The sequence below is a fragment of the Asterias amurensis genome, chromosome 7 (genome assembly GCF_032118995.1).
Source record: "Asterias amurensis chromosome 7, ASM3211899v1".
Taxonomy (NCBI): domain Eukaryota; kingdom Metazoa; phylum Echinodermata; class Asteroidea; order Forcipulatida; family Asteriidae; genus Asterias; species Asterias amurensis.
In genome coordinates, this window is record NC_092654.1 from 20680 (window position 1) to 270429 (window position 249750).

The 249750-nt window shown below is 37.6% G+C and overlaps 11 protein-coding genes, 3 non-coding genes and 1 pseudogene across 34 annotated transcripts; 8 read left to right on the forward strand and 7 right to left on the reverse strand.

The window, feature by feature from the left end:
* LOC139939679 (uncharacterized) overlaps positions 1-2090 on the reverse strand; it is a 6745-nt pseudogene extending 4655 nt beyond the window's left edge.
* A 7341-nt stretch (positions 2091-9431) lies between these two features.
* LOC139940053 (A-type potassium channel modulatory protein DPP6-like) lies at positions 9432-124098 on the reverse strand. 13 transcript variants are annotated; one of them, XM_071936267.1, is made up of 19 exons: positions 123653-124098; positions 114892-115090; positions 26178-26292; positions 21200-21286; positions 20819-20913; positions 20330-20457; positions 20048-20132; positions 19473-19617; positions 18694-18946; positions 17859-18021; positions 17242-17355; positions 16601-16734; positions 15532-16059; positions 14953-15010; positions 14490-14595; positions 14048-14112; positions 13423-13495; positions 12784-12857; positions 9432-12151 (listed from the first exon to the last, which is right to left on the reverse strand). In XM_071936267.1, exons 2-19 carry the CDS (start codon positions 115036-115038, stop codon positions 12032-12034), a joined length of 2490 nt encoding a protein of 829 aa, XP_071792368.1. In that variant the 5' UTR covers positions 115039-115090; positions 123653-124098; the 3' UTR covers positions 9432-12031. The 13 variants fall into 13 exon arrangements, with proteins under 13 accessions (XP_071792368.1, XP_071792367.1, XP_071792370.1 ...); XM_071936266.1 differs by having other exon boundaries at positions 21200-21292; XM_071936269.1 differs by lacking the exons at positions 114892-115090; positions 123653-124098 and adding exons at positions 78713-78766; positions 82958-83172.
* On the forward strand, positions 12606-206610 carry LOC139940055 (1-phosphatidylinositol 4,5-bisphosphate phosphodiesterase delta-4-like). Of its 7 annotated transcripts, none has more exons than XM_071936282.1 (23): positions 12606-12615; positions 178268-178363; positions 183104-183256; positions 183542-183776; positions 184230-184359; positions 184709-184836; positions 188548-188614; positions 189317-189410; positions 190044-190161; positions 190711-190796; positions 192669-192789; positions 193218-193303; positions 193456-193538; positions 195512-195643; positions 196634-196651; positions 197798-197836; positions 199472-199562; positions 200147-200326; positions 200851-200958; positions 201611-201672; positions 201791-201911; positions 202501-202647; positions 203157-206610. In XM_071936282.1, the coding sequence occupies exons 2-23, from the start codon at positions 178300-178302 to the stop codon at positions 203243-203245; spliced, it is 2352 nt and encodes a 783-aa protein (XP_071792383.1). In that variant the 5' UTR covers positions 12606-12615; positions 178268-178299; the 3' UTR covers positions 203246-206610. The 7 variants fall into 7 exon arrangements, with proteins under 7 accessions (XP_071792383.1, XP_071792380.1, XP_071792385.1 ...); XM_071936279.1 differs by lacking the exon at positions 12606-12615 and adding an exon at positions 174362-174389; XM_071936283.1 differs by lacking the exon at positions 12606-12615 and adding an exon at positions 174631-174802.
* Positions 94168-94249, forward strand: Trnal-aag (transfer RNA leucine (anticodon AAG)). The gene has a single exon. It is a non-coding gene; the product is annotated as a tRNA-Leu (tRNA).
* Trnal-aag (transfer RNA leucine (anticodon AAG)) lies at positions 94318-94399 on the forward strand. The gene has a single exon. It is a non-coding gene; the product is annotated as a tRNA-Leu (tRNA).
* Trnal-uag (transfer RNA leucine (anticodon UAG)) lies at positions 124890-124971 on the forward strand. Its single transcript has one exon. It is a non-coding gene; the product is annotated as a tRNA-Leu (tRNA).
* Positions 125481-135046, forward strand: LOC139940122 (actin-related protein 3). The gene is made up of 12 exons (XM_071936368.1): positions 125481-125639; positions 126737-126792; positions 127181-127305; positions 127738-127848; positions 128085-128180; positions 128875-128982; positions 129527-129670; positions 130105-130278; positions 130832-130924; positions 131306-131431; positions 131872-131955; positions 132577-135046. The coding sequence occupies exons 1-12, from the start codon at positions 125596-125598 to the stop codon at positions 132670-132672; spliced, it is 1257 nt and encodes a 418-aa protein (XP_071792469.1). The 5' UTR covers positions 125481-125595; the 3' UTR covers positions 132673-135046.
* Positions 134751-138253, reverse strand: LOC139940123 (uncharacterized). The gene is made up of 7 exons (XM_071936370.1): positions 138151-138253; positions 137438-137687; positions 137123-137206; positions 136674-136754; positions 136002-136466; positions 135691-135882; positions 134751-135322 (listed from the first exon to the last, which is right to left on the reverse strand). Exons 2-7 carry the CDS (start codon positions 137677-137679, stop codon positions 135295-135297), a joined length of 1092 nt encoding a protein of 363 aa, XP_071792471.1. The 5' UTR covers positions 137680-137687; positions 138151-138253; the 3' UTR covers positions 134751-135294.
* Positions 138346-165969, forward strand: LOC139940121 (DNA replication ATP-dependent helicase/nuclease DNA2-like). Its single transcript, XM_071936367.1, has 30 exons — positions 138346-139051; positions 140147-140200; positions 140448-140940; positions 141061-142838; positions 143379-143521; positions 144047-144115; positions 144259-144420; positions 144611-144635; positions 144886-144948; positions 145456-145541; positions 145931-146059; positions 146496-146619; positions 146961-147059; positions 147510-147633; positions 147996-148155; positions 157255-157449; positions 158589-158702; positions 159198-159332; positions 159890-160006; positions 160328-160413; positions 160951-161052; positions 161569-161684; positions 162126-162254; positions 162508-162701; positions 163075-163288; positions 163574-163660; positions 163791-163880; positions 164185-164355; positions 164959-165105; positions 165712-165969. The coding sequence occupies exons 1-30, from the start codon at positions 139028-139030 to the stop codon at positions 165757-165759; spliced, it is 5478 nt and encodes a 1825-aa protein (XP_071792468.1). The 5' UTR covers positions 138346-139027; the 3' UTR covers positions 165760-165969.
* On the reverse strand, positions 166107-168476 carry LOC139940125 (galactose-specific lectin nattectin-like). The gene has a single exon (XM_071936372.1). The coding sequence runs from the start codon at positions 168142-168144 to the stop codon at positions 167419-167421; it is 726 nt and encodes a 241-aa protein (XP_071792473.1). The 5' UTR covers positions 168145-168476; the 3' UTR covers positions 166107-167418.
* On the reverse strand, positions 168561-174287 carry LOC139940124 (cyclin N-terminal domain-containing protein 1-like). The gene is made up of 8 exons (XM_071936371.1): positions 174103-174287; positions 173240-173444; positions 172967-173042; positions 172430-172601; positions 171745-171907; positions 171066-171210; positions 170637-170733; positions 168561-170215 (listed from the first exon to the last, which is right to left on the reverse strand). Exons 2-8 carry the CDS (start codon positions 173412-173414, stop codon positions 170129-170131), a joined length of 915 nt encoding a protein of 304 aa, XP_071792472.1. The 5' UTR covers positions 173415-173444; positions 174103-174287; the 3' UTR covers positions 168561-170128.
* Positions 206611-207710: 1100 nt separating the features above from the next.
* LOC139940064 (uncharacterized) lies at positions 207711-219483 on the forward strand. 2 transcript variants are annotated; one of them, XM_071936294.1, is made up of 17 exons: positions 207711-208176; positions 209270-209474; positions 209702-209808; positions 210354-210468; positions 210828-210907; positions 211345-211581; positions 211766-212026; positions 212454-212578; positions 212999-213149; positions 213899-214165; positions 214916-215170; positions 215638-215791; positions 215901-216034; positions 216662-216765; positions 217089-217148; positions 217653-217828; positions 218382-219483. In XM_071936294.1, exons 3-17 carry the CDS (start codon positions 209718-209720, stop codon positions 218434-218436), a joined length of 2265 nt encoding a protein of 754 aa, XP_071792395.1. In that variant the 5' UTR covers positions 207711-208176; positions 209270-209474; positions 209702-209717; the 3' UTR covers positions 218437-219483. The 2 variants fall into 2 exon arrangements, with proteins under 2 accessions (XP_071792395.1, XP_071792397.1); XM_071936296.1 differs by lacking the exon at positions 207711-208176 and having other exon boundaries at positions 209103-209474.
* Positions 219484-220898: 1415 nt separating this feature from the next.
* On the reverse strand, positions 220899-224573 carry LOC139939530 (beta-1,3-galactosyltransferase 2-like). The gene is made up of 2 exons (XM_071935526.1): positions 223101-224573; positions 220899-221984 (listed from the first exon to the last, which is right to left on the reverse strand). The coding sequence occupies exons 1-2, from the start codon at positions 224571-224573 to the stop codon at positions 221973-221975; spliced, it is 1485 nt and encodes a 494-aa protein (XP_071791627.1). The 3' UTR covers positions 220899-221972.
* Positions 224574-226073: 1500 nt separating this feature from the next.
* On the forward strand, positions 226074-227334 carry LOC139939946 (beta-1,3-galactosyltransferase 1-like). The gene has a single exon (XM_071936115.1). It carries the CDS (start codon positions 226074-226076, stop codon positions 227172-227174), a length of 1101 nt encoding a protein of 366 aa, XP_071792216.1. The 3' UTR covers positions 227175-227334.
* Positions 227335-227647: 313 nt separating this feature from the next.
* LOC139939908 (protein Wnt-9a-like) lies at positions 227648-243247 on the reverse strand. 2 transcript variants are annotated; one of them, XM_071936070.1, is made up of 4 exons: positions 242851-243247; positions 239643-239869; positions 229743-230026; positions 227648-229093 (listed from the first exon to the last, which is right to left on the reverse strand). In XM_071936070.1, the coding sequence occupies exons 1-4, from the start codon at positions 242946-242948 to the stop codon at positions 228581-228583; spliced, it is 1122 nt and encodes a 373-aa protein (XP_071792171.1). In that variant the 5' UTR covers positions 242949-243247; the 3' UTR covers positions 227648-228580. The 2 variants fall into 2 exon arrangements, with proteins under 2 accessions (XP_071792171.1, XP_071792172.1); XM_071936071.1 differs by lacking the exon at positions 242851-243247 and adding an exon at positions 240424-240532.
* Between the last annotated feature and the right edge of the window lie 6503 nt (positions 243248-249750).

Genomic DNA, 249750 nt, shown 5'->3' on the forward strand with positions numbered 1-249750 from the left:
GCAACACAGGTAGTAATAGAGTGAATTTAAGTCAAATCACATCCAAGATACAAGTTTTATTTTTAGCATTACTTCACACACAACACTGGTGGTGCTGATTTGATTGTGAAAAGTTATTCAGAGAACTTTTACTTTACAATTCAACTCAAGTCAAAATAAAAGATTCAACTAAAAACTCCTCATTGAACTGTAGTTTGATAATGTTACCCTCCTCCCGATGGCGAAGCCGGAGAGGGTTATGTTATCGCAACTTCCAGAACCTGTAGAGGTTTTTTTCCAAATTGTTTTTAATTTATCTGTTGATAAAGATTAGCCCTTTTCATAATCTCTTTATTTTTATTTCCTCATTCATACATTGTTTTTAGGTCAGCTTTTTTATACTCAAATGTGCACTTCCAAATATTCTTGCTTCATGTAAATAGGTTTTTCTTAACATAAACATATTTATTTTGTTCTTCATATTTATTATTTTCCAAAAATTATCTTTACTGTATTTAAATGTTTGTTAAAGATTCTATTCCCATTTTAAGATTGATTGATAGGCTTCCGAGTCACAGTGGTTACAAATGTAGGTTCACTTTTATTAATCCTGACCGTCTTAGAATGGGCTTGTCCTGTCTGTTTTTTATAATTGTCTTGCTTGATTGCCAGTGCTCTGTCTCATTCAATCATTGGCTTACAATTGTTCTAGGTGTCATAAGCTTACATTCCTTGTTTCTTATACTGTTATATTTCTTTAGTACGATAATATTGTATCTTGTACTGTTTGTTGAAATCTTGGCCAAATAAATAATAATAATAATAATAATAATAATAATAATAATAAAAATAATAATAATAATAATAATAATTATAAAGGAAAATGACATCTTTCTTTTTGCATGCTGTGATAAAATGAAATAATAATAATAATAATAATAACAATAACAATAACAATAACAATAACAATAACAATAACAATAACAATAACAATAACAATAACAATAACAATAACAATAACAATAACAATAACAATAACAATAACAATAACAATAACAATAACAATAACAATAACAATAACAATAACAATAACAATAACAATAACAATAACAATAACAATAACAATAACAATAACAATAACAATAACAATAACAATAATAATAATAATAATAATAATAATAATAATAACTAATTGAAATGGAGCTCTGATAGACCAATCTACTATAGAACATTTTGCATAGCCCAGCCCATAAGAAGTCAAAAGCCTTCTCTCACTGCTGAGATTAATGAACTACGTTTACATTTACATTGGTTGACTCAGCAGGATCCATAACTTTAGAAATAACATTAAAGGTGTTTGATTGGTGTTCAAGCAGTAGAAATACAGGGGCCTCCAGGCTAATGAAAAGGGCCTGAAGTAAAGGAGTGCTATTGGGGCCTACATAATGAACGGCTACTAAACGAACAGCTACACATTGACAAAGTGAGAGTCATTCGCAGCTCGTAAATGTTGCCGTTTATGCATTGTTTGGTATCAAAGATGGTGTCACATGCAAGAGGGTCTGTTCACCTCAATGCAGCATTGCACTTGCACGGCCTGACATTAGTTAGTCGTGAAGTACGACTCTACGAGTATTTATATTATAAAAAACAATCAATCATGTCGATGTGCACAAACAAAACCTGATTTATATTTTACAATGAGAACTCCTTGAGTTAAATAAGTGATAGATAAAGTTAACATGGTTACCATTGGTTGTATCGTGGAAGAAGATCATCCAAAGACATCAAAAGTTAGGACATGATTACGATGAACACGTCCTGTCAACAGCTTCTAAATCACAGCATGGATGGAGTCACAGCATGCAGTACGTACAGTCAGTGTTTGCACGACGAAGGAAAACAGAATGTCTAGTCTTTCAGTTTTCACTACCTACCACACTAGTCACCACGGAATGTATGCATGATTCTCAGCTTGCAGTAATACTCAATACTTTGATGGACAGCCACTATTAATAAGAATTCTTCGATCACCCTCAAAACAGACATTTTGTTGAATTACTCATCTGTCAAACTCGTCGGATGTAAACATTCCCTCCATGAGCACGACACATTACATCATAGTTACCTACAAATGAACTACAGAGGGCGCACTCCATAAAAAGCAAAATCAGATTTAAATTTTGATGCGTAAAAAATAATTAATAATGGAACATGTTCTTTTCACATTATTGTTGGTTGTTTCTCTAACAAAATAATTGTTCTGACACAATATTAACAGTTTAAAGCACATTCATTAGCAAAGAAAACAAAGCAAGAATAATGGTAGAAATGGACACAAGACAACCATGAATGACAAGGTCGCCCCCGATTAACATTTTTTTCTCGGCAAAAATTGAGTTGTGCTGAACTTACGTTGTAAACAAAATTAGTCCAAACTGAAGCTGGGTCCTGAAGTAGCTGAACGTGTTAGTTTTAAGTTTTAATAGACTTTACACTGGCATAAAAATACAAAATAATATACAAATCGATACATTGAAAGAAACAAAGAAGCAAAAATAATAGCTAAAAATACCAAGCCAGTGAGTGGCGAGGAGGAACAGGTGACCAGCACTTCTACAGAGCCGTCCTGTACAAAGAATCTTCCTTGAAACCTAACCCACAGTTAAAAACCACCCATCCCACTTTAAAAGAACACACACACTAAATAGACCAAAAATAATGCGCAAAGCTGATTATCATCATTTTGCAGGCTTTTAAAAATATTTTGAATAATAACGTTTGGAGGGTCATTCATTGTGTAGATACAACAACGTATCCTAACCTTGGGGTGTGTGTTGGGGGGGGGGGGGGGCTATGAAGCCAGAGGTCCCCGGTTCGATTCAAGGTGGTGGCAGCACGGTGAGTGGCCGGACGCGAAGTCTCGACTCACCGCGCATACTCACCGCCCATATACGTGCTTAGCAAAGTAACTTAAAACTTAAAACGAACCTAAGCACTTCTTTTATTTGATTTTTTGTTTATATTAAACGCCTCCGATTTTTCCGTTAGCGGGATTCGATTTCAGCCCCTTTTCGGACCAGAGTCCGGAGCCCTTCCCTGGGCCTACTGCGTAAACAAATTAATTTTCTTATGCGTAGAAAAGAGCACACAGAGCTCGAACCAAGCATGATCTGACCATGGAGCAATAAACCGATCTGACACAAACAATAATGCAGGCCCTGCCAACAATTTCAAAGGTCGTTGTCAAATAACATTGTTTTTATGACAATTATATCTTGTCTTCAGATAGTAACCATGCAATTGTACTCTGCACTAAATTGCACTTTGTATTCGCCACTATGAAGACCCAAACAAAAGGTGCGAAAACTGTCTTCTAGCCCTAGCTATTCTTTTGCCTGAAGCTCTGTCAATAAACTATTCATAGCACTTTATAAATAGCTCTTTGAACCAAGCATACACCGAGGTGTTATGTTTGTATATTTATGCACACCTTTTAGTAAAACATATTTGCAAGACGCGTTTTTGCACTTTACAAAAGAGCTCAGAAATAGCCATATTTCCGGAAGTATGCATTGAATTGTCACAATCTGGACAAACATTGAGCTATTATTGTCCCAAGTATTTCAAATTCATGGAAATGTATCACCTATTAAGAGTCATGGTTCAAGTTAATACTCTGATTCCGGCTTTTATGGCAAGATTGATTTCTTAATTAGTGTAAAACAAAGTTTGATGTCACAAAACAAATCACACGAACGATATTGGCAACTTGTCTTTAAAATATATTTTTTAGTGTGTTATAAGCCACGAGCCCGCAGTTGTGTCTTTTAGGTCATAAACGGTGTTTCCCTACAGATAATTGTTGTTTCCGTTGGCATTTCTCTTAAAAACAAGCCCCACCCATTTTCGGCACTCTTGTTTTATATGCCATTATAATTATTTTATAAGATAATCTTAGACCAAATAAAAGAAACCACCAGTTGTGCGTCCGAGTTTTTTTTTTAAAAGAGGAGGATGATGGCCTTTTAATTTTTTTTCAAAGGTGGCCGCCAAGTATTTTTTATTTAAACTGTCCCAAATTGTTCAGCTTAAAGTAACCACTTACTTTGTGCAGTTATACAAGTTCTTAAAACATTAGGTTGAATGAGAAATACACAGACAACTTGTCTTTTTGAAATAAAAAGTAAACTAAAAAGTAATTAAAAAAAAGATGCGGCCTCAAAAAAGGATGAGGCAGGGGGCGATCAGATCAACTGGTATTTGTTATTTTTTTGGCCTTAGTGTAAAAACAAACACATTACTCTGCGTGAAAATGGAAAATTCAATTTAAAAAACATCGAACTCATCATATTAAAACTTCTAAATATAACATTTTATTGAGTTTAATTCAGAAAATCATAGATTTCAAATGACAGAGAACACAAAACATGCTTTATTCAATTACTGAGTTGAAATTAGACGCTTCAGGTCTGAAGTCTTTTGATATTATGTTTAGGCATCTGAAAGTACACAAATTTGTGCAGCAAGGGTGTTTTTTAGGTGTTCGGGTCAACAGCCAGGAACACCTCTTATTTTTCTCTTGCAGCTTCGATAACCAATTGAATCAAATTTTTGACAGATTCGTTATTTCATGCCTATGTTGGGATAGGTGACACCAATCGAGAATACTGGTCTAACCAAACGGGTCAAGTGTATTTAATGAATTATAAAAGGTACACTGATGAGAACTGCTAAACTAAAATCAAAAGAGCTTTCACCTTTTGTCAAAGATTAAGAAACCGAATGAGAAGGTTTTGTATTAAAGGGTCTGTTTTAGATGATTTTCCCATCAAGGGTACTCAGCAAACTCCCACAAGGGGATAAACGCCAAGCTGGCAACGGCCATACAAAAATTGCTTTAAACTTCTTTGATTTATTATAATATGCATTGCACATTCATTTACTTTAAGAAAATGAAATTTGCAAACTAGACGATAAAACTTATTTTAGTCATTGTGAAATCAGCGGTTTAATAGGATTCGAATCCACAACCTTGTGATTGCAAGTCCTGCAGTCTAACCACTGGACCACGGGTGACCCTGTATACGTATGGTAACGACTCTGAAAATTAATGGCATTAAAAACTTACTTTGTAAGAAGCACATCAGCTTTTGAAAGCAAAACGCATTTGAGAAACTTTTCATTTTGAAGTACAGCAGTTATGGAAAAAGATATCACTTGTTATCAAAACAAGTTTGAATCTGAGAAGCGTTACAGCGGTAACGCTTCTCAGATTATGTATTCCAATTGCAGATTATTCTTGTTTGCGTGGACAAAGCGCTCCAGATTCTCGCCAACATTTCGTAAACGCCTTTTTCAAATGAAACGTCACATAGTGAATGAAACAAACAACGAGTTAAAATTTCCAAAACGTATACAGCAATCCCAGATATGAGCTCCATGTTTGAAGTCACTCGTCAATAATTTCATAGTTTGCTTTCTCCAATTTAGACTGTTTATCGTCTGACAATGACATACCAGGTTCGTATTCAATAATTTCATTACTGACACTAAACCGAACTGATCGCTTCTCACCGAGAAATGTGTCATTTTTAACTATGCTCAATGTTTCCCCTTCGAATCCGTTATTATTAATAAAAATTGAAGTGTACTCGCTCAATGTCAAATCTTTGGAGTCGACGCCATCTTTTGGGTAGCGACTTACACTTAAACTGAAGCTATTTATAGTACTGTCAGAAGGTTCATGGTTTTCTACGATTGTATGAGGAGTTGAAGTTGTAGCACCACCGGTAGTTTTCGTGTGAACATCGTTCAAGCTTTTCTTTGGCGGTTCAGTACGTTTCTCGACTTCATCCGGCGAAAAGGAAACGCTCTCCTTTTCACTGACCTTTGTAGTCCTTTGAGGAGTTGGTTCTAAAGTAATGTTTTTGGTAGTTTGTCCTGTGGTGTTTTGTAGAGCAGTGTTTTCTGGTTTGTTTAGGTTGTATAGTCCAGTGGTTTCGTGTTGTGGAGTCGTAGCACTAGGAGGGGTCTGTAGTGTAGTTTGTCTGGAGGATTGGGTGTCATTTAAACGTTCCTTTTGGGATAGTCTTCGCTTCCCTGATGACGAGCCCTTTGAGTTTCGTTCCACGTCTCCCGAGTGTTCATTCCTACGAGTGTGGTGACTGAGTTTAACACCGATGACATCAGCGGACTGCCGAGCCGCAGCACGGGAAGTAACGCCCGGTACACCCGTCTCGGCCTCCGTCAGAGTTGATGGTTTAATCCGGGATTGCCGAAAAGAGACAAGCGGTGGAGAGGAATCCATAGATATCCTAGGAAGATGAACTTGATGTCCAGACTTGGATTTGGGTTTGATACATTTCCCTGTTGACTCGTTTTCCTGGTCACCCGTCCCGAGGATGGTATGAGCCCCAGGCCCGTCAAGAGCAGACCTGTCTCTGTACAAACCGGTGAGTTTCTCAAATGTTGACGGTCTCATAAGATCGAAATGTGTTATGTCGGCAAGTTTCAGTGTCTGTCTTTGGGGGTGTCCACTTGAGTTGCTACCGGGGTCGCTTGATAACGAACCCCGGCGTTTTGATCCCCGGGTATTTTGCTCACCCCAGGTGCCGTTCATTCTCGATGTTCCGAGGGTTCGATTGATGCCGTGAGACCCGGAGTTGCGGGGTGCCATGGTCCGGGTAGCGGCCGAGGAGGCAGCAGACAGGGGAGGGAAAGTTGCTCGCATGTTGTCAAAGCGAAACGCAGCCTCGATTGAGGTTGCTGCCAGGGTACTACTGTGATGCATCGATTGACGAGAGGTGAAACTTGAAGTCCTTGTGTTTGCTGAGTAGAACTTGTTTGACCAACTCTCATTACCATTAGTAGCTATTAGTGTTCAGGGCTGCCGTCGCAGCTTAAACACATTTCACCTGTTTGTTTTGAAACACATCTTGCAGCCAGTAGTTGTCTGTCACTTATCCGTAATGTTTACAGTCTATAATGGCCGTAGTGTGTGTCTCTGCATTAAACACACAAAGTGACTCTCACGCAAACATTGGTATCCTACCATATAGCTGTTATGGTCTTATGGTCTTACATTGCCGATAGGGTAACATTTATTGGCTATCCATTCCAATGTTGCGTCTACTAATAATAGCGCACTTCAATCGCATTATACTTCAGATTCAGGTAGGGGCATATATTCATTACATTGAGAATCTTACCCTGAAGTAGCGTAACCATGGGTTCCTATAAAGTACTGACTCAAACTCGTCACCTTTGAGTCCGAAGTAGACCCGGCCTCGGGTGATTATTGCTGCGGGGCCCTAGATGCTCTCAGGTACCCCTTGGATACTTTGGTTGATGGGCAATCACCGGTGGGGGCTCGTGAAAGGAGAGCTCTCTGACACGGCTCGTGCAACCACTTCAGACACGCAGGTTTGACAACATCACGATGAATGACTAGTGTTCAAAATGCCAAAATTAATGAGATTTCAATCCCAAAATGAGTTCTCGGTTTTGGGGTCTTGGAGTGTCCATGGAGTGTCTCAAAAAGTTTTCACGCTGATCAGTCGCCGTCCAAAGCTCGCAGAAGTCACAATCGGTTCAAGTCAGACGATGCATGCTGTCTCTGAAGTGTCAAACAACCACAAGAATGAAGACGTCAACTCCAATCCAAAGTGGTTTTGAGAGTTAAAGACTTTTACTCCAATCCAAAGTGGTTTTGGGAGTTGATTTTCTTTTCCAGTCCATTGAGGGATGAAATCCATGGTCACTTTCCCATTAACTCCGGGTATCCGTTCAGCATTTGATGAATACTGTATGTGTGTTCTCATATTTGAATGTTCAATATAGCACGCTGGCTCCCTCACATGCTTCACTCAATTAACAAGTAGAAATGTCACAAGAGAATGTTTTTACATAATACTTTACTTTCTGTGCGTATCGTAGAATAAATCCAAAGTCCTTGCCCTAGGTTTTGGTATGGCTGTTTCCCCCTAACACAAGTCCAGTACCATGCCCGTCTAGTACACAACATCCTTTATGTAACTTCAGCTTTGCGGAGTCATGTTGAAAAACTCCACTGGAGTTTTCTCTTGTAGTTTAACGGATTAAGGGTTACGGCTGAGGGAGGGTTTTGTGTTCACTAGATTAAACACAATCGCATTACCAATGAAATGTCCTGATAGACCAAACTCCTTTATATAACAAATAATTAAGCTTTAAAAAAGGCCAGTCGTACCGTGGTTTATACATTCATAAGACCTCGTTGGATTCACTCGGCCATGTCCTTGACGAAGAGGGCCAATTACACTCCGTCGCCATGGTGATGAAGTGTTGATGCTAAATATATAAACACCAGTTTATTCAGCACGGGTTATGTCAACATTCACAGAGGGTATTCTCTGAAACTGAAACTTTGCAGTTCTGTTTTGGTGTTCTCAATCCGTACGAGTCAAAAGCCGCATCCCTTCAAAAACTCCAAAACACAACAAGAGAATTACAACTTTAACATTCAGGATATTCTTTACAAGAACTATAAAAGTATAAGGCATTCAAATCCAATTAATTGTATAGATAAAGACGTCATTAGTGTGGGATGAGGCAAACCCATGTTTCAAACCATTCATTTGTGCATTTCTGACCTTATTTTTAGGGGGGGTTCTAAGGGGGCGGTGCTTCCCCCTCGCTGGTTACTACCCCACGATTAAACTAGACAATGCATGCCCTTCCGGATTTAGAACAGCGTTTTGCCAGGATCGATCTCATTACACAGCAATGGGGGTCTCCTTTATTCATGATGTTGACTGAACAGCTCAGATGACAGAATAAGTGTTTCGTGTTTGGAGCAAACACACAATAAGGATCACAACAGGTGATTAAAAAATTTAAGAGGTGTTTCTTAAAATAGATTCCAACACCTATCAACAAACCTGGTGGCTAGTAAGGGACACTGAACCGATCCCGATCAGTTTAGCTTTCAAGTTGTGTTTTTATGCTGTAAAATGATACAGTAGGCCTAGGACACTCTATGTGAGCTATATTTTGGGAAATATTCGTATTTTGAAAAAATAGGCAACCATGATCAAACCATAAGTCCAGCATCATCAACTTTTTGTCAATTTTGAAGTTGTGTTTTTTTATGCTCTAAAATAATGAAGTATGCTCTTCTTATGCTTTTTAATATAACTTAACCAAATAAACAAGCTATTATTACTATTTAATTGGGAAATAGTGGCATTTGAAAAGTAGGCAAAACATTGAAAACAAACCATGGGCAACTCCAGCATTGTTCATCAAATTGTTGTCAATTTTTTAAGCTGTGTTTTTCTGCTTTAAAACAATACAGTAGGCTCTACTGAATGAGATGTGCTTAAAAGGCAAGATAACCTCAATGAGCCAATGGGAAAGCAGGAATTTGCCATAAAGCTCAAAACAGACAATCACAAATAATTACACTCACAGAATTCTCAAAGTACAATAACCTTTTAATTTTGTTCCTGTATTTACTAGAATTCATAACTCTCACTGAGCATCAACAATGGGGGTATATATTAGTGCTGTGTTCAAGAAGCCTGTGATGCTTTAAGTGCAATGTATTAAAACAATACAATCCTGTACAAGTTGAAGAAACAGCCCAATTCACTGCAAACCCATGGTGTAACATCCACTGCTTATGTAATATAACATGTTATACTATAAACAGTTAAGCAACTGCTCCAGAATTGCAAAGGTTGTGGGTTCGAATCCCAACCGAGTAATATTTCATGTGATTTGCAGAACTTGGTAAATTACTGAGTATACAGTGATAACACACAATGGTGGTATTTCTACCTCCATGATTAAAGGGTCAAACCAAAATGAATATTCTTTATCGCTGATGCAAATTGAATATCTATTAAACACTAACAGTAACATTTTGCATTTATGAACGAGCCAGTCATTGCACATCAGATTGATTAAATGTGTTGTTCTAATTGTTCCCTCAAAAGTCATGTTGAAATCAAACTAAGGATAAACACAGACTGGTACCTCACCAATAAGAGAATAAGCCATTTCAGAACTGGCGGCTACGGCTTACACCACCGTGCCTTGAAGTATAGGATGCACTTAGTAACACCCTTAGCAACAGCCATAGCCGTTAGTGTAGCTGCCAGATCAAATACAGCCTCAGTCCCCTAACTAGTGATTCAGTCAGTCTGGTAACACAGACTAGTTCCCAGTAGTCATTGTCTCTAAGAACACTGTTTCTCAATACCTATCAGCACCAGTCTACTCTTCTCACTTCCTGCCTTACTTTGCAAGAACGAAAAGGTAAATTTTACATTTTAAGTTCCATACTTTTTACTTCATACACCCAAATTTGAAGAGTTCAAAACAACAAATTGACAAGAATGGATAGCATTTATAAAAGTTATTTACATATTTAAAAAGGTTTTCACAAAACCCCTTTTTTGTTGAAGGGTCTGTTTAATATGTAATTAAACAAATACAGGAGGTTGGAGCACATGTATAGATCTTATGATGCCACCATTGTTGAAGTCAGATTCCCTCTGGACATAACAATATTGAATACTGTTTACCATGCAGCCAAAATGGAGCCAGACTAATTCCTCTTTCACTCTCACTTTGGTTCTTGGAAAACCTAGTTTTTTAGATCTTTGTTATTCTTTTGAACTTATTTAATAGTTTAGTAGCAAAAGTCTGGCAAGTTCACAGGGAACATCAGAAAACAAAGGGAGAAAAACCACAAGCTCTTTTAAAAATGAACTGTATGACCACGATCTCACTCTTTATAAAATGACCTTAAGCGTTTTAAGTATGAAGGATTTTCTAGTGCTAGATTGTAATGAACAAACGTTGCTGATCAAAGCAAACAGCAACATATAAAACATCTGAATTAGTGCCACGATAAAACCTTATTATTTTTATTTCAAAACATATCAATGCAGTGGTATATATCTGAATAATTAGTAGGCATAATAAGTTAATACAAACTTTCCAAACTCACCATCCAACATGAACTAAAATCCACATTTTCACCTTTTTTACATACAAAAATTCAGTTTGTTACACATGATGATAAGCCAATATATACGTACATATGTATAATATTTATATAATACAAAGATCATTTACACTTTTTACAATCGGACTTGAGGAATGTTCCGAATACAGGACCATATGACTAAGATTCAGGTTTATAGTTTGAAATAGTCTGGGTACAAAGTTGAAGATGTCTGAAGAGGAGTTGAGCTTTGACCTTGGTGGTTCTGGGTTCCCATCCCACCTGTAGGTTGTATCTCACTCATTGACAGCTTCATTGGTTCTCTTTAATCTTACACATTGCACACAGATACAATTGGCTATGTCTGGCTATGGTTATAGACCATTCCATGTATCTTTCCATAGCCACTGCTGAACAAAACCTTTCACACCCTGACACCACAGAGAACATCTATCAGTCCAATACTGCAGAGATTGGTATGGCAATTAAGGGAAATTACACCAGGTAAGTATTTTGAAGGTTGTTGGTTCAACTTAGAGTAGATCCTTCTTTGTGAAGATTCAGAGTGAAGTTCATGGCTTGATGTTATTGCTGGTAGTATAAACAACAGGTTTCAGGTTCAGATCCCCTTTCATTCATCAGTCATTATAGACCCAGTTGTGATTAAAAAAACCACTTTGTAGTGAACTAGATAGAGTGCTAGATAGAGCTTGACGTAATTACTAGTAGAGCCACCGGTACTGTAAACAACAGGTTTCAGGTTCAATTCCCCTTTCAGTCCATTAGTCTTTATAGACCCAGTTGTGATTCCCAAAACAGTTACAACCTAACAGCAAGCAGGATGCTTGAACACTGGTGTTGTAATCCTGGTGTCCTAGGTTCGTCCTCAACTCAAGTCGATCTTGTCTTAAGTCGCAAGAATTGTTCTAATGGCTTTATACCAACTCAAAACAATTCTAAGTTTAGTCAGTCCATGCTGTTCAGGTGGCAAAGTAAATCTTGATTTCAGATGCAATAACCTTAAAAACTTCATCATAAGTTCATTTCAGTATATCACTATAGTTCCGTGTTTTGATCTTTCTTTTGGATACTTTCATGCACAAATTCTGACATAGCATTGTAAAGATGTCTCTCAACATGGGGGTCATCCAAATCATGTTTCTGGTCTGGGTAGTACTGCAAAACAAGACATACAACAAAGCATGGTTAAAAATAAATAATAATAACTAGTTTTAACATCTCTATGCACTTTACCATAGTGCCTTGCTCATTTAGCCAATAACATTCCTTTAATCTTTCCCAGCTCCGTGTGGAGTATACAGCCCTGAGCTACAGTGGCTTTTTTAGACACATTGTCAACCTCGACCCTTGTAGGTACCCATTTATACCCCTGGTTGAAGAGAAGCAATTAAAGTAAAGCATCATGCTCAAAGACACTCACAAGTGTCATGACCAGGATTCAAACCTACACTCTGATTACTTAACCACCAGAACTTAATTTGATGTTCGTAATCACCATGACACCCTACAAGATGTGAGATGTAAATTAAGGAACCACTATAAACAGTCCAATGCACTCAAACAGACAAACCTCAACAACTATTTTGTGCGGCCAGTTACCCCCCCCCCCCAAGAACACCAAAAATCCTTCTCATGAAGTTGTCTGTAATCAAACATTAAAAAAAAAGAATTAGGTTACCAGAACAGTATCCATGGTCATTTCTGTTAAGCAGATAATTGTTAAGCAATGTTTTCTGCTTAAGCAGCTCTATGAAATTGGGTCCTTGAATTTGAATGGAGAGATTTACCTGTGTTCTGAGCATAACTTCCTCTTGCACCAAAGATCTCACCAAGTCAGCCGAGTTCTGAAAGTGGACATTGTCTACAAAGCAAAAACAGTTGGTTATAAATCAATTGTGAAATGTTTCTTCCGCCAGGTAGATTCACAGATTTGTTGATGAAGTGAATTGGTTTTAGCCATGAAATGACTTTAACAAGTTTAGTGACACTGTAGAAAGTAACTCAGTATAACAAAGACTGACACTGTTAAGGGGGATTATTTTTGTTCTTTTTTCTTAGGATCAAACTGCTACTACTTGACCAAATGTCAACTTGTTGATCTACTGGTTTGAGGTGACCACACCCAAACCTCCACCAAGTATTACAAAGAATGAAAAGGAAAAAGAAAGACGCAGCTTGGGTCCAAAGGCCAGACCATTAACTATTTTGTTTGTATTTATACTATTGGTCCTTTGGCTGGTAAGCAGTTTGCAACAGCTAATTCTATTTGTTCAATGAATGAAAAAGCTGAGAACAATTATCAAAAGGGTAAGTTTGACAGTTTGATAATTGGTTGAAAGGAGGAGAGTAATTGATGTAGAAGTCCTCTCAGCCATTTCAAAACAACTGTCAAAAAAATAAGTAAATAACATGAAATTCTAACTCACCGTCGGCTGTGCCATGGATTAGGAAATAATTGCGACCCTTGAAAGCTTTGGCTCTCGATGACACATTGGTAAGCTGCAACAACAAACACAGAAAAACACAAAGTTACAGACGAGGGAATCTTGCAACCTGTTTTAAGGAAATAACAAATCTATAAATCTTCAGTACCAAGTTTTTAAAATCAATCTCAGTAAATACCCTGCCCTTAAAATTATCAAATTGTTGTAATAATAAATAGAAACTATAAAGCGCCTTACATCCAAAACATGAACCCCAAAGTGCTTAACAGGGAATTAAATTCTGGAGTAAACATTTATTTAAAATAACTAACACACAAGCAATTATAAATATTAAAGTATGGAATAAACTTAGGTACACAACCAAAGAAAATAAAAGCAAAATGTTTGTAAATGAACAAGCCAACGAAGACGAGTGTGATATATATATCAGCAAATGCAGAACATCAGACAGTAGCTACATTAGTACTTTCTTAGTTAAAACTTTCATAGTTATGTTAGAATTATTGACACAGCTCCAAGCAAGGACCCTAAAAAACTAACTATGAGTTTTGGATTGAATTGAGTGAATCAACTTAACTGGTGGTTAGAGGTTAGTGATAAAAATTACCTTATAACCCTGCAAGTTATCCACTGCCGCAGGACAACCCATATAACGCTCAGTATAAATAGAATCTGTAACAAGCGAAACAAGTTAATTAATCAGAGTACATCAATCTGCTAAGCAGAAATAGGTATGCCAAGCACAAAAGCCATTTAACGCTTTGTATAAATAGAATCTGTAACAAGCAAAACAAATTCATTAATGAAAGTACATCGATCTGCTAAGCAGAAATAGGTATGCCAAGCCCCAAAACCCATATAACGCTCAGTATAAGTAGAATCTGTAACAAGCAAAACAATTTCATTAACCAAGCTACATCAATCTGCTAAGCAGAAACAGGCATAAAGCCCCCAAAACCTTTGCAATTGACATTCTTGCAAGTGGTATCCAGCTTTAATTTAATAGCAAATACTTTGAAATCAGGTGCACAATGTTCTTATCTACTCACCGTAATATCTGAAGTCTGTAACCGGTGCAACTGCTATTCCATACTTAAAGGTTTCTTCATCATCTCCATAACTGAGTGCCATAGATGCCACAAAACCTCCGTAGGACTATTAACAAAGACAAACCATTAGAGTTTAATGGCATGGAAAACACTGCAATAAAAACTAATCCCTGAAAACTCAAAAGAGAGGGCTGATGCGAGTATAGTTGCAATTAATCTAAGTCTAAGTAACAGCCTTTAAAGTTTGCATTAAGTCTTACGTACACATTCATTTTACAAATCAAACAAAAATTAAGCACATTTTTACTGGTCAAAAGTAATGAGGGATGAAATAAACATTGCATTAGTGGCTGGTTACACAAATTCTGCTACGCACTATTTCTGTGTGCTAAGCAACTATGTGTTCTTTAATGATAATAACCAAGATGATATTAAGCCCAATATGTTTGGAATTGTTACTTACCCATCCCCATATGCCTACTTTGGTGGTATTTACGTACTCAATATTCTTAAGGATGTGTCTGCAAAATAAATGGAAAAAAAGAAACAACTTTCAGCAACAGTCTTAAAAAATAAGACCAAAAACTTCACAGGATCCCATCTACTCTACTCTCCACCGAGGTGTGATAAGCACTACATACTCGGAGCTTGGGCCCACCCTCCCCTGTCCAAAGTCCTTGAAGACTCCAGGTGTGGATTTCACAAAGTGTTAAGACTGGTCTTATCTCGAGTTAGGACAAGTTTACGATCTACCATACTCTTTGTGAAATGGACCCCAGGTATACAGCTTGGATGGGATTCAAACAAATTGTCAAGTTGAAAATGTTTTGATGTGTGTTTTAGATACAAAGTCCTTCTAGTACATTCCAAAGACAGTTCTCAATTCTTGACATCTTCAGCACAAAAAAACATGGTTCCAAATAGACATAAGAAAGTTTGGAACGCACAATGAATAAAAAGCAGAGTTTCTTCTACTATTTCTTGAGACATTATAGAGCGAGTGTCTCCCCCTCTCTTCTAATAAAAACAATGTACGTCTTACCTGACTGCAATAAGTTGGTCCTCCACTTCATATGTCCCAAGCCGTTTAAAAATCTTATACAGGTGCTTCTGTCCTTGAAATCCTGAACCTCGTCCGTCGATGTTTACGATAATCACGTAGTATTTACTGGACAGGTAGGCGTTCCATCCCAACTCAAATTTATCATTGACCATCTGAGAGCCTGGTCCCCCATAGACGTTAACCAGTATGGGATGTTTCCGTTTCTCATCCTTCACCCTCGGTTCCCATAGCTGGATCGGAATGGTGTAGTCTCCAACTTCAAGCTCCATGAACGTCTTGTTTGGAAAGGACTTCTCTTTAAGGGCCTTAGCAAGGACTTCATTGGTCTCTACAACGACGGAGCGGTCAGTACCAGTCTTTTTCATGATAGTGTGAGGGACAGCAAAGCCTAGACAGTTGAGTTTGAACCAGGATCCATCTGGGCTGAAGGCTGCACTGTAGTAGGTGCAGTTGGCCTGACCGTCACATGATAAGCAGGTACGTTTGTTCGGCTCTTCCGTACTCACACTATAAATAAAATTTAAAAATCAAGAATAAACTTCGTCATAAATTTACCTACTTAGCAACAAGTAATTTCTCTTTGTCTTCTTTACAGAATAAAAGTCAAGACATAAGTCAAATTCTCCTCGTATCCCTCATTGTTTTGGTCTTTTTGTGCCAAAAAAGTGATTGAAAAATTGCAGTTGATAAGCCTTAGGAACACTGTAATGAAGAAAAGTCAATTTTAAATTTGGATGATACCCTAACCCCTTTTTATAAATAAATAAAACAAATCCAGAGCATGAAGAAAAAAACCACTGCTAGATTGGACTTTAAATCAGAGTCCACAGAGACAAGAAGGAGTATAAACCATCAAAGTATAAATCTTACACCTTTTTTTTGTACAATGACTAGTTTTCTTTTTTTGCCACACCCTATTTTGATTAAATTTACATTTAATTTCAAAGTGTAATGTTTTCAAATGTAAAATTTTGGCTTAATTTGAAATGGCCTACTCCACCATTTGATGAGTGAGACATTTAGAGAGCTGTGAAAGAATTAAAGTTACCTATAAAGATGTCTGCCTCGTATAGATCGCTCTGTGCTCAAGAAGTACACTAACTTCTCAGACTTATCATACGCTACTATCTCTGTGACCTCCCAACGACCTCGGGTCAAGAAGGTCACTTGTCCTGGTGCTTCCTGGGAAATCAACAAAAGAAATCAAGAAACTTTTTTAATAACTTTGAAGGCAGACTACCAAAGGTAGATTTGTGTGAAAGATGTTATGAAATGATTTGAACTGATTAAGAAGAGGATGTGAAATCACTCGACAGGTTTTTATACTTGAAAGTGTTTCTGCCCAGTAACATCTTCCCTGTTCATCACATCTGTTAGACATGGCAAACATTTCACGAAAAATACAGTGAGAAGTTATTAACCAAACTGACAAAGATTTCACAGGTCACCATATCATGATCCATTTCTTTTGAGGAAGTCAATGCTTAGACTTTTTTCACCCAATTCAAGTCAGTTACTCAGACACAATAATCTATTTTCATCGACAATCTAAGATCCCTTTACAAAAAAGTCCAATCTTTAGGATTTAAATCGGATTCTTACAGATTTGTCACCACTTCTTTGATTCCTTTATTGTTGTTTGTAAGGGATAGGGGAAGATAATGCGAAGATGTAAAAGCATGAACTTACATGGGTTGATACTAAAGCTAAATGCAGGTAGTCACCAGACGAACCCTCTCTCTGTGGTAGAATCCTCACATAGTCAAGCTCTGATGATCCCTTGGAAAAGATTGGTGGCCCTCGCTGTTCAAAACCAACACAACATTCATTATAGTAATATAGCAATCACTATTAAGCAATTACAAGAAGTTTTAAATGATCTAAAAGAGAAACATTAGTTAACAGTAATCAAAAATAACTGTTACGATCAATCAAAGTTACCACAAGAAAACATACGAAGTATAGGATTGGAAATCCCCAAAAAAAAAAACTTAATGCATTTTCAAAAAAGGTTTATTTGAAAGAAGTTTTTGTACTCAATCTATAAAAAAATTCAGCGTTCTTATAAAGGCAAAATAATATTGCTGTGTTCATGAAAATAACTATTTTGGTCAAAATTATAAAAATTATAAAATGCAAAACACCGGCCATTGCAATGGCCAATGCACTGGGAGCAATGTTCAACCACATCATGTCATAATAATCAAAACCAATATCTGTTTTAGTTTTTCCTTCCAGGGGTTGGTTAAATGAGATAGTCCTTTCACTACCTATGGTAAGGAGGATTCTTGAAAGCCAATACTCACATCTACAACCCATCCATCCGGAGTCCTTAAGTCATGATTGATAGTACATTCTCCCGTCTTGACCTGGCATAATGTTAGAATGGAGACATTCTGTGGCCGGTTTAACCACACTACAGCAACCTGGTTGGTGTCTACCCAAACTACATGCTGGTAGTAGTAGTCCCTGTAAAGTCAACAACAAAGACTAATACATGAGAGAGTAACCACAACATCAGGACCCAATTTCATGAAGCTGCTTAAGCAGATAACTTTGTGCTGAGCAAAACTTTGCAGGATACCAGTCAAAGATTGTGCATGTGACATGGAACTTTGGCTGCCATTTTTTTTCTGGTAAGCATTATTTTGTTGAGCTAAGCTACTATAAAATTGGGCCCAGGTCAACCCAGAATTAGGGAAATTCTTCAAACTTTGGGTTTGTGACAGCCATTTTGAGGTGTTTTGAGCATGTGCCATTGTACAGGCTTCTTTAGCTTTGGAGACTCTTTTGCACTCACATACTGAACATTCTCCAAATCTGATTGGACAAAAGTCGAGTTGGGGTTTGGAGTGTAGATCAATCAACACTCGTCTTTTCAAAATAGGTTAATACTGAGACAAATTCTGCATTTACTCTGCTGGTCATGTATGGCTTTTCTAGCAACCAATGGAAAATGAAAAAGTTGCAAGTGATTACCTCTAGAGATTCAATTCATGGACTTTGGGGACCCAAATATACTGGTTTAATTCAATGTACGAATAAAGAATAGACTTGCACAGTAAATTTCAGACTCACATACACTGCTTTAATCCAACATTTGAGTAAACACAAGACTTGTGAAGTCACTTTTAAACTCACTTTTTGCTAATTATCTCTGGTGGTACCAGCGTGATAGGATTGCCAAGATCAGACACGTTGACTACCTGAAGAGAGATGGTTGGATTGGCAAACCCTGCCTTGGGATAGGCCAATTCTTCAACTTTGCTATAGAGTAAATTATCATACTTGGGATACCATGATTTCTCAATACCGCTGTCATTGAAGGTAGCATACACGAGACTAGCGCCGTCTTGTGACCAATAGAGGGCGTTGTCCTTAGCGAGAACTTCCTCTGATTGAGGGAAGAATACAAACTGAAATGATTAGAGAAGTAGCTCCTGCAAGTTGTATTCACCTTAAGGAACAGTTGAAGTGTGAAAGCAAACAGTAGTCAGTCTTGATATAGAGTCACTGAGCAATGCTTTGCCTGTGTACTGAATTTTAAAACATAGGATCATCATCACATGAGAGTTGGGTGTTAAAGGAACACAACAGAGTATCATATTTTTGATCAGATCAAACAGACCTTTAAATCACCCACTGCTGTTACATTTATGTGTTCTCCTTGAAAGCAACTGAGACTAACATTTCAAAATTATCCACTGCTTTCTTTCAAGACTAATAAACCCCTTGCATAACGCTACAGGGACGCTAAAGTCACACGCACGTGTTTAGACGTACAAAGAACAGCTATCGTCCAATGATTTGCCTCCTTCGGCCTCAGTGAGCGCTTTTAAAGAGTGTGACATCCTATGCAAGAGGTCTTTTGTCCCGATATTGAATAACTAGACTACAGTAGATTATAAGATGACACATACCCTCATACACCCAGTCAGGAACACCATGAAAGATAACACCCTCTTGACCGGTAGTAGTCACCTGCTGAGCTGTGTTCCCAGCAGGTACTTTATACTCCTGGGGGACCGAGTCCATATAGTACAGGTTGTTCTTATACACAAACACCTAATTGGAGAGAGCAATAACCTTTGGTATATTATATTAAGTTTCTTGAGGAGCTGAAAGGGTCTTGCGGGAACGATGATTGGGGGGAAGGGTGAAGGAATAGAGAGAAAGGAATAATTTGGCAAAGTTAACTTGTTGCTCAGTAATCCTTTTATAGATCACAATCTTCCAGTTCTCTTTAAAGTGGCGCTTAGCGATTTGAAGAAAATTTCAGACAAATGTTTTTATAATACCGTGAGGAGATGCAAGGCTGGCAGATTATTGGAAAACATTTCTCTTAGGCTAGCCTTTGGAGATCAGTGAATAGAGTGTAAAAAAAAACACCTTAATCAGCAAGCACTCTATTAACTTTGAGACTCTTGACTCGACTCTTGTCTTCATATAGGATGAAGAGGTGGGAGGAGGGAAACAACTTGAATCCAAACCTTACCAAAGCTGACCCTGTTTGTGCCCAGCCAGCGTACCGTAAGTCAACGACCTCCTTTAACCCTGGAGCAGTCAGATCAACCAACAATCTGCAAATCAAATATAGAACCAATCAGAAACACATCCTTTACTTACAGAAATATTCAGATATTGTTTTGTTTATTGAAGGTTGGCACCCTTCAGAGACCACTCATTTGTCACCAAACACCCACACATGGTTAATGTAGCCGGAATTTAACCTCAAATGTTTTTCTTCAGAAAAACAAAATGTCATGATTATACTCACTCTGTTTCAATGTCATATATCTTGTACTTTGCATAGGAGCTATAACGATACAGACTCTTCACATAACAAGCTAATAGGATGTGTGTCATGTCAGCATTGACCCAGAAGTTAGAAGCTTGTTCATCATCCTGATAAAATAAAACACACAAGAGCTACTCAGTATCTCTTTCAAATTACAGGAGTTTAGGTTGTGGCTGTAGGTTGTGGCTGTGGATATGGCTTGATCATCATGTGAACAAGCATTGAAGCATAGGATGAGCTCATAGCAACAGCCATACCAACAGCCATAGCCGTAAACACAGCCCAAAATCCAGACCATCCATATCTATTTGGAACCAACTTCATATTATTAACCAAGCATTCAAAGTTCCGATGTCGTCTTCCAGTTCGGTTCAGGCAGTGGCGGCTAGGATGACTTCCAAATGCCATGAATGCTCTAATTCTTCTCCCCATCTTGGTCTTGTGTCCAGACTCTCTAGATCCACTTACCAGTGTTCTGTTTGTGATGAGGATATCAGACTCTTCTGTCTCCAGATCCCTCCATAAGATGTTCTTGAACTGATCTTTGAAGACATATTTACTCCCTGTCGAGAAAGAATCAAACAAGAAACAGGATTTCATCACTAGTGTGCAACCTTATTACTGGATCAATCTAGACAAAGTGATCTTGGAAAAAGGTGGTCATTTTGTTTTCGTGCTATTAAGAATTTTGACAGAGTGGGTACAATTGGGTAAAGGCTGGGTAACACTCTGAACAATAGTAGGTACAATTACTTTAAAAGTTGGTTGCAAGGGTGGGATAACTTAGGGTAACCTGGGCTGATTTAGCCTTAGCCCAGACCCAATAGTGGGTACCTGTTTATTACTCACCGGAGATCCACTGCATTTCATGATAACTCGGCTTGAATGTTTCATTGAAAATGTCATCAAACAGAAATTCCTTGGGCAGATAATTATCTTCATCTGTGGCAAACAGACAAACAATAAAAAGACATATGAACAAGACATAGTGAATTAAACTCTTGAACATTGAGTGCGATATGAAGGATAAAGCTACAACAGAATGCAAAATAAAACGGAGGCTTTGATGAAAGTTTTGAAGCCACAACCGTTCTTCTCTTTCATGAAATAAGTAACGGATAGAAAGAGATGACAACAAGGGATGAACCCATCAAGTTCAAACATTCTTCAGTCAATAATAAAGTTGTATTCTTAATATGAAATACCTTTGTATCCTATTGTATACCCTTGTTTGCTATCGTATTGATTTTTTTCTTATCCATAAGTAGTTTCTTAGAATTTGAATACGTCTTGAGTAACAATATTTACCTCTGCAACAAACTTACTCCTTTTTATTATTTGATTTTACATGTGCTTATCATCTTACGATCAGCAGACAATGAATCATTGTTATCAATGCTTTGTTCCCAATCTTGGGAATAAAAAATTTCCAAACTCATTCCAGATTAAAGAAAGGTCTCAATGTGATCATGTGTGCAGCTTAGCTTTGAACTTGTGACTAGTACATCTCCCATTTACCAAAAGCAAATCAATCAACAACAATCAATTATTTTCAATATTTATATATCCATGCTTTCTTAGTCTCATAATGAGGCTACACAATGATTTTCTTTTCAATTATTACAGTCATAACATCAGGATAGAAATACAAAATATTTATTTTATTTTTATTTTTTAATGCTGATATTGGTTTCATGCAAATGACATGCACTGTTACATTTAAGATGATATGTAAGGTTAACTGCTCTGCATTCTCTAAAGACATGACGATATTTGAACAGGGCACCCTCACCTAGAGGTCAAAGGAAGGTTGCTCATTGGCCTATGCTCTGCATTGCGCATACATGGATGCAAATTAAATATGATTTATACAACAATTCTCTAAGATTGGATTTGACTCAATTCTTACAAACAGAAAGTCTTCATTACTCTCTATGTTAAAAAAAAACATGCATACAACTAAGTGATGAAACATGCACTGTATGGATTATTTTCTAGTATGAATTATTTTCTAGTATGGATTATTTCATGGAGGTTACAATAGCAACCAAATTCCAATAACCATGGAAACGTAAGTATGGGTAATTCAGTATACACAAGGAAATGTGGGACCTGAAAAGAAAAACAACATGCAGGGAGTCAACATCAATTTGACACTTGACTAAAAAATATAATTATTTCCCAAATACAATTGACAAGTTCAATGAGAAGTATGAGTTGATGTGATACTAAGGGTTGGTGCTATCCCAACCAGTGATGCTGTATCTGTTGACCTGTTGTAACTTGAAAAATGTATTTGTGATAATTATTACAATTCTAAATGTGGTAGCTGTGCTGTGCTCTGCTATGTGCTAAGTGGTGGAAATAGTTTAACCAAAATAATGTATCTCTTGGTCGGTAGTGAACATGATTTACATTGGTGGATATTGTGTTATCAGATGTAATATTTGTATGTATACATTTTCTTTATCAAGTTAAACATAAAAACAAATTTACATTTAAAATTGTCTGGGTCAAGACAACTGTGTACACAAAATAAATATTAAATTATAGGTGTGTCGGACCCAAACATTCAAAAAGAAACATTAAGCAAAAATTACATATTTTTGTGACCTATTTGTCTTCGAACAAGTCTCATGATAAAACAAAACATAAAATATTTTAAATATGTATGATATTCCATCCTTAGCTGGTTGCAATATGATATTATTGAGCATATGTACAGCACCTGCCTGCTCGTTCATGTACATGCATTATGCATACATATAATACACACTAGCAGTATACGTGCACAGACTGTACAGTCTGGTTCAACATGTTAGTGTAATATTTTGTAATATAGATTATGCTTTAATAGAGAGGAGTCTGTGTGTCCATTTTGTAAAAAATAAAATGTACAGACATTTTTGGTAAAATAAAATGCACAGAAATTAAGCCCAACAATGTACAGAACAATTATTCAAAATAATAATGTCAAACATATTTTTAAAACCCTGTCAAAGAAAATAAGTTACTTAGTCTTGTTCTTTTACTGAAAGAATAGTTAGACCCAAGCAACAGCCGCAGCCATAGCTCCAACACAACCTAAACCGATTTCAATTCTAAAAACACAAAGTCAGTCCTAAGCAAGACAAACTTTGTTTTTTTACTAAACTTCATAATTTATTCAGATAAAACAGCACATTATTACAGCAACAAAAAACGTGTTCCAATTTACACTACACAGTACCTCTAGTACCCAAAAGTCAGTCACAACAAAATAATAACTTGGGAGTATTTTTAAACTGATTACATCACATAACAACAAAGGTTATAGACAGGAGATTTATTCAGATCATGAAATCTAGGGATACTTAGTAGAAACATTTACTCCAGTACGTAGTAACAATGAAATAACCATGCAACACATGTGCAATGATATGTTAGTCAATATATGTGAGTTCCCAGGAACAGAGACATTTAGGTGTTTTGGGTAGGTAAGGAATGACAACTCAAAAGTGAAACAGAAAAATATGAGAAAAACACAACGTCCACAAAGTGGAAAAGATACATTGAGTGATGTTGGACTAAAGAAGTGACACTCAAATGTGGTGATGACTGACTGAAAACAAAGATGTGAATGTTTAAAAGATGAAAGCTTTTAAGTTTAACTGCACATACAAACTTATCAAATTGAAAAACAACATTCAATCAACACTATTTTGAAGTATTTTAGAACCTGCCAACTCCAGGGTTTTTCTCTCTTTTTAGCACGTTTTTGTAGGAAAAAAATTCAGAATCTTTTTAAGTAAAAAAAACTCCACCAGAAAGTTTTATGAAAGTAATTGGTTTTTGCGATAAAAGCAAGGTTTTTGAATTTGATTTTTGATTTCCTATTCTACAACACAGAAACAACAACATCCATTGGTACAGGAATCTTTGATGAAAAAAATGGGGGAAGTTCGGAGTTCCAATCATAAAAGAAAAACTGTCATCATTCCAGGGAGATGTTTTGAGCTTTGTACTTACGCAGAAAAGTGAATCAGAACGCCCCCGTTGAGTTGCAGGTAGAGGAATACATAAAGTGGGAACATCAGATAAAGTACCATTTAGATAGCAGAAAAAATATATAGCCAATAGGGGAAGAGTACAAGATTCATTTCAAAAACTACACAAATAACAAGATTAGGATATCTAACATGACACCTGATTGGATGAAACATATCACAAGTGGTTGTAGAACTGGCTCTGTCATTGGAAAGTTTTCTCAAGAAGAGAAAATGGTTCTTTCTTTCTTTTATCTGTTTATCAACGGTTAAAATCTTGCTTTGTCAAATAAATTCACAAACTTTAACACAGTTTTGAATAAACACCTCTCTCTGCAAGTGCTGTTTAAATTAGATAAGCAGCACATTGCCTTGGTAACTCTCGTTTGGTTATGCTATAAAATAAAAGCAATATCATAACATGATTAACAAGTTATTAAATTGAGTCATTCTGGAAGAGGAATCTCAGGTAACATTAATCCAGTGGTCATACCAATTCGCTTTCACGGCACTCATATTCCAATCAAAACATTCCACACACAGTAACACAACAATTATATATATACAAAAATAAATGAACAAATTCAAGTCTCTGAGTGGAACCGCAGTTATGAAATATTATTAGTATTATTATCAATACAATCCAAGGTCAGAAATGTGTGAACATAACTGTTAGAAAAAATAATAATAAAAAAATGGGATAAAACTAAATGACTGATTATTTTGCGTTGGATATGGCAATGATAATCAAATGGTTGGTTAGTTGATGAATTCAAACTGCAGTCAAGAGCAGTTGACAAAATTATATTATTATTTCTGATTAAAAAGAAAGTCTTGCAAAAAGATGAGTTTTGAAACCTTAAATTCAGCCACTCATGGAGTACTTGGTTAAAAATTTTGGAAATGTGTCCACAGTTTAAGCTTTGTGTCTTTCTTTCTGGGTGTTGGGGGATTCAGGGGGGGGGGCAGTAGAAGTCAATTGTCACCATTTGCTTTCTCTCAAGGAATATACAATAAAGTGTACAGCAGATTCATATTAGCTTGTTATGCTTTCATTCATCAACCATTAATTTTGAACTGCTCAACACTATTCTATCCCTGTATTGAAGCAAACATTTGGCAGCAGAAAAATCCTTGTATTTCACATAGTTTTATTTGCTGATTTGCCACACATACTTTACTTCAGTAAACATTCTTAGCTTACAAAGCTAGCACAGAAAAATTGCGCTTAGCGACAAATAGTGACTAAAGCAAATATTTTCATAATCAGAGATAAAAAGATTTGACCTGAAAGATACAATTATTAAATGAATAATATTCTCCGATTAAAAAGGGTTTAGACTTTTATCCCAGAGTTGCCATTTTGTTTTTTCCAGACTGAGGCTGGATTGGAAATCGACTTTGTGAGGATGTTTCAATCAGTAGACCTTTATATTCAGGTAATAAACTTACTACCTATCAATGTATGTTTACCAAAGTCAGGGCAAAGGAAAAATAGCCTGGTTCCCAGTTGTAATGTTCATATCTTTACCGTTATTAAAAACAGGAAAAAAGAACAAGATGTCCACAGCCAGGTTAAATCCTGGCAACTAAGATATCCCATAATACTGTCATTAGTAAATTGCTCATAAAAAAATTCAATTCACTTACTGGGGTTTATTGTTCTGTTCATTTGAAACTGACCATACAAGTTCTAATGGTAATTCTACTTCACTTTGGCAGTAATCTTTTCTGATTAACATACATCAGTTTGTTAATTAGTCTTAATTAGTGACTGTTTCTTGACAAGTCTACCAACATACCTGGCATTACAATGAAAGCAGCGATGACAATTAATGAAACGATGAGCATAATGACGAGTAGTGAGATAATGATCCCTCGCCAGTTCTTATTGTCAGAGCCGCCTCCAACAAGCTCCTGCGGAAAATCAAACAAAACAAGAATATAGCTTCGAAATGTGAAGTCCAGTCAAATAGAAAATAACATGATGACATGCGTGTTGACATCCAATGATTTCTGTTTGAATTTCGCTCTAGAAAAGTATAACATTAAATACTTTACCCCCATTTCAATGTGAGGCAAAAAGTTTGTTAACAAAAATGAAAATGTTGGAAAATGAGTAAATCACAAAACTGAATTTGAGTCAGAGTCTAAAAACATTGGTGAGGATGGAACCATGAATTAGCAAGAAGGAAATTCACATTAAAGCACTTCAAATCAAGCATGTTTAATAATTTGCTCTCATTTTAAAAACTACGATTGCAACTGAGAGAACATGACTCAAGACAAAGATGGCTACAGGGAGATAAAGGTCTAAAGGCTGTTTCCAAATTAGCAGCTGTGACTTTGGCTTATGGTCAACATGTTTTCATGCATTTAAGTACAGGGTGCTTATAGCAACAGCCTTAGTAACATCCATAGCCACTATTTCAAACATGGCTGAATACGGACTCTTAATAACCCAGCTTACAATGACAAATTCAAAAGGAAAAACCAATGAGAACAATGTTATAGGGCTATCATGATTTGTGATCACTATAAAATAGATTAGAATGAAACATGCAAGCAAAGGATGGAATCAAACAGTTAACCAATGCATACAGATGTAACATGTTAGGATTAAATGGCAAACTCCCGCCAGAAACTTACTGACAAAGTACACTCACACATTAAGGAACACCAAATTACATATTGATTTCGGGCAGTGGTAGAAAAACAGGGCTATCATTCAGCACAATGTCCTCAATAGTAATTAAGTTTTTCATTATGTATTATTCAATTACTTTTAAAATTGTTTGTTTTATACCGTCTATTAATATCATCATTACAACAGCAGACAATGAATATAAACTACCAACCAACCACACAGAACATAACCTTAACAAGTCTAGTCAGTAAAGTTAATTTATTTTTCTCTATCCATCTTTTAAAAAACAAAAAAAACAAGCAGAACATTAAAAAACGAACCCATTACTCCTAAGTCACTATTTGTATGGAATCAATTAACTGTTGGTAGGCCTATGTACCTATGTAATTAAAGGTAAGTTAGGCCCTCCCTCTGAAGCCACTCCCCTTCCCAACCAGAGCATTCCCTTAGCTGTTCTATTCTCCATCAGCCTGTACAGAATTTTAATTACCATATTGTCAGTATAAACATGAGGGTAAAGCTATTAATGTTGCGTCAACAGACCTATTTACTTAAGATATGGGTTAAAAGAGAAAGTCAACAACAAGATTCACTAGGGAGATGAAACAAAGAAACTAAGAGCCAGCTATTTGTGGCTTGTACTTTGGGAAGAGGTTCTTAGATGCAAGTTATCTTGATGTTTGATAGAAAACTCATTTAAGGCTGGTTGGTTTCCTTACTTTATTGGACCCACATATTGTGCAGTCACACAAAGTAACCTACAATGGTCCACAGAGTGTTTGGAGAAAATCACGATTGAAATTGTACTATTTTTCAAATTGCTGTTTCGGAGTCTGCTTTGATTTAATTCATTTTACAAACCAAAATCTAAAAATAAAAAAATTAAAAAACTTTCATACAGAACTTTCAATATGTTGTTATCATTGGCAACTTTATTCTAGAAGGATAAATTAACCAAGGAAAATTAAGATGTTTTGTAAGAGGTAATTTCGTCAAAACATCAATAAGTCAAACAGCCAAGTCATTTTGCACAAACACATTTGTACATTTAACACTTTTAGCAGGCATACCTCTGATAGATTTTGCCCACCAAACTCCCTTTGCACTACACCATAGGATGCCTGAGTGATATTCATCTAATGTATAGCTATGCCAATAATTTGACATTTGAAGAAGCTCTCAGTCGGAGTCTATTACAGTAATAACAAGGTCTATAATCAGCTGACCCTAATCAATAATAACAAAGCCATTACTTAGTGAAGTGACCGCTGCACCATTAGTATCCATGCATGAATTATTACTCAACTGTGAACTCAGAGTTGCACACTTTTGCTAATCAATTTTCCACGCCTGTATGCTTCGTTTTCCATAAGGGCCAGTTCTGGTAAGGGCAAAGCATTTTCTCCTTGGTAAAGGGTACCATCTAAGGAAACTGTAAATTTCTACTGGAGCATTTCAAGGGCACCAAGGCAATGACCAGGGGGGCATGGATGCAATTGCGCTGGTGTGAAGTATCAGGCCTGTTTTCTAGGGTCAATGACCAATAAATTTATGACTCAACCTTCCTTAACTCTCATTCGAAAAGAAATGCATTGAACCTTCTTCAAATTTTTGAAAAAAACTCTTTAACTTTGTTTTCAAAGTATATATAAATATCCGGCTCTAGACCAACATGAATACTCAATGCTGTATTAATTCCTGATAGGAAAGCAACTCCAACGATATGGGAGACAAATGAAAATGAAATTGGAGAATCCAAAATTTCTGTCAAAATGTTTACCATTATTACAGGGTTGCCTTTAAACAATGCAGTGAGCAACAGTGGGGTGGGGCAGGGCTTTATGAGGCTGAAGCCTTTTTTCACAAAGCTGCTTACCTCAGGATTCTGGGCTTACAGGGCTCTAATAAAACGCAGCACTATTAGAATAGCCTTAGATGATGAAAGTATTTCACACTGATACATGTACGTACAGTGTAGTGTTAGCACCAGAGGGCTGTCTGGTGTGTTTTAAATTTGAACGAAATGTTTGAAATTTGGACACTCAGTTTATCTGCCTTTTTAAATGTAAATAAATTGTAAGTGAACAATTTGGACACCAGTTTAGGAATTTCCAGCAAATTTTGACAACCTTTTACCAAATCCTGGCTTAAATAAATATTGCACTGAAACATCTCTCATGATGTTATAACGTCAATAACCAGTAGCAGCTTACGTAGTTACTACAAGGTATTCCTTGTTGTTTAGACAACCGTTGACGTCATTACTGACCATACTAGCTAATTAAACTCCTTCTTGTAACCGGTCCCTCCTCTAAGAATAAATGTCTCATTTAAGAAATCAATATCAATGGTAATTAAATCAATAAGACGTCATTAAGGACTGTACTGAATACCTAGCAACATATCAACAAAATGCCAATCCTAGAAATGTGTAAAGAGGTCTGGCCATTGTCAAATTAAGAGCAAAGACAAATTATTATCACTCTGGAAATGGAAAGTTCTACATTACATGTACCAACAATTTCTTCTAAAGAAATATTATATTTCAATTCAATTTCTTGAGCACATAGGTTTAATTTCTTGCACAATTGAGTGTTTCTATACAATACAATACATTATATTATCCAAAGTCATATGTTTACCTATCCCTGCTATAAAATATTCATACAAGAAACAGTGAGTATACAAAACCCATTAAAGTCGTTATCTTTGACTAAATCCATCATAAAGAAATGATGTCCATTTGCATACTGACAGACACTTTGCCAGTGGACCCTTGTGTGGAGAACATCATCAAAAATGCATGATTCAATTATGCCAAATGGAGCTTTGAGGCTGGAACCAGACGCGATCATGCCTTCAACACATATTTACTGTAAATAATGCGGACAAATGTCAGACAGAGTAACCCCGAGTGTTTGTAAAAATATTCTTGATTTGTTTCAGGCACTAAAGAAGACTTGAGACAAGATAATGCCCTGCAAGAAGTGATTTGGGTATAGCTCTTCCATGCTCACAGGGTGTTTGCCATTCTTTTCCTTCTGCGTTTGGTCTTGCTCTGGGAACGTTGGATTTCGTTATGGACTTAAAGACCTCTACTATGCCTCTTTTACTGTGTTAATGCATGTTCTTGAGAGTACTTGACTATGGAATAAGAACTTTGACTGCTGGCCATAAGACAGACCCATCACTCCTTGCACGTTATATTACCATTCACAGACAAACAACGGATAGAAAATGTGTTCACTCAACAGGTTCATGTGCATCACAATTCAAACTCTTACAGACTCTTACAAACCTAAAAACCTTACAAACCTTACAAATCTAAACCCCAAACACTTCCTAAATACATTTTATCCAGATTTGAGATCCATGAGATCCATGTATCTATCTTCAAAATAGTTGCATAACAAGTTTGTACTTTTGCCATGGTCAACATTCTCCATGTCAAGGTTTAGTTTGTGCCATATTTCTGCACCATATTGCTATGACAAGCATGACTAAGCAACACAGTAAGTACATTGCACAATGTGTTACCTGTAGAAAGTAGAAGGCTTTTGTAGGGATTATTTCTGCTACACTAAAGACGCAATATGTTGCTTCTAGTAAGCAGAGATGTTGGTAAGCAAGGGCGTGGTAAGCAGAGATATTGGCAGAAAGGGTCTGGTTTTGGGACGAAGGGTCTAGTTTTGGCATAATAAGTTTTATGCCCTGTTTCTCGATCAAAATATGGTATGCATAAATGCGGTATTCAAAAAAATATATAAATATAATTATATTTCTACATTGCAATTCCTGAGTTATCATTGCACTAGTACTAAAGAAAAGTATCTTTGTAGTCGTGAGAAAAATTGCCAGGGAAAAGTACTTAGCAATCAATAAAAATACACAGATGTTTGGCAGCCTTTTGGTATGCTAACCCCCCCCCCCAACCGATAATCCATAACACTTTCACTATTGCATCTCACCAAGTATACAGTAGCCGACAGTAGTTACAGAGAGTGGCAAATCATTTAGCAACCTACCAGGAGTATTAATAACAATAGCACCACTGTTTATGCAATTCTTGAATCAATAATAATCCTTTTACACATCATGCTGTTACATACCAACCAGCCAATCTATAAAGCCTTCAGACAGCATCTGGGATGAAAGCATTTCTCATTTTCTGGAGGTCAAAAATGGGAAGCTTTTTTACATAAAAGTGCTGGTGGCATTGTTTGGTACCAATTAGCGTAGGTTAACTGCTATTCATTATCAAAAGTTATGTTAGGCATCACACTTTACTAAGACAACAGAGGAACCTTGGTGCGTACCTTACAAGGCGGAAAGTGAAAACAACAATAGAGGAAACTACCGCCATGCCTCTGGTCATTGCCTTGGTGCCCCTTGCAGTCCCGATACTCCATAGAAGCAACTGAAGCAATTGCCTCCATGCCCATGGTAATTGCCTTGCAGCCTTGTACACTGTTACAGTACAAATTTGTGCTTCCCTCATAGGGGTGCCCTTTACTAAAGAGAAACTGTCAGACTCAAAGTCCAAGCCCTGTCTTCAAAGGGCAAAACTGTATTCTGCTGCCATTTCCAAACATAAATGGAAACCATGTCATATCCGACAACATCAAAGTAATCTATCACTGACAAATAATATTCAGTCTTTTCCAAAAACAAGTAATTCCAAACCTGCACAAGGGCCAGGTGTTGCCATTATGTCCCCAGACACATTTCCTGATCAAGCTAGTAAACTAATTCATCATTATCTACCATCGTCAAGGAAAAGAACAAGCCACGTCATGAAATCTTTATTTCCTTCTATAATTTGGTTTTAATTCTGTACAGAAATGAACACATGACTCAGTATACAGTGGTACGCAATTGAAGTCTCTAATGACAAGGATTGACTGAGAGCAGACTACTCATGTCCTTCAGAAAAACATTATTTGTGCCAATTTGTTTGAGATGCATTCCGACTGACAAAGGAAAACAAAGAATTTGCAGATATTGTCAGCAATAATTCACTTTTTCTGTCTCACCTTTTTAAGTTTTGTAATTATTATCGTGTGCCATTTATACATCTACAAATCAAGTGATTTGTTCTGGACATTTTGAAGTATCTTTCTTGCAGTATAGCCGATTTACAATAAAGTGCATCCTCAACACGACCGACTGGGAGCTTTAGCAAACTTGACAAAAAATACCATCTGATGCTGTAAACACAGAAAGAGTTTTGTGCTTTGCAGGCCTTGAACAAACTTGCTCATGAGATAGGCACCGCAAGATGACTACCAACCTTGTTGAACTTATTCCATGGTACACTGCGCAAAAACCCTTCTGGGGCAAACTTTAGATGGCCCACTGTGTTACAAATTGCACGTATAAGGCTTTCTTACAAATAAAACTAAGGAAATGTTTTAAGTGATTAAATATGTACTTGCAAAGAAACTACAATCAACTGAAAAATTTGATTCCAAGAGAACAAATAAATTCTGTACTTATACTTAGTATTGAGATCAAAAATATTTGTAAACTCTACATCCGACAACAATTTTCACAGCACATTGAAAAAGACAGACACCTTTAAAACCCAGAAACAATCAGCTGAAACAATGGTGGGTCATTAATTAACTATAACTCTAGTCCTACCTCAACATGCTTCGACGATGTGACTTTGGGCGGTGATTCTTTCCCATCTTCCCCGGTATTTACCGAGGCTGCAAACATCCCAACAATAAACTCCGATCACGATGTCCGAACCAACCCATGAACAGCAAAAGCAACACAGTCTTAGTCCAAGTCCAAGCGTCGATCACCCACTTTGTATCCTCTCTCCCCAAAACCAAAAGACGTAACCGACATCATCAAGGGATTGAGTCCAAGTTGCTGAGACCACTTAGCGCTTAATCATAGAGGGTCGTTAACAACCAACGATCCATCCTGCCTGATCCAAACCAGCATCTCTATACACACCAGTGCACTCAGCTCATTATGCAAATGAAGTAATGCCCCTCATTTTTTATGATTTTTTGTGTACGCTTGCTTCCATGTGAGCAGCTAGATTGGTAAGGGTTTGAGCAGGTGTGTTTGATTGGCTGATTTAATTAATTGCTGGTTGCACACAGTACAGGGGCCCTATATCCTAGTCACTTACACTCTGGTACACGAACCCCTGCTACAACCTGATGAAAAGTCTCTAATCGAAGCTTAAAGAGTCTGTAATCAGACCTAGAGAACCGACAGGAAACTTGTTTTCCTTGTTTTCCATGTGAAGGAATGTCAACAACAGTTTGCATTGAAACTTTCAGGTATGAGAAAGAACTACAGGTATACAATCAATTCCGCCTGGCTAAAGATTCATCATTGCTCTAATAAAATTGTCTTCTGTTTGATCAGTATTCCAGTGTTTACTGTCATGATTAAATATGACATCATTATTTTCAACAAATTCCTTGCAGGTCAAGCGTATATTTAAAAAAAAAAAAATCAAAAAATCATACATCTTTATTGGAAAAGTTACTCTTAGCAATGCCCGTCTTTGAAAAAAAAAATGTACCTTCCACAACAATTTTTTTTTTACAGCTCAATACCCAATCATTTTTGAGGGAAAAACTAAAGACAGTTTTAGGGATGTGTCACTTGATGCACAGTAACTACCTCAAAGCTACACCATGTATTATGAAAGAAAGTGAATGTACTGCCACACAAAGCCTTGTAAAACAGATATTCTCAAATTAATACCTTTCAATCTTATTTTCCATCGTATCTCTACTCGTATCATAATCAATGTAACTAAAAGTTAGCACACGTTAACAAATTTAATTGACTGATGAATGGTCTTGTGATAACCGAGAGATCTGTACTTTGGGTTTTCATTTTACACATCCGTTGAGAAATAAACTTAACAATCCAACACGCTGCAATTTAACTGACAGTCTACTTTAATGCTGCAGTTTAATTTATTTTACGTCATTTTAATAATAACTAATGAGCCACTTCTGATAACAAAATCTGTGAGGGACATGGATTAGAGTGTCATATTGCAAGAATATATTCACGAATGATCATACAAGGGGCTTTAAGTGAATAGGAGTGAATTCTCTAACATTTCCACCTGCTCTATTGGGAATAATTGGTCATCTGAAAAGGTGAGAGTAGAAAGCCAATGATGCTGCTGCAATGTAGCTTATTGCTGTCACCCCTCCTACCCAAACTGATTGACCACAGAAATAACCATCAATAAATAATCTCATTCAAGTTCATTACAATAACCCAAATTAAACAAAATAAAAAATAGTTGAAATTGTAATGTTAATTTTATTTTAATATACAGCAAGCACATTTTGTTACAGATAACTTGTTGTCATAATATTTTTTTTTATTTTTTCATTTTTTTTTTTTTTAATTCACACAAAATGTAATTATTTTGTATATAAAATTAATGTTTACTCAAGGCAGATCATTATCTTGCTAAAATATACCAGCAAGCACATTGTTGATACAGTAATAACTTGCTGCCATTATATTCTTACAATTTTTGTAGAGGGTAAAAGGCCTACATCCTCTACTCTGCAAACCAGCGACAGTGTCTTTAATCAGTAACTCCATTCCAACATTATTTGATCTGTCACTAAACGTCTTCAGACTTAATTTACCTTTTGTGACAGCCAAAAACTAAAACCTTGACCATGGCCATTTCAAACCAACCCCGTCTTAATCAATCAAATTATCTTTCTAAGTTTAACGAAGGAAACGAAGCTCTCTTGGATTGATGTCATTAGTGTAATTCTCATAATTAGCAGAATCGGAACTGACGTTTATCAAACATAAGTTCATTCAGTTGGAAATAAATCCCTTTTACCCGTAGCAAAAACTGACAGTAATGGCTTGACTAACTAGCAACGGTAATTTATATTATACGGTTGATATTATATCCAATTATAATTTCAATTGATCGTGTTCTCAAATAGTATTAACCCAACAGCATGGGAAAAACTTGTATAGAAACAGAAACCCCAACAGTAAAAAAAAACCGGACACCACTCATGTGTAACCATGGTGACTGTAAATAGTGGGAGGAGTCTAGTAATTTGACACAGTACCAGCATGGATAAGGGTTGTGAATACTTGAGAATGGCAGACAGTTGTAGTAGCACTTTATAAACTCAGGGCCTTTTCCAAACTCAAGTGTGATTCTGCCACAGGCTCCCAATGTGTAAAGTGCATTCAGCATAGACCTTCAGTAGAGCCTGAAACTTTGGTTTGGAAAATACACCGTAGAGCAGACAGCATCATTATGGTAACCATGGTAACCATATACAACTATTTATGAAAGTGACCTTATGGCATGGATAAACTGTATGGTTAGTAATTTGACATCCAGAACACCACAGCATGCAAGGGAATGTTGATGAGTAAATAATTTAATATTTAATGAACTGGTTATCCTGTGTGGTTATGTTCATTGTAGCTCAGATGCGAGTACAATCAGAAAGGTAGAGAACAAGAAATAAGAAGCTTTTCAAATGTTATCTGGAAAGTCTTTGAGAGTTTGTTTTTATCTCAAATTATCATTTCCTCATTTTGTTTATATTCCATCGTTCCCAAACCTATACGTTTTATTTAATGTTTGTTGATTAATTTTAGATAGTACTACACATCACCCCCCCCCCCCCCCGGTAACCACGGTAATAGCACTAAGCCACATAATTACTAACGAGGAGTCACATGACCTCCCACTGGTACTGATCGAGTGATGACTGAAAGAGGGCGTGCTTTAGTGATCGTTAATCAGCGACATATCCGTTGACGTTTTCATCTGACGCTGAGGTTCAGATGTTGTGTGTGTGTGTTAAGTCAATTGAATATTCAATTTCAATGATATAAGTCACTCTCAATATATCATTACTTGGTTTGTGCTGACTAGAACAATAAGTGAGTCAAGAAACAAAAACTATTTAGTATTATCTGATCCGACCTTTTAAGAAATGTAAAACTCCAGTAGATTTACAAACCCCAGAAAGCAAAAGGACACTAGGCGTTATTGCTGTTACTCATGATCATCAAACATACTTTAAACCATTCATTGAGCTTTCTCAAAACTTATCAAGCCCCAGCAATTGAGTATCATGACATTTATCCAACATCTCCCTGATAATAACTTGACAATGTGCTAAAAAAACATACAATGTAAAAGAGATGTCAGTACAAATTGTCCTTTGGAATAGTTGAGAACTCATTTATCTTACACAAAGCAGAACACCGGCATTACACCAAACATTTGGTCATTCAGAATGTCTTCAAATTCATCTTTATGCTAAGCCAAAATTACAATACCAAAACAACCACTAAACAGACTAGATTTCATGCAGTGTTTGTTACAACAGGAATCCACAGTATTGGAAATCTGATTCAAGTCTTTACAATATTGGTTTGACCTTAACTGTTCTTTGACCTAAACTGTCCTGTCGTTTGCAACAGGTTTTTACTTTGTGATGTTTTACAAAATATTAATAACAAATTCATCAAATGAACGACTTATAATTTCAATTTACACAACTTCTCCTAATCTACACCGTTAAGATTGATTACACAAGTGTTAATATCAATGAAAATCCCACAGAAATTCCAGCTCAGAGGCAAATCCCTGTCATATTACACTTACCTTGTTTCAAAATGAACAAGAGAAACTCTCAAAGAGTCTTTAAAATCTCAAACTTATTTCCCGAGAAAAAAATATAACTAGACTTACAAATTTCAGCACAGGAGGAGGAGTAGACATGGAAGGCATGATGAGACAGGATTTATTTCCTTTCTTGACTCAAACAGACAAGAGCGATTAACTCCAAAGAGAGGTTTGCAGAAATCTTCTCAAAAGAGGAGCGAGATAACGTGCCAAGTTAAGCGAGCAGGAAAAGTCTTCTGCCGTGAACTGCTACCAGCGCAATAAAGGATGAGGTAATTGAAACATACATTGGGGAACTATTAAACACAAATCCAGTTATGTCATCCAATGTATATTATTAATGTCTTCAGCTTTTCTCTTCGCAGATCAGTGCTTCCAAACAATCAATTACTCTCTCACAACGGAAATTGACCTGGCACCTACAGGCTGATGAGGTTTGTTAGCTAAAAACTGAAGCTCATTAAATGAAATCGCCAAACGATTCGAATACAGAATCTTATTTTAGAAAGGTTCATGTGCATATGAAAATGGGTGTAGTGGTAGCTAAGACTGCTGTCTTGTCCTTGGGTGATGTGGTCTTGTAAACAGGCAACAGGCCACGGCCGCTGCAAGGTGATAGTTGAGACTCCTATCAATGCCTTAGAAGATGACTTTCTTGCAAATAGGCGACAGGTCAACGCAGTGTGATAGTTGAGGTTGCTATCAATGCTTAATAGAAAATGTGGGTCTTGGGTAAACAGGCAGCAGGCTGATGAGGTTTGTACAGTAGCACCAATTTCAGGACTAGAGATATCACAAATTGAAGGAGTTATCAATGCCTTAGGGTTACAGTAGGTCTCTGATCAACCCAATCCAGTGCAGGATACTGATGGAAATGGCTCCAAACAAACAAACAAACAACAACTGTACATTTACACTTGCAGATCAACAGTGACCGCTGTGATGGAATTGTAAACTAGCCCTAGAGCGTTTTGAATCAAAGGTATCCATCTGACCACTCTGGAATGAACCGATTGATAGATAGAAACAGAGAAATACAATCAGTGCTGATAACCAACTGTGAAAGCTATTCAAGGTCCACAGATGTAAAGATTGAATGAACTTCAAAGTCACTGCGCCCGAACTCATTACTGCATGTTAATCTCAAGTCGAATTCAATCTCCAAAGAATTCAAGAGCTTGGTTATGGCTTTAACAAGAATGTCTAACACCCTGTCCAACAATGAATAACGTAAAGAAACTTAACTGTGTCCGTTGCTTAAAATCATCTCAGTCCACGTTGATTCAAGGAGTCCTGATTGAATGCAATATTTCAGCTGTTTCATGTTGCCAACTTCACCCATACTTGTTTCTAATCCTGCATATCTCAGTCTCAGCTACAGTAGCTATAAATGATTTATCAGATCTTGAAAGATTCAGATGTAACTCTCTCCCACTGTCAGATTCTTAATACATGTATGCATCACATCTCATCTTGAACAAACCCCCAACATATATAAGAAGCATCATAATTTGATGTACATTGATGTACATTAGCAGTTGTGCTGGAGTTCACACCCTTCAATGAACAGAGTTTCATTGAAGGTGTGCAAGAAACCAGAAACCGGTGTTAATTTCCATTATAGTGAAATGTCAGTGCAGGTTTGAGTGTGTGTAATGACGAGACCAGGCAAGTTGACTGGTCATCTGTTCGGGTCAGAGAAGGTCCAGTTTATCAGTCTGAAAGATAGTATACAAGCTTTGGAGATGGATATTGTAGTCAATGGCCACCGGCAATGACTTATGTATTATTGTTTATGAGAAGTCTAGAAGATTTGGGAATTATTTGACATCTGTTCTTATTGCTGTGAGCATCTTTACAAATCAATATTTTCTATCATCCCAGACCAATGCACTTAGAAGAAAAACAATAAGAAATTCACAATCTTATACATGAATATTTTTTTCTTAGGACATTGCCCAGAAATGCACTTCATACCCTCGCATGAACCATGAGCCTAGTACAATGATGAGACCAAAAAGATCCAGATGCAGTGTTTTTGAGATCAGAAACCTGTCTTCGACAGGAAAGTAACAACACATCCCCACTCCCCTCCTCACACCTTACTTGATCCATCATCAATCTAGAGATGTTGTCCTTTTCTTAGAGGTGAGGTGTAGATGTGTGAGTTATTTATGACATCTTTTACCTTCTTGGTTCACACCAGGCAAGACACTGTCTGGACTCAAGAGCCCGAGGTGGATGGGGAAAGGGGGACTGTATGATGCTTATGTTCATCTGCAATCTGTGAGGTCATTCACAGGAGTAAACGAGGTCATAAGCCACAGACAAACATGCATTTTGTCATTGCGAGAGGGCGCCCTTTCTCCTTTTCTTTTCCTGTCCACCATTATTGTTCGCCGGGCACCAGAAACACAATTTGCTTCCAAATGGCCAAATGGGCCATTTCCACCATGATGCCAGCTTGGGGGGTGGGGGGGGGGGTAGTCTTTGTGTTTGCATAGTTAATGAGCAATTAAACACTGATGTAGTTGATGGGCTGTGAAGGCCAGGCACATAATAACGACAAAGTGGAATAATATTAAAATGTTGTGGGCTGCCATGTCTACACTAGAAAGGTATGTCTGACGTCAGCGATATAAACTTGTTGCTTATTGGTTCATGCTCTCCCATACACCATTTCTAGTTAATTTATCTTTGTAGACGAAGGAGAAGAAGGGGATGGGTTGTATTTTTGACATGGTGGCAAAAATTCCTCAACTAATAACACTGAGCAAATTTATTCGGATGGAGGTATAATATTCATAATAAAAAGAATAAAAATAGTAATTTCAACTGGGCTATTGAAACAAACAACTTCCTTTTTCTGCAATTTCATTTCCGCACTTCCAGATATTAATTGAAAGGGTATCGTTTTTCTCAAAATTATCTAAACGTTTTATACTTAATGTAGCCCTACATACCTGCAGAAGTATTTGTTTTACAGTTGTTTTAGCAGTTGAATTTTGTCCTAAATGTCAGATGGTATGTTACTATTAAATTGATTATTATCATCAGACTGATTATCATAGTCCACTAATCCTTCAATGCTTGTTAAAAAACGTGGGTGACACTTTGTCTGGGATGCCAATAGACCTTATGCAATCATGTCATCACTACACCATATTTGTAGTAAAACGATAATGAGTAAAAAATGACATATGCTCGGTGAATAGAGAATGAGTCAATGATCCAACCCCTTTTGGACCTCTAAATGATGCTGTTCCACTCCGTAAGGTCTACACCTCCAAAGTAATTACCATGCTTAAAATAGCAATTCCATACCATTTACATTCCATTAACTTGATTATATTTATTGATCGAGAACCAGTTTTCACACCATTTCTTTGGCAATGATGACAGCTAACTATATTTAGCCACAGGTCAGTAAAGTATATGGCTAAGCTGTTGCAAAACAACGTCAAAGAAACATTGAAATCTCTAAACCAATAGATAAACCATATGGTATAGAGCTTTCTCAAATCCCAATATAATGCTCTGATAGCATATTGGATTTATGCACTGGACATGAGAGTATCCTTTGAATATATTGTGTTAATTTGCAGAATAATTTTGTCATGATAAATTTACACCTAATCTTTCAAAATTCTTTGTGTAACATCCCATCCTTTTTAAAAATGTTTAAAATATTATTATTAATGTTTTATTTCTTCATCAATATAGATGAAAAGACACTAGCAGCTTAGGGAGTATTTTGCATGTAAACACAAACAAGCTTAATAAGGCACTTCTGACCAATATGTTAAACAATTTAAATTATTGTTGTAATTTGAGGATGCCAATATTTAGACTGGTTTAACAACCCTAGTTTACCAGTAACCATGCCTGCCCCTTCATCAACGGGGAACACAGAACAATTGCATCTCAATGTAAGAAGACCCTATGGTAACCATGACAACATAGACCCTTCTTAATGGACGCCATCTTGGATTATGATTACTAGGACAACTCTGCATCAACCTCTACATTAACTGAAGACCATTGTATGAAGTGTTGGTTACTACTACTAATATAACACACAAGTTACCAGGAAAAAAGGCTAAGAACCAGACAATACCTTATCATAGTTGCCATGATAATGCTGAGTCGTTCCTCCTTGCACAGCGATGGGCATGATTGCAACGATGCACTTAACATAAACAACAACCAGATCCACTCTATTCAACACATCCAAGTTGCTTCAAATCCCAGTTTCCACAAACAAGGCAGTTACTCTAAAGATGGCCAGCACAATAACCCAATAGCTTTTATCTTATTAGTGTTTTGTTTTTTATATAGTCCTGTAATATCAATGTATCACAGTAGGGAAAGCAAAACACAGTATAAAGTATATAGGGAGCTACCAAAGCTAGCCTTGCTCATTGTGATCTGATCCCACATACATCCTCAGCGGGGTTTTAGAGGGGGGAGCAATTAGTAGAAAGAGTGATCACACATCTCACTATAACAAGACAACGTTGACTGTTGGTAATGCTCTGTTACCGTTAGAAACATAATGGGATGTTCATAATGTCATCGCTAGATAGCGGTAGTATCATAGAGATCTTATTATCCAAGCAGCATGAGTGGGTTCCAGGCTGGCTGGTAGTCTTAGATATGCAGCTACAATGTCACAAACCAGTGATTACTTATTATTTATCAAGTTCTCTGCAGCTAGTCCTTCTACAGGTCAGTGGGTTTGTGATGGACCATTTCAAACACATGTGTACATCATTTTATTTTTATGTATTTAATATTTATATTCAAATTCTTCTCGAAGGTCCTTGTACATAGTAATGACCCGAGGGTAAACCATTATGGGTCGGCTCTGCAGCTGTCTAGATCCTTAATGGGGGAAAATGTATTGTTTGTTGACACAGAATTATAATATATTATTGACTGAGTTTTCACATATTAAAGTAAAAGCTATTGCGTTTGACATGTTGACACTTTGACTTTTCCATGGGGGGGGGGGGGTGGTAGAAACATAAATGAGAGTACATTGCTCTTAAAAATGACCTACAACATGAGCTCACAGGAGGATTTGTACTTCTGATGAACTGATTACAAGTAAACAAAATTAATGAATCTTGCTGTCAAGAAAAGAATGTGCACATCAGTCTCAGAAAAAATCTCTCACGTCTTGGCTGAATTTTACAATAAACATTAAATTATGCCACAGTTATTTATATTTATCTTGCACTCTATCATCAATGTACGTAGAAATAATAATATAAATGCAATGGATTGAGTATCTGATGATTCTGACACTCATGGAGCTTAGCATAGAGAAACTTATATTGTATCTTTATTGATAATTGATTTGGTCAATAATTCAGTATTGATTGGCAAAAACCAATCTATGACCCTTCTAAGTGTCTTGCTCAGGGACACAAGTGCCATGACCGGGATTCAAACCTACACCATGATAACTTAGCCACCAGAACCCGAGCCTGGTTCACTACAACACTCAGTCATGACATGATATTTAAATTTAGGCATTCAGACTCCAAGAAGTTATTCATACTTACAGGAGAAGAACAACAAAATAACAGTCAAGAAATTGTTTTCAATCAAAAAAAACTCCAACACCATTTGCAACAATATGAAGAAAACAAAACGTTTTCCACAATTCTTTCGGTGTAAAACATAAAAGCATACTGCAAGCCTAAAATGTTTAAATGTGAAACTAGGAAAAATCTGATGAAGAATTCTTACCTGACTCGTACTGCCGCCCTTTTTCAGCGTAAACATGGTGGCAGTCTGGCGATAACAAGACTGTCGTAAGATCTCCCACACCCGCAGCCAACTGCTTCGTAAAATATGTACCATAGACGTTGTCCTCAAATAACGTCAAGAGGGTACACTGATTTGTAGATATAACTGTCTCAAGACTCCGTCAGTGCACTTTATTTAGGCTGCACGATTGTGATAAATACTTGCTTGTCAAATGGAGTGGAGCATGGCGACGATGGAATATGACAAGTTCGGATCTGGGTATGATTAACGATGAGGAGCAAAGTACTCAAGATGCAAGACTAAGAGGTCATGTATAAACAATGAGTCTTGAGCTAATTCCAAGAAGGAGGGTTTAAGACCATCCTTGAAATCACAAAGATGATAAAGTGTTGTACTAGAGGACATTACTCTCTCAAATAGTTTCTTCAGAATACAAGTTGTGAGAATGTAGAGTTAGCGCTCCGATACATCAACAGCTCATGTCTGTCAGTCCGCTGTGGTATCTATGAAGACTCTCAGACTCTGCTTAAGAGATTTAAACACAAACCGCATTCTGAAACAAGTACATTAATGATATAACGTACATGATGGAATTCCAATGCTCTCCCGATAACACAAATCCAAAGAAGTCTCTCTCTTTACTTTCTGTAATTGGGGGGAGATGATTCCACAATCCAATGACAAAAACAATGTTTGCCAAACAAATAAGCTTTCTAGAATCTATTCATACCTAGTACTATTGACGCAGCTGGATATTACATTTCAATTAGTGGAAATATTCACCAGGCGCAGGCAATTCTCTGATTACACACAGGAAAACCAAGACAAGGTTTCATCAAAATTGTCCACAAAATCATTAGTCATTATTGAACGACCAGCAGCAGATCTCATGTGTAAATAAAAAACTGAAACTTAGCCAAAGAGAGGAGCAGTGAATTTCTTTTGATTGTCAACAATTCAAGGTAACATATCAATGGGAAGCCATTCATCTCAAACAGTATACCACAGTGCATGTACAAATGCTTCTCAATAGAATTCAATTCAATAGAGGTTTTATCAGAAGGTGAGACAAATTAATATTGTTTTAACATTGAACACATCAACATTTTTAGTTACTTGAGAATTCCAGTGGATTGTACAATAACTGATTTGCCGCAACTCTATTCACAAGAATTGTTCATCCAGGACATTGCACTAACAAGTTAACAGTGTTGTTACAGATAAAGTATAGCATTGGTGTAGTAATTTTAATGCTAAATAAAATCAGATTATTTTATTGGTACAGTATATATAAACAAAAACAAATTCTAATAGATTTCTTAAAAAGTATAATTTCTGGGACTAGACTGAAAGAAATCATTTAATTTGTTCATTCTGTGTGCATTGCTTTAAAACTGAACACAATCTTAAAACAATTTCAATTATTTGTTTAGCAATGCATTATTAATTCAAATCAAGTCAAAGACAGCAACACTAGATACAATGCAAACATTACCAATGATGTACATCATATCGCAACAAAAATACGCAAGATCCTCTATAATTGAATGCCAAACACTGTGATCGTCATCGACACCATACATGTTACATTCATTCCAGTTGTCTCATCATGTGTAGTAGAATACAAGTGAACTTGACATGCCAGAGGCGTTGATACTGGAGTCCTCACACCAAGCCCAAGAATCACACTATAGGATCATAGAGGGTAGGATCACTGGATGAACAGTGCATAATAGACAATTTCCCATCAGAAACACAGATGCCTATTCATCATTGAGTAAAACCAGCATCTCTCCTGAAAATCCAAACAAAAGCTGGCACCCACCAAAGAAACAAACTGTTGTAGAATCTCTGCGTACTTCTGTGGCAAGGTGCTGAAGGCATTCAGACATCAAGCATATTATCAAACATTTATTTGATGACAGCTTTTACCCCAAAGCATTGAGTAAATAAGCAGTAAATCCTTCACGCAAGAACAAAGATAATTGGAAAAGTTGCACTCTCTTCCAGCAATGACTTACAACATTTCCAATCCACATATCACATCATGAGAATAACACAGTCACGATGATGAGACCAAACTGAAGTACGACACTCTCTGAAACATACCAAGCCACAACTGTTTTGTTTTCCTTACAATTTGGTCATCCAAGCCAGGACGTCAGAAGTGATATAAAAAAATTAAAAATCAGCGGATGACATTCCTTGTCTAAAATCCCCAGGGGTTGACGCCTATTGCATTCTTGCCTTGATCAGATGCTGGATTTTCTTGCCGTAGAAGCGGAGGTACGATCAGCAGAGCGACAAAAACACAATCCTCTAGAGAGAGTCTAGTAGGAAATGCTGCAAGTAAATTCTATTAGATTCTATAAATTGAATGAGAAACTCTGTTGATTGACTCATCTCACATTGTTATTTGAAACTGCCAGTGCATTCATGTCCATCCTTGCTGGTCCCTTGTTCACATAATGACATTATAACAATAAGGCCAGGAAACAAGCTGATTCATTACCGTTCTTTGAATAGTCGTGAGGATTTAAACTGCCCTCAAAATGAATTGTCAATTATTTTCCAGGATTACTCTTTTTATCTCTCCATTAATTGGAGCTTTTTTTAATCGATTGGTGTGGAATAACTATCTTTGCTCATACTGTATGTAATTTGTTCCGATAAAAAGATATTAAATGAACAAAACATGCTTAAAAAAACACATTGCTCATTCATTTACTCAAATTTTGTGTTTTTCAAAAACGCTATTACAATGCTATCCCATAAACTTCCCCCTCACATTAGACATTTGTTAAAAAGAAAAAGAGTTTGCGTTTAAACAAATGTGTTTAAAGTGCAATTTTGAGATACTAAAAACATTTCTTGACTTTCAATTAAAGAAGAGCAATCATAAACATTTTCAGATAAAAGGTGTGAAATTTGCATCAGGGATAAAGATTTGTGATTTTTTAAACCAACAACGATGTATGTGTAAAACACACATACCATTTTGACATAAGATGATTACCTAACATCTTACCTAGTGAGCTCTTGAACAAAATTATAATCCTGTACCTTCAAACAAACGTCATGCTGGATGTTTTATAGAACAGACAAGATCCAATATCTTCAGTCCTTTGAAATGGTCCAGCATTGAGACCAAACGCTGAATCTCTTACTAAATGACAAAACTCCAACTCTTGCAAACATACATGTAACATCAGTGGCTTGACTTCCATTGCGAAGAACAAAACAATCCAATCTTAGAACCAACGGAATAGAGAAGGCTAGTTGAAGCTGATCCTACAAATCATTTCAAACGTTGCTGATTTCCATCATGGGAGCATCAGTCCAAAACTACAGATACTGAAATAACCAAAGCCAACTGCATATCACACACGATCACGGTATTGTTGAAATTCAAGCCAATTTCATCTCCAATATGATGACAGCATTCATTTGATTCCGTACAGCTCAGAAATTCACGATGAAAAAAATAATCTAATAATCTACATGATGAATGTAGGAATCAGAAAAAAAGCTAAATGCACAGCATGGAACATTCCCAAGGACTAGCTGTTGATCAATCACACAATATCCAACGTTGAACTCTGATTATTTTAATCAAAAGCGATGGCAACACATCGGAGTAAATCGACAAACACAAATCTTACACAGAGTGTGTGTAACCTCACGACAAGAACGTCAGCGTGGGGGATGAGGTGTCCTTCTCCCCTCGGGTTAATTCAGTTTGTGAAAAGATACGATCTGATCAACTCCTCCTTCCCGATCAATTCATCTCAGAAAAGCAATTTTCCAGGAGACAGCAGCTGATGAGATGCACAAGAACGAGAGTTCCTTGAAAACCAGCAGATGAAGAAAAAAAAACCAGACATCCTCATCTGGGATAGATCTTGAGAGTGAATGGCGGAAGCCGGCGCTTGGCATCTGATTATTCCGAGGCACGGAGATTGACAAGAGTTTCTTCACCTATGGCCTGTTGGATGAAACCTTAGTACATTATAATAAGACACAAATTAGTCTGCTCAGGTCCTTCCATTGGGTTAAGCCATAATACTTGAGTCTTTGTTGATCTTATGAGTAACGATAACGAGCTTCCTCTCCGATGGAAAGGTTTAAATGTACAACCAACTTAGCTCATTGCAGTTACACGGCAGATGTTTACAGAACAGAATGGCCAGTTAGTTTATGCAGCACCCCAGACCAAACAAGAACAAAAAGACTGCATAATTTCAATACTGCATCTGGATCATTTTAGTACGTAAACAATCATTTCAAGCAACCTGCTCCAGAACATCTAACTGCTTAAAAAAACATGTAGTACTGGCATGAGCCAAACAACCTCAACAGTACCTCTTACTCAAATTTGTACATTTGAAGAAAAGACGACGAAGTCCCATAGAGTCCTTTTCAGATTATCTTGGTGCCCAACAGTTGGCCAAAGTGTCTCATCATGCACATCCCAAAACAAACAAGAATATTCCATAGCTGTAATCCAATCCCTTCATTTAGAATTCTCCAACGCTCAACCGAGTCAAAATAAATACAATGGAGGAAAGACCTGCAACACGTCTACAACTTATCAACACTCCCACCATACAGTTTAAAAGAATTTAGAATAAATTCAGCCAATATTTACCAATGTACATTATGCAAACTTGAGTTGAGCCAATATTTACCTGTATATATATTATGCAAACCACAAACCCTGTCCAAATATTAACTGTTTTTATATTTGTATATGACAGCACTACAACCACTGGTTAGTCCTCACATGAAGTACAGATATTCAGACTTGATGTATAAATAAAAACTAAAATGAATATAAATATAGATGAATCCGTTTGTTATACAGGTATCGCTTCCACTTCTGCATCTGAGCTAGACCAATTCAATCCAGAGAGCACTTTTCAAATATTCCATCAGGAACTTCCTTGTCTGCTGCAGTCAAAAATATGTTCCTCTTGATACTGATACGGTGTGCTATAACACCAGCCTTTAAATACAGCATTCAAGGTTCAACCTAGTTATTCAATCACAGAGGGTGAAATTAAAATTTATAGAGTAGATGAGGAGATCCTACATGTAGTCGAGAAGAAGAAAAAAACCTTCTAAGACCCGATGCAAATCTGATGAGATCACCTCCTTTTGACGCAGCGACAGTGTTTTCATTATCTGACTCAAGCCGACAATTTGATCAATTAAAGTGTTTAGAAATTCCCCCACAGGCACCTCTCTTGACATCAAAACAAAATTTCTAATGAGGTCTTTAGTGGGTTATATAGCTCGCTAACGGGAAGCAGTAGGGTCGTCAAGATGCTGCCATCCTGTTATAATGCCTTTAGGTTGTCTTAAAGATGAAGTTGCTGTACAAAATTAAGACTGTTGGTATAAATAAATGTTATTTCTTGTCATTGTTAAATCTAACCGGGCTGGGCGAAAATCAGCGCGTAACGTTTAAAACAAAAATAGCAGAGGAAGAGGGGGGTTTCATCAAGAGGAAAATAACAACAACAACCAAGCATTACACTCCTTTCAAAAATAACGACAATTTAGGAACAATTTGAAGGGGCATCTTAGATGGAAATCTGATACCATAATCAGTCTAAATATTGAACTTTTAATATTGACAATGATAAAATGGACCTTCAGTGTTTTGTTCTTGGGTTTTTGTGTTTTATTTTTGTCTCCTCTTAGTTCTAGACTACATCTTTAAGGCATTAGCATCAGAGATGTCGGCAAGACACAAGGAGCATCTCTGCAAGCTATTTACATTTATAAGGTGATGGATGATTTAACTACATGTATGTTTCTTAGTAACGTTGTAGTAAGAGGGTAATGAACTGGGAAGCTAGATGAATCCAATATGGCAGATATTGTGAGGGCATGCGTGGTACAGAGGGTTACTCATCCGTTAGTGACTGCGTAATTAGTTTGAAGGTGTACTCAGCTTGTTCTGGCTTGTCTAGTTCTGCCAATTATTCTACTCTAATAGAATACTAAAGTCACTGTAGCCAAACCACACTGATTGGTCACTTTCACAGTACTATTGGCACCATACTGATTTGATTTAAAACAAAAATTCTCCTTTTTTCATTTAATTTGTTTATCCTTTTTGTGGATTTTTAATGTTTCTTAATAATGTACATTCAAAATGCAGTTTGGTCATTGGACCACAATTTGTTTAATCTTTTTAAATAAACAATAAACCGGATGGGATGTAAAGTGTTTGGTCCCATGTGTTGTGTAACGCATGTAAAAGAACCCAGTGCTTATCGAAAAGAGAAGGGGTTCGCCCCGGTGTTCCTGGCTGTGGCTGCTGTATGCGCCGTAGCACCTTGTAAACCCTTATAAGGTGCTACATACTTGGGTCTCAAAATTCATCACTGCAATAACCTATCTGTCTGAAAGTTTGTATATACTCAGCGCCTTGAGTACCTTGTTTGGTAGATACGTGGGCTATATAAGACTTTGATATTATAATATTATTATATTATATTATGTACAACCCATTTTCTTATTTAATTATAACAGAACTTTTTTTCCATCAAATTAAAATTTCTAATAACCATGAATTTTGTTTAATCTTTGTTTTTTAAACTGATTTGTGGTACAAGCATATGTATGCCAAACATCTTAAGCTGAAATGAACTAAAATATCCAAAATAAACTCAATGTTGCTACAAATTGCTTATAAGCTGACCTAGTCCAATCGAATCCTGAGAGACACAACAGCAGATAACGATTAGCAATATGACATTCAATGCCCATTAGTGAAATACTGGTGAGGAAGCTACTTCAACGTGAGTACTTATAGATCCAGTCCATGTTTAATATACCACAGTCAAGTACCGAGATGGAGTCAATATTTAATACAGTACAGTCCTGACATGACCCTGGTATGGTTACGAGCAATTGAGTTTAATCTAGACTACATGCATGGCTAACAATGATGCATAGTACGTATGTAAATCAAACCCAAGCAATCAACCTTGGTTTCAACAAGGAAACCAACAAGGATGCAGGGCCGGGAAAAAATGTCATTACATTGGACAACGAGGCTTACCATCGGAGACGCCATCTTGTTTTAAGGCATGACATTTGGTTCTTTGAAAAAAGTAGGAACATTTTGAGTTTTCAAGTACAAGGTTGGACCTAGGTGTAGACATGGTGTAGGCTGAATACTTTCCAGGCTATTTAATCACACCTGTATAGTTTTGTTTCAAAGGGGAAACAATTGGAAATCAGACATGCAAATACAGAACACCATTAGTTTCATTCCTGGTGTCATGCGAGCAGTAAAGTCGCTCTGCCATTCACAAAACAAACCCTTCACTAGGTTTGATTCAGCAGCCAGTCCTTGACATCATCTAAAAAAAAAAAAAAAAAAAAAAATCCCAACAAACAACACAACAAAGAAATAAAACAAAAAATGCCCAACATCCAAATTAGAGCAATAGTATGGGTTGACATCTGAACTGGTATAGGTCGTTGTTTTGAATGTCAAAGGTATGGAATCAAGCTGTACATGTACCACAGCATTACAGTATACATCAGGTCAAGCATGGGCCAAGGCGGTCTGTGAAGCACAAAGTAATTTATGGAGTAGTCTGACGACCCGGTAATGCCCACACAATAGACACTCAAATTATTATATTATTATTATTACTATGGTTTATATAACAATTCTACAAAGAATACAGTGGCTAAGAACACAGAAATACAGTTGACAAATTATTCATTAAAAATACACAATACGCATCAACTGCCCACATTAAAAAAAAATATTGAAATATAAAACAATCTCATAAAATCTCTATAAGCATAAAACCAAACAAATTTTAATCACCTTCCGAACAGCTTGGTTTACTTAACGTTATACAATCAAGTTAATTGAATATTTTGTAATGTAGATTTTACAGACCATTACAAAGGTATAGTACTATAGGGGAAGATCATAAAGAGGAATTCTGGAACCTCAATGAATATTCATGAATCTACATTTCTACCCCCCCCCCCCCACTCTCCAGTCTCAGATGTCATCATGATTTATGAATTGCCCTTCTCTACAGTCCATCAGACATCAGTGCTCTTGCCATATCATCCCATCTACAAACTCTTGCGATTTTAATAAATGTCAGGACGTGGACAAACAGTTTTTGATGAACCTCAACAGTTCAAGAGTGTTTATTTTACATGAGTAGTTATGTTGAGGAAGCTCAAAGATGTTGGAAAAAATTATAAAAAAAATGAAAAGGGTGAGCATGGCTAAATATTAAAAAAATACGGTGGGTCTTCAATGCTGGATTTACAGATAAGTCACAAATAAATTACTCGCAAATTTTACTGATAAAAGCCTGGGACTTTTATTCACTGAAAAATAAAAATAAAAAGAGTCCTGCATATAATTATTTATAAAAAATAAAATAGAAATCTACTTCATTATACAAACATTACACCGTGTCTATGAACAAAAATGGACATAAAAATGGACATAATGTAGGACAGATGTGTTAAAAATATCACAAATTGATTCCTGCAATTAATTATAGACCCACAAGCTGACAGACTGAAATAATGATCATCAAGCCTATGCTGTGAAAATATGTTAATTACTTCCTATGACTGCATACATAATCAAGGGCACTTATCAAATCTCATTGGGCAATTGGAACTGCAGTATATGCAAATTATATGTAAATTATCACAGGACACATCTACTTTATGTAGAAGCACAACTCGGATATGAGCACATGCTTCACTTAAGCATTGTATGTTCATGCCAAGCTGCACTCGTGTAATAATGGCGGAGTTGTACCGTGTTATTACACGTACATAGTTCACATACACCCACAACTTATGCAAATATGGCCAGCACTGGACATAACTTGACACAAGAGGGCAGTATGACTTTTATCTAACCTGCAAAACCACAAACACAAGACCTATTTATTACTCCTGGAGGGCAGAGCGGCAGATGGGAATATAGGAGAAAAGAAACTCGCCACAAGAGGGGGCAATACTTTCTGAAGTTCCCTGGAGCATACACCTACACACTGTATCTAAGCAACCATGCCAAGTCTCGGATGATGACAGATAAATTCTTGAAGATTTCTTGACACTTGAGTTTAATTAAAGATCATTGAACTGCATCTCAAATGCGTTCTGGATAATGTATTGATGCTGGGTCTTGAAAAACATGTTTTTCTCTGTCACTCTCATCCTCTTGCCATTTGAGTTCATTAATTTATTTATTTTGTTTGATATAACCAGGATAGCCCCATCAGTTTTCAGAGTGAAACTGATTTCCCTTGACGGTCCTGGATACAGACAAAATAAAGCGCATGAACAAAACACAACAACAGCTAAAAAAACAAAATAGATCACTTGTAAGAATTTCAACAAGTACATAATGACGAAGCCTAAAAAAAACATTTAAAAAAACCACTACCAATTACAAAAAGAGTTGAAAAGAACAAGTACAAAAACAACATGTGATTGGACAAAGAAACCCAAAAATTAAAGAGACTCTCAAGGGTTAGTTACATACTTATTTGATGATGGCCGAGGTTTTCCAGAGCCAAATCACCCCCTACCAAAAAGTCTGTCTTTGAAATCCATGCTTTACATTTAGGAAATAACCATCCCTGTCCCAGTTCTTATTTTGAAGCCATGTAGTCTACTAGCATCCCCAACTAAATTCATAAATAGTGCTGATTTTACTTTTAAATTTATGAAGTAACATCTGTTTTGATAACAATGATAGCGGATGATATTGTTATTCATCATCTCCATATTTAGGGATAGTAAACAGCTTTTGTAATTATGCTTGGTTTTATCCATTACTGATGAGTGATCAGTTTAATCAGTGCTTTCCCCAAATCCAGCAGACAAATCAGCAAGAATTGAACCCGCTACCCCCCAGATAGAAAACATGATCACATGAATTTGAATGAAATGTACACATTTGTACACAACTTTATTTAAATAACAATCCCTTCATTTCATAATATTGGTTTTGATGTACTCTCTCACCAACTCCTAAAAAGGCAACGGGCTTAAAATAAAAAACTACACATGTGATTGGTGTTCACCCACCATGTGAAGTTTTAGAATGTAGGTTTTTGCTGCTTTGGGTTAATGTTAGACCTGATCGAAGAGGGGTTGACATTTGCAGCGTCTAGAGAAGATATAATTATTTCCTTTTCAGAGCAGTCTCCTGCTGGTTCACTCTGATACAAACATATGGACAAATCAATTCAAGTCAAATATATAAAGGTGAGGATTCAACATTTCTGAGAATTTCACAGAAGGCCTACTATATGGTGCGAAGTGAAATCCTGGGGGCAGGATTAATTCACTTTTTGTCTTTTCGTTTTTGATGAACTTTTAAGATTCAAGACAATGATACCATGACATTAAGTGTTTACAAGAGAGACACAGAGCCTGGACTTCCTGCATTTTCTGAAAATTGTACAAGTGAATTTTATAAAACTTTAATGAAGAATGGGGGGGGGGGTTACTTTTTACAACTTGTAAAGCTGTTATTTTTTTTACAATTTTGTGTTTTTGTGTTAATAACGATTGAAAAGATATCACCAGTGACGATTCTTGCCTGCCAGGTAAAGCTATGGAATGTACAAGTTCACTATTTTTGATGATTTATTTGAGTACACTGACTGCCTGCTTGATACTTACATGTACATGTACCTACACTCTATTTATTTATTCTCCTTGTGGTATTCTAATTTATTTTCTGCATTATTCTACCAATTTTGCAATTCATTATGTATGATAATTGTGCAAAGTATTCACTATTGTTCTTAAAACAAAATAAATTAAGTACAGTCTACACCCACGATTGTAGTCAATACAGTATGAAAGATGGCCAACATGTTTATAGAAGGAGAACATATCACTTGTGCAATGTCCCAGATGACATTGCAAGCAACGAAACACAATGAAGCATCCGCCATGAAGGAAAGTGCATTTATTTCTAAAGCATTCCTCCCAGAGTGACTCAGGATTGTTGATATTTATTGCAAATGGCTTCCACAGAATCTCTTATAAATCTCAACAACAGCTCTAAGGATCTATTACCACTGCTTGGCATCACTGCTGGGCATCAGTACAGAGTAATTGTCTGCTGAGGATTGGGTTTCGCGCTGATGAGTGTTTCAGAGTAACATTATGCTAGATTAAAAACAGCTTCTATGATTAGGTTTCATTAAAGGAAATATTGCAAACTTTTTGCTGTTTTTGCATCTATTTATTCAGCCAACAATTTTACCAAACAAACAAAACACAAAAAAGGATGACAACTGTTGTAAAGCAGAAACCAGCAAAACAAAATATTACAATATTATACAGATCATGGAAAGAAGTATTTATGATCAAATTGAGAAAAGGGATTACACTCATTTCACTCTATCCTGAGCTGACCGTTTTATTCCTACACTACCTTTAATCTCAATCAGGTATGACCACCATGAGCGTGTCTTAAGACTGATGCTAGACGAAGAAAAGACCTGATACATCATAGTCCTTCAAATCATTGTCTTTAAATATGTGACCCAAAGATGACAGACTGCAAGGTTGAATTATAGAAGGATTCAAGACAGAAGATATGAAATTTGAGAAATGTAAAAGAAATAAAAGCTATAAATTATGGTGATTAAGCAGACACAATTTTTGCCCAATACTTAGGGTATGTTGTTTTAAAGAATTAAACATTGGAATGGAATTGAGGTCAAAATCTATAAAGTACATATGAAATGGTTTTTTAGGCTGGTAAACCTCTTTTGGTATTAGCATAGGTTTTGTGCTTCCCAGAGGCATTTTCCTTTTTTAGATAAGTGGTTTTATTTGTATCCTATTTTATAAATTATAACTGGTGTTCCACTGTATAATGTGTAATAAGCTTGGACAATCAGTAGACGTTCATGAACATGTCTTTTAAAATAATCCGGCTTAAAGCGCAATATTGCAAAGTGTCCTTGTATTGCACATTGGGGAGGGCACAACCGTGTTTTAGCTCTAAACATAGACTCCAAATAGCTTTCAAATGTCATTTCCTGCTCTGGGGTTATTATATACAGCCGCTGCGTCAAATGTGACGCTTTGAGTAGCCTACTGTGAAAAACATCAACCCGTTAACACCAACAAAAGACAAAAAGTAATGAAGAACACGATTCAACTTGATCCATTTTTATACACGATGGGGGTCATATGCAAATCAGCCCCTCCAAAAGGGGTCACTAATGGTTATCTAGCAGTTGGCACTGTCCAAGGCATGAGAATCACTGTATGAAGTTGACTTCCAGGCTATGAGAACAAATTTTCATTAAATTTAATGTAGCGTAAGAAAGGGCGGATGTTCATAACTGCGTAAGACCATTTTAAGGCTTACTGCCCCACTGATGATATTACTTCTAGAATATAAGACATTGGGGAGAAAGCAATTTAAGGCTTTCAAGACAGAAAGAAGAGGAAGAGAATGGCATGTCTGAACATGCTAAGATGATGGGGTAGGTGGATGCTGGATGTGTGGGTGGGAAGTAAATGTCATGAAGCCAGCTTATTATTATAATATAAACTTCCTGAAACAAAGTCAGCAAAGTCAAAATCATTTGCAGGACTACAGGGCTAACCAGTAGAATTAGAATGAGCCATCAACCCACCTTGTAGTCACAACTGAACTTCATTTCCAATACATGATAAATTAAGTAAAAATTAAGCAAGAGATGATCAGACACCCAGATGCTCAGGCACTGGGGTGAAAACTATAGAAAGTGTGTCTTTGCCCCAAATTACAAAACAGGGCAGCCAACTTCCAAAAGTTTATAAGGAAGAGATGTAAAACCCCCAAAATCTATGGGCTGAAAACACTCTGGAGGTAAACATATTAGACGCGCGAATCAGCAAACAACTTTCAAGAAAATACTCAGGAATTCAGGCAAGACCATTTACAGGGGGGGGGGGGTGAGTTTTATGCTTTATGATGTCTTCGCTTCTTAGCCAGAGATAGTCATGTTATTTCAGTTGTTAAATGTTTATCAATTAATACATTTTTAATGTGGTCTCATAGAGCAAGCCATGACATTGTGTACTACGTCAAGCAGCTGTGTAAGCAAGTTCCTTATAATAAATTGTCTATCCTTCAAGCAGTCAGAGACTGGCTCCCACTACCGAGAGGAGAAGAGGAGGTCTGGCTACGGATGACGAAACAGCCAGCTGTGAGGGAGAGAGGGGGGGGACTTCTCATTATGCACAGACAACCATTATCGCAGAGCGTGAACAATCTAAATAGATAGTTGAATCCTGAAGAATGAAAGCCCCCCCCCCCCCCCCCCCCCCCCCCCCCGGGGGACAGATTTTATGTAATTTGAATATCTTGACTGAGATTGAAATTACCATTGGAATGATGATATCATATACAAATAACTAAAGGGTCTTAAACACTATGGGTGTTCAAACAACTTAAAACATTGTCGGTAAATATCATCTTAAAGGGGAAGTAGCTCATTGCATTTCGGACCAAATAATTCATTTATGTTGTCTGGTCTTTAATAAATAAAATTGCTAACAAGATTGCAAACAAAAAATACTCAACATTTACCCAGTCAGTCTTCCATGTGGTACATTACTTAAAGTTGTTTTCCAACAAATTATTTGGATACCATGCTCTTCATTTCCTTTTACTGCGCATAGGGACCTCACGGTGATATGCGCTATATAAAAATGGTTTTTACTATTATTATTATTCATCAATAAACTCAATTTTACCAGGAGCTTCAAAATATGCAAAACTAATTTTATGAAATCTATTTTGCACTAATGACCTTAAAGTCCCAAGCTGATGATATGTACATTTTCTTCAAGAAGTTCTCTTATTCTAATTGGATATAAATATTAACAGATTGGTTAAATTGTCCTTTATTTGCAACTACTTGATGGAATTGGAAACCTGAAATGCTATGTACCTGTACCCTTATAATACACAGAATGATTTCAATTCTGCTCCTACAATATACTTTAATTGATACACCTTATGCAGTCCTTTAATAGTTTTTTTGTAAGCAATAAATTATTTCTGCTGGCATTCAATTGCAGACGAATTGTGTAGTAAATAGAATCATTATACTTTTAACTTAATGCTGTTAAACTGTAACAATGCCTCGTTAAACCCAACCACCCAGCTTCGTTAAAATGATTCCGGTGAATGAAAAGACTGCGTCTGGAAGTAGATGCATTGTATGTGAATTCAAACCGCTATGCGTACAAGACAAACCCTCAGTGTCTAGTCATTAGTAATGTGTTCATAGTAAATGAACACTTAATAACACTACCAATCATAGTTTGGGTGTGCTGTATTTTTAATGAGGCTTAGCTTTGCATAAATTACATCACATGTCAATGTAATTATTCTTTTTAAGCACACTTGCTATTAACTGTATTTTCCATTATGATTTGGGGTTGAACAAAGACCCAGTCATTTTCCTTTGATATTTATAATATTTGTATTTTCATTATTAATATCAAATGGCTATTTCTGTTTAACATACAATATGAACGTTTTCATAATTCTAAATGTAAACCAAGAAGTGTCAACGACATACATTCAAAATGGCTTGATGTCATTATTTTTATTTTTAGAGTTTTATTTCAGAGATCATGTTTGTAAAACATGTACATGTAGGTGTTGATAGGACTTTTTCGACTTCAAGATTTGTTCGGTGAGACACCAAGAAGACTTTTAAGTTTGCTCAATGTAGCCATCAATTTCATTTGCCAAAAATATATAAAATGTCATAAATGTAAGTCATGAGACATAACAATTTTATCACAGAATCTGAAGCTGTAGAAATATGATCACAGAATCCAAACATAATTTGTTTCCAAAAGACCTATACCCCATTTTTTTAAATTACAAAACTGACCTCTAAAATGATCAATTCCTGACCAAACATCTCAAGACATTTACAGCTGGATTTCCTATTCCAACAGAGGCTCTGTTCCCTGTCTTGAAGATCTGTGATTTCAAATGTCAACTTAAAGAAGAACTTCAATTCAGGTTATTTAAAGAAACAGTTAATTAATTTTAATCTGAGGACTCACAGATTATAAAGGTCATTCAAGTACTGTCAAAGTATTTAGAATATTAAATGAAGACTCTTAAAGTCCATGTTGCTAATTTTGATTGCCAAAATTAAAATCAGCTGGATATCAATGTTAATCCTTGCTTTCACTAAAAAAAGTAAAATGAAGTTGTTGAAATGACAAAAATTACCAAAGCCTTTAAGGTGTGTTTAATAACATAAAATCTGAAAAACATTGTGTTGTTTACTTTCAAAAGTTCAAACCAATTAATTAGTCTATCAAAGGATGCGAGCAGGTGATGACAATTAATCTTAAAGCCATTGGACCCTTTCGGTACAGAAAAAAAATAAATAAATCACAGATTTACAAATAATTTACAGGGTTTACAGAAGGTAATGGTGAAAGACTTCTCTTGAAATATTAGTCCATGAAACGCTTTACTTTTTGAGAAAACGGTAAAACAATATAAATTCTCGTTAACGAGAATTACGGATTTGTTATAAACACATGTCTTGACACGGCGAAACGCGCGAAAACAGGAGTGGGTTTTCCCGTTATTTTCTCCCGACTCCGATGTCCGATTGAGCCTAAATTTCCATAGGATTGTTATTTTATATATAAGTTGTGATACACGAAGTGTGGGACTTGGACAATACTGTTTACCGAAAGTGTATAATGGCTTTAAGCTAGGAGACCTCAGCTGCTTTAAACAAACTCAAAATGTCTTAAGGAAGTTATTCAAGACAGCTGAAATAAACCCCAATGAGAATGTCTCAACAGAATCAGGAGTCTTAATTGTTAGGTGTTTGTAAATAAATTGATGTCCAGTGTATTCCACAGGGTTTTTGTTAGAAAAGGATAAAATAAAAAAAGAGAGACATTTTCTTCCGGAGGCAGCTTGGCTTCAGTGGCCATCTTAAAGAATAAATGATCGCAGTACTCGAGCACAATAATATGCACACATACTTTTACTCAGAGATAAAAAAAAAGTCAAGCTAGAAACTTTAAGATTAAATTATTCAATTATTAACCTTTGAGGCTAACTGTTTGGTTGCCAAACAGCAGAAGCAAACAGTGATGTATTGAAGGACTAGATACTTAAGTCTACAGTACACATGACGATGTGTTTGCACAGTATATCTCCAACTTTCTAATTCTGGTCAGTCGATCAATGGTGGAAGTGCCCTGACTTTTAGTGACAGTCATGATCTCTTGGAAAATCAATTAACAAGGGATCATTGCAACATCACAAAATCCATTCCTCATAACATCATGATGATCTTCATTAACAAATAATGAGTCAATTGAGAGGAAAGAAGAAGAAATTCTTTATCTTACCACTGTGACATGAGTCGCTGCTTTGATATGTCCAGAGTGCATCCTAACACAAAAAGCTCTAATCTCACCATATAACAGCTTTTTCAGAGAAGAGTCTCTCAGTGATTTTATTCCGTTTTGATGACAAGACGATCTCCGAACGTTACTTTACATAAGTGACATCTTAAGATGGTAATTGAGCGAGGGTTGAAATGGTCTGCTCCTCCTCGTAGACTAGGCTCACTGGCTCAGATAAACAAGAATCCTCTCGACTTGATTGCAGTGTTTAGTACTTCAGTGGATTGGTTTGACAGTCAGCCGTCGACAATACACAGAGTAGTAAAGTCCAACCCTCGACAGTCTAGCACAGCTTGTTGCATCTAAACATGCGCAGGTGACTCTCAACACTATTAATGCATATATTATTCAGTTTAATGACATAGGAATTGATAGGTTTTTTTCTTCTCTTCTATTGTAGTGTAATCACAAGGCTGCATTTACATATACTATACTAGTGATTAATGTCATTTGCCATGTTTGCAGAAAGTGAAAGAGTGTCTAGTCCAGTCGTGGTTAGTGATGACAAGTGTAGAGACACGTGGTGATATTGCTGTATGCACACATAGAGCAGTCGCATCTCATACAACTACAACACTACAGTAATCAGCTTTACTCTCACTCTCGCTCTCTCTGAGTCTCAGAGCTGAAGTCATTCTGCTGAACACGACTCAGCCCCAGTTAACAACTGCGGACATCCAATGACATGTTCCTTCCACGGGGTACAAATCAAATCAGATAAGGGGCTTTACTGCCACTCTGGATTAACTTGGAAAGTAAAATTGTCAAAATTGAATTTGTGACAAATCCTTGCTTTGCATTTTTTGTCGGATGGAGGGAAATTCAGTTTGAGGTGTGTAAATGAGCCTTGCGTTGAAGGTCACTAAGGCGTTAGATTTTAATCAACTTTTATTACATTTGCTACTTTAATGAAATCAAAATATCTGAGGGGTCAGTGAGTTGGAAATGCTAGACTTTCTGCTGGAGTCGACACCAATTACTCAAACAAAATCTAACTGGTCAAATTCCAAGCTTTCTTAAATCTTATTTAGAGAAATTTCAAGGGTGACAGTCAAGCTTTTGCATCAAACTTTCTCTTTTAAAAAGAACTGAAACAAATTATAAAAACCAGCTAGCTGAGAAGCCTTTTAAATTTGCAAACAACTGTTTTGAAATAGTTCTTTGGGAATTTATGCAAATGTTTAAGTGGTAAATTTAAGGAATAAAAGTATTATTGAGAAGAATTTATGAATTATTCTTATGGCCCTAACAGCACCTCCTTTTTGTCTAGTAACTCAGCAGGCAGAATGTTTTCATTTACAAGAATTGTTTTACTAAATCGAATTGGGAACTGGTAACTCAACGCATCATCCCCCCCCCCCACCCAAAAAAAAAAAAATAATAATAATAATAATAATAATAATAATAATAAAATTAAAATAAAATAAAAAACCCTCAAAAACCAAAACTCATCAAACTTTTAGATACTATACATCATACAAAAAATAGAATGTTGTTCATCGAGTCATCAATTAACTGCGGCATGTTGTCTCCAGCACTTGTCACATCAATGCATTTCAAGCAGGAATGCGGAACACTGTCAACAGAACACTGTCTCTATGTACGCTTCATATGTTATACACAAACAATACACACCCTGAAGACCAATGCTTCATTGGTTATACACAAACAAATACACACCCTGAAGACTGATTGAACATTATTATGACTGTAGAACCTACGGATGACTGTAGAACCTACGGGTTTACAGAGGCCAATGTCACAGCGCTACAGGAACTGCCTTTCAAACAACAATTCTATGATGACAATTTCACACTTGCTCAAGTTGATTTCATGCATGCTGAAGATTGTTCATTATCTTACCCTCAAGCTCCTTCATAATCATTGATAAAACAACAAACTTTTGATCAGTTATGCAGACAAAAAACATGTTTTTTAAAGTTGTTTAAAAAAAATGAACACACTTGGAATTTAACAACTTACTTTTGATTAGTTATACAGAAAATGCTTTTAAAGTTGTTAAAAAAAGGAAGGAATTAAATAACAGACTTTTAAACAATTATATAAAAAAAATGTTTGTAAAAGTTCTTACAAAAATGAAGGAATTGTCATAATAAAAAAAAACACATTCTGCAGTATGGATAGCTTTTTGTTTGTTTAGGTTTTTCCCTTCTGCTTTCACCACTTGAGTGAAAGAGAACTAGTTTAAACCTACCATCCGGATTATCAGCTTAGAATGCTGACAATGTTGAAAAGACGAAGGCTCTCTAAAATTACTTCACAACTCAAGCCTCACAGCATCAATATGTTGCCTAGCAACCAAGATAAAATTATCTTCCAGACAGTTAATCCTTCCTTATTAGTCTAGAATAGTCTAGTGCATGTTTAAATATCAAGTTCTGTCGACTTTAAATAATTTTTCTTTTTGTGGCCCCATATCTACATGTAGGGTGGCTTTTATCTTTGTTTAGGGTGAACTTGCATAAAAAACAACAAACAAAATTCCCATTCCTAGCTTTATGGCTTCTCCCAGCATTCTGGTACTAAACTATTAAACACAGCTTTTTGTCAGTAAAATGTTTATACAAACACGAGCAACATCATTTGATACACAGCATTACCATGACAGTCAGAGGGGTGCCTTACGAGACAACCAATATCCAATTCTGAAAACAATCTATCATTTACAATTAGCAATAATAACCCTTTCTATGAGATTCTAGCCAACATCTTGCAAAGCATCTTTTAAAAACCCTGACCCCCTAAATTCTTCTAAATCCAAGTCAGGAATATCTATGACGTTGGTGGTAATCGAAACAGCTACTGTATTATACCAAACTTAAAATTTAAAAAATCTGTAGTAACTTCAACTGGTTTCCAGCTTGACTTTGCCAAGCACAATATGGCTATGCACAATTGTTATCAGCACTATGAAACTTCATCCTGATCTTCAACAAAACTTTTTTTAATGTAAAATATTCCACAAAACACATCAGGCTCATTTCAAGATGCAATACGACCAAATGAATATTGGATATTATAATCTCTGGGACACTTAAAAAGACATTTGAGAAATGACGTACATGTAAGTCCCTGGACTCAGTGAGTATAAACATCAGACTAGGTACCAAAATGACTCGTGGCAATTGTTCAGGTCCCAAACACATACAAATAAAACAACCTCAAATCATAAGGATTATTGGAAAGGCAAAGAAAAAGAAATACAATGATAAGGATGTTTGTATTCAGTCTGTTCTGGATTGATGAGACTCTATACAAGTAAAAAGTCTGACAACATTTTAACATTTATTATTCTACAGGTTGTTTGATAACAAGAGACAAGTCTTGCAACTCTGATACAGTCATTTCATCTCATCAACAAAACAAAACTTAAAGGCCATGGGAGAAAATATCCTGAATTCAGGAAAGATCCTGATCAAGAAATTACTCACGGACAGTCACTTTTGTTCTGTATCATTATCAACAAACAGTGAACCTAGAGTCAGGCAATCAACAATCATCTTCTAAAGTGTATCTCATGGGATCATTAGTCATGGTTCATTATTCAACAAAAATAACACAATACGTCGAACAGTGAACTCAAGAAAAAAGTACTGAATGCAATTAGGCAACATGACATGTTTTTAAATAAAGCAAAGCAAGCAAAACACATTACAACAAAACAACAAAATGGAAAAAGAAAGGGGTCTATAGATGTTGGATAAAGAATTTCCATTTTGAAAGGGGGTCAGCACATAAAATTAAAAAAATATATAAAATAAATAGGGATATCATCATAAATATGAACATGGTAGAATATTACATTATTATCAGAAAACCAAAAGGAGTACTACTTAAAACTGATGAAAGATTTGTATCAACCAGATGTAAATTAATTTAAATAGCAAAACTATTAACACAAATGATTTCCCAGGAAAATCACAAGTATGCCAGATGTGGCAATCTAAAAATGATAATATCGTTCATAATATACATTTATCTGGTGGAGTTAGTATTGTGGATGGCTCCTTTTGATTCTCAAAAGAAAGGTTTGTCTATTCTAGTGTTCTAGTGTAAAACATGCAATGGAGTTTTTTTTTTACAAATGGCCACAAATTATTCCCCCAGTATCGATAAATTTTATGAGACTCAGGGAAATTACCGGAAAATTACTCAGAATCATACATTGACTGCATGGCACGTGATGCATAAACATTTTCCCAAACTTTGGGCTGTCAATGCTTGACCAACAGAGGGCAGCATGACGTTTTCTGATATCTAGCCAAGAGGACAATTATTTTCCATTCAGCTAGTCAGGTGAAATAATATGACAGTCTCAAGATTGACTATAGAGGGAGCTATTCACAAAATCAAGACCATCACAGCTGAATTTCTATGGAGCAAATTTTGCCATGGATGGAAAATCGAATGAAATCTAGTATTAAAATAAAGAGAGCAGATTCTTGTTTGCAAAACAATGTCATTATTTCATTTGGCTTAGGAATCATTTAGAGCCATATCTAAAACAATAGTTTAACCGACACCAAACAAAACTTTGTAACTTTTACTCAAAGGAATGACAATGCTAGCATTATTCATCAATAATAACCTCAGGAAGGGTGGAGCTTCCCTTTAACTCATAGACTTACACAGACCCCCCCCCCTATCCTGCCCCCACCCCATTTTTAAATTTCAATGTTGTCATACATGATGTACTGAAGGGGCTCAGTAAGCACGGCCAATATGCACCATTTGGTTATGCACCAGTGATGGTTGGTATACCGCAATGTTACCCACAATATAAACGGGTTGTCTTGGCGGTTGGTTCCTAACACAAACTGTGAAGCCACATCCTATACAGAGCGATTGGTTACCGATGCGGAAAACACATCCCAGGTTTCCAGAAATGTCTTTGATCTGTCATATTAAACAACACAGTCGGTATCTCTTATGGCTACAGGGTATCTCTTAGTTCCTTATTGACTGGTTGCTTGCTTGCTTGCTTGGTTAATCTGCTTCTCATTTAAGGGATGCCTTGATGAGTCTTTTGGCAAACCTTGACACTACTAATTTTACAAATAGTAAACTTGCTGGTACAACCATGAGTGAATCTCTTTTGTGAGAGTGGTGGCTCTGAAAAGAGCCGGTGTGGTCTGGTCGTTTGGAACAGAATACTCTGCTCATCTTTAAGAGAAATAGCTTCAAACAATACTTACTAGGCCCCCTACTAGTTTGAGTTTTAATACATTACACATCTATGCTCAAAGTCACTAGTGTTGGCTACCTTTTTACCTTGGTTTGGGATGTTGTTTTTGTTTTTATGGGCGCATCTGCACTTGTTGCAAAATTGATAATAAATGTAATTGATGTAAAATTGCTTTTGATTAAATTAATTTTTGTTTAAACACTTTTGAAAGTCTTTCCAAATAATTATCCCTGTACACCTGAGAGGGGTGGGGGCAAGTCACAAGAGATGCCATGTTGTGGGGCAGGTATTTGAATGGTACCATCATCTTCATTACCTTCTATTAAGCGATTAAAATATTTTTTTGTTTAATCTAAGCTGCCACCTTATGTCTGCTCTTCACACTGATTAACATTTCATAATCATGGAGGACCAAAACACCACGGAGTCTGAGGGACTATCCAGCTCGTTAGGCTAGCATGTATATATGGTTAAAGGGAATCAAGACGACAATTATAAGCTTCATGCTTAGGTTGTCATTGATAAATGAGATGAACATATTATGACTTTTATATTTCTTAACTTATTCTCGCTTCAGGGTGCAGATATGAAATCAAGATAATCTTCTTATGGCTGAGGTACTGACGTCTTCATTCTTTAGGAAAACACGTCGCACACTTTCCAGTGTTGCAAATGAGAATCGCCTTTTAAGAATTACCTTTTTAAAATCTTGCATGAATGAAACAAAAAATTTCAATTGTTAAATTAATTACTAATTCAAACACAAAAATTCCATTAAAATGATTGTTACAAATAATTAAAACTCAAATGCATATTTTTAGCAAAGACATTTAACAGTAGAAATTTAAAGCTTTATAAGCATTTCTGTTAGCCTTGATCCTGCCAGACAGTATTTTCCTTGTGACCTTGCTGTAAGGTTGAGTGATCCCCATTGCTAAAAAGTGAGGTGACCCCAGGAGATGCAGCAAGAGTGACCCATCATTGGATAAGAAGAAACCTTGATCCCAATTCCTCCATTAATCTTCATCAAGATGTAAATTCCCCAAATACTCCTACACATGTATACTGACTGATATCAAACATATGCTTGCTGTTTGTGATTATAGATAGAGATGAATTTGGTGGGTAAGGTCGGATGGCAGAATGATTAAAGGCTCCAAGTGAAACAATCTCCCTTCCTTTATCAGCCCTTGGCCATCTTTGTCAGGTATCCTGTATACCTACTGACAATTTCAAGTAAAAATCCTCCTTTAAAAAAGGGAACTGACCATGCTTCTCTAAAGTTTATAACCATAAAAATATATTATGCACCAAAATACTGCACCTTCCTTTTAACATAGAAGTGTCACTTACTAACAACACATTCTGCCTGCTTATTAAAAAAAATTCCTCTTTGAAATTCATGCAATTATTTTCTTGTCTAACTTCATCAACACTCCAAGCAGTCCACACAAAATGTGTCTTTTGAAGAAAAAAAAGCAAAGCGTGCCATTAACTTAAGATCAGTTTTACGACTGACACACAAAAACAACACGTCACAATTAGTATCTTGACCATAAGCAGACTCTGCAACTTGAGCCGTAGCTTAACTGATATTTTTAGTCCATACTAACGCTTGACAATGTCCAGTTATTGTATCATAGATACGGCTATCTTAACCAACCAGAGAATATGACCCGTCTTAAATTTCACTTCTAAGACAACGTCAGCGAAAACACGATTGAAAGAAAAAGTCTTCAACACAGAGGTTCATTTTGTTTGATGGTTTACGCACTTCTGAAAGAGCTTGTTTAATTTGTGGCCTGCGCTATCACAAGAGTTTGGCCTTGGTGAGGAGGTTTTTTATCTGGTGAATAATGAGCTGAGGGGAACATCCCTCCATTAGAAATGCAGCAGTTGGGATTACTTTACAACAACGTGACATCGATACTGGTCATCTAATGATGCGGAGTGTTGCACTTTAGATAGATTTTATAGAAAATAAACATCTGACTTTTGCAAACTTAGCTGGGACATGGAAAGGCAGTGAGGCAGATGGGCTTATGAAGAAGGTGCTTGAGAGGGTGCTTGAGAGGACTTTTGTACCACAGAAGATTAGCAAGGGACAGCATTGATGTTATCTAAATAAATATTCTACCAGAACTTTACTTCCACTTTACAGAATCACAAAAAATATTTCACTGGGTGTCTAATACTGTTAAGGCCTGAAGAACACATATCTATAAATGTTTAAACACCCACAACAGGTAAATATGTCAATGAACACTGTGCAAAACAGGACTTTTTATACAAATCGTTCATGATCCTTTTGCCAAAATGAGGCGTTTTTTCTCCCCTTCTCGTTCCTTCCAAGCTTACAACAGTCCTAATTAATACCCATGACCAGTACTCAACGATTCAGCAACTAGCAGAGACATTCAAGCAACAATTTTATGAGCATCTGTAAAGTTAATCTTTAGCATTGACACTACAATCAAATGGGTATGCATTGCAACTACAATCAAATGGGTATTTATCTCTAAACCATTATGACATTTACAGGCAATATCAAATGCCTACTCCAATTAAATATCTGCTGATTGAAACACTGTGATGTCTTCTTAAATCTCATTATATCTAACTCTCCTTGCCAACTTGTTTCATCAACACCTTCAAAACATTGTTTTCTATGGACTTTAAAAACAAAATTTTAAGGTCACCTATCGCAAGGATCTAAAATGGCCACTCAAGTTGGGAAATAGGGATTTATATTGGAGAAAAAAAGGGCAAGACAAGCGAAAAACTATAGTTTCAGTAAGCATACTGTGATCAAAGAATCTACATGGCTTAACCTCCAATTGTAGAACATGAATACCTCCAAGACTGCCTTTTAATTATAATAATCTACCATGATGTCCCAGATGAAATGCCTGTATCCTCTACTATAACCCGCCATTCAAACAATGAAAGGCTCCCTTATGATATAGAGGACATGTTATTCATAACAAACTGCAAGGCCACTCACATGTTGAAGTAATCAATCTAATATTAAGAAAGTAATGTAGAGATGAGAGAGATGTTACAGACCAGAGGTTGGGTGATGAAGAACCAGCTGGGAGATATGTCTCTCATCAGAGACGATAGACAAGAGAGTCAGAAGAAAATGTGTAGTTTAAAGACAAAGTACAGGGATCTCTTATCATGTCAAAATAAAATGAGCTTCATTTTGAAAGTTCTTAAATCATCTTCTGAAATAGTAGTTCAAATTGACATAAATCACTGTTCCTTCAAAGCCTGGTACATAAATATGCATTATTTATCTGGAAAAGACAAACTGTTTTTTATTTACAATAAATTGTGAGCTTATGTTCATGTGGTGTGGTTTATGGAAGCTAATGAAACAATGTGCTCCTTTATTTGCAGGGCCTGCCACAGAATATTTAGCCCCTCTAACCATTCAAATACCAATCAAACTTTATCACACCGATTAAATAACCAAGAGAGTGTTTATCTATTGTCCATATGTCAACGTAACATGTTCTAGGGAACTTTTTCAACTCTAGGATTTCTTTACACAGCTTTTGCAAAATGGACTTCTATTTAAGGAATTTTGTTGAGTTAAGTTTTAACAGCGATTTCAGCAATTTTTTTTATTAGCACTTGATCTACCTTTGCACTTCTGCATTGAAGTATAAATGTAATATAATTCAATGCTTAGTTCCCTCATAAAAATGATTGCACTGTTTTATTCACATTTTAAAATATAATTTCAATGTAAATATTTTATAAATTCTCTTATGATTCAATAAAAGTCATTTACATGGCAACTGGCTTTAAATTAAATAACATGTGTTGCTTGTATTGCATGGTTACTTTGTGTTCAGTGTACAGGAATGTTCAACAGATGTGTTCATAAAACATACATGTTAAAGCTATTATAAAACCACATTACACGTCCTTGGTATTTTCAATGAATTTAAACGACGCCATAAGTATGCTAAGACTCAATCAGTCAAATTCCTAGCCTGAATACAACTCAGTAAGCAAAAAGAGGATCCCAATTACTGCTTAGCATAGTTAATCAGAATGTGGATTCGAACCCAAAGCTGGCCTAAGATCACTGCAGTCAGGGGGTTCACATTTTGTGTTTGGATTGCACTTTTTTCTTGTGGCAGAGCGGTCTGGTTTCAGGGTTGCATTGTTTAGAAGTGGGTTCGAATCCCACCCTTGCATACGGCAAATGCATTATGTTAGATAATCTAGACACCATACACCAAAAGTAATTTTTTGTTAAACTCCTTTTACAGGTAAGTACAATACTTATATTTCAGTTTTAAAAAGCTTATTTAATATTATTTTGAAATGATCATTGTCCACACAAGTGTTTCTGTTTCACAAAACAAGCACAGACACAAGCACTGCCGAAAACATTTTCACAGATAAAAATATATAAGTTGACAATATCTTTATTAACTATGTCAATCATATCGCTGCACTAAGCAAAAATGCAATGATCAACATGTAGGTACATACATAATATCATGTTCAAAGATAGCCTATGGACAATCCAAAATGGAATACAGTTTTTTTTCTCTTGAGACTTGAAAAACCTTTCAGACATCAAAACAAAAATACTGATGAGCCAGCCTGCCCTTGAAAATAAAAGGCATCGGGTAATGGACAAGATGATTAAAGGCAAGAAAACAATGCTGCTCTTTAAAAACCTTTCTTAAAGTATAAACCAAATCAAATCAGACTGTATAATATGCCCTGAAGCCACCTGCGTTCATGTAGAGCTGCGGTATGCAATGTTCTGATTGGACGATTGATCATGGCGTTATTAAATGGATCTAAAGGTCCCAAAGGCCTTGATGACCAAGATCCTCTTTATCAAACTAAAAAGAGCTTTACTCTTCTCAAACTTTGGCAATCAAGTTTATAATTTTCATTCACCATTTCTGACAGAATAATAGGTAAAAGAAATAACAATGTATGGTACCTGAGAGCCACCTCAAGATAACCTGATGTGTTGACCACCAGGACACACACTAGTGGTCCCAGGTTCACGTCTATACCACCATTTTTGATTTGATGCTCCTCCCTTATGAGAGAAGCTTGCCACTCTTCATTTCATCTCCCCCCAAAAATGTAAATATCAGAGACAGAATTTAATAACCAAAGCAATAAGTTGGTAGAGCACTGGTACGGTAACCTGACGGTGAAAGGTTGGACTGTTAATGTTACTACTTTGCCTTAAGTCCTTTCTACACTACTCTGTCGTCTGGCCCTTTTCACACTTGGATCGACCTACCCCTGATCTACCACAACAAATGGGCATACCACAGGGAAAAGCCACCTCTGCTTTGGAGTAAGGGTGAGAGGTAAAACCCTGGGGTATTCTTGAAACATGCAACGATGGAACCCTGTAGAATAGGAACCTAGGGGGGACAGTGTGAAAGTGCACCAGGGTAACTTGGGGGTAGAAAAAACCTCCTAGGGCCTCCCCAGGGCTGTAATCCACGGGGATCAAAGATACAAAGAATCTTTAAACACAGACCTGTGCTACAGGTAAGAAAAATTCATTCAGTAACCACCGTCAATATTATAAACAGTTTCATTGGAATTTAGAGTGAGGCCATCTTGTACTTTTTTTCTCTGTTTATTTGGTGACAAAACTTAATTGAGCCTTCCAATTTTGATTATGACTTTCACCTATTGTTTCAGTTTAACTCTTTGCAATGAAGATTCTAACTACAAGATGAAATATCCACTACATGTGTTTTAATTGGCAGGTTCATTCATGGAAATATCCACTACATGTGTTTTAATTGGCAGGTTCATTCATGGAAATATCCACTACATGTGTTTTAATTGGCAGGTTCATTCATGGAACAAATTTTGTGATACAAGCACTTTGAATTATCCTGACACCTTTATGTCATCTTCCCAGACAGCATAATTTTTATGTTGAATTTCCCCCGATCACAAAACAACCATTGATTCCTTTCTCTAGGATTTAATCAAAACATTGACAAATTTAAAATCTCCTTGCAAACACAATCGTCAATCTGATAAGATTTTTTAACATAATTAATAGCGATTCCTGTTTTCCATCTTGTATGTCGACGGATTCTTTAGTTCAAGTGAATTTCTATGGTGTGATTCTTCCTGTTAAGTCCAATACACAAATCAAATTAGAGAATTTTCTACAGAGTGCCCGACACAAAGATAAAATGAAATACAGAGAAGTGGTTAAAAACATTATGCATATGGTTGGGGTTAAAAACAATTTATGGACTACACATACACGTAAACAAACAGATGGGAAGCACACGACATAAGAGTTTTCAAAAAAAAATGTAGAGATAATTGCATTGGCAAAGCTCAGAATTTTCAGCCTCTTAATCAACACTAAAGAAGAGTTTCTGACCAAACAGAAATTCAGAGCTTTGATTCCTTCGTCAAGGGGGAGATTGGTCTCGACTGTCAAAGAAACATTTGTGACAAATCTAGGTCACACAGTTTTCTTAGGCAAGTTTCTAGGGATTCAGGATTTCTTTCCCTGGAGTTGTAAGCAACTAATCTGGTTGAATTCAAAATACATCAAACAAGGGTGAATGTGACCAAAAGAGAAGTAGGGGAAAAACACATGCAACATTAAAGAAATACAATCATGTTATGTTTAATGTTTAGAATCGCTTGTTTAAAAGACATCACAACACACTTGATCGTGTGTATGCTAGAGTCCCAATAGCCTGGTATATAAACAAAAACATGTGTTATTTTAACTGGTACCTGATCATCGGCAACCGGCACATTGCCATCTTCTGGAAACAATTCCATCCGAATCCAGTCATATGAAGATCGTATCAGGTCGAAACTGTTACTAATCCACCATCATCAACAGCGACCCCCCTGATGTTTTATCGCAGGTTTACAAGATTCAATGCTGCAAAAATACTCTCATCCAGTTTTGTCCGTTCTACCTACATATTTTTCCGGTCTTTATTCATCTGTTATAGACGGCCCGACACTTTGCACATTTAACGCCTACGGGAGAAATACCCAGATGGTGTTCATATTCACAGATTTATGTTTACGCCAAGCACTGGGGGAAACGGTAGGCACTGCGTTTCTAGCAGAGTGTGTGCCGTCTGCAACACTTTCTTCCACTTGGTCCAGACATGATATGATCAGTACGCTGGCGGTATAATTCTATAAACTCAAATTTGATAGAATTAAAGACCTTGTCTAGCCATCCTGCATCCCCTTAAAAAAAAATTGCATTACATTGAAAGGACAAGAATTTTTTTACATTACAAAAAAATAATAATTAAGCATCTGAGTTAATTCCCATGAATGAGTGGAGTCTAGCTCATCTCAGACCAAGAGAAAATGTTAATTATTAAAGGATACAAACAATGAGTTACAATGCTCGGTATTCTTATAAGTATTGATTCAGCATTATCGATCATGTTTTAATGTCTACGTCACGCTAGTAGCACACACTCTATTGTTATATTGATTAGTTTTGAAAAACATAATCAACAGTAGCCCTATAGAACGTGGGATAATAGAAAACCTCTACTGTCTTGTTTGTAATTGCATTATTGCACGCCATTGATGGACCTGCCTCTTTTTACAAGTAATTACAACGCACAGTGGAACGTCAGAAGGAGTAAAAAAAAAAACTCTGAACTACACAAGAGCAATTTAAAAGCAATGATTCTGAATTGGTCGATTAGGAAGGAGCATTAATTCTGTATAATGGTTGTTGAGGAGGATTATTGACAATGAGGAAGGGTAAGAAGGGAAAGCATCCAAAGTGAATCTTAGGATCTTAGTTTTCCCCAAGGGAAACATTTATCAATGATGAGCTTCGGGATATCAGAATAAACGAGAGATAAATCCTTGAAATTTATGGGAAAAAATAGTGGTTTTTAAAATACTAATAAAATTTAACTCTGACTCATGATCGCACTGCAATACAAAGTGGAGGTGGTTTCTAGGTTGTTTTTTTTGGCCATGTTTTGGTATTTGCTCAAGTTCAGATGGCAAATTCACATTTTGAACAGATGTAATTGTATGAGGAATACATTATACAGCATATTACTTGAGGTTTTTCAATAAACACCATACTTGAGCAATGTTTCCAGGTCTCAGACCATTTAATGGACATTTTTTACGCATGCATGGCAAATGACAAAATGTGACACGTACTATCTGCATTGTGGAGAACCATTACAAACTAACCAGATAAGTATATCATGCGATATACGCCATGTGTTATCAACACCCCGCATCTCACAGCGGCCACAGAGGGCGCTCTCTACATCAGTAGTCTTCTGATTTACCAGGTGTTTCTATGGTTTGGGTGCATCTTTAAAAGGATAATGAGTAAATTTCTCAAACACAACAATGTTCTGATGGACACAGGGACCATACAATCCCACAAGCCTTGAATTGGTGCATTGATATGAGGATACCAAAAAACTCAAGATGGTTTTATTTCAACCAAGATTTATAAACATCACATGACTAAATCTTCTGCCGTCGATTTTCACAAAACTCTTCCTAACTTAAGACTAATCTTAGGACTTACATGTAGGACGAGTCCCAACCCTGCACTGTAGCATGCGGACCTTAAGATTAATCCTAAGTTAAGACGAGTTCTCTAAAACTACATTGGAATTTAATGTCTGTAGAGACCTCTAAAAACAGGGTCAATAAATTGTAGCCACGTTGCAGTATCTTGTTATTTTTTAATAAAGTACACATGTATATTAAATAGTCCTATCAATATGGATTTTTGATCAAGCTAATTTTAGGTTTCACAGAACTCTGTGAATATTGTTTATTACAAACACACCCCCAAACTCCACTAGTTATTGAACAAAAAAATAACAGAATAAGGTAGGCCTACATTAAGTCTGGAAAGCATCTGAGAAATGTGGGCAATTCATATCGCATTGTAGGTCCATATCTTTAAAATCAAACCGATCTTCCATGTGAGAGAAACATATTGTTTTAAATATTTGTAGTGGTTTGATGCTAACTGCATCAAGGCATTTGACAACAGTACGGGTGGTTATAAACATTGTGTCTGCTTGTTTACCAGTAAACCTTCAGCATCTGGTGTCCGGAACCCATCAATAAGACTAGGAATAATTGACACAGTTACGAATGGAACATGTGTTTTAAAGAGAAAGGGCATAAAATGCGCAATACACGGTCAGTCTAAAGCTTAACAAAGTTACAAGTTTGTAAAGTTATTATCCTGCTGATCACCAAGCATGCAATGTCTTAAATGGCACAGGTTTTATGTCTGAATCTTTCCTTCACCCCACAGACACAGGTCATAACGTCATTGATGCTGATCACCAAGCATGCAATGTCTTAAATGGCACAGGTTTTATGTCTCAATCTTTCCTTCACCCCACAGACACAGGTCATAACGTCATTGAGATTCAGGTAAAAAGTTCAATGTATAATTATGTCTTGGACTACAAACCTCAATTCACTTTGCCCATGGGTAATGTATGTTAAAACAAGGGTAACTATTTATTGAATAATTGCAGGGTTTGTTCGTTTCTGTTTAGTTCCCAATCTTCTCCAATGCTCTGAGGGAGGTACCATACAACACCCAGCTCATCATTGTCTAGAAACCTTGGTAATCTGAGAGCCAGTGGGGTTGTGATATATAACAGGAAGATGGTGTTTCAAGGGAGAGATGCGTAGAGAAAATGGAGGGGTTAAAACAGTCACTGAAAGTAGGGTATGGGGTTTCTGGGACTGATATAGGATGGAGATGGGAGCGTAGAGTAAATAAGGGGTATATCAATTAGAGGTGTAGCAGGTGTAGGGCGATGTTGTGGATATAGTACAGGGGCGTGAGACCTCCTCCCCAATAATTTTACAGATAAAAGGAATAAACTGTACAAAGATTGTGGTAGCCATTCAGAACAAGGTGTCATGTATACATGAATTGTTCAGAAGTTAAATACAATAAGTGGGAATTACAATAGACAAACCTGAACATCGGAAGATTTTATTCCGCTGTGTCGAATTCGCATTCCATGCATGACGCAACAAATGTCCGACCACATCAAACAGACCACCACCTCAATCTGCCACATCTATCTACAGGTGTCTAGCCCACACTGATCAACTTTAATGGCTCGCTTGATCCAGCAATACAACTACATGTACCACCATCCAGCATACACAACTCCAGCAAGGTTCAAGGCCAGAAGAATGTTTGTGATACAAACTCAATATTAGAACTGAAAAACTAAAACTGCTGGAATATTTGTAAGAATCTCTGTTTATCAGCATTGCTGAGTTGAAGACTGCTATACTGATACAAGCGCTGCAAAACGGTCAGTTTTTGTCATCAAAACTGAGATATAATATACGCACAGGGCATGCAAGTGGTTGCTATGCCTTATTTCAATGACAAATTAACAATCTATAAATATATATACATGTAAAGTACAAATGTTTACAAGCTAAACGCCTTGAATGCGTCATTTTTAATGAGCAGGAAATATACAGTGATTCGTTAAGCTTCCTGGAGTCAATGAGATAATTCCCTAACAAATCTAAATAAATCATTTACTTTTTTACAGCCAATAGATGCAATTAAACCGAACATGACTGTTGGTTGGGGCAGGTGTAAATATCCACACTATTTATTATAAAACGTTCCCTACAGGTGTTTGAGACAACAGGAAAACCACTCACCATTATTTTCCAAGCGGAATCTGCTGAGGGCGCTCTTCATACGATATCAGTATAAAAATCAAATTATATCACACGTTTAGAAAAAAACCATTGCTTGCAGAATTAGATGATTGCAGAAACTGTAAACTTAAAAGAAAACCATTGAAAGAAAAGCAAAAGGCACTTAGCGTATTTGTGATTATTCTAAGCATAGAGTGAGCTGCAACACTGCAAACTCAATGTGTCCCGTGTGGCTATACATTGACATCAAAGCTAAAGTAAACACAAACTTCAAAGTTGCATTTATCGGTAAACAGCTTCATGAAAAAAAATCATTGTTATGAGGAAGAAAGCATAAAACAACTTCAATGAGTGTATGGTGTAGGACAACATTTTACCAGCAATGCGCAACCAGTCTTATGTACAAATACTGGGTGTTATTCGCGTAGTGATTGTTCAGTGAACCACTAGGGCTAACAGGGTTAGTTTCTTTTAAAGTGTGACCCATACTGTTTAATATTGTGTCTACACTGCAATGGATTCTAGTTGCTTAAAGCCATTGGACCCTTTCGGTAAACAGTGTTGTCCAAGGCCCACACTTTGTGTACCACAACTTCTATATCAAATAACAAACCTGTGAAAGTTTAGGCTCAATCGGTCATCGGAGTCGGGAGAAAACAACGGAAAAACCCACCCATGTTTCCGCGCGTTTCGCCGTGTCATGACATGTGTTTAAAATAAATCCGTAATTCTCGTTAACGAAAATTTATATTGTTTTACCGTTTTCTCAAAAAGTAAAGCATTTCATGGACTAATATTTCAAGAGATGTCTTTCACCATTACCTTCTGTAAACCCTGTAAATTATTTGTAAATCTGTGAACTTTTTTTTTTTTTTTCTGTACCGAAAGGGTCCAATGGCTTTAAGTGGTTAATCCCAATCTCTTTATCAAAATTTTGTTTTCCCTTTGCAGTTTTAATTTCAATACATATTATTTTTTATATAAATATAATAAACTATTTTTTGAAACTGTCTCAGTACAGCTAAGAGAACATTTTTCATCAATATAAGAGCCTCCAGTGCTGCATCGATTTGTTAATTACAATACAATTTTGCTGAAGGTGTTTATGTTTAACTCAGCCTCTCATTGTTTGCCATGCATGTAATCCTCCAGTTACCGATCCATCCTCACATTAATTACCTTTCACTGACCCTCAATCACCACCAACAAAGCTGCAGATTACATCATTAAACATCAATATCAAAATTATTACACGGTAATTACCAGCTGATGAGAGTGGCTGCTGAATTTGATAAGTATTATCAAAGCTAAATGACCTCCAACCGTAGTACAGTACAGTCCTGAATGTCAAATATGTTCCAACACACGCGACTATAAAATGTGGATTTTGTTTTACATAGCTACACCTGTACGTGTTTTCTCAGAGGGATTGAAGGAACAATTTGAAGCAACCCATATCAGCAATATAAAAGTACATTGCTCTTTAAAAACAGTACAAGAACCTCAAGTTCACATGGAAGCCGGCTGTCTACTACATTAGGCTGTCTACACCCCAAGCAATAATACTTCAGTCACAGTATTTCTTAATGACTCTTAAGGAATTCAAGGTGTACAGTCTTGAATTGAATTGGCTAAACCTTTTGTTGGATGGTCTCTAACGAATGGTCTTGAAGACAATGTCTTTACACTGGGGACTTTGTAGTTAGAGAACACCTCGCCCCCTTGCATTATTCAATTAAGCATTATATGTGCAAAAAGCACCAACTTGGGGATTGCAAAATTACAATTCATTTTTTAATATGGTATGGCATATAATTTACACTTGCAGCACAGAGAGTTTGTGATTTTCTTAAATTTGATGCTCATCTAACAAACAGGGTGTGGTGTATAAGCCAGATTTTGCTTTTGGTAAGCAGTAGCCATAAGAATGTTTTCTGCCTAGTCTAGATTTCTACCTCCATGCTCTAGACAAGACAGTTGAATTAGGCTTCTATTTCACCAACGGCCGCCAAATCTGATTGGTTTATTCAGGCTTTTGATTCCCAGATGATGATTGGCCTATTTTCTACAGACTGTATAACATGATTATGTATTAGAATAAACACACCACCACCACAAGATAATGCCTGCCAGCATTCCTCAATGGATCCACACAGTCTTAACTCCCCTCAACAAGATAATCCCAAGAAACCAACGCTACACGAACTCACATAGAAAAGTAGAGACTAGTGTATTTACCCAGGAAGCCTAAAGCCATTAACTTCAACTAAGTCCTAGGACTCTGATGGGCTTATAGCACCCCCCTATCCTCCCGATGGTAATAACTACACGAGCCACAGCATCTTGATGCTAGGGATGTTTTCTCAGCATACTGCGAGCTAAGACAGGATGATCTTCCAGTAGACTGGATAGTACGCATGATGGAACTGGATGGCGTTTGGGGGGGTGTGACTTCTTAGAATGCAGGGTGGCATGGTCATCCACTTTACAACTTGCACATGGATCAGGTTTTAGAGACACTTTTGAGAGTTGTTATTTTAAATAGAGTACAGGGTCTGTTTTGTTACAGAGACACTCTGTTGAGAACAATAAAAAGACTCTATGCAAGGTACATTTTATGAATGTTTAATGGTTTGTGACTATTTTACAAAATGGGATTTTTCAGCTGTTGTTCATTACCAGGAACCCAAGAGATAAATGCATCCATATGGCTTAGAAAGACACATTGTTCTGATGATTATTGTCATTATATCGTGTATTTAATTACTTTAATGTTTCAGCGCTTAGAAACTCTGTTTTAAGCGTTATATAAATGCATGTTATTAGTAGGCCTTTACTAAAACTAGACAACAATCTGTCTATAAAAGGGTCATTTCAATACTGCAAATGCCTTAGGCCTATAGATATTGCATTGTGTATACAATTCTATACTGTGCACAAGTTCAATGTTGGGCGTTCCAACCTACATTCATGTACAATTGAGAGCAGCATAATCTGTGCAGAAGCAAACCAACCCGGAAATGCAGACAACTTCAATAATAATCGTCAATGGTGTTTTCTTCTAAAAAAAACTTGCCAAAAGAAAAGCTTGGAGAAAACGCGTAAAAAGTTAAGTCTGTTCTATAATCCAACTTCAGAACTTACAATACATCCATGACATAACAATGATGAAAATTGAGCTCTTCATTCACCCTCAAGTTACTATCACTATTTTCAAAAGAACAAACTGTGTTTGTAAGTTACTTGCGGTACCAAGCTAAGAGCTACAATGTAGGGCTATGTAGGGGTAAATTGAGGAATGAAACCCCATGAATCTGCATGGTGGCTTTTGAAAACTCTTGATTAAACCCTAAGAAATATAACTTGAACTATTTTTAGATAGGTTTAAACGAACTGTGATGGTTACGAGGTTACACCATTAACCGACCGATCATGCAGTTACACATTTCCCTTTTACCGTCCTAAAGGTTAAAGGTGCTGCAAATCACTGACAAGATTGCAAACACACAGTACATGTACAATGTACACAATTCACAACGCATGATCCCGCAGGCATATCGTTTCTCAATTTACGTTATCTCGTTACTTTTTGTGCGCAAAAAAATTTCAGAAACATTGGGACATTGGGAATTAGTTTGAACCATCTACCACAAAGAACATAAATGATCCTCGGACGATGGGAGGGTAGGGTTTGATCAAGGGTTAATTAGTACACAAGATGAAGAAGAAGGGAAGCGATGACGTGGGGAAAGAGGCGGGAGGCGGTAAGACGGGAGATTTCTCTGGTGGATAATTCTCTTACCAATTCATCAGGGTCCTTGTCCTTATGAGCCCCATCATAGCGTGAACTTGAACCCTGAACAAAAGGATCACATCACATTTAGAAGAGACATGTACGTAACAAGTAAGCACTGACAAATTCTAAAGTAAATTTGCAACATGAGAAAACATTCCTGCAAAGGTGTAGAGCTGCGATGTCTAAGAATAACTACCTAACATCCTTACAATAAAAAGTGAGATTTGAAATTTAAAAAACACACACAAAACAAACATTCTGAGACAAAAAATAAAGACTGTATCTTTAAGTGGAAATTATAGTCAATTTGTTTAGCTGACATGTTCACATTGACACACATAACATTAAACTTTCACATTCACAGTTGGCAGTGTGTGTATTTGAATGACTTGTCTAGTGGGAGTAAACTTGTACAAGACCTCCCTCTGGGGCTGAGTGCAACATTGTCAGCTGTTGCTACTGACTCAACATCTTCAAATGAAGAGTTTCATTCTAAAACATCTAAGATGATGAAGTTCATACCAGAGGTAATCTTTCAAATATTTCTGTTCTAAAATACTATCAAACTAGCTTTAATATGCCCTGCACCCTAAAAAATAATAAGTAAATAAATAAATAAATGACTAAATAAATAACTGTTGCTTATTTTGATTGCAGCTGTCAAAAAAAAGCCCAAACTTAACTTTCAAGTTAATTTGGGGCTTATTTTTTTTTGACATTGCTTTGGTCTAGAGTTTTAATTACAATGCATATTATACATGTAGGCCCATGTCAATGAATATTATAATATATCTACAGTACTACATGTACGTTATCGTTAATTAAAAGCATGAAGCAGGGAAGAGAAAACAAATCCTTGCTTTTGCTTTGTTTTCTCTATTCTGTTTTAATTAACTAATTAGGACATGGATGACATACATAAGGCCATGTAGATGTGTACAGGTGTAATTATCTCAATACGAATAAATACTGGTGTGGGGGAAATAATTGGCTTTACTGTTCATGAATATTGGTCTAAATAAAAGGAGGCTGCTTGAAGGTTTAGCATTTATAATTAAAATAGCAATTAAAATCACTAACGATGTGTTGGTAGTTGTTGTCCCTTTGGTACCACTTTTATCCTAGATCTCTGTTTTATTTCTATTGTAAATAGTGTAGTTTGTTCTTCAGATATTATCGCTTTTTCTAGTTTGTCTTGGTCCTTAATCAGGACTCCTGATAAGTAACTGGTGTTGAAAACTTTATCTTTGATTGGTACAAAATTACATTATCTTCAGAAGAAAGTAGATATTTCTATGGTGTAAGCAAACATCATTAGGTTGTTTACAACCAAAGTTGAAAGCAGATACTGTAATGTTTTAGTAAGGCTTTCAATTTCATCAATGATAAAAGTTCTTAGCATTTTATTTTAAAAAATAGAAAACCCTTGTTGTGAAGTTTTCCCAGAGCTATTCTGTCAAAGTTACTATTGAAGATAAGATCAAAATATCTGCATGAGGAAGGTTTTCCTTTCATCTTTGTTGCATTGGTAGTTTATGTACCGAAACATTACCCAGCGACGGTACATTTTGAAGACTGTTGCTGACCTCTTATAATAAAAAATATAAAAATTCTAATAGGCCTACTATGTGATATGTTTAATACTGTCAAGTGTCAAACACAACGTGTGTTTTTTTCCTTTTTTTTTTATTAAAATCTCACGGCATTGTTATTCCAAGGTCTCTACTGAAATTTCGACTCTGATTTCATTGAAGCTTTGATAAAAGAAATTCAACACCAGGGTGGTCAAAAATCTAATCCAAATTTAGAATTGTCAATAAAGTATGACAGAAAACCACACTGTCATTGTCCTTCGTTAAAACGATGCTGCTGAAATCGAAAAGATCTCCTGCTACAAAGAAAGACAGATGGTGTTATCTTTTTAATATTTGATTTCAACTTATCCGGCCTGCCTTTTCATCTTTCTAGTGCTTTTATTTTGCTTGGTCTTGAATTCAATATCGTCATCTAAATTGGAGTTGTTATTCTACAAAAAGGATAGCAAGTAGACTGACTACTGTTGACTTAATACAGCAATGCATTTCCAGTGTAAGTCACAGCAGCAACAACCGTGGAAACAGAAACACCTGTGTTTTTAATACTATTGAAATTATTGAATTTTTTGTAGTGGTACTATTTTAACATTGTTTGTTCATCAAGCGTGGGCTTATTATAGGCCCTACTCATTGCTAAATATTTTATGGACAAATAAAATACTACTATCAATTTGCCACGTTTTATTAGTTCTTGTTCCACATTTGGTGAAACTCATTGTTTTTGTTACTGAAGTGAGGCACTGGATGTAGTAGTGACATGGATGGGGCAGATCACCCTTTACTGAAGTGAGGCACTGGATGTAGTAGTGACATGGATGGGGCAGATCACCCTTTACTGAAGTGAGGCACTGGATGTAGTAGTGACATGGATGGGGCAGATCACCCTTTACTGAAGTGAGGCACTGGATGTAGTAGTGACATGGATGGGGCAGATCACTCTTTTTGTTTCATATGGAAGGAAAGTACAGCCCTAAAGTAAACCTTGTCTTTTGTAGCCATTATCATACGCGCAATTTGAAACTTGTATAAATTGTTAAGAAAAAGACATCACTGTAGCTCACAAAAAGAAAAAAAAGAAAGCTATTTCTCATGTCTTTGTGTAAAAAAAACCTTGTGCTGCCAACATTTAAGCAATGAAGGTACAGCCTGCAGCTCTTTAGCGCACAGGCTATATAATTGGTGTACTGTACTGTATTATCGACTGAGTATAGGTCACCTTGGTACTATTTGTATGCAAAACATGTGCTGACATTTTTTAGCTGGCTTTCATTTCAGCTAGCCATAAAAGCTACGCCTCAGTGAGGTATACCTCTCTTTTTTCTTTTATTTTTTACCGAAAGTAACAAAGTATACCAAAAAGCGACTAATTTAACAGCAGTTGATGATGCATTCCTCCGCGTCTAGCCACGCAGGCTGCTTTCCTTATAACAATACCTCCTAATGATCCATCCATGTTCTAATCTAAACAATTCAGTCTGGGATATTTCACATCATATTTTCAATTCTTTGTTGATGTATGTTTGGGTTTTTTTTCTGCATGAATGCCTTATCAGCACTACAAAGAAGGCCAACATTTGTTAGTTTATAACTCAGCCTGTTTGTATGGAACTGCATGGTGGGTTGAGGTTTAAATCAGCCTCAACTAATTCATACTTTAAATCTAGGGGTGTTATTCTTTATAGGCTGTGTTTGTTGAGTATGGCTTTGGTTCTTGACTTCAGCAGCGATTTTGCAGCATAATAAACCAGTCAAACCATGCAAAGTATTGCAACGATGGTATATGAGGTGTGTGCTCAAAGTTAGTCATAATGCTCTCAATTGGCATAATTTATCAACTTGATAACCTTTCACTTAATGTCCTACTAATAATTGAAGCACTGACTTATTTTTTTAAACTATCACCAGCCTTTCAAATCAAATCAGCATGGTCAAAAAAATATATTTACATAAATTCTTAATTTTTAAAACATAGGCCTAAATCATTATAAAATAAGTAGTTAAATGTAAATTTATTTTTGCCAAAAACTCACCGATTGGTTCCCAGGAAAAAGTTTAACTAGGCCATCAAGAGGGCGTTCTATTACAAATTTTTATAATGACAAAAGACCTGAACAAAATTGAGAAAATTATGTCTTGGGGGCCAATAACATAAAACAATTCTTCAAAAAGTTCTGTAATGTAACCCTCCTCTACTCCTAAATAGAAAAATATGAGGATGGCGGACTGAACCTTACTCAAGTCATAGTTCTAACTTCCTATTTCCAAGGACTTGGGAGTGGTTACCCCCTCCTACCTGCTGGCCATCCAGCAGTGTGGTGTAGTATAGTTATGCACCATCCATGCACTGGCATGCACTGCAGTTTGTAAGGTATCATGCCTGTACAGCTATTAATTAGCACCAGTAGGCCTATAATTGCTAACTCCGCAACTAGCAACGTTTGGAATTCAGTTCCTACCATAATAACAAGCATTAAATAGTGGAGTCTGTACCACCATGGTACAACAACCAGGTAGAAAGTACCACTCCGCTCCACATTTGAGTTTGCTGGCCAATACCACACACACTGCCAACGTAAACACAGCGCAAAACAAAACAAACACATAAAATAACATAAGTGCTGTTTTTACACAAAAAGACACCATTTTAAAAACCTACCCTTCGCATAGTGTCGTCTGATTGCTCCTGGCCATTTCTCGAGTTACTTCTCGGTCTTAGGATGGCTGGAAACATAGTGTAAAATCTGATTCCACAGTTACTTGGCGCTGAAAGTTTAACTCCACTAGTACTGCCTGCACTGACATCCAATGGGAAGTATCATGTGTTCCGATTTCACGCACAACTCTATGGGAGTGCGTAGTGAGAAGTGCAAGTGCTTCGTCCATGCGTGTACCATGCGTACGGAGTTAGGACGGGACCATACTGTTTAGTTTTGGTATCACGAATTACACCGTACAGTTCATGTCACCTCGTTTACTTTTTAGGCCAATCATGTTGAAACTAAACATTATCTGTCTAAATTTACGTAATTATCACAAATTATGAGGTGTACTACTTGATATTTAACATGAATATATTAATTAACATGACCAGAGGTTGGGTTAGATGTGGGTTTGTATTAACTCATCTACTCGTTTCAAAACATATCTCCCCGTCAATGGTTGTTTGATATTATTGGGTATTTTTTAATCATTTTGCAAGGTCGCTTTTCTATTTGGAGTGAGATGTTATAACGACAATGGCTTTTACTACCAACTTGGAGGGCAAACAAGACAATATCAATACATGGTATCCCTTTATTTAAATTGATATAACAGAATTAATTGATTTGAAAATAATCGATTTCAAAGTTTACAAAGCTGCCAGACGGCGTACAGACCACTATAGATTGCTGACAATCAGCATGTGGAAGGCCGAATAAAGGCCACCAAAGCACAATTCTAGTTTTGAGTTTTCTATCCCCAAGGCCGACTGAAAATGTCACAAACCAAAATATTGCCAATATGAATTTAGGTTGATCTGTAATTGCACCATCATGATCTGTAAAGCGCTTCTGAGAAGCAAAATATAATACGCTTAGTTTTTTTTTTAAATAGCATACTAATAATCATAAACCACAATACAAAAATAACTAAAATTTACATCCAAGTACATATTTATAAGCTCTTTAAACAACTCCGATAATTGCGATTTGTGTTGCGCTGAACATGCCTGATAGGCCTTGTTACGCGGTGAAAAATGACCACTTGAGCCCCTTAGGCTGAAGTCGTGCGATGGACAATTATGAACCCACTGACCGTAAAATTTATGAACAGTGATTTGAGTTATGACTTTTGATGATTGAATGAAGGAACATGTATAATATTTATGGGTGGGTGGGATTATAGGTCTATGACCCACATAAAATGGCCTTCATTATTTATGTCCAGCATTAAGCAATGTTTAGTGTTTTTGTTGCACATTGGAGATAATTATTGTTTAAAACTCGCAAGGTTTCTTCTCGAAACATAGCTATGACCAACATGGATTAAAGCAATCCTTGGCCTTCAGGGATCCTCAATTAGTTGTGACCAAACATAACAACTAAAAGGAAAAAACACTTATTTAATGTCCCTGTTCTCAAACATTTGGGTATTTGACTCGTGAGATCATAACTACCGTATATGGCCTATTGGATTAACTCACATACACAAACCACACACTTCATGCACTTAGAGGCTTTTGCATTAGGCGCTTTACAAATAACAGGTTCATATTTAACTGTATTTTTTTAGATTTGGTTATTTTTCAAATTTACAGCTTAAAATTGTCATTATTGTCTGTAAATTGCTCTCGAAACAGGATTTTAAAGCAACAAATTTTTGTTTTAACATTTTTTCCTCCAAATCGTGAAAAATATGCTGTAGATTTTACGACTCAATCTAATTTTGCTATGCTAACTTTTTTCAAAATGGATAAATCACACGTATTTATTGCATTATATCACACTCGTCGTGTTTTAGTTTCAAGGGATACAACAATATATCCCTTCCTTTTTTCGGTTGGTTTTTAGCAGCAAAGGATAAACAAATCTATCCCTTCCACTTTTCAGCTTGATTTGAGCACCAAAGGATAAACAAATATATCCCCCTCCTCTTTTGGGCTAAGTTTGTGCACCCGATATTGACTTTGTTCTCCTAAAGGTATTTTATGGAGAAAAACAGTATGGTTTTAACATTTTGAAAACATCTTCACGAAAAGTTGCTATATATTACCAAAAACAGTACAAAACTACAACGTGTTTATTTAATTGTGAACCTGTTTATATTTGGTTATTTGTCAAGTATCTTAAAATATTCATTATGGTCTGAGAGTTGCTCTCGAAACAGGATTTTGAAGCAATAAGTTTTTGTTTTACCATTTTGTCCTCCAAATCATGAAAAACATGATGTAGGTTTTACGAATCAATCTAATTTTGCTATGCTAACGTTTTAACCCTTTGGTCCCTTAAAAAATTTTTAAAAGATAGCCATGGCTTAATGTGTATGCACAATTTTTAACCCTTTCGGTAATAGTACAAGTTCTCATGGGAACAATAAATGCCTCTCGTTAAACGGCTACGGTAATTTTTATGGCGAATTATTTTTGTGCACGAATATGAACACAATAGCTTTTCAAGGCTTTTGTCTGGCTCAATGCTCATACTGATTAAATGCGAAGGCGTTAATTTTCGACAATATCATCATAAATGATGAACAGTTTCCTATTTACTAGTGAGCGTTTTATTTTTCGTAAGAGCTAAACTATTTCATCATCATTAGCTTCGACAAGTCAACTGTGAAGGGAGAATTAATAACGATCTATAACTAGATATGTTAACAAATGCATAGACCTACTAATGACTATCGAGTTTTCTTTTGATGTTCCTTTTTTCTACAAACACAAGCTAGCGAGGTTTCCTCGTACCGCATACAGTGTTTTGCTATATGCGGCTGAGCGGTACAGTGGCTAAATGGTTAAAAATAGATAAATTCCACTTGTGACCGAAGGAGTACCGCCCAGCACCGTGGCTAACGCCAAAGAGACCGGGTGAAATGTGTCCAGCATGCGGCGAGCCGATCGTCAGATTCCTGGGTATCGTGCGTGAACATATAAATTGTGAATTTTCACACGTTCAGAACTGGATTTCTGGCCACTCAGGAGCCACGCTGTGAACTGCCCATGCTGAGGATAATTAAGGAGCGTTTAATGATGTATTAAATGAGACTTGATTCGTTGAGAAGTATAAACATCAATGATTTATTTATCATCTAAAGAATCGGAGTCGAGAGGTTTGTGCAAAAGCAATTGAGTTGAACTGCCCGGAAAGAACTTAGTTTTCAAATGGTTCATTTGTGGTATCGACGAAATCAAATCAAGATTTGAATTGAATAAACCGTTGCTTGACCACGTGCAGTGGTTATCCATTGCTAAACGGGACGGAATAGACCAATATATATAGTCATTCTTGAGAGGTCATGTATTGGCATTATGTATTTATTTATCCAGCCATATAAACACGCAAGGAAAAAGTGCCAGATGGTCTAGTACAATAAAAACTTTAAGTGACAAACAAACATACAAATAAAAATTAATAAGTAAATAGAAAGGTAAACAAATTACTCGCTTTACTGAAATACACGATCGAATTGGGTATAATATCACACAGTTTCTAGCCGTAGAGCTTTACAAGGTTTTTGTTTGAAGTAACTTATTTGATTACAAGTTATATGTCTTCCCTTTTAATCCACCAGTTCAGATGGGTTCATTTTATTATCGGTCAATGTTAGCCTGGAGTATTATACCAACTTTACCTGTGACTTTAAAGGAACACGTTGCCTTGGATCGGACGAGTTGGTCTTTGAAAAGCCTTTGCAACCGTTTTTTATAAAATGCATATGGGTAGAAAGCTGTTGTAAAAGTAGAATACAATGATCCACACAAACATGCCTCGAAATTGCGTGGTTTTCCTTCTACCTCGTCGACTAACACGTCAGCCATTTATGGGGGTCAAAATTTTGACTCCCATAAATGGCCGACCATGTTAGTTCGCACAGTAGAAGGAAAACCACGCAATTTCGAGGCAAACTTGTGTGGATCATTGTATTCTACTTTTAAAACATCTTTCCAACCATATGCATTTTATAAAAAACGGTTACAAACGCTTTTGTTTTGACCAACTCGTCCGATCCAAGGCAACGTGTTCCTTTAAAATTCAAATCACATCCAATGCCGAACAATACTAACTGATTATCACAGCAAGTACTAACAACTCAAATTACTAACGAGTAACACCAGCTGCAAATTGACTAGACACCAAATTAAATGTCAACGAACACAAACTAATTGTAGGCCTAAGAGTAAAACCAACAATTGTACATGGTTCCTAAAAGTGGCACTACAACTCGCGAAAAATGATTATTCAAAACAATTCTTCTATCATAAAATGCAACAATTAAAATATGGGCAAACATTAATATGTTTTGTTAATTGGCAAAATGAAATTGACCCATCGTGGTATGAGGTTATTAATGCAAGGGCGCCTAATTAATGGTAACTTGCATAAACCCATGTGACAATTCCTACACGTTACAGAGATGAGTGACATTCCTGTACAGTATGTGCAGGGATCGATGTGTTTGGGGACGAGTTCATGACCTCGATTGTAAGGATGGGTCGGTGTGTACTGAATGATGAGTTGGTACAGCTGCACTGTAAAAAAAACCTGTAAATATACAAGTTTTTGGGGCAATAAAATTACAGCAAGGCAACGTTTTTTGGGTTTGACTGAGTTTTGCTGGTAAATAAACACCAAGTTGCTGTTAATTAACATTACGACGTTTATTTACATAGTACACCTTTTTTTTTACGGAAATGATCCTGAAAAAAACGGTCTGCAATTGAAAATAACAGTTATAACTGTAAATTTCAATTGTAGGCCGTTTTTTTCAGGATCATTTTCGTCAAAATACAGGTTTCCCGTGCGTGTGAAATAAACCTGTAAAAATACACTGTAAAAATGACTGTAAAATACAAGTTTTGGGACAATAAAATTACAGCAATGCAACGTTTTTAGGTTTGACGGAGTTTTACAGGTAAATAAACGCCAACTTGTTGTTAATTAACTTTACGACGTTTGTTTACATATTTTTAACAATGAAACTGTAAATTTAAGTTGTATGCTGTTTTTTTCAGGATCGTTTCCGGCAAAATACAGGTTTCCCGTGCGTGTGAAAAAAAACCTATAAAAATACACTGTAAAAATAACCGTAAAAAACAGGTTTTTTGGCAATAAAATAACAGCACGGCAACGTTTTTTTGGTCTGACGGGGTTTTGCAGGTAAATAAACGCCAACTTGTTGTTAATTAACTTCACGACGTTTATTTACATATATTTTTAACAATGAAACTGTAAATTTAAGTTGTATGCTGTGTTTTCAGGATCGTTTCCGGAAAAATACAGGTTTCCCGTGCGTGTGGAAAAAAAACACACCGTACAAATTAACGTTTTTTGGCAATAAAAGTACAGCATGGCAACGTGTTTTGGGTCAAACGGAGTTCTGTAAGTAAGTAAAAGCCAACTTACTGTTAATTAACTTTACAATGTTAGTTAACACACTTTTTACCCTGTAACTGTAAATTAAAATTGTATGACGTTTAAAATGACAGCGCACCAACGTTGGTTTGACGAATTTTGTTGATGACTGTAGACTTTCTTTTAATAAATAACACACCGTTTATTACATAAATAAACTGTACATTTAAATTGTAGCTATTTTTATGAATTTTCACGCTGTCAAAATACATTTCCCATTCAAGAAACCTGCAAGTATGCCCTCAGTCATCTGAATATCGTTTCCTCAAATGTGTTTCCCTTTTCATTTCCCCTTCTACCTTCTTTTTGTGACCCCCCCCCCACCCCACCCCCCCAACCCCCCCCCCCACCCCACCCCCCACCCCCCCACCCCCCCCACCCCCCCACCCCCCCCCCCCACCCCCCCACCCCCCCCCCCCCCCCTCGAAAGAAAATTTCCCTCAACTGTTGATTTTGTAACCATGGATCATATATTGTCTTTCTCTTCTCACTTATCACGGTATCACAGAAACTACTCGGCTCATAATGTGAACCAAACATTAATTGTTGACCAAAATGTTAACTTCAATGTTGATGATAATCCATGCCATGATGGAGCAGGTACATCCACATTTACTGAGCCTGAAGACACAGTTGATGGTGATGACAATGATCATGAAGATGACGATGATCCTGGAGTATCTGTGGCTGACTTTATCGAGAGTATTGCACTATTTCTGCTCAAATTATATTCAAAGTTCCTAGTTCTAGAGAACACTATTCAAATGATAGTGGAAGAGATGCACGATTTGTTTGAACTAAGTATTATACTTTTACAGCATCTTTCTATCTGTATACATTTTATAACAAACGCTTTTCAAGACTAACTCGACCGATCCAAGGCAACGTGTTCCTTTAACATGTTTGTCAGAAACATTGCATGCTACAAGTCAAATTTCCATCTAAATATTTGCAAAGCATTTGTTTGTGTCTTTAACTTTACTGTCCAATACTTTCATTACATGCACTGCAGGTAGACCACTTCAATCTTCAAGATTTTCACTCGCCATTGGAAAGTTTCTCGTGGCAGATTTGGCTAATCCTTTGTCAGCCCTAAGCATGTGGTTCTGTGCTTACTATTGCTTCAATTTGAAGTACCCGAACAAGTCCGAAGGGGCGCTTGATTTTATCCAGAGGTGAGTTTACTGACAATGTTCAAGAAGCTTGGCCTGTTCATGCAGAGGAATCCCAGGGTTGATGCAGGGTTCAATATATCATGTTCTGTGTTTAACAATTGGAAACATTTAAACCTGCACCAACCCTGAGAATTTTCGCCCTGATTCGAGGTCAGGGTTGAGATTTTTCAACCATTGATCCCCCATGGAAGATAGGTATTGGTTTATTTGGTACTCATGAACAACTACTGAACACAGGAGTCAGCATGTACTTAGGGTGGGACCCCTAAGAGTCATTACAAGTGGGTCTCAATGACCACTTCCTACTGTCCAATGAGACTCTCATTGGACAGTAGGAAGTGGTCTGATATTTGGCCATACTCATAGCACATGTATGCCCACTAGTATGTCAAGGGTCACACATAAAATTAGTGTGCACCCCTCCTTTGTCTCCCTTTCCATTGTTCCTCCCCTGCTTTTCCTGACTACAGTCTTCTTTTGTCTTTTCACTTCTTTCCACCTGGCTGCTTCTGTTACACATGTTTGTGTGTGTTGTGTTGTCATTTAGCCTTTGAGAAGGACTCTGCTAGGGTCGAAACATGACATTAACTCATTTCTGTATCTAAACAGTTCCAAATTTGTTTATAAAAAACATAGCAGCACATCTTTATTTTTTAACAAAGACAAGGCAATATTCCAATCTGTATATTTTTGTTTTTATTGCAGATGTTTCTTGGGCCTAAACCCAGGGACTGGCTCCAAAAGTGGACGAAAGAAGCCGTCTGTTCATCCAGGCGTACTGAAGCTGGCTAATTCAATGAAAGTCTTTGAGAATGAGTGGGACTTGAACTAAAAAACATGGTACATGTAAATGTAATCATCATATGAAAGTTTTGGCTACTCCACCAATATTTTTTGCAGTGACACATAATTTTAATATATGTGCCAATGCAAAAACATGCAGCACATTGTAAACTTGTCTCATTTTTGTTAAGGTAATAATAGTATCAGGCCTTTAATATTAGTGGAAGTTGAACCAATAAACAAAGACCTGTTAATCACATATGTATTCTTGGTGGAGTGGCCAAAACTTGAGCCACTATTAGAGATAAAAATTATGTGTCTCTGCAAAAAATCTGCAACACATAAATACTTGTCTCATTTTTATTCAGGTCAAACTTGTATACAGGCCTTTAAATTCAGTTGGAGTTATGCAAATAAACAAAGACCCGTGATCACATATGTATTCTTGGTGGAGTGGCCAAAACTTGAGCCCCTATTAGAGATAGAAATTATGTGTCACTGCAAAAAATCTGCAACACATAAATACTTGTCTCATATTTATTCAGGTCATACTTTTATACAGGCCTTTAAATTCAGTTGGAGTTATGCCAATAAACAAAGACTTGTGATCACATATGTATTCTTGGTGGAGTGGCCAAAACTTGAGCCACTACTAGAGATAAAAATTATGTGTCACTGCAAAAAAATCTGCAACACATAAATACTTGTCTCATTTTTATTCAGGTCATACTTTTGTACAGGCCTTTAAAATCAGTTGAAGTTATGCCAATAAACAAAGACTTGTGATCACATATGTATTCTTGGTGGAGTGGCCAAAACTTAAGCCACTATTAGAGATAAAAATTATGTGTCTCTGCAAAAAATCTGCAACACATAAATACTTGTCTCATTTTTATTCAGGTCATACTTTTATACAGGCCTTTAAAATCAGTTGGAGTTATGCAAATAAACAAAGACCCGTGATCACATATGTATTCTTGGTGGAGTGGCCAAAACTTGAGCCCCTATTAGAGATAGAAATTATGTGTCACTGCAAAAAATCTGCAACACATAAATACTTGTCTCATATTTATTCAGGTCATACTTTTATACAGGCCTTTAAATTCAGTTGGAGTTATGCCAATAAACAAAGACTTGTGATCACATATGTATTCTTGGTGGAGTGGCCAAAACTTGAGCCACTACTAGAGATAAAAATTATGTGTCACTGCAAAAAAATCTGCAACACATAAATACTTGTCTCATTTTTATTCAGGTCATACTTTTGTACAGGCCTTTAAAATCAGTTGAAGTTATGCCAATAAACAAAGACTTGTGATCACATATGTATTCTTGGTGGAGTGGCCAAAACTTAAGCCACTATTAGAGATAAAAATTATGTGTTCATGCAAAAAATCTACAACACATAATTTGTGACGTAATATACGTGTAATGTTCTGTTCTGATAGTGGAACAAAAAATAGACAAGTTTGTATTATAGTTTTTTTTTTGTGTTTTTTTTTGTTCCACCATCAGAACAGAACATTACACCGTTATTTTGATTTATTTATTAAATGTTGGAGATGTTTTTGTTCTGCTTTTCTTGTTTTTTCTTAGGGTTCCAAGAAGGTATATGCCAAAGTTTGCCAAGTTTTTACATGTTTGTGGTTTGAGGATGTTGAGCGCTAAATAAAAAGAAATCGAAATCCTATACTGATGTGTTCCGGTAATATTATTAATTGTTTTTTCTTGACGTTTTGAGTTATTAAATTGACGTGTATTTTACGGTAAGGTACGGAACGTGATTTTACTGGGATGATTTTGTAAAACTAATTTCAAAAAGCTGTGATGTTAAAGCAAAAGTTATGTGAAAGGACGTTGGAGCTGTCCTATTTGTACAAGCCTCTCCTTGTAAAATCACAGCGACGAACCATAATTTTACAACACTGAAGGTACTGTGGTTTAACAGTGTGGCGTGTAATTTTGCTAAACCGTCAACGTGAAGTAACATTAATGGGACCGTGATTTTACAGGGTTTAATTTGTGAAATTAAGGTTAGAAAGTTGTTAACTTACAAGAACAGTTACGTTTAATGACTGGAGCTGCCCTATTTTTACAAGCCTCTGTTTGTAAAATCACAGCGACGAACCATAATTTTACAACACCGAAGGTACTGTGATTTAACAGTGTCGCGTGTAATTTAGCTAAACCGTCAACGTGAAGTTACATTGGTGGGACTGTGATTTTACAGGGTTTAATTTGTAAAATTAATGTTGGAAAGCTGTTATTTTACAAGAAAAGTTACGTTTAATGACTGGAGCTGCCCTATTCTTACAAGCCTCTCCTTGTAAAATCACAGCGACGAACCATAATTTTACAACACCGAAGGTACTGTGATTTAACAGTGTGGCCTGTACATTTACTTTAGACCGTTTGTTTACGGGATAGTACTGGCGTCCAAACTGCCAGGAAAAAACCGTAAAAATACGATTTTTTTTTTTACAGTGTGGGTTTAATTGAAGGTTAAAGGCATTGTACACTATTGGTAATTACTCAAAATAATTTATGGCCTAAAAACTTGCCTGCATGGTTACGAGCGATGGAGAGCTGTTAATTGTTTAAAACATTGATAGCATTTCATTTCTTCAATTGGTAAAATATTTCAAATACTTAGTTTCATCAAATCAAAGACTTGTACCACGATTATTGTATTGATTGTTAATTTACCGCAATGGTTGCGATATTTTGAACTGTAGTGTACAATTATGATACACAGAATCAACTGACATAGAAACTGTTACGACCAGAATGTCTTCCATCTTATCTTTAATCTAATGATAAAATATGCGTGAACAATATTATTGTATCCTCCTTGAGACACTTAAATGAAGCAGTCTTCCACATCACCTCCGGAGACGCCCTCTGCCACCCCAATGAGAAGATAAAATAATGTTGTCAACTATAAGCCAAATAAACGAAAAGCGATGGTGGGAAACCTGCCATGTGTATTACATGATTGGATCATGGATGAAGAAATAGATCCAAGGCGCTTATGGTATATTCATTCTTTTTGACTGTGACTCATTCCTACTACCACCAATAAAAGCACTGAGTCTGAACAGAGTAGTAGGTTATTATAGATGTGGAAGGAATTTGTTCCACATGGGAACACATTTGCAATCTAGTATTAAAGCATGGCGACTGAAAGATCTACGATAGGCTGAAATCAGACATGTCATTCGGTTTGGTGTCGTCAGACTGGAAAGTATAATGACGACCAAGCGTGCCACTTCAACAACTCTGCCTATAGAGTTCATCCCTGACAAGATCGATTGACTGGAAAGGACCAAGAAAGGGAACAGAAGATCCTACAATTACCGACCATTTCGACATTCTGATCGACCACATGAAACGGTATGACTAACAGCTGAAACTTTCTATAACTATCCCAATCAATGAGTCAACAATATGATCGACATGGAAAGGGATCAATTATGAAACCGATGCATCGAGGCCAAGTCCAAATCGACACTGAACGACCTCCAGTTTAAAGCAACAGTCATTTCGATGGCGTGAGTTCGAATCCCTCCGCTGCCACTTCTTTTCCTTTTTGTTGAAAACAAACAGTTTGTATTGTCACTGTTGCCTTCCGCCAATGGCATCGTCAAGGTAGCTTGGCCGAGCGGTCTAAGGCGCTGGTTTAAGGCACCAGTCATTTCGATGGCATGGGTTCGAATCCCACCGCTGCCACTTCTTTTCTTTTGCTGAAAACAAACAGTTGTATTTTGACTGTTGCCTTCCGCCAATATCTTCATCAAGGTAGCGTGGCCGAGCGGTCTAAGGCGCTGGTTTAAGGCACCAGTCAATTCGATGGCGTGGGTTCGAATCCCACCGCTGCCACTTCTTTTCTTTTGCTGAAAACAAACAGTTGTATTTTGACTGTTGCCTTCCGCCAATATCTTCATCAAGGTAGCTTGGCCGAGCGGTCTAAGGCGCTGGTTTAAGGCACCAGTCATTTCGATGGCGTGGGTTCGAATCCCACCGCTGCCAAGTACGTTTTCTTAGACAAATATTCTTTATACTTTTTCAAGTGAATTTTGTCCATGTCCTTGCTGTCGTTAACCAGATTAAGATTTAATTTTGCACTTATCTGATGAATGGGGACATAGTTTAAATAAAAGACGAGACGATAATAAGTTTCTTTGGGATTAACAGGGGTTTAACAGTCAGTTTCGAACTATTGGGTTATGTATGTTTCGGGTAGTCTATAATTGCAAGCAAAGGATGCGTTGTACATTCCCTTATCTGAGTCTTTGTCAAGTCTTTTTCCAAGTCGTGTCCTTAGATTTATGAAACCCACATAAATAATATAGTAATGGGACTGGCGTTTCGGCACTAGCAGAGTTTTTCTCGAAGGCTTAAAGGTGACACACATCATGCACTTAAAAGCACACGCATACTAACAGCAACAGTAAATTAGTTTTGTGACGGAGGGCGCTATCGGATATCCAGAGCGGCAGTGATTTTGATTTATTCGCGTAGAGTCACCGTCAAAATAATAAACTCAGAAATTTAACGGGAAAAGTTTATAGCGCCCTCTATTTGCAATGAATAATAAGAAAAAAGGATTCACGGAAGGCATTCGCTTAATGCGTTTACACATGTACGTCGGATTTAACAACGACTCTCCAAAATCCATGATGGCCATGTGAAATGATGTGAGGTCAAAGGTGACTATGTACGTGGGCTCAAATCACAAAGTGGGACGTGATCGGGCTACGGTAATTGTGACTTGACAGGCAGAGCCTAAGCCGATGGGGTGGCGCAGAAGATTTGCTACCCCCCCCCCCCCCGAGATTTGATGCTCCCATAATAATGAAAAACTGTATACAGACCTCTTCTGATAGCGCCCTCTTTTGAATAATCCTTCAGCCCATGTTAATTGTCTATGGGGGCACAGCATCTCCGGCGGACGGAATTCACTGGGACACCGGTCCATCCTTTATAGCGCCCTCTCCTGGTTATAATCGGAAACAACAACGTACCAGCTTGCCTGCACACTACACTTGCAATCACACGAAATGAAATCTAAACATTAATCTTCGACAGAGTTAAACAAAGCCCATTTTAGCAATCCTGTTAATTTTACTCAAAGTAATCAATAAAATTAATAACAAATTCTGTCAGCTTGTGTGGTTTTGTCTCTAAAGAGAGGCATCGTAAATGTGCGGTCATGCCTATGAAGTCACCGCCGAAAGTAAACACAAGGAACAAAACTGATTATAATTTGTATAACTGATAATATTTTCACAAGCACAATTTATTTTTTACAATGACAGACAGACACGCTGGTCCACTGTGCATCTGATTAACAATCCCGATAGAAGTCGCAATTAGTGAAGCCGTAGATGTGTACTTTAATTAGTAGGTCCCGTTGACATGGAGTGATGGATGGTCTTATAATACCGCCAGCTCATCCCTAATGAAAGAACAGACCTTTCCGGATCTCAGGTTTCTAGATTGTTTACATTTCACCCAGTCACTGTTTGCCGATGTCAGATTAAAGAGAGCGAGAGAGATAGTGAACGAACATGGAGCAGTGGTGACGTGACCTTTTTAAATCATCCCATGACATAAAATTAAATATAAATACTACAAATAAGTTGTAGTAAATGTACTCGTACTCGTACACGCCATTTTGAATCACACGCTCGTCTTAACCCTCCGAACGTTTTGTTTAACAACCTTGTCCGTCATGACACACCCTTGCTTCGTTTGGACTAACGGACGGGAACGATTGTTTTTTGGTATGACGCTGCAAAGCGTCCTATAGTTATCCATATAGGATTCCTATAATATATTTTGGTGCTTCCTGACACGTGACGCCGCTGACCCGTGTTCCACTATTTAAATGACAAGGATCTGTAATGCATGCAGCATTGTAGATTTGTATTAAACCTACACAGATGGATACTCCCTGCGGGTTTAATAAGACTGTATTTTGGGGAATACATGAAAAGGTTTGCCGTCTTAAACGGGTTTAATAAGACTGGATTTCGGAGAATACATGAAAAGGCTCGCCGTCTTAACCAATTCCATGTTTTTTAAAGATTTTCATCAGACAACTCTGTCACGTGAGGCTTAACTCATATACTTTCAGGCAACCAATAACAACATCTGTATGGACGATGTCTGTATGTCGTCTCCCAAGCACGCCTGGGACATTTTGATGAGCGTTGAAGCAGAATATATGAAGGTGTATATTTTTCTGGAGCAGATAACATCCTGCCGGGTATGAGACCACGAAAACCTCTTCATCTCAGACTCTAGGGAATGCGATTTCTAGGTCATCATGTCTCCAGAAATAAAATGTAAAACTGTTTGTGTCCTCAAGAGAAATAAACGCAGTAGGCCTTTCAGTCACAGTGCATACTTAAAAACATCTGAAAACGTTTTCGTCCGCAATAATTTACAATTCGAAGCTTACATTTTAATCAATGACAGAGACGTCAAGAGAAAATTAAGTTGACATTTCATTTTAATCATTATTGTTCTTTTTTATTTAATTTTCTTTTCTAGTAAAGGCATAATTGTTAGTAATATCACGAGTATTATTTTATAACGGTTGCTATCGTCTAGGTCTATACGTACTGGGTTGACTTGGCCACGCGAAACAGTTCTGTGCACTGACGTTTTGATTTGTTGAGGGGAAAACCCGTCAGTTTTCCCTTGTGGTTTGATCACTTGTTGTTTGAGAATAAAAACATTAGGTCCAACCAAAATGCCATTAAATTCACTGTCAATAATGATCTTGAATAATTTATCTGCCGAAGGTGTTCGGCTTTGGTGGTTCTGTGCAATACATTATTAATTTTCCAGTAACATTTGACGCGTGTAGATGATCTATGCACGGTTCAAGGTCTGCTTGTATATAGTTGTCAGATGAGGTTTATACGGTAGCACAATCAACCTCTTGTGAAAAGAAGCGGTGGTTGACAACTCAACGTTTCGATTAGATGCTTTGATTGTCTTCTCCTTGTTGATGTCTCAATATGGTGCTCAAGATTGTATATTAGGCCGTGTCCGAAACGGCGACTTCGGCTACAGCTACGGCTAGATCGCGCGCGTCTGCTATTCTTCAACACTCTGGTAGACGCGCTGATCTAGACGTAGCTGTAGCCGAAGTCGTCGTTTCGGACACGGCCTTAGGTATTCCGAAACCCTATTTCCAATCAAACATTCAAACTAGAACATGCAAATCAGCTCATGCATTATTCATGAAGGTTCAACCTCGGTCCCTGGAAATGATCAACGATGTTATTCATCACAGCACGGGATCTGTCCCTGCGAGACGGCCATCAACCCAGAAGCGTCACAACCTCGGTCTGTTTAATTCCATCAATATAAACTGTGCTCGCTAGACAAGGGACAGGTGTAAAGAATGTGCATGGACCCCGCCCCCCCCCCCTCCCTCACTCCCCACCAAACAAGACACTCTAACAACCAACAGCACATCTTCAGGTGTCTTGAGATTTACTCCAGGTGCTTGGAGCTTGCTACAGGCGACAACCGTGACAAGAAATACATTTGTATTCTTTCTGACAAACTTGGCTCTTTACGTGTCCATGCATACAACCTCCATCAAAGCTGTTGTAAAACAGAGTGGTTGGTCAGCCGAGCCATTTCATTCTGATCATTTGGATGGAATTGTTTTATTAGACCCACACGAGTGACCAGCCGGTCACTTTACTTCTTGTGTTTACAGTTGTGGAATACAGTTTGGACATTGTTTCTATGCATGACAATAACACACAATATCAATAAGCATAACTCTGATAAACAACTTGATATCTTTTCGATTGTTGTGAAGGGTCATTTACGTATGAGGTTAAAAACAGATGTATATGTTACCGTAAAACCCCTCTTTCTCTACAATGGGCACAAATGTTGCTGAACCAATTTATTTGCTTTCCTAGAAGATCAGTGCCGGTACCACACAGCCGGATTTTAAATCAGTCAACATCACAAAGTATTCAACCCTTAATGTTAATCACCCTTTAATAAGCATTGTATTTTATTCGTCTCTTTAGGTTCATCCGGATATTTACCAGACATTGATACATGCTTTCATCAAGAAGATGTTTCAATCTCACTGTAAATGATAGTGAGCCGCAGAAACGGAATCTCCTATACCCATACGGAAATGTAATCCGTCCTGTACAATGCCACAGGGAGCACGATGGAAACCAGCAATGCCCTGCTGCATGTACGAGTGTGAAAATCGATAAAGCATTCAACCAAAATGAGACATTGGTGCATCCCGTCCCTGCGGACTTGTGATGGGGGTAAAATAATAGGAAGGTATGACCCCTGGAGGATGGACTGATGGACCGAGGGTGATGTGTCATTTCTTTGAGGCAATCAATATATAAAGTCAAAACATGACTGTTTGTTTTTGTTTGTGTTTTGGTTGGGCAGGGATAACCCAATGCAATCAGTGTGGATAAGAAACGGTCTTAATATTGTTAGTGGCAGATGGATCCATGGGCATCGTACTGATTGCAAATTAAGAGGAGGGGTCGTACAGAAACAAGCACACGTGTAGTAGACCTTTGCCCAATATCATAAAGCTTTGAAGCTGGCCTCGTAAATTTATCTGCTAAGCAGGAAAAGCGTGTATATCAGTCACAAGATATGGAAAGTCAATGTGCATTTGGCTGGTAACCTATATAACCAGCTTAGCAAGACTGTGTTGTTTGCTTAGCTCTTGGTATAACCACACGAGAGAAAATTTAAAGAGAAAACGTATTGGTTACGGTGATTCTCTAGTCAAAATTCACAATACTGTATTTAATTTATACCTGGCACTACATTCGTTTCCTACAAGAAAGTATGCAGTAAAGCTTATTGTCTTCCGAAGTGATTTATGAGGCAACGTTAATGACCGAGTGTTTCTATTATTCAAACGAAATGAAACAATTATTTGGATGAACCTGTGCCATGAGTGAATTAAGTTTAATCTCATCTAGAGACGGTCAGTCTATGCAGTAATAAGGAGCAGACAGGTCATCATCATCATCTTGTCGATACGCCTTCATGCTTAGATTTAATCACAGCTCCTCGGAAGGGCAGGGCAAAGAAAAGGTTAGTTAGAAAGCCAGCTGTGTGCCGGTGATTGCAGATGATTGCCTGTAATTAGTGATATCGGGTAACGGACAGACGTAACTAGCTAGTCGCCACGAACAAAACATTACATTTAAAGGTATAAAACCGAAACCTTACAGTGTCTTAATATGACCCAAATTGAGTCAATCTGACCCGCTTAATGTGTTCATAAACAGAATTGCGTCTATCACAAGAGACAATATTGACTCAATTGAGTCGCAGGAAAGCAAAACTCGTAGGATGTACATCAACATGATCCTATTTGCGTCACTCCTCAGTTGCCTTGGAATGATCCCATAATAGTCAGTCTGATCTATTGCCTGATTACTTAAATGATTTGACCCAGTGCCGAGATTGACGCATATACAAATCAAATTTTGTAAAACGAGTCCAAATGGAGTTAACCTCCACTCCAACTGAATTATTCTAAACCTGAGTCAAGCAAGACACTATGCCTACATAATCAGTCACTCCGCTGACCATCCAGTTTGAACCCCATTTGAGTCAATCTGTTCTGTCAAGCCTTGACCCCGTCGACAGTCAGGACACTGTGCGTCAGTTTATCCTTTTAAGGGTCAAACAGAACAACGGAATGTCTGGCTGCCCCCGTGTCAGTGTTTAGCCGATAGAACCATCTCTGTTTGAATACTGGATCCAGAAACACTACAATCCTGTATCACACACGCCTCTCAAAACAGGTGAACATGTCAAATGCATGCAGTCCACATGGTTGTCCAGCATATGGACTTGATCAAAAATCTGTTATCAATTGATGAGCTGTCATTTGATGAGCTGGCAGAGCTCATCGAAGATTCATTCTTCAACAACGGTCAATTAATAATAAAAAGTGATAGCCTAAGATGGTTCAGTCTACACAGTGCGAGTGATGCTCAGTATTTTGGCCATGGACGACGTCTTCGTAGCAGAATAATTAACTTGCTTTGCTTTTATGGGGTTAGGGCTTACTCAACGCCGAGTAAGTTCTTGTGATCCGAGATGAGGGGTTGGTATTAGTTAACTAAGAACTAAAATCAGAAACCACTGTACCTGACAGAAACAAGTCTGTTTTATTAAACCTCGTTATGGCTTTTCATTCATTACCAGATTTTAAAATGGTTTATTTGTGCAAATAAGCCATTCAGGCTTTCACCATACATTCATTGCAGTATTTACATAATTCTATTTACAAATAATAAAACAAAAAACAAAACAAACCTTCACATTACTCTACCATCTCTTTAATGTGTCTAATGTAATTACAAACTGCAATACTATCAATGCCAGCAATATGAATTACATTGTAATCCACGGGAGCTGAAATTTGACCCCTAAGTTGTTTCACCAACTTTGTGGGATCTCATTAGACACAGTTGATTTAAAACAAGAACATTTATTAACTGAACTCGAGCTCTTTCCAATTATAGAGTTTCAGTTGAAATTGAAGCTGACGTAATCGTGACGTCTCTTTTCGAGAATCTGTCCACTTCCAAGTTATTGACCCCAAAAGAACAACATTTTTTCTAGCCTTCTGCGCATCACCTATAATAATAGATGACGTCATTCATTCAGCCAGGCAAAAGTTGCCGCCGGACGGAAAATATGGAGTGACAATAGAGCAGTGCAATAACTGGCGGAGTACAATAACTGTATTGAGCTAGTAGTTCAATGGGATATTAAATTGATGGGTTTTATTATGAATGGTTAGCCACGCTGGCAAAAAGTGCGATAAGAATTAGTAGAAGTTCAATGGTTGGGAATAATAAGAGATGAATTGAGTAGCAAAATAAATACTAATACTATTATTATCTCTGCCATAATATCCAAGTTTCATTGGAATTGTTTATGTTAATTTGTGCATTTAATTTAATTCGAATTCTCCTTGAGGACATTGGACAAAATGACAAACAAATTGTTAATTTTCCAACAAAAATGAGTTTTTTAAAACACGACATATCATATTTGGTAACGCCACTACTCACAAGAGATTATTATCACCAATGAAACAGATATATAAAACCAAAGTTAGATACAACAGTAGCCTAAATAAAAGACATAAACTATCAAATATTTGTTTTAACTCCATCTCGTCTTCATGACATTTTTTAGCTTCTTACTTGTTCGTTGACAGAAGAGTTTACTTTCGCAAGTGCATAAATAAGACGGGGTTAAATATGTGTAGTTACCATGGAAGTAGGTGCGTGTAAATGGGGAATTTAAAGCCATACGAGGTATTAGGGCTGTGACAGCGTGAGATGCTTAGAGCATGGAGATAGAATGCTCCGAGCAACGGGAAGCATTCAGTCTTGTCCTTCAGTCTGTAAGCCGGACGGATTATAATGAGAAAGGTCGGTAAAAGATTAATATATCAAATCGGATAATTCCTTTATATACGATTTGTCATTAAAAATGAAGAGGATGCCATGGAGAAAACCAAAGACAAGGAGTTACTGTCCTCTAATGGCCAGAAAACTGCAAGCCATAAATAGCACAGAAGTGGTGGCAGCCAACTTGAATGGCTTTTAAACAAGTTTGATCCAGGCTAGGGTCAATTATGACCCATTATTCAGGTCAAACTGACTATGGCCCTGGTGTCCACGAGACTCGAAATCCGGTCCAGGTTTGACTCGGCCGCACACCTTTAAGGCTGCAAAATGATACACAGTATGGTAATTAAAACTGTCTCCAAAATTCATTAACTCACTCCACGCTAGAGGCGTCATGTCTCGTTGCACTGTTCGGTAAAGTTGATGCCATATATGTAGTCTTGGTGCAAGACGTACATCCAACAAAGTCCTGCGACTACCCTGTTTGTCAACACACACACATTCTAAGCACAGTGATCGTTCGTGGAAACAATAAACGAGCAACGTCTTGAACAGAGACTATAACACGGTTCCTGTGTCCAACTTCATTATTATAACTCCACCAAGATGTATGGAAAGGGTAGCTTTAGCCAGCACCAGAAGCTGTCGCAATTGCCATCATCAGTCATATTTCATTTTATGGTACTAGGGACTTTCTGAGATACAGACTGGATCTTAGATGGAAAGGGGTTAGATTAGTGAGGATGCAAACTTGCAATAAGAACATTATTTTGGTATAAAATCACAGGTTATCGCAACAGTGTCGGTATTGCCTCTGATTGATTTGGATTTATCTGCTGTGATGACTCAACAAGAGAGTCTTGGAAGATTGAAAGATGTAACAATCAGATTTGAAAGGGTGCAAAAGTGGTTATTTATTTAAATAACATTTCAGACCCCAGCCCCCTCGGCTTTACAAAAAGGCAGACCATTATGAATAATACGAAAACAAATTATTTTGACAAAAAAAATATACTCAGCAACTTTCATCGTTGATATTTTGGGGACTTTGTCACAACATCAACAAATAAATTTTGCTCCCAGCCAAAGCTGATGATAGTAAATGCCATCTCTCCGTGATCTTCCTTGGAAACTAAATCACAATATCAGGAGAAGTTGTGAGCAAACTGTGAAACCTTGACTACTCCATTCCCCTGATTGGCTGTGTTCAGGCTAGCCGTGTTATTAATTGATTCCATTGAGGAGTCAAGCTTCCCATAGACTCGCCCCAAGTATCGCAGGGAATTTATCAACAGCGAAAGATGAAAACACTGTCAGGGAGTTTGGGTGTATTAAGCAACCGAAGAGAGGCCAAATCAACAGCGACAGCTCTCATGGGAGATGAGAAAAACCAAGGATTTCTTCAGCCAAGAATCGCTACGGTGACCTTTATACTTCACAAGATGAAAATGTGCTCAAGGTGTGAGTTTCCATGATGGCATGGTAAATAAACACACAACATACACACACTACAGTCAGATTGACGGTTTACACTTACCCAACTTTAATTGCACAAACAGGGCTGGGGATTATTGTTACATACTAATTGAAAACAGAAAGGTATCTGTAATGAATTTTTAAATTATGCAGCGCATTACACGCAGAGAGGTTATTATTGAGAAAGTATCAGAGTTCATAATTTGATATCCATATTATTACTGCCGTTATAACAGGTATAGTCCATCGCTTGGGGAGGAAAACCATCAGAAGAGTAAAATTAGAGACGCTGTTATAGAAAGCTGTTTCTCGACTTCTATTATAACTCTGTGACTTTGTATATGACACAACAGACAATTTGTAACTATACTATTATTGTTGTGACAACAAACAGAGAAACACATCTTTAACGGTAACCGTTGCTGGGATTCAGTTTTGCACTGTTGTATTAATAAGCCTTGATACCGACTGCCGACCGGGGATCTTATATCAACTGCATATTATGATTACATTAGTTTAACCACCATCCTGTTCTCATGATGACGTCACAGAGAATCAACGTGACTTCTTTTACAGGGTTTGCGAATAATTGAATGACAATATGAGGCACCTGTCTTTCATATAAACACAATGTGTCACTACATGGCCAAACTGTAATTAAATAAAAATTATTTTAATTATTGTTTCATTTTATATATTTTATTATTAACAGAAAAAAAAGGTATTGCTATAAATTGATAACACAAAAAAAAAAATTACGAGTTTCCCGGTTTATTTTGCTGAATTGGATAGGCCTACTACCACTTGTTATTTGTAACATTTGTAAAGATTGTATCGGTTCAAAGAAATAATTATTTACTCAGTCGGTCCATTCCAATTCTGCAGTAGAATTGCAGACCACTGTTGGCTACCTGGTGAGTGATTACCAACACGGTTTCAGATGACTTGCTGTAGGGACCTAGCATCAAGCGCACCCTTTGTGTGGAACCGTTCAATACAATAACGCAGGTAGTTCATCAAATATCAGTCCGATATTCATGAGATAGTGCAAACTAGTTTGACATTATTATAGCTGTGGACGAGAAGGGGGAGAGACCAAGATAGAAACGATGGGAGAAAGTTATGGAGAGACGAGATTGAGAGTGAGGGGGGAAATTATCAATGCAAAAATGGGCAAAAAAAAGAAGAAATGAATTGAGTGACGGAAGGGAAGACGATTTTTCCTTAAACTTTAAGTAAGGTTTCCGCATACATGTTTTTGTTGAGCATTTCTCAAAACTCACAAATAATAAATTTTGATCAAGATGTCAATATAGGACATAGTGGCCTGATTGTCAGTACTTCAGAACTGTAGTCCCTCAGGAAGTTCAATGTCGCATCACCTTTAACTATTGTGTACAGTACAGTGTTCTACTTGCATATTCCTGTTAACAATCAATCATAAAAACGCCCTCTATGAACCTTGGACTCTAACACCTTCTCTTTCTATCCAATTCGGTCGTCTCTAGCCGGTCAATCTCACAAATATTCATGTGTTTTGTTTCAATGTATTTTTCTTTGTAAAAATGCTCTATCACTTCCAAAGTATTTCACAAATGGCAACATTATCAGTTAGAAACATTTAACTGATTGGGATTTTTTAAAGGGTCAGTCTCTTCGGCGCCAAAAGGAAATTTAATCAGTTGTTGCTAAAACTTGAAAAAAAATTATTACAATCGAAATTATAGCTCACGGGAATTGATTTAAATTAAAATATTCAAAAGCAAATTTTATTATTCTTATTTATATTTACTTACTTTATTATTTTATTGTTGATGAGGGTGTGTACAACCTCGAATGATCAAAATAAATAGTTATTTGGGATTTTAAAAATAGTACATTAATTGTTTACTAGTTTTGTATTTAATACAAGTTGCTGCTACATGAAACTGTATCAAAATCCCTTCGAACTAGGCCTTGAAAAATACACCGTCATGGTCGATGACAGCAAACAGTCGTAGCCCATTTTGCGTCAGCGACCCATCACCCATGACCATGTATTTTTTTAAAGCTATAAGTTTGAATGGATTTTAAAACCGTTTCAAAATTTGGTCGTGCTACCACAATGCATTTTTAAGGTTAACCTGTGCTGTCCTTACTATAGATGAGCCATTGGCCTTGATGGTGTGTAAAGATAAACAATTATAATTTTACGAGTGACAGACGAGGCCTATTATGGCACTAAACAAAACATTGAAAACAAATTAATATTTTAATATCTGAAAGCCCGGAACCGTGCCATAATCAAGCTTTATTTTTTCAAACTGCTGGACTGTGTGGATCCGTGTTGCCTATCGAATACATTCTTGCCCAAATGAGTAAGTATGTTAAGTTATGTGTGTTCACTTACTCAAAATGATTTTTTGTTTTATTACCTCCGTGCCCGATTGCACTCCAATATTTTCGGGGAAAAATTCGTCTTCTGTTAAACCCGGAATACATCTTTAAATTTGAACATAAATGACATAATGTTATGGTCTTACAATAAAACAATGAGTCTATTTTCGGAATCACATAAATCACCAGACCATCTCTGGCGTCATGACGTCATGAAGCATTAAGCTTTATTGCAGACTTCCAATCTACCTTCAAATTGATTTCAAGTTTGTCGCAAGCAAATACCTTAGACGAATCTGCAAGGTTTTATTGCAGAAAGCTTGGAATTCTATAGATGCGCTAGCAGCAATGAAATGATACAATGAAAGTGGTGTGCACATAAAGATTTCGTCTTGTCAACTCAAGTTATTTTCTCACAAGTTTAGCCAGTGGCAATTCAGCCAGCGTTATTTATTCAGAACGAGTCCTTTACGACGAAGACCAATACAAGAAAGAATTGAATGAAAACCTTCTATTCACTCTTGAGAAAAAATGAGTCTCTCTTCGTACACACACCATCCATTTGGAGACTTTAAAATTAATTATGCGAAATCTGTAAAAACGTTAATGCCATCAGCTGGGTGCGCCGTCACGATGAAGGATATCCAAATTATATATTTACTACCGGTCGTGAAATCTTGATTAATTATTCACCATTGTTGTTTTTATTTCGTTGGATTCCTTATGCATGAGCCTTTATTGGGCATTACAGTATCAATGTGGATGTAAGTAAGTGGATTTAAATATTTAAAAAAGGTAAATTAATTGGTTTGCAAGAAATTAAAGCACAACGCTGGGTACAATATTAAGCGAATTTTACAGGAAAAAAAACACGGTATTACTAACATGGATAAATAATAAAGGCTGCCTGTATTTAAACTGTGGTGAAGTGTTTCAAACATTTTATCAGATTTGCAGGTATGTTATTCACTGATGTCCCACTCTGAAGGACAAGGTTTACTCGTATTCAGGAGGTATTGACTGAATTACATAATTAATAACAACTCGTGCATATTTTGCCATCCATTAGTTCCAGGATGTCAATTAGTCCCAGTTATATTGATTGCCCCTGATTTCTAGCAAATGGAGTAGCACTACATTGTGTGTCCGCATGTTTGGTTGTTTCGATGGTTCTCTTTCTAGTCTAGTTTAGCCTTAACTTGAATTTGTATGGACACACAAAAGAAAACCGAAATTATTATTCAAGTGCTACCAACCGACAAATCTAATACTTATAATTACTCATTGTATTGCCAACAAGTGTAAATTGTCTTAAGCGGTTTTCTCATCTGTCTTTAGAGTCTTAAGGAAGCCACTCTGTGCTTCGTGGCCCCCGGGGCTGCTTGATCTTGGCAGAGACTTCCAGTCACGCAGCTTACTGTACTATATTTTGACAATCAAGAGGAAGTTTGACAATGTGGTATTTTAGGTACGTAGTTGAAGTCATGTTGTCAAAGTACGAAATCGCACGTGAAATAAACGTTTTAAAATAGTTATCGCTTTATGCGAGTCAATGTAAACACATAGTCAAGTACACGTTACACTAAAGATCGGCATAAAGTAAATAATTATTTTAAGATGTTTATTTCACGTTCGATTTCGTACTTTGACACCATGACTTCAACTACGTGCCTTAAATATTGCGTTGCCAAATTTCGGAATGGCCTACATCTTTTATTACATTAAAAACACTGCATGGCTGGAACAATCTCATAAAGATACATCCAGCCCCGGGAGCCACGAAGAACAAAATGGCTAGCTAAAGATAGGTGAAGAAACAATGAAAGACAAATTGGTCCTTCTTAACAAGCCAATGGATAAGTATCTCTCGTTCCAATGTTGTCGAAGAAGTTTACTAAAACATTCTATAACTGAAGCTTGAAAACAAAATATATTAATGCATCCTTTCTTGAAAAAAAAGCCTCGTTTCAACGAGACGCAACGTCTAAAATAATGAACATCCATGCATGAAGACCAATGGCAAAATCACAACATAAATGTTATGTTCTACTTTAAATAGGACCGTTTCATAAACTTAATCCTCTACATGCATAAAACTCTTTCCCTACACTTTCCTTCTAGCTGAACCACAGAGACCTGTGGATCCTTTCTCTATGGCTTGAACTAAGCAAGACTTCTAAATGGCTGAGCTAGGCCAATTCCAAAATGAGCTGCGCAAAACGTCACTAATGGTTAGCCCTTTTGCTCATAAAACCAGGCTACCTGATGCAACCCACGGGCTCTAGATGGAGCCGTTCAATTCAGTGGGACCCATGGGGGTTATACAGCGTTATAAAGTGACTTCACTCCAGAGTAAGCTCTAAAAAGGTTTGATTTAGAATATTAGATGAAGATACAGAGAGGTTTTACGTTAAGAGTAGCTATAGGGTTACATTTGCACATTTTGAGCATCCACCGCTACTCTTAACTCATATAAAGACTTGGCCAACTGCAACATAGGTACGTCTTCAAACGATTCACATAATGGTGATGTTGTCGAAGAGAAAATGGAAAATCTTCAATCGCTAAATCTATCAAAACAGTCACATGAAACCGTTTATTAAAACAAAGCCTGTCTGAAACTTCTACGAGACGAAACGTCTGCAATAATGAACAACTTTGAAGACCAACGCCGTCTTAATCAGTTTAGGGTCAGATATTCAAGATTCATCATCGATTGAAGTTAAAACGAACACAACTTTCCAAATTTAAGAGAGACAAAACCAAATTAATTTTGCATTCTTCGTTTGTTCTCATCGCAGGTTCATATTTCATTCATATCCGGACCTGTTGATCATTCAATCAATTTTTCTTCCCCTGCTGAGTGATGAACGTCATAAGAATATTCAGCACCCCGAGGGCATATGGCGAGTTTCCATATATGAATACATCGAAGAGGAAAAGGGTACATGACTGGTCACGGGGGAGGTTTGGGGGACTTCCGTTGTTTTGAAGCTAGGAGACAATCAAAGATGGCACTTTGATCTAAATCTCACACAAGACTTAACACAATATGCTGTATTCAGAGTAGTAGCCCTACACGTATGAATTGTTGTTCAGTTTTTAGTCGCACTTTTTCTTGAGTGTCTTAAATCATCCACTCTCCAGTGATCATTTGCAAAATGGACATTAAGGCATAACGACGTGTAGCGTTCTAATGATGTGACCTTAAATTGACATGCTGATAAATGAAGTAAAACCCAACAACATGCAGCCAAGTGGGAAATTAACATTTCCCTTTTTCTAACTTGAATGACATTTCCAATGTCTTTAAATACCTCAAGACTCTTCCTAACAATCTTTGAGATCTAGTCAGGAATTAATATCGATCTGATGTAAACATAGAGTCCATCGCCGTCCGTTGATGTGAATAACAGTCTATCGGTGCCTGGCCCCTAAGTACGATACCCACATAGGTTTACGCCAGTAGGTGCACATTAATTCATCGCTTGCTGCAGTGCTGTGAGTCTGTAAGAACAGCTGCACAATATTAAAGTAACTGTACCCTCATTTTGTCTGAATATGACGATAGTTTGGCTGTTATATCCTCTGATTTCCACATAATGCGTATAAAAGGTAAACCCCATGCATGGTTTTTGTCCCGTCTTTCTTAAAAGTAATCTGGCAAAGAAATACGTGTATTGTACAATAGATCCCCCTGTGCATCGGTCAAAATGAGAAGTAAGGCAAACTAATATTGAAACATTGTAATGAGATAACTGGAAATAAATTCCCACATGAGTCTTGGAAGACAAACATCTCTTGTGAGAAGAGGACGTGGCTTGTGGTCGAAAGGGGCAACTGATCCCAGGGCACACTTTGCCAGCCGACTGTATAGCTTTATTAATTTGTTCACAACGAAAGCTCTACTTTTAATTGAAATCTCTCATAAAGCACCCTTCCCTCGTCTCATCTTTTTTAACGCATCGTGACAAAACGGTATTATTACATAAAAACAAGTCGTATGTACAGCATTCATTGTGTGTTAGACTAATACGAGGAAGCTAAATGCTTTAACCTATGGTTTAGAGGGAGGAGCCATCATATGTATATGTGGCTAAACCATATTATAGCAACCAATGAGAGAGGGTCTATATGTATAAATATTCAGACTGTAAGATGTAGAAATAGACTACTCCCTCCGTGGTATGATGATGCGCAACTTTCATTTCTGAAATTACGCTTCGCTTTTTGTGTGCATGTGAAACGGTCATCATTCACAAGGAGTGATAAAGTAGGCATACTATGCTCTTATCAAGTGCCCATTATTATGGATTATAGCCTACTTTATTGCACAGACTAGATTCCAGTTGATCGTTTCTGCAGGATGATTGGTTTGGCTTAACCTAAATCGGTTTGGAGAGATGGATATTTGGCTACTGGGCTGTTACTGCTCTTCTCAGAAATATCCAATTCGTTTGGAAATTGGAAACATGATTCATCATGATTAGTGAGCCTACAATTCCAGTCGATGGAAGAACTATGTAGTCGGTAGTTTAGTGGAAATAAATTTATAGTTCGCATAAATTGATATCAAAAGAATACTCCTGGGTAAAAGTATGCACTGCAGTCACAGACCTATGAGACTACAGTTATTTCATTTCATTTGAAGGATTGCCCTGGCTTGTCATTTGTTCTATGACACCATAATGACGTCGAAACTATTTAAAACCAACCTCGTCTCCATCGAGGTGTATTTTTCCCAGCATGTGTTGACGTGACCGAACATTATTTCTAGTTTAGCGGCGAGGGAGGGGGAAACGACGCACTGCCCATGGGAACAATGCTGAATTTAAATGTAACTTGTTGCATTTTCCTTTAATGCTTGTAAATTGGATCACTGTTTTATTTCAGCGTTATTATTCCATTGTGTTTACATCACGAACAAAATAGACAATGCAGGCACAAAGAGTAAACAACCCTATGAACAAAACACTATTGTTTGTGAAGATTACCATGTTCGAATTTAACAAATTTTCAATGAAAACAAATTTCACACTGTAACATTTTAAAATATTCGATTTTCTGGTGGACAGTAAGTATTGTCAGGTTCACCCAACGTGAAAACAGAAGATGAAGTGAATAACTCATAGCAATATCAGGTAGCTGATGTAAAACCTTTAAGCGCAACAAGATAAGCACATTATCAATAAGAACAGGTAATCGGGGTGTGTTTCAAGACAGTCTACCCACTCTCCATGATGATAGTAACCCACGCATCTACACACCACAGTATGGCAGACTCAACTACTGAATATTGATTCTCAAGTCAGCCGTATATTCAGACCCGATTTAGTGAGCATAAAAGGCCAAGGTTTGGATCCTATAGTATCATTCACAGAATAATAATACTAGGACTTATTACATTAGAATGTCACATCCTTCGCAAGACACGTCTTGTTATGTACGGCAGCCGATATTTAAAGACCCACTGTGGATAGTGTCTGAAACAGTTTCATTTATAGATTAATTTTGCATCAGGGGCTTAAAATGGGAGAAGCTTCATTGGAACATGGTAAAAACCTGGGTGAGAAAAACATTATTTTTAGAGGACAAAATACCCGAAGGTTTCAAGTTGTCAGTAAAAACAATAATGTGACTTAAAACAACCAAAAATTGTACAACTGATTTACGTACTAAGACACGTAGCCTATAATATAGGAAAGAATGTATGTCAATGTATAGGAGTTTCAGGATTGGAACAACCGTATACTTGTTCTCTAAAACTCTCTAACCCTTTAACTGGCGATGTCAATGCGTCTAACTTTAGCCCGCCATTGCCTTACTGCTATTTCAAACTGAATCGATGCTGGAGTGAATGAGTGTTGTAGCCCCCCCCCCCCCCCACCACCACCCCCGCCCTCGCTGCAACAGATCTATTTATAGAGCAGGCATTTGTCCAAGTCTGATTTTCATGCTCTACTACGTGCCAAGAGACATGCGTTTCGAAAAACAAGGGTTTGGGATATTTTTTATTCCCAGGTATGTACTGCGATATAATATTTCTGAAAGCCGCGGTATATGTAAATAGGTTTTATAATGAAAGCCATAAGGTATGATTGTCAATGGAAAGAAAAAAATGAAGCATCAGAAGGTCGAACATAAATGTAGGTGCATGTACTATTATTTGTATTGAGTTTGCATAACAATAACAATTAAGGCAACGACATTATCCATTTTACAATTCAAAAAAAAAAAAGACATATCTGTTCACAAAAATCCTCCAGCTGGTCAGTGAATGAACTTCAGAGAGTATTTCTGAAACAAGTTGGACTGCCTAAAGGGTGATGGCAGAATCAGGCACTATATCAGGATCACAGCTTTATCTACAACTTGAGTGAAGAAATCAACCAGGAGGCGACCATCTTCCGTCATGTCTTGAGGATCGTTGAAGCAGAGGGTGATGTTTGACCGTACTTTATACGAGATTGTCACCAAAACATAATAGACTATCATAATAAACAGTATCGAGTTAACATAAGTTGGCTGATACAGGACTAGAACCCACAACCGCTCAGATACCATACAAAATGTTCTACCAACTCTGCAACCATAGACCAAGGTAGGTGGGTGGTGCTCTGTTTGGATGGGCCAGGCATAATAGAGGAACTTATTCCTCAATTGGCAATGTAAGAAGCCAATTACTCAAATCAAATCACGATAAAGAATTCTAACTAACCAGTCAAGCTTTGGCTATATAGTTGCTTGTTGTTCTTAGGGTGTATTTTGGGGGTCACAGACGAAATAACCCCTTCATTAAGAAACGCCTTGAATAAACACTTTGTGTTCATAGAACGCCCACAATATCCAAATGGCTCAAGGTGGCACCGCCAGTTCTTATACTTTCTGTCCTTTATGAATGAGTCTACACGGAAGCTCGTTAATGACTAGCATCTTGGAAGACAAATAACTTCCATGCCTGCTTCTGCAAAAAATACCAAACTTTTCAGACTTTTTACTTTGGGTTAAGTACAAACAAACAAGTATGCGAATTGAGGTTTATTTTTGTCATGATCGTGTCCTACCTTTTCAGATGCTGTCAGCTTGTATTGTCCTACCGCCACATTTTCGCCGCCACCATAAACCGCAGGCATCTTCAAAACTGTCTTCAAAACTTCCCAGAAACTTATCAGTGTCCCAATAACTCCAAAGTGTGTATCGTGGTGGAAGGCGCAGTATGAATCCAAATTGGTTGCAAGCCCGTTTTATTTACGTCGTTATATTAAAAACAATTGGACACGAATTATATACAAGATGTGCTCATACACAGAGTATGTCTGCAGAGTGCGTCTTCTGAATATTGGTTGGTCTTTGAACCAACCATAGAGCAAGGAAGAGCTAATTGTGAACATTGTAAACATCAGAAGATGTACACTAATACCCACCCCTTAACAATGTCAACAAAAGAAGGGTATGGAACACATAGTAAGCAATTGTTAGAAAGTATTGATTGTGCTAAGGAGTGTCCAGGTACTTTGAAGACGGATTTGAGATGTCCTGAGGGAAGTATTTGGGTGAGAGGTCTCAGACCGAGGGTTATTCTGAAGGTACTTCCTCTTGTTGTGAAAGCTTCACAATCACTAGAAAAACCTTGCCCTATAAGATGTATTTTAGTTGAAGACTAAACATTTTACAACAATCGGAAGAGAATGGTAACACTTTGCTGCGATACCAGTAATTTGTTCAAACCTATACGGTTCTCAGTTTCAGAACCACCTCAACTCATTTAGAGTTAATCATGACATGGTGTATCATTACACTGCTATGTTTTCCTTTGCTTTTGCAAATAAGTTTGTTCACCAATGCTTTTGTTTAGCGATGTTTTGGGATCATCATGTTGTAAGCCTAACTGTCAGGGGTGCGTGTTACATTGTTAGCCTAAGAACAACAAATACGCACAAGAGCATGGTGGTTTCATTTTGAAGCGTCTGGTTTAAACACAGAGTTCAATTTCCTCTTATCCCATCCAGAAACAAAGTATCATCTAAACAAGTATTTTCTGAGCGACAAGAAATGGCCGGACTTTTTAAGCTCACTAATGGATGTTACCATGTCACTGACCGATTTGAACAACCCCGAGAACACTTTGTGTACACTCGTAGCTCGTTAGAATTTACACAAGCAATCTAAAGTGCATTAAGGTATTTACGATTGTCTTAATAGAGTGTACATCAATTTAGACTCCTTGAAGATAGTCATCATCTTAATTATCAGTGCTTAATATTCAAGGCCAACCAAATGAATTCACGCCTTCTTTAGAGACGAAAATCGCTGTTATAAGATGAAGAAACTAGATATCTTCAATCTTCAATCTTCAATGATGAGATCCTCATCCAGCTATAGCTAGATATAATTTAAATTATGTCTTGAGACAATGTTCAAACCCTCACACATCATGGACTTGGGACCTACAAATACTATTCAGTACTTCTAATGTGGGGTGGCTTTCGATGACAACAACAATCAAACTATCCCAACAGGGACTCAAGAGGCTAACTCCATCTTGATGTAAACCGCGTGCACAGCAATGGCCTCTTCGGGGCAACCTGAAGACAGAAGGAGCCCATTCCCTCTTGACACAAAATGAACAACACATCGCTCTATCATCGGCAGTTTTTTAATTTCAAGCTTATTCAAGCGCTTATTTAGACGTTCGTTCAAATTTTATTCTGTGTGATTGCTGACAAAGCAATTTTCAACAACTTGGATGATGAATGTACAAACAGTGGCCTGTGTCTAGAATCAGTGTTGTGTTCCAGACCAAGGGCGAAACAGTCGAAACCTCAAACGGGAGGCAAAGAAGTTGGGTACAGAGAGAAAACAAAAGTTGTCTCCGACAGCACTTTTGAGAGAGAAATACATATTGTTTCATTGTGATGTCAAAATGACCATCTCATCTCATGCTAGGTGTCAGGAACGAGCGAAGGCCTTCTAATAAATTTCACAGACTCGGTTCAGTAGTGTGGTAATGAGTCCTATGTTGAGACGCTAAGACGACTGTTAGCGTCTTAAATCGGCATGGATGACTCTAAGGCGAAATAACACTAAAGATTACGTCAACATTTCTGGAGTTGCGTGGTTTAGATGCTGTAGGAAATGCTGCAAATCTAAGATCAGATCCATACCTGAGCTTCGTCAAAGAGAATGTGACAGTAGACTTACCTCATTGAGTTCAACTTGAACCACTCCTTCCTTTGGTTTGTTGTTGACAAATTGCTGTGCAGCCTTGGCTTTCATCTTCTTCTTCTCCCGTCGTAAGAGATGACCCAATGCCGAGGAATGCGTCGTGCTGCCCGTTACTTGGTTCATGGTTGCCGCTGATTAATTATACTCACGTGGAAGATGCACTGATTTTAGTTTTCTGTTGAAAAAAAAATAATAATAATAATAATTCAAGTCATAAAAAACCGACTAAGTCACTTGGGGCATGTTGACGACATGTCATTCATTCTAAGTAAGTCAAGTGGTTTTAGCAAACGTCAAAAGACCGATCGAATAGTACATTGGGCGTTTCTTTATTTCATGGGCAGTTTCCAGTTCATTAATTTAGAACTGCACATTATTGTTGATTCGACTTTATGTTACAATCCTAGTTGTCATATGGTGAGTATCGTCGTGAGTTGTCATTACCTTATAGACAACTCTAATAATTTGGCCTTAAGACGGGATCATCAGAGTGGATCAGTGGGGATCAGTGGGAATCATTTGGGATTAGAGCCCACGGTTCAGAGCAGGTACCCATGTTTGTTCAAGTTGTTTTTGTGTTGTTTTAAATACTGACTCAAATCTAATGTGTTTCTTTTGTTTTTAAAGACACTGGACACTATTGGTAATTGCCGAAGACTTGCCTTTACAGTTGGTGTATCTCAACATATGCATAAAATAACAAACATGTGAAAATTTGAGCTCAATCGGTCATCGAAGTTGCGAGATAATAATGAAACAAAAATAACCATTGTCACACGAAGTTGTGTGCGTTTAGATGGTTGATTTCGAGACCTCAAGTTCTAAACTTGAGGTCTCGAAATCAAATTCGTGGAAAAATTACTTCTTTCTCGAAAACTATGGCACTTCAGAGGGAACCGTTTCTCACAATGTTTTATACTATCAACCTCTCCCCATTACTCGTCACCAAGAAAGGTTTTATGCCAATAATTAGTTTGAGTAATTACCAATAGTGTCCACTGCCTTTAATATAGTGTGACGATGTTTGGAGTAAAATTTCAAGTGAAATACCAACCAAGTGTCTTCACTAATCTACCGGTTGAGAAGACGTCCAAGACGTCCATATACTAACGCTGTTAGTCAACAGAACGTAGTCATTTTAGTTTAGAATAGTCTTTCGTGTATAGAAATCTGTCAAGGGAAAATTGTTAACAAAAACTACATGAACTATCACAATGAACAATGACCTTGAACTGTTCGCTTCATCGGTAGGGATTGTCTGACTGTGTTTATCTTCTATTTCGGTTGCCTTTGTTTTCTTTCATTCTGTTTTTGTTGACATTTTGTTGCCTTTTCATCCCTGTCATCCATATTGATTTGTATAATAGTGAAACACATTTGGTAAGCCATTACTATATTATGTGTACATGTTTCAAACTACATAATGAAAGAAGAAACATTCACTCGTCTTAACCTTAAAGGAACACGTTGCCTTGGATCGGACGTGTTGGTATACAAAAAGCGTTTGTAACCGTTTTTTATAAAATGCATATGGTTGGAAAGATGTTTTAAAAGTAGAATACAATAATCCACACAAGTTTGCCTCGAAATTGCGTAGTTTTCCAAATACTGTGCGAACTAACATGGTCGGCCATTTATGGGAGTCAAAAATTTGACTCCCATAAATGGCCTACCGTGTTAATCGACGAGGTAAAAAGAAAACCGTGCAATTTCGAGGCATGTTTGTGTGGATCATTGTATTCTACTTTTACAACATCTTTCTAATCATGTGCATTTTATTAAAAAAACCGATTACAAACGCTTTTCAAAGACCAACTCGACCAATCCAAGGCAACGTGTTCCTTTAATACCATGACCTTTAATCTTTTCAGTTGCAACATAAAATGACTTGTGGTTTAAATGCCGATAGATCATGATGGTGTGGCCCGGCAGTTGTTTGACTGTGACGGTTAAGTATAAATCCACGGGACTAAAGGTCCGAGTCGACCAAGGAACATCTGATGATCTCTTACTGCCTGCTGGCTGGCATGACAGATCGGAGCTTCTTGAAGAGTCAAGTGAACATTCTTCGTTCAATCGATAGTTCAATCAGTTTTCTAAAGTATAATTAATTAAATTCGGAAAGATACATGCAATATTGCAATACGAATGATTGCGAATGGACGGTAGGTAGATGATAAGCTCAGGACTTGTCAGCTTATCTTTTTGAAACCATAATTCGGCTGTGTGGCCGACTCATCGCAACGAGTCTCGATCCTGACTTGGGTCAAGATGACTGTTTTTTGTTTTAATGTTGATTTGTGATACTTGCAATAATATTCACATTCATTCAGTCATACTAAATGGTTGAGTTTGAATTTGAGACTTAAGTCTGAGCTGAAGACTGAGTCCTGAAGATTGAGTTTGAGTCAGTGCTTCCTTGCCTATTTCCGGGTTTGCTTTTTTGAATATAACTGCACAGACAAGTGTTTTTACTACAAATCCAAGGAAACTATAGTCTGATGTCTTTCGTAAAACCGTACATGAGTCAATTGTGGTAACTTTAACCGTCAAATCAAATGCCTACAAAATGTCGTAAAGACTGTGATCTGTGGAGAAGGTTCTGGGGTTTCTAAATCCACCCCTAAGCTGTGTAAAGGACGTATACCTGTACATAGTCCCTGCTGGATTTAACAACGATGGCAGAATAATCCTCACAAATCTCTTATAATGAACAGGGGACTTCACAAGGTTTCCTATTCCCATTAAGTTGAAGCAAAAGGTAAGAATTTCTCTGATAATAGTTTTTGTCTTGCTTCAGTCAAAGCCTGAGTTTTAGATGAAGTGGAGACATGGAATTTTGATGTTCTTTATGTCTAACATAAATAGTAACAATGTGTCGTTGCATACACAATATTCCCCAAGGAGGGTCCAGCTTGCTTCTCCACTAGGTTTCCCCGGAGATTCAATCTCATTAAATTGGTAATCTTTCTTCTAAAGTGACATTATACTCAGTGAATGTTTTAAAGATTTGCTCTTAAGGCTATACTTTTATCAAGCATTGAGATGTACTTTTGTCTTTATTTATTCCGTGCCCAAAGGCAACTTCCGGATGGGTTTCAGCAAGATCAAATACCTTTTCAAAGAATCGTCAAGCTCATTTAACTTTTCGAATCCATAAAGTGCATAATACGTTTTCAAATACAAAGCTCATACTTTTTCGAAACCGTAAAGCTCATATTCTTTTTCGAAACCGTAAAGCTCATTATATTATTTTCGAAAACCGTAAAGCTCATTATACTTGCTTCGAAAGCGTAAGGCTTGTATACGTTTTCGAAAGCGTAAAGCTCATATACTTTTTCATAAGCTCATATATTATTTTCCAAACCGTACAGCTCATACACTTGTCTTTCGAAAGCGTAAAGCTCATGTACTTTTTTTCGAAAGTGAAAAGCTCATATATTATTTTCGAAACCGTAAAGCTCAATATACTTTTTTTTCGAAACCGTAAAGCTCAATATACTTTTTTTCGAAAACGTAAAGCTCATATATTATTTTCGAAACCGTCAAGCTCATGTAAAACTGAAGCATTTCAGACCATATTATATAGACAAACAATACTTGAAATACTTGATAACCATTCCGGTCACTTGAAGCTGCTCAGCAGCTGGAATACTGAAGAGCAATTCGACCTTGTCCAAGACACAGACCAACATCTATATAAGAGTTAAACACAAAATAATAATGTAGCTTGGTCGCCGCTGCCTGTAACTCATTAACGAAGCTCACACTTATATGTCCTTGCGTATTCATCACAGATTACCAAGCGAATGATGGACTTTAACTCTACCTGCATAGGCAATTCGGCTCCTACCAAGGCTTTGTATAGCCTCATCTAGTTTTTGTTTTGCCTGAGACACGAAACCCTTACTAGAGTGTGATAAGCAGCAATATCACCTTACACACTTACCTCCCTCTTTTCCGTATAAAACGCAATGAAGAAGACAGCGTCCTGCCAATATGCTCTCCTCCTATAGCTGTATCATCTTCACTTATCAGGGCAGCATCCTTTATAAGATAGGAGCACAGAGACACTCAAGTGTCAAGCTGGGACAATATCTAGATGCATAGTGACGCCATAAGGTGCAAATCCCAATTGGTGAAACATAATACAAATCTCGGTCATTTATGCATTCTAGGTTGTGTTTTTTTTTCTTGGTTATAGATATGGGTTTCATTGAAATGGTCTTCCTTACCGCGGCTTTCTCAAGACACCGTGGTTTAAACAAAAATGTCAGCCAAGCAGAAAATATCACAGACAAGATTACTGGCACCTTTACTGAAAAAACCCAGTCTATCTTTGTAGTAATTGTAATTTCTGTTAAGATGTATAGACTGAAACATGCATCCAGAATTCTTTATCAATGGATCACAGAGAAATGAATGTACGTGTGATGTATTATTTTGGGATGGTTATAACTTTGTTCTTGTAAGCAACACACATTAATTTGTGCTTCACTACTTTATGGCTTGAATCCTACAGACTACTTTGAATCAATTATCTTGCTTCGTTTGATCACGGCAGAACAAAAAATCATTTTGAGGATGTCTCTTGTTTTTCTTGGATGTTTTAAATTCAGGAAACCTCAAACCACCACTAACTCACATGAGGGAGGTCACTGTGTTTATAAGTAGATTATTACTAAAAGAACAATACTAATTGTATATTTTACCAATAGAGTATCAAATGGGATAAACCTTGAGAGCATTATATTATCCTAATTATCCTTGGTCTGCAAATAGTAAAAAAAAACACATCCGATTAAAAAGTGCTGGCTTTTACTTCTGCGGGTCATTTGCATACAGCAGGTATATTGGCTGTTAAAGAAAACTGACGCCCAACTTCACGCCATGGTTAAACATTCAGAAAAGACTTATTTGAAATCTATTTTGGCTGGGTTCGTTCGTGCTTGAAAATATCACCTCAGAAAAAAAGACAAATATAAACAGTACAATACAATACAATATAACAAGGCATTCGTATTATACCGCTCTTTCATTTAGATCCATCGGTTGATTATGCACATGACTCAAGAAAAATTATGGAAATTCAGGAGAGGGAAATAGTAAATCTATATACAACACGTAACAAAATAATGTATCTTTATAGTGACGTTTCTATGGCAAAGAGCATTCAGCATGTTTGCCCCATTTATTAAAATTCTAGTGAATTGTAATAATACACTATTTCACCATAACCTCTGTCTGCCTTTATCAAAAGATTCTCACTTGCCTCGGAAAGAATATAAAAGAAATTAAAGAGATGCAGCAAAGTCGTTCCAGAAAATGCTTTAAAATGCTATCAAACGAATCAGAGGTCCTAAAGGTCATTGCGCAGTAACCCACAACTACTCATCTTTTGTAACACAATTCTTTTTCACGAATTCTATATTTTTGTGAGAAAACAGAATTAGCAGGCAAACTGCTTACCGACCAAAAGGAGTCATGTCAATTATAAATTCAACAAAATTTAGAATGTGATCACGTTTGACCCTAAAGTAACAACAACACACACATTAAATTACAAGATGATTGTATTTGTCGTTTGTCAACTCAGCCTTTGAAAAATACTTGCTAGGCTTAAAATGTGAGACCATGGATATCTGTTGACTTCGATATAACAGGCCTGCATCTTTCATTTGAGGAGAAGGGACACGGATATGCCATATGGATTATTTTACTTGACATGTTTTGCAGCATATGGTACAAAACGCTTCGAAATCGTACACAAATACCAACAAGGGATTTACATGCAGTTTTGAGATACGGTTCAAACTATAAAACAAGGGATGATGACAATTTTTCTTATTAATAATAACAACACATAACAACTATAAATATGGATTCGTGTGCCCTTCATCAACAGCAGATGGTTATGTACAATTCCCGAGGGGAAGTCCCACAGAGCATCTCCAGCAGGAATCGAACCATCGACCTCACAGGTTGATTTTTAAAAGCATCTGTTTGGAATCGTCTTCCCCCATCCAAACGACAACAGCGTAAACGGACATCACGTAATAATCAAGGCTGGCCAGTCATCATTGTAATCCCTCTGTATAGCCACCACTTTGATATCGACTTGTAATTAATGAACCTCACATTAATTAGTCCGTTTAACAATTAAATAATATTGACCTATCTAATCTCAGTGTAGCTAATGTGAGTCATTTGCATCAAAATAAAAACAATGTGTTTTTGGATTGGTGTAAAGATCGAGTCGCAACAAGTCACGTGATGTCGTCTAGAGGAAAAAATATATTTGCTTACTAGGCCTAATAGCAGGTATGAAAAAAATAACAAACATGCTAAACAAAAGAAAGTGCATGAAAATGCTTGACAGGAGATCTGGGTCCAATTTTATGGATCTGCTTGCCCTGGAATTGTTCACTTACGGCGCATTGAACGCCATCAGAACCACATCATTCTAGATAGAAATCACATAATTCCGAGGTAAGCAGAACCATGAAATTGGTTCCTGATATTCACAGAGTCGAAACTATAATCAGCTACAATCAAAACTAAATGAAATCGATATTGTTCATAACACGCACATGGTGTTACCGTTGTAAATCGCTTTGTTATATCAGTCAGTTCACGTGCCTAAACTAATGAACCATGTTTGGTTTTCGTTAATGAAAACATCCACGACATCTTATTTTTAAACAACTCTCACTAACGTTGTATAATTAATATGTTTCAGAAGGTGATTGCTGAGCATTGTTTCTGCTTAGCCGCTAAGCAAATGACCAGCTACAAACAATACACATTCGTTCAGATTACAGATTAAAGTTCTTGTGTACATTTTAGTTGATGTTTAACAGCATGTGGGAAAAGGATCCTTGCACAGAAAGGCACTCTGCTTCTTAGGGTTAGTCTGAGACGAACTCAATGTATCCTTACCCACTACACGAGACAGGGCAATCAACATAATGACAACTCACTTTGTTTGATAGTTTATCTTGTGTAATGAGTTTGGCATTATTTACTTCAATAGGGATGCGTGAATGTTTTTACTAAACTACTGGTTGAACGCATTTTTATAAAACAGCCATTAGAGCGAATCGATCATGGTCGATCATGGTTGAGTAAAACTCGGTTATGGTGTGTTTTCATTATATTGATATGCTTCATCGGTTACGTACAGAACCTGTTGATTAACATGTATTATAATTGATGTCAAATTTGCATCGGGGATAAAGAATATTAATTTTTTTTTTTTTTACCAATACACCGATGTGTGTTAGCACTGTATACTCAGTACTTTCGGTGTATGGGTAAAAAAAAAAAAAATTAATATGTATTATAATTATTAAAGATTTAATGATTTCTCGCCTGTCTAATAGTAGACAAGACCTGTTGCCGTGTATGTTCTTAGTAAATTTATGTATATATAAATTATTTATTTTCCTCAATATTTTGGTATCTGAAAGACACAAATGAATCTGTGGGTCAATTTCACAAAGCTCAGCAAACAGGCCACGCACTGAAGAATACTGCCGAGTAGCATGGTCCATGATTACACATAATTTACATTAATAATATTTTTTAAAACTACTTTTATCAAGATGGGCAAGACTTAAGCTTCATATCCGCGGGGAAGAATGCCGCAGTTCTGGTTTACCCCCCCCCCCAAAAAAAAACAAAAAAACAACAACAACAACAACAACAACAACAACAACAACAATGAAAGAATAATTAGAAGTCCTCAATTTACCGGATCGACAAACATAATATCAGATGAACTATGTTCATTATGTGACAGTAGTACGCCTACTGTGCGACATCAAGCACGACATTTTGCATCAGATGACAGTATGATGACCACAGTATGTTACCCGACGTGAGATATTGCCCCCCTTTAACGCGACCCATGCCCTGGTTTGTATTGTCTGTACCTCATCCATCAACCATCTTCATCTCTCCCATTTCATTCATGACCATGCACGGGTCCCTGTCAAATGCTAAAGTCACTACACTTACTATACCCTGTAATTGCAGGCAAATCTAAAACAACGAGCACACAAGCTGTGTGGGTTGTGACGATCTGGATTTGTCAACTAGGATTTGTAGATCATCTTTTTATCATGGTGGGCAATTATTTATATACGGACGTGACAAAATTGCATCATTTTCTTACTAAACTAAATCATCCCAAACAAGAGCACTGCAGCAGTCAATGTGTATCTTTCCATATAAGGCATTTCAAACCCAACCTGTTCGCATGGCCGACATAATGGCAAACAGTAGGCCTATTTACTGAATAAAATTATAAAATTGTGTCAGAAACCAGACTTGAGACCTATAGGCCTACTGTTTGCAAAAAGTACCCAGAAATGAGTGTTAATTTACCTCAGTTTCGACCCTATAAAACCAGACTCTATCTCAAATTATATACAAAAGGTTTCTGCTATCGTGTCATTAACAACTTGTCCCTATAAACATGCCTTACTGAATCATTATAAGGACGTGCTTTCTGTAGCTTAAGAGTCAGGACTGGTAAACTGTTGTGTGACTCATTAATAACAACAATTATTGTTGCATTCAAGAATGAACAATAAATATTAGCTTACCGCACTTTGTAATCACAACACAGTGCACACAATAGTGTCTTCACTCAAAATATATAAAATGTACGATTGTAAATCAATTGCGCAGTCTTATTTGAATATGTCGGTGAATCATTGTAAACAATTTTTACCTTTGATCAACAGAGCATCACTGTCTCCCACTTTGACGTGCATGAACGTGTTAGAATCTGGATAGCATTAATCCATAAGTATGTTCCAAACAGGTAATAATTCCAGTGGCTAAGATTTCCGTGTTAAGATAGGAGCAACAAATCACACCAGCCTTCCACGTGCAGACAACATCTCAGCAAAACAGTGACGAAAAAGGCGGGAAACGTAGTGTGTGCAAGCAAAAGTGGCAAACGCCGCGGTGCTATGCACAAGTCAATGCTGTAGTGTGGTTGCACATACGTTGATTCGCGTTTGAAATACAAATTGTGTTGTCCTCGATGTAGTTTGAACGTCACGAATGAAATAGATTTCGTCACCGGGTTCGTCTGCTTGCAGGGGAAGCCAGGTGCGTCTTGTTTCCAGCTGTTAGCCGTGTTGCACCGCCGTAGAGCCGTCAATAATTCCCCACTGGGTTTTCAACCAACCCACAGCCTCGTTCGTACAGCACGTAAATCATGAACAGTGTGTGAACGATGCGCACTCAACCACTAATCCATTGCATGTACTACGCTGAGTTGATACGACGACTGTTCCTTGTCGGTAAACAACTCCTAAAAAAGTGTAATTATTAATAGAAACAGTGTTTGAGAATTACGGACTGAAGAAAGTTTTTTATATAAATGCAGTCAAATTATCAGTTTATTCATGCTTGTTTGACAATTGGGAACAAAGAGCAGTGAAGCAGAGTCAATTTTAATCAAATTGCAAATATTGTACTCATTACAAAGCAAGGACGCAGACTGGGTTTCCAATGGAGAATTATATAAGAAATTAATATTATGTGGATATCAAATTGACAGTAACACAGACCACTCTTACATCAGAAATTCGCTAAATTCATCATGTTATTTGATAAGATTAAAATAAATAATTAATATCAAAACTTTGGTTGGAATGGGTAAAACTTTAATTTCCCCAAAGTTCTCACAGGCGTGCTGAGCGGTCTGGTTTAAAACACTAAGGCATTTCGCAAGGCGTGGGTTCGAATACAACCGCTGCCAACAAGTTTCTTGTTAAAAACATGCATCACCTAGTGAAAATTAATGGTCGCCAAGGTAACAGATTAAATCTGTCTTAGGCGCTGTACTTGTTTCATGGAACCAGTCATCTCAATCCTACTGCTGTCAATCACTGTTTAGTTTAATAAAAAAAATGGGCTTTTATTCTAGGCCTGACCTACTCTCTTTTTCTCATTAAGGTAGCGTGGCCGAGCGGTCTAAGGCGCTGGTTTTAGGCACCAGTCATTTCGATGGCGTGGGTTCGAATCCCACCGTTGCCAAATATATTACGTTTTTCATGAACTTATTTTCTTCATCCATTTTGTTTACCAGTGAAGAAAGTTGCAAAGGGAATAGGTTAAATCGTAGTATATTATCTATTTATTTTAATCCCAGTCTCACTTTTTATAAATTAATGTTGTTGGACATCCAACAATTTCCTGCAGTTATGCAGTGCAAAACTATGCAATGGCAATGCAAGCCCTCTGCTTCCGCATGTCCCTCACCATTGCATTGTAACACCCCCTTACAACTTAATAGAACAGTCTATAATCTACCTTAGAAATCAACGCTCCTAAATACCCCCACAATGCACCTAAAACAGATTACGTTTTTCTTAAAATAACCCATTTGCAGACATATTTATCCAAATTATATTTTGTAATTAAGTTTTTCAAATAACATAAAATGAGTTTATATCATTCAAAAAGTAACAGTTGTTCTTATAAGAGTCATCAAGAATGCGAATAGAAATGAAAAGTGCACATCTATGTTCATGGTAACCACCCGGCCATCTTGTCACCACTTCCTTCACTTGGGAGTTGTACAGATTTTCAACTCCTGTGGTGTAGTTTCTTTCAGTTTTTATCCGATTGCAATTTTTGCAGGGTAAAACAAGTATCAACATGGCTGGCCGACTACCTGCGTGTGTTATAGACCCTGGGACTGGGTGAGTTTAATAGATAAAAAGCTTCATTTACTGGCAGAGACTAGGACCTATTCCCAGGGCGTTTTCTAACGTTACTGTGTGTAGAAACTTTATGGGGGCGTGCAGTATGTGTGTTTGTGCACAAACTAGGCTATGCATTTTACTTCCTGTTCATTGGATTGGTGTTTCAGTTTCCCAACCTTTCATTTTCAATCATATATCAGTGAATTTCGGGACTTTCGGGATTTCTTTATAGAGAGATGAAGAGATATACTACTGCAGACAATGATTACTCATCTGTGTGTGATGCATGATTCAATTTCAATGATTGTCTAAAAAAAAAAATTAAAAAAAAAAGAGGGAATAAACTGTTGCAATTGTCATTCACATTATTTGTCTGAGTCTGTCTGATTGCAAACTGCTTTCCCACCACCAAGCAAATGGACCTATATTCGAGATGTGGTATTATATACATCGCAAAACACCAAGCTGGCAACAGCCAATCTCTCATATAAACATTGAACTATGATGAACGTCTATGATTATGAGTTGCAACAAATCAAGAAATCGATTTACTTGCTAAATTTGACTTTGTATGTGCTTGCGACACAATGCCGCCCCATTTATTGTATTGTGACTGTATGTTGTCGACATAATACACGAATGATAATAATGGTAGTCCATGAAATAGTGCACTCTTGCTTGTAGATTAACCTCTAATGCTGATGATTGGGAGTTTATAGGGGGGGGGGAGTGAAATTCCAATGAGTTCATATCCGATATATAGTAATAGAGGTTCATTTTAAAATCCCTTATGAGTGGTAAATCACGCAAGGAGATTATCCAGGCCTTGAATTAACCGGACCCACGGCACCCACAGCAAGTGCCTTGCTGTTGTGTCCTTGGCAAAGACAGTTTGGCAAAGTTCCAGTTGAAAGGTACATTTTCCTAATAGAAGTGTCGCTAACCAGAGGACAATTGCTGTGCCCCTTCGAGGGCGTAGTTCAAAGGAGCCAAAATGGTTTGCTGCAAAACGAAATCCATCTCATCCATGAGTAATGAATATCTGTAATCAGTGCCCTCCAGAATTAACCAAGAGTAATTTTTCTGCCCCACAGGTACACCAAGATGGGTTTTGCTGGAAACACAGAGCCACAATTTATCATCCCTTCAGGTAAGTGTGGATTTCTTAAGACTTCCATTTTTGTGTCGGAATTTTAGTTAAACAAAGCTTGATAAACTATTTCTAAGTAAGTTTCTTTTCATACCAACACTGGGAAACTTTTGAAAAGTGAGTTTTTATTGACCTAAGAAGTACATGTACTACAAGTGTTGGGTTAACGTACATTAAATTTGTCACTATTTCATTTTTGCTTTGGAAATACAGGAAATGTCAAACGTAGACAGGAGGCACTTGGATTAACATTCCTGAGAATCTTAACATCACTCACTGTTGTGGCATCAAAATACAGGCCTCAGTTTTGTTTTTTTACACATAACTTTTATTTCTGGATCTCTCCTTTTCTTAAATATGTTGGATTTGTTCATTTTTTTCGTCATAGCAATCGCCATCAAGGAGTCTGCAAAAGTTGGGGAGAAATCTCAGCGTAGGTTAGTCAAAGGTGTGGATGATTTGGACTTCTTCATTGGTGATGAGGCAATTGATAAGCCAAACTATTCCTGCAAGGTTAGTCTATTATCTGCTATTTTCAGATTTTCACTGAAGAATTTATCCTCAAAACTTGTGATTAACCCCACTGTTGTTGCATACCCCAAGATTCCTCAATATCTTGCTATGACGCAATGGTGATGTAACCCATGCCACACTTTGCTGTCAATGTATTTGTATGTGTGATCAATCAGTGCTACAGATTGCCACCGCAGAAGGTTGAGAACCTTGTCTCGATCTGCTGATGGCTTCTCCACTTTACCACACTCATTGAAGCACTTTGACAATTGGCTCCAGTCTACTCTCTACATCAGCATGTGTGTGCCGCACTACGTTACTTATAGTAGGAGGATTTGAATGATTAAAGAATGTTGCTTTTGTTACTCTTTGTTTTCAACCATTACCTCTTGATAATGATTTCTTTTGATGATAATTTCTTTGTTCCTACAGTATCCTGTACGTCATGGTATCGTTGATGACTGGGACTTGATGGAACGGTTTTTAGAACAGACTATTTTCAAATATCTTCGAGCGGAGCCTGAAGATCATTACTTCCTCTTGGTGAGTTACCAGAGTGATTACTAAACAAATATCTTCCCTTAAAGCTCTCCTCAGGCAAACCCATCTTTAATTTCTTTTTCAAGCTTGTATTAAAGGCTTAGTTAACCACTTCATGTCCTTAGTCTGGAAACTTGTTTATGACGGCCCTCTGTATTATTGTCTCGAATGGATGAAGGTCGATAACTATATCCCCTTTGTCATCTTACTTACCTGTCTTTTCCTGGTTCTTTATATAGACGGAACCTCCACTCAACACACCTGAGAATCGAGAGTACACAGCAGAAATCATGTTTGAGACGTTCAATGTTCCAGGACTGTACATAGCCGTTCAGGTATGAGGATAAAGTACAGCTTTTATTACAACTGTAAATCTTAATTCTATTGTTTGTTCTGTATACCCTGCATGTGATTTGGCCTTTAGTTAAAACCGTGACCTGGAATGCGTGTACATTTTTTTATCAATTGTTTTTAATGATTACAGAATGATTAAATGTCAGTATTATGACATCTTTCTTTGAAACCAATAATTATTCAAAAGTGCCTAGCCCTGTAACCCCAAGGCATAAAGATACCTGTTAAGATACTGAACAAGTGTCAAATTCAGATGTGGGAGGAAAAACCCACACAGTCATGTGAGGGCACTAAAGCCAACCTGATCATGTGGAACCAAATATGAAAAGTTGTTTTGGACATGTGTGTATGAAGAAATGGATCATTAACTTGCTTTTCATATGTGGAAAGGTCTCCTTGTCCGTGATAAGCAGACTACATGAAGTTCAATTATGTTTTGATTTAGCATTTGGTTTTGATTGGTATCATGGTGTCAAATGTGAGCCAAGTTTAACACAACAGGAAATACTCTGTTGATGTTCTGGATTCATTTCCTTCCTCTTATCTCATCCTTTCTTTCAATACACAAATGCCATGGAAAGGCATTAATTACTGTCATTGCTTACAAAAAGTGTCTACATGTCTGATACTTCTGTTGTTCTGATGTGATATTTTGTGTCTTGTTGTTTACACCAGGCGGTTCTTGCTCTTGCTGCATCATGGACGTCACGTCAGGTTGGTGAGCGTACCTTGACAGGAACAGTTATTGACAGTGGGGATGGTGTCACTCACGTCATACCTGTGGTAAGTCTAACCCTACCACCAATAACCACTATTATACATTCGCTGAGCTCTGTTTACAGTCGACTCTCGTTATAAAAAGGTCGTTAGGACTGGCCAAATTTCCTCTTTATAACAGGAATGATGTTATAAGAGAACAGCAAATCAAAGAAACTCAAAGCATAACTAAAATTCAGGATGTAAGAATGTACCCTTGATGAACAGAACTTCTTAATGGTCCTCTTCATTAAGACAGCCGACTGTACATTGACAAATTGTTGTTCTAATTGTTCATCTTAAAAACTGTTAACTGTTTGAACTATTGTGTTTATTAAAAGATGTTCTTTTTAAACAAAATCCTTTGTAAGTATCATAGCTTGATATCCCATACTGTTTTTAATGTGTAGTTGAATTAATTTCACTTCATTAACAATGCATAATTTTTACCTTCATGCCGTGAATGTTGAACTGAGGTTTTTATAATTGAGATTTTATAAATCGAAAACAGTTCTTCATCAGGGGACTGGGCTTGATTAATTTATTATGTGCGTATTTTGTGTCTATGCAGGCAGAAGGTTACGTCATTGGTAGTTGTATCAAGCACATTCCTATAGCTGGGAGGGATATTACTTACTTTGTACAGCAGCTTCTACGTGAGAGGGAAAGTTCCATCCCGCCAGAGCAGTCATTGGAGACAGCCAAGGCAATCAAGGTTGGTTTGAGAGTAACCTGCTCTTAGGATTGAGTCAATTTAGTGTATATCTGTATAACTGTCCGTGGTCAAGTCAATTCTAGTCTAGTCAGTCAGTTCATAAACGTAGCTTAGCTGATAATCTAGGAGTTGATTTTCAGTCTAGTGAAATTTTCACAATTTTACATCGTCACGCTGAGATTATTCATTGTATTAACAACTGTTTAAAACTGGTTGAAAAAAGTAGGTTCCCTTCACAAGCATTTTTTGGTTTGGTTTTCGTCTTTTTATTTATTGTCAACTACACCCTGAAAAAAATTATATACAACTTGTAACTCCTCTGTTTAGATCCCAACAGTCCTCTAAGACTTTAGAAGAGGCTCAGCATGCATTTGTTACAATTATTCTGCCCAAAACTGAAGACATTACGCTGTGATTTGTTTGACGTGTGACAGGAACGATGGGGTTACATCTGTCCAGACATAGCAAAGGAGTTTACAAAGTATGATACGGATCCCGCAAAATGGATGAAGAAATATGAGGGAATCAATGCCATCACTAAGAAACCTTTCTCTGTGGATGTTGGGTATGAGCGCTTCCTGGGACCTGAGGTGTTCTTCCATCCAGAGGTAATTTGTATTCAATTATTCTGCGTCTTTTGTGTTTCCAGGCCCTTCCCTCTACCTCCACTCCTTGTCTTTTTCATCCCTTGCTTGTTCTCTTTCTGTCTGATCATGTTTTTCCACTTGACTGCTTCTGTTTACCTGTGTCTGGTGTTGTCATTCAGCCTTCTACAAAGACTCTGCTAGGGTCCAAACATCAGGCCATTAACTGATTTTGTGCAAAAATTATTTCCTTAAAATACCACCACCCTCACAATATTATCATTGTAATAGTCAAGTTATGTTGTGACACTCGTGTGAAATGTTTTGTTTGTGAAGGCAGGAACTCACAGGATGGATCTTACTGAATTGTTACGATTTGCAAACGCTTTGCTTCTGATGTCCATTTGTCAAAGTGCATTCCAGAAAAAAATATAATACAATCAATATAGGGCATGGTGTATCTCCTCTCCAGTAGACGTTTTTAGTTACAAGATTATGGTCTGGTGGGTAGTCTCTTGATATTTGAGCCTTTGAAGTTTTACATTCCAACCTGTTTAATTTGTATGTCTTGCTATAGTTCTCCAACCCTGACTTCACAACTCCAATCTCTGAGACGGTTGATATAGTGATTCAGAATTGCCCAATTGATGTCAGGAGGCCACTCTACAAGGTAAAGTCATGATCAACTTTCTTATAGAGCCTTCTCAAATGATGAAACTATTTTATTGCTAACCATTCTTCTATTTCGAGTGTCAACAGTGAAACATGTCAGTAGACAGCAAGTTTTATGCACAATTCAACATTGGAACCCATATTGGTGCTTTCTTTTTATTCATTCATGTAAGTGAATGGTAACCCAAAGTTCACACAAATATTCAAATTAATGTCAGATTTGGAAGGTCTGTACACTGCCCAACACACTTGCATTTCTCAATACTCAGGTAACTTTAAAACTACATAGTTTGTTAGCCCTTTGAGAAAGACTCTGCTAAGGTCAAAACGTTGAGCCAATATATTTAGACGTACTCTGATTGTTGCTTTCCTTGAACAGAATATTGTCCTGTCTGGAGGGTCTACGATGTTCCGTGACTTTGGACGTCGATTGCAGAGGGACGTGAAGAGGATAGTAGATGCCCGTCTTAAGATTAGTGAAGAACTTAGCGGAGGAAGAATCAAGGTAAGTCAGTTTACGTCAAGATTGTCTAACTCCTTCAAGTTGTATCGCTAAGTTTGTTGCCGAAAGGAATTGTGTGAAAATTACCCTTTAGATCATAGCGACAAGCGGTTGCGGTTTATACAAAATGCCCAAAGCAGCTACTAACCGCTGCAGGATTTGACCTACTTCCACTCAACATAAAGAGTTCATAGTGGAAGTCATGCCCAGAATTTACATTTTCCTTTGTTTCCATTACTGTTTACAAAACAAAATCATTTCTGTTTCATATTGGGGTCTTCAAGCATTTTATTTAACAGCAAACGCAGAATACAGAAATCAGCAATAGTAGCCATTTATGGGTGTATTGTGATACTTTAAATCAGACACAAATTGTCTCTAAGTATTTGAATGTATTTAACCAGAAGTAACCTGATTATCTTGTTGTATCTTCACCTAAACAGCCCAAGCCTATTGAAGCCCAGGTTATCACACATCACATGCAACGATTTGCTGTTTGGTTCGGTGGAAGTATGTTGGCTTCAACGGTAAGTAACTAATCCTCACTTGACTCTCACATCACTCATTATGGTCATTAGTTGGTTTCCTGATGCACAGTGTATCAATCATACTCAAAAAGCCTACTGTCCAAGTTAGTAGAAAAACGGAATACCAGCCATTTTGAGGATCTATGCCTTTTGAAAAAAAAGTTTGTTGAACTTGGTTGAGTCATTTCCTGTCTTGCCGATTCAAGTGAAGTTGGTATAAGACAAGCGTTGTGTTTGATAAAAAGAATCAATCAGAAGAGCCTAGCACAAAAAGCCATCCACCGTTTTTACTACTAATAATAATGGATTTATATATACCACACACATCCTAGTAGCTGGATCAAGATGCTTTATCATCCCTGTTCATTGGGCATACTTAAAACCAACAAACTTTCTCAACTTTCCGACAAGCACTCGACTTCAAACTGGTTATATTAGGGCTAACATGGTTATTAAACACAATACTGTCCCAGCCTTTGCAGGTTTCCACTTATACACCTGGGGTGAGAGAAGTAAATTATGGCGGATTGTCGTGCTCTTGAAAACAGATGTTGTATGTAACTAACTGTTTACGAATGGATAGTACTAAACCAGTTTATATTCTTCCCTCCCAATCTGCAGCCTGAGTTCTACCAAGTGTGTCACACAAAGGCAGACTATGACGAGCACGGCCCCAGCATTTGCCGACACAACCCTGTCTTTGGTGTCATGTCATAAAGTGGTATGAAGAATCAGAGAGAGTTAAGTTGCAAGTGGTTGAGTGGTATCATGGTATAGAGTCTTCCTGTTACGCTGTCCATCTTGGTCAGGACTCAGGAAGACAACCAAAGGTTGCTTTACAGGAATAGGTCACCCTTTTACAGAAACTAAACTTTATTTTTTGTTTTATCAAAGATGCCTCACTTGAGCGAGATGATCTGCTTCAATCTTTGAAATCATGTGTCTCGGAATTGTATGACTGTTGGGTTTTTTGTTTTTATGAAGAGTTTACAAGGCATGGGGTGTGGCATGCGACAGGTTACTTTTATAGATGGGCGTGGTAAACATTTAATGCAAATGTTCCCCCGCTTCATGGTACCATCTGACCAGAGCCGAAATTTATATTTTGAGCGAATGATTTCATTGCCTTTCTTTATAAGCATCAGTAGCTTAGAATATACTCATAACCCTTCTATTAACCTTATACCAGACAGTTCTACATAGAACTCAAAAAGTTTGGCAACATATGAATTTATATAATTATGCGTCTTTTTCTAAATGAACAAATGCCTTTTGAGTAAATATTATATAAACGGTTACTTTCTGGGGTTTTTGTAGTGGGGGATGCACTTTATTATGAAATATCAAAGTTGAGTTGTCATGGGAGAGTGTGTAGATGGGGAAGAAATAGTTACTCAATTTGTTACAAAGATTGTACTTTTTGCAATTCTATGTACCAAATCTAGGACGCACATTGGCTTATCAAGGCCATCTAGAAATATCCTTTTGGGTGATATTGTCTCAAAAAGACTTCTCCAAAGAAATTTGGCTGAAAGGTTTTACCCATATGGAAGAAATTTAAGTGAAAAATAATCCGGTGTTGGAAATCTCTTTTTCTTCTGAATTCAGAGATTTTATCAGTGGGTTCTTTCACTGAATAAGTTCAGTCACAACTTTTTGTGGAGAAGCCCCATTTTGGGAAGGGACTTGTGTGTCTCCTATGCTTAGCCGATACCATTATACAGTTTAGTGTATTATTTAATAGCTTATAAGACTCTTTAGGTCAAAGGTTAAAGGTATGACTAAAGTTCATGAATAATTAGTATGCAGCTTATCGACTTAATTCTCCAGCAGTGAGATAAACGACCAAAGTTAATTGCATGATCTTTCATTAAACAAATTTAATACCAAAGTTAGTGCTCTTTTTTGAAAAGGTATAAAGGAAAGTTGGTATTTCTGCTTTAAAACATTTTTGCAGAGTGATAATCATTTTGGACTGCAGTTTATGGCTATTTTATTCAGGACTCTATAGACGGAGTTATATTTCAGAAATGTAAGAAGCAATGCAAAGTAACAAGGATTTCAGAATCTGTTACATTATCTTGTTTTTCTGTTTCTTCACATTTTAGGCTAACAATTTTTTTTAAGAGCGCTCCATCCTCTGTAGAACAACTTTCTTGAATGTCAATTTCATTGGTTTTTTTTTGTTAAGTGAAGTGTGAACCTGCCTTTTGATTTGAATCTAATATCTCGTTATAAACACAACCATTGAGTATACTAGAGGAACGGTAAAACCAGTGCTTTTTTATACCACTTTGTAAATCAGCATCATGTCCATGTAAACCTTAAGAACTTGTTCCCCTAACTCTAACTCCATGGACATTTTCTTATGATACAATTCTGTTTATCCATCAGGAGGTAAATTTCACTGATCTTCTAGTCAGTTCTGATGTATTTGCTATAGTCAGGGAACCAGTGATAAGATGACCTATCACAACGCCTGTTATAAAAATTCACTTTGTCAGGAGAGTCAGTGTTCATTATTTAAGGAGGTATGTTGAAATGCTGGCATTACCATCCTCTAGTAACCAATAGAATTCTAGATTACTGTGGGAACAAATAGGAACAACATTGCATGATTAAGGCATCAGATCAAAAGGCAGGGTTTCTACAACTCTAAAGAAAGTAAGAACTACTGTTTCTTCACTAGGTTGACATAAAATAGTCAGACATTTCTCATCCTTAAATATGAAAGCGTCGCCAGCTCCAATATTTTGAAATGAAACCCATATTGGCAATACTTTCAATCTTTGGCATTATTTTATTTTTTATTTTGAGCACTTTGAAAAATGTAGTAATATAAAAAAATGAATAAAATTTACACATTGATCGGAATGTATCCAGCTTATAATAGACGACTAATTAACTAATTAATGAATCATTGATATAAATGATTGGGTAAACCCAGTATTAAGTCTAAGTATGTACAAGGTTGTATGACGTTTTATACAAAATTGTTCTTGGATTTTGGTTGAGTAATCATAATTGAATGCAATGTTTGGGGGAAGACTTCTATAGCTATATAAAAATGAAATAAAATTTAACAAGAAAATCCATTGACTATGATGTGTCTTTGAATACACTGTCTGAACAAGGCTTCATAATTATTTTTGTGAAGTATAAAATGTAAACACTAGTCACAATTATTTCCCCTGATTTGTTTTTGAAATTCAATTGGAGACATTATTACGGAGACTTATTAGGTAGCCACTCATTATTTTGCCATTAGCTTTGGGGGACATTTCAAACTCTACAGGAGGTCAGATGTATTAAACCAACGGCTGTTTCATGTCTCATAATTCAGTCACTGTCGCTCGTCGAATCCTCACTGGAATAAAGAAGTAATTTGAAAACATTGTTTAGGCATGATTTTAGTGCAATTCTTTGCATTGAAATTGGAGGATAACACAAAATGAATTTTTCATGATTAGCATGACTAACAAAGAAAAGCACTGAACTCGAACAAGTCTTATAAGACTCCATTAAATTTATTGGGTGAGTGCTTTTCGTTTTGGTCTAGCCTTGGTCTGGCTTGGTGTTCTGGGGTAAACTAATCTACTCTCTTCAGACTCTTTTATAAACTTGTCAAACTAAAAGCCTCGTTTGAAATAATGTGTCAAGACCTTTTTCTACTCTGAGGTATCATGAAGCGTGATGAGAGAAGATAATAACCGAGGTGACGTGATTAACTTATACCTGGAGCTTGATAGAGTAACCATGGTCCTGAATGGATCTAGTTGAGCTCGTATCTCTGCTGTGCACGACTTCCTTCTCCTGTCTTGGAATGTAGACAACTTTGGTCTTCCTGGTGAGTGGTGAGAGGGTGTGGTGATTGATGGTTCTACCGATTGAGGCTGGGTAGGTGAGACGTCCTGCTGTCTGGCAATGCTGATGGATCAAGGAAATTTGAGTAAATTTACTATTACATGGCCATGTGGTCTACAGCAACGGACTCAAGCTCTGTAATTAAAGTGGGTTCAGCTTGAATGAACTTAACTAGGCCCTACCTGTAGTTTGTCTTGGCTGAAATAGTGACGTCTCGAATCCCTGCTCTCTGTCGACACAAGCGACAAGAAATATTCCTGGGGAACTTTCCACCGCCAGCCAATGACGTCAAGCCTGAGCCACACTCCTGACAAATACTCTGCAATGATTGGCCACTGCCAGGCCTGTTGATCATTTGAGCTGTGTCCGATAGGGAGGTGCGAACCCTGTGCTGCCAGGCGGGCTTTTTCAGATTGGTGAAAGAGTCCACGAGGGTATCCCCTCGTCCCGTCAAGAGGTGGCGCTGTTGCCAAAGACCCCTCAGTATCGCTGGTGCACTTGTGGTTGACTTTGGGAGATTTCCATCTGATGGATTGTACATTGACTTGTTTTCATCAGTATGCGTTTTTCTTTCAACACTCCTGTGCGGCTTTCGTTTTGGATTTTGTTCTTTTGCTGGGTGGGTTAGCTGTACAATGCTGACATACCTGAAAAATGTTTCAACAAATTCACTATCATCCTGTTGTGCTGGTGATATAACTGTCATTCTTAATTCTGGCTTAAGATTTGGGCAGCTTTCACAAGCTCCAGATGGAAAGGTTCTATCTTTAAAAGGGAAGTAAGAGTCACAGTCCCAAAACCTAGTTTGTAGAGCTGATAAGGTTAATGTTTATAAAATGATCAACACTTTTTACCCGGGTGCAATATATGATGTCACGCTATTTCCTCCAATCCCAGGCATCTGACAAGGAATACTGGTTCTGCAGGGCGTAGAGCTGGTGAATTAAAACAGTGATTAAAAACGGTGATTAAAAAGGAAGAACAATAACATATCACTGTAGGTTTATGAATGCAAGTTCCATTTCTGCAGACTTCAAACTGTATACCGCTATAAGGTCATAATAATAACGATGGGCTTAAAGTTTGCCGGTGTCCCCAGGAAATCTGTCAGAAGAAGTTTGTGCACAGTTCGCCATAATGGGGGGGGGGGGGGGGACAGAATCTCCTGCCACACTGGTACGGTGAGTCATGGTGCCTTCAACGGTAGCTACCACTCCCGACAGTGGTCTTGTGGCGTCTGTGACATCGGTTATATGGATTCAATAATGAGTGAGGTGAAAACAGAGTGAATTTCCGAGCCTACCTATCCTCTTTCTGAGCTACTCTGGCGTAAAGGAGGAAATCATCAGAGTCCATTTCCACAACCTTCGCAAGGCGCCTGTGTTGTCTGGAAGAGAAATAGTTGCAAAATGATATAAGCACCAATAATTCATAAACAGCTGGATGTTCAGTGATGTGACAGACCTTTTCCAGGTTGTCCAGAATACTGCATCATTACACACATCCCCAACCTTCCATCCGGGTCTGGGCAAGTTCCCTGAATCATAACTGAACGTCACTATGGACTCCATAGCAAGCTCCACTTATTATTACATAATGTATAGATTGACGGATCTACCTTTTCGATTGCCACAATCCAAACATCAAAGCAATCGCTGATGCTACACCAATAACTGATGCAATGATGACGACTAGAATAACCACATCGTCTGCAGTGCGTGTGTGTAGATAAAGATACCTATGGAATCTAGAAGCGCCGTGACTGAAATGAGCTGTGGTGATGTTTGGTCCTCGTACCACTCCAAGACCTTCAATCTCACTTTCATTGCTGTCTTCATAGTCTTTCATTGCAGGAGACATTGTTAAAACTGTTGAGAATGTCACAACAAGAATGATTAGGAAGTATAAACAAAGTGAAAATTGTAACACCCCCTGGAAAAGGTGAGATGAAACTTAAAATTTGTCACCGATGTTCTTTATTTAAATATATATATTTTTACAAGGTAACTCTTAAGTGTTAGTTTGATAACCAGTGATAGGCCTGGTGATACTAGGTTTGTTTGATTGGCCGCTGTGGGATGCCACCACCGAAGGGCCACACCCAGTGGCCACACCCCACAAAACAAAAACAAGTATGTAAAAAAGAACCAAATAAATGCAAATTCTATGGAGGAAACTTTAAATCAAATTCAAAGGGCAATGTTGACATCGTCAATAATGAGCTAAATGCTATCTTCAGCTGCAACGAAGTTTGTGACCCCGCCCCATCATTCTCCCCCACAAAAAAAAATCAAGATGCACTTTTGGGAATTGTTATCTCAGGAGTCTTACCTGTCTTTTTGTTACCGGTGGTAGAATCAATGTGTTGTGATGAGCTCTAGTTCTTCTCTGAACACTGGTTGAGATTTTACCTGCGGTGGCCGACGCGCATAAAAACGCGCGCATCTGCGAAGACGCGCGCATGCTTCTATCATCATCATCATCGTCTTGATGTACGTTGAGGCCGGCTGATGATGCGTCCTCCGAGTGTGTTGTCTAGTGAGGATGTGAGGTCCACCTTCATCTATCGATACAAAACTCAACCGAGAGCTGAATTTGACTTAGAGGCTTACTTACTGAAGCTCCTTGGGAGGCCCTTTAATTACCAATTATCCCGTCATTGGGTGCATCCCCCACCAACCAGTTACACCGTCCCACGCCCCGCCCCTGAGCTTCATTGCAACTTCGTCTTCATACAAAGGTTGTCAACCCCCTCGTTATAATAACTCACATTGACCAGTTACGCACTGGAATAGAGGAAACTTAACTGAACATTTTTGAACACTTGAGGGCGACAGCACTATTTCTCAAACCGCGGGGATTTTTGATGTTCACTTGCAGATTTTGCACCAAATTCATGTCAATTTTTTGACATTTTTTAGACGCTACAAATACTAAACATTGACAATTTCTGGTTGCATTGATTTATCCAAAGTATTTAAGAACAAGAAAAATACAAAACCGGTGGTAGAATTAATGAATTTTGATAAAAATGTCGATCCATTTTTGTAACTGACTTTCTCGATGTCAACTTCGTGCTGCGGTAAATACCATCAGCCATCACGGACCAAGGATGACATGAACGATGTCTTCACATTTCAATAAGTTTTCCTGGTGACTGGTGTTGAATGTTGATGACCAATCTTAGTCAGAATTACAGATTCTGGACATGGGCAAGACAAAGAAATCAGAGGTTGGTGAACGATGTCTTTACTTCTGTTCTGTATTTTTTTCTAGGAATGCACAGTTGAGTTTTTTGAGTTTCAAATAGTGTGTACATTTTTGTAAGTTGATCTTTTGACTAACGGATTATTTTGATCGCCATGAAATGTAATTGAAGTGTGAGTGTGTGTACTGTAGTGTAAAATAAATTGTAATATTTAGGAGTTCATAGTTCTGGCCTTATTATTAACAATATATTCTGTACCATGCAAAGTTATAGGAACACGTTGCCTTAGATCGGTTGAGTTGGTCTTTGGTTTTGAAAAGCGTTTGTTACTGTTTGTTATAAAATGCATATGGGTAGAAAGATGTTGCAAAAGTAGAATACAATGATCCACACAAACATGCCTCGAAATTGCACGGTTTTCCTTTTACCTCGTCGACTAACATGGTTGGCCATTTAATTTTATGGGAGTCATAATCACTAATGACCGACCTAATAGTTCGCACAGTAATAAAAGGAAAACCATGCAATTTCGAGGCAAACTTGTGTGGTTCATTGTATTCTACTTTTAAAACCTCTTTCCAACCATATGCATTTTATAAAAAAAGGGTTACAAACGCTTTTCAAAGACCAACTCGTCCAATCCAAGGCAACGTGTTCCTTTAAGTATTTAGACATGTTAAGAAGGCTAGGCACGCTAGGCCTACTGCCTACCATTGAGCGCTCAACTTTTTTTGTTTTGAAAATGAAATGACAAATTTAAATTAAAGCAAAAAATGCAATTTCTACTTTGGCATGTTTGGTCAACGGAGAGGAGATTTGATTCTCAGCAAGTGAAGCCCACGCTAGTTCCTCTCTTGGGATCATGCACTGCTTGAAAAACCCCACTGTTTAGCAGAAACTGTCTTGACTCAAACTGTCCTGAAAGTTTGTCAGTTATGCAACCATAACACTAAACAAAATTCAAAGCATAGAGCGAGAAAGACAAGTCAGCTGCTGGTATCTATCTTTAACTGGTTGAGCACCGAGACAATTCAATCAAGATCATGGCAGTCTGGAATTAAATTATTTGGGGTTAATTAAAGATGTATAAACCCTCAATTTGTTCTGTCTTCATTGCAGGCTGTTGGTAACATCAAAGGGCAAAAAACCCTGAACTGTTTCTTTGCAAAAAAGGTGAGTTCCCTTCTCAAGCAGGCACATATAAAAGTTTTACCCATTGTGCAAGCGCTAACTCTTGAATAAGGTGCATGGCTAACTAGACCAGCATGCATCTCATTCCACGCCTATCAAGCACATTTTCAAGTATTTGCGATAAGTTCTATCTAGGCCCAATTTCATGGCTCTGCGTACCATTAAATTCGCAAAGAATCCTTTGTTACATATTTTGCACTGCAATAACCCAAATAATTTTTGTTTCCAGCCACCAGGTGGGCAGTCTAAACTGTTTACTCAAGTTCAGCCTGGTGCAAGAACCATTGCTCCTCCTCCAGTCACCTCCAAATCTTTTCATAGTTTGCTAAAAAGCACAGATGACTCATCTGATTTCCAACCACAGAAGACATCAAAGAGCCCTAATAGCCCCAATGTTAAACTCACATCATCCAAAGGCTGCCATCAAAGCAAAGAGAGACATTTGGGCAGTCATAGAGGAAACCACAAGGGGAAAACAACTTTCTCTAAACTTCCAAAGACATTACTGGAAACTCCCCCAAGAAAGGTCCATTACACTTCTGACAGTGCTTCCAAAAATATTGAACTTCGGCAACCATCAAATGTTAGCCTGGTACAAGTGTCTAAAACCAAGTTAGTCCAAGATGCCAAGGGAAATAACAACAGCCACAATGCCCAGGCTAGTAGTTTCCATGACAACACCAACGATCTCAATCAAGGAAGTCAAGGGTCTCAAATTACAGGTTAGTTAAAAAAACTAAGTGTTTTGTTTACTGTTTCCTTTAAAATAACAATAAGAAATTTATTTTTGATGCTTTGATTTTGCTGTCAGTTTCTGAAATGAATGTTGTTTTTCCATATAGTCATCCCAGAAACTCCTGAGGCAGTTCTTAATTCCAAGAAAACTCACAAGGTTTCTGCCCCTCTACCAGACGACGATTTGACACCTCACAGAAACCTCAAGTCTCCATTCTCGATCTTTGTTCCTGAAACACCAACCAGTGCTGGTCATCCACAACAACGTAATAAATCCATCAGCCGCCTCAGAAATGACAGCAACTCAAAGAAGCTCAGCCGTAAGCCCGACTTCCAAAATGCAGAAAGATTTTCCAGCAGAACTGACAAGATTACATCATTGAAATCACTTAAGAAAAACAAGAAATCCTGTCTTGAGGATGAAGGGACTGACTTACTTGCAGAGATGCTGCAAGAATTTGCTGAATCCTCAACCCATACCCCAAGAGGAGGTAAGAGACTGACCACTCATCCAGAGCTTCCGTTAGGAGTCAGTTGGACTCCAGCCACTCTCTGTGAAACTGAATGTAATCATATTACAGTTGAAGCAAATCCTGTCAGCTCAACACTGAACATAGAGCAAAAATCAAACATTAATACCAGCGATGCAATCCAAGACTCCAGCGACAGTTATGTTGCAAGAAATATTTTTGAGGCTGAGTTACCTGTGATTGTACCTCAAACAGAAAAGCAGAACGTTGACCTAACTGCAGGGCCACCTACTACTGGATTGGATCTAAAAGATAACATAAAACAAACTATGGATCCGTTAGAAGAGATGCTTCAGGAGTATTCATCATTAGCATCATCTCTGGCGATCAACTCTGACAAGAAGATTCCTTCCAGATTGAAAGCAAAAAGTGGTTCCTTAGGGGAGAGACAGGTGTTCCGTGCTCGAAGGCCATCTTCAAAGCTCTCAAGGACCTTCCGTAAAAACAGCCGCAACTTCAAATTAGGCCCAAGCCCTGCAAAAAACACCATACAGCGTGACCATGATGAAAGCTTGATCTTACCAAACGTAGATCAAAACACAGATGATTTAAATTCTGTCTCTTCAGCGGAAGATGAAAGCGATAATGATACTTTCATCCCAAGCAGCGTTTCTTTAGAGGAGGATTTATTTGCTTCAGCCACCAAGAAAAAGATTAAGAATCCTTTTGCAGTGAAACCGTCCAAAATCAAATTGAAGGCCATGGGATCAAATCAACAGAGCAAGAGCCAATCAACAACAGCGGCTCAAAGTAAGTTAAATATGCGAAAGAGATCTCCTACTAAGGGGAGCTCACCCTATGCAAAGCGGCTCTACACCAGTGGTGATAAACAAACCATAGAGTCATTGTCTGAAATGATAAAGTCGCCACTATCAAGTACCGTAAAAGATTCAAGCAGGTGTCCCCCAAATAGGAATACTCAGCATATCGGCTCTTCTGTCAAAAAATCGCTTTTTCAACAAGAAAAAGAGAATCTCTATGACAAAGTTGATTTGTCACCCTCAAGAAGTAGTACAAGTCCTCAGAAACTCACAGACAAAACCAACATTGAGATTTATACAGGGACCGAATCTTCTAACATGAGGAAACAGAATTCAAGACAGGAATCTGATGAAGTTAAATCAACAGCATCAGACAAGAAGATAAACATAGACACGTGGGCCAGTCTCCCCACTGAAGACTCGGACTTGAATGTAATGAGTGTTCCTACAGATGGGGGCCGGGTCAGCAGCTCACAGCCAAACATTGGCAATCAGCCAAGTCATGGAGCTGATGAATTATGGGACGGAGAACTCAATGATTCTCTTTTGGCCGCAATGGATATGGACTACTTTGGAAATGATGGCATGTCTGAGGTAAAGAAACAGTTTATAATTCTGGAAAATTAATTTAGTGTTACTTTCTAAATTGTCAATCCAATCGCAACAAAGATATTCATTGTTCTTGAAAATACTTTCTTGGGGAACAGCAGTTTCCAGCTGCTTAAGATGAAAGTGTTAATTCATTTCAGAGCTTTACAATTTTAAGCATTGTGACCGTCAAAAGTAATGGGATACTTTTGGGGACACTAGGTGGCAGCAGACTTACCAGGTAAATTCATTGTTCTTTTAAAAATGCTCATCCCTCTGGAAACAATGGTGTGTCTGCTGCCATCTAGTGTTCAAAAGTTTCCTATTAATGCAGGTCAGGTGAATTAATAAGAGATCTAACTTCGGACCAATCAAAACACAGATATGGAAAGCTTACATCACTGCACGTTTATCCAATGAAATCGCTCTACTAATGAAATAACTGGTTCTGTAAAACCAATACCACAGGGAACCAGTCTTTTTTAATAAGAAAAATAACTTTAATTTATTATTGTAATATTGTGATTTTATGTAATATTTATGAAGGAGAAACTGGAGAGCCTTGAGACTAAAGTGACAAGAGATTTCAGTCTTCTCTCACCATTTAAAAGCTCATCACAGCAGAAGGAGATTTCGCTGCCAGTTGACTTGAATCGATACAAAGTGATTGGCATCCAGGATACTGGAAGGTTAGAATAACTCCTCATTTTATTTTCTGGATTCCTTTGTTTTTCCTCATTCTTTTATTTTCTCTTTCTTCCATGACATTGGGAAAAATAGATGCATAATAATGGCGGTATCTTATTGGTAAGTTAAGGTGTCATGGGTGTGTATCTGCGATTCCAAAGCTGGCGTATAATTGTGTGTAACTTAACCAAAAATCACTTTCATTAAAAGTTTTTTCTTAAACTTTGTTAAATTTTTCTTGCATAAATCGCCAAACAAAACCTAGCTCAATGCAATTCCTTAATCCTTTTGGTAATTGGTAATCTGTAAAGCCAGTTTGTATAAGGTGGGTGTGGCTTCCACTTGAATAACGTCACATTTACAAACAGAATTACACTTGACTTTGATCTTCAAATGCACCAATATAAATCCATCGTTTCATTGCATTGGCTGTCTTCGGTAGGAGGGGAAAGGGGTGTAGGATGGGATAGGGGCAGGTGGATTGCATTGAACATTAAAATAATCCTTTATTATTTCTTCTCCTGCAGTGAGAAACTGATACAGTTGATGTGTCTGACCAAGCACAAACAGAAGTCATGTAAGCTGACAGGTTCATGGTAAATATTACAACCCTTCTGTTCTACATTTCTGTCAAATTCTTTTGTATTTCTCATTTGTTTCCCATCTGTCTGTTCATATATCAGTCTGTCTGTCCATCTGTTTTTCAAATGTAGTCAAATACTGATGTTACATTTTGCAGGTTCAATACACTCCTTCATGAAGGAGATGTCGTGGCCGTTCATGGGAAGTTTGACTCCTCAGGGATGTGCACCGTAGACCAGCAGAAGAATTTCTTGGTTGTTCATCCTGATCTTTTACTCACAGGGACCAATGTGTCAAGGAGTATCCGTTGTATGAGAAGGTAACGACAAATCCCCTTTTTCAAATCAGTTTGACCTTTCATTTTATTGTTCTGGAATGGTTACATTTTTTATTTGATTTCTCAAATGACTCGGGAATTGATAAAGTTTACTTATGAGGCATCCTTCTTTTTATTACCAGAAATATATGATAGTAATTCATTGTATACTTTTATATTCTACTTATTTTAGGTCTTTGCTGAGTGACAAATTCAAAGTGAGTATGATATACAGTCATTGCTTGAGGTTCTTATTTGCTGTGGAGTTCAAATTGGTTATTTATTTTTGGTTCTTAGCTTCAAGTGAACTTCACAAAAAGCTTTCAAAACTCATAAGGAAGTGAGAAGATCCCATTCTAGGTAACCTCAGAGGAGAACATCATAGTTCTTGACTGTGCATTGGCACTTTTTATTCAAATGATTTATTTGTTATTGATTGTGTGTGGTTGTTGATCTTCTTTAATACAGGGATTGGACTGTGCCAGTAAACCAATGTTGCTTGGTACAATGCTCCATGAAGTGTTTGACAAGGTAGGTTCAAGTGATATCACTTGTGAGATCCTTTAAATATGGAACAAAGCTACCCTTCAGAGTTTATTTCTAATTTGTTTTTTTAAACTTCACCAATATTTAAGCACTGTATACTTTCCTGAGTTCTGTAAAACCAAACATGGGCAAATATCACTTGGGTGGGATTGAACCTACATGTATGACCTTTACATTGCTAGAGCAGATGTCTTACCACTAGACCACCGAGCTAGCCCTGTGGTTAGAGGGAGGCAGTTTGAATTCAATATTTTACCAGCAGGTACTGCAGTGAATTTTGTAGATTTAACAAATTAACATCTTGTTAGTTGATGAGGGGCATTCCATAAATATATATTATTAGACAACAACATTATTTTCTCTTCTGCAATGGCTGTCTGAAAGTTCCACTAGATTGTTCATTAACAGTATGTGTTCTTTTGATGGCAAACAATTCACTGATTAACTTTGCTAAGTCTTCAAGTTATTTTATTTTCTTGAATTTCGCTTTAGGCTGTAGAAACAAAGAATTTCTCTGAAGAAAATCTTTTGAAAGTTGTAGACAAGGTTTCTCACCGGCTGCCATACCTCATAGACATGTAAGTGTTATAAATATCAATTAATAATTTGTTCTTTATTCTCAGCTAAGAAGCTGAATTGTGAATGACATAGCTACCCAGGCATATAAAAACGCCTGTGGCTGCTAGCCACATCGACCCATATAATTTTACCTCTGATCACGGCCAGAGATTGAGAGCATTTGGTGTTTTCAGTGGAAGGAAATCAAATTGCTGAACAAAAACTCTAGTCGCACAGTAGAGAACTAATATTTTATCTTTATTGTTAATTTTTAAGCAGCAAATGTTACTTCTGCAATGTTATAAAGTTGGCTGGTGATGCTAACATTTTGATTCTACAGAAATAAGACGCATCTCAGGAGTGGATGGGGGTATTGATGATTGCTGGATTTGTTGTTTTTCATTTTTAGGTATGCTATTGGAATGACGGAGCAGAACGTTCTTCAAGATGCTCAGGAGTACATTGGAACAATGAAGAGATGGGCTGCCAGATTCCTTCAACCTCATCCCAAACAGAGCGCAACGGTGGATATCAAAATGTAATATGCTCACTTGTCTCTTGTCAAGATCCAAGATATGTTGTAGATTTTTCCTATTTTTATTTTAGGATGGGGTAGGGGATGGGGTTAGTTCTGAAGTACACTTATTATCATGGGGTTCAGATTTGCGGCGGTAACCAATAACTGTTTCAGTCAATGGCCAGTGATCAAACAAGTTCAACCAAAACAGTTTTTGGTTATGACCGTCAAAATGTACCCCTTTGTTCTTTGCTGTGGGTAAATTGTAAATTGATTGTCAAAGTGAAACCTGTTGCATATGAGTGATGTAACATGTGGTAGGCGGGGCAGGATGGGGGTGGGGTGCTTCACCAAAGACCCAAAGGTAAATAAGTTCGAAAGAATTTACATTTAGTGAACAATTTTAAACGCCCCTGTGATAAAGTAACAGTTTACTTGACATTTGTTTCCTTCTCAGGCCTGGTCAGAATCAGACCGAGAAATTTAGCGTCTGCGTTTCTCGTATTCAAGATATTGAGGAAACAGTCTGGTCTCCACGATGGGGGACAAAGGGAAAGGTGGACCTGACTGTAGAAGTAAAGGTAGGTTAAAAGAAGTAGGGTACTAGACTGCGCTGAACTACTGGTGGAGTGATGCGGAGGGTGTGTCTTATTTATTAATGTGATACACATTTTGACGCCACAGCTCTGTTTACACTGAGAATGCTCCACAGAAGTTTAGCACGAGCCAAATGTTGCAAATTATTTGTTTTGAATGTGTGTCGTCAAAGTTTGTATCCCATTTGCATTTGCAGAAAGTATGAATCGGCATTAGGCCAAAATTTTGCCTCAGAAATTACTTAATGTTTGCAACTAATAGACAAAATTGAATTGCATGTGAACACTGATGCTTTAAAGAGTCGATTGAAATGAATTTGCTACAGATACATCCACAACGATCTCAAGGATCCAAACATCAGATGACAGTCCCTCTGGAGCTCAAGACTGGTCGACAGACAAACTCCATCGAGCACAGAAGCCAGGTATGAAATTGCAAACTTTCATCAATTCATCTAGGATTATTCTTTGTCTGAGAATCTTGTGTTTTTTTCCTTACTAGACAACAGAATAAACACAAACAAGTTGAGTGACGTTGGCCATTTCCTCTTTTTGCAAGAACAAAGTTGTATGTCTTGAGTACCATAACATTCTTTATCAGACGAAATTTGGAATTGCAGCCATATTGATCCTGTTCTTGTGTGTTGTGATTAAGACAAGTTAAGTTTATTTTGATTATGAAGCCGATAGTTAAAGTTTTAGCTTAAAATGACTTAATTGAGTAGCTTTTCAAGAAAGAAACACCTATCTTACAGATTCTTTTAGAGAAAACATTGACTATAATAACCAAAGGAATGTTTGTTGGTACCATGTCTTAACCAAACATCGAGCAAAATTAATTGAAATGAAATGCTTTCCGTTATGTGATGTTGCAGTTGGTGTTGTACAGTCTGATGCTAGGAGACATCCACAGTGGTGCATCCAGTGATCTTGGGATGTTACTCTATCTTAAGACTGGAGCAATGATGGCTGTCCCTGCTACACACATGGATAAAAGAGGTCAGTAAGATGGGGAGTGGCCACTAGAGAAGATGGGGGGGGGGTTGCCAGGGAGAGAAGATGGGGCATTGCTGAGGGGAGGATGGGGCATGGCCAAGGGAGAAGATGGGGTGTGGCTAAGGAGTGGGGGATGGCTAAGAAGCCGGAGGTGGGGGGGGGGGGGCCTGGGTTGTACAAAGAGGGGAAGATGAGGAGGGCCAAAGGGGAAAAGATGGGGGTTGCAAAGGAGGGGGGGGGAGGATGGGGGAGTTGCCAGGGGAGGAGGGGGCCATGGCGAGGGGGGGGGGGAGTGGCCAAGGGGGGATTCTTCTCAATTATATTTTTACTTCTCTTAATTCTTTTTTTCCTTGTCCTTTGATCAGAGCTAATTCATCTACGGAACCAGCTGGCCTATTATCTATCCCTTCAAGCCAAGTTGTCGAACGATGGTGGATGGACATTACCGAAACTCCCAGACCCCATTGAAGACAGCTTTACATGTGGGCACTGCGCTCATGCGGTGAGCTGCTCACTTCTTCAAGGGTAAGACAGTTGCAAAATATTATGCGCTAACTTTGTCTTTAGTTAATTCCTACGCGATGGGAAACAAACTGCTACAGAGGTCATGTGATTGTTATGGAATTATTAGACGTGCTGCTGCAATTTTTTTTTATTGTGCATTTAACAAAGAAGAAGATGTAATTTTAGAAGAGAAAGGTTTAATGTAAAGTCAGACTGATTTATTGCAGGCTTGGAAATACACTGAGGCCACAGAAGCCATTGACTCTAGTGGTCTTGGCCTTGGTGCCCCTTGAAAAGTTTCCCATAGACTTTAAGATGTTTCATTGGGAGTGTCCCTTGCAAAATGATAAAGGCCTTGCCCTCTCAAATATGACGTTCCAGGCCTGTATTATTAACGATAGAGAGTTCTAACTTCAATAACAGCATTGATGCGATTCACAGACAACTAAATAATTACAGGCGATGGACATGAAATGAAAACAAACTAAAACAATGAATGTGAACACAACAGATTGTTTTAATGTAACAAGTGAACACTAAAATCAAGATCAATTTGAAACTTGAAATGATATCAAGAAATGTTCATTTGCTGCCATTTTAACTAATAATATTAACAGGCATTTATTAAGGCACTTTTAGACATTGTTTTAGAACACTATTTTTCCATACTTTAATGGATCTACAACGTCACACATCAACCACATTCACTATTAACATGAAGAAGTTTAGATATAAACTGTGTGTGTTGCACATAATATCTTAGTACAGGCTGAACAATTATTTTACAAGGACACTAGGGTGATTTTCGTTTCAAGCTGTGTGATCAACGTTTAAGTGCTGTCTCTTTTAGTAAAACTGCCAGAACAAATTCTCAATGTTTTGGAAGATTACCTTAATGTGATTCAGTCATTTCAGTTCGTCGTTGTGTGCTTCAATTGGTATGTTGTCATAGTAACGGGGGTTGTAATGAGAAAAATAATGTTATAATTACTGAGTGAATACCTATTGCAATACAGATTGAGCTGATTTTCGGCAAATCAAAAATAATTGAGCAAAACCTTGAGAAAGCTACACTGTTTATTGTGCCACTCACTTTGCTTTGACAAAGCTTTTGTATTGTGACGTTAGTCACTTGCTAGCAAACTGCAAGGCCCAATTAAATGAAGCTGTTTAAGCAGGAAATAGTGCTTAACAAATTTCTTTGCTAAGCAGAAATTAAGTCGAGCACTAGCCACAACAATTCAAACTTAGGTAATTTAGGTTGGTAACGTGTTTCTGCTAAACAATACTGTTCTGTGCTAAGCAAGTTTTGTTGTGCTTTCAGGCTTTATGAAATTGGGCCCTGATCACTCTTTAAGAAAAACTAAATGCTGCTTAGCAGAGAATGCTTGTGCATAATTCATCTAATTGCAATCATTGATTCAGGCTTTAATATTTAACTGTGTTTTTATGGCATTTTGGATACAATCTTGCCAAGACGTTTGTACCTTATCGTCACATCCAATCGATCATCTGTTTGCATCTACAATTGGTTGTTAGAGTCTCACTGGACTGCCCTTTTTAAGGCCAGTCAATTGCCATAATCAAAATCTTAATTAGAATGTAAATGATACAAAGTAGCAGTGCAGAACAAATTAATCAAATATAGCCTTGATTTTCTGTATAATTAGACAAAGCCAAATTCTAGGTGTATATTAATCACGTGACAAGGTAAATGTCTTCATGAACAAATGTTGACCATTAATCTAATAAATTTATATTTTCAGTTCTGTTGAGTATCAAAGTGCAATCACACATGACAAATGAGATCCATCTTCTTAAAGTGCAATCACACATGACAAATGAGATCCATCTTCTTAAAGTGCAATCACACATGACAAATGAGATCCATCTTCTTAAAGTGCAATCACACATGACAAATGAGATCCATCTTCTCCAAGTGCTTGTTCAACTCATTTTGATTCTGATATTGTAAAACAAATTCTGGTCCAGTACAACTTTTTGAGCTACAAGCGCTGCAGTATTGTGGGTTTTCCCCTCGAATGTGAGCACGGAGAAGGTTATGGGTTTGAATCCCATTTAAGTAACTAATAAGAAAGTGGTTTTATTTTTCTTATAGGACCATGACAACAATGAGTTATAGTTACCTCAGATAATTATATTTGTCTATCCTACAAATATTTACATAGCAATAATCGCACTTGATAATTACTTCACACATGTATTCCATGGCCAATAAAACTAGCCAGAAATCTAATCATCAAGTAATGATTTATCGTCCACTCTGTTCTCCTGTTTCTGACTTGATCGGAAACCTAGTTCCTCCTAATTCAGTTGTAAAATTTAAGATTCCCTGTCCAGAGTTGTGTTACTCACTCATATTCATAGTAGACACAGTTCTCCATCACACTCTTCTTATTAGCATCGACCTGTGAGATGGTGACATTGTTGAGTTGGCACATCTTCCCAGACAGATTGAAGGAGTGGCAGTTGGGATCCTTGGAGCAAGCCAGGCAGCACTGTATGGGGTTTTGGATGATGGTTTCCTTGAAGGTGTGGCCAAGCAGACAGTAGGGTGTGGCTTGATAAGGATCAGTGGTTAGAGTAAAACAGCGAACTGGTTGAGTACATCTTTTGCGTTCACATAAGAAACGTCTCAAAGATGGTGGAGAGCATTCAAGTAAATTCCACTCACCTAATTTGTACATTAATACAGCACAGCCACAACCACTGCCGTTTACTTTGGAATTTTGATTGTTGTAATCATTTGGATTGAGGCATGTCCAGTGGCCACCATTGTATGTACATCCCAACCAGATATTCTTTCCCGGGACTGTTTCCTGTATAAGTTCTTTAGTCAAATTCCAAATGAACTCGTTTTCAGACTTTGAGTTTGGTACTGCTAGGTCGCTTCCAGCATTGAGACATCGCTGACGGGCAGCATACCAGTCCAGCCTTGTGTCGGTTACCATTTCATAACAGGATTGACTGAATTCATGCCATCCATACGGACATCCCGGTGACCCAATCACATTCACTTGTAAATGGCTAACTATTATAAGCATCATCCAAGAAAAAAACATCGCTTTGTAGTTTAACTGCATCACTGTCAAACAAAAACTGGTATTCAGTTGTTCCAGTTCGGACAGGGATTGAGATGTTGATGTTTCACTGTCGGAGACTGGACTGTTTTTGCATCAGTAGGAGATTAACTCTATATATTTTTAATTGTCAATGCTCAACTCAAGGTCCAGGTGGATTATTTTTGAGTGCTCATTTATCTCTTTTGTTTTAAGTGTTACCATAACACTACCATAACACTACCATAACACTACCATAACACTACCATAACACTACCATAACAACCAATGAATTACTAAGGTGCCATTTCTCAAATTACAATTGGCTGTATATAATATCCTAGTGTTGCTATGGCATCTTCTTAAATAAATTGGTCATTTCATTTTTCATTGCTATGTATATTGTTATTTGTACACCTTTTTACAGGCATGTGAGACCTCCCCCCTTTCCAGCTGATTTCCTCTTGTGGGGTTTTGATTTTTTCTTTTTTCTTCGTTTTCTTTGTACAAAAGTATATGAATATTATCTTTTTCCCTTGTTTCTCTTGGCCTGTTTTCTCTTTTTCTCTTCTTTAATGGATAGTTACTCACATGCCTGTTTATACTACTTATTGTCTTTTCTTTTCATGATTAAATTTCATGAAGGTGTTTGGAGTATAAGTTTATGTGATACACTCATGTACACAACTGTTTACAACTTCAAAACATTTTATTTTAATCTACTTCTCTAGCACTGAGGGTACTGTTCCCCAAAGCTCCTTGGAATCTAAGACCCCAGGGGTTACCAAAAGGTGGAAATGCTTTTATCTAAATTTAGAGAATATTTTGTCAGGGATAACTCTCACCACGTTATTGAGAAAAGAGAGTCTGACAATAAGATTGCAAGTTTATCACAGAGATGTGTTTTTTTCACTCATTCATACTCGTAGTAGACACAATTTTCTCTACTCATTGTGTACTTGTCATGATCAACCTGTGAGATGGTAGCATTGTTGAGTAGACACTTCTTCCATGTCAGGTTGAAGGAGCGGCAGTTGGGATCCTTGGAGCAGGCGAGGCAGCACTGTATGGGGTTTTGGATGTGGGTTTTCTTTAAGGCGTGGCCAATCAGACAGTAGTGTTGTTCTTGGTGAGTAGAATCTATTGTTGGGACTGGGAAACAGCGAAACGGAGCTCTGGGGCACACCTTTTGCTCACACAAGACATGTTTTTCATCATCACAGACAGGAGTTCCCCATCCAGCAATGCTGTAGGTCATCGTCAAACACCTATCTTCCGTCCATTTTAGTTCTTTATCACTCAATACTTCATTACTTTGAATGAAGTTACTGTAATCCATGTCTTTCCCATCCATGCATTGCCATCCTACTGTCCCAATAGGATTAGTGCACCCTAGCCATATGTTCTGAGCTTTGTCAGCTGGAAAATGGTCTCTCTGCATAGTCCAAATGAAATTGTTCTCGCTTTGGGAGTTGACGACCACTAAGTCAGCGTCCATATCCATGCACAGTTGACGAGCTGCTTCCCAGGTGTACATTGATGTGGAATTGGGCACTGCATAGCAAGATTGATCATATTTGATCCATCCATCGGAGCAGGAAGTAACAGTGTATACTACAGAGATACTGTCCAGTATCAGTAGCATGAGTAGGTTCTTGTTATATTCTGCCATTGAGAAATTTATCACTTTCTCTAAATCGGCTCAAATTTTTACACCTTATTCGTCATTCATCTAGTTTGGTACTGATAGACTTTGTAACTTTAGAGCAGGTTTATACCAACTTGCCATTTAATGTGTTTGATATGAAAGTGTCCATGAAAAAGATCAATGTTTCATCATTATTGCAGGTCTGAGACAAACCACTCTGCGGTCTAAGATCAATGAATAATTTCACTCATCCCTGGATGCTTGGTGTTGACTGCCTAAACCAATTACTTCAAACCCTACTTGTGAGGTTATTGTGATCTGATGGCCATGTAATCTATTATTGAATCAAAACCCTTTAAGGAGATTTTGTTTAACTGCTGGCTCTAGATTTCATTGATTATCATTTTTTTGTTTGATGGGATGGAAAGCTGTTTCATCAATACTCAGTTTATAGTTCATTAAAATAGAGAGTCTGTAAAGGAAACGATATCGCAAGGTGCTTTTTGTTTTGGGGAAATGGTTTTTCTCATAAACATTCACCCTTTGAAAATGAAGATTGGTTTACTTCAGATTTTAAATCAATCAGTCCTCAATATTTTAACAAAGTCTTGAAATACATCTTATGGGTTTGGGAGGACGTCTTGGATGAAAGGATGTAGATTTTTTAAATGAATGAGTCTTTTGTTATAAACATCTATCTGACAGTTGCTAGATGAGGATGATATCTAAATTCATAATAGATACAGTTATTTTAACTTGTCAAATACCTGTCGACTTGAACCTGGGCGATGGTGGCATTATTGAGCTGGTACATCTTCCTATACAGGTTGAAGGAGCGGCACTTGATAATTACTTCACACATAAACTCCATGGCCAAATAATACTAACAAGAAATCTAATCATCAAGTAATGATTTATCGCCCACTCTTTTCTCCTCCTGTTTCTGACTTGATCGGAAACCAAGTACCTCCTGCTTCAGTTGTAAAATTTAAGATTCCTTGTCCAGAGTTTTGTTACTCACTCATATTCATAGTAGACACAGTTCTCCATCACACTCTTCTTGTGAGCATCAACCTGTGAGATGGTGACATTGTTGAGTTGGCACATCTTCCCAGACAGGTTAAAGGAGCGGCAGTTGGGATCCTTGGAGCAAGCCAGGCAGCACTGTATGGGGTTCTTGATGATGGTTTCCTTGAAGGTGTGGCCGAGCAGACAGTAGGGTGTGGCTTGATGGGTAACAGCAAAGCAGTGTAGTTGTAGGGTGCACATCTTTTGCTCACACAGTATATTTCTACTCCAGTTACAGCTTATTAAAGCCCAACCTCCAGATTTATATTGCATGCCACAACACCCGTTCTCCAGCTGGCGATTTGGGATATTTTTGTAGCCATTCTTAAAACTATCCACAAACTGCCATTTGTCACTGGTTTTATTATCATACCTGCAGCCAAGCCACAAGTTATGTGGAGTGGTATCTTCTGGTATCAGTTCCTGCTGTAAGTTCCAGATAAAGTCATTTTCAGACTTAGAGTTTGGTACGGCGAGATCACTTTCTAAACCCAGGCATACCTGACGTGCCTCATCCCAGTTGACTGGTGTATCAGTGACCATTATGTAGCAGGATTGTCCGAACTGCCTCCAACCAGAAGGGCATCCTGTTACAGCTTGAATGCTGATTAGGCACAAAAATACACCCACCAAAATAGCAGTCACTTTTAGAGCCATAGCTTTTGGATGCAACTGCATTAAATTCAATCCATAAAGTTTCCTTTCATCTGGTATGTGTTTATGAAAAATCAAAAATGCTGCTAGATGTTTCTGGCATAAATTCAGCACAAAAACAAGTAAAATGTACTTGAAATTGCATCTTTACACTGTAACATTGCAAAGTGTCCTCCTCAAATATAATGTGAGGTAAGTTATCTGCAGTCATAACGAGTTTTGTGACAATCCACATGGCTTTGTGTGATAGAAGCACTTTTTATACTCGGGCGTTTCTCAATTTCTAAATGGGTCATTAAATAAGTAAATGGTTAACCTTCATCATCAGTCTATAATCCCAGCGGAAAGCATTTAAGAGCAGTTTGATCACTAGTCTTGGAAGGCGTGGCTTTGCTCTTTCCAAAGCACGGTGGCAATGGCAGTATGCAAATCCCAACATAATCAAATGCACAGTGGCAATGGCGCAGTATGCAAATCTCAACATAATCATCTCAAAGCAAGAGATGATGATGACGATTTCACAAAGTAACAGGCATGTTAAAATGCATTAAAGGGGGATACATAATTGACATTGGAACAAAATGCATGTATTGAGATGGGTGCACTTTATTGTATTGATTATGATGTTATTTCATCTTTCAGCATGATTTGGTTTAAACTCAACTATCTTGTTTCAAGATGAGAGGTGAACAAAAACAATTATTTGACTTGCTTGTTTCTTCATAGCAGAGACAATGAAGTTCTGCATATTGCTATGGTTTGTTTTTGCTGACATTTGCAGTAGCTATTATGAATGTTTTACAACGTGTTTGTCAAGACAGTAATTTACTCTGTTGCTAACTTTTCCAATTTGATATGTCAAACTGTTATACTGTGTTCAGTAACAAGCATTAAACTGATTCTTATTAAACCCAAAAAGTTGACTTATTTCACCTCCTTCCTCAGGTTGGTTTAAATTAGCAATTAATGGACAACAAAAGGACTTTACCTTGCAATAGATTTCTACAGAGCAGAATACAAACATTCAGAGCTTAGATAACTCTATAATTAAATAGAATAAACAGAAGCCGGTAACCGTCTAAACAAGATTCAGGCTTACCATGCCAATACACACAATGTTGAGAATAATTTTGTCTTCCCCTCATACCTTATGATGACAAATGATTGTCTTCAAGAAGTTCCCAAGTACATGTATCTAGCAATATTTGTCAAGTCTTATGACTTTGGAAAGGAAGTTTGCTTTGCTTTTGGTTTCTTCTTACACCTATCTTTGTAATTGTTATCACTTCTATGTGAATCTGTAATGACCTAACTGAGTTACATTAACTCATATTCATAGTAGACACAGTTCTCCATCACACTCTTCTTATTAGCATCAACCTGTGAGATGGTAGCATTGTTGAGTTGGCACATCTTCCCAGACAGGTTAAAGGAGCGGCAGTTGGGATCCTTGGAGCAAGCCAGGCAGCACTGTATGGGGTTTTGGATGATGGTTTCCTTGAAGATGTGGCCGAGCAGACAGTATGGATGATTAAGATCCTTGGTGGTTTTACTGAAGCACCGAAGAGAGGCAAGGCACTTGTTTCTGCTAAGCTCACAAAGAACACGTTTCTTAACTGTAGAGCAGTTAGTGCTGCCCCAGTATCCAGAGTATTTCCGAATGGTCAAACATGTTCCATTCATCAACTGTTTTCCAAGCTCCCAATTCTGGTACTCGGTTCGATCGTCACCATAACATGTCCACTTCCCAGTTGCCTCTATGCCATAAGTGCAACCCAACCACATGTTTTTGGGTAGGCTGTAACCTTTCAATATGTCCAATTGCAATTTCCATATGAACTCATTTTCCATTTTTGAGTTTGGTACTGCCAGGTCCCCTCCAGCATCAAGACATACCTGACGGGCTTGAAACCAGTTGAGAGGTGTATCAATGACCATCTTGTAGCAGGACTGACCAAACTGCCTCCATTCATACGGACAGCCTGTAGAGCCAATTGCATTGACCACTACCTGACTGGATATTACACAGAAAACCCCAACCACTAAAAGTCTTGCGAGATACATAGCTTTATGTGGCGTACCAAACAATCGTAGTATATTGCTGTTCAACAATGTTCTGTAACATTTTGAAGCTGCCAAGCAATGTAGGTAATGCTTGATGCGTAATTTGCAGCATTGCACTTTGGAATAGAACTTGAATGCTAATAACAAATTAACAAGGTACAGCACATAACACAAAGAGCATGCAAACCCAAAACCATCTAGCTTTGTTTGCATCTGATTTGTACTATAAATGTGACTTAATTAGGCAATAACTGAAGGAGTTATTAGTATGTGTCTGACTTCCTGCAGATTGCTTTTTTGTAATTTTGTCCTGGTTATTTATTAACTTTTGTTGGTTTCACAACTCCATAAAGTCACGCAGTCTCAACATTAATTACTACACCTGACAATGTCAAGATTTCAGACTTTGCTTAGTAGAGCAGGTAATTTTTTAATTCAACGTTGTTGTTTTTTCTTCAGGAGAATCGAAGTGTTCAAGTGTTCGCATTTTGAGATTAAATTCGCTTGTTTATTTGGCTTTTTTTTTGGCTGCACACATCAATCATTTGTCCTCTGCTCATGCTTAATATTTCATTAATTTGTTAATTTTCTTTTTTTGCTTCTCAGGATTGAGTCGGATCAAGGCTTGGTCTCTGATCTGAGTGAAACAGGGCGCCACTTCTTTGCTGAACAGATTAATCACTTGTCTTCTGCGCATGCTGAGTATTTCAAACATTGGCATCTACTCTGTGCACTGGAGAATATTGCCTCTGAGAAGAGAAACCAGACTAAACACATATGGTGTACAGATGCTCTGGAGAGGTATGGTAACCGGAATCCTTTTACAACCCTCCTTGCTATGTGAGATGACCTAACCATTCAAACCATTTAACTGTCAGGATTTGTAGGCTGGAGTAACTATGTGTAGAACTCTGTGTATTTTGCAGATGCATTCACCACACGATATCATAGTTACAGATTAACAAGGTACAAAGAGCAAAAGTTCTTGCAATAATTTGTAGGCTTATGTTTATAACAAATTGCAATTGATCATTGCAGGTGTGCATTATTAGAAAAATCAAGTGAAATATTTGTTGATGTCATCTGCACGTATCAACAAAAATTCAGGCAAAAATGTGTGGCAGTGAAAATGCCAATACTTTCATCTTTAACCACTTAGTGGTGGCTGTCAATATTTAATAGCCCATTCACTCATGCTTAACATGAAACGCTTGGTACTAAAGTCTCCTATTCGTTTACTATAGTGTCCACGTACAGACACCATAAATAATTAATAATGTTAAGTTTTGCAGACACTCTGTCTCGCTACCGTAAATGTTGCAGAGTACCTTCCACTTACCATGTATTTATTATTAATGGGGAGAGGTTGTCAGAGAGAAAAAGACCTTTTCATATTTCTAATTTGCCCCTGGTTCACAATGACCATTTGGCAAATATGTTTTCTTGTTGATCCCCAAATGTGTTTTCTTTGTATGCAGCTAATGCGGAATGGTGAAGTCAATGCAAGAATTGCTACTTGTAATTCTAACTTCCTTATATCGGAAGTCTTCTTGCTGTACCAAATTATTTTAAAATGAAAAACCACTGGTGACTGAAGAGCAAATCACACTTTATTCAACAGTTGCTTTGGGTTTAAATTTTACGAATTCTGTAGCACACTAAGTATTTAATTTTTGAGCAAAGTAACTTAAACAATGTCTTACTTTCTACCCCCAATCCTCAGCATTACTCAATGACTCTCTGGTCCCTCAACACCAACATGTTTGGACTTGGGCAAGATTGGTATGCCTGGCCCAGTGATAAGTCATTGTCGTTTAGGCCTACGGTCCTCAATCCTCTGCTATCATACAACATCCTGCACATGATTTGAGATGATTTGGGCCTGAGGGTTATTTTTTTCACATTTCTAAGATGTTGTTGTTGTTTGTTTACAATTTTAGGGAGGAGAGGGGAGGTGGCAATTGCTTGAGTAGCCTTCAGCTAGCTGGATGTAAACACAATAAGACTCAAGAGTCTTTTCATATCAGCTTCAAACGACAACAGGGTCATCAGAGGTAATCACTGACAAGAATTCAAATTAAAAAAAAATATTGGTTATTTGAGGAAGTTTCAATTATTTGGATTCTTCAGATATTGTTTCAAGTGTTTCGTGGTGTGAATTGGCGGGATTTTCTCCTTGATTTGATCAACACTTTAAAACTAATGGAAGACAAAGATTGTGACTAAAATACTTGAATGTTTAGTTTTCTTGATGTGCTGATGGAAACGTGCTGGGGGTGGGGGGTGGGATTCATCCCAAGACCAAGACGAGACCAATACGCAGTTTGCAGGATTTGACGCAATATTTTGTTCTATCTTTCCAACCAGCCAGTCAATGTTTGCAGGATTTGACTATGACTCCCTCGGTGAAAATAGAACGCTCCGGGGATCACCTCGGGAGTCATAGTTTTAACCATAGCACTCGAAGCAGTCAATATTTTGTTCTATCTTTCCAGCCAGCCAGTCAACGTTTGCAGGATTTGACGCAATATTCTGTTTTATCTTTCCAGTCGGTCAATGTTAGATTTTCAAGTGTCTCAGGGTGATCGTGTTGCTGTATCAGTGGAAGGAACAAGGAAAGTTGCAACCTGTACAGGTTTTATTGAGAGTATTGGATCTGAAGAAGTCACCATCAAAGCAGACAGGTAACTAAACTTACTGTGAGGGCTACAAGTAGTCAAAACTCCTTTTATCATAAATGTTGTTAATATTTAGCTGTTTTTTGTGTGGGGGTGTTTTTTTTTCCTTTTTTTTTTTTTTTTTTGTGCTCTCCTTTTGCAAATATCCAATAGAATTTGTACACACATTTTGTTCCCCTAAAGTCCTGCTTAGCATTATATGAAATAGTTAGATGTTATTTCAAAGCTAAGTCTTAAAAATATAAACAGCTTAATATCCTGAATTAATTAACTTAGTTATGATGACCTGAATATTTAATCAGTTGATCTTCAGATCACTATATCTCAAAAGGTCTGCGCCCAATCATCTGTTTATACTTTTCCTGCAATACTGTAGATGTGGTTGTTGGCCTAAAACATTGTGTGACATAACCATGACATCATTTTTAACATAATTTTACCTGTGTACAAAACAAATGTACCATTATCTTTATTTTGTATTGAGAACACAATAATGAATTCTATCATATTCTAATTTTTTTATATATTTTTTTATTAATCATCTTTTGTTCTATTCATTTCAGGCCCTTGGTATCGACCCAAAGCAAGCCCGTGTATCGAATGGACAAAGATGACGCATACAACAACATGGCTTCTAGTCTTGTTAACTTAGCCAAATTAATGCACAACGATGAAAATGCGTAAGTTATTCATAACAAGATAATACATTTTTTTTTTTACCTGAGAACGGCAAAGAAAAGTTACTGTACTCAAAAGAGTAGAACAATTTTTCAAATAGTTTTTCAGGCCTTAGCTTCATTGTTCTGTTCTTGGCCTTGGTGCCCTGCAAATGTTTCTCATAGACTCAATGCCAAGACCACTTTTTTATATGACCCAATTTGTATCAATAAGTTTTGTGCAGATTTTTGAGCAACTAAATTGTTAATCTAACAATGTTGTTCTCTTAGAGTAATTGTAAAGAAACATTTTGATTATGGTTATATTTTATTGTATTTTTTCAGTTGTAGACTTTGTAAGCTTGTCGTTGATCTGAATGAACCACAATTCGATAGCAATTCACAAGTGCCAGAATCTGCAAAGAAGAAAGGTAAATCATCGTATCAGACCATTTTATAACCAATGCACACACAAGATTGCGGGTTCGAATCACACAGTTGACTGTTGGTTTTACAGTACCTAGAATTCATAAGTATTTTCAGTCGAGCCGTCTAGCAAACCGAATACAAGTCCTTTCATTCATAGAGTGTGGGTTCGAATCCCGGCGTGGCTGGTCTTGATGTGACTTGAGTAATACATTTTTCCATTATTGCTTTGTCCTTTGTTAAGCCCAGAGTACTAGGACAGGATAGTGTAGGTTGTGTCTGTGTGTAGGAGAAGCCAGAACACTACCATGGAAGAGAAGTAATGCAAGCACCCTTGTCTACAGGTTTCACCAGACTTCTGAAAGTGATTGAGTTCATATTGAGCCATCCTTTGTTTTATTATCCGAAATCAATACTAACACCGATAATTATAACAGCTCGTAAATTTTGTTTAGGAGAAGTTGAGGCTTTTGCCATCAATCTGTGAACATCTAGTTTCCCCATCCAGTCTTAATGTTTTTAATGTGATTTTGTTTTTCCAGTGGCTGATATTCTTGGCTCACTGAATACTGACCAACAGAGGGCCATTAATGCAGTTCTTAGATGTCAAGATTATAGCCTGATTATTGGCATGCCAGGCACAGGTAAGATTCTAGATTCATGTCTTGAGTGAGACTCCTTAAAAATTACTGTTGTTTTTGTATTTTTGGTTCAACCCATCTGTCTGTCTATCCCTAATGATTGCGGTTATGCTGTCAACTGTTCCATTTTTGTCTCCTTTCTCATAACCTTTCATTGTTAATCTTTTGTATCTTCCTTTTGCTCTCTTAATCTTCTGCATCTTCTTTTTGCTCTCTGCTCCTTGCTTTTTCTCAAAGATGCTAGTATATGTGTCAGGCCTGGAATTTCATATTTGAACATGTTGAAAGGGCAAGGTCCTTGAAGTCAATGGTAACTTTCTGAAGGGCACCAAGGCCATGACCAGGGGCCACGGAGACCATGACCTCCGTAGCGTGCGTGTAAATAAACCACCAGGCCTGGGGTGTGTTGCTAATAGCTAAACGCTACAGATATCAGCGCATTGGTTTATATTTTCCTATAACTTTATAATGAACATGAAATAAGTTTAGTTTTGGATTTTTGTTTTTCCTTGTCCATAGGTAAAACTACGACTATCGTTGCATTGGTGCGCATTCTCTGTGCATGTAATCTATCTGTCCTTCTCACAAGCTACACTCACTCGGCTGTCGATAACATCCTTCTTAAATTAATCAAGGTAATTAAAAATGATGTATTAAAGTAACTGTCCTCTAAATATGCTTTTAATTTTAATTATTTAGTACAAAATTATATCCTTAGATTTGAACACATTTTCATGAAGCTGTCAGCAAAAAATATTGTTTATTAAGTTTATTTCCTAAGCAAAACTGAACATAGCACAAGTCACAACAATCCAAACACTGCTAAAAATGGTTATCTTGAAACAAGAAAAACATCTTATTTTGAGAAAATCTTCTTGTGTCACTCCCTAGAAAATATTTTCTAGGGAGTGACACAAGAATAATTTTCTTAAAATAAGATGTTTTTCTTGTTTCAAGAATACCATTTTTAGCAGTGAACCTTTTGAACATTTGACCTGTACCATGTTCTGCTAAGCAAGATTGTTATGTGCTTAGAAAACATTATGCTTTCTTTGTTGTGAATATTTTCTTTGTAGTTTGGGATTTCACCTTTGAGATTAGGGTCAGAACATCGAGTGCACTCTGACCTTAGGTCATATTCAGAGCGGGCTGTGCTTGGTACTTCAAGAAGCGTTCAACAACTTGCATCATGCTTTGAAACTAAGGTGAGTTGACATCAGGAGATGTCTATTTGTCTTCACTGTTTCAACCCTTGCTCTGAATTTGACTCTGGTCTTGGGTTCAAATCTCACCCGAGTATTATGCCTATTAGTTGTTTTCACAGGACAAAGAGTATACACTGCTTTAACACACATTGGTTCGAGCGTAAAACAAAAACATATTTTTTATACCGATGCAAAATCAATAATAAGACTTGACCCTAATCGTATTTGTCCCTCTTCTGCTTCTATGCTACAGCTTGTTGTGGCCACAACATGTCTAGGTGCTAAGCATACACTTCTGACTCGACGTACATTTGATGTCTGTATCGTTGATGAGGCATCACAGATAAGCCAGTTGGTGTGTCTTGGGCCACTGTTCCGTGCCCGGCGCTTTGTCTTGGTTGGTGACCACAAGCAACTTCCTCCTTTGGTACAGAGTAATGCAGCAAGGTAAATGAAGGGTTTTCATTGGCTTTCTGTTCATTGTTTTGGGTCTTATACGATCAGAGCATGTTTGAAACGTTGAGTCGTTAACCACCGGTTCATTTCAGAGCCAACACTACTCAAAAGAAATATTCTTATGGTGTGACCGCAAACCTCTCTTACTGTAGTTAGATACAATTGCAAAGTGTGTATTATTTTTATTGTCAAACATTGGCTGATGTGCTGGAAAAATTATTGTTTTTTCATTATTGTAGGAAGGGGAACCAGCAGAGACATAAACTCAAAGTGGATATTGTTTCGTAAAACGATATTAAGTTGAATTTTATGAGTTTACAATTCACAGAAATGTTTTTATTAAATTTTTTGAAATATTCCTCAGGCAACTTGGAATGAGTGTGAGTCTGTTCCAGAGACTCGGTGAGCGCCATGAGTCGACCCCATCAGCAGCAGTTCAGCTTAGTCTACAATATCGTATGAACTCTGACATTATGAAACTCAGTAACACACTGGTGTATGAGGGCAGGCTACGATGCGGTAACGAAGCTGTTGCTACAGCAAAGCTTAACCTGCCTAACTGGAAAAGGGTCAAGATGGTAAGAATACTGACAGATAAACAGATTGTCTCATGGTGTATCGCAAACCTTTACCCAATTATGGTGGATGTGACACTTTGCATGGTGGAAGTATTAGATGAGGTTTGTGATGACACCATGTGTAAATCTCTTTTGAATAGTGGTGGTTCTTGTCAGAACCAACTTTATCTTATTGTACAGCTACTGAAAAACCTTCAAATCTTTCTCATGTTTGCATTTGTCTTAAAGATGAAGTTTGTAGCATATTCCTGATATCTGCTTTTGTGTGTGTTTTGATTGTGAAAGGAGCTGACCAACGATGACGGTGATAATTCCTGGTTGATTAACGCAATCCAGCCATCCACTCCAGTTTGCTTCCTTACCACAGATAAGGTACATCTCACTCAAACATTTCATTTATTTATGTTTCGCTAAATGAAAATATAATGATTTTATTGATTTTGCTTTATAAGAAAATTTTAAACGTGGGTGAAACAGAGATTGATTTGTTATTTTCTGACAGGTCAAGTTCCCAGATGAAGCAGATGAGAAACACACAGTAAATAAAGTAGAGGCTCTGCTGGTTCAGCGGCTTGTCAACTGTTTGAAGAAGGTAAGCAAGCTGCAACTCAAATAAGACTAGCCTTCCAAATTAGACTTACTAGTTTGAAATAGTAGTGAAATGTATATTGGCTGACTACAAATCAAGAAAAAGACTGTTGTGTACTCCTCCACAAGGTTGAGAAAATTAAAGGAATGGTTCTAAGATGTTTTAAGTTTGAAGGAAACTTGTAAGTGCATTGTGATTTTATGGCGTTTATGTTAGAACTTAATATCAAAAATAAACCTTTTGCACTTAATGTATTTGTTTTGTTTATGAACAATGACTGACATAATGTCTGGTATTTATTACACAGTGTGGTTGTGCACAAAGTGATATAGGAATCATCTCTCCATATCGTAACCAATGTAAGCTGCTGGGAACCATGCTAGATGAACACATTGAAGTCAATACTGTCGATAAGTACCAGGGAAGAGATAAAGAAGTCATCATTGTGTCATTTACCGCAAAGGACGTAGAGTCTGGGGTAAGAGTTTACGTTCCCCCTCCCTCCCCACCCCACTCCACCCTAGGACAAAGACTCTTGGGTAAGGGCTTAACATCCCCCCTCCCCTCTCCTTGTCCCACACCCACATTTCAGCACCTTTTCTCCACTTGCCTGAAATTCTGAACCAGCTTGTGTTTTCAAAAACACCTTGCATTGGCGGCCATCGTTGATGAAACGTGCACATGGGAAAGGCAACCATTGGCTGAGTAGTCAAGGTGGTGGTCAATGACGTTATGTGCAATCCATCTATAGTTTAATCTTACAGGTACTCTATAAAAATGAACTTGTTTTTGAGAAGATGGTGGCTCTGAAAAGAGCTTATGGATTAGATTACTTCAAAAAGCAGCAGTAAATCCATTGCTGTTTGAATTGTGAGCATGTTCAGAGGTGTTTAAGCAAAAACAAATTACCCTGTGTGTCTGCTGCCACTGATAAACATTGACTGGATACAGTAAATATAATTATCAAATTTACAAAGTCAGCTCTGAAGGGAAAACGAGAGATTTTTTTATATTTAAATCTTTAGTTCTTACATTCTTATTAACCATTCCTTTTTCCTTGATTTCTGGGTTTTTTTTACAGAGTGGTTTTCTTTTGGAGGATCTTCGACGTCTCAACGTTGCTTTGACAAGAGCTAAACATAAACTCATTCTGATTGGCTGTATCAAAGCACTCAGTAAATATGGACCAATGAGGCAGCTCCTAGAATATCTGCAATCAACCAATATGATATCCTTTTATTTTTAGTTGAGAGAGTGTTTAGAATTTGGAGGTTGTTTTAATGCCTGATGGCAACAAACATTAACCATTCCTTTACAAGAAATGCACTGTTTAAAAACATGTTCCATTAAAGGCACTGGACACCTTTGGTAATTGTCAATGACCAGTGTTCTTACTTGGTATACCTCAACATACATGTATGCATAAAATAACAAACATGTGAAAATTTGAACTCAATTGGTTGTTGAAGTTGTGAGAGAATAATGGAAGAAAAAACACCCTTTGCATAAGTTGTGTGCTTCAAACAATACTTACCCTTCGCATAAGTTGTGTGCTTTCAGATGTTTTAATTCGAGACCTCAGCTGTTGTCTTGAATTCAATTCAAATATTTTAGTGAGAAATTACTTCTTTCTCAAAGACTACGTTACTTCAGAGGGAGCCGTTTCTCACAATGTATTATTCTATCAACAGCTCTCCATTGCTCGGTACCAAGTAAGGTTTTATGCTAACAATTATTTTGAGTAATTACCAATAGTGTCCAATGCCTTTAACTTGTTTATTTGATGGAGATTGAGTATTTATGTCAACTGTTGATTCCTTAACTTGTGTCTTACATGGTGACCCTCCCATCAGATGTATGCAGTAAGTCCAGTCAATCTTGAAGTTGGTCTCCACAGAGTGTTTCTTGAGGCATTCTGCTCAGAGGGTAGTATTTCATAATTAGAGACTTCCTTTTGTTCTGGAGAGACTTTTTCAAGTTACTGATTACAGACTATCAAAACCGTCCAGCTTGATGCTCAAGTGCCGTCCAGACAGATAGCGTGTTTTTTACTGAAAGAGTGATACATATTCTTGATTCCTTTTACAGAAATCTCAAAACTAGAAAGAATTGTAAGCCAAAGTTATTTATTATATTTTTCTGAAGCCTAAAAACCATAGTGGCTTGTTCCTATGGCGACTGCAATCACAAATGGCGGGAAGATTTGACAAATTCTACATGACAGTAAAGGTCAATGGAGAAGCATGACCGGAATACAGTATTTTATTTCTCCAGAAATTTTCACTGAGAAAAATCAGCAAAATTAGTCATGTGTGGGCGTATGGTGATGATTCATACAGAAGTGAATGACCCCTATAGGTTTTGATGTTGTTCAGAAGTCCTTCTTAGAGAAGAATAATTAGGTTATTTTGCAAGTTGTTTTTGGAGTCCTTTCTTAGGCACCTTGTCAAAACTTTCCCCGGACAACTTGTGGAAGGGTTTTCCCGAAACCATTTGGGAACAACTGCTGGCTCCCAGTAGATAGCAAAATCTAAGTGTGTGCGGTTTAACCAATATTAAACAAATGGCACAACTTTCCTAAAAACTGTTCATGGAGTTTATACAGAATGCACAATATTTTGTTGAGGGATAGCAAATTAGCTGCGGGAAAACTTTTCCGCAAGTTATCCGGGAAAAGTTTAGATAAAGTGCCTTAGTATAAGAAGTATAGTACAACTATATGATTACCTTGAAGATTTTGTTTTAGAGCATAACAAGTAACATAACAAAAAATGTCTTCTGAATTTCCTTTCATATAATTCAAAAATCATTTACATGATTATTATATGCTCAAGTTATTGCTCTTTTTTTTCCCTTTATGTTTGGTGTAATTATATTCAGAGCACTGTAATCATACTGCTTAAAGAAGTCAAATTTAGACACACAATTTTTTTTTTTTTTTTTTTTCCGGCCATTTTATGATATTTTTAGTGCCACACAAAATACTTTTTTTTTTTTTTCTTAAAGACAAGATATAATTATTTATTAATCACAATTTAATAAGAAGTATAATCTGAAGTAAGGCCAATCAAAGCTTGGGGAGCATCATTGTATAATACAATCTAATGGTTTTTGTAAGATAAATCTTGGAGACTGAATAAAAGTGTTCATACTGTTGCCAAATGCAATCTTTCTGATGTGAATAATTAGAAATCTTTATGCTGATTTTGCCATCGGTGCTGCATACTCTTCAGTAAGGTTTAAGTCGCAATAAACAGAGTAATAGCAATAGTGTAAGTTGTTTTGATAACATGTTTAAAGGTGCCTAAAAATGCCTGCTATATATTTACAAGTTGCATCTGAAGTTTGATGTTTAAAAACCCTGCAAGATAGTGATTTCAACCACATCTCTGGTTCAAAGAAAGCACTGATCCTTTGCAATGGACATCATCAGATAATGTGCTGTTATGTATCACAAAATTAACATCTGCTTCTATAATAAGAAGTCAATTTGTGTTGTACAATGATACAACGATGAGCAATCAGTCCGATATATGATCTCTTACTCACTCATTTCATAGTAGACACAGTTCTCCATCACGTTATTTCCAGCATTAACCTGTGAGATGGTGACATTGTTGAGTTGGCACATCTTCCCAGACAGGTTGAAGGAGCGGCAGTTGGGATCCTTGGAGCAAGCCAGGCAGCACTGTATGGGGTTCTTGATGATGGTTTCCTTGAAGGTGTGGCCGAGCAGACAGTAGGGTGTGGCTTGATCATCAAAGCTTGCAGGGTTGACACTGAAGCAGCGTCTTGGTGGGGTACACATTTTTCTCTCGCATATAAAACTTCTCTTTAGTTGGCATCCTAACAGAGCCCACTGACCATGTTTGTACTTAAGGCAGCAACAGTTTGTAGCATTGAAATCTTGTCCATCTTGCATATTCATGTAGTCATGCTGACCACCATCAAAGAATACCAACCCATCGCTGGCTGAGTTCATGCAGCCCAGCCATACATTGCGATGGTCAAATGATTGATCTTGAATTAGCTCTAAATGCAAGGAATGCATGAATTGATCTTCAGATTGTGAGTTTGCTATGCTAAGCTGACTATCTACATCATGGCATGCCTGTTGAGCATCAGACCACCCTAGTGGCCTGTCGATAACCATCATGTAGCAAGACTGATCAAACTGCCTCCAGCCTAACGGACAACCACTTTCACCAATGATGGATCTACCAAACATCAACAGCAGAAATCCGCCAGTCAGAGTTATCAGATGCATGGTGTACTGTTCAAGTTACCCACAGATTCGGATCAGAGTTAGACTAGGGTCTTAACAGAACTAAGACAAGTTGGTTTTATAAACGCGATAGATAATTTGCAGCATCCAAGTAAGACCAAAACAACTGTTGTGTAGATGTTGCACATGCAAAGAATTAGTGTACTGTAGTGGTGAATATGTTGGTACTCTACTTGACTTGGGGTTTTATATTGTCCTGTCAGAAATATCCCATTGATTATTTAACTGTTAAGTTACTGGTAATCTGCCCATTATAGTCTTACCATCCATATCATTAATAAATATTAAATATTCAACAAAGTCATTCATAAAAGGTCATTTTACCAGACTGGGTGGGTTTTCCTCTGACAACAAAAGCAGATATTGATAATAATATCAACACTTACAATAATAAACTGTTGATGTACTCGCTCAACTTTGTCTTTTTATTCAAAAAGTGCATTCAAAGTTAAAGGAACACGTTGCCTTGGATCGGACGAGTTGGTCAAAACAAAAGCCTTTGTAACCGTTTTTTATAAAATGCATATGGCTGGAAAGATGTTTTAAAAGTAGAATACAATGATCTACACAAGTTTGCCTCGAAATTGCGTGGTTTTCCTTCTACTGTGCGAACTAACACGTTCGGCCATTTATGGGAGTCAAAATTTTGACCCCCATAAATGGCCGACGTGTTAGTCGACGAGGTAAAGGGAAAACCACGCAATTTTGAGGCATGTTTGTGTGGATCATTGTATTCTACTTTTACAAGATCTTTCCAGCCATATGCATTTTATAAAAAACGGTTGCAAACGCTTTCCAAAGACCAACTCGACCGATCCAAGGCAACGTGTTCCTTTAATGATCCATTAGCATTCACCGATGACCATTAATGTAGAATGGTTTATTGTAAATAAATAATAATATTCATTTTGATCAAATGAGCCATCAAATAAGCATTTACAACAATTGTCATTGTTCTTTTAAAATGGAGAACTACTTGTTGAAGTGGTTTTTGTTTGGGGGCACACCTTGAAAGTTACAGGTGCAGTGAGTGGGCTCTTCCGATCATTGTTCTTTTGTTTCTTAAATTGATAACTAGTTTAAACTTTTGAATCTATTTTACATACTTTTGAGAAATTAAATACTATCTGTATAACAACTACAGTAATGTTTAATTACCTTCAATTACAAATTAATTAATATAAGTCATAAATAAACAAGTGATAAACATCCAAAAGTTGCTAACTCTGAACAAGATAATAAATATATAAGAAACTATAATAAATAGATATAATAAATTAACAAAATTTTCTCTTTGTAAATATTTCAAACAATTACAACACCCCTCGGTTAAAATGTTGGGATTTAAAAAGGTTTGAATGGAAAAGGTTTTTACAAACTTTAAAACTTAATTTAAAATAGTTTATGTTAATTTGTGTCTTTCTACTTCAAGTTATTCTACTATCCCTCAATCAAATAAAATACTTTCAAAAATATTTTTCCGAATTAACTTGATTTACTTTAAAACACTAGAGATCACCGAAATGTTCTCACTGCACTGTTTACTGCTTACTGGAGAACTGACCTGCAGCCAATTTTACAAAACTTTACGCATCTGGGTAAGTCCACTTGCGCAACGTTTATGGCATAAGTTGCGCCATAAACGTTGCGCAAGTGGACTTACGCAGTTACGTTAAGTTTTGTGAAATCGGCTGCTGGCCCATAGACTTACATGTTCTTCACACCACAAAGATTGAGTTATTTATTAAACAGCTCCATGAAATTGAACCTCGTTAAGGATTTGGAAAGCGGATTTAGAGAGTATAGACCCAAATAATTGACATTAAACATTCCGGGCCTTTTACGGTAGGCAAGCAGTCCTAGGCAGCCAAAGATGTGAGTTTTGACTTGAACATTCCGGGCCTTTTACGGTAGGCAAGCAGTCCTAGGCAGCCAAAGATGTGAGTTTTGACTTGAACATCGTTCTTCAGAGAATGTTTTCCACTAAGATTGTGGCAAACTGTAGGATATCAGTCACTGGTATACATGTGATCCGACCAACATGGCTAATCACCTGAAAGTATACAAAATGTTAAATTGCTAAACATGATCATGCTAAGTGCAAATTAACTGTACTTACACATTTGGTTAAGCGTATAACCTGAGGAGGACTGTTTGTAAGCACTGGATCTGTCTTATTAGAGGCTCAGAGAGAAGCACAGAGCCCAATCTGCTTAGCACAAATGGTTACCAACCGACCTACCATTTAGTTTACTATAGTAGTGACTGGTTCCCTGCCTGACATTTGCCTAGTACAACAAATCTCAGAACAACATTTTCTTGATGAACATCTTTATGGCGATGGACACGCGTGCTTGTTTTTAGGGTTAAGGCTAAATTATTCCCAACCAAGTCAAATAAACTGTAAATGGTTTTTGTTTGAAAGCTAATATAATGCTGAAAGTTCTCTAAATGCCAGAGTTGTATTAACTTACCTTGTCGCTAGAGTTCTTATCAATCACATAAGATGCAGCACCAATGATCGCTGAAGCAAAGAACATCGCATCATGCTCTACTAAAGCAAACTTCTCCCTACCAAAGAAAATAAGTAATGGCGTTCTGAGATTAGGATTTTTTTGACTCTTGAAAACAGAGATTTACAAGAATAAAATTGTTACTCCAACACACTCCTTGAGTTGTGTCATCTCGTGGTCAAGCGCCTTCACGTAGTTCAAAGGAACACTTCTAGTTTGCCAAAAGCTGTAAATGGCAATATACACTCATACATATTTCAATCGTGTTGCACTCAGTGATGCAAGACAGCATAAGCAAAGGGTCTGATACACTCCACCACGTAAAGATCAAGATTTTGACTGACCAGGTTTGAAGTAGAAATTCTTCTTTAACCTAGTCACATGTCTTACCTATCCTCTTGGTAACCGCTACTTTCACCGGTAGCCACTTGGAAGAGTTTTTCATACACGACGTTCCTTCTGAGGTAGGCGAGATCCATGACTTTCAGACTGGTCTCATGTAGGATCTTGATGCTTGTTGTCTCATCATTGTGGCCTCAAGATAGGATGAAGTAAACATCAACAAATTTATTGTTTTCAATCTGGAAGCTCATAAGCCTTTTTGAGGTATGGCGGACGTAATAGGACTGTACTGTTTGGTTTGGGTGTATACACACAAATTTACCCAAACCCTATAGTGTTGTAGTTTTGTGTCCGCCATATCTCAAAATGGCTTATAAATTTATTATAACATGAGAAAAAGTTTCATCTGAAATGCTGTCAAAGGCATCAGCAGCAGATAACCACAATGGGATGCTTTACTTGGATGTCATTCTGCAAAAAGAGTTGAGGGACCTGATGATTCAACCCTAGCAGAGCCTTGAGAAAGACTCCGCTAGGGTTTTTAAAGTCAGACCATTAACTATTTGTTTCATTTATACCATAGGTCCTTTTTGTTGGTAAGCAGTTTGCAATCACTACTTCTAATTTCCCATGGAAGTAATTCTCACAGGTTGCTTAGGTGAGTTATTGGAAATAACAGCAGGATGGAAATAAATTTATGATGAATTATCCAGGCTGTAAAACTTACCCATGATCTCGAGGAGTGTCTCGATGTAGGTGAGAGGAGAGAGACCATAGACCCTGTAGTCTAAGGTCTTAAGGACTGTTAGCTCTGTCTTTAAGATGGTAGTTGAAGTACAACCAAGACCTGAATCTAGAAGAAATCTACTGCACTTACGACATGTCAAGATCTATAAGAGAAAAGATGATAAGATGTATCTTTCAAACTAGGTTTTGTGTAATATAAGTAGGACTGTTTCCAGCAAGTTCTCAGCCTGGGTTTGTATGATGGTTTGTTTCGAGGTCAGACCATAGAGCAAGGAGGTATAGATATAATTGCCATTTTCTTCTCTATTATTACTGTAGTTGTAATGTCATGATCTGTTTTTAAAATATACTTTGATACAAATTCTAGAAACAATGACTGTAATCAAGGCATACACAAGTTCAAAACCTTTGGAGACAAACAAACTTTCATGTAACATGTAAGTTATTTGAAACATAAACTGTAGAATTCCTTAAATCATTGTTTTTATTGTTTGCCGTTTTATTTTAGCAGCTAGAGTAGCCTCATCAATACAGAAACTGTTTCCTTAGGGCCCTGCATCCATCAAGAGAGCAATATAGTCTGAGGAAAACAAACAAACAAACAAACAAACAAACAAACAAAGATTTATGTACTAGAGGGTAGTTTTATTTGAATGGTTTGTCACCTTATAATGAGAGCACATTTTGCTAGCAATCTGTACACAGGAGACCATGAATAGCTTCACTTGTTTCTTCAGTTTCTGCATGAAGGTTTTCCAAGTCTTCACTTTCTTCTGTCTGTCTTTATCGCCTGATTGAATTTTCTTGTAGTGAACACGGACATATTCACTCATAAACCTTTGCAAAAAATAAGTCATTTTAGAAACCAGTTGAGAAAGGAAAAGCTTAACAAATTAACAGAGGTATGCCCAAACATTTAAAATTGTTTCCATTTGGTGCCTGCTTTATATCAGAAAATCATATCCTGAGTTGAAAAGGGGCTTGATGTTCTGGGAATGCAATCTCTTCAAGTTTAGCTCAACCCACATCATCCGAGTTTTGGGTAGGGTCTGCCTGTTGCTGCTACTAATGATTTGTTTTTTGCAGTGGTCACAAACTGAGGGTTTGGGGTGGTAGGGCTTGCCTGTTGCTGCTGAATATTTTGGTATGTTTTTTTTGCAGTAGTAACACACAAACCGTTTAATCACAAGGATCTTTCTTACCTGTCGAAAATGTCCAAGGCCAGATAGCGTGACTCGGCAGGCTGGTTAAACCTCTCACATATTAGGAAAATCATTTCTGTTCAGAGAAATTTCATATATTTTAATATTTTTCCAGCAAAAAATATGAAAATAAATCTTACCTAATAATACAAATCACAAATCTCATGCAGCACAAAAGTAGAAAAGAAAATGTTTCTTCCTACGATCATTTTGACCAAGTTGGGGAGGGGGAGGGGAGTTGACTGTGGCTGTTCAAACAGAGACATTGTTTACCTGCAATGGTGCCTTGCTTGAAAGCCCCATCTGCACTGGTAGCAGCTTGGGCAGTCTTTTCATTGTGCGTTGCCTGCACATACAACAAGTCTTCAAGGAGTTCCGAAGACAGACAACTTCCCTTCAGATTAAAAACTGGCTCTGGAGGAGTGCCAAATATTGAGTCGTTGTCCATGGTGTGATGAAAGTCTATTGAAACCAACACCTTTAAAATGAAGATGTGTTATGTAAAAAGATGTATTGATTGATTTTTAGTATGCACTTTTATAACTACATACATAACACACAATTACTAAGTAAACTAGCCAGTGACATACCGGTGATCAGTGGGGTGCCCCTGCCCCAAAATAATGGTTAGATAAATTTTTGATATCAAATTAAAACATCATTATCCCACTTTATTCTACCTGCACTCACTGGTACGTAGTGGTTGCAGTAGCCTTCACTTTTCTTTGCATTACAAATGCCAGAAGCAAGGGTTTCCTGAGCTATTAAAATAAGTGGTATTACTTGGTCACTATCATTATCAATGTAATTTTTGTTACCTTTGCTTTTTTGCTAAATTGTCGGTTGTTTGTTTGTTGTTATGATTAAGATCTACCCAAAAAGGACGTTATTTTATATTTCACTTAGTCTGTTTAGTGTTAGTTACACAATACAACACAACCAGTGGACTAAAACCAATTATTACTTTGACATTATAAGTAAGTAAACATTGAGTATTGCTATCATCATTGGCGTATTGTGTAACACTTTTGTCTTTCAATTTAAAAACAAAAAGCACTTGGCCTACCATGCCTACAGCAGTGCAGCAACACACTTCACACTACAGTCCCCCTACCCTACACAGTTGAGTTACGTACCTAATTTAAAAATGGTTCAAGACGCCTCCTGCTTGCTTGCATCACGGATACCTCGACAGTAAAATACAAAGAGCCTCCATCCTCACTGAGCCATCTTTTTCATGTCAAATGCAAGATATAAACGACCAAAAACGACAAAAATGACAGTAACCTAGTGTACGCGCAAAGGTTGTTTTTTTTTGGGGGGGGGGGCGACTGTCCAAAAAGTTTTGTAAAACACGAGAGGGCGGTATTAAAATATTTTATTTTGATGTTGGAGGGCAGAGAGCTCGACAACACCGTAAGCCGTAAGTCATGACTTCACTTTATGCTTTTTGTAACTTTATTTGCCATTAATTGTTTATTTATCCTCCAGAAACCAGTAGATATGACCATACCCCTTGACCTATAGCGTTTTGAAGGACGTTCCATTATTTACTTTCTGTATTATTGACACAATTTCAATATCAAACGCTCACAAGCAACGAACAGCACACACTTGAAAGTTCACTCATTCAATAGCGTGTTATGTATACGGACAGCGCAGTGTGGGTGGTAGATCGGTTGCATGGTTGCACGTTCATTGAGTGTCTCTATTTTACGAGTTGACAGTGCATTAAGTTGGATTTAATTTCTTTCATGCTTCATAAATAACCAATCACTGTGTGACTGAATCTTTGGAGTGATTAATTACGTAGTAGTAATAGACAGAGAATTTAAGGTAAGCTCACAAACCACAACCACACAAAAGCAGTGACTACTGACAGTGCAGTGGCATGACATTTATGTGTGTAATTCACAGAATTGCTAGTTAGCTATATTATAAACGCATGTTTTGATTAGTTTAGTGTGGTGTTCAAGTAATACTGAGAAGTGAATTAAAGCAATTAGTTTAGTTACCTCCATCATTATGGTTCAACTTTACTTTGGGCTGGCTGACAAACCTTCATAAATTGCAACCAATCTATTTATTATCTTTAAATATTTTATCAACTTCTGTATTCATTATTTAGTTTCAAACATGTCAAATGATATAACGTGATTTCAGGCGTTGCAAAGTAAGGTATCAATATTTGGTTTACGAAATTGTGGTAAAACAATGGTACGCAGCAATCACAGAGTGCCACTACCACTCGGCATGGCTGAACCTCTTCGAATGAGTATGAGTTAAATCCAAGTTGCAGCAGTCGGGGGGGGGGGGGGGGGGGTGTCTGTGTGACTCTTGTTACATCGTTCGGGTATCATGACACACACACACATCAGCCATGTGCCAGAGTTAGGGCCCATTTGTATCGTACAATGACGAGACAAGGAACAGTAACTCTTAATGATTAGCCCAGATATTCCTTGAACCAGGTGTCCTAACTTGATTAACGCAAAGTGCAAAATGATACTTGAGCAGTTTGCAACTGTATTGTTCGTTGATGATGATGACTTCTCTCAATTTCATTGTTGAATGAATCGAACTGATCTCTCCAATAGAAAAAAAACATTCCTTGTAAAAACCAATCCAAATCTGGCATCAGTGGTTTCTGCCACCATTGGGATTATTTTACAACTGCGTCCTAGAAAGGCGCAGGTTTTATCTCATGTCATCCTGGCGCTTTGTAAAGTTTCATCCACAGCGATGGGCGGAGATGGCACTGGCATATGAGCATAGAGTTCATGCTCCCCACTCCCCGGTATTATAGTGGGAGGCAGTGGCAATAGGACTTCATTATAGGTTGTCTAGGCCCTTTATTATTAAAAACAGTGTTACGTTGCATGCTTACTAACTGTATGCACAAACACATACACATAGCAATATGGATTATATGGACCCCAATCTTGATTAAAAAACAAACCTCACATTCTATTGTTCACTATCTTGGTAGGTAGGATGTGTTTGTACAAGACTCGGCATAAATGAGAAATCACATTACAAATACACTTACTTGAAAATCAAGTCGCAGAAATAACAACTGAACAAATTTCAACCCTCTTCCCCTTTCCCTTTCTTTATTTAATTATGTTTTCTTCAATTGACCTCATTATGCACAAATCATGCCTGCAGAAATTCCTGGCTCTGTGTCTCTTTTGTAAACATGTGATAACACAGGTTTCATGGTTCAGTTTACAACCAGTGCAAAAACCATGGCCTATTTATTGACCCATTTAGGCTCTGCCTGTCGATCCATTGAATTGCAAATTACTGTTAACAATCTGTGCTCTCCTCTTTATGAATATTAAATTGTGTCACAATCAAGCTTTCCCACCGGGAATTGAGTTAGATTTACACTAAGAGATATTTACACTGCCAAATATTTTGTTTGGCCGTAGCTGAGTCTCTCTAACCTCAGAATCTAAGATGTTATCAACGATAGGTTGGTTAGATAGTGGAGTTAGACCCCCCTATTGAATTGAAAACATTTAGGCCAAAGCGCTTGGAAATTACAGACTTTACACTTTTGTAAAACCAATTGTGTAAATTGCTCTGAGACTAATTTACATAATATTGATTTAACTGGGGACCTTCAACAACTCCTGAATAGCAGAGTGTGACCTGCAGTGCTTTGTGATATAGGAATAAAACAATCAATGAGAACTCTGTGGGATATTACGCTGTGGCTTAATGAGTAATTACATAATGTTATTTTTAATTAGTTTTGAGAGGATGGTAGGCCTATTAGCTGTAATTTGTATTGTAGCATTCAGTACAGAATAAAAACATAACCCAACAATGCTCACAACAATTTGGCTAAGAGAGAATATTGTTTGAGAGAAACTGCATATATTTTAAAGCGTGTTATGGGACAGTTTTTGTCATTGCCTTGGTGCCCCTTGAAATAGAAATGCCTCCCCCTGATCAGAACGAATCAGGCCCAGGTACAAATTATCTCCTGAGACAAGACAGGAACACAGGTCTTACACCGTTCTTTTATCATTACAAAAAGTGTCAATACTGCATAATTTTCTGCAACACTAACGTTTTGTTATGACAGTGTAGGCCTATTGGACTATGCTACAGACTGTTTACAAATTGCAAACAGTGCTTTGTGTTTATAACTGCATAACTGCAAACTTGTACACTGTGCAAAGTAGGAGTGTCTCAGTTGACATGCAGTGCGTGACCTGCTAACCAAGGTCAGCTGAATAGAAGCTTCTTGTGGGTGTTTTCCAAACAGAGGTCTTGCATGAGTGATCAAGGGGTATGGGTTTTAAAATTCTCTGATGATTTTGTAGTTTGTGGTTTCGATTGTGTCCCTGAACTTTCTGAGTGGGCAGTTGACAGGAAAGTCCATGATCACTGTTCTTATTACTGATAAGGCTACTAGGGGTGTTAATCATTCTTAGGCCTATTCAGTTAGAGACTTTGTGTCTGAAGCTGTGACTGTGTGTGCATGCTTGGGTATAGATCATTGCTCTAGATAGGTTTCAGTCAGTTGACAGGTGACTAAGGTGGGAGTGGAGAAAACTGAACACTCTGGGTTTATGTTGGTGAGTTGTCTAGTCCAGACTTAGTGTTGAATGGTACACATTTATGTGTGAATCAGTTGTGTTTGTGCACAGTGTGTGTGTTCTATGACTGGGGACTTGTTTGTGTTTACCCTGCTGTATTGCTTAGTACTTGATCTGCACTCGCACACCATAGTGAAGGAATCACCCACTCAGTATGTGTATCGTTAATACAATACATTGTAACATCAAGGCTCTGATATTATTTAGGGTGGAAACTGTGTATTGATGTTGTTGTGTGTTATTTAAGGGCAAAGGTATGCAGTTGTAGTGTATAATGTCCATTGTGGTCAAACTCGCTGACAGTAAACACCATGTACTTATAGACAAGCTACCCGATTGTAAATGTTCAGAAACAACATTGATTCGTTTTAATTTGGGTGAACATAGATTACCAAAACCAATCCTCTTTAATAAAATATTTCATTAAAAATGCTGTCAACGATGAGAAAAAGACCTCGGCTGGCAAATTTGATTACTGTTCATGAACAGTTCCTAGCAAAACATATACACCTTGTTTAAATTTTTCTTTCATGTGACCAAATTTGATGAAATGTTTGACAATGCTGGAGAGATGCTGGAGAGATGGAGAATGCAAGCTGTGTTAAGTTTTAACCAAACAGGAACTTTTACTTCAATGTGCTTTTTTTATTGTAAATTAATCTTGAAGTAAACTATTTTCTTTTCACAGATATTCAAGTAACTGTTGACTGAGCTTTCAAAATGAACTTCCTTTCGAAGCGGAGCCGTAAAAGCAAGACAGAGAGGAATGGAGCTGATGCAGATGGTAAGCTTTCAAAAACATTCATAGATAAATTTGTTTTCTTGCAGGGAAAAACATTTGAATTGTTTTAGTCTTTTGCCCAAAAATTACAATCAAAGTACAACAGACAAAGAACATAAAAACTGGGTTTTTTTTCACAAAATAAAATGAATGATTTATTTGATTGAATCTTTTAGAATAAGCAGATTAGTTCTTGAAAACTAGTTGTGGGGAAATGGCAAACATTGCTGGGGTACAACCATTTGCTTTCAAATTGAAATTATTTCATCTGTTATAATGTGTCTGCAGTTTCAGTTCTCCATAACACAGTCACATACTTGAAGCTCCGTGAAATTGAAAGATAATTGAATTAAATTCCCAGTCATATTTGCTGTGGTATTAATATCCATTCTAATCAGATGATTAATTTGGGTTGCTATAGCTACAATCAACTAATCACTTAAGTCAGTAGTGTATACATGTACAGATAAATCATAACATTGACTTAGTTGGTGCCTGTGTGATAAATTATCAAAAGTTGCCTTGTATCATCATGGTGGAAGAACCCATGTATACATGTAGTGGTTAGTCATTTCACAAGTGACAGAGGAAATATTTATGTTCAGTAGGAAACAGGGTGGGGTTGGGAAATGTCAAGGTTCAAGGTTCAACATTCAGAAAGGCTATAAAATCCAAGTGCCATTCACCATTTGTAAAAAGTGAACAGTTGTGACAATGAATTATTATAATGGAAGAAAGTCCAATTGTGTTTTGACTGGATGAGGGTGTTTATTGAACCCTCCCCCCCCAATGATAACACTGGAGTCCAGCATGCCACGCCCACTCTCCTAGAAACAACCAGCCAAGTGAGAAAGGAATGAAACTCTTCTTATTATTCACTATCCTGCAGAATTTAAGAATGATTTAATGAGTACCATGAATTCTTTTCCTGCACATTATTATTTCATTCATCGCAGAGGAAGTTCCTCCATTATTTCACTCACATCCTTAAAGCTTCCACTTTCCAACACAAGGGACCATGTATACACGTAGTAATCACATCAACTTGGGCAATCATTTATAAAGTCAACACTATTCGACTCAAGTTGGCCATAGTTCTCAAAAGTTGAAACCCATGTCTGTTACTATCATCACTCATCAGGAAAAATGTACTTGGTGATAATGCATTGACATTGACCTGTAAAGTTGATAGAAGGCCTTGGACGGTCAGTATGAGTTCAGTATATATGATGAGTACAGGAAGTTACTGACTACTCCCTAGCACTTAGCAACAGCTATCAGCACGTATACACAAACAAGCTACAACAGAATGAAGTTAAAGGGGTACAGAATTAGGTTCAGCTTTTGTGAGGGGCTGATTTAAATTATACATGTAATACAATTTACAAAACACATGAAGTAGAAACCGTGATTTTTTTCATAGGCTGTCACAAAGTTGTTGTCAACTAGTATTATGGAAACCCGGGCCCCATAGTAGTTGTCCCCACAGTCTCCTGTGGAATTTATGGGCCAGATGGGTTAGGAGCTTTCACCAAGTTATATTTGCGAGGCAATCTCAAAATACCTTAATTCACATCAACAGTTACCACTTTCAAGATTGAATGAAAACATGACGAACAGGATTCTAGCTGTAATTCAAGGACCTTATCTTATGCGTAAAGTACGTGGGTACTTAGCACTATCAGGTAGAAACATATACAGGAGGTACATGTATGACACTTTTAGATTAATTATTAGCTTTGACATTTCACTTAGGGCTGTTTTACTCTGTAATAATCACTCGTTATACACGATGTGGGTAGAAAGCTTCTAGTATTACTCCTGATGTGATGCGATGTAATTGTGGGTTGAACCATGGAACCATTATGTTAAAAATACAACCCTGATTTTAACAAGGGGAAGAAGGTTCAGGGTTGCTGCGTTGGAGGGATCATAGTTGCCCATATCCGACAAAATGAAGCGCTTGTACTGTAGAATTAATTATGTACAATTTCCTTGTGAGGTGCAGTTTCTATGTCGCCAGTAGTGCTGTAATACAAACATGAGATGTAGGTCAGTAAAAGGCAAAGTTAAATGAATTAGACGAAAGGTACCCTTCTCAGTTCAGCATGCAAGATCTTTCATGCCTTGATAACACCATGGAGGTAGAATTCCATGGTAACACTGAATATATTATAATAGTCGGTGGAGGATGCCTCAGCATTACTTACTGTACAAAATTAAATAGGGCTCCAAGGTCATATTCAGTTTTGTGATGCGCTCATTTTACAATACAAAAGATGGAGTCTTCATTAAAGTGCGGACAAAATTACAACTCGCTACCTCACAATAAAATTTTGTCAAAGCCTGTACAATGTGTACAATTTGATACCCTTTCCATGTGAAACATCATTGAACATCGAAGACGGTGTGATACGTGTAGTACACTGGAAGATGAATGAATCATTGAGTCATAAAGTAAATCATTGATTAACATAGATCATATATGGTGCAGTTACGGTAATGGATTTAAGAGTGCACTTAGCTCCAGTTGACCTTTTGCTGTCTGTAGCTTATGCTGTGCTACATGTTTACTGTTGTGGTTTTCTGTAATTCATGAGCCATTTAGGATAACCAGTGTTTCAAAATGGTGAACCCTTTTCCCAACATTGAGGGTACTAATATCAAAAGAAATAATTTAAAAATCAAAATGTTATTTTCACCCCATAAGTAATTTAATAATGAAGAAAAGAAAGTGTTGTCTGTTGTCATCAGTTAATTCTTGTCTGGATAATTTTTTTTTTTATCCACAGTGTTTTAGATTAACTGCCTTACATTTAGTACGTTGATCTGGCAATGTTAAATGATACACTTAAATTTAATTTGTACTTGCAGGCAAGATAAAAACTCATTGCATTTTGTTTTAAAAAACTTGTTTGATTTTTGTTGTTTGCCGCACCCAGCAATACAATTTCTATTTAAAGGCCTAGATTGTTTACTGAACATTGAAAGTGACGAGGAAATATATTGTAAGTATACTGTAAGGTTGAGATATCTGCATGCCTTTCTCTCCAAGTTCTATCCAAGTTCTTCTCTCCAAGTTCTTCAAGGTTGTGGTTTTTGCAGAACAGTCTTACAAAATATCTTCAATTACACTGTATTAATTTAGTGTCTGAAGGTACAGTTTGTTTGTCAATTTCTCTCTTACCAGTGGTTTTCCTGATTAGTACGCTGTCTCGAAAATTATCTTTGACTACGAGTGCATTGCTTAAAATACGAAAAGCATGTGGTGATGGCTTTTGCTCTTAAACTTTGATATTTAAAGGAGGTAGCTGTCTGGCTGTTCGCAAAGTATAGAACCTCCTTGACCTTTTATAGTCTTTTCATATGCTTCGAGGTCAAACGGAAGGTTTCTTTTTAATTTGACAATTATGTTTGTCTTGAATCTGTAGACAATGGATGGTTTATTCCTTTAATTGGTAACCTCCCCCCCTTTCTTAAGTCTTGCCCGGCCCCCTCACTCTATGATGTCTACAGACTTTATTTCCTCCATCCCTATGGGTTTGGATCGTTTCTATGGTTACGGCTTACTCTCTGGGGAAAGATGTCTCACTTAAGACCATGAAGAAATTAAAGAGAAAAGAAGTCTGTGGAGCTTGAGAAGTAAATCTGGAACTAAGACAGGAAGCTGAGTAAGATAGTCAGGGGAAGTGAGAGGCAGGAAGTCAAATCCACTGAGGGTTGTCATGGTTATGAATGCTTTGATTGTTACTAGTGGTAACATGTTTAAGGGTCGGTACATTTAGTGTCAAATGAGCAAGGAATTTCTTGTTGGGACGGTTTCCTTGAGAAATGGAATTTCCCTTGAAGTGAGAATTTCTGATGCTAGTGATTTGCAGTGTTTGCAAGGCCCAAGGCCTGATTAGGACAAATGTTCTTAGGAGTTCGAATTTGGTTACACCTTCTTCACAGTGTTTGTTTCCAGAATGTTTAAACATGTTTGAAATGCCAACATGTTTGATTACATAAATGATTAGTGCTGGACTCTTAACTGTTTACTGTACTATTATGTCTTAGTTGAGGAAGGGGTGTCCTTGAAATAGTCTGAACATAATTTAAGAGATAAATGGGCTTGGGTGTCCAACATGACACACCTTGAATCTCACTGGTTAATTAATAACCAATTATTTATTGGCATTATTTGGAGACTGCATGGTTGCAGTTCTGATAATGTTAAATAGGATCCGGGATTTGATGCCCTTAGAGAAATCAGTAAAATCGATATGAAATAGCCTGACCAGTCTACTACAGTCTATATTTCATGTACAGTAAAATGTTTGTACTTGTTTGTTTTCAAAATGCCAAATATCCTACCTGATAAATACAATGAGAAATGTTCATCTTTTCAACTTGATATTCTTGAGTTTGAAGTTGAATTTGTTGACTTGACTCTGCCAGGCAACGTATAATAACAGTGAGTCATTTTAGTTTTGTTTTCGGGTTCCCCGTTTTGTTGTTGTCTGATATCTCTCGATTCCTCTGCTCTGATATGAAATTTCCACAATGGTTATTTTGATGGAAAGACTCCATATTCAAACTGATAAGGTACTAGTTTTATTGGTTGCCTGCAATAGTATGGACTTGAACTGTCAATCTTTGGTTTTGTTTTCCATGTGATGTCCGTTGTTTCTTTTATTTATTTTTCTTCTTACTCAATTTAGTGTTTTTTTAATCATTGATTGGTTTTATTGCTCCTATCATCAGGGAACCAAGTAATGCAACACTTACAAGCAGGAACCAAGTTCCTTAAGATACGAGAGAACAGTTGCAAGACGTATAATCGGACGTTCGTCTTGAGCGATGATGGGCTGGTTCTGGAGTATCACCCATCAAAGAAGACAGCTTCTAGATATAAGAGTATGTATGGATTAGTATGGATGTAGCTACAAAGTTTAGATAACTTTCTCTCATTCAATAGCAACCATGAAGGATACTTAGTACTCATTCAACCCTCCGACTGACAATTCAATATCACCCACTTGCTTTTCAAGATGATATCATTATAGTTTGTTTGACTGATCTACTAGTACTAGTAGAACTGTACCACTGTTTAAAATATGTTAATGGGAGGTAAGGAAATAAAATAACCCAGATTTGGCACTATGTTAATTGTTATTGGTTTTATTTTCACTAATCTAATAGTACCTGTGACAGACATCCATGAGATACGCACAGGCCATGAGACGGACACCTTCAAGAACAGCAAAGTGAAAAACAAGTATAAGAAAGAGAATTGTTTCTCACTGATCGTGGGAGCAGAGAACCACACCATCAATTTAGTTGCTGGGAATCGAGATGAAGCAAGATTGTGGGTTCAAGGGCTCGGATGGGCACAGAAGAAAGCACAGAATGTTGACGTCAAAGCCAAACAGGCCTCGTATCCTTTGAATTTGATAATGTCCTTAGTCGTGATGATTTTAACTTGTAAAAGACATCTTCAAATACTTCATGGAGGCAATTGCCTGGTCATTGCCTTACCTTACTGCCTTTCAGTAATAGGCCAATTCAATTTATAATTCCCTCATAGAGGTAGGTACTCAGGGAAAATGGCCAAACCCTTACACGAACAGTTTATCACCCCCGTTAATTCACAAAGACAAACGGAGGTATTTGCCTTCAATAACCTCATGCCCTGGTCATTGCCTTGGTGCCCTTCAAAAATGTTGCAATATCATTTTTAATTTTTTTCAACAGGAAAAACTGCCCTGTCCTTTATAAGAGTTACGTATCAGAGCTGTTGTATGGCTGAAACTTTGGTTCTGGTTAAAATTTTCTTGATGTTTTTTCTTCCAACCCAACTTAAGAGTTGTTCCTTAACTCAATTCCTAAGTTGGATCAAGGAGGCATTTGAGAAGGCGGACCGTAACCAGGATGGGTCGGTAGACTTTGAGGAGTGCATGAAACTACTCAAGAAGATGAATATTAAGATGGATAAGAGCCACGCTAAGGTGTTATTTGAGGTACAGAGTCTTCTCAATGGATACATGAATGGAATCCAAAATAGAAAACTACAAATGTATCTGCACTCTAAATAAATACATTTTGGTTTTGCCATGATTAGTCACAATGACAACAGATGTGAAATATGACTAACAATTTGAACACAATAAACCATTAAAAAAACATTCACACAGCTGTATATTTGAACTGCCTTTAGGTATTTTGTATAGAAAGTGTTGCATTTGACCTTTTGGTTGACTCAAATTATAAGCATCAGTAGCAGTTTCCACTAAACATCTGTCAATTTTAGCTCACGAGTTTCAACGATTGCGAGAACAAAAATAATTGTATTTATTTGTTTGTTTTTAGAAAGCAGATGTCCAGACCCACACCGATGCCAAAGGAAAAACTGTCACCGAAGCCTTAGATGCTGATGAGTTTGTCAATTTCTACCGATTGGTCACAAGGAGGCCGGAGCTTGTCAAAGTCTTCCAAGAGTAAGAATCGTTCCTTATTTGGTTCTTGAAGAAAAGGGAATTAGCTTATGCAAGCTGGTTACTTCTACTTAGAAAAATTTTAATTTGTTTTGGCACTTTGCAGAGGGCACCACAGCAAATGCACAGAGCACCATAAAGTTCGCAAAGGGCACCACAGCAAAAGCACAGGGCACCACGGCAGTTGCTGTGGGTTATTTCAATGCCTAGTTTTTCTGGTTAACCACTCTGTATTTAAGGCTAGATGTGAACACATTTTGGACATTGAGGTCTATAATTAGACATGTCAGCGTAGCTAAACATAGAGATGTCATGGTTGGTGTATGGGTTGTTATGTGGGCAGAGGGTAGTGGGTGGCTGTTTCTACTATAATTGAATTAAGTTGTGTTTTACACCCACATTAAACATGTGTTGAATCTTGATAACATCATTAGGGATTCCTCAAAATAAAATAATGTCAGTTACTCTCAAGCTGAAAGGACAAGTGGTTTGGATGACTGAGTAAGCCTGATATTCACAGCACTTGTGAAGAGCAAAACAGGTTATTTGTTACCAAAAATAACAACAGTTTCCCTTGACAAAAATATGTAACCAATTCCCTGCTTGTATTTTCTCCTGTTTGCCAAAATTGTACTTAATTCCATGAAGCTATCCCTCAGTCCAATTTTTATTAAGTTGTTTACACTCAGGGTTGCTTGTCAAACTTTCTGCTAAGCAAAAGATGATGAGGAACCAGCTCACACACTGTGTAGTACGTAACATTTTGGCTGGTATCTGTTCCATGCTAAGCTTGTTTGGTTCGTGCTGAGCAAAGTTTGTCATAAAAACACTAAATAAACAGGATCTTTGAAGGTTATGTCTTTGTAACAAATAAAGGAATTCATTTTAGTTATTGATATTAAAGATGTAATGATGAACGGCAATTAAATTGTTATTGTTGACTTAATGGCCCTTACAGAGAGTATGAAATGCATCAAAATACTTCATAAAATTGTACAAAGGAAAATACCTAAAAAGAACACGTGGGAAAATGAAACTAAGCACCGTGGTGAAGCTTGGAAGGTCAAGGATGAAAACAAGTAATAACTCTAGATGATTGAGCAAACCAATATTGTTAAAGTCACCTGGAAATGGTATTTTTTCAAAATAAAGCTTTTGTCTCTAATATATGTGTTTTGATGAGTTGAATGTGAATAAACAGTTAACTAAGGTTTTAAAAAATCAGTTCTTATGTTATTAACAAATTTAAGAGTAGACCCCGACCCGAGAGGGCGCTGTTCGTGACGTCAATCGAGGCAGACTTTGCCTGTAATGCGTAGAGTAAACAAAATTGCAAAGTACATGTACGGACCAAGTCGTGAGTTTGTACGTTGCAGAAAAACACTTTTTGAAATGTACCAACTCATGACTTGGACATACATGTACTATGCACGTGTGTTTACTATACGCATTGCAGGCAAAGTCTGCCTTGAATTACATCACAAAAGGGGTAGGCGGAGTCAGCCCCCCAAACAACTTTGTATATTTTTTAAACATATAAATCGTGACAAACAATTACTAAAAAAACTGTTTTATTGTTCGTAAGCATATACTCTTACGTTTGAAAGAAAAAAAATTCTATTTCCAGGTGACTTAAGCTGAGAACACCCACACCCACTTTGCGTAGAACCTGTGGACATTTCCATTCAATACACCCATTTATATGGGCTTGGTTTGGGTAAAATGGGCTTGTTATGTCTATATGGAATACGCCCGGTGGTGACTCACATACATGTACGGATGTCCTGTCTTTGTGCACGTACTGTGTAGCCGATGGGTGAATACCCTGAGTGGCCAGAGCAGCCAACTTCCTAGTAGCCACATTCATACTGTATTAGGGTCTTCTTGTCATCAGACAGTGGTCCCAAAAAAGGACTCCCAACCTCTTGTTTAATACCGCTGCTAATATTAAATTAATTTAGCTATTAAGAGCATTCATCTACTTTGATAGGAGAGCGTAGATACTTTTAATAAGGGTTTTTACTATAATTTTTTTCAATTCAATTCAATTCAACAACACTTATTTCCATTTCACATTTATTGATTCAAATCTAAACATGACATTTCATTCCAATTGACATTTATATAGCACCGGTGTCATCCAATGCTGATGCTTATGGCACATGAACGATATTACCCCTCTTCACTGGTCCCCTTTATGCTTATTTATAGAACCTTTTATTCATATAATGTTTGTGGACTTTTTGTCAAGATATGGAATGAAATCAAATTTTTCCATGTGTTAGTGAAGCCTCTGAACAGCAAATACATAATGTGTCAAAGAGAGGGGGGGGGGGCGGCTCGTGAGCTGTCACACTATGATAAACTGCCTACACTTGTACAAATGCTGTCTTCAAAGTTTGGAGAAAAACAAGATTAAGGATTATTCCCCACTGGGAAACAACCATCACTGAGAATTCATTATGAGAAGTTAATGGTGCACGACGCAAACAGTTTAGCTAGCTGGTTTGACTGTTTGCTTGAGATGATTACATGTGTTGCTTGGTTAGTCATGCTTGAAGCTCTACGTAGGATCTGCTTTTCATATTGTTAAATATGGAAATAGGCAAGGGCAAGTGAAAACATTCTGTCTGAATTATAAAACAAGGAGTGGTGTTGGGCTGAACTTGGGAATAAACATTGTTGTTTACAAAGGCAGATGTTATCGTAAAATGCCACATAGTTGACATGAACTGTTGTTATCATACTATAGTTGATATGAGGATAAAGGTTTCAGGCCTAGATTTTCTTCTTTGAGAGGGCAAGCTCTTGTGTAACTCCAAGCCTGTGTATAATGCTTAATTAGAACTGTCAATTAGCAGTAAGCAGTAAGAGTAGATCTAGAAGCAAAACAGTTAAACCAGTCAATTTTAAGCACAAAAGGTTGTTGAACAGTTTCTACCTATTTTCATTATACTGAAGAATGTCATGGCTTATGTGATAAAACTCATTCTTTATTTGGGTGTTGTCCACATTGTAATGGTAATGCAGGGTTTTGGGTGTTGTCCACATTGTAATGGTAATGCAGGGTTTTGGGTGTTGTCCACATTGTAATGGTAATGCAGGGTTTTGGGTGTTGTCCACATTGTAATGGTAATGCAGGGTTTTGGGTGTTGTCCACATTGTAATGGTAATGCAGGGTTTTGGGTGTTGTCCACATTGTAATGGTAATGCAGGGTTTTGGGTGTTGTCCACATTGTAATGGTAATGCAGGGTTTTGGGTGTTGTCCACATTGTAATGGTAATGCAGGGTTTTGGGTGTTGTCCACATTGTAATGGTAATGCAGGGTTTTGGGTGTTGTCCACATTGTAATGGTAATGCAGGGTTTTGGGTGTTGTCCACATTGTAATGGTAATGCAGGGTTTTGGGTGTTGTCCACATTGTAATGGTAATGCAGGGTTTTGGGTGTTGTCCACATTGTAATGGTAATGCAGGGTTTTGGGTGTTGGGGCAACAAAAGAACATGGGGATAAAGAACATTATTGCAGGTTTTACCTTGCATTGGTTTGTGCTCATGAGGCCTGCGGTAAAAACCAAATCCACTGGTGTGTAACTTAGGTGGGATTTGAACCCACAACCCACTATTTTAGAGCAGACTCCTTACCACTAGACAAGAGTTGAGTTTTCTTATGATAACCAATACATTATTCTGTATCTTTAATTTCTCTTAACAGATATTCAGGGGAAGATGATTACTGGACCGTTGCGGAATTTGTGCAATTTATGCATGAAGAAATGAAGGTATTTGGCTTTCAGCGAAGCTTTGGTCTTTTAGGGACTATAAACATTTTATATAAATAGACACTGTTGAAAGTCAGTCATGCACAACCATACCACATGTACTTTTATAATTCTTTTTGTATTATGTGAGGGTAAAACAAACTTATCAAGTTTATGATTTTCAAGAATAGGAATTGAAAACAACCAAATTACATGTAATTAATGGGGGAAAACTCCTATAAAACTTTTGAAAGAAAACTTTCAGGTTAATCATGCAGAGTTGAGTTATTGAATAATTTCCCAGAAATAAGTACACCTGCAACAAAATCTTGTTTTATAGGTTTGTTTGTGTGTTCATAAATTGTGTATTTTATTTCAATAAAAAGATTGTTTGATTAGAAAAGTATAATCAAGGAAAGTATTAAAACTCCATCAAAGATTCCGTGATAAAGTCTTTGATTTTGTTAGATCATTACTTTTAATTGTTGCTTTTTCTCTTTTGTGCTTGATAGAAATCAAATTTGTTGTGGTCATTTCCGCGATGCCATTAAAGCCCTCAATGCCATTAAAGCCCTCGATGCCATTAAAGACCTCAATGCCATTAAAGCCCTCGATGCCATTAAAGCCCTCAATGCCATTAAAGCCCTCGATGCCATTAAAGCCCTTGATCCGTGTGTAGTCCTCTGAAAGTTAACAGTAGATTGAATTTGTTATGTATGGTAGCGGTTACAGGTGAAACCTCAGTGGTGTAAAGAGATCATTGACAAGTATGAACCGACCCAGGAATGCAGACAACGTAATATTCTTAGCTTCGATGGTACGTACCAATCCACAAATTATTTTTTTTGCATGTTTTATTGCTGCATGAACACTTTTTGTATTAATATAGTAATAATGTAAAGTGTATATGTTGGATAAGAGTGATGAGGCAGTCATTAAACCATGATTTTAGGGATTGTTTATAGTCATTGAATTTGTGCAATCTGATATCCACATTTGGCATAATGCATATTAATTGCAAAAAGATCATTGATCTGCTACTACAAAGTCTCTTTCTGACAAACAAGATTGAATTTTTCCTCTGTTTTCTTTTCATTGAAATCATCACAACCAAACCGAGGCTGGAAGCTCAAAATAGTCTGGTCCCCTTTGGATAGGGAGAGTCAGTATTCATGACTGCTATTGCACATAAGGAACATGTCAAAGATGGCGTCATGGTTAAGAAGGAAGTGCCTCGTTGTGTTTGTTGGATGTCACCAAAGACCTTTTCGCAAATACCGAAGCACTTACTGTTGAATGAGGTGCATGCTAGTCTAGCTAGGAATCAAACTAGAGGGCTAGCTAGACAAGCATGCACCTCATTCAACACCTACAGCTTGCGTACCACGCATTTGCGATAAGGTCTATGGTACACTGTTTTTGTATTCATCCATCTCTCTATGCACCACAGGTTTCCAGATGTTCATGAAGGGACCCAATGGCATGCTGTTTAATCCACATCATGGCACTGTATATCAAGATATGAAACAGCCTTTTGCACACTACTTTATCAACTCTTCACACAACACGTGAGCAATTATTTCTCGTCCATTCCTATTATATACTTCACCTGGAATTTTGTCCCATAAGTAGAGGAATTTCAACCCTGTTCTCCTTTATTGTACATGTACTCTGGTGTGTCGTGGCCGAGCAGATAAGAGTACAGGACTCAAGCTCTGGTGTTTTTGAACAGCAGAGTGTGGGTTTGAATCCCAATTGTGACACTTGTGTCCTTAAGCAAGACACCTGTTTTTAATCGTTTCTCTTCAATCAGAAATAAATTAGCACATTTGAGGGTAGAGATTGTCAGTGTGAATGATTAGCACCCATTTTACCGCTTGTACTGCATACTCCTTTATGTGGTAGTTTTAGACAGTCTTAAAGCTCAATAATGACAAAGGGTAACTTATAGCTTTGAGGTGCCTACTTGGCCCGAAAAAGGCTCTTAATAAATGAAATTGACACAAGTTAAACAACATGAGCAGATACCTTTAGATATTGTCCACTGACTGCTTGGTCATGACACTCTATGATGTAAATGAATCTTGCATCTTATGTTTTGTTTTTATATTTGATAGTTATTTGATGAAAGATCAGTTGAGAGGACCCAGTAGTACCGAGGCCTATGTTCGTGCTTTACAAAGAGGCTGTAGATGTGTTGAATGTGAGTACAACATCTTCAGCTAACAATTTATTTGTTTGTCTATGTTCTGTAGGTATAGATAGTACAAGTTGAATGTTTGTTATTGTTGGGATACGTTCAAGGGCGTGGTTTCCCTCATATGAACAGGCGTAACATTCTTTCAACTTTAAGTCGGATTTCCTACTTTTTTTCAACTGTTACTTATCATGCACGATAAACCCTTTAAAGGAAACTAAGGTTCCCTTTCACATACATGAAGGTCTAACAATATCTATTGCTCATTTTATCTTGAATCTTTTCAACTGCTTCCTGGATTGTGTTATTTAAGACAAATTACATAACTCAGATAACACAATTGACAATATTGAGACTAAGTGTGCTACTTCCCAGACATACTCAGACCACATTATGCTTAACGCACAACAGACGCAGTTCTCAGGCTTAGACCTCTATAATGAGCACAGTCTAGAGGGACAACCACCCTGGATGGATGGCTTGTATACATCAACTAATATAAACTCATTTACTGGAGCATTCATCTTTAAAAATAACCATTTATTTTTTACACCAATTTTTCATATATAATCTTGAACTCATCAGACTATATAATTGCCATATAATCGCATCTGTACACCTGGAAATTGCTCAGTTTGCAAAAAAACATTGTCCCGTGTGACATGGTCCTTAATGTTCAAACTGTTCAAGGAAATTTGATTCTGTTTCTGCCATGACTGGTTGATATAAACATTGAGCATTGGGGTTTGGGGCAGGGAGGTATTGGGAATAGTGTACTTGCACTTGACTTACACAGTTGGGACTTACAGTCGGGTGTCGTTAATTGAGATCTTGAACATCAAACATGGTTTGCATTAAAAGCTACACCTCACCTTTCCTGTGACTCATCATTCAGACCAAGCCTGGTTATATGAACATTCAATACATACATATAGGGTCCTTCAAAGGCAGGAAGCAAATCATTTACAAATCTGTGTTTATTAAGAAGTGTTAAGCCAACAAAAAACACATACATCGGGTAAACATCAAGTTAAAATTAAGGTTTTTTAAGTCGCTCTAAAAGAAAAGTAGGAAACCTTTTCTTAGAATTTTGTTTAAAGCATTATGACTTCAGACACACTGACTTAAAAGTTTCCATTACTTCCCTTTTAACATTAGTTGAGTTAAGTGGATTCTTGCCATCATGTTCTGACCCTTCATTGACCCTATGGCAACTAAATAAAGAAATGACTAAAAAACAACCACATGTTGGTTTTATTGTCTTTCAGCTAAGCTGATAATTAATGTTACTTTGTATAAAATGTAATCACTAGCATTTCCGTGGAATGGTCATACGTTCGTTGCTCACTCAGCGTGAAAATGATTTATGATGAAAGAACTGTGATGAGAGATGTACATGTTGGGCTGCACTTAAATCAGTTGTTACTTGGGCTTAGAGAAGCATTTTTCAGTTGGTTGAAGATTATGTAAGCATGCTTCAGTGAGTTGAAGATAATGATGTTGGAAGCCCATCCAGTGTCTGGCTCCGTAATGGACTTGCAATATTGGGTAACTTCCAATTGATTGTTTTTAATTTAATTGTTCCCCAGGTTGTTGTTGTGGTTTCTTTTTATAAAGGGCACAAGAATGAACTATTTGTAATTTTTGTTTCATTTTTCTCTACCGATTCTTGGTTTTGATATTCCATTCTGAAGTATAAGAAGATCGTGAGGCTTTAAAGTGTGTGGCTACAAGTTTTAAAATGTGATAATTCACATTTCAGAATTTTTCCTTGGTTGCATCTGAAGAAACTGAAAAATCTCTGAATTTCAAAAATGCATTGGATTCCCATTTGTCATCTTTTGTTTGACAGTATTTTGTTGATTTTCCTTCCTTTAGTGGATTGTTGGGACGGCAGTGACAAGGAGCCTGTAGTTTACCACGGTCACACCCTTACTTCTAAAATCAAGTTTAGAGACGCTATTGAAGCTATTGAGAAATATGCCTTCAAGACATCAGAGTAAGTGGAGGATTAGATTATTGACTTCCATCTTGAGATATTAAACATGAGGGGAGGGACCAGTTGGAGATTGAGACCGGGGAAGGGTGTCTTTTTTAAAGCATGGTATAGTTATGTTACTTGATGATACAAGACAGTTTATGATTTTGAAAACGTAGCCTACTTTTATTATTATTGGTGATTTGTGTTGACTGAAACCACTCTTTCAACCTACAAGTTAAATAGAACAAGCTTACACAACATTAAAAGGGTTTAGAATATGAATCATAAAAAGCATAATGGGTCATATATTTTAAGACATCACGCTAGATAAATTCACATACATTGAGACTACTGCGAAGAGCAAATAGAAACTATACACAACGTGTGATGCAGATCTGTGATAATCGATATTTAATATCAATATTTGTTGTTCTTACTACATGCAGATATCCATTGATCTTGTCTATTGAGAATCACTGCAGCATCCCACAGCAGAAAGTTATGGCTAAACAACTTAAGAGTGTCTTCGGAGGTATCCTTTAAAACGACGAAAGCTGAGCTCAAAGCAGAGAACCATTTTGAATGACTTCATTTGCTAAACAATAAATTACTCCATGCTTTACCTCCAGGATCTTTCTTTATGAGATCGTTCCTGTTATGATTCCTTGACTAATCCATGCTCAGATAAACTCTACTTACAAGACATCACGGAAGACCAAACCGCTCTACCGTCCCCGGATGAATTAAAGGGCAAAGTAATCATTAAGGTAAACCCTCTTCCCATCCCCCTCCCCATTTATACCCACCCCCTTTATTTCAGTTGAGAATCATTGTGGGTTCGAATCCCGGTCCCGGTAGACCAAACCGCTCTACCATCCCCGGATGAATTAAAGGGCAAAGTAATCATTAAGGTAAACCCTCTTCCCATCCCCCTCCCCATTTATACCCACCCCCTTTATTTCAGTTCAGAATCATTGTTGGTTCGAATCCCGGTCCCGGTAGACCAAACCGCTCTACCGTCCCCGGATGAATTAAAGGGCAAAGTAATCATTAAGGTAAACCCTCTTCCCATCCCCCTCCCCATTTATTCCCACCCCCTTTATTTCAGTTCAGAATCAGTGTGGGTTGGAATCCCGGTCCCGGTAGACCAAACCGCTCTACTGTCCCTGGATGAATTAAAGGGCAAAGTAATCATTAAGGTAAACCCTCTTCCCATCCCCCTCCCCATTTATTCCCACCCCCTTTATTTCAGTTCAGAATCATTGTTGGTTCGAATCCCGGTCCCGGTAGACCAAACTGCTCTACCATCCCCGGATGAATTAAAGGGCAAAGTAATCATTAAGGTAAACCCTCTTCCCATCCCCCTCCCCATTTATACCCACCCCCTTTATTTCAGTTGAGAATCAGTGTGGGTTGGAATCCCGGTCCCGGTAGACCAAACCGCTCTACCATCCCCGGATGAATTAAAGGGCAAAGTAATCATTAAGGTAAACCCTCTTCCCATCCCCCTCCCCATTTATACCCACCCCCTTTATTTCAGTTGAGAATCAGTGTGGGTTGGAATCCCGGTCCCGGTAGACCAAACCGCTCTACCATCCCCGGATGAATTAAAGGGCAAAGTAATCATTAAGGTAAACCCTCTTCCCATCCCCCTCCCCATTTATACCCACCCCCTTTATTTCAGTTGAGAATCAGTGTGGGTTGGAATCCCGGTCCCGGTAGACCAAACCGCTCTACCATCCCCGGATGAATTAAAGGGCAAAGTAATCATTAAGGTAAACCCTCTTCCCATCCCCCTCCCCATTTATACCCACCCCCTTTATTTCAGTTGAGAATCAGTGTGGGTTGGAATCCCGGTCCCGGTAGACCAAACCGCTCTACCATCCCCGGATGAATTAAAGGGCAAAGTAATCATTAAGGTAAACCCTCTTCCCATCCCCCTCCCCATTTATACCCACCCCCTTTATTTCAGTTGAGAATCAGTGTGGGTTGGAATCCCGGTCCCGGTAGACCAAACCGCTCTACCATCCCCGGATGAATTAAAGGGCAAAGTAATCATTAAGGTAAACCCTCTTCCCATCCCCCTCCCCATTTATACCCACCCCCTTTATTTCAGTTGAGAATCAGTGTGGGTTGGAATCCCGGTCCCGGTAGACCAAACCGCTCTACCATCCCCGGATGAATTAAAGGGCAAAGTAATCATTAAGGTAAACCCTCTTCCCATCCCCCTCCCCATTCATACCCACCCCCTTTATGTCAGTTGAGAATCAGTGTGGGTTGGAATCCCGGTCCCGGTAGACCAAACCGCTCTACCATCCCCGGATGAATTAAAGGGCAAAGTAATCATTAAGGTAAACCCTCTTCCCATCCCCCTCCCCATTCATACCCACCCCCTTTATTTCAGTTGAGAATCAGTGTGGGTTGAAATCCCGGTCATGACGCTTGTGTCCTTGAGCAAGATGCTTTACTCTCATTGCTACGCTTCACTCAGGGGTATAAATGTGTACCTGCAAGGGTAGAGGTTGATATTGTGAATGAAAAGCTTTCGGAGCGCCACGGCAGCTCGGGCTGTATACTCCCCCATAGGGAGCTGAGAAAGATTAAGGGATGTTGTTGGCCCAATGACCAGGGCACTAATGTAAAGCACATTGATATGGTTATTGTTAAGTGCGGTATATAAGAACTAGTTATTGGTATTGTTATTATTCATTGTTACTATCGGTATTCTGTTCCTGCCCAGAACAAGAAACTTCCTCCACCAGTGGATGCTGCAGCAGCAGATGATGGTGATGTCAGTGATGAAGATGAAGCGGCTGAATTGGAGTCTAGTGATGCTGATATCCAAGCAGAGATTGCTAGAAAAGAGAAGAAGGTTAGTTGTCTCTCAAGCCACTCATCTTATCATAAGGATAAATCTCTTCCTTATGGATCTAACAATAAAATGGGTTTCTGTTTGATAATAAACAGTTAAATTATTTTGTCAAATCTTAAAATGTAGAGTAATGAAAAGCTTGAATCTCTGTCATGCTCTTTTCATTCGGCAAACTTTACATTCTGCAGACATTTTTTTATGATTAAGAGCATTTTTACAGCAATCCCCCCCCCCTCCTTAAAATGGAAGGAGTGCGTCTGACCCATATTTCTACACTGTAATAGTATTGAATGGTTCAAATGTAAATCCAACTATGTACACAAATCATTATTTGTCTTGCACTGAAAAGCTCCTGAAATGGAAGCATTTTTCTTTGGAAAGTCTAGGTTTGACTCTTGTCACATCATTGTATAATGTAATTGACACCCATTTCCCTTGCAAACCGCACTCATATCATTCAAACTCTTACACTCTTGATGTAGTCTTGTCTCTAGGTGACCTCTGACCTCCAATATCCTCTTCTCCTGAATGTATATCACTCCATAACAAACTGGACTTGAATACGATTGCAATACCTCACCCTGTAATGTTTGGGTCACAGCCTTAAGTCCTTCTCAATCCTTCATATTGCCAATGAAGATATAGAAGGATTCAGGATGGTAGGCAATAGGGGGTACTTGAATGTGTTTGTTTGAGGCCATACCCTTTCCTCATTTCTCGTGCCCCCCCCCCCCACTCCCTCCAGAGAAATTATAATTATAACAATAATATCAATAGCAAAACTGATCTGTATAGAACTGATTTAGACGATAGGCTGACGAGATGTTTTGCCGTTTTTCAGGGGCCCTAATGAGACAACTTATTCTGACCATGGTGTGGGGAGCTATTCACATAGCTCATCATTGGGATTCATGTTTGGATGTTTTTGAATGCACTTTTCATAACACTGTCATGATTCTCCTGCACTCTTTCCCACTTTTCCTTTCACAGGTCTCCAAAAAAGGACAGGTTGGTTTTATTATTCATTTTCATTTCTCTCAATTATTATTTGGAATGATGGCTATGGTCGCACTTTATACATTGTATCCTAGCACAATATCATGGCTTTACTTTCCATGGAGTTATGTGCTTACTGTCACCATTTTCGGCTTACGGGCAGCTTATAGTCATAAATAAAGTGACTTAAAATGGACTCAGTCTGAGTTATTTTTAAAGACCCTTTCATTTGCAGTGTAAAGACGATGACATTTCTTGATACTTGTCAATTTCTTACGAGCTGGTACCAGAGAATGGCTGATTTTAAAACTCATGGTTCAAGCTTGTGGCTGTCAAGGATCAAGCTTGTGGATGTGGCTCACGCTATGCTAGCCAGGGACCAATGTCATTTAAGCTCATCAACTTGTTAAGCACAGAAACATCCTGCTTAACATGACCAGGATGCAAGCAAAATGAAATACTAACAATTGAAGTAATTTCTTTGGCTTTAATGGCATTATTTAATTTGTGTTATATTTTAACATCATTTTTTCAACTTATTTATTATTGTAATTTTTGTTAATAGAACTTGATATTTTGGTACTTGGCATTTAGTTGTCAGCAAAAGAAAAAGGATTGGAGATGGGCATAGTACTGGAAAAAAAGCTAAATCATGCATGATAAATATTCAAAGAACATATTAAACGCATGAATACCCATGACATTCATTAACCATTATGCTGGTTTTTTTTATGGCTCTAAACATTCAAATGTTTGTCACTATACTTGATTATTGCTGGATTAGTTCCTTTAAAGACATGGTAAAGCTTTTGTGACTACACAGGGAATACAAATTAAGGTTTGAATCCTAAAAGCATTTATGGTAAGCAATTTATAGTACTAGTGGTCATGAGAAAAGAAATGTCATCTAAGATTCTTGGAAAACGTTTGTTTGAATTGTCCTTCTAAAAAATAAGCACTAATATCAAATTCAAGATTATTCACCAACGTGGCTTAGTCTTTTTTAGCCAAACAATTACCAAAAATTGTGCGGAAATCAGTTAAGGTAGATTTTCCTTTCAACTCTGAGGGTTGGAATTCATGAACCTGTTGATCAACCATTGCTTCATTCATCTCATTTATCCTGCCTTTTTTGCCGTCACTCAAACACTTTCTAAGATTTCCAGACTGAATGGTTTTTCCATCTCCGGGATTGAGGTAACAGTTTGTATATCTTGCCCCGCCTATCTCCAATGATCTTACCCTGATGTGTGCAAGTCTTCTTTAAGTCCCCAGCCGCTGGCGTAGATCTTAGGTCTTCAAAAATCTTCATGTCTAATATAGAAACCTATCTATTTGTAAACTGTTGAAGTAACTGTAATACTGAGTGTAGTTGTGTATGCCATGCTTGTGTAGTGAAGTACAAGGCTGTGCATGCATTAGTAGTTAATTTATCTACATGTACCACAAAGTTTGATTGATGTTTCCGGTGTTGTTTTGATTTTGGATTCAAGAGTGCCTAGATGTGTTAATCGCTAGTAATACCACTACTATTCTTTCTCATCATGCAGTTACTACATCTATTAAATACAGTCATAAACTGAGGGCACTGTTTTAGCTCATGTTGAGCAGCTCCCAGAATAGTTGTCTTCTTTTGTTGATTGTACTTCTTCATTTCAAACTAATTTGAGTGCTAGATTGCATTGAATGCAGTGTTATAGAGTAACTACATAAATTCCTGTTTCTGTCCTTGATGCCTTTATGACCTTTACTCGCTTTTAAATCAATACCATTCTTGTTTTAGGAATCTCTGCTGCTTCTTGTGTTGTACAATGCGTATGTTACCTGCATGTACAGTACCTACATGTACTTACTAAATATAATTTTAGAGCTTTGTGCTTGAATCTTGCCCATCTATTGCATGTTTTCATTTGTGTGTTAACCATAACTGCTTTATATCATAGCAATATGCAGTTCTTACATGTATGTAGTGCTTTATTTGTACACCTCAGTGCATCCCATGCGCCCATCCCCAAGCTATGCAGGGCTATGTTCAAAGTATTAAATCCATTTATATACATATAGCACCATGTAACAGTTTACAAGGTGTTGCTATGGTGCATTCTACAGCCAATCATGCCAGAAAAAAAAACAGAAAACAGTAATCAGTTTCCAAAGCTGTATGTAGAGAGATATATATCTTGACTCCTGTAGCCCTGCATGGACCTTCCAATGAACCCATCAAGAGCTTCTCATGTTCCCATTGTGAATGAATTGATGCACCATGCTCATCAGATCATCAATGCTAACAAGAACTCTGAATCCATCAAAATTAAACAAAAGGTTTTGGGTGGATTTTGGTTGGTCATCTGAAGGGTCAAATTTTGCATCTTTACACCCACCCAATTCTGGCATTGAAGATATAGAGGACACTTGTCTTGTTTTCATTCCTTTTCTATTATCGTATTCCGTACCAGCCACCTCGCAATAATAAAAGACAAAAACCATTGGACACTAGCAAGCTCTGTCTTTATATCCATTAACTGTTCTCACTTGACAAAGTGTTATCATACATAGACCTTATCGCAAATACTCAGTATGTGTGCGCTACCCGTGGAATGAGCTGCCTGTAGTCTGAGATTGACCAGCATGCACCTCATTCGACAGTTAGCGCTTGAACAATGGGTATTTGCGAAAAGGTCTATTTCGGTTTGACATAACGAGTGCATGCCCTCTATTAATGATATTGTGTCTACACGTATTGCTTGAAGCAAACAGCAGTAGAACGTTCTTGCACCGAGCCTGAAACACTGCCTAAAACCATTTCTTCTAATCCTTCTCTATTTAACACAGGCTAAATTGAAGCTTGCCAGAGAGATCTCTGATCTTGTCAATGTTTGTAAGAGCGTTCACTTCAAGAGTTTCCAACACTCCAAGGAACATCGTGAGTAACTTTCTACCTAGAGGTCAAGTTCATGAAACTGAATATGATATCTCTTTATATACTGTGTACTCAGAGGGGGTTAGTCTTCCTAAACTTCACGAGATTTATGAAACCATTTGTCTCTTTATATACTGTGTACTCAGAGGGGGTTAGTCTTCCTAAACTTCACCAGATTTATGAAACCATTTGTCTCTTTATATACTGTGTACTCAGAGGGGGTTAGTCTTCCTAAACTTCATGAGATTTATGAAACCATTTGTTTTTTGGTGCTCCGTTTGATCTGTCTTCCTCATAATGGCTTGACAGACAAATATACATGTGCTTTCTGCTCTACCGGCCAGGCTTCGGACTGATGATACCCAAGCCTACATCCGTATGGACTGTTAAAGGGGTAACCCTGTTTCAGACCTAGGAGTAGGTGGCAACGGCCTCTGGAATAAAATAATTGTAGCCCGCACCTTGAAGTGGCCTTCAGGCCTTGTGTGTCTGGTGACTTGCATAAATTTTTTTTTTTTTTTTTAAATAGACAACAGCGATACTGTCTTATATAACTCCCATCCAATCACTGTTTGTCCTTGGTTTAGATAAGTGCAATGAGATGGTGTCACTCGGAGAGAGCAAGGCTTTTGACCTGGCTAAAGGTAGTGGTCAAGAAATGGCCGAACACAACACTCGCTTCTTGACCAGGATCTACCCTGCTGGCCGCAGGACAAACTCCTCTAATTACAACCCTATGAAGATGTGGACTGTAGGCTCACAGATCGGTAAGACACAATCATTTCATCCAAATCAAACAGCTATAGAATTTTGACCAATTTGGAAATGTGTTCAGATAAAACTTTTTATGCAAAATGAATAATTTGTTTAGTTTTGTTTTATGCATCAAAAATTGGCTCAAAAATTGCTTAAGGACAAAAAGTAGCTTAGCACGACAAAAATATGCTTGCTAGAATGAGGTTACCAGCCCAAAATACAATGTCATACGTACCATCTGTTACTCTGTATCTGGCAAAATTTGCTTAGCAGAAACTTATCAGGTGAGGTTTGTGGTTGCACTATTAGTAAATCTTCTTTGAGAAGTGTTGGTTTGGAGAAGAACCACTGGTGGTCAACTCCACCGGTTCTTGTCAGAACCAACACTACTCACAAGATATTTAGACATGGTGCTATTGTAAACCTCACCTGATTATACCCACACCATGCAAAGTTTCAAATCCTACTAAGCAGAATGTCGTTAGTTGCATCCCAGATTCTCATGCATGTATCTTCTCTCATTCTCTTTGACTAGTTGCCCTGAACTTCCAAACACCATGTGAGGAGCTTAGTCTGAATCTAGGAAAGTTCCAACAGAATGGCAATTGTGGATTCATTCTTAAACCAGTCTTCCTTCGCAAAGGTAAGTAATTCCAGCTTGATGTCCAAATACATCAGTGTGATATTATCCTCTTTGATGCCAAGTATTTTATGCTAAGCAATTATAGGGAAATCCCCTAAGCTCATAATGGTATCAGACAGCCCAAGATATATTATTCAACCGAATGTTGAAAGACTGTGACATTATATACTTGATTGTCTACAATCCCAGCCAAAATGCTTTGACCACCCATTTGCAACATTACAATTAACATTCCTTGTCCACTTCCCTAATGACAATAAACATTCTCTCCCCCTTCCCCCTCTCCCCACCCCCACCCACCCCCCCCCCCCACTCAATGTTGATGGGTTTGAGAAGGCTGTGCAATACGAGCCAACATTGAAAGAGGGCACGAGAGCTGTCGCGGGGGGGGGGGGGGGGGGTGGGCATCGAGATATGGCCAGGATCGTAGCTTGTCACAGCCAACACTCCCTAGACTACCCCCTCTCCGACGATCCTTAGTCATAATATTTCACTCTGATTCTAACAACACTCCCTAGACTACCCCCTCTCCGACGATCCTTAGTCATAATATTTCACTCTGATTCTAACAACACTCCCTAGACTACCCCCTTTCCGACGGTCCTTAATAGTCATAATATTTCATTCTATGTTCATTCTTTGTGTTTTACAGCCAACATGCAGTTCAACCCTGACAGCCCGGGGGACCAGTACACTCAGAAACTTACACTTAGGGTGAGTCAAGTGGAACAAAGTTCCTTCACAACTTTGAACTTTGTACTTTAAAGTGTTAAAGTGTTTAATTTGTATGATAACATTTAGCATGGAGTTCTTACTTGTTGATTTCTTACAGATTATTAGTGCTCAACAGCTTCCCAAGCCATCTCGAGAGGTCATTGACCCCTATGTTGAGGTCACTGTTCTGGATGTAAATGCAGAATATGAAGATAAGACAGAAGTGATTGAGAATAACGGTAAGTCAGTAATCAACATTTACTCTCAGCCATGTTAAAAAAACACTCTCAGTAAGGGGCTACAACTGTACATGAACAATTATTAAATGTGAAAAGTAACTTAGGGGAGCTGATGGTAGGAATTGATATTCCTCTTAAAACTATCTAGGCTGTAGGATGGAGGGAAACATGCATCAGGCAAAGAGTTTTGAAGAAGATGCAGTACGTGGAAGCTATTGGAATGGCTCCTTGTTCTAACTGATTTTTAATGTGACTTATGTAGGATTTTTGGGCATGCATCTGCAGTTGTGATTGGTCATTGAATCCCAGTTGTGACACTTGTGTCCTTAACCAAGACACTTAACTGTGTGTTGTGTAACACACGTAAAATAACAATGTGCACTCATCGAAAAGAGAAGGGTTTTGCCCTGGTGTTCCAGGTTTGATTGTAAACCATTACATGGTTCTTTAAAGGAATACGTCTCGTACTTCAAACCGTCGCTCCACATACCTTGCAGGACAAAATGGCAAGCGCTTTGATACACACCTTTCCATGTGATAAAGCTGTATAAAAATCTAGTATTATTATTACTATTATTATCTTCTCCAGGTTTCAACCCAGAATGGAATCACATCATGGAGTTCGAGATCAAATCTCCTGAGCTTGCCATGCTGCGATTTGTTGTCAACGATCGAGACAGATTGAAGGATGATTTCATTGCTCATTATGTCATCCCTATTGCCAGCATGCAACTCGGTAAGGAAGCATTCTTAGAATAAATATCAAGGAGTTTGTATCTCACTTAGCCTAAAAACATTTGTGTAATGAATCTTTTGCAATCTTATCATTGTAAAAAGTCTGAGACTCCTTCAATTCAAACCCTCATATCTGTACAAACTCTAATGGGCGAATCCATCAAATTCCAAGTTCTCCGGTTTCTTGTCTTTGTTCAAAGTCAATAAAAAGATTACCTCAACCGTCTCAAATTAAAAAGATTTTGAAACCAGTCTTGAGACTAGGATAACATTTCATAGCCATTCTTACTGTAATTTAGGTTTATTAGGAACCATTTCCAATAATGGTTCTTATGCTTTTTAAATCTTCTGAATGTTTAAGTTTTCAATTTACATGTATAGTAAATGTTATTTTATGTCTAAAACCCATACCTCGATTCACTACGATACAAAGCCTAACTCTATACCCATACCTCGATTCACCGCGATGCAAAGCCTAACTCTTGAATATCTGTATTCATTTACTAACAGGATACCATCATGTGCCACTGTTTAACATGGAAGGAGATGATTTGGAACCAGCTACGCTGTTTGTTCACACTCTGATGTCTGCTCCATAGATATCTATCAATCAGTTCGAGGACTACAGGTCAGTGTATCAATGTCTAGTTCCAATCTTCAATTGAAGGATCTCAAATAATTAGAGCAGCGTTCACTGTTTGAATCGTCAAGAACAAACCAACAGTGTTTTTTCTTCAAGCCCAAACACTCCTTACAAAACAACAAAGATTTCACATCGTTGTACGGCACTAATAACCGGAAAGATTGAACACATCAAACAGCATTCCTGTAAAGGATGAAATGCTTGTTTGATTGTTTCAAAACACATCTACAAGAGCCACTCCACATAGCTTGAGGTGGAATGTTGTTTCAAAACACATCTACAAGAGCCACTCCACATAGCTTGAGGTGGAATGTAGCAGCTCAACTTACACCAGTGTCTCACTTAGGTTTGCGGCAACACCATGTAATTATGAGAAGCTCTAATTAAAGGTCGTAAAATAGTAACACTGACAGTGTACCCAAGACTGGAGCCAGGATTTACTTGAGCCGATTACAAGTATGAAGCAAATGTTGTTAACAGAACTGGGATTTGATTAATTGCTTCATAGATGTAGAGTGGATCACCTTCTGTGTCTCTCTGTGGTTTGCCGTTAGTGTTTGTGTGGAGTTTGATCCAGATAAGAAGCTTCATCATTCCATTAATGAGGGGACATTCAAGATGACTTGTGGGTCACAAAAAGGAACATATTAGGAATAAATAATTCCACATCAAGTGCTTCTTCAACAAATATTTTTATTATAAAGATATATAGGGACTTGTGTTTGTGCCAGTGGGTTTTATTTGTAGGCTATTTTGTCTGATGTAACATTTTTAAAGAAATTAAGCCCTTGTATATTTTGAAAGGTTTAATGGAATTTGTAATGTGGATTTTATAATGTGGATTTGGAACTTTTTAATCAGCTTCAGTCGTGTCTTTGTTTTAAATGAGTGATTTTAGGGACTGGGTCTGAAAGAGGGGTCGTAAAACCAGTGGGGGGGGGGCTGGTGCTTCTGCGCATTTATACTGGAACAACCTACACATGCCCATGTTAAATTAATCCTTCATACTTGCTCCTGAAAATTAAGCATGAAAAAGCTATTGATATATTTGCCTTGCAGCACTGGCATAACTCATTTAATACACCAGTTTCAAATTACTTTAAAAAAACAAAATTATTAGTGATATTTTTAAGAATTCATTTCACTCCTAGGTAAAGAGAATAAGGTCGTATACTAATATAAAGCATTTTTACCAATCATGAATTGTGCAATTTTTGATACAGTTTTTAACAACTACATTTTTTAACCTAACAAAAAATCAACTCAGCAAATTTATGAATTAAACATCTTCGTCTTTTTTTATTATTATATTTTATTACTTAAAAGTAGGTGGAATAGCAATATTTAGAAATTCTTTTTGTAACTAAATATAATAATGACAATTTGTAGTGATCAGAAACAAGACTCTCTTCTTGAGTTGTAACCTTGGCCTTAAATTCAAATGATAAAAATTGTCATTTGTGACTTTTGCAGACACTAGGTGGCAGCAGACACGCTGGGTTAATAATCCATCATGCTCAATTTGATCTATCTAAACAATGATACATTAATAACCTATCGTGCCCAAATACCACTCAATCAATACACACAGCTACCTCTGATAAAGTCACACTTCAAGCGATCAAATCATTTATTTTTGTATCAACATTTTTTGCTGAGATATATTAGAGAGAGAAGTTGAAATTTGTGTTGAAGATTGAGTAACACAAATTACAGAGCATATTATTCCTATTTTAAAATGTAAGTATATTGTAAAGGGTGGTTTAATTTACAGGAATTTTTTTTGCATTTTTGTTTTATTGGTGTGTATTAAGTGGTCATGGTTAAGAAATGTATAGGTTTTTATAAAGACTTATATTTACAAGGTTATCATGTTGAAAAATTTGTATCTGAATATGCTGTAAACATCGTTAAGGCATGTTATGCTGCCACTTTGCATGCCATGGGAGTTTGGGATGTCAAAGAAATGTTTCATATGGAAAACAGGAAAAACATTTGTGTGCTGGGCTGTTTGTTTGTTCACGATTTTACAATTTAAAGAATTGATGATTAATCAACCGTTATTATAAAAGTAACAAAACAATAGCAATAAAACTACAAACAATAGCCAACAGTGATCAAATACAGAGGTGTTAATTTAATGAAGTATCTTGAAAGAATTTTACTAAAATTTGTGGTAAAATTTTTGATTCATTTTAATTTATAAAGATATTATTATATACATCCAAAAGGAAAATGGAATTTTAGCAAAAGAACAAAGCCCATCATGTATGAAATTTGGAAGTGGAAAAATTACGCTAGATTTTTTTGTCAACTTTGATCGTTCAAAAGTTGATCAATCAGTGACTTTCAAAATATTGAAAGTATTAGTTGCAAATAAGGAGTGAATATTCACCGAAAATTCACTTGGTTTCCATCATCCACAGTGTGTGGCTGTGGGGTTTTTGGAGTTTGAGTTGTGTTACTGTGCAGTGTACATTTTAGCCAATATCATATCTCTACATAACATTGGTTTTCTAAAATGACAGACAATGGACAGATTGTGGTCGCTTTTTGTATCAGCGTCCTGATCTAGCTACATTGTTCTTGATATTATTATTATGTATTCAAAACAAGTATTTAACAATGGGGAGGATAATTTCACTTCCTTGTTTATATCATTCCCAAAATACAATATCACAAAAGCAGGGAACCAGGACCAATTACGTGCGATTATGAACTTGGCGAGCAGATAAATTGATTCTGCGCTATAGAAATGCGGTTGTTATTATTATTATTATTATTATTATTTTCAGCAGTATTTGCAGCTAAGCAGTATTTTCAGCTAAGCATTATTTTCAGCATGCATTATTTTCAGCAAGCATTATTTTCAGCTAATCAGCATTCTCCCAACTCCAATCAGAGCAAACTGATGGAAATGGTGAGCTGTTTCCCGATTCTTCTCATGAGGAACACAATTCATACAAAGATTGTTACCAAACAAATGCAGAATCAATGTTTCAAAATCCAATGAAGGAATTTGATGGGAGACAAAGATTTTAAACAAAACAAATATATACTTTTTTTTAGATTCGTTGTCTTGCTATTTTGATGAAATAAATGTATCTGCAGAGAAAAGAACATTTGAGCTTTGATCAAATCTAGTAACAATCCAACTTCCAAATGGATGATAAAGGCTTTCTTATTAAGGCTATTAAAAGTACACTGTTATAAACATGTAATAAACTGCATGAGCTAATAAAAAAAATAATGTAATATTAGAATAAAGGACCATACTTAAACCTACTTAATAAAGACAGAAAAATTGTTTAAAATACTTGACTTTATTTGTTTGAGATCTGTTCAATGGGTTATTTATTTGATCCATAAATATGTCTGTTTGATATTTCCAAAAAATCTATAACAATCGATTCTACATCACTAAAATACATAAACCATAAACAAGTATGCCCTGTTAATGTTTAGATTGATGCATTATTTAAATTCCCTGTCTCTGAAAATGAAAAAAAGAACTGGAAAAAAACTTATAATATTCAAATGAAAATACTTTGTAAGAAAATATAATGAATGCGTTCTTCTATTGACATAGTTATTCTTAAGGGAAGTACTTTACTATTTTAATGTTGTTTTTCTTTTTGAAGGTCCCACTTTGTTCAATGTTTAGATCAATATCAACCTCAGAAAACTTCAACCAAGTTCTTGTTTTTGTAAGAATACTGTAGTGAAAAAGTTTGATGTTTTGTTAGGGATATGACGTATGGACATGGAATGCAGTAACTTAAACAGCCGGGGGGGGGGTCTTCAAATGCTGTTCTGGGGTTGGGTGGTACTGGTATGAACATTTTCAATCTCGGAACATTCCGCTTAAAACTAATTATGTTTGTTTTTAATACCTATATTGTTTTTGGACTATAACCAAACTGTAAGTGTTATAATAGGCCTCTCCTAAGAGAGAGTGAATTGTTCAGTTATTGGTCAATGTCTGGTCTGTCTGATCTAGAAACGCGTCAACATTATTGCGTTCATCCCTCCCAACCAAACATAGTAGTAGTAAATCAAACCTTTATAAACAACATTTCCAATCGACCAAAATCAGTGGCATTGATGAATACAACAAAGGAAGTTGTGATGCTTGTTTGCAAGGGAATTACCTCGATACTTCCCAAACCTAAAGTTTGACCGACCTGTTTTTCTCTCTTCAAATATGGCTTATTGTGCGATAGTCTAACATTCAATGAAACATTGTTATGACTCGTACATGGAGTTCAGGTTAGTTCTAGCAACCTTTGAGTCTTACGATGCTGATACCATCAGTTACTAGTGGAACGAAGACCCGGAACTGGCAACGAATAAACAGTAGTTGGTTTGAAAAATTATATAAAAATAGGGTTATTCTTGAATGTTTATTCTAACAGTGGTTTTCAGGGGTTTTATGGTTCTGTTATCAACTAATCTCTTCTTTTTTAAGAAAGAAAAAAAATACAGAAGAAGAAAACAGTTTGAGGATAATTTTCAAATCAGAAAACCTCACTTATAAAGTTCTAGTGTTCAACATACACTAGTGACTATGCACAAAAATCCTTTACAGTCAGATTTATGCTGTTTTTTCACAGAAATTGAAGATATCGCAAGGTATGATTTTTTTTACAAGTTGTTTCGATGTTATGTCCATTAAACACTTGAAAGTAACTTTGTTCATACTGACAGTGAAGTAACCTTTCTGTGCAAAGCGAAACCAGGAAATGCTCCGTTTCTGATCTTTTTTGTGTGAGTTGCAGATTTGTATTGTTATTTTAGACTTCCTTTGACACAGCCGTGCAGCAGCCACTTACAACACTAGACGTGATTGGGATTGCCGTTAGATGATCCAGCTGCTAAACTTCAACTGTAAGTTACCCAAATAATTGTCTTTAGGAACTGTAGTGTATAAGAGGGAGGAGTGTTTGGTCGGCATCATCATTTGCTGTATGTCCAGCATCCTCCTGAAGATGAGCAGGTTGTACAGTTAGAAATGTTACCGTGGCGATTGTTCTCAAAACTAACAAAACCCAGTAAGAGATTTATACAATCTCAATTCACCAGAATTAGTCACAAGTTGCTTTTATCAACACCATGAGTAGATTTAAATGTCACGCAAGTATTATTTTCCATAGCATATTAATCTTTCTTCCTTTGAAGCGATTTCTCCCTTTGTAGTCAACTGAGCCAATCTCATCTGCTTATACAAAAACAAGAAGCTAAGCATGAAACAAATTCTCTGTCAAGAATAAGAGTAACACCCCTTCCCCCCCCCCCAAAAAAAAATGCAATATTCTTTATCCCTGATGCAAAATTAACATCCATTTTAAAAAGGTAAAGTGTTAAGCAGCTATCTCGTTAACTAAGTAAGAAACTTCATGTTTAGAAATATATCTTAAAAACTTTTCCTTGTGGACTTCCTGGAAAGTAATTTTTTGAGACATCCATTAGCTTATGAAGAGTGCATTCATATCCTGCAGTTTTGTTTTACAAATGTTGACTTCCTTCAGGAAATACTAAAAGGAATTGTGTGAAATACAAATTGAGCTTTTAAATACCTTGTATAACCTACGTTTTTAAACTAAAAACGTTGTCAATGATGGATACTTATTATTATTCATCTATTATATTGGCTTACTACATGTACTTTGTACTCCATTGTATCACTTAAGGTTTTGAAACTATTTTCTGAAGGGTAATTCTTTAGATTTGATTGTAATTGTATATTTGGTTGTTATTCCTGGTTTCGCTTTGGATTCAATCTTGGATCATGAGACTCGTTGGTAAACAAATTAATGAGAGTAATTTACAGTAGTTTGGGTCGGAGTGAAACTAAACTAGCACAATAGACTCCCTTGTATAAATACGACACATGATCTTACTCTCTTGGCTAAGGTTTTGATATTAACGTGAAATTAAACGTTGTGCGTCAAATATGTTTCATCATCAATAACATAAACAGTAACTGCAACGGCAACAGCTGCACATGAGTAACGGTAACTCTGGAACCAGCAACAACTGCAGCAGCAACAACAACTGCAACAGCGACTGCAAGAGCAACAACAACTACAGCAGCAACTGCAAGAGCAACAACAACTGCAGCAGCAACTGCAGCAGTAGCTCAACAGAAGCACCTTCGGCAGCAGCAGTAGCAACAACTGATCTTGGTATGTTGACCTCCTAGTGCAGAGGCGTTATACTTTAAACACTACCCGGTCAGCATCCGGATTGTAGGTCCATGGGTTCTGACCCCAGATGGGTCAGGTTGACCCAGATGGGTCAATCTAATAGTATTTCACTCTTCAATTATGCAACAGATTGACTCATTTCTGGGTCTCTTTGATATAAGATTTCTGTTACCCAGCAAGGTAATTTTTTACTCTTTTTTCTGCAGCCAAGATTTGACTGAAATGGCGAGAAGAATTCCAGTTGGAGGAAATGGATGTTTCATCCTGGTGGCGGCTTCAGTAGTTCTTGCTCTGATTGTGAGAATTGATGCAGGTACGATGTTCAGTTTGTAAGATTTTAAGGTTTTTACTCTCAACCGATCACGCTTTGCAGATATATCTACAGATTAATATTAAGCATTACAAATACTGTTTTATTGTGTGTATAGACAAAAGAGTTTTATGGACAAATACCTCCTTCTAGTGGGGTATGTGTTTAAAAGTTGGATCTAGCGTATGATGCAGGAAGTGTACTCAAGAACTGCTCGGCCGTCATGTGGCGTGTTGTGGCCAAGTGGTGTCTTGCATCAACACATCAGAGTGTTGGTTAGATTCCCAGTCATTGTGTCCTTGAGCTAGGCACTTAACCATAGTTGCTCCTCTCATACCAGATACATAAATGGTAACCCAAGAGGGCTCAAACAGCATTGTGGTGGTTTAGCCCCCTTAGCGCCAATTCACGCAGCTTTGAGCTGTATGCACCCCAGATGTGGAGAAACGGGTTCTGGTAGCCATTCTTAAAACAACTTCAGTTAACAATATCAAAATGGTATTCTGGTGGTTATTAAGATGGTTTTGATTTTTCTTTTTTCTTGACAGTGGATTGTCCCAATATTGATAATAAAATTCTGGCAACGGACCCTGATCAAAATACAGCCTTGTTTGTATTTGTACAACCAGAAAACTACACCTGTGCACCCCCTCCTGGCAACAGGTAAGTTGATAACTGACTCTCTTACAAGTTTAATATTATCAAAAATGTCCTTTTCTATAATTAAGATTGTAAGTAGGGTGTGTTGTGGCCCGGTTAGACAAGAGATTCTGTCCCCAGAGATTCTTTTAAACAACGAACCATGGACATTGTTTTTTCTGATAGCACCCTTTTTTGAACCAACCTCCTTCACCACATATTTTTCTTATCGGGGACAGACTCTCTGCGGGAGAGATTTCCCGTTGGAAACTGGAGCCAGTAAGTTTTGAAAAATCAGAATACCAAATCACGCTGAGCTCCACATGTTCTGTTAAAAGTCTTGAAGTTGGACATGACAAATAATATGAAATAACATTCCTCAGGTTTCCAGTGGGACAGACTACAGTGGTGTGTACATCAGTTGATGATGGGACAACATGCACCTTCCAAGTACAAGTTAATGGTAAGTAACTAAATGGCAAACAAATCCTGAAATATGTACATGGGAAGAACTATTATACGCAACAGTTATTGACATGTGTGCTGCCACGTAGTGTCCTAAAGACCAACCTGTACCATACTATACCCTAACCCACTCAATCCCACCTAACACCGCCCCACACCACCCGACCCCACCCTGCCCTACCCCACCCCCACCCTGCCCCACCCTGCCCCACCCCACCCCACCCTGCCCTACCCCACCCCCACCCTGCCCCACCCTGCCCCACCCCACCCCACCCTGCCCTACCCCACCCCCACCCTGCCCCACACCACCCCACCCCACCCTGCCCTACCCCACCCCCACCCTGCCCCACCCTGCCCCACCCGACCCCACCCTGCCCTACCCCACCCCATGAATACATTTCTTAAGGCTTTTGTCGTCGTGTTTCTTATTCTTAGATGAACAGCCTCCAACCATGACATGTCCGTTGAGCAGCAGTGCATACACCAACTCTGGAGTTGCAACAGGCACAGCCACATGGAGTTATAGTGTTACTGACAACGTGCTAGTTGTAACCCAGTCGTGTAGTGCAATTAGCGGTGTACAGTTCCCTATTGGTGTTACTCATGTGACATGCACAGCTGCAGATGCTGCTGGGAACACGGATAGGTGTCAATTTCCAGTAAGCATAGTCGGTAAGTCAAAGTTTGGTTCAAAATTTGAAGGTTCCTAATTTTTAAAATAACCACTAAGAGATCATTCTATGATAGTTTTACATCCAAGATATGTCACTTTGAGTGACAACTTGTTAGCGTGTCTGGAATAAAAACTACTCCCCAACAAAAGATAAAATCCTAAGACTTCATTTGTACTTACTAGACAACGAAGACCCTGTTATTACAAGCTGCCCTGAAGACATTACTTCAACCATCGAACTGATCAACTCACAACTTCCTCCACTGACGTCCGTGATTACGTGGGATATTCCGGCTGCTAATGATAACTCAGGTGGACCAGTTGGCCTGACTTCTACCCATGAACAAGGCTCAGAGTTTTCTATCGGGGTTACCAGTGTAATCTATACAGCTGCAGATGAGTATGGGAATTCAGAGACTTGTGAGTTTCAGGTGAAAGTGATCGGTAAGTGAGTCTTCTATCTTATTTCAGCTCTTGACTCATCCTGAAAGACGCTATAATCAAAACAATCTTGGTTGCGCCATTTTGGGAGTTTGTCCCAGTGTGTTTATGCTTGATGCACTGTTTACTCCCTCACCATAGTATTTATTATGTGCAATTTAATGCGAACCAAAATGGCGACCGAGCCAGCTAGTAGCCTTGTTTGATGTCAGAGTAAGGGGACTAGTGATTGAATATAGTAAGTTTAAAACACTGGTCAAAAACTAGCAGTATGCTGTTCCAATTAACTGCTTGAATGCACTTGGTCAACTGTGGACCAAAGCTGTTGCCCCATGTCACTGATCAGAACACCTTGTTGCCATCTCTATAAGTTTTCAGTGAGAAGTTTATAACTAAGTTATTGGGGTTTTTTCTCTTCTCTTTCTACTAGTTCACCCACCAAATAACGATCTAAAAATCAAGAATGTTCCAACATCAGGTGTATGTTTGTCCGTCTCTTGGCCAGAATCTACGGATGAAACATTGGATGACTACTCCCTTTATGCTTATAGACATGTAAGTTGATTACATTGAATAGAACATACTGGATCAAACATTGCTAAAGGGAAGCTGTTTCAGTGTCATAGAAAATCTGTCCCCCGAAGATTCTGTCTCCAATGTGGATGATTCAAAAGGGGGCGCTATCAGAAGAAGTTTGTACACAGTTTAAGCTGTGTATCATGCTACCACCATCTTGGTCTTGTTCCCCGTATACAACGACAGTAATGGAAGCTAAAATTCATGACACTAAAAAGGAACCAGACTATTTCTTCTTCCAGCCTCAGTTTGGTTACATTGATTTGAAGGGGAGAAAATCAAGATGGCCGCACCATGATAAAGGTCTTCCCGTGTCGCCAGGGATGCATATTTGTGAACATTGTTTAGTGTAGGGAATGGTTCCAACTAAAAGAGTCCATGTATTTCCAACTTATCTAGGGTGAAGTACGACCAGACTCCAGCCAGCGAATAGTGGTTCCATCAGGTACAAGTACATACATCAACCACAATGTCTGTAGGCTCCAACCAGGTGAACTATATACCATAGAAGTAGATGGGGACCAGTTATCTTCAGCAATGCATTGGACCAGTAAGTATTGTTTGTTTTAATGTCCAACCTTGACAAGGAAAAGCCCTTGCCATTGCTCCTACATGTATATATGGCAATAAGACTTCTAATGAATAATAACAACAGTCTAATGTTGAGATTGTTGGTCTGGTTTTCTTGATATGTTGAACAAACGTGATATAACAAACCCATTTTTAAAAACCAACTTACCTAGAAATTAAACAAATGAGACAAACACGAGTATTCAAGCCCAGCCTCTATATGAATTAAACATGAGCTTTTGGAACAAGTTTGGGTTGGTGGCTCGAGTTGGCTAGAGTCGACTAGACTAAAGCCGTGTCCGAGACGGCGACTTTGGCTACAGCTACAGTTAGGTTGCACGCATCCGTCTATTCTTCAACTACAGACACGCTGATCTAGCCATAGTCGATCTGAGCTGAACAGATAAACACCTTGATTGAAGACTAACCCCCAGAGTTTTGTCTTTATATCAGAACTGAATACCCCTGGGGAAGTCAGTTTTAAACCAGGTGCCCTGGTCTTATCTAGCCATAGTCAGTAGGTGTGATCTGGGCTGAACAGATAAACACCTTGATTGAAGACTAACCCCCAGAGTTTTGTCTTTATAGCAGAACCGAATACCCCTGGGGAAGTCAGTTTTAAACCAGGTGCCCTGGTCTTATCTAGCCATAGTCAGTAGGTGTGATCTGAGCTGAACAGATAAACACCTTGATTGAAGACTAACCCCCAGAGTCTTGTCTTTATATCAGAACCGAATACCCCTGGGGAAGTCAGTCTCTTACCAGGAACCCTTGGGCCGTCGTCCTTCACGTTTACTTGGCAACGAAGCACACAGAATGTGGAGCAATACTACTGGTCTTATAACGGACAAAGCGGATATGTTTCCAACACTACTGATTCTGTGTCCATAGAGAGTGTTTACCCTTATACCACTGGCTTTGTGTTTGTGTCTGCGGTAGTTGGTTCAGGCCAACAACGTGTTCAAAGTGGTAGTGCAACTCAACAGGTCACTACCGGTAAGACAAACTATCCATGTATTCTGAATAATGTTATCCAGGCCCACTGGAAACTCTGTCATTGGGCACAGTATTTTACTAAGTATTGACATTTCTTGCTTAAAAGAAACTGGTTAATACAGTTTTATATTTCATATGACCCCTTTAACTGAACACACTTGCTTGCTGATTAGCAATTGTCTACTCATTCAGAACTTTTGTTTTTAAATCCTAAAAATCCCCACAGCTTGTTTCAACTGCTGGGGTCAAAATGGACACGTAGACGAAGAAATACTATCTCAATTTAAACCCCTCTCCCTTTTCCTTTTTTCATAAACATTGAACAACTTGTTTTGATGATTGGATGGTGTGCTTATTGAGAATAGAACTATTATTTGCAACAACTCATGAAACTATTACCACACAAAACTTGTTTAAAATGTGCGTCACATAAACCATACTCCAAACATGCCAATTAAGGGTACTTCATCTTTCACACTACTAATAAATTGTTCTGTGTATGTTTTATGTACAAAGTGCACACAAGTGACATCACCTATGTAAAGTATTACGGCCAACCCAAAAGATGTTGACTTTATTGGAATCATGTTCGTACCACCATGCCCCTATAGCAATGCTAGAGCAGTGACCCATAGTCAAAAATGCTCAACTTGGCAGTTATGTTACAAGCTCTGATCTATTTAAGTATTTTAATTATCTGTAATATGCATTAAACTTCCAAACTAAAAGTGTTATGGTCTTTACTTGCAGCTGCACTGAGACCGTTGGAGCTCCTTGCGTATAACTACACTGAATCCACCATCAAATTAGCTTGGGTGTCAAGCAGCGATACCAGGGGCATGTTGGATCCTTACATGTTGTTTATAGAGCCAAGGGATGCTGAAGAGAACTATCTAGAAACTGTTAACAGCTTTGTGGAGTTTAAGGGACTGAAATCTAATACAGAGTATCAGATACAACTTATTAGTAACCTGGGATTAATGCTGGAAACATCACAGAAAACCAGTAGGTGGCATCACATTTCTTTTCCTTTTTGTACCGATCAGATTTGCATGGATCTAATCTAAATGATGCTTCACTAAGTTCTGAGACCTTTTTGTTAAACTGCTCCAAAGGGATCCAATGAATACAAACAGGAAGGAACCTTAATTGGTTTGTTGAAGCAAGAATGAACATAGAATACTACAGAGGGTGTTGTTTTTTTAATAACTTCAACCATTTAACAAATGGAAATAAAGAATATTAATTTAATTTTGGTTCTACTCATATACATCTGTGTGTGTTAGCACTGTAAACTCAGTACTCTCCCAAGTTTTGTGAAAACAAACACAGGCATGTTACTCGGATTGGATTCAAACCTACAACCTTTGCAATTCTAGAGCAGTGTTCTTACCAACTGTCTTGTGCATGGTTATCTAAACTGATAGTTTGCCATAATCATTCAATCTGTTTGTGTGTACTTTCATTAACAGGGCCTGGAAGGGTAGCCAACTTACGACCAACTGAGGTGCTTGAGAATTCTATAACGCTGGCCTGGGACAGACCAGTAGAGGGCGCTGTTAAGTCGTATTACATCTGGATATCGCCTGGGGAGAAGCCTGAACCCTTTAATGAAGGAGGTACTAGGTGAGACTTTAGGGATTAGAAGGACCCATCAAACTTGAATGACGATTCAATGAGATTGATACTTTAAGAATTAAAAACCCTCTCTTGGTGTTTTGTTTTCCTCACACAGTCGTACTTTCAACAAGCTGACAAACAACACCGAGTACTTCTTCAGGGTTGTGTCTATATACAATGACATGAGAAGTGTACCCCAGGACCTTATGGTGACCACAGGTGTATCCGAACCTAAGAATCCACATTCAGGTCAGTTTCCCTGTCCATGACTTTTTATAATATGTTTTAAAAGGAACACGTTGCCTTGGATCGGTCGAGTTGGTCTTTGAAAAGCGTTTGTAACCCTTTGTTATAAAGGAAATTGCACGGTGTCCTTTTATCTCGTTGAATAACACGGTCAGCCATTTATGGGAGTCAACTTTTTTACTCCCACAAATGGCCGACCATGTTAGCTCGCAGAGTAAAAGGAAGACCACATAAGTTTGAGGCAATTTGTGTGGATCATTGTATTCTACTTTTAAAACATCTTTCCAACCATATGCATGCATTTTATAACAAAGGGTTACAAACGCTTTTTATAGACCAACTCGTCCGATCCAAGGCAAAATGTTCCTTTAACGTTTAAAACAAAACATGTTCAAAGTTACACCTGAAATTACTCATAAAAATTGTAATAATTTTATGATGTTTTGCTCATGGTTTCTTGTTTAATGATTCAGCCATACATTTCTCATTCAAACCATCGACTCAAATAGAGGCTGGGAAGAATAGTTGGGTACTTGGGGGATGCAGCAAGAATGCCTGCAGATAGATGCCATCATTTGACATAACTCAGATAGCTGATACCTTGTCTTATATTGCTTTTTTGTTTTGCAGTCGACATCACAGCGATAGTACTTGGTGTTGTGCTTGGACTGCTTGTGATCATCTTGACTGTAGTGTTGATTTCCACATATCTTAAATATCGTAAAGTGATTAAGGTAAACATTTTGAACTTTGTAAATGGATTGTAAATCTGAAGGAAGGGTCCGTTTAGAATCAGATCTACATACTTTTAGGAAACAGAAAAGAAAATTTATATCAACATCTTTTGGAATAAGTTCTAAATAAATAAACAAACCTTTCTTTGTTCTGTTAGGCCATTGTTAGGCCTACAGCATGTTTTGTTTGGTGTAGAAAAACATTATTTTGTTTTGTTAGATATTTCATTTATTTGCTTTTTATAAACAATTAATTATTTATACACAAATATTTAAGATTGGATTTCAGCAATGTGTTTCAAAATGTGTTGTGTCTTTTATAGGATGAGTTACCACGAGTTCATCAACCTAGACAAACCCCATACAATCAGCCGGATATTCAGGTATGTTCAGTGTATTGCATTTTACTTTTAGTGTTACCCCAAGCATCGATTTAGCTCAAATTAATCTATGAATTAAGAAAAATCGTGGGTTCAAATCTCACCCTAGACACATAATGTCTTATTATGAGTATATGTTTGTATTGTAGCAGGATTCAGATAGAGTAAACCTGTGAAAGTTCCATCATAGTTTTTTGGTGTTTTCTTGGATTATTTGCTTTTTAGTTTTGTTTAGTTGTACTTTCATTATGTTTTGATTTGTTATAAAGCACCTGTGAACATACTTGTTATATTGAATGATGTAGTGCTTTAAATTTTAGAATGTACTTAATATTAATATCGACGTCTTATCTAGCGCACGTATCAACCAATAAGGTACTCAAGGCCCTTAGTTTATACATTTTTACAGAAAGAGAGGTTATTGAAGTTATAAAATCTGGAACCCAAATTAAGGGTTTACAAGGTGCTATGGCGCATTCAATATTTATCCAATATTATTTATTTCAGACGTCGTCAGTTACCCAGGTTGACTCCGATCAATCTTATGAACCATTGGCTGTCAACAAACCAGCCCCAAAGCAAGCCCAGGGTAGCCACTACCAGAACACAGCAATAACAGGCACTCATCAAGGCCCCCTGACCAAGAAAAAGATTCCCCCAATTCCTATGCTCCCCAGGAAAAGGTACATTGCTTTGGCTTTTTCCAACAAACTGAAACTCTAGTCTCTAGGTTTTATACCAAGATGGTTTCTCTATACAGAGTCGCAAAATGATGAATGGGTTTGGTTCCAGTAACTGAAAGTGTCAACAGCAAGTTTCACTCCTTTATAATAGATGTATACATAATATTAGTTCTGGTTTTGGTTTTACCCTATACTGATGCGTGTTAGCACTGTATTTTCAGTACTTTCCTGTGTCCTGTGGGAAAAAAAACTGTTCTTTGTTACTAAACTATTTTGTGGAAAGCTTGGTGAAGTTGATGCCATAAATAAATAAACAATTAAATAAAAAAATAAAAAAATAGTAAAATAAATAAATAAATGAACGAAACAAGAACAATGATTCCTAGAAGATATTTATATATATTTGACCGTTTCTGCTACACATGCTCATCACTCATTCTCTTCAACAACGGGAAAACCTTTATCCATAACTGATCTCCCTCAAATTATGAGATAATAGATAAATGATCGGTTTATGGGAAGACTGTTTTATGATATATTTCTCTTCTTGCAGCAAACAGCAGCCGGCAGAAAACGGGGTCTATGCCATTCCTGACATCCATGGCTAAACACAGCAAGCGGACTTATCAGAGAGCATGGTTTTTGAAGCAGCATTAAGAAAAGTAAATAGTAAGGATTATTCAAGGTATTTAATCTTCGCATATAAACTTCTTTGATAGTTCAAACAGTAAACTATGAAATAAGAATCTCAATTCTTCAGGAAATATGAAATGTAAAATACAAAATGTGAAATGTGAAATGCGAAATATAAAATACGAAATACGAAATATGAAATATGACATATGAAATAAGAAATACGTAATACGAAATATGAAATATGAAATAGGCCTATGTAATATAAAATATAAAAATATATGAAATATGATGCTGCTTAGACTTGGTTTTAATATTCAGCGTGTAGATAAAGCAGCTTCTAGAATGACAGCACTTTTAACAAGTTTGACTGTTTGTGTCTAAAAACGTTAACTAAAGTAACAAGCCTGTATATTGTCAAAACCTCCGGTATAGGTGTTCTTTCAAAAGCAAAACTTAGGGAGGGGGTCTTTATCTTGGTAAGACAGTCTTAAGTGCAATGAGGTTTGATTTGGCTGGGAAATCACTGGCTGTCGAAATTGAATGATATGCGTTGAGACTTTCCCTTTTGGAGAGAGAAATAGTGAGAGGGAGGGAGGAGGGGCTGGAGGAGGGGCTTGGATACCTGCTGAAATACCTTGAAGGCTTCTGTACAGAATAAAAACAAATGTTTAACCCAGAGTAATATAACACACATTTGGTTTGTTTTTATCTATAAATTGAGTTGTGAAATATCACAAAAAGACAACATCAAATTTCAATAGCTTATAATGAATCTAAATATAATTTCGTCATTAGAAATACTAGATAAAAGAGTCAAGGGTCAGCTATAAATGATAGCTGTTTCCTGGAGGCAGGAAACACCGTAAACGTTGTAGACCAAAATTAACTCTTTTGGATGTTTTGAAGAAAGACAGCGGACTGGAGACTGCAGAGCTATAGACAGCAATGTAGGACAGAAACCTATGGAGAGCTGTAACAGTTCGGTGGACATCACCAGAAATAAAGTAAACTAACTTAAATGTTTAATATATCAGCTGTTGTTAAAGTTTGTATTCAAGAAACTGTTGAGCTGTACACATATTTTGTTAATAAAAAGTGTACCATCAAGTACTAGGGGAAAACGGCCATTGCAAACAGTTCCACTTTCATTTTGCATTGAAAGCCACGTGGCATTTGAATTATTTATTTGTTATTTTTTCATTTATTCAAATAAGTATTGGACCTATTGGGCTAAGGCTATATCCATTGGGCTAAGGCTATGGTCAATGTGCTAAGGCTATGGTCATTGGGCTAAGGCTATGGTCATTGGGCTAAGGCTATGGCCATTGGGCTAAGTCTGTGGCCATTGGGCTAAGGCTTTGGTCATTGGGCTAAGGCTGTGGTCATTGGGCTAAGTCTGTGGCCATTGGGCTAAGGCTTTGGTCATTGGGCTAAGGCTGTGGTCATTGGGCTAAGTCTGTGGCCATTGGGCTAAGGCTGTGGCCATTGGGCTAAGGCTAAAGCCATTGGGCTAAGGCTGTGGCCATTGGGCTAAGGCTATGGCCATTGGGCTAAGTCTGTGGCCATTGGGCTAAGGCTGTGGCCATTGGGCTAAGGCTTTGGCCATTGGGCTAAGTCTGTGGCCATTGGGCTAAGGCTGTGGCCATTGGGCTAAGGCTTTGGCCATTGGGCTAAGGCTGTGGTCATTGGGCTAAGGCTATGGCCATTGGGCTAAGGCTGTGGTCATTGGGCTAAGTCTGTGGCCATTGGGCTAAGGCTGTGGCCATTGGGCTAAGGCTATGTCCATTGGGCTAAGGCTATGGTCATTGGGCTAAGGCTATGGCCATTGGGCTAAGGCTATGGTCATTGGGCTAAGGCTAAAGCCGTTGGACTAAGTATATATCCATTGGGATAAGGTTATAGCCATTGGGCTAAGGCTATGGTCATTGGGCTAAGGCTATATCTTTGGGCTAAGGCTATAAGGCTATATCCATTGGGCTAAGGCTATGGTTATTGGGCTAAGGATATATCCATTGGGCCAAGGCTGTGGCCATTGGGATAAGGCTGTGGCCATTGGGCTAAGGCTGTGGTCATTGGGCTAAGTCTGTGGCCATTGGGCTAAGGCTATGGTCATTGGGCTAAGTCTGTGGCCATTTGGCTAAGGCTATGGTAATTGGGCTAAGGCTATAGCCATTGGGATAAGGCTGTGGCCATTGGGCTAAGGCTAAAGCAACTGGGCTAAGGCTGTGGCCATTGGGCTTAGGCTATGTTTATTGGGCTAAGGCTGTGGCCATTGGGCTAAGGCTTTGGCCATTGGGCTAAGGCTATGGTCATTGGGCTAAGGCTATGGTCATTGGGCTAAGGCTAAAGCCACTGGGCTAAGGTTGTGGCCATTGGGCTAAGGCTATGGTCATCGGGCTAAGGCTATTAACATTGGGCTAAGGCTAAAGCCGTTGGGCTAAGGTTGTGGCCGTTGGGCTAAAGCTAAAGCCATTGGGCTAAGGTTGTGGCCATTGGGCTAAGGCTATTAACATTGGGCTAAGGCTAAAGCCGTTGGGCTAAGGTTGTGGCCGTTGGGCTAAAGCTAAAGCCATTGGGCTAAAGTTGTGGCCATTGGGCTAAGGATATATCCATTGGGCTAAGGCTATTAACATTGGGCTATTATTTAGACCTTTGGGCTGCAACTACGGCGGCGATTCTGCCCCGGTGATTTTGTTCCCCAATACGGCGAGCTGTAAACACATTTATTCTGGTAGCGCCCTTTTTGAATCGACCTCCTACAGGCCATGTTCACTTTGCTACAATGGGGACGGATTTCCCTATAGGACTCCGGCGCTATCCTCTGCCCAAAGCTGTCAATTTGGACAGGGTTATACAATGATTTGAACATACGAAACAAACAAGATTACTGCATTCAAATAAAGTTCCACTGAACAATGTTTTACTTCCGAAACAAATAAATTTGGAATACAGTTAATGTTTTTAAAACAAAACAAAATAATGAAAACGTCAGTGTTACCCTAATAAATATTTTGGGGTTGAACAAAGAAATATTTACTGGAGTAGGATATGGATCAAGAAGGAAATGACTAATAAACCTTTTGTTTTGGCGTTTCCTTTTCCTCACAGATATCCCCCTTTAAGCCTGCCTCATTCACTAATTAATGTTTCCTTTCTTAGCACCCTCGATATTGTCTTTTGTGTTTCCATCAGGGGCATTGTTGGCTTGTGCGTAAAGCGCTTGCCTCTCACCAAGGTGACCCCGGTTCGATACCCGGTCGGGGCCATATGTGAGTTGAGTTGTGCGTTAGTTCTCTGCTGTGCCACGAGGGTTTTCTAGACCATTCGGTTTTCCAGACCATCCGGTTTTCCTCCCTCGTGAAAAACCAAACACTTTTGATCTCTGGCTGTGCTCCGTGGTCATAATGGGTTGATGTGGCTCCGCTAGGGTCGAACCGTCAAGCCATGAACTGTTTTTGGCATTTATACCATCGGTCCATTTGGTTAGTAGTTAGTAGTTTGTAACAGCTTAGTTTGTTTTCTAAATAAGAAAGACAAATTTATCAAATTAAGTAAATAATAAAGTAATTGAATAAACAAATACAAACGAAAGTATAAGGTGAAAGCCGATGTGAAAGCTCACAGGTGATGACGTTCATACCATTATATGGTTCCTTCAGAAACAAAATGTATTTCCATTTTGGAATTATCTGTGGTTGGAGGAAATGCTAGTGGTGTGACAAAGCGCTAAATTAAGAGCCCGTTATTATTATTATTTAAATGTTAAAGGCACTGGTTAATAGTCAAACTAATTGTTGGCATAAAACCTTACTTGGTAAAGAGCAATGGAGAATTGTTGATAGTATAAAACATTGTAAGAAACGGCTTCCTGTGAAGTGACGTAGCTTTTGAGAAAGAAGTATTTTCCCACCAAAATATTTGAATTGAATTTGAGATCTCAGCTGAGTTCTTGAATGCAATCATCTGAAAGCACTCAACCTTTGCGACAAGGGTGTTTTTTCTTTCATTTTTCTCTCGCCACTTTGACGACCAATTAAGTTCAAATTTTCACAGGTTTGTTATTTTATGCATAATTTATGTAGAGATACACCCAGTGAGAAGGCAGGTCTTTGACATTAACTCAAGGTGTACAGTGCTTTTAAGAACCCATTATTATTATTATTTAATGTGAAATTTAAAGCTCAAAGGAAAGTAGGAGTCAGATACAAACAAATACTGCAAAGTAGATTGACCGTTCTTACTGTTTTTACTTTCCAAACATCGGTCTTTTAGAATCACAAGATCAATACTACCTTTTTACAATATGTTTAATGATACAAGTTTTTCCAAAGTCTTGAATGACAAAATACCTTTGAATTATTTAAGGCAAATATTGCATCGTAACCATATCTTTGTACTGCAGGTTATGCTCACATCTCTGAAACTTGATACCTGTCATCTTACCAATTTTGTGCTTAACCAGATTTGATTTCATGCGTGTTTTTATTTCAACAATTCAATAAGCTTTGACTCTTGAAGTTTAAAATAATACTCTTGCCGAAAATGCTTGGATTTCAGAGTTGTTGATTGAGCTGTATTATAATAAGATAAACCAGCAAATGAAATAACTTAAAAGATATACCACCAGGAATACTACCAAGAATATATGACCCCAAAACGGATACCAGTAGTCGTTGCCATAGTTAAGTACTGTCACGTGTTTGTACTTGCGCATTACACTCTCATAAAGTTGAATGAGTCGCTCATCCATTTTCTGTTTATGGTGAACCGTAATTACAGCAATGCCTTTCTCAAACACCTTCCTGACGTAATATTTACGAAAAAGTGAGACGTAAATTTGGAAGCCTTCGCCGTTGCGAGGCGTTATTCCGGCTCGTTTCATGACCAAGCCAAAGAAGACATCGTCCCATGGTAAGAAGCGAACGTGTACGGACTCCTTGAAGATCGTACTCGCTACGTCACTGGACATGACGTAACAGCCACCTGGAAAGAAAGGTGGATAAGTTGGTTCCGGGTACAGTTCAACCGGAGTATACCATTTATTGCTCGCTCCGTCCGGATCCCGGTATGGTGTCCAGTTTGTCTTGAGACTTCCTTCAGCATATAGAAGCTTAGGTTTGTCAATCAGACGTTTTACAAGGTTATATACATTTAACATGATATCTGAATCCACACTAGCGACGTATGTAGCTACTGGGCACCATGTACTCGCCCACCGTAAACCCATCATGTTCTTTATGGTAAGGTTATGGTACGCATCTGTGAAGTTCTCTTGAATGATATCGTTATACTTGTAACTTTCACGGAATACGCTTCTTTTCACGGCGGCATGAGCGGTCTCACCAAGGAGAAACATTGTCAATGTCAGATGGTTGGAAACATTCTGTATACTGCCCCAAGTTCGTCGTATTTGCACCCGGTCAAAGAAATCTTCCGGTCTTGTTTTGACGAGAATCAGTAGAAAGAGCGGCATGTTCCATTTGTTAATCGCCTTGGTACAAGCCTCCTGATTGGTTATTGTAAATTCAAATCCATGTGGATTGATGATCTTCTCACTGTACAGTGGCGGATAGAGTGTTACATTAATGGATGTACTATTTGGGTTGTCCTGGTGACGAATAGATGACGTAGGCAATTCGGAATGGCCACTATTGTCAACATGAACACGATGACGCGCTTTGTGGTGAAACATGAACCTTGGGTTCATCTCCTGGTCGTGTAGAAGAAGAAACCCCTGGTTAGGTGTTTCCTCCTGGTCACCGTCGTCTACTCCAGTAGAAATCGTCATAATCAACCAACTTACTAAATAAAAGCTCAACACAATCGTGATGAGTATATTGAACTGTCTCGTACCAATCCTCATATTGCACTGAAAATAAAGTCCCAAACAGCACTGAAAATGGCTGCCTTGTCTGTTTGTAGTGAATTCGACGTGGAATAGATAATGAAAGGTCGACAATATTTGCATACCCCAGTTTATTATGATATACAAAATATTGGCGATAAAGAAAGCAAAATGTAATCCACAAAATACGTGGCAGTCTTCACCTTTGGATTGGTGATCCTTGCTCTCTGGTGTGTTACTTCTGATAGTAGGGGATACAGTCATGTTAGGTTATGCGTCACTGGGGGGGGGGGGGGGGCGTAAAGGTCATTGCAATTAGAGTTTTCCTTCCTGCGTGTATAAGTCTCTTCATGATAACACTAAGTTACCCATAGGGCAGGCCAGATTTAGGTTTGCATACAAGGATTGGGTAAACACAAACACAGTTCCAGTGAAGTTTTATGTTCATTCCTACATCGATGTGTTAACCATTTAAATCATAGAACAAGTAATTAGCTCAGGAGATGGACTTCAGACTTTGACTTGCGTTATGATCCCACTGGTCACGTTGCTAGCGGTGCACTCGACCACTTCCCATGTGTGTGTTTGTGATTAAACATCGAAACATCGAAAAGTCTAATTATTTGTGAGGCGGACGCCATCTTAGAAACCTTATGCCCCGAGTTCAAGAGTTTTATTAAGTGTGTTAAGTTTTGATTGTAAACTTCTCTTTTAAGATTCAATTTATTTTGTTTAACCACTGATTAATAAAAATAATGTGAAAGAGCTATAACCAGATTGTGTCTGGACTAGAATGGTATAACAGTCTCTTATTAGCGATACGACGTGCGCGTGGAAGTCTGTAATTCATCAATACTTGTTGTGCCACAACCACTATCAATAAATGTTAGTTCCATTGTTCTTTTGTGATGTTATTATTAATTTGTTGCATACCGGCAGTATACTAAACTAGATCAGGGTATATATTTATATTCAAGTGAACTTTTAGATACAACGTTGACAATTATGCCTTTGAAGACATCTGGATTTAATGTTGCAACCGACGAAGCCCGACGCCTGCCTATAGAATCTGAAAAGAGCAGTTTGAAGTTTCAATAGAGGGCGCTTGTTATGTCCTTTGCCACGTAGGCCCTACCCTGAATACCACACATATGAATATCTGTATACTGCGACGGTAGGATATAACATAAATAATAATGAATACATATACAACCAAATCAAAACAAATAATTGTTTGCTTTGTTGCCGATTTATGTAATTATTTTTTACATTTACCCGAAAATGCGTCCGTCAAAGAAAATAATGTTAAAATAAAATATAAATTAATACAAATAATAGGCCTTTGTTAACATGTTTTAGTCTGCAATTGTCTGTGTGTCGTCACAAAGTAAAAGGAAAGGCATACGTGTTACAAATTGGAGGTTTATTTGCGTGGACCATTATTTTCTACTGAACACATGCACTCACCTGAAGGCATAATGCCCCCTTTCAATTCAATTCAACTCGTGCGAAACGGCATCAGTACAGTGTGATGGGGATGTATGGAGATTAATTTTTTTTTAATGGATTTGTGCTAGCAGTTTGATGTGTATTATATTTTGAATCTCAAGGGCGATTGCAATAATTGTCGCGATGGAACAGCTGCGCCATCTTGTTGTATTCAACCACCAGCACGTGTATGTGGCTTCAACAAAATCACTGTATTTATACCATTACCTTATGTGGACCTGAGGTTAAAGGTTGCGGTCATAGAGGAACACCAATATGTACACTCTGATCAGAAAGAAACTGAAATTCCTCATAGCCTCATGTGGAATATTCTCCATCGTTGTATGGTTATTTGATAAGGAATTAATGGTGGAAACGAACGACGGGTCGGTGTACAGCGACGACGTGATAAATGCACACGATTTCCATTTTACCATTGCGAACTATGACAAATGCTGGAATGGCACCGACGCAACGATGACCCCATTCCTTCTCATACTCGTAAAAACAGGTCCACAGAACTTCTACGATCGCCAGCAGATTCGCCAGACATGGGGAGGAACGAAGTTGGTTCTGAATGAACTGGTATCCACCGTGTTTTTACTAGGGATGAGCAGTGATATGGAGTTAAACCAACGCATTACTAAGGAGAGTCAAGAATATGAAGATATTGTGCAAGAGAATTTCATTGATTCCTATCATAATCTGACTATTAAGATCATGATGGGATTGAAATGGGTTGCTACATTCTGCCCTAATGTATCCTATGTAGCGAGTGCAGATGCTGATATGATGTTAAACACAGTCAACCTTGTTAATCGGTTACTAAGTAAACCACGCAAGAGGTACGCTGAAGGTACCCTAAGGAGAAATGTGGTACCAGTGAGGGACCCAAACGCACATAACGGCAAATGGTATACTTCCTTTGAGTTGTACCTATACCCGACGTATGCACCATTCTTCCCCGGTTCATGCTACGTGATGTCCGGTGATTTAGCCTGGTGGATCTTTCTGGAGTCCAGAAAGGTGAGGTATCTACCATGGGACGATGTCTTCTTTGGACTAGTCTTGCATAGACTAGGTGTTGATCCAGCACACGGCGCGGGGTACAGTCTGTATGTCAAATTATCCAGAAATTTGACCATAACGTCAGTTTTAATGAAGGGAATTGGAGTATTGGTACCTCACCGGGAAAATAGTACTGATGAAAGATTGCTTCAATTGTGGAATCAAACTATGGCATTAAGCGAGCGTCGAATAATCAACTCTACCAACAGAGATGTGTCACTAGTACTATGCGGCATCATTTTGTTTTCTATACTTCTCATAATTTTCATTTTGGGATTCTGTTATATACTGGTATCGTTTAGTTTTTAGAGTTCATGTTTTGACTTTTTTTCTTTCAACTCAACATGTAAAACACAATCGTTTTCGAATTGTCTGTAAAATATCAGAGGTGCAAACCTTTAAGACACAGGAAAAAGAAGTTCTACGCATTCAAACCACATAGAAATCATCTTCAAAAAATTATTAAAAAGGTGGCTAGTTAATGGAATGTTTGGTGTCCAGTTTAGTTTTGTTTTTCCCAAGATCTTTAATCTGTATTATTATAAACATAATGGACAATTGGGGATCAATGGTTTATAAAGAGTATGCTTGTAGTCCAATATCGATTATCTGTAAAATGATCAATAATGGACGATAAGTGATCAATGGTCTCTAAATCAGTTTAGGTCCCACTGACTTAGGCCTATTATGATCACTCAAAGTGGGTCTATGGAGGCACATTTGACACAATCATGTTCAAAAATGCAAGATTTATAAACTTACATGAATTTCGGGAAATATTTATTACATTGTACACAACAAGACGAATAAAAATAACTCTATTTGTTACAATTGAAATCACACGTAGCACCTTTACTACAGTATAAGCTCTTGATACTTTAATCGGTATGTTACTAATTACAAAACGTCCCATTTATATACACAAAGCTACACATGAACTTAAAAGTATTAACATATTATTTCAATACAATATTTACATATTCTACATGGAGATCTAAACTACGGTAAAATCACCTTTTTATAGGCGAGTAAATTGAAATACATTCACGCGACATAAAACACAGCAACAATTTACCGATTTAAGTATAACTATTTTATTTCTACATCTTATCCCACAAAACACTTATGAGCCTCGTTTGCAATTTAGCTTTACATTGTTTTAAACACAAAACACTTACTCAATATCAAAACGTTTTAGACACTTTAAACGTTACAACTCCCCTACGTAACTGCGTTGAATACGTTTCATATCGAAACGTTTTAGACACTTTAAACGTAAAAATGTAGATACATAAAGCGTAGATACATACGCTATATAAGACTTCGATATTAGTATTATACTTGGGACATAATGACACTCTCACAGTGTTTCCTGCGCTATTATCCTTTCCAGAAGCAAACAATTGAAGTTTTCCTGTCACTAGATTCACGTCACACTGAGTTTCACTCACATAATCACTCGTTGTTTTCACTCCAATCTTCACTCGTTGTGTTCATTCCAATCATCACTCGTTGTTCATCCTATACGAAGATTTGAGTTTCGGCAATGGCGAGTTTTAACGAAGTTTTGTTCTTCAAGTTTTTCACTGTGATATTAAAACACACGGTACATGGGCGTGGTGACTTTTGTTGACCCATTCAGAAAAACATGAAATTGTTTTCTTGAACAATTTGATTTTAGATTTCCATGGTGTCATTCAAGTTGTAATGTGCAGTTATTTACACAAATAAAGTTCTTCTCTTGCGATACATTCTTTACAGATGACTTCACAACACCATTGGAATCTACACTCACATCTCCTGGTAACTAGTACATTGCGTATGTTATAACCCCTACCACAGCAAATGCTACCACAGTTCGAATCCTTATCACACTGTCTGTCCCTCGTGCCCATCGTGTACGGACTAGCCTCGCAAAATGTCGGCGACCGATCGATGTAGACCAGGTCGTGCTTACCGGGGCCTGAGCGTGAAACAACGGGGGAGTTAGTCAGAGGAGTGGCTGTTGTCCGCTTTGGAGGTTTCCGTCTTCGTTTGACGTGTCGTACCAGCTCGTTAGCACCATGTGCAGTATTAGCAAGTTCGACCATAACGGCTCTATCGTATATATCTTTTAAAAGTTTCCCCGTCTCTTGAAGACGGTTCAATTGATGCCAACATGTCTCGGATGTACACGATCCAGAAACGCCATGACACTTGCAAACTTTTCTTGCACTCTCCTCAACAACCTGTGACGGACATAAAAGAAAATAATGTAACTTTAAACTGAACGACATGGTATAACAACCTGATACAACGGCCGAATAGAATAATCACTCGTTTGTGAGGTGATTTATTTTTACTCCTTTGCAGTGTGTCATTGCCAGTCTAGTGATATAGCGCCCTCTGTTTGCACGTGTCATCACCGTTCAGACTTTCCCTCGGATTGAGTTCTTGTTTGCATCGAACTATCACGCAAAAACAAAAGTGATCGATATCAAATAAACGTTGAAATGGAAATCAAACTATTCCAGAAGTGACATTTAGATTTTAAAATGTGTCATTCGAAAACTTTGAAATATTGACCTTAAAACTTGTTTCAAGCAGATTTCCATGTCGATATGTCAAAAGAGCTGCCAAAGCCTTTCGGTAAAGCAACAACAAATCATGCATAGGCCTATAAGAGAAGAAAATACCAACCATGCGAAAATGCGTTTTCATTTGTGCTGGTTTTGATTGGTTCTTGTTTTTGTTTTAGTTGAGTGTGAAAGTTTGTTTGTTTGTTTTATTTTGTTTTGGTAAACATACATTTTGTTCAACACTGTTCTGCTTAAAAAAATGTTAAACTTTACCTGTGCATAATTCTGTACTACCAAGTGAAGCCCTGGTTAAACTTACCCTAATTCCTAGATTCGTATTATGTCTGTCAATCTTTGCCCTGACGTCTCTACTTCGAGGTAGATCTCCCTTCTTAGGCATGAGGAATCTCTCCACAAACTTCTGACTATATTTAAGATTGTCTCCACATCCTCCCCATTTCCAAGTATCTCTATTGGTTTCTTCAGAGTAGTAGCTTGTGTCACATGAACATCTCTCCATGTTACCCTGACTACAGGCCTTAGCAACGGAGTAGGTTAAACCAGCTGATGAGATGGCGTACAGAAATGCAGTCTCCCTCATCCCTGTGTATAAGAAACCATGGAAATTGATGAATATTCATGATGTATTCATACGTCATGGCTAGTGACCATTGACATGTTGAGTTTGTCCCAGCATGGCGACGTCCAGTTAAGTTCAACGTGTGTCTGATGTGGAGACCGCAAGTTATGTTCTCAGTCAGTTTTATTTTGTGAAATGTACTTCGTTAAAAACACAATGATTTAAATTAAGTGTATTGAATGTTAACAATTATTTCTCCAAGACCATATAAGTAGATCTTTTGAAATATGTGCTGTCTTCAATCTACTTTTCAGTGGGCCTAGTATCCATTTCCTTTTTTCAGATTTTACACTACACAAAGTTAGTGTTCAATATGTTTGTTATTTCCGTATTGAGTGTGGTGAGGAGGCAGGAATGTTAATTGTATCTGATTAAACACAAACAAAGCATAAAACACAGAGAAATTGACATAAATTGGAACATAGAGTATGCGCGGTTAACCACATCAGAACCGCTTGAGACTTGGCGTCATTAATCATTCTTTATAAAACATCAAAGGATCGGCTCATTAAACATGTGATTTTGATTATTTGTTTTATTTTGTTTTCAAACACTTCTAAGAAGTATTGTTTCATGTGGTCCTGTCCTTGAAACAATATATTTATAGTTGACTGGAATTGTTTATACAGTGAACTTGTTACTTTATAAATGTATTTACCGCCTCTACTCTTTTTCGTTATTTAAAATTATATATATTCGGTCATCTGGTTTATACTGACCAACTCATAATATTATAATAAAGACTGGGGTCTAAACTTCATCTTTGAAAAATTAAATATAGAAGTATAATATAAGAACAAACTGAACAATGAATAAAATAATAAATGACTGGAAATACAAATTACTTTAAGAAGAATCAATTTACACTTTGTTCTCCAATTGCAAAGATTCTCAAGAATCAAAGGGAAAAGTGAAACTCTTTCAAATTCAAATTCCTCTTTCCCAAAATGTCTGAACTTTCTTGTATTCTCTGGGCAAATACCATTGTTGGGGGTTTTCATCTAAAATTTGGGTCAAGTCCACATAAGACGTGGTGCCATCGGCGACTGTCTTTTGAGAGCGGCTTCCAATAAAGAAACAGACCATGTTTTATGGGAGATAGTCGCGTAGTAAATTTGGCGGATGATTTAATGCATTATGACTTTTATGTCTTGCCAATTGAAACAGCCGTGTCCAACTGCTGTAATGAGCGGAGACCACCTCTGCAAGATCCAGACTAAACTGTCCTTAAGCAACACAGAAAGAAACTTAAGCTCAAAGGGTTTGCTGCTTAGCAATTGCTCTAAAGGAATTGTAACCAGTCACAACAAGTGTACATTACTCGATGTTTTTGCTGGTAACAAGCTTTGGCCGGGTAGGACTTTCTGTCTTTCGCAGGTTTTTTTCCATAAAAATTATTGTCTTAAAAATGTAAATAAAATAAATTAAAAAAAGCTCAGCATAAATCCACTTTCTTTTTTCAACGATCATAATTGGCAACCTAAAACACTTTAATGAGAGTACATGTATTTTAAATTGGTAGAAGGCCTATACAACGAAATCTAATAGGTCTAATGTTTGCAGCATCTTTTGCTGTACTAATAAACCTGAGACAAGATGCAATATGGGTAATATACTTGCCGAAACGTTTGAATAAAAGAGTGAAGCAACGTTTGTGGAACAGTTGTAATATTTCGCAGACGCGCACCCTCAAAAAGTTACAAATATTGAACAATAATAACGTGTTGTATGCACTCCTTGTGAGGTGGAAGTGTCATAGGGTCAAACAAGAGGTCATGACCTCCTATCGGCAGACAAAATGGGCACTAATCAACAATCCTTGTTCGGACGCCATTTTGATTTACAGCTGACCGGGTGTTAGAGGACGCATTACACTCAAAACGTGTCAGCAAGCAAACATCTTAAGAATGCAACTCAATCAACACTTCAAACAGATGAATAGTTTACGATGTCACAATCATATCTTACTTTTCAAATTCGTTTGTTTCAATCGGTTAATAAACCCGCTTTTCTTCTTATGAATGGCCCCAAAAATGTGTATACACACAGCAATGTGCAACTTTGAGTATACATGGATTGTTAAATGTATACCAGAACACTGATTTTGAACGCACCACAGTTCTTTTTAGAACCACAGCAGTTCACAATTTATGGATACTGAGACATTATAGATTCAGTATGGTTTTCCCATGTAAGTTTCAATTTCTAGAAAATGTAGGCCAAGTTCCACATAAAAGGACGGGGCATTGTCACGTATGGGAAAACATGTCTCAACAAATTAGCGCAAGATGACAACTATGATTTTGCCGGATGATGTGCCTAGCATGGACTCCAATTTGACTTTGTAAATGACAAAATATGTTATGTACAAATGCCTGCCGACCCTCTCTCGAAGAAATCGGCAACTGATGTCGCTTCTTCGTTTTTGATCTTCATTGGTAAAACCAAACAACAGTCTCGCGCAACAAGAAAACACATAGCAAAGTTTAATTCTATAAAATGTTCGTAAGAACTAGTAGTTCTGGCTCTTGAAGATAAATTACTGGATGATTTATTTGTCGCGACTCTACTGGACAGGCGCGGCAGATGAACGTGATTTTCAGCCGATGACACACATCTCAAGCGCAACAATTTGGCGGGAATTATAAACAAGTACTTCGGTGAAGTCTGACTTTTTCCTTCTTCAAGAATGTTATGGATGTGGTTGGAACTTGGATGTAATACTATAGTTTGGAAAAGGAAAGGGCTGTAAAGCTAGATTTGATTGATCTATGGTTCAACACAATTTGAGTATGCTGTGGACTTGTATAAATAAACATGAACGCAATATGAGAAGTGTCGGTGTAAAACATTTGTCACAAAATGAGACAAAATAGGTTAGGTAATTTTTTTATATACAAAATAAGAGACGGTTTTTATGACCATTTTCTAGCACGCAAGACAAGGCCTATTTAAATCACGTGGTATGGAGGTCTTGTTCCACGCCTCCTATAATAACAATGTATAGCAGTTCTCATTTTACTGAGATAGGGGCATACTTCCAGCCTCGGTTTGGACACATTGCTTTGAATGGATTGATCGAAAGGAGAAACAAAATCATGTTCTTTAAAAATGGTCTTTCCGTACCGGTAATTCATGAACTTTTCATTAATTTAATAATGACGTGAACACGAAACAAGTACTGTTTTAAACTAAAGACTATATCTCTCCCATGACGTTATAAAAGTTGACCTAAAGATCAAGAAAACTTGAATGAAAATGCAGCCACAAAACCAACGGAGAATGTGTGAAGTCACCTTATGCATGGATCTCATAGAAATTACCCCTACCCCCTGCATGTGACAGTTAGCCTCTGACAATCAACTTAGTGCGCCTAATCGGACAGAGTCCTGGCACCCAAGTCCCAAAACAAAAACTCCAATATTGGGTCAGATGAGATGACAGTCTTTGACATTCCCAATCAATTCTTGGCACCCCTCCTTCCGCTGAGTCGAACTTTACAAACAAGGTCCAAGAGAGAAATGTTCGTGTTTTCAAAACTGAGAAGAAATATTTTAGAATCAATTTCAACAATATTTATCGAAGTTATTCCGGCGGATTTTAAACAACATCTTTGCGTAGGCAATGTGACTCCTAGCCTTTTGGCTGATTTCCTTTTGGTCCCTGTGAATTCCTACTTTCAGTTGGAAACAAAAACAGTCGGTTGTATAAGGGTATCGCTTACAAACCGTTACAAATACGGTTGTTTTAAATGGTAATCTTTAAGCTCTTATGCTGTCGCGAATATTGGGATGTCACAATAATTAACAAGTTTGAACCTTTTCAGATTAGTTTGAACTCGAGATATTTCGAGATCAAACACAAATCCTTTTTTGGATAGTATTGCTGACGGATTGAAGGGGGATCGGGGGGTAATTGATGATAATACGAACTACATTATAATAAATGAGCTTTCAGATTGAAACCAATGATCAATCCTGTACTTATTCTTCAAGATAAATCAAGTGATTTTATCCAATCTCCCAGAAGTTGATTCCTCCTGAGGTTTAGGCAGAGTCACTGTGGTGGAACTGGTTGGAAAGTTCAAGGTCTGATCGGGCCCGTCATTTTTGGCTAATACCCAAGGCCCGGCTGCATGGATGAGATAATGACAATTCACGCTATGTGAATCATTAAAAATAAGAACTCCAACCTACACTGACAAGTAGCTTTAATCTGATAAACCAACGTTGCCTATTCATAAACCAAGCTTAAATAAAGACATTTGAACACGTACATCATTAGGTTTTTGAGGAATATTTGTATCTTGAGTTTTAAATAAACGATTCATGCAACCAACTCTAAAGAGCAGTCTTCAGATTTAGCTTCACGCCTTAGAATTGGTCGAGCCAATACAATGTTGCTTATAATATAATGTTAAACCTAACCTCTCCCATGATATATAAAGACAAGTCGTATAAATGTAATTGGAGATTTGAAAGCCTAAATCAATTTCATGCCTCGGCAATCCAACGTAAATTTGTTATAAATATCCAGGGATTTTATGCATCGGAAGCAGACAAAACTAACAGCATCTTTTATAAAACTAATTTTGAAGATTTACTCACAAGATATTTACAGCTCGCAATAACGACTTTGCAGTTAAAGGGATCAATGTTAAAGAATATTTCTCCTCATAGTTTCAGTTGCTCTTTGCAGGGGCAACAGTAAAACTGACAACGGTTTATTAAACATTACGTTGAACTTGAATTTCATCTTTAAAGGACTCGTGAACGAGGCTACAAAGTCTCAGTAAGACTCATTGATCCATAAAAGATACTTGAGAGATTTATGTCATGTGTCAAGCGGCAATCAAGCTTTTCAGCGGGGACCAATTTAGTTTTTTAGCGGTAACCCGGAAGGGAAATATAACAAGACCAAATATTTTGATCAAGATTTAAAGGATGGGAAGAGCTTATTAAATTAGTTTGCATTTCTAATCACTCAATTCAACTATCAGCGTACAAATATTTAAAACAATTAATTGGATGACTTTTTTTTTCTTTTTCTTCAAATTATCAATATAGGCGTACACACATACTGATACAGCAAAGGTAAAATGTTGCGTTGTTTATTTTATAGTCGGAAGGGGCTGGGAATATTCCAGATTAGGTTTTTGATGCATAGAAAATGACTGAAACGTTTTAGCATTCAAATCAGTATTTGAATGAATAGGCAATGTGTAATTTAACATTGTTATAAGCGAGTCCACCTTACAAAGAGAGCCCCTCATCCAAGGACCTTGCTTTATGTTCAAACCAACCTTTTTGTAAGCCGCTTTCCTGCCACCATAATTTGTTTTATTTCCAAACTCCAAAGATGTTTTCACAAATCGAGTGATCAATAGAATGGCAAATTTTTGTAAAACCATTTCACCAAATTCACCACAGCAGCAGTTTAATATTAACCTCACTTTAAACTGAACTGTGAAGACGATGCGTGCATTGAGGCACCGGTAGCGTGTCAACTTAATTGCACATTGGAGGAGTAGAACACTTGCCTGCACATCCTCTCCCACACATCATACCCCCTCCTTAAACTTTAAGATGTCCACTAGTACTTATACATGCCGTCATGTCAAATGTAGAACATACAACATATTGAACATAATATGGATACTTGCTAAATCATTCGACACAAGATGAGAAAGGTTTGCTCATCGAAAATTAAAGAGACCATTGTTCATTGGAAGTTTGTCAATTAAACATGAAGACGTTGTTAAGCCCCTTGTTGCATATCCCAATGATATGAACTACATATTAATTGAGGAAATGTCATATTGTTATTAATTATTCTGACATCTTCGAAATGTCGCTACCCATAATAAAGTGATTCGTCACGTTATGTAAACTTAGTTTATTATAGAAGTTGCTTTCTAGTGATCGCTTTTTCCAGACCTTATATCATCACTTGTCATGATTTCACAAAGAGTTAAGATTGATCTTAACTGTGTTAAGATTGATCTTAACTGTGTATCAATCATACTGCTAAGCAAAGTGTGATGTCACAATACAAATCACTATGATGATACTTATGAATATTACTGCTGTGTGAAACATGGTGAAACCATGGGGGTGAAACCAAGCCCTTGTCTTACTCCATGGTCTTATCTATGTCCTTACTCTATGGTCTTCTAGACCTACTTTATGATAGCCTGTTGTGGTTATGTGGTTTGGTGCTCTCAGAAAGCATGACTATAAGTGGACTCGTTGGTTCATGACCGGTAAGGTCACAAACTAAAGTAGGGCTGATATTGAATCTTTTTCATAACAATTCTTGTTGTAAATAAGCTGTGACCAGAGAGAGGAAATTAGGGTTGTATCCGAATAACCGGCTACAGCTGCGGCTACGGCTAGATTCTCGCGTCATCATGCGTGGAGGTATAGGACGTCCTTAGCAACACCCTTAGCAACAGCCGTAGCCGTAGCTGTAGCCGCCAATTGGGATACGGCCTAAGCATAGGTACCATTATAAACTTCTTGAAAGTAATAATCTACAACCTATCCTCTAAAAGATGTTTCACTTCGTCATCTCCCTGTGGTGCCTACGCTCTGAGTGATACACTGTTTCCTCTCTCACATTCGACACAAGGCGCAAACAATGTCTAGAGATGAGATTTGAACTGATCCACAGATTGCCTCATGGTCTACAAACAAGACACGTGTGTTTTCAATGAGTAGTTAGCCTTCAGAGTATCATCTCTCTAAATGACGTAGTGTACGTAACCTTTCAATTGAACACATGCATCGTTCATCGATGGATATCTCATGCAGGTGACTCCCCATGGCAGTTGAAAAACAAATAATGTTACTATTTTAGAGACAGACATGGGAATGCCGTCGCGTTATGAAGGACCCGCCATATTGAACTTGAGTCTCGATACTCAAAGTTAGGCTATCTAAGATCTTTTACAGATTATCTGCCCACATGATCTTTTACAGATAACTAGCGGTAATTAACGAAATGAACAGACTGTTTTCGGTTCTCATGGTTTTATTTTCACCACGTGACTTTAAAAAAGCCTGGTCAGTAAACACATGGTAAATCAAGTGGTTTACGCTAACGGCTGCAGCTACTGAAGCCGAATCAGTAGCCAGAGTCATATTTTATCCCAACTTCCTACTCCTTGTTTCCGTGCGCTGCATAATGGTGCTTTTGGTGGCGCATTGTATTTTGTATTCCTAAGTTATCTTTGTGTCCGTGATTAATAATTGAACCATTCTTGGATTCATAACAAGTTTGTTGCACAATTGAGTTTATGAACTCGCCAACATGTTTCAAAAGGTTTCATAAACTTGACTTCCTCCTTTTAATATCATCCTGTTCTGTTAAACACCTGTTGTTTCTCTCCTGAACCCCTCGGGTAGATTGAGTTTATAGGACCCCAGTAATTCATAGAAATAGCAGACTTAGATACTCTGTATGTGGAACTTATACGACATAACAAGTCAAAACGATGCACTACCAACAAAATTCATAAGGCATCGTGGAGAGGACTACATGTATGTGTCAACGTGTATCGACTACCACTTGTATCCTTGCCAACTCCTCAAAGAGTTCATACTATTGGCAACTCGTACCCTTTTAGAACTCGTACTCTCGTTGAACACGATTGACGTGCCGCGGCTATGGCTACAGTTGACTGCAAATGGAGGACAGGGACTGACATTGTATTAAAGGAACACGTTGCCTTGGATCGGTCGAGTTGGTCTTTGAAAAGCGTTTGTAACCGTTTTTTTATAAAATGCATATGGGTAGAAAGATGTTGTAAAAGTAGAATACAATGATCCACACAAACATACCTCGAAATTGCGTGGTTTTCCTTTTACCTTGTCGACTAACACGTCGGCCATTTATGGGGGTCAAAATTTTGACTCCCATAAATGGCCGACCATGTTAGTTCGCACAGTAGAAGGAAAACCACGCAATTTCGAGGCAAACTTGTGTGGATCATTGTATTCTACTTTTAAAACATCTTTCCAACCATATGCGTTTTATAAAAAAACGGTTACAAACGCTTTTGTTTTGACCAACTCGTCCGATCCAAGGCAACGTGTTCCTTTAAGATCTCCTCATACAGCCAGAGCCATAGCTGCTGTGGGACGCAGCTTTACTTCAATCTCCAATGTCAATGACCAGCTTCGATATCCCAACACTTATTTTTGAAAGTAACTTTTTCAAGAAGTGAGATTTTCATTTCTTGATTGGATGAGGATATTAACCTCGTTCCCAATGTGTCTATACGGAGGTAATAGTCTGCAGGGAAGGAAGCTCTACATTTATCACTTTGCTATTGTATGGCCACAAGGGAGGTAGGGTTCCAGACAGATGTAATACTCATGGGTTACTTCATGTTGAAATGATTATCTGCTGGGTTGGATCAGACTAAGAAACGAGTCTGCAGCAGCGACTAAGTTCGAATTGTGCCCGATTACGGTTCGTCAATAAAAACAATTGGGTTGTACAAAAGTATGAATTTTAATTGTGATAACTAGTACTTGGTTGTTTCTTTCTTTCAATAAAGAACCTACAGATAATGGCACCCAAATATAGATTTGTATGTTCCCTCATTTATTTGGTCCCCGAAATATAAAACAACTGAAAGCAGCCGTACAAGCTTTTCTGAACTCTTTGCAAAGTACCTCACCTACAATACACTGTCGCAAGTGTACACATACATAACTCTACTCCAAAATAAGTCACAAGATAACCAGAACACATGATTGATAGAAGACAGGGTACATGACGAAACAATGCTTCATGACTATTGCTTGCACACACTGCGAGATAATGTACTTTTGATTCTTGTCTCTGTGGAGTCTTAACCCTGGGCAACACTCTGTAAGTCAGGTCGGCCTACTTTGTGATGAGCCCAGGGCATGAAACAATAACCCCTTCGATTAAACCATAAATTGGCCCCTTTTTCACATGGCTGTTTAAGCATGCTTAGCATAGAAAAATATTGCACATAACCAAAATAGTTGTCCCTGATAATGACATGTTCTGGACAATTGACTAAGCAACAGCTGTTGCCGAACGACTGCATGACCCATCAGTACTGTTTCATGTGCCAGAAGTGTTTTCATCATTATTGTGAAGAAAGTTAAAGCAAACATTATGTGAAGCTTGTTGCATTTTGTTTTGCAATACACGCATCCCTACTTCAAAGGAGTGAACATGTATTTTGGAACCCTGCGTGTTGTTGTCTAGCCCAATTGTAGTATATTATTTGAATGCTTTAACACAAACAAATAAAAGTTTGTATGAGCCTCAAAGGTACCAGACTATTCTTCATCAAACCTTGATTTGGTTTTATTGGCCCTTTTCGAAACCACGGCTTCGGCTTTGGATTCGGCTTCAGCCTCCGTACTCTCGTCTGAAGCCCTTAGTGTGTAATACGCAAAGCACGCGCAGCTGTCAAAACATCCGCGGGGCCAAGCTAGCCTGAAGCCGAATCCAAAGCCGAAGCCGTCGTTTCAAAAAGGGCCATCGATTCGAATTGAAAAACAGAAAAACCAAGATGTCCGCACAATACTTTACCTTTTTTGAGTAGATTGACTCTGTGTGCCGTGTTATGCACGCTGCAATTCCATCTCTCATTCCGAAATCTGTCTTGACATTCGAAGATGCTAAGATCCAGGGCTTGTCTTAAGACGGTAGGCATCCCAGAGTCCCTGCTACACATCTTCCTTTGTCGCTTGGTAAGATAAGGGCTTTTGCAGTCAGGTGGTAGGTCACCAACGAGAAGTCTTCTGGGCGTCGTAAGTCTGTTTTGGAATAAGGCAAAAGTATCTAACTTTATTTTAAATTATTTAATAGACAATTTCACCCTTGAGCAATTATTAAAATTTTGTTTCGTACAGTGGGAGGGGAAGGGGGAGGGGGGTCATTGAACTTGCTTGCTAGACCACGATAGTGTAAAGCGCGGCGTGAGAATAATTAAAAAAAAAAACAATCTGAGAAACGTTACTGTCAGATTCGTTTCTCAGATTGTGTTTTCCAATTAAGGAGTATTCTTCCTGAGTGGACGGACATAATTGCTTCGGATTGACGGCGATATCTCAAGAATGCGACCACCATTTTAAGTTAAATTTTCACAGGTTAGGTCCATTAAGCTTCTTTATGGTGTCTCCGTCAACTTATTTTTGGTATTGTATCACAGTTTATAGAAATTTAAAGAACTTTGACACCAAGAATTTGAGGAATGTACTCGACATAATGGCGTTTGTACTAGCCCGCTTATTCAAAGATACGTCATTGCTGTTACATAACAAGGTTTCATACTCGTACCGTGATAAGGGTTACCAGTTATTGCCCATACCTAGTTGTGTCAAATTTATTGCCAAACTCAATTGGATACCATCGAATCACTTGTTCTTTAATCAGACACGCCAAATATTCCAAAAGTCGGGCCAACTTGAGTTAAACCTTCCATTCAAATATCCTGTGTGGTTTTTAGTGCTTGGTTTAAACTCCTGTGAACTGTCATCACGGTACAAATGTTTGTTCTTCATCGTTTACAAAGCCCGGCTTGAAGTACTTGCAGCGGGCCGCCGTGTCTCACCTCACCGTAAGCTGAGTCATTTTCTCTGGCGTAAAACGTCCCGACTGTCAGGCATCTTTCCCGATCCCCGGAAGTGATACATGGTGGAGTCGCTTGGCCGGGCTACCCCAGAACTGGCTTCCACGGCTCAGCAATGAATGTATATCCGGGTGATTGTGGCTCTTACAGAAGAAACCCTCGTGGAGTTCATCAAACAAGTAAGTTTATGACGACTGTACCCTTCTTAGTTTCTCTTATTCGTAATTGGTTGCAGGATTCTTTTTTTTTTTTCAATTGTTGCCGAGCCATGACTCGCTCATGTAACTTAAAGGTACTCCCAATATGTTCACAACTTTACAAACTGATGCCTTGAAAAATGGTTGTGTAAAATGTAATAGTGGCATGCCATGTCAACCTTAATAATCATGTATGAGACGTGACTTGACAATGACTGTAGTTTTGAAACATAGTACAGCAACCTCAATTGGAAATGTGCCATGGTGACCTTGAAAACGCCGAAATTACAAAGTAGGCTGGTACCCTCTAAAATGTCTACTAATGCTACCACCACTGCCTTACTGTAGCACTACACAGGGTAACCAACATAACATAGCTGTGCATTAATTAGGTGTCGTTTACTCATTGACCTGATTAATGTCACATTCAAAATGTGAACTTGAACTAGGTTAGGCTGCCCCCCCCCCTACACCACAAGCGGCTTGTAATGCAAAGAATACGAAGTCCGGAAGTGACCTAGTGAGGTCATGACAAATGCAGTCAGTCATGATTTCATATGATGAATGGCAATAATTGTATGGTGGTAGCATTAAACTCATTTTACCCTGACCTTGAAAATTGTTAAGTAATGTGTTTCAGTCACATGTGTCTGCTTATGGTGAGACACTGGTTTTTGTCATTTCGACTCTTAGTCGAATGTAGAACTAAGATTGCACCTAAAGTATCTTCAGTGAGTGTCTTTCTTGGAAAACAAAGTACAACATGGTCGTTGAACTTAACTTTCTAGAGCTCTTGAAGTTTGTGCAGATCACCAAATAAACTCACGAACGATTAGACCATTTACTTTTGTTTAAAAAAAGCCATATAACGACAATTACTTGCAGCATGTTGAAGAAGTCGGTGGAAATTGTTTGAAAAAACTTTAAACAACAACAAAATAATTAAAAAATAAATGTTCATTATATACATTAGTAACACAAGTCACGTTTTTGTCAATTGAAAGAAATGATATCGTGTTATACCGGTAGTACCCTGGTAACATCTCTAATTCTTGATTTGTGTCTTGAAACATCCATTTTCACTCAACCACCGTAATCTCAGCACCTTTATTTTCAAAACAGTTCCCCCACCCTGGCACAATTTGCACCCCGTCAACTCAGTCTTGGCTCCGCATATGGGAATTTTCTCTTTTAAAGTTATTCACGTAATGGTTATCGAAGAGTTTCAAATTCTACTTAAAAATCCCTTAGGGCTTTATCCAGCGACTGTGTAATAATAGTAGTTGAATTCTACCAACCAAACTCTGAAATCATGACATATCAACATCTAAGATGGATCACTTTCACTGATGGAAACTTCCAGGAAACTTCGAATCATTCGTTCGTCTTGGGCATATTCTTGAATACTGTCGTATTTCCCAGGTGGGTTTATTCTAATTATATGATCCTCCTCTCCTCCTACAAATCGCTTTCTAACCTTGTGACTTTACTGCTATCCTTATCTGTGTCCTGCAATAACATAGGTTCATATTGCACGCTAAGTTCACCTCGCTTGGTTAACACACACAGAGACTACAGTGTCAAAACCACTAGTGAGTTAACCATTATATACTGCCAATATGCAAGTAGGCCTACATCAAGGTAAAAACCAACATCGACCAAATGAGTCCGAGACGTCTTCGTTTTCAGTTTGTAAATATTTTTGTGACGTCAATTAATGTTCACAACCACAGCAAAGCAATCACTTAATATTGTTGAATCATTTTCCAAACAGACACAATAACTAATTGATTTGTGAATTTAAAAAAAATAATTAAAATACTCTCGTTTTTTAAATAAATATAACAAATTCACTTCTCAAGTACATGATGCATGCAAAATCCCATGCACAGAAAAGTGGTTAAGCTATAGACATCAATATTTAAACCATGACTGTGGTAAGATATTAAGAGCGGTTAAAAAAACTTACCCAAAGTATCCGTAGCCGACCGGCAAGAAACTCATGAAGATTAGTCCGGGTACCAGACAGTAATACAAAGCAACTAACGCTAAGGGGTACCAGTTCATGGTGGGAACGCGGTTACCGTCCAACACCTCATGATAAGTGTGGTTTTATAACTCGTCCCTCTTGGTCCACGTTTACTTTCAAAGATTCCTTTCGCAATGGTGTAGAGAGCGATGATTTTTATACCGTGAGGTTCATCATATCAGACATAACAAGCGTGTGGAGGCGATACTACTGGCTGGCGTACGGGCTAGACTGCAAGAGACACAACCACGAATCCCACTATTATTTACTCGAAGCACGTGTGTTTCCAGCTCAACATGTTCTAGACTTCTACACAATGTAAAGCATAAACCTTTATGACAAGCAATTCCAGTCGGCAGAAGTTTAGTCACCACAGTTGCCCTTTTTCTTGCCTGGTATGGGTGTCCATAGTGTCGCCGTATCTTCTTGCTGCTGTTTATCATAAATAACCAGTCACGTCTTGAGACGTCGTGTGTACCATCTTGTGTGATTAGGATCTGCTCAAGCTATGATTGGTTCACAGTTTCTAGTAAGATGGGCGTGGCTATTTGTTTACCTTTTTTAGATTCGTTTTAGTATAGCGGTGTTACACATGAAGCTAACGTCTATGTTTGGTTAAGTTCAGGATATCTTCTTCTTCTACCAAACGATCGCAATAAATGTCTCCAGTTGTTTTCACATTTTGTGTTATAATGAAAGGGCTTCTGGGAGGCCAGATTTTGCCACGGATAGATTTATTTATAATTTATATTTTGTTATACCACGTTATTTTATTGTAATGTTGAGTTGTACAATAAGTCATTTATCAAGAACATACAAAGTAAAATAATTATCACTAATTTTTTTATATAAATATCTTAAGATACTTCTACACCAACGATGCCAAGTTTGTTCGCTAAAGAAAACAAACGAAGAATAAAGAAATACATGCTAAAAGAGCAAGGCCTTTCAAACTGTCTTTAGGTCTTGGGGGAAAGGTCTGCGTATTTTTTTCTTAGTAATGAATTGAGTCAATGAAGAGGTATCATTATGCTCCCCCCCCCTGATAGCGTAAAACCACACCCACTCTGTAGGTGCCTTATATGTCATGAAGATAGTATAGATGTATCCGCTTAGAAAACCAATCAAACCTAATCATAAGCCCCTATAAACAGCAAGGGGTGAGTTTGGTTCTGATTTTACTACTAAACCATAAGGTGTTATATCTCAACCTAGCGCTGCTAATACAGCTTGCATTAACTTTATACTCTTTATGGTTTGAGGAAACAACGGTATTTATTTATCACTTGGTGGTTCTTTTAAGAAATGCCGTCGCTCTGATGTTACTTTTTGCATTTACGATCTCGGCCATTTTATCGCATTTTTGTTTCATGATGAAGTGAATTTTGTCCATAAAATGACGTGTTTAAATAGCTTCCTGTCATTTCTTAAAATATTTCGCATGGATACGTTTTAATGTCCGCTTTACTTTCACACGAAAGCAGAAGTTTCCTAACTAAACTAAATAACTTGACTTTTGCAATAACTGAATAAGTTGAACTAACCATTATTACGCTATGCGTTTCGGCACCTTTGATGTCAGTGACGTCACTTAAGCACTGACAGTTTCTCGTATTTCTCAGCTTGCAGTTAAATGAAAACGCAAGGAGTTGAAACAATAAAACAATGGATACTCCTTCAATTTTGACCAAATCCAAAACCAGCCTTCGTTCCATTCGAGTAATCTTGGACAGAATGTTTGTTGTTTGGTCACCAGACGGAAGTATAAAATGTGCCCGCCAAATGAAACTGAAGAACTAACTGTAGTCCACGGTGTGGAATTAATCCGTGTTGGGCGCAAAAATGTAGGTCAACGAGTTGCAAAGCGGGCACGTTTTTTTTAATACAAAACCTTTTGTAAATATATTTTTATATTGGCTGTTTTGTTTGTCTGAACAGTGAACAACAATTTAAAATGAATATCAAAATACATGGCTTATAAAACTGCTTGATTTTGTTTATTCTGAAGACCATAAGAGCATAATGATCGAAACGTCAAGTTGTCACACAACCAGTTTTGGGTGAATAATAAAGATCCACAGAGAGATGTTTTACATGTATTACATAGACTAAATCTCTCGCTGAATTTGTTTATAAAATACACTACATAGAGTTGAAAGTAATTACAACTTACGCCTACACATTATCGCACAAACAAATTTGCATAACAGTTGTAAAACAATAACAAAAACATACAACAGCTACGCAAAACAAAACAAAATGTTTATCAGAGATCGGTGAGACTACCACCGATTTACGTTGATGGTCACTGGTTTTAATATTGCAAGCACTTACCTCGTGGTCCTTTCTCTATGCCTCATGTAACATCTTCGTGTAAGGCCCTATTTATCACCAGCTGACAAACCTTACTTTGATAACACTTAATCAGGGGTGATTTATCTTATTATCATCACCGGAAAACCAACTTTTCATGAAGATTCTCCAGAACACATGAGTTTGGTAATCTGAAATGTCGCCATATATTCAGAAACCACATGTTGGAAACCTTTGCCCCCCCCCCCAAAAAAAAAAAAAATGAACTAATGAGATAATATACTAACATTAATATGAGGAATATTAATCTGCCTCAAATGCTCTTCTTGGAAATGTGTAAATCCAACTTAATGTTTCTTGCAATGCAATACAATTCTAATTATCACAGACCTAAATGTCGTTCTATGCTGCGTTTAATTTAATTAAGATTAATTAATTGCTTAAAGGGTAGATATTGCTCCTGAAATCTTGAGCATGATGCCAGGTTTTATGAAGGTTTGTTTTATGATCACTTACTTTAAAACTTTCTAAGATTAATAGTGCTTTTATTTTATTAAATAGAGCTTTAACCAAACCGGTTCACACAAGGTTCATTTGGATTTTTATCATCTGCATTATTTTGTTGCGTTTACAGGGTGGATTCAAGAGTCAACTGGAGAAAGGGCGTGGCTTGTTTCTCTTAGAACGAGAGCCATTGAAAGTCAGGATGAGAGGTAAGAAACTTCTCTTTGATGTTATGATTTGTCGTAACTTTATACCCTATTGTCTTACTCATGTCAATCAATCATGATGCTTTATGGTGGTACCGAACAGTACCCGCATGTATTGTTCCTTCCTTGGCATAAAACTTTTACTTCCTAAAATGCTATTGTTCTCCGAAATCCGTCAATTTCGTTGACACATTACCAATAACATTGGTCTTATATTTTGGTAATTTGGCGCGATAGTTTTGTCCGGATACATTCATCAACCCGAGCAGACAAAATGACAGGTGTCCAGTAGCTACCCTGGCCTAAGTCTAGTGCCCAGACGGGAACCATTGAAGTTTTAAACCCAACAATAATGACACCTGCTAGATCAGTGACGTCATGACGTCAAGCTCTGCGAATGGAAGCTTTAAGAGAAAGTCTTGTGAAGTGAAGATAAAAGATGGCGCAACATTAGGTCGCCAGACGCGATTTCTGTTGAAAGTCACTCGTCTGTTTGGATGAGTGTACTTGACAATGACATCCGCTTATGGCCTACAAGCTTCATCGTGCACTGTGTTGAAAACACTTCATTCTGACTCAAGATCGACAACAGTTTTAAAAATGAGTTGTTCGCATTTCTCTGTGTGGTGGACAGGATTTTATACATCATGGTTGATTCAGGGCGATTGGTTTGATTAGATTGACTTTTAAAATTGTGTTTATTTCAAAATAAATGATGAGGTTAAACCAATCATTCCGATATGTCTCTCAATGTTAATTTAGAGGAAAATGTGTTTGGATTCGTAAATACTTTAATATGAAATTCGAAATTAATTGCTCATTGCACACTAAGTAAGAAATATATAATATGAACTATGCACCGCTCTTAAGACAACTGGAACACCGTTTTACATGAATCCCTCACACTACACGCTGCGTTTCTCAAAGACTACTTGAATGAATGTATCGAACACATCCTAAACACTGCTGCCTTTTCCCGTGAACGTTTTAACTTGGCTGTCCTGAAGTCACCGGACGAACAAAATTGGTTAACACAACGGGAAATTAAATCGGTGTAAGTTAAATGGATATGTGGTAAAGTAATTTAACGTTCCAATGAATTTGGTTCTTTACCACCCCCCCCCCCCCCCCCCCACCAAATCACATCAAGCAACACACACTAATGTGTTTAATTAAGGAGTGGCTTAACCGAAAGAGGGCGCTAACCTTTTGCGTTTGACAGATTGGTTCAAAATAGGAGGGTGGTGACTTTATTAAGCGCTTTGCTTATGGAATATTTCATAAGGATAATATGTGTAGGGCTTAAGAATATATAAGATGCAAACTGAAGACTGTACCATTGAATTTACAATATTGATTTGTTAGGGCAGAAAAAAGCATTAAAGCAAACTTACTGTAAAAGAAATCGATACCCTATCCATTAATATGACAACTTTATCACAGCTGATCTTTTAAATGGAATTATAGTAATCGAACATTCATTTTTACTGAATTTAGCAATCCAGATTTGTCCCAAATGAGCTTCTAAAGCTACAAAGAAAACAAAAAGTACGTTTAATTATGTGGGAAGGCCCGGCCAGATGACCACCCCTCCCTTGTGCACGGTTTCCACGCCCACTCGGGAGTTATAACAATGAATATTACTTGAATAGTAGAGACTTGATGACTGTGATATTGGGGACGGTGAGCTACCGCTAAATCCCTCGTCCGTCTGTCTGTCGTGAGATAGGGACCCGTAGAGACATCGTGTGTCTGTCAACAGCACTGAGTCAAACACTTTGCAATTCCACAAACACTCGTCATATAGTATCGTTGTCGCCTTACCTCTCACGCGTACTGTGGCCCATTTCGAAACTATGGCTTTGGCTTTGAATTCGGCTTCAGGCTCCGTTCCTCGTCTGAAGCCCTGAACGCGTACGGAAAGCACGCGCAATTGTCAAAACACAACTGCGGGGCCAAGCGAGCCGAATCCGGAGCCGCCCATGGGTTCGAAAAGAGCCTATGAGCGTGCTCACGAAAAGAACACCAGATTTTTTTTTACTTTGACAGTCTCGCTTTGGTTTGGAGCATGACATCAAAACCTTGAATTTCATAAAAAATTACTTATGTTATGAAAGGCAATCTTCCCCAAGCTCTTTGAGCTTCTTGAAGTCAAAATTGAGTGTTAAAACGTGTCAGTAACGCATCCATAGATTATGAAGCATTAGGCCTTACCTGTTCACTCATTGGATTTGCAATCCGCCAATTCATTTAAACGAATATTCAAATAGTAAAGAACGAACTTTCGCATTCAGGCATAATTCAACTATGATTTTACCAGCATTTTGTCATCGACAAATTTGCAGACAACTAAAATCTCGTCCTGGGGTTAGAATCTATTAATAGCATTTTGATAATGAAAGACGATGAAAACAAGCAATTTGATTTAAGCAAACTTTTCTCTAACCATCTGTGAGTAAATACTGACGCCTTTGAGTAGTTATCTTTGCAGATGTCCAGTTTATTTATAGTAACAGCTACTTGGAAAACAGAGCCAGTGTCTGAAAAAAGTTTGGCCAGCACATTGGCATGGATTCAACTTTGTAAGAGTTGAATTGAAACTGACGTTCTGCGTCTATCAGTCGCGCCTATCATTGTCCAGTGGCGAGTAGTGCGCCGCCTAGCCGCCCTGCCCGCCAGGTGAGTTTGAAAACTACCAAATGAAATTAATTTATCAAATCCTATAGGGACATAGGTAAAGCTTAGGGCTAACTGGCAATCAGCTGGTGCATGGCTAATGTAGGCCCAATGACAGGGGCTTACTTAGATGGCTTTAGGGGCTTTACACTGCCGTGGGGCAATGATGAAGATTTCCCCGGTGTCGGACGTTCCATTGAATCGGGGACATTGACAGACACTTGGCCTCTGATAAAATGGAAGTACGTCTAAGCCTTCCTATATACACCATTATTCAATAATACAAAATCGACAACGAAAGCGGAAGGACGGGAGGAGAGTTTAAATTAATTTCACTTTTAAAGTTGAAGAAGCTGTGTTTGTCTTTGCCGTTCATTGTTGATCGCACTGGTATCCGTTTTACTTTGGCACATAAACTATAGACCCCTTTGTCCCGGGGCGGGGCGGGGCGGGGCGGGGCGGGGCGGCCGGGGGAGGGGAGTACTGGTTTGTCGCATTGAGGGGGGGGGGGGCATTTCAATCTAGAGTCAGAACCTGGGACTCACAACTGCCTCGATGTAATGGTTCTACCCCCATAGACAGCGAGTCTCAACTCGATACAACACACACCGTTTGGCTGTGACACAAATTACAGAACCCGTCCATCAACAAGCAAAGCCCTTACTGAGGACACGGTGATCAAGCTGATGCCATAGAAGATCTAGGCGTAACGCCAGACTGAATGTACAGATTAGCAATAATAAACGTCTTGCCTCTTAAAGCTTGAAGCACACGAGAGTTTGTTTAGGGTGGTAACTTTCAATTTACGGTAGATTGATATATATTTCCTTCCTGGTTGGAACCGCAAAGTACATTTTACCTTCAAGATGTTCAGATTGGGATATAGGAACCCACTTCTCTATAAATGAGGATATCAATGGTTCCCAGTCGAGATGACGGCCTTCCGGTATGTCGTAGGGTTACCACCCTAACTATCCACTTCGAGAAATACTGAACCCTTGACTGGATACTTTGCTCAAATTGAAGCTTTCCCAAAATCAGGAAACCCTGAGGTGGAAACGATTAACACCTTCTGTTTCAATTCAGTGAGAAGTGTGTTTTTATATAAATGTTATGATTGATTGATTGACGTGACGTATGA

Coding starts and splice junctions, on each gene's coding strand:
- LOC139940053 (XM_071936266.1), bottom strand. CDS start 115,038: ATGAACCAAGTAACGGGCAGCACGACGCATTCCTCGGCATTGGGTCAT. Junction 20,458..20,818: donor TCATCACAAACAGAACACTG/GTAAGTGGATCT, acceptor TTATTTTATCAG/GATGATGAACAAGCTTCTAA. Junction 16,735..17,241: donor TAGCTTTAGTATCAACCCAT/GTAAGTTCATGC, acceptor TTGATTTCCCAG/GAAGCACCAGGACAAGTGAC.
- LOC139940122 (XM_071936368.1), top strand. CDS start 125,596: ATGGCTGGCCGACTACCTGCGTGTGTTATAGACCCTGGGACTGG. Junction 128,181..128,874: donor GACTGTACATAGCCGTTCAG/GTATGAGGATAA, acceptor TGTTTACACCAG/GCGGTTCTTGCTCTTGCTGC. Junction 130,279..130,831: donor AGGTGTTCTTCCATCCAGAG/GTAATTTGTATT, acceptor GTCTTGCTATAG/TTCTCCAACCCTGACTTCAC.
- LOC139940123 (XM_071936370.1), bottom strand. CDS start 137,679: ATGTCTCCTGCAATGAAAGACTATGAAGACAGCAATGAAAGTGAGATT. Junction 137,207..137,437: donor GGATTGTGGCAATCGAAAAG/GTAGATCCGTCA, acceptor TTTCTCTTCCAG/ACAACACAGGCGCCTTGCGA. Junction 135,883..136,001: donor TCAGCCAAGACAAACTACAG/GTAGGGCCTAGT, acceptor TTGATCCATCAG/CATTGCCAGACAGCAGGACG.
- LOC139940121 (XM_071936367.1), top strand. CDS start 139,028: ATGGGCAAGACAAAGAAATCAGAG. Junction 147,060..147,509: donor CCATCGAGCACAGAAGCCAG/GTATGAAATTGC, acceptor GTGATGTTGCAG/TTGGTGTTGTACAGTCTGAT. Junction 147,634..147,995: donor TACACACATGGATAAAAGAG/GTCAGTAAGATG, acceptor TCCTTTGATCAG/AGCTAATTCATCTACGGAAC.
- LOC139940125 (XM_071936372.1), bottom strand. CDS start 168,144: ATGCATCTGATAACTCTGACTGGCGGATTTCTGCTGTTGATGTTTGGT.
- LOC139940124 (XM_071936371.1), bottom strand. CDS start 173,414: ATGGACAACGACTCAATATTTGGCACTCCTCCAGAGCCAGTTTTTAAT. Junction 172,602..172,966: donor GCCTTGGACATTTTCGACAG/GTAAGAAAGATC, acceptor TTTTTTGCAAAG/GTTTATGAGTGAATATGTCC. Junction 170,216..170,636: donor ATAAGAACTCTAGCGACAAG/GTAAGTTAATAC, acceptor GTATACTTTCAG/GTGATTAGCCATGTTGGTCG.
- LOC139940055 (XM_071936282.1), top strand. CDS start 178,300: ATGAACTTCCTTTCGAAGCGGAGCCGTAAAAGCAAGACAGAGAGGAAT. Junction 193,539..195,511: donor AGGGCAAAGTAATCATTAAG/GTAAACCCTCTT, acceptor GTTCCTGCCCAG/AACAAGAAACTTCCTCCACC. Junction 200,959..201,610: donor ACCAGTCTTCCTTCGCAAAG/GTAAGTAATTCC, acceptor TGTGTTTTACAG/CCAACATGCAGTTCAACCCT.
- LOC139940064 (XM_071936294.1), top strand. CDS start 209,718: ATGGCGAGAAGAATTCCAGTTGGAGGAAATGGATGTTTCATCCTGGTG. Junction 209,809..210,353: donor GATTGTGAGAATTGATGCAG/GTACGATGTTCA, acceptor TTTTCTTGACAG/TGGATTGTCCCAATATTGAT. Junction 210,908..211,344: donor CTTCCAAGTACAAGTTAATG/GTAAGTAACTAA, acceptor TCTTATTCTTAG/ATGAACAGCCTCCAACCATG.
- LOC139939530 (XM_071935526.1), bottom strand. CDS start 224,573: ATGACTGTATCCCCTACTATCAGAAGTAACACACCAGAGAGCAAGGAT.
- LOC139939946 (XM_071936115.1), top strand. CDS start 226,074: ATGTACACTCTGATCAGAAAGAAACTGAAATTCCTCATAGCCTCATGT.
- LOC139939908 (XM_071936070.1), bottom strand. CDS start 242,948: ATGAACTGGTACCCCTTAGCGTTAGTTGCTTTGTATTACTGTCTGGTA. Junction 239,870..242,850: donor GTCGGCTACGGATACTTTGG/GTAAGTTTTTTT, acceptor ATTCCAAAACAG/ACTTACGACGCCCAGAAGAC. Junction 229,094..229,742: donor ATACGAATCTAGGAATTAGG/GTAAGTTTAACC, acceptor TGTCCGTCACAG/GTTGTTGAGGAGAGTGCAAG.